The 264,479-nt window shown below is 38.6% G+C and overlaps 17 protein-coding genes and 3 non-coding genes across 36 annotated transcripts; 12 read left to right on the top strand and 8 right to left on the bottom strand.

Annotated features, from left to right (window-relative positions):
- Positions 1 to 2,149: 2,149 nt before the first annotated feature.
- Positions 2,150 to 12,128, bottom strand: gpr173 (G protein-coupled receptor 173). Its single transcript, XM_056261048.1, has 2 exons — positions 11,027 to 12,128; positions 2,150 to 4,943 (listed from the first exon to the last, which is right to left on the bottom strand). The coding sequence occupies exon 2, from the start codon at positions 4,710 to 4,712 to the stop codon at positions 3,549 to 3,551; it is 1,164 nt and encodes a 387-aa protein (XP_056117023.1). The 5' UTR covers positions 4,713 to 4,943; positions 11,027 to 12,128; the 3' UTR covers positions 2,150 to 3,548.
- A 5,591-nt stretch (positions 12,129 to 17,719) lies between these two features.
- Positions 17,720 to 26,732, top strand: foxp3b (forkhead box P3b). Of its 3 annotated transcripts, none has more exons than XM_056261045.1 (13): positions 17,720 to 17,986; positions 20,639 to 20,796; positions 20,964 to 21,053; positions 21,155 to 21,263; positions 21,927 to 22,041; positions 22,129 to 22,233; positions 22,344 to 22,431; positions 22,650 to 22,724; positions 22,951 to 23,089; positions 23,667 to 23,743; positions 23,837 to 23,938; positions 25,585 to 25,706; positions 25,867 to 26,732. In XM_056261045.1, the coding sequence occupies exons 2-13, from the start codon at positions 20,641 to 20,643 to the stop codon at positions 25,931 to 25,933; spliced, it is 1,245 nt and encodes a 414-aa protein (XP_056117020.1). In that variant the 5' UTR covers positions 17,720 to 17,986; positions 20,639 to 20,640; the 3' UTR covers positions 25,934 to 26,732. The 3 variants fall into 3 exon arrangements, with proteins under 3 accessions (XP_056117020.1, XP_056117021.1, XP_056117022.1); XM_056261046.1 differs by having other exon boundaries at positions 17,720 to 17,999; XM_056261047.1 differs by lacking the exon at positions 22,650 to 22,724.
- Positions 26,733 to 55,336: 28,604 nt separating this feature from the next.
- On the top strand, positions 55,337 to 97,794 carry sema3gb (sema domain, immunoglobulin domain (Ig), short basic domain, secreted, (semaphorin) 3Gb). 2 transcript variants are annotated; one of them, XM_056261035.1, is made up of 18 exons: positions 55,337 to 55,772; positions 76,108 to 76,236; positions 90,533 to 90,693; positions 90,870 to 90,932; positions 91,015 to 91,134; positions 91,902 to 91,995; positions 92,853 to 92,972; positions 93,064 to 93,209; positions 93,374 to 93,488; positions 93,591 to 93,660; positions 94,715 to 94,859; positions 94,959 to 95,181; positions 95,341 to 95,429; positions 95,540 to 95,581; positions 95,980 to 96,137; positions 96,377 to 96,444; positions 96,532 to 96,659; positions 97,272 to 97,794. In XM_056261035.1, exons 2-18 carry the CDS (start codon positions 76,137 to 76,139, stop codon positions 97,686 to 97,688), a joined length of 2,259 nt encoding a protein of 752 aa, XP_056117010.1. In that variant the 5' UTR covers positions 55,337 to 55,772; positions 76,108 to 76,136; the 3' UTR covers positions 97,689 to 97,794. The 2 variants fall into 2 exon arrangements, with proteins under 2 accessions (XP_056117010.1, XP_056117011.1); XM_056261036.1 differs by having other exon boundaries at positions 55,338 to 55,772; positions 96,535 to 96,659.
- Positions 97,795 to 102,141: 4,347 nt separating this feature from the next.
- On the bottom strand, positions 102,142 to 107,993 carry wasb (WASP actin nucleation promoting factor b). 2 transcript variants are annotated; one of them, XM_056261040.1, is made up of 12 exons: positions 107,712 to 107,993; positions 106,983 to 107,123; positions 106,555 to 106,641; positions 106,252 to 106,348; positions 106,140 to 106,166; positions 106,028 to 106,063; positions 105,483 to 105,678; positions 105,347 to 105,389; positions 105,060 to 105,213; positions 103,682 to 104,076; positions 103,462 to 103,570; positions 102,142 to 102,229 (listed from the first exon to the last, which is right to left on the bottom strand). In XM_056261040.1, the coding sequence occupies exons 1-12, from the start codon at positions 107,811 to 107,813 to the stop codon at positions 102,183 to 102,185; spliced, it is 1,434 nt and encodes a 477-aa protein (XP_056117015.1). In that variant the 5' UTR covers positions 107,814 to 107,993; the 3' UTR covers positions 102,142 to 102,182. The 2 variants fall into 2 exon arrangements, with proteins under 2 accessions (XP_056117015.1, XP_056117014.1); XM_056261039.1 differs by having other exon boundaries at positions 102,145 to 102,238.
- Positions 107,994 to 110,125: 2,132 nt separating this feature from the next.
- slc38a5b (solute carrier family 38 member 5b) lies at positions 110,126 to 128,099 on the bottom strand. 4 transcript variants are annotated; one of them, XR_008807991.1, is made up of 16 exons: positions 122,773 to 122,907; positions 118,058 to 118,196; positions 117,303 to 117,372; positions 117,053 to 117,168; positions 116,677 to 116,750; positions 115,626 to 115,718; positions 114,984 to 115,065; positions 114,670 to 114,752; positions 113,885 to 113,943; positions 113,637 to 113,753; positions 113,235 to 113,314; positions 112,738 to 112,838; positions 112,297 to 112,421; positions 111,574 to 111,624; positions 110,698 to 110,801; positions 110,126 to 110,558 (listed from the first exon to the last, which is right to left on the bottom strand). XR_008807991.1 is itself a non-coding variant. In XM_056261042.1 (16 exons), the coding sequence occupies exons 2-16, from the start codon at positions 118,114 to 118,116 to the stop codon at positions 110,454 to 110,456; spliced, it is 1,413 nt and encodes a 470-aa protein (XP_056117017.1). In that variant the 5' UTR covers positions 118,117 to 118,196; positions 127,934 to 128,099; the 3' UTR covers positions 110,126 to 110,453. The 4 variants fall into 4 exon arrangements, 3 of the variants coding, with proteins under 3 accessions (XP_056117017.1, XP_056117016.1, XP_056117018.1); XM_056261042.1 differs by lacking the exon at positions 122,773 to 122,907 and adding an exon at positions 127,934 to 128,099 and having other exon boundaries at positions 111,480 to 111,624; XM_056261041.1 differs by having other exon boundaries at positions 111,480 to 111,624; positions 122,773 to 122,906.
- Positions 128,100 to 129,231: 1,132 nt separating this feature from the next.
- ccdc22 (coiled-coil domain containing 22) lies at positions 129,232 to 147,003 on the top strand. The gene is made up of 16 exons (XM_056261044.1): positions 129,232 to 129,601; positions 129,745 to 129,922; positions 130,316 to 130,448; positions 135,300 to 135,406; positions 136,360 to 136,444; positions 136,633 to 136,802; positions 139,571 to 139,783; positions 141,249 to 141,440; positions 141,640 to 141,759; positions 141,938 to 142,054; positions 143,929 to 144,030; positions 144,447 to 144,554; positions 144,685 to 144,780; positions 145,335 to 145,394; positions 145,801 to 145,875; positions 145,991 to 147,003. Exons 1-16 carry the CDS (start codon positions 129,552 to 129,554, stop codon positions 146,102 to 146,104), a joined length of 1,920 nt encoding a protein of 639 aa, XP_056117019.1. The 5' UTR covers positions 129,232 to 129,551; the 3' UTR covers positions 146,105 to 147,003.
- A 1,416-nt stretch (positions 147,004 to 148,419) lies between these two features.
- On the top strand, positions 148,420 to 163,209 carry nt5dc2 (5'-nucleotidase domain containing 2). The gene is made up of 14 exons (XM_056261038.1): positions 148,420 to 148,859; positions 149,218 to 149,402; positions 150,529 to 150,603; positions 150,702 to 150,757; positions 150,850 to 150,943; positions 153,712 to 153,840; positions 154,684 to 154,744; positions 155,279 to 155,381; positions 156,316 to 156,417; positions 158,227 to 158,308; positions 160,012 to 160,098; positions 160,314 to 160,454; positions 162,062 to 162,126; positions 162,233 to 163,209. Exons 1-14 carry the CDS (start codon positions 148,490 to 148,492, stop codon positions 162,492 to 162,494), a joined length of 1,812 nt encoding a protein of 603 aa, XP_056117013.1. The 5' UTR covers positions 148,420 to 148,489; the 3' UTR covers positions 162,495 to 163,209.
- Positions 163,210 to 164,557: 1,348 nt separating this feature from the next.
- On the top strand, positions 164,558 to 164,629 carry trnah-gug (transfer RNA histidin (anticodon GUG)). Its single transcript has one exon. It is a non-coding gene; the product is annotated as a tRNA-His (tRNA).
- A 560-nt stretch (positions 164,630 to 165,189) lies between these two features.
- On the top strand, positions 165,190 to 174,947 carry tbc1d25 (TBC1 domain family, member 25). The gene is made up of 7 exons (XM_056261034.1): positions 165,190 to 165,385; positions 168,460 to 168,569; positions 168,699 to 168,853; positions 169,302 to 169,426; positions 170,262 to 170,450; positions 171,488 to 171,763; positions 171,850 to 174,947. Exons 1-7 carry the CDS (start codon positions 165,341 to 165,343, stop codon positions 173,560 to 173,562), a joined length of 2,613 nt encoding a protein of 870 aa, XP_056117009.1. The 5' UTR covers positions 165,190 to 165,340; the 3' UTR covers positions 173,563 to 174,947.
- A 10,849-nt stretch (positions 174,948 to 185,796) lies between these two features.
- Positions 185,797 to 185,869, bottom strand: trnaf-gaa (transfer RNA phenylalanine (anticodon GAA)). The gene has a single exon. It is a non-coding gene; the product is annotated as a tRNA-Phe (tRNA).
- Positions 185,870 to 186,457: 588 nt separating this feature from the next.
- Positions 186,458 to 186,530, top strand: trnar-acg (transfer RNA arginine (anticodon ACG)). Its single transcript has one exon. It is a non-coding gene; the product is annotated as a tRNA-Arg (tRNA).
- A 61-nt stretch (positions 186,531 to 186,591) lies between these two features.
- LOC130094644 (properdin-like) lies at positions 186,592 to 191,439 on the bottom strand. Its single transcript, XM_056261033.1, has 11 exons — positions 191,351 to 191,439; positions 191,071 to 191,133; positions 190,630 to 190,771; positions 189,532 to 189,698; positions 189,271 to 189,441; positions 189,003 to 189,197; positions 188,747 to 188,920; positions 188,021 to 188,212; positions 187,243 to 187,354; positions 186,990 to 187,098; positions 186,592 to 186,896 (listed from the first exon to the last, which is right to left on the bottom strand). The coding sequence occupies exons 2-11, from the start codon at positions 191,123 to 191,125 to the stop codon at positions 186,888 to 186,890; spliced, it is 1,326 nt and encodes a 441-aa protein (XP_056117008.1). The 5' UTR covers positions 191,126 to 191,133; positions 191,351 to 191,439; the 3' UTR covers positions 186,592 to 186,887.
- A 3,466-nt stretch (positions 191,440 to 194,905) lies between these two features.
- Positions 194,906 to 209,573, top strand: ppardb (peroxisome proliferator-activated receptor delta b). 3 transcript variants are annotated; one of them, XM_056261032.1, is made up of 9 exons: positions 194,906 to 195,308; positions 198,903 to 199,014; positions 199,117 to 199,522; positions 201,895 to 202,046; positions 204,060 to 204,198; positions 204,366 to 204,565; positions 204,744 to 204,947; positions 207,332 to 207,575; positions 207,778 to 209,573. In XM_056261032.1, the coding sequence occupies exons 3-9, from the start codon at positions 199,171 to 199,173 to the stop codon at positions 208,023 to 208,025; spliced, it is 1,539 nt and encodes a 512-aa protein (XP_056117007.1). In that variant the 5' UTR covers positions 194,906 to 195,308; positions 198,903 to 199,014; positions 199,117 to 199,170; the 3' UTR covers positions 208,026 to 209,573. The 3 variants fall into 3 exon arrangements, with proteins under 3 accessions (XP_056117007.1, XP_056117006.1, XP_056117005.1); XM_056261031.1 differs by having other exon boundaries at positions 198,899 to 199,014; XM_056261030.1 differs by lacking the exon at positions 198,903 to 199,014.
- Positions 209,574 to 210,279: 706 nt separating this feature from the next.
- mkrn4 (makorin, ring finger protein, 4) lies at positions 210,280 to 213,494 on the top strand. Of its 2 annotated transcripts, none has more exons than XM_056261028.1 (8): positions 210,280 to 210,381; positions 211,227 to 211,358; positions 211,436 to 211,716; positions 211,799 to 211,908; positions 212,026 to 212,255; positions 212,331 to 212,441; positions 212,531 to 212,648; positions 212,741 to 213,494. In XM_056261028.1, exons 1-8 carry the CDS (start codon positions 210,284 to 210,286, stop codon positions 212,858 to 212,860), a joined length of 1,200 nt encoding a protein of 399 aa, XP_056117003.1. In that variant the 5' UTR covers positions 210,280 to 210,283; the 3' UTR covers positions 212,861 to 213,494. The 2 variants fall into 2 exon arrangements, with proteins under 2 accessions (XP_056117003.1, XP_056117004.1); XM_056261029.1 differs by lacking the exon at positions 210,280 to 210,381 and adding an exon at positions 210,637 to 210,809.
- A 308-nt stretch (positions 213,495 to 213,802) lies between these two features.
- Positions 213,803 to 218,503, top strand: fance (FA complementation group E). The gene is made up of 10 exons (XM_056261132.1): positions 213,803 to 214,118; positions 214,338 to 214,890; positions 215,337 to 215,381; positions 215,460 to 215,516; positions 215,606 to 215,749; positions 217,297 to 217,420; positions 217,522 to 217,597; positions 217,717 to 217,783; positions 217,860 to 217,985; positions 218,259 to 218,503. Exons 1-10 carry the CDS (start codon positions 213,916 to 213,918, stop codon positions 218,358 to 218,360), a joined length of 1,497 nt encoding a protein of 498 aa, XP_056117107.1. The 5' UTR covers positions 213,803 to 213,915; the 3' UTR covers positions 218,361 to 218,503.
- Positions 218,504 to 224,482: 5,979 nt separating this feature from the next.
- Positions 224,483 to 227,505, bottom strand: LOC130094709 (uncharacterized). 4 transcript variants are annotated; one of them, XM_056261129.1, is made up of 9 exons: positions 227,397 to 227,496; positions 227,270 to 227,317; positions 227,072 to 227,140; positions 225,907 to 225,967; positions 225,755 to 225,805; positions 225,634 to 225,678; positions 225,482 to 225,546; positions 225,290 to 225,401; positions 224,483 to 224,805 (listed from the first exon to the last, which is right to left on the bottom strand). In XM_056261129.1, exons 5-9 carry the CDS (start codon positions 225,761 to 225,763, stop codon positions 224,488 to 224,490), a joined length of 549 nt encoding a protein of 182 aa, XP_056117104.1. In that variant the 5' UTR covers positions 225,764 to 225,805; positions 225,907 to 225,967; positions 227,072 to 227,140; positions 227,270 to 227,317; positions 227,397 to 227,496; the 3' UTR covers positions 224,483 to 224,487. The 4 variants fall into 4 exon arrangements, with proteins under 4 accessions (XP_056117104.1, XP_056117105.1, XP_056117106.1 ...); XM_056261130.1 differs by lacking the exon at positions 227,072 to 227,140; XM_056261131.1 differs by lacking the exon at positions 227,397 to 227,496 and having other exon boundaries at positions 227,270 to 227,388.
- A 4,107-nt stretch (positions 227,506 to 231,612) lies between these two features.
- On the top strand, positions 231,613 to 236,881 carry rpl10a (ribosomal protein L10a). The gene is made up of 6 exons (XM_056261027.1): positions 231,613 to 231,711; positions 232,150 to 232,217; positions 232,873 to 232,953; positions 233,371 to 233,519; positions 233,637 to 233,809; positions 236,662 to 236,881. Exons 1-6 carry the CDS (start codon positions 231,703 to 231,705, stop codon positions 236,830 to 236,832), a joined length of 651 nt encoding a protein of 216 aa, XP_056117002.1. The 5' UTR covers positions 231,613 to 231,702; the 3' UTR covers positions 236,833 to 236,881.
- Positions 236,882 to 237,129: 248 nt separating this feature from the next.
- si:ch211-163l21.11 (inositol 1,4,5-triphosphate receptor associated 2) lies at positions 237,130 to 243,659 on the top strand. Of its 2 annotated transcripts, XM_056261025.1 has the most exons (13): positions 237,131 to 237,318; positions 238,199 to 238,256; positions 238,341 to 238,404; positions 238,517 to 238,544; positions 240,687 to 240,827; positions 240,929 to 241,060; positions 241,188 to 241,335; positions 241,425 to 241,468; positions 241,640 to 241,690; positions 241,786 to 241,910; positions 242,902 to 243,030; positions 243,167 to 243,304; positions 243,395 to 243,659. In XM_056261025.1, exons 1-13 carry the CDS (start codon positions 237,316 to 237,318, stop codon positions 243,525 to 243,527), a joined length of 1,194 nt encoding a protein of 397 aa, XP_056117000.1. In that variant the 5' UTR covers positions 237,131 to 237,315; the 3' UTR covers positions 243,528 to 243,659. The 2 variants fall into 2 exon arrangements, with proteins under 2 accessions (XP_056117001.1, XP_056117000.1); XM_056261026.1 differs by lacking the exon at positions 242,902 to 243,030 and having other exon boundaries at positions 237,130 to 237,318.
- Positions 243,660 to 243,766: 107 nt separating this feature from the next.
- On the bottom strand, positions 243,767 to 260,165 carry inavaa (innate immunity activator a). 3 transcript variants are annotated; one of them, XM_056261022.1, is made up of 10 exons: positions 260,040 to 260,165; positions 251,931 to 252,056; positions 251,349 to 251,482; positions 249,413 to 249,535; positions 248,975 to 249,206; positions 247,719 to 247,772; positions 247,361 to 247,586; positions 246,663 to 246,821; positions 244,659 to 245,358; positions 243,767 to 244,560 (listed from the first exon to the last, which is right to left on the bottom strand). In XM_056261022.1, the coding sequence occupies exons 2-10, from the start codon at positions 251,983 to 251,985 to the stop codon at positions 244,468 to 244,470; spliced, it is 1,776 nt and encodes a 591-aa protein (XP_056116997.1). In that variant the 5' UTR covers positions 251,986 to 252,056; positions 260,040 to 260,165; the 3' UTR covers positions 243,767 to 244,467. The 3 variants fall into 3 exon arrangements, with proteins under 3 accessions (XP_056116997.1, XP_056116999.1, XP_056116998.1); XM_056261024.1 differs by having other exon boundaries at positions 246,663 to 246,818; positions 260,040 to 260,137; XM_056261023.1 differs by lacking the exon at positions 260,040 to 260,165 and having other exon boundaries at positions 251,931 to 252,737.
- Positions 260,166 to 261,302: 1,137 nt separating this feature from the next.
- Positions 261,303 to 263,798, bottom strand: zgc:195245 (uncharacterized protein LOC565483 homolog). Its single transcript, XM_056261020.1, is given in 6 exon segments — positions 261,303 to 261,549; positions 261,772 to 261,916; positions 262,137 to 262,281; positions 262,450 to 262,477; positions 263,642 to 263,747; positions 263,749 to 263,798. Coding segments are annotated over 6 exon segments (564 nt in total). The 5' UTR covers positions 263,784 to 263,798; the 3' UTR covers positions 261,303 to 261,444.
- Between the last annotated feature and the right edge of the window lie 681 nt (positions 263,799 to 264,479).

Below are 264,479 nucleotides of genomic sequence, written 5' to 3'. Positions count from 1 at the left end.
TTCTCTTTTTTTTTCCTCAGTTTTTCCATTACCCCCTTCATTCATCATGCATTCACAAATAAACAACTCCCGAGTTGCTCAACTAAAATTTCAATGAACATAAGTGCTGTCTATTGCTCTTATAATAGTTAGCTGTGTGAGTGGCTTGTCATATCTAAGCAGTTTTAAAGATTTGTTTCATCCGTTCAGTAGTTCAGTGAGCTGACATTATGAAATCACATACTCATTCATAATATAATTTGGCAATTATTAGCGATTAATCAGAAAAAGATTTTGTGATCAACTCAGGCACTATCAATAATTAATATGAAAGGCAAATAAAGTTAAGACATAGATATGTTAGATAAAACTTTCTCAACCTTATATAAATTATGTAACAGTTTTGCTTACAAATTCATTGCATTAGAATAATTAAACTCAAGAAAACTCATATTTGTCTGTTTTCAAAATGGATGTCAACTAAACTGATCACTTGATCACTGATCACTTGAATATCAAAATTCACTTGCCAAATACATTTATAATTTACAATTCATTTGAACAAAAAATATATTCAGTAATCATTGTAATGATGAAATGGCCAAACAATGACTGATAACTTTTCCATCTGTGGCTGTCTGTTTTCATGTCAGTGTCAAGATGTGGTAAACAAGACATGTTCCTTTTTGAGTGTTGGCTATGATCCATATTCCATGTTGATTCTAATAAACATTATGTCTTATTTAAGGCTCAGCTCTCTTTAGTCTTTGCAGTTGTGTTGAAGCATTGAAAATGTTATTATCAAAATTTTAGTGGATCAACTACAGGAGTGGTTCCTATCAAATGATGTATCTCTTGACCTTTCACCTTTGCTTTGCTCCTCATGAATACCCAGTTTTATCCACACACTCATACTCAGCGTAAACACTCACACACACATGCGTGGTAAAAAGATGACGATCAAGGGTCGTAACCCCACCCTTCACTCCGCCCCCCACTTGAAGTTAGTGCATTGTCCATATAATACACATGAAATTACACAGAGGTTCACAGTTATTTTACAAAAGATAAGATGCCTGAAGCAACTAAAAATGTTCTACCAGGCATTTTTGCTTGTTACAAAATCACATCCGGTTCACCCAACCCCCAACACTGACCCAATCGATTTCCTATTCACAGGTGAATACAACAATAGCCCAAACCATCATTCACATACTGTCCCCCACCCCAAACCCACCCAAAGACGAGAAGAAGAAAAAAGTCTCGAAGAAATCCTTACGAATCCAAGAAGTTCCTTTTAATTCCACGGAAAATCAATTTGTGTCTCTCTGTGTTGTTTTGTTTTCGTAAATTCAAGTCTCTCCAGAGGACTGAGCAAAATTGTACACTCCCACATGTCGCAGTTCGTAAATTCGTTATCAATAACGCAGCTGATGCAGGCGTCTTCTTACCCGCAACCCAGAGGCTTGTTAAGGGCAGCGGGACATGTCCACCGATAATCCACAAATACACAGTGTTGTGTTTTCCCCAGCATATGTTTTAGTATGATTTATTGGTGTCTTTAGAAGCATACAGCTTTCAGATCATTCTTGCATTGGTAACAATAAACCTTGGTAATGGAGTAAGGCATAAAATGCAGATAACAGAAAGAATTATTCCTCTTTTTCTGTTCATCATAGATGTTTTTTTCTGTGTTCTTGCAATGACAGGTTTCAGAAAAAGAAAGTCTGATCACTCCTACCAATCCCATGCCTACCCTACAGAGAGATCTCATTGAACATTCACGGAAAATTACAATCTGTCCTGTCTGCGTTGGTCAGCATTCTGATTCAAGTCAATATATGCCAGAGAAATCATGTGGCTGATCAATGATTTCTTGAGTTGTGTGCAAAATATTAAGGGAAATTCATTTGACACAACCCCTTTGGGAATTTAGTTCATCCACTTATTAGCTCCTAATGAAATGGAATACTTAAAAAAAGAAATCTAAACATTCCACTAACACCTTACATGGTTTTCTTCCCTAATCTCAAACACATTCATATTTTCATTACAAGATTAAAAATCAGATTTTTGTTTGATTTCTGGTCAACAGGAGGCCGAGATACACTGTCAGACTTTAGGTTCCTTAATACAACCTGACCAACAACTTCTTTCCAAGAATCCATTCATCCTGTGTTAGTCTGTAAAACACAGTAAATGCAAACTAAAATACATCTAATGCAACCTACCTGTCACTCACATGATTGAAAATGTAAAGTCTGAAATGATCACTTTCCAAGATACAAGTATGCAAATCACATATTAAAAACCTTTTGTATCCGACAGGCTAGCAAACTTTCTTTCAAGTAATTCAAAACACAAAAGACCAAGTAACTTCTCCTCTACAACATCTTCTGTGCAAGCGTTCGGAAGGATAAATGATCGGTTGGTTTAACCGAAATACATCATTAACAGATCAGTATTCAATACTGATCCGTCTCTTCACAAAACAAGTAACAGTAAAATACTTCCCCTTTTCTGGTTTCAACATCATAAGATGGTCATATATTCAGATTCATTATGGAAATTATAAAGGCATGAGTTGTTGTGTGCAATGATATGAAATATTCTATAAATTAAGTAAATAGAGCTGAGAGAAAAAAAGACAAATTAAAAAACAGAATAAATTACAGTAAAACCTCAGGGAAAGAACCTACAACCCTGAATAGGCCATAATTCACACAGATTCATATTTTCAGTCAGCTCCTTTTGTCTACAATCCCTTTGAATCAACATTATTTGTTCTGAAAGTTGCTTTTTATACACACTGTTTTTCATGAGCATCTTAATTCCTGCCCGATGAAGCCACAGGAAGGATTCAGCCCAACCAATTAGCATAAATTGTAGGAACTTTGTCTTTTTTTTTGTCAGCCTCATTCATTCCTAGAGGCTTATGCTTGGCACTCATTCTTAAAAATAGTTTAATCTCAAGTTTGTTTCCCCTTAAAGATAAGGTAATACACATGCACGTTGAGTATTTTTGAATCATTAGTTCAAATAATATAAATTACTCTGCCAGGAGTGCAGCTGTTCACAAGGCATGAATACGAATATTTTTGCAAATCTTTGATTCAAGGCCCTCAGGATCCTGGTAAAGGGATACAGATACTGAGCCAAATCAAATGGTAATGTTTGTTGAGATCGATCATAAGAAGCCATTTGATATAGCCTTCATACATTCACCATAAAATAGACCATCAGTTTGGTTGATTTGTGAATTTGTGAACCACCCTAAAGCGAAACATATGGTTCTTCAAACCTGTTCAAGAGTTGATTTACCAAACCACACATTAGTGTAGAGCCCATTTTGCCCTTAAAATCTTTAAGGTGACAGTAGATGCTTATTCTGTGACATCCACCCTTTTAAAGCATCTTAAACTGAATCAAAGGCCACAACAGCTCTTAAAGTTTGTCCATGTCTCCATAATTACAGACCTCTCATTCCCTCCCCCCCTGGCTGTCCACTTTCCAACCATCCAGAAGAGAAAGAACAGAAAAAAAAAACCATTATGAATGAACACTCATCTTCACATGACACAATAAGGCTCACGGGGCAGTTGAGGTGGAGTTCTACAACAGGGAGGCAGGTGGGCCAGCAGGCCCTTCTTCAGGTCCTTGTTGAGGAAAAAGCAGATGATGGGGTTCACACCCGCCTGGGCGAAACTCATCCACACGGTAGTAGACAGATACCGGTGCGGGATGGTGCACGCCTTAACAAAGACCCGCCAGTAACAGGCCACAATGTATGGGGACCAAAGCACTAGAAAAAACAAGGTGATGACATAGAACATCCTGCCAAGCTGTTTCTCAGCCTTAAACTCCTCCATGCCTAGCAGGCGTCTGTTCTGGTTGTGCAAGTTCTGCCTGATGCCCAATAAAGTGGGAGGCATTGGGCCACGGCCGAACCCTGCTATCCAGTTTGCGGCAGCCTGGCCTGTGGCTCCAGGTCCGTGAAAGGTCCAGTTTTGGCTGATGGCTGGAACCATTTGGACCGGCTTCATCTTTCTGTGTTTGTATTCGAACAGCAGAAGCTTCATGTACACCACGTGAGTGGCCAAGATTAGCACAGCCAGCATCAGCATAAAGCCTAATGTGTCGTTGGCCTTGAAGTAGCGATGTTCGAAGATGCACTGGTCCTCCTCACGGATAAACTTGTAGGTGCCGACGTCAAAGACGGGCGGGAATGCCATGGCGACCGACAGCGTCCAGACCATACATACCACCGCCACACATGTCCAGAAGGTCATTCGCTTGGAGTAGAACCGGTGGTGGGCGATAGCCATGTAGCGTGTGACACTGATGCAGAACAGCATGAAGGCAGCATGGAAGCAAAAAAGGACGGCCATGAAGGCCACCACCTTGCAGCTGAGCACGCTGTAAGTCCAGGCCGAGCCATTCTTGATGGACACCAGCACGAAGGGAAAGCAGACCGCCGAACGGATGGTGTCGGCAAGGCAGAGGTCCAGAAGAAAGTAGTAGGGTGCCTTGTGAAGGGCTCTGTCCCTTAGTACCAGCAGGGATACCACTAAGTTGCCCACCAGGCTGATGCAGATGATCAGCCCCAGAAGGACGAGTTTCACATAGGTAGACACGGCTGAAGAAGGTGCTCCACCCATCATGCCACCTGTTGTGGACACCACAGCCGCCAAGGGGTTCCCAGGCCCATCACTGCTTGCGTTTCCGTTGGCCATCCCTTTTGCTGCTCAAATTGCACAGCTCCTCCTTCAACTCCTCCTTTACCCCCACTTCCTCCACTCCCTCCTCCACCTCCGCCACCTCCAGCTGAGCTGTCGTCCGTCCTCGTGGTTGCCTTTCGTTGTTGTCTCAAATGGAAGGAGAGAAGCTTGATATGCATTGCCCCATTTTGTACAGTTTTCTTTGGAACGTCCCTTTAAACGTGCCACCTCTCTTGGCCTCCACACCTGTGAATAAAGAACAAAACATTTGTTACAAACAAATGCTGGTCTTTAATGGCCACAAATACAACTGACTTTTGGGGAAAGTATATCATTTCTGTAATGCCTGGGAAAAAAGATGTTTAGGTCAAGAAGAGTTGAATAACATGAAGTGATATTGATGCAGGAAAAAATAATAATATTCTTAATACCAATAAAAAAAAATTTTTCTTGCAAATAAATTGAGCACTGAGGAGACCACACTAATACAACAGCAAAAATAAAAAACATAACTCTAAAAATAATAATAAAAATAAATAACTACAAGTACTATGGCAATTCATAAATAACGTGAAAAATTATCCAAAAACATTCAGGTACAGTAGACTTAAAAAAATAAAAAATAAAATAAAGAATAGTTGCCATGTGTGGAAACATACTTGTGATGAAATGTATAGGGGGAATACTTGAATAAACTAATGATGGTCGACCATTATTAGTTTTCAAACTAAACTAATTTTGGTCGACCATTATTCCCAAACATTATTTACAGTCCTGTTTCGCATGTACATACCATGTACTTATTGTAGTAATGACACAAACTGGGTAAGGTTCTAACCCTAAAACCTACCCATAAACCTTACATTACTCAGTACTTTTGTGGGTAAGTAGACTACTGTAACATATATTCAGTCATTTTTGTCTTAGTTTCATTTTCATGGACTTTTAGCTTGTTTCTGTTTTCCTTTGTCCTAGTTCCCGCCAGTCTTTAGTTGTCATAACTAAATTAATTTGTCATTCTGTTCAGCTGTGTTCACCCTTATTATTGCTTGTATTTAAGTGTATGTGTGTTCCCCCTCAGTTTGTCCTGTCTCGTCAATGCTAGAGTTGGGTTTGTTCGCCTGCCTTGATTTGAGCCAACCATCCCCACCCAGTAGACCTCCCAGACACCTGATGACGGCCTCCCTCCAGCTAAGTCCTTTGGTGTCTGGGAGGTCTACTGGGTGGGGATGGTTGGCTCAAATCAAGGCAGTCTCTAGTGTCTACCCCCGATCCATACCACAGCCTGACCCAGAGCCCAGTCCATCACCACCCAATAGACGGATACTATGCCTAAGCCCCATGCAGACTGGAAGCTCTGAACCACAGAGAGTCTGACCAGGGGCGTGAGCCGGCATCGTGGGAGTCCTGTGGAATTCTAGGGTACTGAAGCGAGCCCCAGCCACCCTCCCGCCACTGAGAGTGAGTACCGGCTAGACCTAATGGACAGTTTATGTGATTATGGAGAGATAAATTCCTTGTGTCCCTTTTCTATCTTGCCAGAATATGTATCGTTTTCTTCAGTCCTGTTAAACCCGCCCAGCCTCCCTCTCCCACCACCTCTTCAGCCTGCCATCAGGGATGCTCTGTTTTTTGTGCTGTTTTCCATTCTCCTCCTCAGCCATTCCTGCCACCCAGTTGTCATCATTCCCCATCGGTCCCTCTGTGTCACCTCTACCTTCTTTCAGTGGCGTGGTTATACAGAGGACCTGCTGGGAGCCAATTCCGCCTGGGCGTGATGAGCCCGTGGCTCCAACTCCAGCCTCTGAGTGCTCTGTCCCTCTTGGACCCATTGTCCTTACTCCTATGCCTGCGCTACTTCCTCCCTCGACTCCAGTGTGGAAAATCGGGCATTCGGCCATGCTGGGCTCCCTTGGACCGTCGGCTCCACCTGGGTCCGACATCATCACGCCTTAGCTGTAGACTTGCGTGCGGTCCGCTGCTCTTCGCCCCTCCACCCCTTCGGCTTTAGCTAGCTCCGCCCTCGGTCGCTCCAGCTCAACCTCTGCCTTCCGGATACTTACCTCTACCATTTCGGCGTTCCAGGTCATCAGCCTCCCATCGCTCCCTCTGCTCTCCGTCTGCGCTCTGGGCTCCACTACCTACGGCTGTTTCTGCAAGACGCTCCCCCGAACAGTTTTTTTTTCTGTTGTTGTTTTTTATGTTTGATTACATGCACTTTAAAGATACGCATTCCACTCAGACCAAAATAATAAGGGGGTCTGGAGACATGTTTTTAAAAGTTGAACGTCTTTTAACTTGGCACGGAATCTGACAAATATGCACATGCGTGAGATGCTGAAAAAGATGCAAATAGCTGCACACCTGTCTAAAGACTCCACTGTAGCATGTTTACATAAAAAAAAAGGAAAATCTGGAAATGCAATTGCGTGGCTCGGCTTCTTTGGCCTCTGTGTTGTGCGCAATCTGTGCATACTCCCAAAGAGCGCAAATGCGTTCATTCAGTTTAACTTGGACAGAACGAAAAAGACTGTCGCACAGCTATTCAAAAATCTGCTGCATCTTTATTCTAACTGCGCATGTTAACGTCATATAGACAGTGCTAAATAGACATTTAATCTGGATTACGTAATCAGAATCCAAAAATGTTATACTTTCTAATTAGATTATATTACATTTTAAAATGCTCATAGTCAGATTAGTTTTATGGTTTACATGATTACATATTCACACAATGGCAGTAAATTGTTAATATTTTTTTAATTCTCCCTAATTGTTCTTTTTAGTCTTTTGAAATTTCCTTTTAAAAATACCATTTAGCTTTGACTACATTCACAATAAAGAATGGCCTTGTAATGGTCATGTAAGTAAATCTGCGATGCTTCTAAATTTGGGGACAAAAGCACCTCTCAATTACACCATGCATGAGATAAATAACTAAATTACGAAACACTACTGATATCAGTATGGTACACAATAATCCTATTGTGATCAAACACAACTTTTAAGTGATCAAAAAGTAGACAGAATACATTACATAAAATGAGTAATCTTACGTTACTACAATTCTCATCATGTAATCTGTAATCAGTAACGGACTACAATTTGCAAGTAATCTGCCCAGCAATGCGTATAGAGGCAGATGTGATTTCTCAAGACACCTATTGCAGTATTGGGGACATTTTATGTTTGGTAAGTAATGATTCTATAATTAAGTTGATTAATTTACAACTCTAAGTGCATTGTGCATGAAACATTTATTTTCAATAATGGTAAATATTAATAATATTAAATAAAGTAAATGAAAAAAATCTTAAAACCTATATATTTGAGTGCATACATCAAATATAAACTAAAGAATAGAAAAAAGAGCATCTGACACCACAAAAGGTATTTTATTTGTGTTCACCATCAGTAAACACAGATCAATCAATAATTTGCTGAATGAGATAAGCAGGGCTCCTCTAAGCATCTGCTGTAACATGCTGAGGAACATCTTCTCCTTCTCCCTTAGTGCCGAACAGATCAGCTGTTTCCACCACACGCTACATGGCATGCCAGCAACTAGTCTTTCATGGTAATTACCTCATTGTTGCTAGGCTACAACACATGACTTTTTATGTGTTGAGTATAGGCATGTGGACCGGGATGCGGGGGCAAGGGGTGTGGGGGAAGGGGGGGATGAAAGAGTTAGGGGATAGATGCAGAGCTTCAAAACAAAGCTTTAGAATATAAAGCGATATTGTTCTAAAAAAAAAAAAATGCTTGAACTTAGTATAATGGCATGATTAATTTTGGCCACTTTTCACCAAATGTTTCTGAAAGTTCCACCTAACTCAGGCTTTCTCATTTACACCCACATACCGAAAAGGCAGTTGGTGGTATTTAGACGAGAGCATATATACTTTCCGAACAGACATGTACCCTGCTGGTGTAGAACAGCCAGCTAGCATTATCTGACTCTCAATGTGAAAGAGCACTGGTCTATGAATCCAGGCCGTATACCTTCACCTGCTGAGGTGATATTTGCAGCACTTAAAGCGCCATTTGTGCCAGCCCTCACTGGCTAACATTCTCTGGTACCGAGAAAGCTACAAGTAGACGCCAGCTGATGACAAAGTCACTGAGTACCTTAGTCCAACAGGAGATAGAACTGTGCCGACCCATTGTTTTAGAGCAGAAACACTAATTCACTTGTGTCACAGCAATTACAGCTGCTTGTTGCTAGGCTACAGGGTCCTTCTGCCTTGTGCGGTGTATGTGTCTTTGTAAGCCTCAATGCAACTCAGAATTGTATGCTTTGAGGTGAGCTGGGAAGGAAAAAGTGTCACTCATGAGAAATAATCAGCCAGAATGGAGATTAAAGTGAATTTTTCTGTCATAGAGAAGATAAAATGTTACAGCCTGTGACAACCTGTTGTAACCAGTTTACAAAATGTACAGCTTTATATCATTTGAAAGGTATTATTTGAATCAGCACTTCCACTGATTCAATTTTAGAAATTAAGTCTTAAGTAGGCTATTGTTATTGTTAAGAAGATGTTTCCAATTGTAGAAGCCTCTAGATAGAAACATGAACATTTTATAAATATTAAGTTATATAACGTACTACATGTGTATCATTGAACTTTACCTTTATGCAAAAAATAAGATATACCTGAACAAATGTTTTCCCACTGCTTAATGTCAAAATTTTCTCTTGAAAAACAAAAACAAAAAAGTAGTTCAGTGACCTGGTATGAGGGGAGTATTAACATTTTTATGTTCCAAAGATGACAATTTTCAATATGCAGATTGTATCGATTTGCGTGCAAATAGTTCCCACAGTAAATTCAGCATTTAACATAGGCTATATGCCTTGAAGACAAACTGGTCTGTTGGCCTACATGTAATCTAATGAATTTAAATGTCCCTTATGAGGTAGTACTGTACTGTTTTCTCACTATACAGCAAGGCAGTACTTCCCTAAACACCTGTTTATCGCTATGCACTGCAAAATGATTCTAGACAAAAAGGTGCAATGCCAAAAGGTTGGATTTTTAAAATGTTGCTATCACATATAGTTTCAGACAAAGTACTTTTTTCGTAACTATCAAATAGTTTAATAATGTGGGGTAAAAAGTCCATAAAGATGGTAGAGCTAAAGGTTCCCAGTGAAAACCCCCCACTGTGGACAAAACTCTTCCAAAAATGAATGATATACAAAATGTATACAGAAATATACAATTGAGACAACATTTGTTAATTTACAGAATCAGAATACACACACACACACACACACACACACACACACGCATTTTGCGTAAGCGAGGACTTTAGCTCCATTGTAGCTACCCATTACAGTGGTCATCCCTTGGGTTATCATTATGTTATATTAATTATTCGGACTCTTTAATATTTCCCTACAGAGATTTAGTGTGCTCTTATTTCGGATTAATAGTGAGAAGGCCTTCGATGTCGTTGGGAGGAGTCAGGTGTAAAGGGAGTTGGTTGGAGGTAGAAGGCTGCTGGATAGCAACAGCAGTGAATATCGCTACCGTGGTCTCGGTGGGAGGAGGCGACGCGGAATTCACCAACCAAACGAGCCTGAATCATTTCGACTCTCCCACACCTATCGTTTTGATACGATAAAAAAGAACAACGTGATCCCGTCGTTCGTGGCTAGCTTTTAGAAAGTGTTTTCTCCGTATCTCCATCATCTTCATTTGCGACAGGCTATCGGTGCGCTTGCGATGCACCATACTGATATAGCCTACATAAATCGTTTACTGAACTAGAGCCTGTTTTACAGCGCGTGCGTTGTCAATGGGTTTCTGTGAAACACCTGAAAAACATGAAAAGAATGTATTGCTTTGAGCTAATGACGTGACTCGCACAGCCAATACGCAAAAGTGCAAATGACCCGTATGGACTCTGTCAGGGCGCATATAGGCTACGACAGTCCCAGACAGTGTCACACTGCTATATCGTTATCTAACTCTCTTGGGTGCGATTCACATCTTCTTAGAGCACTGTGACCTGCATGGTTATCACTAGATATCATGAAGAACTATACGGCGTCTCTCCCTCTCTGTGTGTGTCTTATTCCGCGCGCGCGTCTGCGCGTTTGCATGAGGGACAATGAACTAACAAATGCATAAAACAGGCCTGCATTTCCCTTCAGTATACATATTATGCGTCATGCCGAGAGTCATGGATGTTTATTTTTTATTATTGACTTAAAAAAAAAAAAAAAAATTTAAATGCTCGAGCAATTGTATCCCCCATTTTATAATGCTAGTTAATTATAAAACATGAAATGGAGAGTCATAAAGTGATGGATGTCTTACTTGTAATTCTTGGTCTTCCTCCAGACAATGGATCTTGTCTCGATAGTAGGCCTTAACGGGAGCTTGTTGCAAATATTAAAAAAATTGAAATAAATAAAAAATTGAAACGCACAAAAAGGTGCAAATTGCGTTTTTTCGACCCGACACAACGCGTTCAATAAATCGCTCATGAATCCAAATTGTAATCCAAGATGAACCTCGACGTCCTTTATGAACAGAGAATGAAAAATATATATAATTAATTAATTAATACACGGAATGGTCACGTCTGAAAAACAGAAACAAGACCTGTTTCACTGGAAAGTCTTTTGCTGAACGGGTTAAACAATATTATGCCAGAAGCTGGAATATTACATACATACAGGTTTTAAAAAACAAAAAATATCGTTTCCTCTTTTTTCGTGTGCATGTCATGTCTTCGGGTTTTCCATAAAGCTAGGCCAAGCCTTAGCAGTATATTCCCATAACACGGTGACTAAATCAAGTAGAGTTTAATAGCACAATTACTCTATTTCTGCAGTGTTTTTGTGGTTTCGATTAATCCTGAGACACAGCGTCAGTATCATTATATTGTACGCAGATTTAGGTGTGTAAATAACGACTGGCTCTCGGTACTGGGCAACAAGACAAGACGCTTCTTCCCATCTTCATTTTCTTGCTGGAGCCAAAGACATTTTCTCCCACGCCACACCGATTCACATCTTATCTTCGACGGGAATAAATCCGCTTTATCAAGCATCATCCTTCGGTACATCCATTGGCATCAGCGTTGTCCTCTTACATAGTGTAGTCATTCTATGTGGAGACATGTACACAGTACATGTAAGCGCCCTATATATTTAAAATGCATAAGCCTGGTACGGTCTGTGATGCAAGGCGCAAAAAAGATGGATCACACATAGCAGTCAGAACCGAGTCTTTGCTCGGGAATTCGCCATTAAAGTCAGTATCCCGGTGCCATCGCTGAATTAAGAATGTTAACGAAAAATTAAGGAAATTAAATGGGTTCTTCTGCGAAGGAAACAGTGGCTCTCGTCTCCGCGCTCTACCTCAGTTTTCTCTGGATCGGATCCCTTCGGAAACGCCTCGGGATTTTTCGGCAGCCTCACTTACCTTGTTCTTCTCACTGTGGTGCACTGAAATCATAGGCTAGACAACCACAACTTTTAAACGGCCAGTGTTAAAAAATTACAAAATTAGTTTTTTTTTTAATTTTTTTATAGGCCTATAATTTTGATTAGATATTTGTTTTCCTGTTTTGAATTAATGAAGAAGGATGGTTAACAATATAAAAAAAAAAAATAAAGAGTGTTTTAAAAAATATATAGAAGTAGCTATGTTATTTTACCAAAATAAAAACAATACAAAAACCTACAAATATAGGCTATAGGCTACTTATTGATATAGCTAACATTCTCAATCCTTCATCCTTAAACATTTTACCGTAAACAAATACGAAAAAAAACATTCAAAACAATAAAAAGATATTGATAGGCTATAGGCATATCATTATACACCGTAGTCGGTAAAAATAGGGCCCAGCTAGTGTTCTAATGTTACAATGTACAGTTCTCCTCTATGGATTTTGGGTCTTTGGCACATTTTTTATTGAAGAGAGGAATGTTGTAAGCCAGCTCGCTCAGTAGGCCCTGGGTGTGTGAGCGTTTAATCTACCTGTAACTTCCTGGTAAAAAGGTGTTTTGTCTCTGCGTGACACAGCGATCCGCTGCGTGCCCTCATGCCTGGCCAAACAGCTGCCTGAACCGCTGGAAGCCGCATGAACAGATGGCCTTACCCGACAAAAAGGAAAACCGACCAGAGGACACACATTCACTCACCTGAAACGAATGAAAGTAGGCCTACAAAACTGACATTTTTAAAGTTGTTTAATTTTTAGGCAGCACAAAATGGTGGATTTACCATATAAATAGATACATAGATCAATATCCCCTTTCTATTTGCTAAACGAATCTTGTGTGATGCTTAGCTGTAAGCTGTTACTACATCCGCTGCTGTTGTAGCCTACATTAATGCAATGCAGATGGTCAAAGTTTCAAATAGTTACTTCACAGAGCAAGTTTAAACGGCCCCTGAACTTTGTTGTAGCCTATACTCTGGTATATCACCACCATCATCTTTCATTATGATTATTAAGATAATTTTATATAATTTTCGTAATAAGCAAAGGTCTGTCGTAACACTAGAGCCTCAAATGGAAAAAGCTCTCTGGGGTTCAGGAGCGCCCTCTAGTGGAAAGAGTTATAGATCGCTACAGTACTTACCGGTAGTCCAGTTTATTTCAAGGTATAGAAAAACTTAATTTGGCCATATATAGGCCCGGTTTCACAGACAAGGCTTAAGCCTAGTTCCAGACTTAAATGCATGTTTGAGCTGTTTTAACTGAAATCAACTTGCACTGGCATATCTTAAAATATGTCAGTGCCATTGTCTCAAGACGCACACCAGTAATGTATTATTTTTTCTAAGGCATATATTAGCATATATATTATTTTTTCTTATAAAACCTACTTAACTAATTGAACTAAGGCCTAATCCTGTCTGTGAAACCATGCCATTGTGTTCTTAATTACAGTAAAGACACTGTGATATATATATATTTGTTGTGATGTGATGCATGGTGACATCACTAATGCCTCAATTTAAGTAATTAAAGAAATTATAATTTCTTATTATAATAAGTAATTATTACTTATTATAATAAGTAGTTATTATTTAAACGATTATTTAAGTTATTTTTTACATTATTAAGTAGTTAAGTGAACTTTAAGTTATTATTAAAAAAATGTTCTTTGTGTTATTTAAAAAAAATATTATTTTAGAATATTATTTTAAATATTACATATATTTATACATGCATATTTATATATTACTCATTTCATATATAATGATTTCAATACTCATTTCATTGCAGTGTTTATCATTTTCTAATAGAATTTTGACATAATTCTGAAGATAATGAGTTTTTCAGAGGAAAAACTGGCTTAAAACCGTTTTGTTTAGGTAGTCTATGACTCAAAATAAGGCTTATAATGAATTAACATCCGCTTCGGCTGCATCAGCATCCATCCCTCACCCATAATGCAGTTCAGCTGTTTAAAGCATGCAGGGCCTAGCCTAAATAACAGATTTTTTTAAGAATAGTCTTTATTTACAGATTTAGATCAATATTATACGTAAGTGGAGCATGGAATTTGTTCGTTCATTCTAAAGAGATTTATTTGCGATAAGTAAGAGCTCCTTTTGTAATTAGAAAGAGCTTTGTCACTCGTTCCAGTGAAAGTGTTTATCTGTGCAAATTTGATGGCAAGTAATCGTGTGACTGTCGACGATCACTGACGGGCTTTCAAAGGAAATCAGAAAGCAGCTTATCAGAAATCAGAACGTGACATGTGTGACATTTGCCAACCACAAAAATAAGAATTCTCATCAAAACAAACTTGTCGTTTGCTCCTGAGGACAGTCCCATATATGTAAATTGAAATTTTGTGTGATTGCAGCAGCAGTCTTAGTTGTTATTTGCTTAAAATTAAGCCCTACTTTAAGTTCAGTCATTTTGAAATGGACGCACTGATTCAGCTTTAATGCAGTGTGCACTTATTATAATTAAATAGGCAAAATATAGCCTACTAATATTTAAATGATCACATTTGAAAAAGCAAAAGATTTAAATATTTGCCACTAAACTTTTTTCCCCCGTAAAACCTACTGTATAATAATAAAAAACTTTAACCTTTGAAGAGGTAATCTGATATGTTGATAATTGGTGTTAATTATAGTGGAAGCTGAGCTGAGTTTTTCCAATTCAGTCATTTTGTTAATGAACACATGGCAGTTGTTAGAATTTTAAGGTCAAGTTCACACGGTCAAATTGTACAATGTGAAATACCCAGTTTTCAAAATCCCAGCCAGTTTCACTTTTCAATAACAGAACTTAACTTTGGTCAGACACTGGTGGCACATATATGATAATTCTCACATGAATATTGAGGTCATGTCACGTCAGTGACTAATATAAAATCAGTATTTTACGCCTACAACGGATCCGAATACGCTGAATCAGAAAACACCTACAATAAGAAATACTGAGTCATACTTAAAACAGATTTAAATCCCATTTGTGTAAAAAAAGATAAATATCTACAGAGGCAGATATCCAGAAACATACAGATTTATGCCAGGAAAATGTCATACTTCAGAAATAGCCAACATGCTGAAGTCAAAGTCATTTACATTTATTCAGACATTTTTATCCAAAGCGACTTACGTTGCATTTCAAGGTACACATTTACATTCTTATCAGTTCTTGTTTACCCTGGGAGTCGAACCCATGACCTTGGCGTTGCAAGCGCCAACGCTCTACTGTTTGAGCTGTCCCTTGCAGCCTAAAGATTTTAAAGGTTATGAAAGCTGCCAAGTGAATCAGTGCACTTTTTTTAGTTGATCATCCTTAAGGATTTTTTTTTTCAGCTTGATTCATTCAGTGAGAAAGTGCAACAGATCTCACTTAGGATATTTTATACTGTGATATATTACAATGTAAAATAATGATCATATATCGTGTCAATCTACAAATACAAAACAGCAAAGATATTAAAGGGAAATGTATCTCATTATTTACTCATGCTGTGCTTAACCCGTGTGACTTTCTTTCCTTTCCAGAACACAAAAGAAGATATTTTGAAAAATGTTGGTGTTCAAACAACTCTGGACCCAATTGAATTTGGACAAAAAATCTTCAAAATATGTTTAATGTTTTTCATCTTTCAATATATATATATATATGTCATTAGTTGAATGTCTACATTTATTGCCTGTGATTCTTCTTCCTCTTAAACCACATACTGTAGGAGAGAAATGACAATAAAGCAACTTTCATTTGATGTATGGCACAGCATAGGGAATCGTTAACTACTTTCCTTCATATGATATATAATGATTTATCCTTCACACTTTTCTTTTATTTATAGTTATGATAGTAGCACAAAAGGATGCAGCGAATATTACATGTGATATTCATACAATGACATGCATAATTTTTTAGGAATTATGCATTGACTGCATGTAGAGCTAAATATGTATGTATGCATTTATGTATTTTTTTTATGGAGCAATTGTTATTTATATTCTGGTTACATTGGTCAGTACTGAAAAGAAAACCTGAGGGGAAAAGATTCAAAATCAAAATGATAATGAGACTTTTTTTTTTTTTGTATTATTAAAATCATTATTGTTGATGTTATTGCTGTTTTTGTAATGACACAGATTAATTAATAATGCTATTCAGCCCCAAGAAACCATTTTATCTCCCTCAAACAACAAATCATATGAATTTATAATTCAAAATGATCCAGCGCTGCTTTTGACATATTCACCGTGTGACGCCAAATAAACACCTTTTCACTGGAGTGTGTGTGTATAACTCAAGAGCTGTTTTTGAATACCCTTACTGTGTTGTTTGTGGAACGTGCCCGTTTCCTTTGTGATGACACTAAGTATTTTCTGAGCATAAATAAGTGCTGGATACCGACTTCTGGCAATGACACATTCTATGTGGGAAGGTGGCAACTTCAGGTGAGTCTTAAAATGCTATTCAGCTCTGTGGAAACTATTCTGTGAAAACTAAACAATGTGCTAAAGAGTAAATGAGATAAATTTTCCTACAACTTAACAGATGTGTTGCTAGATACAATTTGTGTTTTGGAAACCTCTTTTTTTGCTTTACATTTACTTAGCTCTGTATTTGCTGGAATTTATGACCTTAGTGATTATTGACCATAGACCAGTGAATATATAATACATATTTTTTAAATATAAATAAATAAATATTATATATATATATATATATATATATATATTTATGTGTTTATACACACAGTGCAAATATAGTATATGTATGTCATAATACATTATAATATGACATAGCAGAAATGAGACATATTATTGCCAAAATATGCCATAGGCTATAGCAGCACAACATTTTTATTAAATCTTTTTTTAATTTGTTATAATTTATTATTCATATATATATATATATATATATATATATATATATATATATATATATATATATATATATATATATACTTTATATGTACTGCATATAGCCTATATACTTTATATGTACTGTATATAGCCTATATATATACTTTATACGTACTGTATAATAATATACTATATATAGTACATATAAAGTATATATAATATATATATATATATATATATATACACACTGTATATATTATAATATATTTTATAGTATAATCAATTTGTGAGTTTTTTCTTGTAATGTGTGAACAGGTACTGTATTTCCATTATAATATGACATTGCAGAAATTAGACATTTTTTATTACCAAAATATGCCATAGGCTATAAAGTAGCACAGCATTTTATTAAAACTTTTTAATTTGTTATAATTTGTTATTCATAAGTTTAAAAACAACAAAAAAACAACAACAATGCATAATCTTTAAATAATATTTTGTCTCTTAATATCGAGATAAAATAAAAATGTACAAGAACATCCCTTTTTCCTTTTAATATTGTGCTAACCTTTCTTTGCTAACCTTAACCTTGCTAACACTTTATCATAACATAAAGCATTTGTTTAAGAGTAATATGAATAGCACACGTTTTCTTGTGTAAGATTAAATTAATCTTACACAAGAAAACGTGTGCTCAACCCCTGCAGACTGAGGTGTAAGATGGTCTCCGCTGCATGTGTCCTTTGACATTCATAGAAGAATTACATTACCTCATGTCATGATCTACAACCGTTGATATAAATTGAATAATCTAACATTGCATTTACTCCTTTGATGTGAGATTTTATCTCTTTCTTTTTTTTTCCAGATTGTCAATTTTATGCTATAAAGATCCTTTCACTCTCGTTTTTAACCAGAACAGCACAGGAAGACAACGGCTGACTACAAAGGCGCAAGGTAAAGAAAGCTGGTGAATATTTACTTGCGTGTTTATGAAATATGCATGATTTAATAGTGCCTGTTGTTAAATGACAACTTTGGTGATATAGTATTCCATGCTGGCATTAGATGAGACTTTGGATTATGATATTTCCAAAGTATCCAAAATTTGTATGGATACTCAAATCTGCATTCACTTTATCTGCATGCACATTATATTGGGATTCTAATTCAAATATTTAAAATGCACGCTTATTTACATGAGGAAAAATTCTCAAATGATAAGACTAATATCAGGTTTTTATTTGAATGCCTGTTTTGCATATCTGAATAATATTTTAATCATGTTAACCAAGCAAATAATGATACAGTATGATACAATGCATGTCACACATGAAATTGAGATACTGTATTTGCTTAAATTATAACTGTTTATGCTTATTGCACATAATATACGCCTTCAAACATTCAAACAATGGAAATATGAGAGTGGGAGGATGAAAGAGATAAAGTTATGGTCACTGTGAGTCATTTTGTTTTTTTCTCAAAATTTTATTTGGATAACAACCAGATTTCACCAAGTCTAACAAAGTTTAGATTTTCAACTTGTTTCATGTGGTAGAGATGGTAAGGAAAGTAGCTGACAAATATTGATTCCTAAATGTAGTTTCACTTAGATTTTGTCTTGTGAGGCAGGGTAAAAACTACACGTAGGCCTATGTGAAAAGAGGAAAAAGAATCAAGCAAGATAGTGAGTAATATTCCATGAATTGTGTGAACCTGAAAGCAGTTTCATATGGGGTGGTAGACATTGTCTAGAAAAGCGACTGGAATAATAATGCAAGCATTATATTTTTGTTGTTCTTAAGATGAAATCCAAATGATTTAATTTTTTTATAATTACATTTGCTTGCATTTGATGTTTGTTTAAAGTGCAGAGATGCACATGAAAACAAATCATTTCATTGTAATATAAATGTATTGTTTTATAGTGAGACGCTCTGATCTCAACTCAGGCTCAATAACATCATCAACCACATTCTATTGCTGTCTTATCCCTTATCCTGTTCCTGGGTTGCTTTTGTGCATGTTTTTGCAAAATGCAAAGTGTGTTTGTGTGGTTTCCTGTGGTAGGAGAGGTTTGTGTCTTTTTTTGACAGACAGATGTCACGCACATTCACATTCAAGCAACTCTCATGTTTAGGTTTTTCTGGAGACCGGAAATGATTATGGTCTGGTGGCTACTGTAAATTATCTAGTCCGTCCACACATAGTCACTCACTGCAATTTCATGTAATCATATCAGCACTTTCCTTATTGTCCCTCTTGTTTTTTTCTGTGAAATTCCCATAATATTTCTTTCACCTTCTCTATAGTAGCCTAATTTTTTTAAGGCTTGCCATTTTTTGCATACATTTACAACATATTTTCATTTTTATTTAAAGGGTATTCACCAATTTTTTTTTTAATTCACTCACCCTCATGTCGTTCCAAACCCATAAGACTTTTGTTTATCTTCGAAATACAAATGAAGATATTTTTGATAAAATCTGAAGATTTCTGTCCCTCCACTGACAGTCCACGCAACTTTGAAGCTTCAAAAAGTTTATTAAGAGATCGTAAGACTAATCCATATAAATTGAGCAGTTTAGTCCAAATTACGGTATCTGAAGGGACACAGTCACTTTATATGATGAACAGATTTAATTCAGGCTTTTATTCACATATGAACATTCATCAACGCACACATCAGATATGGTAAACAGAAGCTCAAGCATTGCTTGACGTGCGAGAACCAATGAGGTTACGCAGCACGTTTGAGCTTCCACAAGAACCAATGAGGTTTGTTCTCGCGAGTCAAGCAGGTTCGGTTGAGCTTCTGTATATGTGAATAAAAGCCTAAATCTCCTCATCAAATAAAGTGATCATGTCTCTTCAGAAGATAAACCGTTCGATTCATATGGACTTATTTGACAATTTCTTTATCAATGTTTTGAAGCGTCAGAATTTTGGGTGAATAGACTTTCATTTTATAGATTTTCATAAAAAAATATCTTCATTTGTGTTTTGAAGATGAACCAATGTTTTATGGGTTTGGAAGGGTGAGTAATTGATGACAGAATTTTCATTTTTGGGTGAAATAACCCTTTAACTAATTCCTCTTCAGAATTTGGTAAATTGAGGAATCAATTTAGGTAAACTCAGGTATTATTGGGGGTTCATGAAGTAGCCTATACTGAGGGGGTCAGTGGACTGATATATGAAAAAGTGTATTTGTAAATGTGGTTCCAAATAACGAAACAACTTCTCATATCTAATCTTATATGCATATCTAATTCAGATGATTCCATAGTAAAGACTAAACAAACAAAATAATGTAAAGAGTCAAAGACAAATGTCCCTAATAATTAAAGTAAAGTAATAACAACGCTTACACCATGAAAGCATTATAAATAAATACATGGATACATACAATGCAATACAAAATGTATTGTAAATTAAAGCAATTATATTCTCAGATTGTCTAATACAGAAAAATACAACACTAAGTTAACGTTAAAAAGCTAAAGTTCAGTTAATTGTTTCATCCTCTCTTTCACATTATGTGAAATGTCTAAGTTTATGACGCTGTACGCCAATTTGCAATCTTTGTCAAACTCTTGAATTCAGGAATGCCTCGGTCTGAGAGAGAAAGTGAAAAGAGGGTGAGTGGGAGAGAAAATGAACGACAGCCACAACTGAAAGAAGAGCGTGACGCATCTCCCCCTCTGATGAACGAACGTTCTTCACACCAGTGCGTGGAAGATCTTTCATCTGCTGTACGTTCTGTGAGTGAGCATCATTTTCTGTAACAATGCTTTAAATGAAGACATCCCTTTGCTGGTTGTTTGCATTTAAACTGCATTTTCGGACGATTCCAAATCATTTCGTGTATAGATGTGTTCTTAGTTTTCTTGATACAGTAGCCTATATGAACTGCAATATATTTCTGTAGAATTCTGCCCCTCAGACAGTGGGATCAGTCCAGCTCAGCCATACTGCTCCTTCCAACAACTCTACATACTTAAAACATCCAGTATGCCAGGTAGCTTCTGATGATTAAAGCTACATGAAGCTCTCAGAGAATGGCCTTTATTGTGGAGAGTGTGTTAGCGTGATTCTCTGTGTGTTTGTGTACGTATGCAGAGAACTGGTGATGAGGAACGGATGCATTTTTTTCAGCTGTTGTTTCAGAATTCTCGAGCTGGCCAGATCAGGCCGTCTGTACTCCGCTCTACGGCTCTCCTGCTTCAGGGTTTGTGTTCCAATGAATTATTCAAACTTTAAAAAAATTTCTTGACAGTCAAAGTAGTGAAATCCACAGAGATATCATTATATTCCATATATGTACATGTTCTGTCAAGCACCAATGTTTTGAAACACATACACTGCTGCATGTAACCTCTTCAAAGCGTTTCGACTCAAACGGTTTCAAAAGAAATAAAACAGAAGTTTTCAAACTCTCTCTGAAGGAGGTGCTGTATGTTTTATATAATAGCGTTGACGTCGTACATTTACCCCTTGTAGAATCTGCAAAATGTTGATCATTTTTGTTTACAAAGAGGGATCATAAAAATTGCATGTTTTTTCTTTATTTTGTACTACCCTGAATAAGCTGTTTCATAAAACAGATGTTTAGATATTGTCCACAAAACAGAATAACAAAATTTTCTCACATTAAGTTGAAACTACTACTACTAATTATTATTATTATTATTAGTAGTAGTAGTATTGTTGTTATTTAAGTTTTAACATTTACTGCATGCTATGCAATTATTTGACCACAAATGTATATATATATATATATATATATGTGCGTGTTACATATGAAAACAATACAATATATAAAAAATAACTGAAAAAAACAACAATTTTTTAAAGTATTCACAGGTATGCACTATTTTGCCTCATTCTTTAGCAAATGACAGTCACCCAGCAGCCATGAACAGAAGAAAAGAGACCGATCACAGCGCGCAGATTTCCATACAAGCTGTTGCTGACAGGAAACAATCTCCCAGCTTACACCATCAGAGGTAAGTATCACTGAAAAAATAACCATAAAGGTAATTAATGTTCATCAATAAGTATATTTACATCCTTCCTTCACGTGTCCTCCTTAGCCCTGTCCAGACAGAGATACAGAGATCCAGCTCTCTGTATATAAATGGACAATGTCGCTGGCCAGGCTGTGATAAAGTCTTTGAAGGGTACACACATTTTTTGAGGTAAGTCTGTATTTTATTTCAAATCTGAAATGACGTAAGCGAGCTTCCCTTGTTGGAAACTTATCCTTTTCAAACTGAAAGATTCCTCTTTTGATTCTCAACCTGTCTAGACATCTGAACCGAGACCACAGCACAGATGAGAAAACTATTGCTCAGTGGCGGGTTCAACAAGACCTGGTACGCCACATGGAGAATCAGGTACATCAGTGATACAATCTCTTACTAGCAGCACACATAAGTCTTGCTCCGTGCATCATTGATTATCATCAGTTATTATGAATGAGGCGTTGAAAGTGAATCATGGTTTCATTGGTTTTGAGTCACTGAGTGTGAACCCAAAAGAATCACACAAAAAGATCTTGGTAAAAGTGGTTGAGAACCCACTCACTCTAATGTGCCATATGTGATGACTTCAGCTCATTCAGGAGAAGCAGAAACTTCACGCCATGCAGATCCACCTTCACCTCTTTGACTGCATCTCAACATGTACTGTAAGACTCTTCAGAATACTCTATGAGCCATGCAGCCACAAGTTTCATGAGAGCATACAGAAATAGTGATTCTCAGTGAACATGACATTTCCTATTTGTGATTTCATAAAACGTCAGTAAATCTATACAAAGTGCAGTTTGACTCATTTCAAGATGTTAACGACAATCTATAGCTGTGCTTAACACTGCTCTCATATTAAGCACTGACTTGTGTGTTCTCCATCAGGGAGTTGCTACAGGTCGGTGGAGGCCGCTGGCACCAAATTTGCCCCCGTTGGGGGAGCCAGATGGCAGGACAGAGAGAGCTAGGGAAGCACCGGTACAACAGGACCCCTGGCACATACCCCCACCACACATGCTGCCAGGTAAAAACCTGCTTAAATCCAAAATACACATCTTACTGTGCCCCTAAACACACATTCCAACTAAAGAGTTTCTTTAAACAAGAATAATCTAATCAAGTGGAACTGAAAAGGTGAAAAATATACAGATGGATAAAGGTTACCATCCAACACTGTTTACAATGAGAAGCCCACACCCACCTTCTGCTTCCTTCCCATTTATGTTATTGGCCAGAAAGTAGAAAGTTGGTGGTCTACCACTATGACTACAATTGAAGTTGTGATTTAGCTTGTTTCCTGTTGTCACAGTTGGCATGCCTGCAGACCACAAAGGCTACCTTAGATCTGGACCAAAAGCAGTTCACACGCCCTCAGCTGGATTTGTTGCTCATAAACAAGCTATTATAAAACCTTGATTTCGCATTTGCTAGGTGCATTGTGCAAGTATGTTATCGAAAATGACTAACTCATTTGCATTACCCGGCAGCAAAACATAGCGACACATACAGCACAATGACACATATGAGTGTTTGTTGTCAATTTCCAAGAATTATTGTGTGATGTTTTGTTTTTTAGTCAGTTGGTTTTCTGCCAATTACAGATTTCGTTAGCAGTGTTGAATACTACAAATATGCCAATATACGACCTCCATATACATATGCTTTTCTAATCAGATGGGTAAGTACAAATATATATATATATATAATACATTTTAATGCTCATTTTAAAATATAAACATGTATAAATAGGATTTATCATTGATTCCTACAGTCAATCATGGAAGCCACAGAGAAACAGCGGACGTTAAATGAAATCTACAATTGGTTCACAAGAATGTTTTACTATTTCCGTCATAGTTCTCCTACATGGAAGGTACTAAACATGCTGTCGCACCCAACTAACTATCAGTTTGAAACCTAGAAATGGTCCTATTTCTAAGTTTAAAGCTTAAAGGCACAATATGTAAGATTTTTTCGCCACGAGAGGGCGCAGTTTCCAACAATAACAAAGGCGTAGGTTGATGACGCAGTGATGAGCTGAATGATGGGACTTGCTGTCAAGCTGATGGATCTAATAATGTTTATGGATGAGTGCAAAAATTCATGTTTTTTAACATTACATTGGTAAGAAGCAGGTCGCGATTGCTAAAGAGACAGATATCACACGCGAGTCCCGCGGATATAAAGGAATAAGGACATTTAATTCTACCGAACTACCCGCAAGTGCTGGATTACTCACACAGGTCAGTTTATTAGACGAATTAAACTTGTGAGGTAACGCAGCGCTGCTTCACTTGGTCTAATGGTGTGTTCACACCGAACACGAATAGAGCGTCAAATACGCGTCTATCGCGTCTAGTTAGACGCTTGAACATTCGCTCGAGTTCAAATTTTTCAACTTGCGCGGAAGACATTCGCGGCAAACGCGTCGCCCAATTCGCGTCATTCGCAACGCCCGACGCGAATGATGCGTCTATTCGCGTCTTTGCATTGACTTTGTATGTAATCTACTCGCGCAAATAATTAAATTCGCGTTTGGTGTGAACTCACCACAACGTTACACTATCACACTAAACGGCATTTAAATGTGTGTTGAAAGTTATAATGTTATACTACGTGTTAGTTCGTTTGCTATACGAAACTAGCAGTAAGCTAGATCAACATTAGAATAACGTACTGACCATATTCTAACATTTTATCATGTTGAGCTAACGTTATATAACATTGATTTGTTTTATGTACATTTGCTCACCTGTCTAATAAAGCTGTCAAGTCGTGACTCGTGAAGCTCTGTCAAGTCCAAGTTAGTCACGGACGTGGAGCTCTCGGCATCTCAAAAACGCCACGCTGATATTGATCCTCATTTTAGTTATCCTTGTTTGTCCCAAAGTCTGCTTGCCATGGTCTATGTTTTTAAAGAAACAAGAACTGCGTGCCGCTAAACGTTATGCATTACGCAGTTGTCCGCGTCTGTCGCCGACTTGCCATGGTTACGTAATGGCTATGGCAGTATGAACGGAAACCGAGGATAGCGCGGATATTGCGTCATTGACAGGCAAAAAAATTTTCCGGGACGGCCACTTATTTAAAATTGGAATTTCTCTGAAATAAAAAATCTTTGGAGACTTTTGGGATATTGTAAGTACACAACTGCAGGAAATATATCACACTGTGCAAGGGATTTTTGGATGTTTGAATACAAAATTCTTACATATTGTACCTTTAATTTAAAGATTTGGATTTTTTTATATAATATTTTTCAATACTGTGAGAGACTGAAAGATTTACTTGTGTGTCTAATTTAGTGCCATATGAATTGGCTAAATTAAAACAAAATAAGTTCTAACCTTCAGCAGGTTGATCTCTGATATCCTGAGATTATTAGTCTCTCTAGCACTTTGGGACATTATATTTTTGTCCACATGGTGCCGCTGTTGACATGATAAAATCATGTTGAATAATCTCACTAAACACCACTAGACTTTCTGATTTATAACTGCTTTAACTTTTTTTTCTCAGAATGCTGTGCGACACAATCTTAGTCTTCACAAATGCTTTGTGCGGGTGGACGGAAGGATGGGGGCCGTGTGGACAGTGGATGAGGAAGAGTTTCAGAAGAGGAAAGGGCAAAAAATCAACAGGTCCTCTCAGGTTCTTCCCACATCCTTAGACAAATTACATACACAATGACATGTTCAGGATTAACAAAACAAGAATATAGATTAAATTCATAAAATATACTCTTTTTCTTTGGAAAGGCTGACAATGTGACAAAGCAACGTCTCATATGTTGTTTTACAGGGACTACACTTTGAATTGGCTGACACCCTTTTCCAATTGTCGATCCCATGAAGCCTCAGATGTATAATATCAATAAAAGCCACAGAGTTTCAGTGAAACGTTTTCCAAATGTTTAGTGTGGTATGAACAAAAATGAGGCTCAAGTTTTATGATTTTAAAGCAGAGTTTTAGTCATGATCCTGAAGGATGAGATGGTTTGATAATATTCATTGAGCCTATCTATCTGAAAAATGTCAACTAGTCTTCTTTAAAAATAACAATGTTACTGTCTTGCTAAGTCTAAGTAGAAAAATATGACAAATAGCATATTTATGTACTCTAAGTTTTCTTTTTAATTCATAGATAGATAGTGGTTATAAATGAATGCATGCATTATTTCTGATTAATCTTTTTATGTTCTGTTCTATATCTGATTAAAATGAATAAAATAACATAACATTAGAAAAGGCTATTCAAAATTTCCCTTTGAGAGACCAGACTCCAACCTGACCAGAAGAGGGCATCTGTGTGTACTGGCATGTTTTTGGGTGTGGTAATTCTGTAACAGTGCAGGCAAAGACAAAAAGCATCATAAAAGCTGCTGGAATGAAAGACAAAGAAATTTCCTATACACTTCTAAATTGTATTCTGATTATATTTATGCTGTATAATAGGCTAATTCAAAACTGAATCACTGAAGCAGGCTTAAGGGCAAATTGTATGTTGATTAAAACATGTCTTGATAAATTCCTCACCATGCTGATTTGAATTACTGTAGAATTCCATCCTTTTTCTTCCTCAGATGTGCGAATGGCTGCTTTTTCACCCTATTTTGCACACATGTGACATGCTGCAGTCTAGAGAGTAAATAAATCTGCTGCATCTGTTCCCCTGTGGTTCTCTGTTTTGTCTTCCAGCTTGATGGGAACGTATCCATCCCTTATGATGCTTCAGCCTGTGCTTTTGTGCTCCTCTGCCACCACAGGCTTTTGTTCACCCTCATATTCCAGTGCCACTATGTGAATTCCCACAATGCTGATGATGGAGGTTGGGACTGAGGGCATAAGGGAAATATTTGTTTACTAGATTAGGGATAATGTACAGTAAGTCAATCAATCTGCCATTACGCTACTTAAGATCGTATATTTGCAATTAACGCTGCCACAAAGTCGTAAATACCAGTGGGAAGCTTGGGATTTTCTTTAAGCCCCGATACAAGTTGGGGGCGTGTCAGTGTGAAACATGGCGGAAAACATACTCAGTTACTAACGTAACCAGGCTACGCAATACTCATTCCCTACTCTCAGGGAACCAAGGTTACTAACGTAACCGAGTACGTTCCCTTTCGAGAACTGTCACTTCGTATTACGTAGCTATACACAGTGGGGAAGCAATGTAACACGCCACACTATCAATAACTGGCTGCACATAGGGAGCCTAGGAAGTTTTACGAGGCTCACAGAAACAAGCCAATACCAAAAAAAAACATGAGTGATAGAACCAGACCTGAGTCGGGTTTTATAAGGGGATTAATGTGCTTATAAACAGTAATATGTTAGACTGATAAGACCGGACACCGTCTGTTCTAAATCATATAGAGAGGACTCTAACCTGGAGGCAAGGAACCTGCATATTATAAAATCTCACAAATGTGGACGGCGAAGACCAACCGGCAGCCGCACATATGTCTTGGGATTGGTATACCAGAAGACCACGCACATGAACAGGCCATGCCTCTAGTAGAGTGGGCTCTAGTGCCTTTGGGGCAAACCTGACCCACCGAGGCGTATGCTAGATAGGCGTATGCTAGTCCCCTATCCATCTAGATAGTCTCTGCTTCGTGACCGGAGACCCCTTGGTTCGGCCACTTAAATGGCACAGAACGCTCCAAGTAGACCTTTAAAGCTCTGACAGGGCAAATTAGCCTACCCATCGTTCTCCGAGGGGGGAAGAGCTGATAATGTGATCACCTGCACTCTGAACAGAGTCGAGAGCACTTTAGGTACATAGCCATGTCTCGGTTTGAGTGTGACTCTGGAGTCACCAACCCCAAACTCCAAGCAGGAAGGGCTCACAGAGAGAGCCTGCAGATCTCCCACTCGCTTAACTGATGCTAGGGCCAGCAGGAGAGCAGTTTTTAATCGAAAGTGGCTTAAGATCAGCCGACTGTAGCGGCTCGAATGGGGGACCCTTCAGGGCCTCAAGGACCGTGGAGAGGTCCCAGCCCGGTATAGAAGGTGGCCTGGAGGGATTCATCCTCCTGGCTCTTTTAAGAAAGCGAACAACAAGGTTGTTTCTCCCCAGTGATTGGCCAGCCACAGGAGCATGGTAGGCTGCTATGGCTGCCACATACACTTTGAGGTTGGATGGGGAGCAACCCGCATCCATCAGCTCTTGCAGGAAGGAAAGTACCACTGCTACCTCGCATGACTGAGGTTCGAAGTGTCTAGCTGTGCACCAGCTGGAGAACACTGGCCACTTTAAGGCATAGAGGCGCCTAGTAGATGGGGCTCTGGCCTCACTGATAGTATTCAGGACCCTATCAGGGAGGTCCCTGGATACCCGTTCAGGGGCCACACATGGAGGAACCATAAGTCGGGGCGAGTGTGCCAAATCGTCCCGTTTGCCTGCGTGAGTAGATCCTTCGTCACTGGGACAGGCCAGTGGACTTCGTCCATCATCTGAGCCAGCTCTGAAAACCACGCCCGGGATTTCTAGAGGGGGGCCAATAGGAGGACTGCGCATCCTTTCTCTGACCCGTTTGATGACCTGAGGGATCATGGAGACGGGGGAAATGCATAAAGAGGGCGGCTGGGCCAAGGATGGGCCAGCGCGTCCCTGTTCTTCGAAAAGAACACTGAGCAGTGAGTGTTGTTTCTCGAGGCAAAGAGGTCGACCTCGGCCTCGCCGAATACACTCCATATCAGACGAACCGTCTGTTGGTTGAGAGACCACTCGCCTGGGGGAGTGTTATCTCGAGATAGCATGTCCGCACCCAAATTCTGGATGCCGGGGATGTGAGCAGCTCTCAAAGAGCGCAGGTTGGCCTGAGCCCAGAGAAGGATGTTTTTTGCCAAGGCATACAGGTTACCCGACCTGAGACCACCTTGGTGATTTATATAGGACACCACTGACATGTTGTCCGTGTGGACTAAGACCTGGTGTCCCCTGAGGTCTGGCAGAAACGCTTTCAGGGCTAAACAGCCCTTAAACAGCCGTGATTCACCGTAATGTGCAGGCTCCTTGACTGCCATGCATGGGCTGGCACACGGCGCTTGAGCCAGTGCTGAAGAGGGCGCATATGCAGTAATCTGAGTACTGACGATGCAGCGGCCATGAGACCAAGAAGCCTCTGGAACTTCCTGAGGGGCGTGCGTGCACCTACCCTGAAGGAGGCTATCAGCCGTTGTATAGATAGAGCGCGCTCTGGTGTGAGCCGCGCTTTCATCATTGTAGAGTCGATAACTGTGCCCAGAAAGATTACGTTTTGGCTGGGTAACAGTTTGCTCTTGGGTAAATTGATCCTGAGCCCCAGGCATTCCAAATGGCTGAGGAGCAAAGATCTGTGTGCCAATAAATCGTTTTTCGACTGAGCCAAAACTAGCCAGTCGTCGAGATAATTCAGCATGCACACTCCCTGATGCCTCAGGGGAGAGACCGCTGCGTCCATGCACTTCGTAAATGTGCGGGGTGCCAGGGACAGAACGAACGGTAGGACCGTGTATTGATAAACCTGCCCAATCGAAGGCGAATCTTAAGAATGGCCTGTGACGGGGCGTTATCTGAATATGAAAGTAAGCGTCTTTCAGATCCACCGGAAAAAAAAATCCCCCGGGCGAACCTGCACGAGGATTTGTTTGGTAGTCAGCATTCTGAATGGCCGTCTCATGAGGGCTTTGTTCAGATGTCTTAAGTCTAAAATGGGCCTGACGCCGCCGTCCTTTTTTGGTACAAGGAAGTAGCGGCTGTAAAACCCTGATTGGCTCAGCGCTGGGGGGACTAATTCTAATTCTAAAGAAAGCGAGGCACGCGGGGACGTAGCCGGCATGGGCTCGGTTACCTCCATGTCCTTGGGCTGCCGTTGGGAAAAGGAAGAACAGGAGAAGCGGTGTCGCCGTCTTTACAGCGAGCTAGCCGCGTCCGCAGCACCGAAACAGGCAGGCTCTCGCAGTGAGAGCAGACTCCGGCAGAGAGTGGAGCTTTAGCATGGGTGGTTCCCAGGCATGTGACACACTCCTTGTGCCTTGTCGGCCTCGTGCAGATGGCATCCGCACGAGGCGCATGAAGAGCGAGGCATTTGAAACAACGGTCGTGAAAATTTCTCTTTCAGACTGGGTGTAGCGGCGGCGAACACACAGTAACAGTTAAGCAGAAAAGGATATGTGTAGATCGCCGGATGGGACAAGAGAGAAGCGGCTTCCGGGTGAGTGAAGGCGCTGTCCGCTGTACACAATGGCTTGTTCTAGCTGCAAAAAGGCTTGTTTCTACGGCGATGGCTTCAGAGGAGACAGAGACGTGATGTGTCTCTGAAGGAGAGAAAATCTGCCATAATGGCAAATTCAGGCTCTCTTATAGCCATAAGCTCCGCCCATGCGTGCGTTGGCACGCAGTCGCCTGATTGGTTCGTGCGTCAGAGGCGCCTCGCCATTGGGTGTGCAGTTGCTGCAGCACAGCCAATGAGTGAGCTAGACACTCTCTGTGCTCGCTGTGCAGCTGCACTGCGTTTTAAATATAGGCTTCAATATTCTCGAGCAAAGGAGTTCCCCATTGCGTATAGCTACGCAATACTAAGTAACCGTTCTCGAAAGGGAACCAGAATACTGAAAGATATTTAGAAGTGATATTGCTAGACTTTTCCATCACTATTTAAAATGCATTAATGGTAATTATAAAAATGTTTTAACGATATGAATCATAACGTGATTTTGCAGAAATTTGTAATACGGCGCTAAAAATATTACCCATTAAAAGTCCATTGAACCAATGGGATCACTCGGGGTCCTAAACGAGACCTGAATCCTGGGGGGACTCGATTTTCACTCTGAAATGTTCACTCTAAAATGTAGCCGAAGACAAAAATAATGTTTTTTCAGACGGTTGTCATCTACTGTATTGTATTATTAGAAGGCCAGTTAATATAATGATTTTAAATCATTTAATACAATTATTTTTCAAAATTAAGTTTTAATTTTGTTTTCGTGCCGTGGGGGCGGGAACGTGTGACGTAGCCATGCATGCTTACTAGACCGTCTCATTCTAGTATTTAATGCCGAGGAGAACTTTACCCTACATGCCTCCAAGGACTGGACTAAGAAGGACACATCCTCACTAGGGTGCAGTATGCGATTTCGGAAGCAGCCGAGGTGTGTGGGACGTGAAGCAGCGCTGCGCAGACCGACTGGTGTAGGCTATGTTGTAGAGCAAAATCTGCATGATCACCAAATGCATGACCATATTATGTATCAAAATAGAGTCAGACATATTTATCAAAACAATTACAAATGTTTTATGAAAGTGTAATAGATTAAATGTAATCTACAAATCATTAAATACCATATAATTTCTGTTCTTTTAATTTCTAGTGCTTGTTTTATGTTTGTTTGTAACTGTAGATTTTACATTAAAACATTTTTGCCTGGATGCTGTGATTGACCAGTCAGAATCAAGTATGTTTCAACTTCTATAAATAATTGAGAACCAAGTAATCAACTTCAAAAAATAACTTCTTGATTATAAAAATTATTTTAGATTCTAAAATGCTCTGTTGTTGTGTTTGCGCTGTAAGCTAAAATCTTGTTTTAGTGCTCACATTTTCCAGCTGTCTCAGTGGGACTCCTCATGCCCGCTGATAATTTTATTGGTTTAGCTCTGATCTGACAACATATTTCAAACACTTTCCCCCCCCCCTTGTTTCCATGGCCTTGAGTCCTGCAGATGTATCATGATGATAAATTGGCATTTGACAGCCACAGGCTACAGAGTTAGCTGGACCATAATTACACTTGGAGCATTTCCTTCAGAACACACCTCATTATAGTGGCCTCTGGACAGCTTCACTGTTTCTGACAGCTGCCTCTCTCTGTGTCAGGTGCTTATTACCTGCTCTTCCAGCACCAAACAGGTGTCTCAGCCCCTACATCTAGTGTGTTACACCACTGCTGTTTTCATTACCTGAACCTGCTGTAGATATGCAGCGGAAACAAAGGATGGTATGTCCTTTGGGGACTTTCTGTATAGAGTTTTAGAGCTAGAGAAAACATTCAGCATTAATAGACAGTGTCCTTTTCTAGCGTTTTTCCAGGCGAGATAGTAGAACGTAATAATTATAGTTCTTTCCTCTTCCTGTACAAATAGGTCTATTTTAGTTGAAAGTGTGTCATCTTTTTTCCAGATTCAAAAGTTATGACATGAATATGCTCTGTAATTTTGGTGTTGAAGTATTGCATTGGAGCGCAGACACCTAATATAATTCACATGCATACATGAATGAAGATAATATGAGCAGATGAAAAATGGTGTTTTGTGGTTAAACATATCATGAAATGGTATGAAAAAAGCACTGCACAAGAGAAACTATTTCATCTAGTCATAAACAACAAAGGTGAATATCTCACACTTCATTAGCCATCACTCTTTGACAACAAAGACAGATTCAACAAGGAATTGGGCTTGTAGATTTAGTTTCACCTCTGTCTCGTCACTCCCTGACAACTTCCCATCTCTGAGACATGCAAATGCTCGACACGGAGCCAGCAGGCTGGTATGTTTGACAGGCCGGGACAGAGATAAGGAATAGCATAAATGACAACCCTTCAACCAAACCACATCACAGAGAAGAGCCATAAATCACTCAGCACCTGTAAAACCTGATGCAAGCAGCTGCACTATAAAACTTCATTATTCTGGATTGTTGGGTGAAAATTGCATTGAAAAGCATCTCAAAGGTGTTAATTACCCCTGTGGTGAAAATCAAGTTTTGAATGTTGTTTGTATGTCTATGTGGTGTTTGCTTTAAGACAAACCATGTGCAAATTCATAATTCAACACCATTGCGGAGTATTTTCTCCTTGAAACTGCAGTGAACAGTCTCACAAGCGCGGTTTGAAATCGCTGGTGTTTCTGACGTCACAAACTACCTTGTAACCAATCGCGTCAACGTGTGATCGTCAACGAGTGGATCTCTGAGCTGGTGTGAGTGAGTGGAGGCGGGGCTAATTTGCATATTCATAGAATCACATATACTAAATGAGGTAAGGCTGTAGAGTTACATTCAAGCTATTTTAAAGGGGTCATATAATGGTACATGCACTTTTACAAGTTGATTGTACTGAAATGTGTGTTGGCAGTGTCTGTACACAACCATCATATAATCATAAAAATCCATCCAGTGGTTTTGTTTTAATCTCCTTATATGTTTTCCCCTGCCTCAAATCGAGCCGTTCGACCGTGTGACGTCACGTCATATGCTCGGAAGCCCCTCCCGCGATTGTTGATTGACAGGAGCGCTTCAACACAGACCCGCCCTCGCTCATGAGGGAGCTGTCAATCATAGTCTGCGCGGCGCGGACCGGCGCGGTCATTGTTGATATGCTGGAGCACTGTCTATGAGCAGAATGCCGTCTAAGCGATTGTGGTGTTCTGTTCTTGGGTGTAATAACGAACACAGCAGTCATTTTAATGTTCCTAAATCCAAACCGCTGAAGACCCGCTGTGTTTGTTTTCGAAGGGAATATTCCCCACGAGCAACATCAATAGAGGGGTTTCACGACGCGTCATCAATCCGGAAGTCGGCCATTTTGGAGGCACAGAATGTAAACAATGCCATTGAACTGAATGGACTCGCAAATTTGGCTGATTATTGCTGCTGAAAAATGGTCGAGTTTTGGTCTGTACCAATCGGTCACATCGGGAAAAAACATGTCGAGTGCTATAGACTGTCAAAAGTTAAAGAGAAGAGTGCAAAAAACTGATGAAAGAAGGCGTTTGTGGTTGAGAGAGGTACAGCATCAGACACATGTAGCTGCTAAATGATGAAGCGTTGACTATGGCTAAAATGTCGACCTAGTTAACTATGGCTACATTCACACTGTCAGTCCAAATCCGATTATCTTTGTATCAAATTGGAATCTGATCTAAAATGATGTCCACACTTTGTATTGCAACTGTTCAGATCCGACGTGTGTGTCCATGCATGTTATTTGGTAATATGGCAATGACTTTGCGTTGATAAGGGGGTTGCATTTGCAATATAATGTTAGATGTTGTCTTTTTTAAATGTTACAAATGGAAATGTGTAGCCGCCGCGCTGGACTACTGCGGCAGAACTGTAGGAGGCTGCATGTACGGCTTTTTTCCCACGCTCGTCTGCGCCGGTTTCAGAAATAATACTTTTCTGCTCGTCCGGCACTTTGCAACAACACAGCATTATTTCGACAGTGACTTTCAGCATGTATCCTATAAATGACGTTTGCATTTTAAGACATACCACGCGAAATCCGATCGTTCAGACTGAGGCTGATGTCCTGATATGTGATTTGAATAGGAATTGTGCTTTTTTGGACTGACAATCTGAACGTATCCTATGTCGGTTTTATAATAAATAGATGGAAGAATTGCAGTAATGTTACGTGCTAGAGAACCTAACTCGTTCGGATCTTTACCACATATTAACTTTAGTTTGTCAAAATGTTGCGCTCTCTCCTGCTTCCCAAGTCCTTCTCTATATGATTTCGCACGTACCACGTGTTTTTTCCGTGGTTTATTAGTGTAACAATGTGTTTAGTAGTACATAAACAGTGCAATCCATGCTGTTGTTTACATCCGAGTGCCTCCATAATGGCCGCGCATCCGGGTTACCGCCCAGAACGTGACGTTGGTGAAACCCCTCTATGCTCTCATGTTTGCGCGAATCATTTCACACACCAGACTGCTTTATAAACGAGGATCAGTATAAAGCTGGATTTGCTAAGAAGCTTTGCTAAAAAGGATCGGTACCAGATATTCGTGTTCCTGCTGAATCTCCAGAAGAACGGAAGTGAGTGAAACGTTTTATTAAACTTTATATTAATATATTAATCTTTGCAAATCGCTAGCTGCACGCTTCACAATGAATGCGTCTAAGGTTTACACTAAGGGTACATTACGGCATGTTTTCTATGTATGACGTTCTCAATATAATTCATAATTCCACGTTTATACTGAACAACGTGTTATGGTTATTGTGTTATTGAGTTACAAATGGTGAATGCACAGAACAGAGAGGCGGGGTGAGCAAAGCTCATTATCATTTAAAGTCATATGCACTGAAACGGCGTGCTGAAAACAGAGCTGTTTTTGACCAGGTAAAATAAGTGTTTTCTTACAATACTAATGAGAATTTTTAATTAAAGTATATTACAAACTTTTAATTTAGACCCTAAAGAATCATATTAGCTTGTACAAAAATGGCATTATATGACCCCTTTAAGGCATGAAGAAAAAAAAATTCAACAAAAAAATGTTTTTTCAATATGTAATTTTGGTGATCAAAGATGAGTTCCCTTTCAAGGGAACTTCGAGCTGCGTTTGAGACGCGGTGGGAACGCTCTGCGTGATTGCGTCATGAAGCACGTGTAAAATCAGTCCAATGGAAGCCCGATACGTCATAGGTGACGTCATAGACCAGGAAACTATAAAGCACCCTTGAAAACAGACCGCGACAGCTTCTGTAGTCTTCAGCAAGCGCTCTCTGTGATTCTGTCCTTGTCTATTTATTGTTGTTTGTCAAGCCCAATATATATATCACTATCTATCATTATGGCGAGCAAAGCAATATTATAGACGTTGTGTTGTTCCCTGCCCTCGTTACATCACGGGTGGGGACACACATCAGCTTTTTGTTGCTGTTTGGGAGTGGAGCATGCAACAGTCATTTCTCGAGGGATCTGACTGTGCATTGCGAGAAGCTGTCCGTGAGGACGCTCCGCTCTCGCCGGGCGTTCTTCGAGGAGGACAGTTCGGTTCGCGTTCCCCGAGCGGGTCTCTCTGTTGCCGAGGCTCGGAGACGGCTCGTATTTCGGGGTTCGAAAACGGATCTGACAGCGGGGGTTGGGACGGGCTCCGCCCTTTCTCAGCTTTCACATGCCAGATCTAGTGTGCTGCGATTTCCAGTTCCGAGGAATTGGTATCGTTAGTGTTTTGTTTAAAAAGAAAGAAAACAAATACAAATCTTTTTAAAAAGGCAGATGTTTGAGTTTTCAATGAATAAATTTTCCAGCTCATAACTCTGTTGAATAAAGAGGAGCTTTTTTAAAGAAAAAAAAGGAGGTTTTATCTAGTGCTGTTGCCAGTTAAATATTTACTGGCCAGCTGAACATTATGAGATTGAAAATAAAGAAGAGTTTGTTAGATGAACTGTATCTTAAAACAGGAAAACTCTGTATCTCAGCCTCCTCGTCGGGGACTGTGGTTTTTCCCTATCTCCACACTGAGGTGTCGAGATCGTGGAATAAACCGGTTTGTATTTTATGTGTTTAATCCCCAGATGTCTGACTATAGTAATGTTTGGGTATTAAGTATCATAGTATGACATTGCCTCGGGTTAAAGAGACGCTTGCGAGCTTTCTCTCTCCCGAGTCGGCGTTATCGTTATTAACCCCGACGTTACCCACCAGCCATCTTAATAATGAGTACATTTTTATTGGGCAGCGCTGGTGGGTAGAGTATATAAGGACATGGATGAATGTGAGGGGCGACTCTCTGAGGAGGGTCGCAGCGCTGCCAGTTCGGTTGTTTCCTGCTGGTGGCCGCAGAGTGATATATATGTATATATATATAAGTTTTTCTGATATAAAGATAAAGGAAAATAAAGATATAATTATGTCTGTTCTTCTGGACGCTCCGCTTTCAAGAAAACTAAGAAATAAACCATTCAGCGGCGTTCCAGAGGTTTCTTCCTCACCAATCTAATGTTCCTGAGAACTATTATGCTCCTCTCAGCACAAAGTGCAAAACAGAGCGTCGCCATTCGGGCTCCTCCGCAATTGAGGGGTACCTGGGTGGCGGTCGCAGTCTAGCCAGTTAGAGACATGCAAGATCTGAAGACTTTTTTATCTCTAAAATAGCTTTGACAAAGGAGAAGCCCTGACGCCGAGGCGATCTGGCTTCTAAGGGTGGTCCCCTCTGGGGTAGGGACGGTTTTGAGAAATCGTTTCTCCTCAGCACCCTTTGGGGTGCGACTCTCTGAGGAGGGTCGCAGTACTGCCAGTTCGGTTTCCCTGCCGGTTCGCCGTTTCAGGGCACCAAGGTGTCAGTGTCCCCAAACGAGCCTTCAAATAAAAGAAGAGCAGTCAGTTCGGTTTCCCTGCCGGTTCGCCGTTTCAGGGCGCCGAAGTGCCTGCTTTTTTTAACGATCCTCCGAGGAGGGTCGTAGGAACTAAGCTAGTTAGAGGTAGGCAAGATCTGAGGACTGTCATCATCTCTAATAAAGCTTAGACAAGAAGTCCTGTCGCAAGAAAACGAGGCTATCAGGCTTCTGAGGGCTCCTCCGGGGCAGGGACGGTTTTGAGAAATCGTTTCTCCTCGGCGACCTCTGGGGTGCGACTCTCTGAGGAGGGTCGCAGCGCTGCCAGTTCGGTTGTTCCCTGCCGTTTCGCCGTTCAGGGCACCGAGGTGTCAGCGTCCCCATACGATCCTCCGAGGAGGATCGTAGAGCGGTCAGTTCGGTTGTTCCCTGCCGGTTCGCCGCTTCAGGGCACCGTAGTGACTGTTCAACCAAGGGACGGTTTTGAGAAATCGTTTTTCCTCTGGGGTGCAACTCTTTGAGGAGGGTTGCAGCGCTGCCAGTTCGGTTGTTCCCTGCCGGTTCGCCGTTCAGGGCACCGAGGTGTCAGCATCCCCATACGATCCTCTGAGGAGGGTCGTAGAATGGTCAGTTCGGTTGTTCCCTGCCGGTTCGCCGCTTCAGGGCGCCGTAGTGACTGTTCAAACAAATCCAGAGGCCAGTCTTGAGAGACTGGTTCCCCTAGTAAATTTCTGGCAGCGTGGAAACTACTGCCACATATTTCTCAGTGGGTCCTGCACACTATAGAAAAGGGTTTCAGAATTCAGTTCGGTTCTCGTTCGCCCAGATTTCTAGGGGTCCTCCTCTCATTGGTGGACCCCGAGCAGGCTTTGGTTATGGAGCAGGAAGTACTGTCACTTCTGCAAAAGGAGCTGTAGAAGGGGTTCCTCCTCCCAGCAGACAGCCATTACTTCATTGTTTCCAAAAGAGGATAAGGGAGGTTCCCGAGGTTTGCTTTCGGGGGCGAAGCATACCATTATCGGGTTCTTCCATTCGGCCTAGGTTTATTACCCCACACCTTTACAGTATGCGTGGATGCAGCTCTGGCTCTTCTGAGACTCCAGGGCATTCGCGTATTATACTACATCAATGATTGGTTGTTCCTAGCTCAATCTGAGTTTATGGCAGTTCGGCATCGAGATGTCGTTCTGTCTCATTAAGGATGTTGGAGTTGCCTCTCAACGCCAAGAAGAGTGTGCTCTGAGGACCACTTTTCTAGGTGTAGCAATTCTTACAGCCGTAATGGGGTATATCTAGGCCAGTCACTCACTGTGAAACAGTTTCAGACGGGTGGGTCTCATGGCAGTTGCGTCCAACGTATTACTTTTGGCCTTCTGTTCATGAGACCCCTGCAGTGGTGGCTCAGGACCAAGGGGTTTTTCTCCGAGGGGAAATACGTTTTCGCATGATCAAAGTCACGCGGCTATGCCTTCGTGCTTCGGTCATGTGGAAGAACCTTGGTTCCTCGCCCAGGCCCAGTGTTGGGGGCTTCTTGTCGACGCATATTGCTATCGACGGATGCTTCCCTCACAAGTGGGGGCGATCATGAGTGGTTGCTCGGCGAATGGCGGACAACACACTGATGGTCTCGTATATCAGAGCAGATATCCTGTTGAGGCAGGGGCTGAGGCCCAGGGGATTGGAGACTTCACCCCGAGGTGGTGGAGCTTCTTAGGGAGAACTTTGGTCTAACTAAAGTCAAGTCGACCTTTCACATCGTTTGTACAACGCATTGCTCTATATGGTTCCCCCTCACGCAGCCAGCTCTTCTCAGACTGGATGCGATGGTGCAGGTGTGGCCGAGGCTGCACCTGTACGCATTTCCCCCGATATCTATGCTCCCGGAGGTTCTGGAGAGGGTTCGCCGGGAAGGGGCTCATCTGCTACTAGTAGCCCCGTACTGGCCGACTCGAGTTTGGTTCTCGGACTTTGTCTCTTCTGGACGGCTCTCCCATGGAGATTCCGTTCAGGAGGGACCTGCTGTCCCAGGCAGGGGGCACGATATTTCACCCTCGACCGGAGTTGTGGAAACTGTGGGCCTGGCCTCTGAGGGGGCCAGGCTCATAGAATCCAGTCTCTCGACTGAGGTCGTTGAGACATTCTCCATTCCAGAGCTCCTTCCACGAGAAGACTGTATGCACTGAAATGGAAATTATTCTCCACCTGGTGTGGTGAGCGTCAGTTAGATCCTGTTAACTGCCCTGTTGGTTCAGTTCTCGATTTTCTGCAAGACCGTTTCTCTGCTGGATTATCTCCTTCCACCTTAAAAGTTTATGTGGCGGCTATTTCGGCCTATCATACCCCTCTGGGGGGTACTTCTTTTGGGAGAGATCCTCTGATTACTCGTTTTCTCCGTGGTACATTGAGGTTGAGACCTGCACTGCACTCTAGAGCACCGGCTTGGGATTTAGCCATTGTACTTGAGGGTCTGGCTCTGGCTCCCTTCGAGCCTATTGAAGAGGTTTCAGAAAAATTCCTCACTTTGAAAGCTTTATTTCTCCTTGCTATTTCATCTATCAAGAGAATTGGAGATTTGCATGCCCTGTCGGTTGCTCCGTCATGTCTGGAATTTGCACCTGGTATGGTGAAAGCATTTCTATACCCTAGACCGGGTTATATTCCTAAGGTCCCAGTTAATGTTAGGGGCCCAATAGTGTTGCAGGCCTTTTATCCTCCACCTTTTAATACCCCAGATCAGGAACAACTGAACCTGTTATGTCCAGTTTGGGCATTGGATGCCTACGTTCACAGAGCTGCCCTGTGGCGTAAGTCAGAGCAGTTATTTGTATGTTTTGGGTCACTCAGAAGAGGGTGCCCTGCATCTAAACAGGTTATGAGCAAATGGATAGTTGAGGCTATATCATTGGCTTATGTAGCGGCCGGTCAGCCTTCACCTATGGCTGTACGGGCCCATTCTACAAGGAGTATGGCGGCCTCTACGGCCTTAATTTCGGGTGTTTCCCTTCTTGACATTTGTAATGCGGCAGGTTGGTCCTCTCCACATACATTTGTCAGGTTTTATGACCTTGACCTCTCCACTCCTGGGGCGAGGTTGCTTGCTTCTTAGTGTGCGCAAGGACTTCACACAGAACGGGCATTTGTCACTATGGCGTAGTGGGTATGGGGTTCCCACCGCGTCTCAAACGCAGCTCGAAGTTCCCTTGAAAGGGAACGTCTCAGGTTACGTATGTAACCCTGGTTCCCTGAGAGGGAACGAGACGCTGCGTTTGCCTGCCATACTTCCTGCATACCCTGATCGACTTACTTCAGACTTTTCAGAAGCTGTCGCGGTCTGTTTTCAAGGGTGCTTTATAGTTTCCTGGTCTATGACGTCACCTATGACGTATCGGGCTTCCATTGGACTGATTTTACACGTGCTTCATGACGCAATCACGCAGAGCGTTCCCACCGCGTCTCAAACGCAGCGTCTCGTTCCCTCTCAGGGAACCAGGGTTACATACGTAACCTGAGACGTTTTAAGGGATACAATTATTGACTGCAGGGGGGACTTTAAACAAATTTTCAGCTTTTTGGTAACAGAACTGATTTGTGATTAAAAAGTAATGGTAAATGTTCCCAATTATTGGGTTTTTGAGAATACTGTAGAAGAGATGTATCCTAAAGACATTTGTTCATTTCCCCTTTACTGAGTCTTTGTTCTCAAGTGTGAGGGAGTTTGTACTGGTGTGGGCCCCACGTGCTGATGTACCAACCATCAAGCATCCATATTCTCTGGGCTCAGCAGGCGGCAGGCACGCAGGCAGTGTTTTTCTGGTGAGTTCAGGGCTCTCTTTGCATTGTAAGCAGGATTATTAGGCTAAAGGCCACGCTTCACTCTCGGCATATCTGTCTATTCATCTTCCTAAAAATGCTTAAAGGGGTCATGTAATGCCATTCTTGTACAAGTTAATATGAATGTTTAGGGTCTAAATTAGAACTTTGTAATATACTTTTATATGCTGTCAATCAACAATCGTGGGAAGGGCTTCCGTTTTATTGACGTCACAAAAACGAATGGCTCAATTTGAGGCAACTTGTAAAAGTGCATGTACCATTAAATGAACCCTTTAATGCTAGCAACACATCCACACCTACACATATGCTACGGTGTTTCTTCAGTTAGCATTGAAATCTTGTGGAGTTTCAGAAAAAGAATGTTGTAAACACACTCATACTTGTCCACCATTTTGTAAATTTGACCACTTAGAATGTCTATATCAAAGTCTATAATTCATCACAAGAGAATTCTGTCATTATATGGTTTCAATAGCAAGGAAATGTAATGTAACTGCGGACACTTGCTAAGGCTACTTTAACAGTTAGCATGCATTTTATATAATACACAAATAAGTATTTTTGTATAATTGGACAAAATTACAGCTTGTTGGAATTTCCCCCCCCAGTTATTTTGATACTCAGGCCTACTTTTTTCTTTTTCTTAAAGCAGCACTAGGTAACTTTTCAACCTTCATAATATATTTCAAAGTCTCTTGTGATGGTACATCGACTTACAATAGGTTGAATGACACGTCTGCCATAGCCTGACGGGGTCTGTAGCGTCTTTAATCGTACTTTTAAACTTCGGGTTTCGGGTAGTAACCGGCGAACAAAGAGAACTACAAAATTCGACTGCTTTACGGCATATACGTCACTTCCACCACCACACCCACTTCCTTAAAATCGGACGTGCGAGCCAAATGTTATAGTCATGGCCGAAGCAGCACAGAAAAACAAGAAAGCAAAGGTTTTATCGGAGCAAAGCAAAAAGAGAAAAAGAGAAAGTGATTGCGTTAAAGGCAGAACGAGGATCAACATTGGGCCAGCGTTTTCTCGCTGGCGTGAGCTGAAGGAGGAGGAGGGGTGCCCGACCGATGCAGACTTGGCTGTCATGCTTTTGGACTAGTAAGTATATTGCTTGCATACAATCTCTGTTTTTTTTTCACAAAAAAAATTCAAATGAAAGCCTATGTCTAAACGGCGTGTACAAGTTTGGTAGGGGCTACATTCTTGCAAGTAAATATATAAGATGTACAAAATCATATTTTAGGATACCTAACATGTCTGTGATATTTGTTTATTTGTCTTGCCTCAAGCTATAATGCAAATCGATTTGTAAAATTTGCAGATTCATTTATGGTAGCTTGATATTATAATATTGACGATATATGGTTATTATCTACCACTCAAACGTTGCATTGAAGTATCATATAGATTCAGTAAAATGGTAACCAATAGACTAGGCTACTATAATGACGCTGGCTTGTAAACATGATCATCGCGATCATTTGTTGTTAGAAAAAAAATAAAACCCATGAAATTATATTCATATGACATGCTGAAATATATGCCACTGTACCTGGGATGAAGACATTTCACACGAGACGCAAGCAGAACACCTGCATGTGACCTCCTCCTACAGTGTTCAGGGCTATCATGGTTGTCAACAAATGCACGTGCATGTAGGATGACAGAGTTTACGACAGTAGTAGAGGACAATACTGTTTTGCAACTGTAGGGGGATCCCGAGAGCAAAAGTTACCTGGTGTTACTTTAACATATGTCTCATAATTAATTTCAAGAATCCTTTTCACTGATACTTTTGTTTCCTTCCCCAAAAAATTGTTAGCTGTGATGGAAATGACAGTCACAGTCATAATTTGCGGAATAATTGATATAAAATAATTTCACACAATAAATATTGAAAAAGGTTTTACTATTTTTAGATGATCAGTTTTTAAAATTTAATTCCTTTTTACTTTTATGAAGTAGGATTTGTCTTAGTCTCAGATAAGGGAAAATATAATGAAATCTATACATAAAAGGCATTTGAAAGGTAGAAACATGAAATGATGAAAGCATAAAAACAGCTTTCAAAACCGCTTTAACGTGACCTTCATATATATATATTTATATATAGCCTATATAGATAGATAGATATTTAGATAGATAGAACATTTTTTAAACTTATACAAATTTTAACTTAAAAGTGTAAGTAAATAAGCTTTAAAAAACTACTTCTGACACATAAAAGTGCCATTTGAGAAGTTTGCACTAAAAGCAGTTGCCTTTATTCCTTTACATATAGACTATGGTATGGCTACATCCGAAATTTCATACTCTTTTGAGTAGGTACTTAAAGTATTATGAAGAAGTACTTAATTTGCGACCACTAAAAAAGTATGTTCTATACACTACACTCACCTAAAGGATTATTAGGAACACCTGTTCAATTTCTCATTAATGCAATTATCTAATCAAGCAATGACATGGCAGTTGCTTCAATGCATTTAGGGGTGTGGTCCTGGTCAAAATAATTACCTGAACTCCAAACTGAATGTCAGAATGGGAAAGAAAGGTGATTTAAGCAATTTTGAGTGTGGTATGGTTGTTGGTTAGCCTGGTTAAAACCAGACCATTCTCAGTTGTAACTGAGTTATGGTCTGGCAAAGCATCATAGACAAATCATTTCCAGAGGGGCGTCACCAACGGACGTCGCGGATAGACCTAAAACCAATCAGAGCGATGAAGGAGATGACGTATGCAGAGCGGCGGAGAAACATCTCCGTGAGTTGTTCTTTGCTCGGCTTTGCTCGGAGTGATGTTCGACGGCGGCATCCATCTTTGTTATGGCTACAAAATCTGCTTCAAAATCCCAGCGCTGTCGTCATCGTGTAAAGCCCGCCCCAACGTTTCTGATTGGTGCCTCGATTTCGACGGATTGGAAATGGGCTTGAATGAGCTCTTTGCCAGACTAACTTTCAGAGCAAATCTAAATTTGCCGGAAGTTGTCTGGGTTTACCCAGGCTAGTTGTTGGTGCCAGACGGGCCGGTCTGAGTATTTCACAATCTGCTCAGTTACTGGGATTTTCACGCACAACCATTTCTAGGGTTTACAAAGAATGGTGTGAAAAGGGAAAAACATCCAGTATGCGGCAGTCCTGTGGGCGAAAATGCCTTGTTGATGCTAGAGGTCAGAGGAGAATGGGCCGACTGATTCAAGCTGATAGAAGAGCAATTTTGACTGAAATAACCACTTGTTACAACCGAGGTATGCAGCAAAGCATTTGTGAAGCCACAACACGCACAACCTTGAGGCGGATGGGCTACAACAGCAGAAGACCCCGCCGGGTACCACTCATCTCCACTACAAATAGGAAAAAGAGGCTACAATTTGCAAGAGCTCACCAAAATTGGACAGTTGAAGACTGGAAAAATGTTGCCTGGTCTGATGAGTCTCGATTTCTGTTGAGACATTCAGATGGTAGAGTCAGAATTTGGCGTAAACAGAATGAGAACATGGATCCATCACCACTGTGCAGGCTGGTGGTGGTGGTGTAAAGGTGTGGGGGATGTTTTCTTGGCACACTTTAGGCCCCTTAGTGCCAATTGGGCATCGTTTAAATGCCACAGCCTACCTGAGCATTGTTTCTGACCATGTCCATCCCTTTATGGCCACCATGTACCCATCCTCTGATGGCTACTTCCAGCAGGATAATGCACCATGTCACAAAGCTCGAATCATTTCAAATTGGTTTCTTGAACATAACAATGAGTTCACTGTACTAAAATGGCCCCCACAGTCACCAGATCTCAACCCAATAGAGCATCTTTGGGATGTGGTGGAATGGGAGCTTCGTGCCCTGGATGTGCATCCCACAAATCTCCATCAACTGCAAGATGCTATGCTATCAATATGGGCCAACATTTCTAAAGAATGCTTTCAGCACCTTGTAGAATCAATGCCACGTAGAATTAAGGCAGTTCTGAAGGCGAAAGGGGGTCAAACATAAGATTAGTAGGGTGTTCCTAATAATCCTTTAGGTGAGTGTATATGAATGTGTGTAGTATGAATGTAATCCGGACGTACTACACTCGCCATGTTGTCATTATCAGCGTCAATTAGTTGCCATCCACAAATCCTCTCCCATGGCCTAATAGTAAAGTGCCCATTTTATGCACACTTCAGAATCTCGCCGGAAGTAGGTCATCCAATTACTTTTTGCTTACTCTTTTATGAGTACTCTGAATTCAGACATACTTCTTCTGTCACATACTGTTTTTCACCTACTATATAGGGAAGCATGCGATTTCGAATGCAGCCCATGACTCTGAGCACTTTTGCACTGGGGATGCCAACAATAGATGACTACTTTCTCTGTCATTTAATTTTTCAGAGGTATTTTAATGCCTAAGGAGTCCTAAAAATAAATCTGATCAAAATGCAAGAACCCCCACCCCATTTTCAGACTAATTGACAAATTGAATGCGTTACTCAATGTTTTCTCAATATGCCCAGCTCCATTAAGTTCAGTTCAATTTACTGTAACCCAAATCCCTATGGTTTTCAATTTGGTGAAGAAAGAACATTTTCTGGCCCATGTTTAATACAGTTAGGCTACAGTTAGTCACTGATTTGCTGTCTGTGGGGTTTGATCTGTGTCTACACAGTACAAAGCTTAATTACATGAGTACACAGTTATCTAAATTGCTGCTATTGTATGACCTTGAAAGAGGAAAATCATATTTAGCAGAGAGACACATTTTAATAGGCTCTGCAAGACCTCATTAATTTCTCATCAGGAAAGGCCCTGGTCATTCATTCAGGTTTGTGAAACTTCAAACTGGGCTTTTCTCCCCAAACACAGACGTCGGTATCTAAATAGACCATCTAAATTCATTACACCAATCCCCCACGTGTTTGATATTTTCTCACTAACTCTTTGTTCCTTCCAGCACCCCAGTTGCACAGCAGAATTTCCTGCGCCGCATCTGCAATCTCTCTCACCTTGATGTTGTTAGACGTGTTACCTTTGAGAGAATGAAAGGGCGTCTTTCTGCAGGAGAGGATGAAAGGGCGCTGGCCTCCATCTTAGCAGCGCGGAGAGACGATCTCACCGCAGGGCACCGCAGCTCTCTGATGCCTCCTGACAGCTCAGGACTTTCCACAACTTTCAAGTCTTGATACAGTAGTCAAATAGCTCTGGGGGAGAAAGAAGAACCCATAATGGGAGAAGGGAGCGAGAGAGGGAATCTTATCTCCATTTTTTTTTTTTTTTTTTTAGCTTAAGTGCTGTGATCTAATTACCTGGGAAGAAATGTCTCGAGATGTGAGAAGATTCTAGAAAGACAACAAATATGCTCTTGGAAATCTGTACGGAGCAATCTCACCTGTTTGTTTTGACTTTATAATAGTAGACTACCTGGATTATACTGAACAAATCAATCTGCTGCTGTTAATCGAATGCGTACGCACGCACAAACACAGAGAAAGCACTAGCAGAATGAAGAGGGGATTTTAAGCCTGTTAGATTGGTGATGTGAACACAGCCGCAGACATGTCATGCTTAATTCTGGTCCAGGGATTTCCAATGGGCTTGACTCCGGCAGACGGGTGTTTCTGTTGATGGGACTTTAAACGAGACAGGCTTGTAAAGCAGAGATCATGATACGAACAGCTTCCGTATAAACAATCTTACATGCATGAAAACACACATTCATGCTCAGGCACACATGGCGAAATGTGGGAACACACACACATACATGTATGCATATACAGCGAAATGCAAGGAGAGTGGGAGGGATTGAGAGATTAGGATGAAGAGAGAGAAGATGAATAGCAGGATAATTAGCCTCATCTCCCTGGACCTGACAGAAGTATGCGGTTGAGATGGATGGAGTCCATGGAAAAATAGAGCCTATAGTCCTCCCCCTGCCCCCCATTCACCCATCCCCCCCAATCCTCTTCCCGTCCCACCATTCAAACGGGACTACGGAGAGATGCAGAGCGAGAGAGAAAGAGTTAGAGCATCCCTATTGGGTTGGTTGTCAAAAGCCCCTCGTTCCCCAGAAATCCTCTCTGAGAAGTCAGCGAGGAGAGCGTGAAAGAGAAAAACACAGGGTTTTAAACCTATATGACAAAGAAAGACTAAGAAAAATAGTAAAGTTCCAGTAAAATTCACCATAGAGCCCTAGCAGAGTATTCTGACTATAACACTGTCAATTCTATAGCTTCCTTTTTAAGTGTTTTTTTTTATATATTAAAAATATTGGAACATTAAAACATTTTTAATTAGTTCCAACATTGTTACATTGTTCATTAAATTGTTCATTAAAATAAATTGTTTAGATTTATTTACATCTCATTCCTCTTAAGAACAGAAATTGATCCTGTTGCTTTGAGCTTTTCAAATAAAGATGCCTTTCATACAGAAGAGATTAACATCATGGAAAGATAACAGAGGCAGAGAAAATCCTTTAAGATGTTTTTCTAAAACAAGACACAATCCATTTCTTTCCCATGACAAAAAATCTTTGCAGTTGTGTGTATCCTTTGGTAGTATCTGTCTGGTTCGGCGCCAGTCTGACTTTGTGTAAAGCAGCTTTAAAACATACATTTATAAATAACTTCAATCCTCCATCAGTGCTTAAAACAGGTGGGAAGATGTTCGTCCAGTTACTGAGAGCATCGCTATCATTTTATGTGGGGTTCCACACTGACGCTCTTATGACAGGTTTACCATTTTAGGCTAGATGTACACAGTCAGATGTAGGTTAAATGATTTCTTACTCATTCAGATGCTAAATGCTAATCCTTAAAACACTATTTCTCTCTTTATTGCTACTTGATGACCTTATTTATTGAAAGAAGCTAACGGCCTGTCTACAGCGGACGCGAGCGGAGTGTTGGGTCTGTCAAACTCAAATAGAATCCATTCCATTCCATTATAAAAAATGACATTCTAATGATGCTTTTTGGGCCTCAAGTACATTCGATTCCTGACGTACTTGAGCTACTTTCGACTGAGGAAAGATTTATTATTGATAATCTTTGCTTTGACGTGTCTGGTGTAAAAGAGAGCAGTCACTGCACGTAAATGGACACGCATGCAAATGCAATCATGCAAAATGGAATGTGTAAATTGGAAGATTAATTAATTAATTTAATCTGGGACTACTACTACAAGTACTACAAGCCTACTGCTATACTACTATAATATAATAATAAATCTTGAAAATTACTGTTTTATAATTTACTGCATTATTTCCCCTTGTGATGATGTGTTTGTCTGAGTAATGTATCAGGGGCATTTCTTTCCTTAAATATGTGGCTGTAATTGGTGTTTGTTTGTTGTATGTTATGGACTCTGCACACCTGGTTAAAAAATCTTGTTTTAACAAGCATTTTTCATGTCCTCTTTTTCTGAGACTACTAGCTCAGAGCTTGCTATCAATAGCAAATGTCTGACAAACAGCATGTCAAAAACAATTACATCAACACAACATTATTAAAATAATTACTTTAACACAATTTTATCTAGCAAACAAAATGAATGTTCCCATTCAAACCCATTTTGAATTTTTCTTCAAATTTTTCTTCAAAACGTCTTTCTTAGTAAAATAAACAGTATGATTTCCCATGTCTTAAGTATCTTTACATAGTGCTCTGGTGTATAGGAGATATTATGAAATCAGTATGACGCATGCGGATAACGTTCAACAGTATTGATAGTGTCTGCCACATAACTTCTCTAAAATTATGTTAGATTAGATATAAGGTATTAGTTTAGACTAAGGCCTCCGTTATGGATTATCAGAGGTTGGGGTTTTATTAGAAACAGAAACTCATATCTATTTGACCGTAGGTCAAATTCTTGAGAGTTTAACCACTTTTTTGTATTTGTCTTTTAATAAAATAAAAAGGTTCCATGATGTTGTTGGAAAAGAGATGGGGTTTTTTTTGTGTGCTTTTTCTCACCAAGGACACTAACTAACTTCAGGTGTTACATTTTTTCTTCTTCAGTTAAATAGTTGATTCCTTGGGTAACTGTGAATCTTTGAACTGATAATTGGATTTCACATGTTCTCCTCTCTGAGGGGTTGTGATCTTTATGCTTTGACTCTTGGTGATCCCAGCAGAACCAGAATTTCTCACTACGGATCTCACTGATATAATCAGAGGCTCTTATTGGCCAGAGAGAGAATGGAAAGAGACTTCTTCTGGGAAAAGCTGACAGTTACAGGTGGGTCTTGTTGACTCTCTCTGACCTTTTTCCTGTTCTCAGTTCTCTGTTCTCCTGTTGTCTGATATGGGAAATTGTTCATATCCGTTCGAGAAAACCGACCCTTGCAAAACTCTGTGGGTCATGCGTAATGCATATCCAAAAGCTTTGGGAACATTCAGAATGCTTTTGCAAAGCCAAGTGATGTCAAAATAACACATTCTGTTTGTAAATTATTATATTCATCTGTGACTATAGTGCACAATAGGGATGACAGGACAAAATATTATTGTAAACATTGGGTCCAGCCATGCTCTTCCTTGCAGGTTTTGGATCGGGATATATTTCCATGGTATAGCTGCCAAAGCAAAGCAAGCATGCTGGAAACACCACTGGAAAGGTTCAGAACGAATACGTAAGTCTCATGAGCAAACCTGGAACTAGATTAGAGTAAGTCTGCAACAATATAATCATCGCAAACTCTCTTTGGAGGAAAAAGGAAAGCAAAAGATGAATGGCACATGTACACTCACCGGCCACTTTATTAGGTACCCCATGCTAGTAACGGGTTGGACCCCCTTTTGCCTTCATAACTGCCTCAATTCTTCGTGGCATAGATTCAACAAGGTGCTGGAAGCATTCCTCAGGGAGTTTGATCCATATTGACATGATGGCATCACACAGTTGCCGCAGATTTGTCGGCTGCACATCCATGATGCGAATCTCCCGTTCCACCACATCCCAAAGATGCTCTATTGGGTTGAGATCTGGTGACTGTGGAGGCCATTTTAGTACAGTGAACTCATTGTCATGTTCAAGAAACCAATTTGAAATGATTAGAGCTTTGTGACATGGTGGAAGTAGCCATCAGAGGATGGGTACATGGTGGCCATAAAGGGATGGACATGGTCAGAAACAATGCTCAGGTAGGCCGTGGCATTTAAACGATGCCCAATTGGCACTAAGGGGCCTAAAGTGTGCCAGGAAAACATCCCCCACACCATTACACCACCACCACCAGCCTGCACAGTGGTAACAAGGCATGATGGTTCCATGTTCTCATTCTGTTTACGCCAAATTCTGACTCTAACATCTGAATGTCTCAACAGAAATCGAGACTCATCAGACCAGGCAACATTTTTCCAGTCTTCAACTGTTCAATTTTGGTGAGCTCTTGCAAATTGTAGCCTCTTTTTCCTATTTGTAGTGGAGATGAGTGGTACCCGGTGGAGTCTTCTGCTGTTGTAGCCCATCCGCCTCAAGGTTGTGCGTGTTGTGGCTTCACAAATGCTTTGCTGCATACCTCGGTTGTAACGAGTGGTTATTTCAGTCACTGTTGCCCTTCTATCAGCTCGAACCAGTCTGGCCATTCTCCTCTGACCTCTGGCATCAACAAGGCATTTCCGCCCACAGAACTGCCGCTCACTGGATGTTTTTTCTTTTTCGGACCATTCTCTGTAAACCCTAGAGATGGTTGTGCGTGAAAATCCCAGTAGATTAGCAGTTTCTGAAATACTCAGACCAGCCCTTCTGGCACCAACAATCATGCCACGTTCAAAGTCACTCAAATCACCTTTCTTCCCCATACTGATGCTCGGTTTGAACTGCAGGAGATTGTCTTGACCATGTCTACATGCCTAAATGCACTGAGTTGCCGCCATGTGATTGGCTGCTTAGAAATTAAGTGTTAACGAGCAGTTGGACAGGTGTACCTAATAAAGTGGCCGGTGAGTGTATAAAACCAATCCCTCGTTCTTTACATGTCTTTTGGGGACTTTTAGATATAAAGACAACCAAAATATGGCCTAAAAACATAAAAAATAAATAAAAACAAGTGACCAAAAGATCCTGTGTGCATGCTGTCCAATGTGCATGGTGTTCCAGCTATCAGATTGGGTGGTCAGAGGATATCCTATAGTGACAGTGCCCTGAGCGGGAAATTACCCTTCACTCTTTACTGATACTTTCTCATCCTGTTCAACACCAAAGCAAACATAGCACTAGTGTGCAGTTTCATCTGTTCTGAGACCTGCGTCATGACTCAAACAATTGTTCTCAGTCACAATCTGTGTGCAAATATTTTAAGGCAAAAATCATGATTCATCAATATGTTCTTGAAAATGCGTTCTAAATTAAAAAAAATTTGGACACAAAAAAACAAAATGGACACAAAAAAATCACATACAGGTACTCCTGATAACCTTTGAAATAAAGAATTTTTTTAGAAATGGGACAAAAAATATTCAAAGAACAACTAAGTGTCTCTACAAGAGTATGAATTATGTTTGAGTATCACAATTTTCATGAAACTAGCATTACCAAATGCAGCCTGCATGGGCAGCTGGCAAATAAGAGGACTGAAAGACGATCATGTGTAGTCTAGGCCTATTTAAAAGCTGTTTGTAGAGTTTTAACTGGTTTTCAGAATGACATTCTTTTCTTTACTAGAAGATCTTTCTTTCTTTCTTTGAATGCTCTAAGTGTGCTCAACAAGCGAGAGAGAGAGAGAGAGAGAGAGAGAGAGAGAGAGAGAGAGAGAGAGAGAGAGAGAGAGAGAGAGAGAGAGAGAGAGAGAGAGAGAGAGAGAGAGAGAGAGAGAGAGAGAGAGAGAGAGAGAGAGAGAGAGAGAGAGAGAGATGAGGTATGCAAATTACTATAACTACAGACACGCTTTCCCTAAATTAGAATAATCCAGATTTATCATTAGAACAATTTACATGCGTAAGCACTTGTCCGAAAGTGATGAATGAAAACTTTTATGCCCACACATGTTTAAATGGTACAAAAAAGGTGAATGAGGCCCAACATTTATTTCATTTACTCATCTGAGCTTGTAACTCAAATTACCTGGACCAATACATATATATATAACTTTAGGCATAAAAGTCAAGTTATGATGTATTCAATTTATTGCACATTTAGGCTATTTTTTTCAGTTTTTTTCAAAGCAGCTTTACAGAAAATTATTATTTCAAATATATCATTCAAGAAGCCAGAGGTGACTGTTTCAAGAAAAAAATAAAACAAGTGACGAGGTATAGGAGAAAAACCTTGAGAGGCTCCGAACTCATCAGTGGGAGCCCATCCTCAGTCAAAAGTTGCATATGCTAATAATATAAGGGTAGGTAGGGTAACACAAGTTATGGTTTGTTAATCTATGAGATTAATCAAAGGCATCTCACTCTCACAGGAAAGAACTTTCACAGTTCCAAAATTAGAGGAAATCCTTTTAAAAGTGCAACAAATATGCAAAAAAAACAAATTGGTCTGAAGACTTGAAACAAACCTAAAACAACTATTTTGAGATTTGCTGCACGTTTACAACCTTATTTTCCTGTCAAAAAGACTTCAAAACAACTAGCGGTTTATCATTGTCGATATGACCTCCCAGTTCATTTCCACACAACTGCCTGCATTCTCTGAACCCCTAAACCCAGATAGCTGCATAGCTAGGCCATCCAAAATCATTTTCTCCATGTGAAAACAAACCAGAGCAATCGATTCATCCTCCCAGCAGGTGGAGGAACCCTGCAGCAGGCCTGTCAGTAAAATCGTGAGCATCTACAGGCGTGAGGGATTGAATAGGCTGTGTGAGACGTCTAGGCTTATGACTGACTTGGAGAGGTGAAGGGTCTTGGGTTACATTGGAGAACAGGGTGACCCCCGCACAAAGGACCAAACAGAGACATTGGGTTTGTTTTGGGAGCATACAAGGCAGACACACACACATGGACACACACATATGCACGTAGGAGAGGAATTTGAGAATGCCATGATGTGAATGCTGTCTTTAATCCTTTTCCTGGTCACCCTGCTCCTTTCGTTGTGGGCCAGCAAAGCTGGATTCTCAGGAATCTCAGGAATTCCCAGAGCGCTTTTTACCCTATTCCTGCATGAAGACACCGGGCACAATGACAACACTGCCCCGTCTGTGTAAAGGGTCAGATCCCCCTCAGTGTCTTTCTCTCTCTCTCTGCCACCTCTTTCCGCTCTCTTACCTCTCAACTGTGATGTGCCAAAAACCTGTTAGCTATTGTGGTTGGATATTGTAACAACATACACGGAGTAGCACAATCACTGATCTGGAGGGACAGCGCTAATGGCGCTTTTCCATTACCAGTACCAGCTCGACTCGACTCGACTCGCCTTGGCTCGCCTTGGCTCGCCTTGGCTCGCCTCGACTCGGCTCGCTTTTCGCTCCGTTTTCCATTGCAGAAAGTACCGCCACAAATAGTACCCGGTCGTCATAGCAACGCCTTTCGTTCCTCGTTGCCCCATCAAGCTCTCGATGGATCCTCTCTTCGGCAACCAAACAAAGGAATGTCTGCACCTCCTCGTTTGACCACGGCGTATTCTTCCGAGTTGCCATAATAATAGTAGTAAGTTTAGTAACTATCTCTGGCCAAACTATTTAAAAATGGCGGGGTTATTCTGGATACTCCATCTGGCGCGTGCAATGATGACGCAGATTCTCTGTGACCAATCAGCAGTCGGCATTGTTTTCACGTCACATTTTAGTATCGCCTTAGCTCGCCTCAGCTCGCTTAGAACCTCGCCGGAGGTGGTACGAAAAAAAGTACCCGAAAGCAGGTACAGGTACAACTTTTACACAGTGGAAAACCAAACAAAGGCGAGTCGAGTCGAGTCGAGCCGAGCTGGTACTGTGTAGTGGAAAAGCGCCATTAGATGTGCAGGTAAGAATGTAACCAAATATTCAATAATGATGGGGACCAAAGAAAAAAAAAACTGAATCGACCACTAATTGGAATACTGAGGAGGACGAGTCCCTCTTAACATAGGCCTACAGGTATTTTTCTGGTGACACTAAGGCTATTTTTAGGGCCCTTAACATCTCTTAATACAAAATACAAGTGCTAGATTGACTAAATATTTCTAGTAAAGTAAAATACAAGCAGTGCTGTTATCATTAACTGAAACTAAGTGAGCTTTACACGACACCATTTTCACCTAAAAACTGAAAAATGTTAATGTGTTTTGGCTGTTTATTTACAGGACAACAGCGTTTTGGGTATCAAAGTGCAAGTTTTGAAAACTAGCCTATATCATTATCATCTCTGTGTAAAAAAAAAAAAAAAAAGAGAAAATGGTGACGTCATGTCGCATAAGTTTTTTTCTTGAGAAAGAGAAAGGAAAAAATGTCGGGCGGGACTTGATTTTGTCCATCGGGAGATTGGACTGTTGTGGTTTGCTATTGCTGTGATCATGTGAGTGACAATTTGTCTTGCCCTCGTGCCATTAAACACGTCATAAAGAGATGTTTGAAGAGGGAAGGTAAGAATTGTCAATTTTGATATTATGGGAACTAATAAAATTAGAAGTTAGGCATTTCAAGAGCAAAACCCCATCTCTTATATTTGTGTCCTTAACATCTGTGACCACAACACATTTTGTTGGTTTTGTATTCCTGCAGTTTCACTTGTTATTCCTGCCACTATACAATCTTATTGGTCAAAGCTGTAGGCTACAATAAAAATCTCTGGATCGGCTGAGATTGTAGCCTACATACATCACACAGCAATTTCACGTTCATTGTTGACAGACGAATTGCTCGAATCACACCAGAAATCAGCACAGCTACACGCACATCTGCTGTTCAGCCCATAAGCCTCATGTAAAGCTACATTAAACACCAACATATAGACTAATTACTTCCACAGTCAGAGGTAAAACCACAAATGCAGCTTATTCTGTCAGGTTATGTTTTCGAAATAGCCTACTTCCTCAGTGCGCTAGTCTAGAAACAACAGAATTTATCTTGACATAATTTTAGACCCAAATGACTGGGTAAATGTTAATCTTTTCCGAGTTATATTCATTTCAGCATATCTGCCGTTAGAAGATAAGACTATTATCACCAGTATGTCAGATCCGCTGACAGAAACCCGCTCTGTTTCACATCAGAGAGAATTAAATATGAGGCCTCACCAGACTATGAGGTTTATTATAACCCGTGCAGCCAACCTGACACCAAGGGTAATAATTCTAAGTTAATAAGACTCGGTGGGAACTCCATGTACTATCTTATAATTAATTACTCCCTCTTTGTAAGATTAACTAAGAGGCCTGGTTTATTAGCTGGATGACAATCCCTCATTCAGCGCCTCAATCAGGCAGCGGGGGCTCCGTGCAGTTGAGTGCTGGCAGGGAGCTGGTTAACACTGACACGGCTGGCTGGTTTTAATAGGGAGGTAGTGGAGAGAGGGCGAGGTACAGCGCACAGCCACAGCCGACACCTGCAAACACTTGACTGGACTCGTACAGAGAGGGAGCGCGTCTGACTCTGGAATACTAACGGATTTGCCCCCCTTATGATATTGTGAAAATGACAGTGCGACTGGAAATGGGAAAGTTTGTTTTTTTGAGCTCCGCGTAAATCTCAAAGGGTAGCCGGTTTCTGAACGCTAGCTAGTACTTTAACTGCGGCGACTGGAAACTTTGGCAACTGAGAAACAACGAAGAAAGAACTTAAAAGACTACAAACAAATGGACATTGACGCGTTTATGTGTGTTTTGTGACTGTTTCTCCCCGTATCGGACAGCTGTGTGCCACGGAATGTAACATCTTCCATCTTAAGTTACCTGGACAAGTAAGTGGCTCCTTAAATAATGAAACATTGAACAGTATATTTGTTTGACTGTTGCTACGGTTTGTTAATTTTCTCATATTAGATTTCTTTGTTTACCTTATGTCACCTGTGTCTCAAACATTGAGGTGCCTAACAAGACATCACCTTTAGGGCATCATCACGCGTAGATGATCCCCAAAAATGCATCTGACACAGAGAACGCCTGCTGTAAAAATGAAAAGATATTTGAGGTTTCACTGATCAATATACTGAGAGCACATAGGAACCCCTTAAAAAAGGGTCTGTTCCCTGAGGTACTTACAAAATCGGACCCATAAGTTTTCAAGTGCCTTAAGTATCTTTCATTTTTATATTTAATTTTCACCAAGTCTTACAGTATCTTGGTTAGCAGCTTACTGCTATTGTCTCAGGCTCAGGGGTCCACAGGGTCCTTCGTCTTCAAGATGCCATGAGATTCCCACATCAGCCTTCATTGTCCACTTTACACCCACACGCCAAAGTTGCTCAGGAATTGTCAGTTTTATGTTAAAAAGCAAACTCAGTCAGTAGGCAACTTTTGAGGACCACGAGGTGACATTTCTAAATTCACAATATATGTCCACCGGCTTAATGTATTATTCATTCGGGGCACTAACTGAAAAAGCAATGCATTATGGATCATAAGAAAGCATAACATCTAAAATAATATAAAATAAAATAAAGATAAAGTTATCTTAGTCCCTAATTTGCAGATTTCTAATACTAAGTTTAGCATAGAATAGCATATGGATATATTTTTTATTGACTACTTCAAATAGTTGCTTTTTTTTTTTTTTTTTTTTTTTTTAGCTTTTTTGTTGTTGTTGGTACACAGTTCAAGACAGCTCAGGCATTATAAAAAAGGCTAAAACTATTGAATGTGTGGTTTATTTGGACCTTTAATCAGTTCTTTGATTCATTTGTAAAGTGTCTGTGAACTTTATCTTAAATGGTGCCCTGGCTGTACAACATTTGGGGGTTTCTGGAACGTTGGTTTCAAACGTCAATGCTTGAGATCCTGCGCAAAACATGAAAACGCACTTAGTGGTTATGATTTTTAAGCTGTTTTGAAATTCATGTTTTTTTGCTTGCAGCAGTTGAAATATTAAAAAAAAGTATTTCTTTTGCGTCCTTGCTTTGGAAACTTAAGAATGATTTTTTTATGCTAAGACAGAGAGGATGAATAAGGCATTGATTAGTAACTCAGTTTATGTGCTCATGGGTGCAATTAAGTTAGAATCATTAAATGCACCACATGAAGACATTTATGCAATTCGCTGTTTGTTACCTTGGCCCTTGTACTTAATGCCTCTTCTATGTTGTTTCTCTGCCAGATTTGCATTAAGAAGTTTTTTTTATTATTTTTTTTATATCTTGCTCTGAAAGCAGATGACCCTGATATAAAGATGGTCTGTTTTAGTGGTGTAGAATTTTCACCAACCCATTGAAGTCATTCAAAACCAACCTGCCGCTTGAAAGACTTGACAGTGGAATTCTGGGATCCATGTGGATTGTGTCTCATCAATTATTGAACAGTTATTGAGGGAGATGAGGAAAGAAGGTCTGAAATCGATTGAGAAGCATCTTGCCCTAAGGGGTTCACTGGATCTGCCTTTATTTTGGTATTGTTGACAGGCCTGAATGAAATATTAATCTTGCCAATCGTAGTATACACTGTACACTTACCTAAGCTGTGCAGTCCATACTAAAATCCCTTGCTTGCACCATCTTTTTATACAGGCGTTGTAATTTTTTTGACAGTTAAACTATATTATATGTTCACTATAGAGAAATACAGTGACCCCAAAACTTATTTGTACACTTATAAGAGATAAAATATCAAACCACATGGCATTGCAAAAAGTAATGCTTGGCTATATTTGCGATTACTAAACCAAGTGGTCTCAAAGTGATTTTTGTTAATGTATGAAGTCAGTTCTCCTTAAGTTTACACAGGTGTCTTATGCCAGGCTCAGACTACAGGAATTTCATGCCAATTTATGCCTGATTTCATTTACCCGATTTCATTTACCCCTCCCGACATTCGGAGGAAAAATTGCATCCAGGGCATCGGTCGGTTCCGTTGTTCAGCCTAGATTATCTGTATGTGAGGCGTTTACAGATCAAATCTTAAACCTCCTGATCTGCTTGCAGACGCATCGAGGCCGCCCCGACAATATTAATGTTTGAATATGATTACCTCAGTACTTCCACAATAGCCAATGAGGGACAAGTCTACAAGGAGATGGAAGTGACGGGACTTTTGAAATGGCGACCGCGAAACAACAAGCAGCTGTATGAGTCTAGTGGCCAAACGGAGATAAAGGAACGGCTGGTCAAAATGTGACAACACAGCTGTTTTTTCTCGCTACAAAGAATAAGTATTGATACAGCAAGTTGCTGCGACACAGTATCCATTTTGTTTAGATCCGCTGCCCTGTGAGATGTTAAATCTGGCCTGATAATCTTAAGAATATCTTGTAGTGTGTGATGCTCCGCGATAGTGTGCGCAGGTTCGAGATTTGAAAGAAGAAAATCTGTGAAGATTCTCCTTATGTGCGTAATGCAACCAGATTTCACAATCGGTTAAGATTTAAAAACTCCTGTAGTCTGAGCCACACACTACAAGATAATCAGGCCGAATTTGGGCCCAATTCTCCCCTTCCGGCAATCCTTTGCAAGTAAAGTCCAGATTATCTTGATGGTTCTACAGATTATTTTAACAGATTTCCCTGTGGTGATGTGTGTTAAGAGTGATTTAATCTATTCAGAAGAATATCGGACCTCACCGATCTCAAATCGTAAATATCTAACATGTTGAATTTTATGTTCAAAAATCCTCTTGTGTGAGGAGAACCCTGAGGAAAAACGCGCATGCACTCTGTAGATTGTCACATGGAACGAAAGAGCTGACGAAAGATGGAAGCATTACACGACTTCATCCAAACCTTTTTCTTTTTTCCCCGCAAAATTTTCTGTAAAAAGCAGTCCAAACACTATTATCGCCATTTCTTCTTGCCCGTCGTTTGCCATGTTTGTTTACTCTAAAGTCACGTTTGACCGTGACATATTTTTTATTTTATTTCCTGTGTTCACAGGTTTTTGAAAGAAATCTGTTAGTGTGTGGTTTGCTGTCTTGGTCTCATCGGTCAAATCTAGAAAGTTTTATCGCTATGTGGTCTCTCACATTTTGAAAATCTGATAAGATTTAAAAAATCTTTTAGTGTGGGCCAGCCTTTAGCTTTTTACCCACAGATGCAGTTTTTGTCTTAATTTTAAACAGTAGGCTATATGTATTATTTTATAAATGAAAACCTTTCAAAATGTTCTCTCAAATAAATTCCACTTAGTTGTATGCTTTATTTATTGCAATGGCTGCTATATTTCTCTTACTGACAAGTTTTCAAGATGTTTCGCATCCAAGTTTATCCTTTCTTAATCGTTTTTTTCTTTTTCCCTGTCATGAGGATGAAGATGATAATAATGTTAAAAGACTGAAGTAAGCATTCTAAATTGGTCACTTTGTTCTATTTTGAGCATTCCTTTAAAACATTATGAGGTCATGTTTGGGAAGAGAGAGAACGCGTAGCTGATGTCTTTGTTATTAACACACTTTGAACATTAAGAAGAGACTCTTTTTTTATATAAACAGCCCCTTAAAGGCACATAAATATTCACACGGATACTTTTCCAGGCATATTTCAAAGAGCCCAGATATGGATAATTAATACCTGTACAAACCTGTTGACATAATGTTTTGAGTGTGATGGGGAACATTTGTTATGAGTACTACAGAAATAGTCCTTTCATCAGCTATAATTTGCAATAAAACAATTTATTGGACATCAGTGCTTGTCAATGTTTGGATGACTGCCTGCCTTTAATTTTTTAAATATCCTATATTTTTAAATCATTTCCCATTTAAAACTTTTCACTTTCAGACCATCCACTCCTTAAGTTTACAGAATTTTTTGCTAGTTTAAATTTCCCCCAAAATCTTTTTAGTGAAGTTATTATAATGAGTATTCTAATTGCTTCCCTTAACTTATAAATATTAAAGCTTTTATCCCTTTCCCTGTTTTGTCTTAATTCGGGGAACTGATCTTTACCTCATGTTGTTTTTTTGCGCATTTCGGCATTCATTTAGCTTTTTTTGTTCACTCCGTTAATGACACTTAAATTCCCATTTGTCACAAGTCTCTCTCTCTCTCGCTCTCTCACACTCTCTCACACACACACAAACATAGAGAGAGATGCACTCATGTATACACTTCTCATTCCCTACAAATACAACAAGCCTCTTGAGACGGTTGTCATGACAGCGTCAGCGGTGCTGGGGGGTCAGAGTGGGGTCAGTCTGGACTCTAAGGTTTGGTGGAAGGGGGAATACGGGGCACAAGTGATAATTTAGGGATGTCATGGTGGAAATGGGAGGCATCCACCTTATGAATGAGAGTATTCTTAATGCAGATTGTAAATTATATCTGTATTGCTTTGAGATAATCGTTCACTCATTTCCATGATTTGACACGCCTATTTACCGATTCCCCAATTTTTTGGTCTTCATGTATTTATCATATCCTATATTCTCAATGTTCTTTAATGCATCCGTTCAAGCTTCAAAGCAGAAGCACCTGACATGACTTCAGAATGCTGACCCCCCTATACAGCCCCCGTCAGCAACCCCATCCCAGTCCTGGTGCCACATTTATGGAGAAAGGCACAATGCAGGGGCGTCAATAACAGTGAGCAAGAGTGCCTAATCCCTGCAGCTGTCAGCCCTGAGAGAATTAAGCCTCCATTCTGAAGATTCTTGGGTCTTTGCCAATCAAGACCAACGGTAGTTGCTGCGAGAGTCCGCTGATAACCAAACTATCTTTTCTCTGGCTGGAGAGGACAGTGGATACAAAGAAAATGAAGTCATCCCATCAGAAAGGCATGAAAAGACTTGGGGGGGGGGCCAAAAATAGCAAACGGAAACGTGTTACTTACAGAATTGAACCCTTTCTTTTCTTTGACTATTGGTCACAGTAAGATGATAAGGTGTAGAAGTGAATGGGGTCGCAAAGTTATTGCATAATATATTGGTTTCATCAGCTATTGGTTGATATTAGATTTTTTTTTTTAATTATTGATTGATATTGGATATTTAATTGTGCATTCTCATTTCTTCCATTTTTGCATTTAGATTACCTTTGTTGTCATCTTACACACAATTAAAATAAATCTAAGACTAATAATTTTAATAATGCTGTTAAATGGAATCTTAAGCCAACATTAAAGTGAATATACATTTTTATACTGTACATTATAAAGTTGTGATGCATTAATTCACTTTTAAATGATTTTGTAATTTTTGTTTTGTTATATGTGCTGTTTTCAGCACTTTGTATTGCTTTAATTGGCTGTGTGTAGATAGATAGATAGATAGATAGATAGATAGATAGATAGATAGATAGATAGATAGATAGATAGATAGATAGATAGATAGATAGATAGATAGATAGATAGATAGATAGATAGATAGATAGATAGATAGATAGATAGATTTTTGATGCAGTGCATAACAACATTGCATCCTATCATGAGGTCCGCTGGAACACAGCTGTCAGCTAAGAATAGCAGGAGCCATGCTGGTGGGGTAATTGTAGAGGAATTCAGTGTTTATCATGTAAATAAAAGAAGAGAGGCCATCAAAACAGGTGCTGGTATGCACTGGGAGGTCCATGTGCTGTTCGCCCCGCTCTGCGTAAAGTCTCTCTAATGCTCCTGCTCTCAATTTGTAACATTACAACACACAAGCACCACTTTCAGGGATCTGGTTTTGCCAAAGGGGAGGGGAGCATTGTGGTGGGGATTAAACCGAGAGACGGGCAGAGTTCATAATGTGCGTATTTATGAGTGTGCACATGGTTTGGGAATGATGGAGTGCATTAATATTGCATGATGTAAAAGCGCCTTTTTTGTTATTTCTGAATTAGTGGCTCATTATTTCCCCATTGGAGATAACCTATAATATGTGCCCTGCTGCTCTTTCTCATTGTGTGAGGAAATGGTTGTTGCTTGGTGACTGCACAACACTGCTGATGTGTGAAGGTGAATATGTCGCCGTGGTTTGGGTGTAGCGGTCACTTCAAAGACGCGCAGATAAGATGTTCAGAGCTTAGCGGCCTTTGAAGACAGGAGACGAATCCGGTTCTTAAGGGTGGTGAAGCTTAGCCAATGACTCCAAAGCTGTCTGCTCCACCCGGTTTAAATGCACAGTGCCATACTTTCGTGTAGGGGGCAGCCAACATTAGAGCTGGAGAAGGGCCACAATTCCCTCAACAGTGGCATGCACTTAGCTCCTTGACACTAGAGAGCATATGTGTGTTCGTGAAAACCTTCCCCTGCTTGCTAAGCGCACAACATGAACTTACTTTAGACCTGGCCCTGAGAAAGCCAATCTGTTATGCCACTTGCCAATACTTTAAGGCTGGCTGTCAGCCATTTTTGCATGACAGGTCCAAAAAACATTCATCAAAGCCTACGATGAGTGTATGAAAAAGCAGAAATACAGGATTAAATGTTTATCTACATTAAATGAAAAATCCGTAAAAATAGGGCCCAATGTACTGTGTTGATATGAAGGAAATTTTCATATTTATTTTGGAGGTGTCTTGCCTGTATTTTAAATTACACATTGTGTTGTGTTTTAGGGTTAAAGTATGCCTGTAAACTTGACAGATAATGTCCTGGCAGAAAATTACCAGTACATTTTCAGTTTTTTTTCTTACAGTGAAAAGAGCTGTAGGTTTTTTTTTTTTGGTTTTTTTGGTTTTTATCCATACAAAGAGAGTTTGGTAATATAATAAAAAGCAAGATGACTTGCATTTTCTAGTTACTCTTTGCATCAGTTGATTAGATGGCAAAAAGTTAATATTTCCATTCAAATTTTAAATGTGTAAATGTGAAGTAAGGTATTGGGTTAGGCACTTCTCCGACTGGGAGACCTAAACCAGTGATCAGCTAAACCAGTAAAAACCAGCAAACCAGCTTGAATAGTTCAAGCTGTTTATTTTTCAGCAGGGAAGGTAGAATTTTCATTTCTAGTCGAAAGCTAAACTTAAGTCTGAGTTCCTGGTAAATGATTATTGTATTTCTTCTGTGGTGGATGTTGAAACATGACCCTCTTGACCCCTTTGTACACTTGTTAGCCCCTGGGGGCTGTTTTCCGAGTCAGTGGCAGCTCTATTGCTGAGCTAATGCGTCACGCTAATGAGCGCTAACATTGACAGCAAACCGCATTAGCCCCACCCAGCCTGCGTTCTGAGAGGTGATAGGGTTGACTGCTTCACCTTTGCTTCTCCACCTCAGTGCTTTAATTGCTCAGGCTAAAGCTCTTGTTACTTCTCTCTCCTTCTTTTCCATCTATCTGTTGTTTGCTCAGATGTACCAACTGAAAAGTGGTTGCAAAACCTTCAGAGGCCTTGAGGTAATACAAGGTTTGGGCTGTAGAATATGCTTTTGATTCTCACTTTCTTCACAGGAGAATGAAATGTAGCCTGAGGGTTTAGAGGGGATTTCAGAGATTTTAAGTTTCTACTTCAGCTTGTCATGCAGCCGTATATCTTGGGTGGGGTAATGTGTCACATACACCATATACATTTTACTGGGGGTGAACTCAAACACTTTATTTCCGGTTCCGCACTACAGGTCAAGTATGCATGACAACGGTATTGTTTAGATCAACACGTGACATCTCCCCTTTAAAACAAACAAACTCTAAACTTATAATATTTCAACATATCCCACAACAAGGCTTATTTGTAGATATTTCTAAATTGCATATGCTTAGTCGTAATTACACTCTTGCTATACTTACAGTAGTAAAGTATAGTGCATATTATTCATCTAGCCTTTTCAATAAACATAATGAACCACAATTTCTCTTAGCACAATCTTAACCTCAGATCTTGCGTGAAGACATAATGTCTTTTAAGTCAACAGTTGTGTATAAATGTAACTTAAATATTAATCTAGTGCTAAGACTTGAACATATAGCTACTAGCACATGTACACTATTTAAGCTTTACTTGTGCATAACATAGTCATCAAATCTCTTTGGCAAACATCTTGCCCTGGCTGGACGTTCACAGACTGTCATTGGCTGTGAGGGTGCCTTAGGGGACCCACTATTGGTAGGGGACACTCGTGTCTCCATCTGCTCTGTAGGTGTGCAGTCTGGGACAGCAATGTCCGGTGTCACATGAAGTGCAGATTTGTCAGGATCAGCAGACAGGTGAATTCTGTTGCGTCGGTAGGTGGTTCCATTTTCTGTCATGACAGTGTATGATCGAGGGGTGGCATGAGGTTGTATCACCACTGCACGGTTCCACACGCGGCCTTGTCTGATGCGGCAGCTTTCACCAGATTGGAGGGAAGGCAGTTCTCTCTTTCCCCGGTTATAGTAGTGTGCCATCTGTCGTTGTCGAGCCACCAAATCATCTCTACCTTGCACCGAGGTTTGAGGCATCAGTTTACGAGAAGTTACAGGCAAGATTGACTTGAGACGGCGACCCATAAGCAATTGTGCTGGCGTGACATTGAGTCCGCTAATAGGACTGTCTCGGAGATCAAGCAGGCACTTGTAAATGTCCTTGCCATCCTCTGCTGCTTTTCTCATTAGCTGTTTTATTGTTTGCACAAACCTCTCACTCTGTCCATTAGACTGAGGATATGTAGGACTAGACGTCACCAGGTCAAAGTTCCAATCTGCGGCAAACTGGCGAAAAGCATGACTGGCATATGGCATATTGTCACTCACCAACACGTCCGGCACTCCATGTCTGGCAAAAAGAGACTTCAGCTTGTTGATGATCTCTTGTGCTGTCTTGGTTCTCAGACTCACCACTTCAGGGTACTTAGAGAAATAATCAACGACGAGTAGGTGATCTGTTCCATTATAAGTAAATATGTCAGAACCCAGCTTAGCCCATGGACGGTCTGGCACTTCGTGTGGCAACATTGGCTCCTGGACGTTACTTCTGTGAAATTTTGCACACACACTGCAACGAGCAATTGCTTCTTGTATGTCTCTAGACATCCCAGGCCAATACATGATAGCTCTGGCTCTGGTTTTACACTTCTCAATGCCTATATGAGTGTCATGTAAGGCGGAAATAATCTCCTGTCGCATAGACTCTGGGATTACTACTCTGTCTCCTACAAAAACAAGTCCATGTTCAACGTATACTTCATCTCTCACCTGCCAAAACAGTTGCGCTAGGCGAGGTACACTTGACTTGTGAGACGGCCAACCTCTTTGACTCACTGCACTTACTGCCTGGAGAGTTGGGTCATTGGCTGATGCTTGCTGGATTTTTTCAATTCTCTGGCTGCTCATAGGCAGTACCTCAGTGATGCTGTGTACCCGTAGCTGTTGTGCATCCTCTATGTTGGAAGATGTAGCATCACTGGTCTGATACGCTCGGCTCAAAGTATCCGCAATGTACATGTGTTTTCCAGGGTGGTACTTCACATCAATGTTGTATTTCAACAGGCGTAACAACATTTGCTGGAGCCGTGGTGAAGCCTTATGCAGTGGCTTTCTGGTAATCATCTCGAGCGGACGGTGGTCGGACTGTACTGTCACTGGTCTGCCATACACATACTGGTTGAACTTTTCAGTTGCGAAACAAATCGCCAGCAGCTCCTTCTCAATTTGAGAGTAATTTTGTTCAGATGCAGTCAGAGAACGAGATGCATATGCAATGGGATGACTATCCTGCAGCAAACAGGCTCCAAGACCGGTTGATGACGCGTCACACTGTATCACAGTGTCTTTGGTTATGTCAAAAAACTTGAGCACTGGCTTGCTGCTGATAAGTGTTTTCAACATCTTGAGAGCTGCTGCATGCTGCTGTTCCCATGTCCATGCTGTGTCTTTTTTGAGTAGACTACGTAGTGGCGTTGTCGTTGTGGACAGATTAGGTATGAACTGTGACAAGTAATTGATCATGCCCATGATCCTTAGAAGATCCTCTTTTGAAGTTGGGTCAGGCATGTTAGTTATGGCTGTCACTTTTGATTCGTCGGGCTTCAGACCTTCCTTGCTGATCACATGGCCCATGTACACGAGTTCAGACCTCTTGAATTTGATCTTTTCTTTATTGAACTTACATCCCATGGATTTAGCACGCTGCATCACATCATGTAATGTCTTGTCATGTTGTTTCTCATCTAGTGAGGCGACAATCAAATCATCCGCTATAATATGCACATCTGGGATGTCCCCAAAAACCATCTGGTTTCTTCGCTGTAGGACTTCGCTGGCGCTTGATATTCCGAATGGCATTCGCTGGAATGAATATCGCCCGAAGGGAGTATTGAATGTGCACAGGTCTGCACTGGCTTCAGTGAGAGGAACTTGCCAGTAAGAACTTGTCTGATCAAGCACTGTGAACATTGTTTTCCCAGACATCTGGCTGATCACATCAGAGCTGGTTGGAATCATGAAGTGTTCTCTTCTAATGGCGCGATTCAGATCTTTTGGATCTAGGCATAAACGAAGTGATCCATCCTTTTTCTCCACTACCACAAGACTATTGACCCAGTCTGTGGGTTTTGATGTTTTACGGATGACGCCGGCTGCTTCCATATCATCAAGCTTTTCTTTGAGACGGTTATGAAGACTCAGAGGCACTCTGCGCGGTGGGTGAATTACAGGTGACACATTGGCCTTCAACTTAATGTCATATGGCTCTGTGAATTTTCCTAGACCACTAAACACATCAGGGTACCGTTCAATCAGATCTTCTTGAGTTAGTGATTTTTCAATGTTGTCTACTCTTTGAATGAGTCGAAGACCAGAACATGCTTGACGACCTAAGATCGATGGTCCATTTTCAGTTGTGATGAAAAAGTCATAGCTCGCTTGAACACCCTTGCGTGTCGAGCATTTTAAATGTACTTTTCCTATGTGCTCTATACTGTGCTTTCCATATCCTGACAGTCTAGCTGAAGACTTATAAACAGGGATGCTGGTGTATTCTGTTAGCTGTCTGAACTGTGACAGTGGCATACAGTTTGTGTCTGCTCCTGTATCTAGTTTCATTTTAATCTTGTCCTCATTAACAATTACCTCTTCATACCAGCAGGGGTCACTGAGATCATGTGTCATTGAGTCAATAAAGAAATGTTCAAAATCAGATTCCACTGAGTGTACAGTTGATACTCCACGACCATGCCCTCTACTATGATAGCTAGGCATTCTGGCTTGACAATGATCAGCAAAGTGGTTTAATTTCTTACAGCGACGACACTCCTTACCATACGCAGGGCAGTTGCGAGGTTGATGCGTTGTACCACATCTGCTGCATGCATTGGACGTGTGCTGTGTCACTTTAGCGGTAGCTCCACTCTGCGGGTGTCTACTAGCTTGTGCTGACTGCACGCGCTGTCTACCTCGTCCTCGATAACGTCCACGGTCTCTGCCTCGCGAGTAGGTGTTTAGAGTGTGAACTGACTTGTCCGGGGTTTGCGGCGACTTGCCTTGTATCATATCAAGTTCCCGCTTGGCGCTCTCAAACGTACGCATTCGCTGTGTCACTATTTCAAGAGATGCATTGCCGTCATCACCCATTACTTTCATTTTCATTGCCGGATCTTTTATGGAAAAAAATAATTTGTCTCGTAGCGTGGTCTCTAAATCAGTAAACTGACAGTTACTTGCCATCGTTCTGAGATCATTCACAAATGCTTCTAAACCCTGGCCTTCAGGTCTCTGGTATGCCCAAAACTGTGCACGCAAAGCCATTACTGGATTCCTCGTGTTGGAATACTGCTCGAATTTTCTGAGCACAGTATCAAAGTCATTACAATTTTCCGCTTCTCTCTCACCTTCAGCCGGTGCCCATCTGAAGTTACTATATATATCATATCCTCTCTCTCCGAGTATCGTGAGCAAAATAGCAACCTTTTTCTCTGATGATGCGTCACTGTTTCCCGATGCTGTGAGGAACAGGGCAAAACGTTGCTGCCACTTCTTCCACGCGGCGCTCACATTAGGACAGTCGAAATCAAACGGCTCGGGTGGCTTGTAGTGTAGAACCTCCATCGGAAAATATTCGGCCGTCGTGCAATGTTCTCCTTGTGTATTAAGTAATGATAGACCTACTTCTGTTCTGACACCATGTCACATACACCATATACATTTTACTGGGGGTGAACTCAAACACTTTATTTCCGGTTCCGCACTACAGGTCAAGTATGCATGACAACGGTATTGTTTAGATCAACACGTGACATAATGTATAAAGTGTTTTTTCTTTAAATCTGTTATGTTGTTTTACTCTATAGTAGTCTGTTTCCTTTAACCATTTTTATTGGTATTGGTAACTCCAAAAACGCACTTATACATACAATTCACTGCAGTTTCCAGCTGAAATAAACACTAGTGGCAGTAAAACACCTTTTTTCTTTTTCACATAAATTATTATTAGGGCAGATTATTGATTTAATAAAGACTTGTTTTTGTGCTGTTCCTTGCACAATACAATATTCTTATTTTTTACAATGTAAACCTATCACTTCTCATCTAAGAAGTTTCAATTGTTTGTTGTACATATTTGTTTTCTCTACTGCCCTTTCAACACTAGACAGCCCGTTTCTTGTTCAATCTATTGACAATGCAGAAAAGAGCTACATTACAGCAATAATGAAAGAGAACCCTAAATTAAGACCTATGTAAGAACATAAATGCACACCACTACTTAATTTTAAATGCTACATACTTTGGATGATTTTATTTCAGCTCTCTGCTTTTTGTATTGAATTATAGGGGGAAAAGCAGCGTTAAACCTGATTTCTGTAATCTAAACTGCTTAATAAGTTATTAAAGCAGAATGCTGTGAGTAATTCATTTTATTTATAAAATGAAAATGGTCAGCACTTCTATTAGTATTTATAACATTGTAAAAATGAACCAAAGCATGCAGGTTGCATCGCTGCCTTATCCGGACTGTTAATGCATGTAAATCTGAATTAAACATCAACAATCACCATCTTTATTCTAATTTGAAAGGCTTTGATAGCATATCTGTGACAATGAAACATGAAAATATTCATCAATACAACACAATTTGGATACCACATGCCCTGGCAACTTACGCTGCTTGACATAAATTGTTAAAAAGGGCTAAAGGTTTTTTTGCCGCTTTGAACTCATCTTGACCTCTCTCTGAATGTTGGATAAAGCGCGGATGTGAGCAAGGGCGTGACATGCGAGTTACCGATTGCCATGGGAACATCAGGTCACGAATGGACCATCTTGTCTCTGAACTTTAAATCTGAATTTATACATGCACATTGTCCCATGAAAACCTATTTGAACACACTTGCCCAATAAAATATAAAAATGTTATTAAAAGTGTGAATTGAACGTGCGATTTCCAAACTTCTGTGATACATACAACAACCAGATTCACGTTCATCTAATCCAGAGAAAATTTTAACTGGATTTTCTTTTTTCTTTTTTTTCAAATGAGCCTGGATTGAGTTAATCGCATAAACAGGTTACTTATACAGTAGTTGTATTTAGTTTTCATATGGATTGGTTTATACACTCTTGTCTTGTTATTTATTTAATGACTATAGAGCGAATAGTTACAAAATTATTATTCTTTGCAGACACTAACTAGCCTCGTGAGACCATCCTGATCTCGCGAGCTTTCAAGGTTTCACTCGCAGATCAGTCTGGATACTTTCCGTTAAAGAAAATTTGGGAGCAGTTCACCAAACGAACGTCCAATCAGCGTTGGCTTTGAGGCGGGTTGAGGTGTGACGCAACGAGAAGCGCGTCAGTTCAGTCTAAAGAACATGTCGGCTTCAGCGGATGAAACTAGCATCAGCGTGGCTATCGAGCAAGTTTTATCGGAATTACAGAGTATTTCTTCACTGAAAGAAGAGCAAAACACTGCTCTGGAGGCTTTTCTCAGAGGAAAAGATACGCTCTGTTAGTACGTCATATGCTTCGTTGATCTGATTGGTTGATTTGGCCCGTCTATCACCAACATAGGCCAATCAGCTAACCAGTATTTTCGCCCCTTACCAAAACTACTTCAACGGAAGGTTTCCAGATGGATATGCGGAGCAAATCCATCTGGCGGAGTCAGGTTAGACACTAACAGCTCCAGGCTAAAATGCGACGACAGTCTCTGATTGTACCCCTCTGAATTCTCCCCATGGGTCATTCTCAATGTGCCTCCGGAGATCAGGTGGCCCAGATAAACATATGCAATCTGTCACTGCCCACAACTGATAGACCAAACAGCCATGTTTTCCATCAATTTTCTTGCATCATTTACCAGAAATAAAGCATCTAATATCAAGTAGAAAACAAGTTTTATGGATGAAAAAGAGTGACTAATGGAAAATGAGCCACATCCTTGAAAAAATAGAGCAAAAGTAGTGAAATCAAATGAAAGCTCATCCCTTGATATTTTTAGCAGCTCATGTTTCTGGTTTTCTAGGCATGCATGGTTTAGCCTGATCATCCATCTTTAGCGATGCTGTCATTGTGTTTTGTGTGTCTTTGGCTAAAGGTTGCTGGCCGCTGTGGTTTAAAAGCACAGTGTGAGTCTCAGTTGAAGTTCTTAGTTGTGTGTTTTTGTAGTGAGTTATTGGCTTTTTAGGCCTCTTCAGCACATGAGAAGCCCACAGTAATCCAACCCACAGAAGTAGAGATGGTTTTCCTGGTTTCATCAATCTAGAAATTTAATCAATCAATTTCAGGTATCATCAAGGTATACAAATCAAGTAAATAAACACGAGAGAAACAAATGAAGATTATCAGGTTTCCTTATTGTGTATTTGAGACTTTGAAAACCAAGAAAAAGAGAAAGCAATGAACGTACGTAATTAACCTAATCCGAATTTTCTTTGGTACGCAAGTCTTGAGAGCACTAAAAAGATGACATCAAAGGACAAATATGTCAAAGAGGAAACTGGACAAAACTGGACAGACATGTAAGGACGAGTGTTCTGTCACTGTGAAGACTGATGAGGACCAACAGGTCTTAGAATTGAGTAATGGCCCGTCTTCTTTGGAGGAATGTGTGGCAGAGGGTTATCGGCTCTAGACAATCCCTCAGAGCTCGAGGAAATGGCCTACTTGGTTTTGAATTTTCTCAGATCCTTTTTACTGACTAGATGAGCTGTTAGAAATGCACCCTTGAAATTCCTAGCTGTATAGTTTGATTAAAAAAACAACCATTACACAGAGATTTAACATTCTTTTTAATAATGGGGGACACGCAGGGTGTTGGTCATGTGATCAATCTTGCCTTGTCTTTATTCATTGGGGCTCCCCCTGCTAAAAGTCTTCCTTTGTTGGAGGCCCATTGAAGAAGTCTGCGTATTTTTCAAATTAATTTATTGACTCAAACTCTCCTTCATCTTAAGTTATACATTCAAAAATGACCTCTAAATATTGTCTCCCCACTAAAGCATGAGATTCTGTGAATCATGCTTTCTTATTTTTCAATTAGAGCTGCTCTAAAGGGTCCTGTGAGTGAAAATGCAGACATCGGTTCAGCAGGAGGGAGCCACTGCAGTTGAATCATTGAGGGAAAGTCTCCCAGAATCCTTTGTGTCAGGTCGCCCCATGACCTACTGTTTCCACATACCCAGGCTCCTTAATGGTAAATGCGCTGCGCTATTGGTTTTCTGTATTCATGCCTGCTGCATGGAAACTAATTTCCACTTGAAGAGGAGCTCAGCTGGAGAGAGAAAAATATAGTGTGTGAGAGAGAGAGAGATTATAGTTTTGTTCTCTTTTTGCTGTTCTATGCTATTTTCATTAAAGGAATAGTTCACCAAAAACATAATTATTTACACTCAAAGATATTTAGGTTTAAACTTAAGAATTAATTGCATATAAAATTTCCATCCATTTGGATTACACATTTAACAAACAAACTCATACATTTAATGTGATGCATATTTGTCAGCCTCAGCCATGCATAAATGAAACAAGTAAGAATTACATTTTGTAAAGTACTAATACTCTGAATATGTTTTAAACACACAGTAACCAGGTTTATACTGTATTTATTATCAATAAATCAAATGTGTTTCAATCTCATACATCTGAACAAATTGAATCTTGCTTGTTTCACAATTGCCCATGTTTAAACCGTATTCATACTGGTTAAATGTAATTGTAATTGTTGAACAGATTTATGCTGATCTGAATAAACTCCTTTTGAAAATATAATTATTTAGATAAAATGAAATGGGTGCAAATAATAATAAACTATGCCATTTATTTATTATAATTTACTGCTGATCCAGACCTGTGCTGTTATTTTTTATTTAGAAAAAAATATTTATTTAGTGTGAGAATAATCCTCACACACCATACCATTCCAAAATAAAAGCATGACACACTACAGAAAAACCAAAACAAATGACTATTTTCTAAGTCTTCTAAAACCATACAACTATTACTTATTTTAATTTAATTGCAATTGAATTTATTTATGGGTTTTTCTTCTTTGTAGTGCTTTTTGTTTTAATTTTAGTTTCACTAAAAACTGACATCAGGTTGTGTAAACAATGACATTTATTTTAAGTTGTTTAGCTAATTATCACTTGTAAGATTCCTTGTTTGTTCAGTAATATTTTGAACAAGCATGCTTAATACCTTTAAATCTACTTTGAATCAATGTCAATCTATTCCCCATAATGTGATTACATTTTCTTTCCCCTTCTTCAGACATCATCCTTTGCTTTTTATCTGTAATTCATCCTCTCTGCTGTCTGTCTCACCCTCTGCTGCTCATTTTATTGCCTCGCCCTTGTCCTTGACCTCTGCTTATTCTCAGATTTACTCTGCTTCGGGTCCTTTTTATAAGAACCTCATCATTCTATTGCTCCGTGTGCAGGTGTGGCACACTTATGCAGACACACACACACACACACACAGTGATAATGACATCCCTGTAGCCACTTGAGGCATATAATTAGAGAGCAGACATGTGCTGACTCTTAACGATAGGTATTCTCTAGGCTACAGGGCTCACCCATGACTGCACCCTCACATTTACATGTGCATCTCAAAATAAAAGATGCACTCCCTCAGGTTCAGAAATAAAAGCATGATGCAGATTGTTTGGAATTGTACTGCAATATGTACTATAACAAACGGAGCGGTAAAGCATTTTTCAGTAGCTGTTTTCAAAATAGTGTCGCTGTTCAAGTAACCAAATATTTTCTCAAAGAGGCAAGCTGTATTTTTGTAATATTGTATGGTATTGTACTACTGTATGTAAATTTAATAATTCTTGCGTGAACTAAATGTTGATTCTCTTGAAGCATTTGGGAAGTCTGATTCAATTAGTGAGTCGATTCACTTGGTTCATTTAAAATAACCAATTAAAGTCTGCATGAAACGAAATTTATGATATTCTTTTCTTTCCAAATGTAACTGAGTGAAAAAAATTCTTGAAAAGTAAAAATGTAGGGCGGGACTTGATTTAATTTATATGGTTGTGGTTTGATATTGCTGTGATGTCATGTGAGTGACGGCCTCTCGCCAGTAAATAAATCAGCGAAGAGAAGTGATTGCAAGAGGAGAGTGGAAGTTCTTTTGATTAAAGATTACGAGGACATATACATTTTAAAAAAGAATGATGTGCACAGGTAAATAATTTATAATAAATACTGTGATATTCCATTTAAAAAAAAAAGAATTTTGGTTTCATGGTGACTTTAAAAAAAATTATTTCAATCATTTTACAAAATGATGCTTTTCATATGTTTTTGACTTATTTATTTTATTGGTGGTATAGTGTAAATTGCATTGTTCAAATGCTATTCAGCCTTCATCCGTATAGAGATTTATGTATATATTATCTGATTCTTTTCATTAGCTTGACAAGATGGTTTCAGTGTTGCTTCCCTAACACAGCAGCTAATGATGTTATTATATTTCAGTATTCATCAATTCTCTTTCTTGGTAATGTTTTAGATAGGCCTATATTTATATGTATACAAAACAAGTCAGCCAAAAGGAAGCAAAGCAGACATACTGTGGGAGTGCTCTGCTTTTTCTGTCTGTCTGGATTGTTGAGATAAATTTGACATGATGACAAAAATGTGTTTGTGCCAGGTTTTAATCTTCACAGACTGGTCATTCCCTCTGGTGCCTTTCAAGGGTAGCAGACAGTGGAGAATTCAGCAGTGCTATTGTTTTATGAATCTCACACATCATTTGTGACGAACCTGAACGCTTACAGAAATATCTTTCTTTTTTCTTTCTTTCTTTTTTTTATGGGCCAATTGGTCTGCTTCAGATATTAAAATCTATTTCTGTTGATGCATTTCTCTTCTCCAGATCAAATTCATGATACTTCAGTACATTCGTCATAGACAAAGAGCGCTGTCTGTTGGCTATTGTTCCTCTGTCATTTTTCATCACTGGAAAAGTGTCATTTACCCTGGAAGAGGGCCAAAGTACAGCATTTCATAGCGTGTTACAAAACTACTTCAGCAAAGAGGCAGTTAGTGGTAGAACCACCACAAACCTGTTAAATAACAGCATAGTATGCATTGTGTACTTTTGTGATGACACTAATTATTTTAAAGGATTATTATAAGGTTCAGTCCAAGGATACAGTGTAAGTGAACTGGGCCAATTCGAAAGTGCTAGAATACAGTTTCAATCTGTAACCAATATAGGGGTTAACATGATTTTAGTGTGAAATAATCCCTTACTAACCTTTTCTGTGTAAAGTAAAGTATCAACTTTACTTCAATATATCAACTTCAACTTCATTCCCATGATAATGTAATGCCGAAACCCTTAAAATCACAAGAACAACTTTATAGCTCAAATAATACACAAGTTTAAACAAGAAAATCAATGCACATTACCATTAATTTTTTTAATGTTTTTTTGAAATATGCTCATTAGTGCTGTATTTTGTCAAAAATACAATAAAAACAGTGTTGAAATAGTATTATCTATGTTAATATATTTTTAAATTGTAATTTCATCTGTAAATGCAAAGCTAAGGTTTCAGCAGTCATTACTCCAGTCTTTATGATCCTTCATAAATCATAATATGCTGATTTAGTGCTCTGGAAACACCTCTTATTATCAGCGTTGAACAGAAGCAGTTGTGCTGCTTAATATTTATGTGGGTTTTTTTTTTCTTTTTCTTTTTTTACAGTAAATGGTTTTTTTTTGTAACGATATGAAAGTCTTCACAATCTATGAATGCATCCTTGCATTTTAACGTCTTAAAAAAACCCAAACATTTTAAGTGGTTATTAAACCAAATATGTTTTGCCTCACTACTCCAGACATTGACATTGTGTATAAATCAGCATTGTTCTGAGCTCAGCGTCTTTGAGCATTTTCATTATAAAACATGCTTGCAAGTGTTTGCATTCCTGTTACGGTTATCCCTCATTAAGCATGTAAATCTGTGTACACAGCTTGCATAGATACGTGCCCGCCATGTTTAGCACCTCAGAACGGGGAGATTTTCTGCAGATACGGAGGCTCACAGTAGGTTTGCCGTTCCCTGCCGCCCAGGAGTGAGAGTTTAAGATTTAAAGCAAGGCAGTGTGACATGGATTTGCTGGAGCTGGAAGGATTTGGCAGACATACTTAAGAAACCATTGCTCTCTGACTGCATAGTTTTCTAATCTCTTTTGGGCGCATGTCCCCACTGCAGAAAGACTTGCTGCCCTCTCCCACAGCACACAACACTAGCAACACTATTTTCATGGAAAAGGCCAATTGAGTTCAGATTTTTGTCTTTTTTTCCCCCCAGGTATAAAGGTAAAAACAACACAAGACTGTGTACCTTTGGATAATTTGAGCTGCTGTGTTTACATGCCTCAGCAATGTGATTTAACTGGCCTGTTTTTAGTCCTCACTGTGGATGGTTGTAAATGCTCAGAGAAAAGACGGAGAAACTTACAACCCTGTGCTACTGTGTGGAAATATTCAGTCAAATATGAAAAGCCAACCAGACACCTTTAGTGCTTTGTTTTCTTTTCTCTTTTGAGCTTCTTTACTGACGGGTGGGAATTTTCTTGTTTTTCAGTGATCTGTAAACAGGGCTAAATTTGAGGCAGGGCTTTTCAGGGTGGGAGCCAGACAAGAGTATTGTTGAAATCACTTTTGTTTTATGGGCCACATTTATGAAAACAAATTGAAACTTATCCTTAAATGTATATAATTGCTGTCAGTAAACAATGAATAAACTTTCTAGTGTTTCACAATGTGTAACGCATGAACTGTTTCTGTCTCTCACACTTGCAGACCTCGGTGGGAAAACTTCTGCCATTATCATGAACATGATGCAAACCCTGCTTCTCATCCTGAGCTTGTGTTTCTGGGGTTGTAATGGCAACGCCCGCACAACACCACGAGTGCACCTGTCATATAAAGGTGAGAAATGTGCCTCCCCCCGTTTTTAAATATGCATGCACACATTTCTATTTATTTATTCCTTTCTGAGTAAACTATAAATTACTGGTGTGATATAACAACATTTGCAGTATTTAACATACATTTCAACATTGTTGATAATAAAATGCAGCACAGAGGTGATCAGAATCTCATCATTATCTCACTTAAAAGATACAACCATTCAGGCAGAAACGTTAAACATTTAGCGAATGTCTTCAGTGATCAGAGGTTTTTATCCTGGATATGTCAGGGTGAATTTTAAGTGTCATTTTTAAACTTGTATGACTTTCGTTCTTTTGTGGAACACAAAAGAAGATATTATAAGTAATCTGATATTATAAGTAATCTAAAACAACCTTGGACCCCATTGACTTTTCATTGTATGGACAAAAATAAAAAAACAGACATTTTTCATAATATTTTGTGAAGAAAGTAGGTCATACAAGTTTGGAATGACATAAGGGTTAGTAAATAATGAGAGAATTATTATTATTTTTTTTTATTTTTTTTTTGGTGAACTACTGTATCTCTTTAAGAAAATACAATATCTTCTCAAAGGACCCCCTTGAGTTCCTTCTCTGGACCCCGGGTTCAAAACCCTGATCTTAGATGATAACTTTTATGATCAAATTGTCTAAAACAATAAAACATTCACATTTGAAACTTAAATGCATTGCCAAACAATGTGGAATCTTATAATCTCATATTTTCTGGTGTTTATTTTTCGTTTAACTTGAAAGGCTTGTTTTGAGTTTTCTAGAAAGTCTGTGTAGTTTTCATGCTATGTGCTTCATGCTTCTGAGTGGCTTTTTAATTCCTTTTTTCTTACTGTTCTTCATGTCACACTCTCTCACACTTTCTCACTTCCTCTCTTCCTGTGTATGTTTTGAATCTGGCACCAGCATGCCTCATCTCCCAATTAATGCCCCAGAGAGGGGACTACCCATCATCCCCTCTGCAGGGGGATGTGTCACGGCGGGGCACAAAGAGATGCAAGCAGAGCGAGGCAGATGTTTGAAGTTTAAAAGTCAAATCTCACAAACACAAAAGCATTAGCATTTTTCCCCCATTCAGCTTGCAAATGGCGGTCAAATACCGGGCTTGACAAGATACAGTGGCATTGTTGAAGGGATATTGTTTTATATAATGAAAGTCACTAGGCACCGCTGCATGCAGACACATTTATAATACTATTTTGCCCACCCGTCTGACAGAAGCACAGTGGCACAACAGGTCAAAGTCTGACATGAATTCGCTCTCAGTTCTCAGAAACTGTCTCACACAAAACCTAGCAGGTGTCTCTGCAGTGGAGCCCCATTACTTTGTATAATCCATCAGAAAGTATTCACACACAAATAGAAACACATAAACTCACACACTCACTTACAGTCTCCTCCGCAAGGTATATTTAGTACACAACCTGGTTGCATGTGCCAACCTGTGCCAGTTCAGCTAGCTGAGCCATGGTTCCTCATGACACCCTACTGTCAGGATGCTGGGCTTTCCTAACAGTGTCCCGACCAGGTGCGATGCAACAATTTTTCAGGCCACACTGAAATTAAAGGCATACTTTTCATGGCTTTCCTTGGGGAAATTGAGGGATTTCCAATGTTTCTGAACTTCCACAGTCAGTCTCTCAGTTTTTGATGTTTAATATACAAACGGTATGACCAAAAACTATTTGGACTCTTAAAAATGTATGAATATCATTGCATTATGTAAGAAAATATCAAATCTTTTTTTATATAAACTTTTATGTAAAATTGATGGTTACTTTTGTCAGTTATGGCTTGTAAGATCTAGTATTTTGTCCGCTTTGAATTAGACACAGAGATAAAGTAGTGCGTAAGATTACATTTATTTGAATTTATTAATGAATTATAGCATTTATTCGAGAGAGAGATATGAGAGAGAGAGAGAGATAAGCGATTTGTAGCTGCTTCTTTTCAGCGTCTCTCTCTATGAACAATGAAGTGGTTTAATTACTTCAAAATACTTCCGATATTAGCGATAACCCCTTCGTTTATATATATATATATATATACACACAATTATTATTATTTTTTTAGTAAATGTTTTATTTTTATTGTTTTTATTTTAAAAAATTTTTTTTTATTTTTTTTTTATTATTATTTAATTACTTTATAGCTTTTCATTAAACTCACGAACCCCTACAATTCTATCATGAGACCCAGTCTGGGAAAGGTCCTGGTTGCGTTGCGTAGTCTACGTCGACTGAATGGGGATCACGCCAGGGAGCCAATCGTCTTCGAGTACTATTGATCGAGCCAATGGGAATTGGCGTGCGTGATGATATTACACACTCCTCCCCTGCGGCGCGGGTATAAATACGGAAGTGGATGCATGCACTAGTTGCTTTTCGCTGAGAAGCCCAGCGTAACTCGGAGTCAGCGGTGCTCCAGCAGTAGTGGCAAGGGGACTACGTCCTCCCTCGTTCAGGGAACGGTGGATTGCATACGCAACCAGGACGTCCCCTTTCAGTCGAGAACGTCAGACGTAGTCGACATCGACTAAATGGGGATAACCATTGAAAAAGCCACTAAAGCTGCCACCTTCCAGTGCCTAGACAAAAGCCTCCAGATCCCCCCGCAATTTAAGGTGGGGAAGGGACAGGGCTTAGGCCAGGGAAGTCACTGCTGTTCCTACAGGACCACTGGGAAAGCGTTCCCTGTACATGGAAGGAAGGGACGCTGCGGAAGCCACATCCTGCCCGAAGGGAGGTAACATGTGGAGAATATATGAACTGGGCAGATGACCGGGCAGTACAACATATGGAATGTCACTGGGGTGGCCCCAGCCTATGACAGGGGGAGACTCAACCGGACAGTGAGGGAAGACATGGGCTCGCCGCAGGGAGCCGTACCGTGGAATAATACACATGGGATCGCAGTAGGGATCACAGCATATGGACCCAGCCTAACACAGGTTCCACCAGTGCATACGAGTGATGGGCCTGGCTTCGGATGTTCCGCCACGTCCGTTGCCGAAGGGTATGGAGGAACTCGACAGGGTTCGGCTAAAAAAGGGGAACTCAACTGGAGCAAGAATTGCGCATATCCAGTCCATAGGAGGGGAATGGCGCAGCAAGCTGACACAACGAACCAGGCTTACAGTGAAACTGGCTTCATGTGAAGGGAGCCCACAGGACGCAACGGTTCGACACATAGGCTAGTTTTCTAACGAACATGATGGGTGTTGCCCAGCCCCCAACTCTATTTAACATCTATTAGCGAGGCACTCTGTGTCAACGCCTAGCAGGGAGCAATACCCTCAGTTAGGAGGAGGTCACCACCCAGTTGGGCACGTGCACCTTGGGGAAACTTTCTCACCTAGATGAAGGCAACCCCATGTAATGTGCCAACCTCTGCTTGGAAACAGCCTTCCCTTCTGCTGGTTTCCGTAACAGACAAGAGCCGGTCTGAGGTCCAGGCTTTGCATTCTGTGCACGTATAACCGCAATGAGCGGACGGACAGAGAAAAGCCAGGGCTGGGTCTGCCACCTCTGGGAAGCGCTTGAAGGTTCACTACCTGGTCCCAGTTTAAGGGAGAGGGAGGAACCTTGGGCACATATCCAGGCCTGGGTCTCAACTCGTGAGAGTTAGCTGGCCCGAATTCCAGGCACAAGTTGTTGACCGAAAGCGAGCAAGTCCCTACCCTCTAGTAGAGACCATGCGAGCAGGAGAACTGTTTAAAAACAGATTTTTTTAACTCACTGCCTGCAGTGGCTCAGGGGTGATCTCTGCAGTGCAGTAGCACCAGAGATAGGCCCAAGAGGATAAAGAGGGGTGCAGGGATTTCCCTTGCTCCCTCAGGAACCTGACGATCAGGACGTGCTACCCATGCTTCTGCATCATGATGTGAATCAAGAAAACAGAGGCGACAGCATTTTGAGGGTGGAGGAAAAGAGCCTACTCCAACCCATCTTGCTGGAAAGAGAGCACTGAAATGACCGAACGCTCTCAGGATCTCCTCACGGAGAGAAGACTCACTCAACGAATAGGTTCCACTTCTCATAGCAAAGCACAACTTCCTCTTTTTATGGGGTGCTTCCAGAAGTGTTGGGAACTACCACATATTCCTGTGGTAGCCACCTGAACCTCCGCATCCAGTTTTTTTAACGCGGGTGCCATCATGCCCCGTCCCTGAAATGTATTCAGGGGAAGTCAGGAAGGCTGTCAAGTGAACTAGGTCTGGTTGAGCCAAAAAAGGAGCAACTATCAAGACCTACTCCATTCCTGACGTAGCACAGTAGGTGCAAGCGATATGCACGCACAAGACAGGAGCACTGCTCAACACTAGATGTGAAGATCACTGAGCTTCAGGAGCATGTCTGCTCAACACCTGAGTGTGATGAATTTCACTGAGCTTCAAGAGCATTTTTGCTCAACACCTGAGTGTGATAAAAATTACTGAACTTGAGCAGGCGCCAAGCGACATGAATCGCATAGCCGCTTTCTTAGAAGGCTCACTGGGAAACGCATTTCTGCGGAGCCCCAGGGTCAGCTGAGGGCCAGTGTCTGTCCAAGGGTTGTCCGCTCAGACAGGAACACAACTGGCAGAGGGACGAGTCCGGAGAGGCAACAGATGTAACTGTGCGGCCCCGAAGTGGCAACGTTACACTCCCAGAGGGAGATGACACAGCAGAGTCGTCATCTCTGGGGGAACCCCAATTGAAACGGCTGATCGGTCCATTACAGAGGGACCAGCACGTTTAACAGGAATTCCATCAGCTGCGGTGTGATGGAGGAGTGAGGAGCCAACAGGGAATGGTTACCGGGCGAGACATCCATGACTATCCTCCAATCACCCATCCCACACGGCACCCGGGGGTGGGGCATGGTAATTGGGACTTGCGGTTTGTGGACGAAGGCGAGTCTCGATCTCAACACCGCGACAGTCATATTCCCGCAATGGGAACATGAACCGTCCACAAAAGCTGCTTCAGTGTGCTGTAAGCCCAAACACGTGATGCAACAATTGTGACCGTCAGAGAGGAAAAGGGAACGACCGCATCCAGAAATGCACAGGTGGAATGACGCAAACGCACCCGTGTTGCTCTTTCAGGAAATAGGACCCATCACCAGTGCCGGAGCACACGGGAATGACCGCGGCAACACTGAACGGTGAACTGAAACAGTGAAGCACTCACTTTTCCGCCCTCTAACCAGCCGTCAACACACACAAACATTTCGAAATTTGTTACTTGTTAAAACAACAGTTGAGAGATCACCGCTGCACTCGTGCTGTAGAAACCACCAGCACTGGGAGAGTCTTCCAGAAGAACACCGACACACTCGCTCGTTGTAAACAACAGCACTCTTCAGAGACATCAAACGATTGGCTCCGAAGCGAAAGGCAACTATGGCTCGTTTCCACTGAGCGGTACAGTACGGTACAGTTCGGTACGGTATGCAATTATTTGCAGTTGTTAATGGTACCAAAAAGCCGAACCGTACCGTACCACTTTTTGGGTACCCTTCCGTTGGGGTACCTAGCACAGTGGTACGGTACTAAAAGGTGGAGCTAGACTCACTGCAGAACGTTGATTGGTTGACAGAGTATCGTCACTTGCGCGTGCTACAAGGACATTAGAAGCACCATTTTTTAATATACAGTTGAAATATACTACTGTTATTGTGTCACAAAATGTAGTTTTAAAAGTTTTTCAGGCGAGAATGTAGTTTTTTAAAGCTCAAATCTGTGGTTTATTTATAGATTTATGATAATTTGACTGAGATCCATTCCAAGCAATCACCGGGCGCTCGGCGCTCAAGTAGCCTACCCCGCCTGGAACAGCCTTTCCTCGGCTAGTCGTTCTGACTCTGACGTCTCTGTAGTGGTTAAACATGAGATATAATTCGTCTTGTATAGACCCAACAGGCGATCTTTGGTCTCGTGAATCTATAATTCGTTCCCTGGCCAATAGTTTTGGCAGAAGGCTAAGTGAAGTTTCATATATTTGAGCGCTGAATTTGTATATTTGACTGAATTGTTTGCTTTATTACAAGACCATCTGTAATGTTGTTTATTGCAACATTTGTACCAATGCACATATTGCCTGGAATATGTTTAATATTTTTAAATAAACGAAAAGAGGCAGGGTTGTGTTTTATATTTAGTTTTGTTATAAATATAGGCTACATACATGCAGTGAATAAAATCAATAGGCTATGCGTTGCCTGAACCACATTTGTGTGCTTATAATGTTTAAAATGTATTTAATGAAATCGAAAAGATGCAGAGTGGTGTTTTATAACATATTTCGTTTTATTGTTGCCTAAAATGTACATAGGCCTACAGAGATAACCGGAGTAGCAGAGCGAGCTGAGTGGCGCTTTCAAGAACGCGCTGTTCCATTAGCAGAATTACTGGACTCGCGTCCTCAGGAGTCATTCTCCGGAGTCGGACTTTGCGTAGGCTACTTGGTATTGAGAAACGCCTAATGCCGGCGCTTGTTTCTTGTGACAAACATGCCCAGAAGCCAGAACAAGATCTGCAGTATGTCATCCACTGTTGTTTACTATGTCGCTTTACTATGTCGCTTTCTTCTTCACGCGAAAATGACGTCGATCGCTTCTTTCCGGCAAACACCACGCCTATCAAGTAAGGGTACTGTTGGCGGTGGAAACGCTAGCCGGATCATGGTTTACCGACCCGAACCGTACTGTACTGTACCGTACTGTACCGTACCGCTCAGTGGAAACGAGCCACTAGTGCGTGCATCCACTTCCGTATTTATACCCACGCCACGGGGGCAGAGTGTGTGATATCATCACACACGCCAATTCCCATTGGCTCGTACAATAGTACTCGAAGACGATTGGCTCCCTGGCGTGATCCCCATTCAGTCAACGTCGACTACGCCTGACGTTCTCGACTGAAAGGGAACCCTAACGTAATGTAATATTTAATGCACTTAATATTATTGATATAAAAAAATTAAATACATTTTCTTTCTCTTTGTATTTTTATATCAATATGGTACAAAATTATCCAATTTAAATCAATGTGATCAGTAAGTTAGGTCAAAAGTAATCTAAAAAGTAGTCAGAATACATTACCTAAAATGAGTAATCTAGATTACATTATTAAATATATATCTATTATAAATGCACAGTTCTGAGTAGATTACTTACAAATTGTAGTCAGTTACTGATTCCAAATTACATGAACATTTTTTAATTAATAATTTTGTAATCTAGATTACTCATTTTAGGTATTGTTTACTCATTATGATTGTTGTTTATTACATTAAATGTACTAAATGTACTATAGTTCTCTTTTCAAAAATATTTCACAAAAGAGGTTTGTTAGGTTGTTAATAATAAACAATCAAAATATTATTCACAATTAAGGGAAAAAAATATTATAGGCTATTTGATTATTGTGCATATGTGGTTGGAAAACTTCTACAAATTTTTCAGTGTTTTAAAGATTTTGTATAAAAACCCAGCTATGAGTTAGGGTTTATGTTAGTCTTTGAAATATAGTATGTGTGTGTGTGTGTGTCTGAGTGTGTAAGTGTGAATGTCTGTGCACCCGAGTGTTTGCGAAGGTGATTATGACCCCGGGTTGACTGGGGTTATTATGTGCGTAGGTGACAGTGGGATAGATCCCTGTTCTGAGAAACAGGATTGGCTTGTGGCGTTTGAGGTTTATTATTAGCTTGTGTGGTTGCTGTGTTTACCTCGGCCAAAGCACAGGGAAGCCCCCCAAAGCATGGCAGGGCTCACTGCCAGCAACCTGCTCCAAAATGCCACAGAGACAACAGGAATGTTTGGGGCTTTAGCCGGTGTCATCCAGCCTGAATCCATCTTCACCCCACAGCAGGGCCACTGGCTTTATCAGAGTCAGGTATGAAGTTTGAGTTATGGTCAGGGTTGGGTTTAAAGATTTGGGACTCCCATTCAGGGCATCCGAATCTCAATAATTCTGCTACACTCTTGAACTCATTGTTTGTTTGTCCATTTATCCACTGCTACTCCCATTTCTTCTCAAGACCGAGATGAGTTACTTTGAGTGCATTAAGAGTAACACTCAAAAATTCTCTGAGTTCTCTCTGGAACCAGGCCACTTTCCCAGAGTGCCACTTAAAAACTGACAGCGATGCCTGCTTATTAATGTGGGAAATGTTTTTGGAAAGGGTATGTGGATAAATTAATTATATAAACCTGAATTACGAGTTAGAAGGTCAGAAACAGAGCTATGGGAGATGATTTCTCTTATTCCCATAGACATTCAGGAGAAAAGCCACATAAGACTAAGAGACTTATGATCCACCTTCAGAATTTCACAGAAATTTCCAGAGCCCTAAATCACCCATCATTCATGAAATGCTACACATCCAATGACCCTTGAGTGTTTGTTTATTCAATATGTTGGCTAATTGATTTTACTTGACAATAACAATAGATATCACAATATAGTTATTTATTTTGCTCTAAATAAGGTTTTTATGATTCCATCGAAATTTCATAAATCTCGTCACCAATTCCAATATCACAAAAAAACACTAATACTATGTAAAAAAAACTTGTGCTTACTGAAGCTTACTAAAATAACAACAAAGTAATTGCAAGTATATAGGAAAACAAGCTACAATAGAACAAAGACACAAATGAAATCTCTCAACTGTTTACGTTCACTTAAGACATAAATGACTGTTTACAATGATACTTGCAAAGATGGGCATTTTGTACAAGTGTATTTAATCGTTCAAGCCCATTTAGGCAGCAAAAAGAACTCCGTTCATTACTCACGGGCACTCTGAGCAACAGCTTCATGTGCGCGCATCTCTCAGACAGCACTCAGAAACCATGTCTCTTCGCGCGTATACCGAAATGAGTTCTCATTAGCTGCTTACTGCTCTTCAATGGCTTAAAATCACTTGTTTTTAAACCACAATGCATAAAAATGATAAACTTTTGTGACCGTGCAGCACAGCAATGTCATGCGAGTGTAACCGCGATAGAGAAGATGGTAAAAAAACTCTACTAGTTAATCGTGTTTACCGGTTTATCGCCCACCCCTACAAGTTAAACATGTAGTAACGAGCTAGTTTTAACTATGTACAAGTTCTTTTAGTCAGACTTTGTGGTGTTGATTGAAGGCATTATTGTTCATATCAAAAAAGTATGTCCTGTTATACTGGTGGATTTACAACATGGGCGCCTTGTGCAATAAAGAGGGTATTTCTTGAACACATCTGTCTAATTTGTAGTGATACAACTGTATTGTTCAAGCATATCTTTGTTGTTGGATCAAAGCCTTGCAAATGAATACAAATGGATTTTTCTATCATATATGACCATCCAAGTTTCTTGTGCAAAGTGTTTGTTGGCAGATACATTTATAATGAGGTCATGTAGTTTTGCATTTCATCTACAATCAACATTTCCTTCTCTGGAGAAACAGAAGAATTCCTCACCAATGAGACACTTTAGCTTGACATCCTTTCCTGTGAAAAATGCTCTGGGTTTTTCCTTCCATGCTGGCCTTAAGCTTGCCTCCCATGTCCAAGTAATGATCTTGGCCTTTAAAAAATCCCAGGGCAGAGTGGCAAAGAGAAACCGATTTAACAACATTATTAAAAGCTGGATCTGTGAGGATTCTCATGATACTCTTTACCCTTTTTCCCAAAGGTTGTTTGGCTTTCGGCCTGTAGAGTTTTTGGCTTGCAGCCACAAATTAAACACAAAATAATGTTTAAATTCTTGTGTTAGTAAGAAGATGGGCTAGCATTAAGGAGACACTGTCCACTCATATAAATACTGTTTTAGAAATCATTAGCTTAGTGTGGCTGTTGAGTACAGTGATCAGATGCTTCTGTTTTTAAACTCTATTTGATAGAATCATGTGAAAGTAACACATAGTGGGCCAAACATATTCATAGTCCTTCACAGTGGACAAAAATTATAGGGACTAGTTTGTAAAAATAGCATATGGTTGTGGTCACCCATATATGGATGCCTGTGAACAATAATGTGATCTGATCCCTCTCCCTTGTTATATGTCAGATATGCAGAGAAATATGTTCGGTGCAGCATAAGATTTCGGATTGTTTAAATAAAGGACAACGGTTCAGCTTGATCTAAAACTAGAGTGAGGTTCGGAATCCATGATCATTGCACCATTGAGCATACAACTTAAAAGAAAAGTTTATTCAAAAAATGTATATTCTGTCTGTCCTCATTTACTCACCCTCATGTCGAGAGGAGATATTTTGAACAATGTGTCACAACAATGGAATTCAATGATTTTTACTGTATGGACAAAAAAGGAATTGGTATTTTTCAAAATATCTTCTTTTTTGTATTCCACAGAAGACAGAAAGTCATACAAGTCTGACATGACATGAGGGTGAGCAAATGATGACAGAATGTTCATTTTTGAGTGAACTATCCCTTTAACTTGTATTGAACTTAGAACATATTCCTTTAACCAGGTTGCTAAAACACATTTCCTTATGAAAACCTTGTGCATTTAGGTCATGACCTAAATATTTAGATTTCCCAAAAAAGTCTTTGGCCATATGGTGATAAAATCAGTGAGTTTGAGCAGCGGCAGCTTTTGGAAAGAAGCTGTCAGGGCCGACTCGCAGCAGGGAGTTTAGACGAGGCTCAAACTAGAGGCGTCCAAAAGAAATATACAGACGTGGATAGTTCGCTATACTTTTTATACAGTCTGTGTCTATTTTCTGAGCAGACTGAACTGAACTGCTGACGCAGCTCCTAACATTTCAGTCTCTTCCAGACTTACTTTTTTAATGAGATGTCCTTTTTCACTGAGGCAGAGGTCCACCTGCCTCCAGCAATTGAGCTGCGATTACCGTTTTTGATACGTCTCAGTGAAATCATTTTAGACATTGTAATCTTAGTTTTGCTACAACATACACAAGAAGTTTTGAAATGTGTGTCTCTTAAGGGATAAATCCAGTTTTCCACTGCACATTAATTGAGGGTTCTGGCGTCTTTTTCTTCCCCACAGTATTGCTTTTTTTTTCTTTCTTTTTTTACAGGCAACAGAGGGGCTGTTAATAATCGGGCAGTTTTCCCCAACTCATTGTTCAGCATGTTCCACAGTTATCGGCTTGTCTGTGGTTGTAACAATCTCAGGCCTTATACACAAAGAGTCTCCCATCGAATCTGTCTTGAGAACTCTCAAGTGCTCTTCTTTACATCTCTAAGACCCTAATGAGTCATAATGACCCACTAAATTAAACACAACCTCTCAAACATCTATTGAGATAATCAGATTTGTGAAGATACTGCTATTCAGTATTTTCAGCCATAGCTGAGCATAAAGACTAGAATAGCACGCAACCATCTGTGTATTTTGTTGTACCTTTTTGGAGATATTTTACATTTGAACCTCTTTGAAATAAACATCTTCATGACTGATTTTATGACTCTAACCCACAAAACAGATGAGACACTGTTGTTTCTCTCCAGTAGCAATGTTATAATTGTTCTGACGTATGTCCATGTGTGAAAGATTTAAAAAAGTAATGTGATTAATTGAAGAAATATGCTATATTTTCTCATTAAACACATTGTAAAAACTAAGCTGAAAAACTCCCCCTTCTTGTTTCCGACCTGTTCTGTCTGTCGTTGGCACCATCACTGTAGTTAGGTTTGGCAAACATAAAATGTTTGCAATTGGGACATTGTGAGTGGAAAATCTGACTGTTTTTCTCCTCCTTAAATGATGCCATTGTAAATGTTATTAAACTTGATTTTGACTCGTTGCACAAGCTGGCAAACACACATAGGCCTACACACTCTCACAATAAGAGTCACAACTGTACCAGCCAGTTGGACAACATAGAGGCAGAACTCTCCAAACATACACATGCAAAGATACATGATGACGTGCTGTAATATTTGATACAGAGATAATGCATAATGTATTATAGAGAGGTTTTACCATAGTCGTACAGTCCTGTTCAGTTAAGGTTGCAATGTGTTTAGTCATTTACTGCTTTTTCTAAGGAACTCAAATGCTGTCTGAAATGTTCCATTCACTGCATTATGTCACTTGGTTCAGATCTCTGCCACAGCTCCTGAACTTTTGTCCTTTAATTGTTAATTTATTATTATTCATATTATTAATATTATTATTATTATTATGTGTTTGTTTATTGTTGTTATATTTTTATTTATTGTTATTATTTTTTGTAATTATACAAAAATATTTTATTATAAAACAATAAAATATCAAATACATTTCATTATTATTTTTTTAATATGTATTGTTTTCAAATAATAATAATAGTAAATTAATTTGAAATTTATTTTTGTTTTTATAACAAATTAATAATTATAATAATTGTTATAATAATAATTATTATTATCATGTATTATTATTATTGTTATATGTATTATAAGTAATATAATAAAATATAAGTAATTAGAATTACTAAAAATAATAAACATCATATGCATTAATTATTTTGTATTAATGCATATGATGTTTATTATTTTTAATATAATAATAATAAGAAGAAGAAGAAGAAAAAGATAATGTTTTAGTTATTTTTTATTATAAAGATATAAATTGACTTTTATTATAAAACTTTATTTCGAAGCTGTTGGTTTTTTTTAAAGAAAAGTCAAACATTGATCATTTTAAATGACATCACTTCCTCGCTTCCTCACTCAAGGGATATCACTTCCCATCTTTCAGGTGTGAGTGCTTTAGAACGTTTGTACAGTGGTAAAGGTCAAGGTCTGACCTGACGTTCGCAGTCTGTCAGGTGCCTCCTTACTGAATAAAGCGAGCTGCCCTCCCTTGCCAAAAGATAGTGGATTTTGTGGATGAAGCCTGTTGGACGGGGATGAGAGAACGTGCTGAGAATAGATCTGTGGCCCCAGTGCGCAGCGAGCGGTCTGGAATCCCAGCCTGCCCCTGTGGATCGGGCCAGGGAGATTCTGTACATGACTGGAGGATCACCCACACAGCTGCCAGAACCACACACACACACACACACACACACCAGCACACTTCGCCACCTAGTTAGAGCCCTGAGGAGAACACCTAACACACACATGTGCAGACACACATATTGTGAGCATATGTGGCATCTCACCCGTTCTCATGTGATCTCATTTGTGTTCACATTTACTGTCTGAATGACTAAATGTTGTTTAGGTCGGACCTTCAGTCAGACCATTGTTTCCTTTCAAACATGTATACAAGAGGTTAATAAGTGTCTTTATTTAATACATTATCTAAAACTTGTTCCACGTACTTTGCTGTGACCTTCCTTTCACCGGGCCCGTTCTATTTCTGTTTATCCAATGTGTAACGCTGGACAGGCGTTTGGACGAGAGCACAGTAATACCTCTGAGATCAAAGTGGTGTGTGGTATGACGCTAACATGGAGTAATTTATAGATTCGGTCTGTGTCAGTTGCATCGTTCCACTCTGCTAAACTCACGCACTTACTCTCATGCTCTCAGAGGGCAACGATGTCAACGCGTCCTCATAACCTCAGATTTATGTTTAAAGTCAACTAGCTTCTTCTCATATCCTGGCCCAACCTTCACACTGTTATTGTATGATTATGTTTTTGTCATTTAAAGCTTTCTGAACGTGGATGAAAACACTAAATATTTGGTGTAAACGCATGGCTTTAATTGGTGGTGTGTCTTTGGGGAAATTAGTGGCTGAATGTGATAGAGACGGGGAACAGACACTTGGTACACTGGAGCACGGCGTGCTCAGACAGCTGAAGCCGTCTCTCATCTCTGCACCTGCTTTGTTCTCCCTTGTGTCCTCCCTCGGAGAGAAAGGGAAAGAGAGCGAGAGAGATGGAAACTACCAGCACCTGCTGTGTGAAGAATATGACAAGAAGCCTGAGTTGATAAATAAAATAAAACATTATTCAAATATTATTAAATATTTTATTAAATGAAATATGATTTAAACTATATATATATATATATATATATATAATTATTTTTAAATTTAATTTATATAAAGTAATTATTCAAATATTTTTAAATTATTTTATAAAGTAATTTTTTATTACATTTAAAAGGAAAAAGAAAGAAAGATTTTGTCCTAGTCTCTGACCACAAGAAGGGTTAGAATTAAAGATCTGCAGGATAAGGAATTGAAACCCTAAAGAATCAAACAATCTGAAGCATGGATGATTTCAGAAGAATTAAAGCATCCATACATGAACTACCACTGGTACTTGTAGAGAAGAAATTGTTGATGTTAACCGTTTTGACTTTTCTCTGTCCTTTAGAGTTACTGGAGACAAAAACCATACGGCCGTTCAGTTTCTCCTTCAACACCAGTGACTACCGAATTCTGCACATGGACCAAGACCAAGGACGGCTCTACCTGGGCAGCCGTGAATATCTGGTCTCTCTAGACATGCAAAATGTCAATAAAGAACCCCTTATTGTAAGACACTATAGAATTATTGTATTGTGGAATTATTTTCTCTTATTGTAAGAAATGAATACTGAGTTGAATTCTTTACTGTAATTAAATCTTATCCCTTCCAATTGTATGGTAGTTTCATGGTATTTTTGCTACATTTTTTTGTGAAGTATTTAAAAAGGTTTGTGTGTTTTCAGATTCACTGGCCAGCAACAGCACAGAGAAAAGGGGAATGTAAATTAACTGGCAAAGGTGGACAGGTACAGGCTGTTTTAATGTGTTATTGAATCATTTAGACAGAAATGCATTCTTTGCGTAAACGCCTTGTTTGTGTGTTCTCAGGGAGAGTGCGCTAACTTTGTGCGTCTGATTGAGCCGTGGAACAGGACTCACCTGTACACCTGCGGCACAGGAGCTTATAAACCCATCTGCACCTTCATCAACAGAGGCTGGAGAGCTGAGGTACACACACTCACACACCACAATGTTTGCAGTGCAGCAATGAGCATTTTGGGAATTAAATAATGAATCAAATGTTGGCAAACGTTTTTTGTATTTCATCAGCAATGGCACTGTTGATCATAAATATAATCAAAAACCATTTTTTAAATGTTTTTTAATGTCTTTAAATCATTTTTCAACATGTTTGAATCAATGGTTTGTGTGTGGTCTTTAACAGCTGACATTTTGCACATTATCGTCAACTATGTAATGTGTAGACTAGGATTATTAGACGTAGAAGTTCAAAGGAGAGCTGAGAACTTTGACATCTTTTGTGACTAAAACAAACAAAAAAATGATGAAAATGAGCTCTGCAGTACAGTCACTCGCATCACTCATTGTGTGTGTGTGTGTGTGTGTGTGTGTGTGTGTGTGTGTGTGTGTGTGTGTGTGTGTGTGTGTGTGTGTGTGTGTGTGTGTGTGTGTGTGTGTGTGTGTGTGTGTGTGTGTGTGTGTGTGTGTGTGTGTGTGTGTGTGTGTGTGTGTGTGTGTGTGTGTGTGTGTGTGTGTGTGTGTGTGTGTGTGTGTGTGTGTGTGTGTGTGTGTGTGTGTGTGTGTGTGTGTGTGTGTGTGTGTGTGTGTGTGTGTGTGTGTGTGTGTGTGTGTGTGTGTGTGTGTGTGTGTGTGTGTGTGTGTGTGTGTGTGTGTGTGTGTGTGTGTGTGTGTGTGTGTGTGTGTGTGTGTGTGTGTGTGTGTGTTTGATTGTGTGTGTGTTTGATTGTGTGTAGGAATACCTCTTCCGGCTAGTTCCTGGTTATGTGGACTCTGGAAAAGGAAAGTCTCCTTATGATCCCCGGCAGGAGAACGCAGCAGCTCTGATCAGTGAGACTCTCTCTCTCTCTCTCTCTCTCTCTCTCTTACATGACATGCATATCGAAATTTACTCCAGAAATATTTATGAAGTTATTACTTTTAACTCTTTCCCCGCCAGCTCTCTAAGTTACCAGCCAGCGCCAGCATTTTTGATAATTTTAACCAAAGTTTAATGGCTCCCAGAATATTTTGTTGTACAAATATCTGAATGTATCAAAAGAAAGAACAGAGCCTCTGCATTTAAACATTTTTTTTTATTATTTTTTATTATAGCTTCATGCATTCTTTTTTTATCAACACTTGAATGTGGGTTTCATAAAAAAGCAACATTTTGAGCAAAACAAAAAAATCCTGTTTTTGTCAAAGGTCTGGATCGGATTCAATGATTTAAATCATAGATGGGGTAGATCAAGTCCATCAACACCCCCAAAGCTTGCACAGTCCTGTAGCTCATCCTGAGTCGACATTTCATTCAGTAACATTAGGCAGTTTTGATTTATGTTTGTTTAATGTTGATGATTGCGTTACTTTACATATGCATCTGCTCACAAATGCTATCTCTTGTCTCTGCTTCTTTTTCACCTGTGCTTTGATCCGGAGAATAAGTTCTTTTTCAGAAGATGTGTAAATGCGCTCCCTACCGTATAACAGTGAAAACAGTGAAAATCCGAAAATTCCGTCATTGGCGGGGAAAGAGTTAAAAGTACTGCAGTCATGGAAATTAATTTGTCAAAAAGTTTGGGAACTATTCTGTTACTTCCGCACTTGAACTTGTATGAGAATCCTCTAGCAGTAGAAATGTAGCCAGTCTTCATCCATCATAAGCTCTCTCTCTTGCCACATTACTCTCATTCTCCTGTCTTCAGATGGGAACCTGTATGCTGGGGTACATGTGGACTTTATGGGTACAGATCCAGCAATCTTCAGAACCTTGGGAGACCGTCCCGCTGTCAGAACCGAGCAGTACGACTCCCGATGGCTGAACGGTACGATACGAGCTAAGGAGTGAAGTGATTCAATTGAAAAGACAAATATTATCCCTTTATCTCTTTACAAATCTTTTTATCTCTCCATCAGAGCCAGTGTTTATAAAAATCCAGAAGATTCCAGATAGTGCGGAGAAGAATGATGATAAGCTTTACTTCTTCTTTCGGGAGAAGAGTTTAGATGCTTCGGGGGGCAGCGCTCCGAGCGTCATCGCGAGAGTTGGTCGAGTCTGTCTGGTGAGAAAATCCAGATGCTAGACACAAGACTTGTCTACTTAAGCCACATTCTGACTTAATAATCAACTTTTAATCATGATGATTTTTTTTGTCATGCAAATCGGTATGTAAATCAGGTTTGTTTAAAGTCTAATCTTTTATCTGTTTGTGTGCTTTCCCTTCAGAATGATGATGGAGGTCAAAGGTCACTGGTGAATAAGTGGACGACATTCCTCAAAGCACGACTGGTCTGTTCTGTGATTGGTGCAGACGGTGTTGAGACTTACTTTGATGAACTGAGTATGGCATATGTTTTTCTCTCCTCCATAATCACAACATGTCCATGATCAGCTCTCTGTCTGTCTGTCTGTCTGTGATGCCTGATATCTGTTTGTTTTAAAGGGGACGTTTTCATCCAGAGGACCCATGATGAACGGAACCCCATCGTGTATGCTGTGTTCTCCACAGCTGGGTGAGATAATCTCTCATGCAAACATATGAAATACTTACAGTACTGTTCAAAGGTTTGGGGTCATTATGTTATGCATTTCTATTTGTTGTTGAAAGAAATCAGTACTTTTTTTCAGCAAGGATGCATTAAATTGATCAAAAAGTGAAATTAAATTTTTTTACAGTGTTACAAAAAATTCTGTTTCAGGTAAATGCTGTTCTTTTGAGTCTGAGACTCATTAAAAAATGTATCACGACTGTTCATATTATTTTTGATAATAACAAGAAATGTTTCTTGAGAAGCAAATCAGCATATTAGAATGATTTTTGAAGGATCATGTGACACTGAAGACTGGAGAAATGGCTGCAGAAAATATATCAAAATAGATATTTTAACTTGTAATAATATTTCACAATATTACTGTTTTTACTGTTTTTGATCAAATAGATGTAGCCATGGTGAGCATAAGAGACTTTTTCTTCCCTAAAACCAAATAAAAAATCAAAACCAAAACCCTCAAAAGTTTGAACGGTGGTGTAAGTACACAGGAGCATTTTTGTAGTCTAAACATCTCTTAATTATAGATTTAAATTGATAGTTGACCCCCCAAAAATCTGTAATTTACTCACACTCTATTATTCCAAACTCTTACTTCATTTCTTGCAAGAAATACACCACTTTCATTTTTTTTTTTACAATACATATTTTCTCCCTTGGACAAAAGCTATCATATTGAAAACTTATAGTGCACAAAGCAAATAAAATCACTTTTCTAGTAATTTTCTATGTTTTTAGAGCTTGACAGTCACCAGTTTCTTATGTTGTGTGGAAAAGTTGTCTACCTTTGACAATGTTATTTGAATGTGAAGCAATATAAATATTATAAAAATCACAAAAGCAAGTAAGATAAATAGAAGTAACCAAGTAAATAGGCAAGGCATATGCAGGCTCTTATATATGAATTAAAAGATAAAATATTATTTGAAGAAGAAAAAAGTTATATTCCTTCAACTTAGTGTTTATATTGATTATCTTTTGTTAAGTTATGATGCCAATTCTCTCTCTTTCACTCCAGCTCTGTGTTTAAAGGCTCTGCTGTGTGTGTGTACTCAATGGCTGACATCAGAAATGTCTTCAATGGACCCTTCTCTCACAAACATGGTCACAACTATCAGTGGACGCCCTACACTGGCAAAATCCCTTACCCTCGCCCAGGGACTGTGAGTATTGCTTATGAAAACCAGTTTGATATCTTATTGTTGATTCTTTGTTGTTATCTAATTAATTTTTGCTCTTTCTGCTTTTGCTTTATTGTTTAGTGTCCTGGAGGAACGTTCACCCCTGATCTCCACACCACTAAGGCCTTCTCTGACGAGGCTGTAAACTTTGTACGCGCCCATCCGCTGATGTATCAACCTATATATCCGATACACAAGCGTCCCCTGGTGGTCAGGACTGGAGTTGATTACCGTTTTACCACCATTGCTGTGGACCTGGTGGATGCTGTGGATGGAAGATACGAGGTGCTCTTCCTGGGCACAGGTTAGACATTTTTGACCATGTCTGATTCTTCCTATTTAGTTAAATGCTGGACGATCATGTGAAGGTGCACTGTTGCTATACATGAACGGCTTAATTTGCTAAATTTATAAAAAGATGGGCAATCTCATACCTTTACTTATAATGCTCTTTGAACTTTAGATCGTGGAACAGTCCAGAAGGTGATTGTCTTACCAAAAGACATCAGCACAACAGAAGAGCTCGTTTTGGAAGAAGTTGAGGTTTTTAAGGTACACAAATACAGATTTTTCATGACTTTTTTTCTGTTACATAATCTCATGGGTGGAAAATACCTTAAAAATACCATAATGCGACAATTTTTTCCTTCTAATTGTTTCAGACTCCAGCAGCTGTCAAAACCCTGAAGATTTCTACTAAAAGGGTAAAAATTACCTAGTTGTAATAATCCTATGCATAAAACCAGTGTTGTTTTAGTATTATTGATATACTATTATAGTTTTTGTTCATATGTTGCATTGGACTTTATTTTATATTTTCTGTTTTCATTTTCATTTGTAAAAGTTTTTGTAATTTAGTTGTATATTTGTCCATTTTATTAGATTAGATTTTTTTGTCTTTTTATTAATTTTTTTTTTTCATTTTGGTTGAGTTATGTTAGTACTTTAACTTAAACTAAATGAAAAAGAGAAATGTTGCAATTACCTGAAGTAAGTTTTTTCATATTTTGAGCTGTGACACCTAAAATCAGTGCCTGATCTGTAAAAAAAAAAGAAGTGTGCTGTTTCTAAACCTTTTCTCTTTCTCTCTTGCGGTTTACAGCAACAGTTGTACGTGTCCTCAGAAAGGGGTCTTACCCAGGTGTCCCTGCACAGGTGTGCGGTTTATGGCAAGGCCTGTTCGGACTGCTGTCTGGCCCGAGACCCTTACTGTGCCTGGGATGGAGAACACTGCTCTGCTTTCACCCCGGCTACCAAGAGGTCAGAGTGCATTCATTTACCCTGACTGTGGTCCATGATCCTAAATGTGTGTGTGATATCTAGACTACATTGCCGGCCCATTTTTATACTGATCACACTGTCAATTAATGTATGGCAACATTTGGATATCGTTCTTCAACAGAACTATTGAACCATTACAAAATAAAGAGAAAAGTTTGTCACAGTGAAAATAGTCCATAAGCTTTTAACCATAACCATCTGTGAATTAAACTCCTCAGGAGAAGCAGAAGGCAAGATATCAAACACGGAGATCCCTTAAGGCAGTGCAGAGGATTCAACGCTAAAGGTTTGTAAACAGCCTTTTATATGATCCTGAGTTACAACGCTAGAGATCTTTAGAAACTTGAATGTGGCCCTTCTCTGACGCTCTCAGTAGAAAAGCGTCTGAGAGAGACGGTGCAGTTTGGAGTTGAGGGGAGCAGCACGTTCCTGGAGTGCCAGCCGCGGTCCCCACAGGCCTCCGTCAAATGGCTCTACCAGAAGGACGGCAAGCGAAAAGCAGTAAGACACTCATGTTACCATTATCTCTTTTTAAAGAGATGGTTCAGCCGAAAACGCTAATTCTGACATCATTTACCTACACTGTACAAAAATTCTTTATAATTTATGGTAAAAAATGTAATAAAAACTGGCACCTGTAGTGGCCAGAACGTAACCTAAAATGTTGCTGCCACATTTCTATGGTAATAAACATTTTATTAACTGATGTAATGTTATTATCCCAACCTAATGAAGTACTACAATCAGTTTTGTACCTTTATAATACACTGACAACCACCAAAAAGCACAGGTTGCCATGTGTAGAAGTAAAGCTCATCATAAGTAGCTTTTCCAGAAGGTGCTCTCATGTCACTCTCATGTCGATACAAACCTGCATGACTTTATTTCTTTTGTGGAACACAAAAGATGTTTTGAAAAGTTTTTTTTTTTTTTTTTTTTTTTTATTACAATGAAAGTCAATGGGCTCCAATGTTGTTTTGGACCCCATTGACTTTCATTGACAAATTGTTGTTTTGGACCCCATTGACTTTCATTGACAAATTCTTTAAAATATCTCCTTTGTGTTTCGCCTCATTAATTTAGAGGACATAAAAGACTCCTTTTCTCTTTCAGCTCAATCGAGACAAAGAGGTCTTGAAGACCGGGCATGGCATCCTGCTGAAATCTCTCGCCCAATCGGATGCCGGCCTTTACCACTGCCTGGCAACTGAGAACAACTTCAAACACACCGTGGCGCGCATCTCCCTGAGGATCCTGGACCGGGAGATTGTGGAGGCGCTGACCGAGTCAGACGTCTCTGTAGAACCAGAGCACCGCCGCCACCATTCCCATCACCACCCTCCACCCCCGCCCCCTCCCCCTCAGTCCCACCCATCTCAACTCCAGCTCCACCCGCAGCCTGAAGTGCGTCTCATCAACCAGTACTGCCAGTCCTACAGGCAGCAGATACAAAGCCAACCACACAAAGCCAAACGCAACAACCGCAGGCACACAGGAGAACAGGAAGAGGAGGAGCTGCAGGAGCAGTGAATGGAACAGCATCTGGGACCTTGTTGACCTTGTCCAGTCCATGTTGCCCCATCATTATGTACTCCCTCCAGGCAAACTCCTATTCAGTCCCTTTAATAAAATGATTCATTAGATGTATCAGACTGTGTCTGAACTAAATAGATTTTCATTTTGAGGTACAGTTTGATGCACTTAGCTCCCCTAACTAATATAAATCTGGCTTTGGTGTGCTCACTTCCATAGTTAGTGTTAAACTACTCTGTTTTCTAAATAAATTCCTTAAAACGTTCAGCCGCACCAGCAAAACTACTGCCGTATTATGTAAAATATAAGCTATTCCCTTTTAAGATTCAGTACACAGATAAGTGCAGTGTAAATACTATCAGAAACATTCGAAAATATGTTTTTGCTTTGCATTATAGAGGCATCAAAAGGTTGAATTTAAAGATCGCAGATTCAGTCAGGCATCTCTGAACACCCGGAATATTAAATGCAGCATTGGAATAAATCTTCTTGTACATTTTAAGATCCTTGGAAGTACGTATCTGCAAGACTATTATTATAGCACAATATATCTTCCCATCATTTTGACCACTGAAGTTTTTACTTTTCTTAGCATTTAAAGGTTTTTATGGAGTTTTCCATTGGAAAGTCCTTTGAAGAACAGATCCATTTGAATGGAGGGCTAGGGGGGGCAATTAAAAATAAAATGAATATATATATATAATATTTCAAACATAAAAATGGAAAGTGATTTATTCCATTTTTGTTTGAATTAATAAATTGATAACTTATTATAAATGTATCTTTAAGTGTCATTTATAGTCCTACATGCATTTGAGCTTTGATTTTAGTCTTGATCCATGACAGAAATTGAAAGCCTAGAATTGATAAGCAACTTCCACCGAAAGTGATATTTCTGTATCACTTGCATGGTTAAACATGTTGTTTCAGATAAAACTTTAGATTGATTGTGAATTAAAAATGATTGAAAATAACTATGTTGGTCTTTAGATTAAAAATACATTTAAAAATATTTTTTTTACATTTCAAATGGATTATCAAAATGATTATCTAATACTAAAAAAATATTATAATATTGTTAAAAAATAATATAAAATGTTGTCTTCTTTTTGAAGTGGAACAAGCCGCTCTGGTTTCAGAATTTGTAACATGATTGGATCATTGCCCTGGAATTTTTTAGGACAATACTTTGGACCAAAATGAAAGTCATGGGATTTGCAAAAATCGAAATGTTTATAGAAATTGTGCATCAGAATCTCTCCCTTGTAACGAATGAAATCAGATATGGCTGTAGTGTGAAAAGCCTCGATACGTACTTCACATTGCAGGTGAAATTTTTCATCTTTGATTGTGAAAGCAACCAAAATACAAGTCCGTTATATCCTCTTGTTTTGTCTTGTATTGTTCGTCCCCCAACAAACGGAGCTTCCCTGATTTGAACTGCTGTATAGATGCAGTTTTTCAGTCTGGTCTCTTCTATCTTTGCCTTTAGACTCTGATGAAATGTAGTCGGACCACTAAAAACATTCTCATTCTCAATCCATAATCAAATCATGTTGTATTCCACAGTTTGTCAATGGTGATATGTGGTCATGTTTTTTGCTCGTGTATAAACACAGTATCTGTGCTTTGTGTTGTGTGACAATGACACATGTACATAGAAAATGTATGTATTTGACTATAGTCACTGGTGGTCAGGATTAAAAACTAACCTCCTCTCTTTCCTCATCTCTCCCGTGACCCTCTTTCTCTCTCTTTCTCTCACCCACACCATACAACATATTTATTGTGAGAGTGTACATATTCATGTGAGTTGTGCTCTTTGGTGGTGGGACAGGGCTGGTTTTAATGGAAATTGACATTTTATGTATTGTTTATTAACAGGACCAGGACACATGGAGAGATGCTGATGAGAAAGAGGTAGATGTTTTTAGAGCAATTGTAATTAGTATTTTAAACTCATTGAAACTCATTTAAATTAACCTCGAGGTTCTCAAGAAAAAAAATGGGTAAAAAAAAATCAGTTCATTTTATCAGTTGGTGTTTCAAGCCAGAAATGTCTACCTCTTTTAGCACTTTCTGTGGAAAATCACTTAGCACCAAACTAAAGGACAAAGGCAAAGGAAATGTGTTGTATAATTTTCTTCTGTTAACATCTACTTTGTCTGGCCCATTAATGTCATTATGTTTTAAAGGATAAGAGACTCTTTCTCTTCATTTGGGTGTTGGTGGCATATTTATAATGAAAGCGTTCAGTGGTTTTAACCCCATTCATGTTATCTGGTCTTGAAGGGCAGAGAACAAACTCTAAAGTCCAAACCACAATTCTTTCCTCTCCACAGAGATGTTATTGTGCAGAATGACAACCGAGTCTGTCTCTGCAGGAACTTAAATGCCACATAGGCTTTCTTTGTCCTGTTGTGTCTTTCTTTTGGTGTTGGCTGTTGAACTAAAAAGAAACTTCCTAAATATGGTTGCTTCCTGAATATTTCCTCTTTGTATTTACAGATGTTTGTGTAGGTTCATGTTAATGTGATTTTTTGTGATAAATATTATTTTATTATCATGGTATTCTGGGGCTTGGGAGTCCTACTAGGTGTTTTTTAAAGCAATAACAATAAACTGCTGTTTTTTGTTTTTATCCAGTTTTTTTCTGTCTGAACACCATGTTTATATTAATATAATGCATTAACCCCCGGTTTCACAGACAAGGCTTAAGACTAGTCCTGGACTAAAATGCATGTTTTAACTGAAAGCAATTTGTACTGACTTATTTTAAAATATGTCAGTTCCATTGTTTTGTCTCAAGATTCAGATGTTTTTTTTTTTTTTTTTTTTATGCACGTTTAGAAAAGGCTACATAAATGTCTTAATTATATTATATGTACAGTATATCATATACAATACTGTACATTATACTTATTTAAATTATATTTCAATTTTTTTTTTTAAACATTACAAAGATTACAAGAATACTTTTTAAACTGTTGTTACTTGTACTTCCACATAAGTCCTGTAGGGCAGGGGTCTCAAACTCGCGGCCCGCGGGCCATTTGCGGCCCGCGGGGTGATATTTTGTGGCCCCCTACTTGACATTAAAGTTTAATGTTAGTGCGGCCCGTCGTTGCGTGTGCCGCGTAAAAAAAAAAGAAAAAAAAAAGTATCCCTTATGAGCTACCATAGATAGTCTCGTGACAGCTTACGGAGGGTTTGTTGTCAATAGTTGTCATAGACAACCGCGAAGTACAAACATACTGCGCCTGGAAAAAATGAGCGCGTCGCTTCAATTATGAGCGCGCTTGCCGCGCGCCTACATTTGAAATTACGAACTTGAGCGCGCAAAATATGTGAGCGCGATATGTGAACGGCCCCTTGGCGAGCTACCACCAATCAGGCCACGAGCTACTGGCAGCTCGCGAGCGACGTGTTGGAGAGAGACACTGCTCTAAAACAATGTGAGAATAATCACTTTGAGCTTGTAATATGTGTCCAACAGGTTGATAAGAAGGTTTGCTTTGATTTGTGCAGTCAGTAATTTGAGACACTATACAAAGAATTCAATAAGACGGGCAGACATGACTGCAAATATTTGTATTTCAAAAGCAATAATTGTTTTTCTAAGTATAATAAAAGGAAATGTGCCTTCCAAAAAAAACATTCAATATCATTAATGTGTTGTATAAAGAAAATAAAAAGGACATAAGCAAATATAAATATCACAAATATGTGTTATAGACAAAGAAAGTTTGTAAAATGAACTTCAACTGTCAGAAGGACAGCTCATGAAGAACCAATCATGTACAGAAAGGAATGTTCAAATTCAGAGGAACAGTTCAGAAGAAACGTTAATAATAAAGATTGAGAAGATTGGATCAGTTGTGCTCCTTTTTTGGAATACTTGAATACAATTTTTTTGTGGAATACTTGATGCGGCCCAGCCTGACCCAGACTCTACCTCTAGCGGCCCCCAGTTAATTTGAGTTTGAGACCCCTGCTGTAGGGGGAGGTGATATATATATGCAGCCTTACAAAACTTAATATATCTTACCTTGACAAGAATAACATTACTGGGTTTGTGGTTAAGGGAGAGAGATTTGGAAAAAGACAGTTGTTGAGTTAAAAGTATGCACAAACAGAAGGAAATATCCAACATAAAGCTGTGGTTAAGCTTGGCGGGTCCGACTGTTTGGATGAAATCTAACACCACTCCTGGTTTGGCTCAACTGAAGTTCCTTCTTCTTGAATGAACTCACATTGAACTACTGCTGCACAAAGAAGACAGAACAGTCTTTGAAACGAGTGAGACAAACGGCAAAATGGGCTTGAAATCTAGTCATTATCAGAGTTTAGTTTATATTGCTTTATTTGATTTCCAGTAGATCCTCAGATCATTTAGTGCGACTTTAATCTGGAATAACAGATTTCATGTCTATTGATAAAATAGAATGTCAGAAATGGCATAAGTGTGTGAACCAAGAGCAGAGAGAAGCATTAGTTGTCCCATTCATCCTCTTCCTCTTCATCACCACCATCATCTTCTTCATCATCTGAAAAAATCAAAGAAATATACATCAAAATTACTACAAGAATCAGTGAATCACTAGCACATGAAAGTAGTGTTAGGGGTAGTAACACATTACAATTAAGTTACGTAATCAGATACTTTTTTCGAGTAACTAGAAAAGTAACACACTACTTATATATTAACAATTAAATATCTGAGCTACTTATTCAAATGAGTAATGCAAGTTTTATCATTTATTGACTGACACTTATGTTGAGAGTAAGTGCAGAGGCGTTGTGTGTGCTGTGTAAACATGATGGTTATTGTAGTTCTAGTCTAAATGTTATAATAATCATAATTTGTTACATTTATATAACACTTTTCTCTGCACTCAAAGCACATTGCATTTAGACCACTCGACCACCCCCAATGTGCAGCATCCTCCTGGACGATGCGACGGCAGCCATATTGCGCCAGAACGCCCACCACACACCAGCTTATTGGTGGAGAGGAGACAGTGATGAAGCCATTCAGTATATATGGGGATGATTAGGAGGCCATTATGATGAACAGAGGCCAATTTTCAAATTTTGTCAGGATGCCAGCTCAACCCCTACTGTTTTTGTTTTTTCAAAGGACATCCTGGGATATTTAATGACCACAGAGAGTCAGGACCTCAGTTTATCTCTTCCGAAGGACTGTGCTTTTTGCAATAATAATCATAATGGGACGTTATCACCCCCTGCTGCCCTCACTAACACCTCTTCCAGCAGCAACCTAGTTTTCCCAGGAGGATTCCCATCCAGAGACTGACCAGACTCAACCCTGCTTAGCTTCAGTGGGCAACAGTCTTGGGCTTAAGTGGGATATATGGCTGCTGGCTATGATGTGAGCTCATACAGATTCAGTATTTCTCAAAATGAATAAAAACAGTGAAATGCAAACTTAGAATATTACGCAAAATGCAATAATTAAAATAGCTTCAAATAATACAAATATACTTTATGTATTTAATCTCAATTTATAAGCCAATGTCTTTGCTGCTGACTTTCGATGATCCAATTCAACCATACTAAGCAAAATAATGTTTATGGGTATGACAATGTTGTATGCTTGGTTTTGGTGGAATAGATCTGCTACGCTGCGGCTGTTATTGCAGAGCAAGTATGGGACTTGCTACTGCCACGAGTCATTCAATAGGTTATATTTTATAGGTTGAATTTGTAAAAGTGTGAAAAAACCCTTTAGATTTATTGATCGAGTTACCTGAGGAATGGATAACTTTACTCCTTTTCTGCATCACCATCATCAGAGCTCCCACAATTCCCTCTGAGGACTCATCTTGAGCTGGATTAGAGTCCGGGGAGTCAGGCACCTGAGATAAACACCATATAACCGTTCAAAACGTGGTTATTCACAACAAAGCAGAGTATAATGCTCATATTGAACAAAATGCATTGCGTTTGTATGAAAATGTCTCACGTACATTCTTTAGCACACGCCCACGACGAATTTCCTCCAGTAAAGTTCCTCGTCCTCCACCACCAGAGGGAGGAGGAGGAGGTGGAGCTGAGCTGGCAGGGCTACTGGGGAAGTTAGCGGCTGAAGAAGGTGGTGGTGGAGGAGGTGGTGGGGGCGGAGGTGGCGCACCTCCACCCATAGGTGGAGGAGATGGCTTGTGACTGTGGCTGGGTGGTGGTGGCGGAAGAGAGGATGGCAGTGGGGGTGGAGGCCCACAACGGCCTCCAGGTGGCGGTGGACCGCGATGCGGAGGTCCAGGACTGCGTGCAGGTGGTGGAGGGCGTCCGGGTGGGCCTGGCACTGGGGGAAGCCCACCACGGGGTGGAGGAGGTGCAGGGGCAGAACGAGGACCTCCTGGGTCTGGAGGGAGAGAGCCAGAATGGTACCGAGAAGCATCAGTGAGAGCAACAAAGATCATTAAAGTTGTGATGTAACGAAAGTAGTCAAGTCAAGTCAAATATATTTATATAGCGCTTTTCACAATACAGATTGTATCAAAGCTGCTTCACAGTATCAATCAAAACAACTTAACAGTGTTTGTTTATTACTGGAAAAAGACATCCAAGTTTGGTAGAGCTGATCAGTGGTATGATGGGTCATTTAATTTGAATATTCCCAACTGAGCAAGCCAAAGGCAACAGTGGCAAGGAACCGAAAAACTCCATCAAGTGACCAGATGGTGTCCTAAAACTCCATCAGATGACCCAATGGAGAAAAAAAAACCTTGGGAGAACCCAGGCTCAGTCGGGGCCAGTTCTCCTCTGGCGTTTATGAAGTAGAGGCCGAATTTACAGTAACTGTAAGATAAAAAAATTATGTGAATGCCTGGCTAAATAGATGCGTCTTTAGTCTAGTTTTAAACTGGGAGAACGAGTCTGAGCAACGAACAATATCAGGAAGGCTATTCCAGAGCAAAGTAGTGACTTCCATTTTTTTTCTTCCATATTGCGGTGTACATTCGAGTGAAACGCATTATCAAAAATGGGGAAAAAGTAGGCTGGGGTCTTGGTTCTGTGATCTGAATGCGATTGTAAGAAAGGGGCAGGGTTTAAGCAGATCACATGATTGGAGAAGTCCAGCAAACATCACCAGAGAGAAGTCATTTGACTGGAAGATCAAGTTTTAACATTTTGATAATAAAAAATGACAAGCTCAAAATAAAATAAATGAAACATTCCTGCACGGATGAATCGCTCACAATAATATCAATAAGGTGCATTTATAAAATGTATCTTTTTCATGCTGACCGAAGTGAAATTTCCAAATCAAACTTCCAAATATTCCACACAGAGAGTTAAAATGGTAAACAAAATAAATGTTATTTTATTTTAAAATGAGCTTACCCTGTTTCCTCATTTCCTCTTTTACTGCATCCAACCCTCCAGATTGCTCGATGAAGTCATAGATTAGCTTAGATGTTTCTTTATCTGCCAGCTGGGCGTCACTGATACCAGCACTGTTGAACAGTTTCTTCAGGTCAGGGTCGAGATTGTTGGTCTGGAGGGGCCAAAGTCAGTGTTCATAAAATGCTGTTTTTATAACTTTAGAAATGCTATTTGCTATATCAGAATAAGCCGAGTTTATGTGACTAAATTTGCTTTATGCATTAAGGAAAAGGGACAATTCTTACATCAAAACCAGAGTTTGGATCCCACCCAATATGAGTGACGTGTCTAAAAAGGCAGGAGAGGCACAGACAGCATCACTTCAAACAGATGGAACAAAAACACAAAGTGAGTGTCCAACTTATGGTAAAACCTTCTTACTTGAATCCACTAGGTGCTCCAATATCTGCCTTAGTGAGCCTTGGGCCTTTCTTCTTTCCCTTTTTGTCTTTTTTGCTTAATATGGAGACTGAAGCTGGTGCGGGGATCGGCACTGGGGGAGAGCGGTACCTTGATGCAACAATATCTGGGTTCTGGATGTCCACCGTGGTCATTAAACTGGGCTGTGAAACTGGACCTGATTAACAGACATATTTGGTTAAACACTTGTATTTATCAATGCATTCAGACTATGTGAACACTCCAGGATGAATTAAAGGGATAGTTCATCCAAAAATGAAAATTCTGTCATCGTTTATTGACCCTCTTGTTGTTCCAAATCCGTTTGACTTACTTTCTTCTGCTGAAAAAATATTTTGGGTAAAAAAAAAAACCTCAGGGGTATAAAACCCCACTGAATTTCATTATATACATTTATTTAAAAAAAAATTGTGTTCCACAGAAGAAAGTCATACAGGTACGTAATGACAAAATGGTGAGTAAATGAAACAATAATGAAGTCTTCAAATCTTTTAAAAGTGACTCACCATTTGTTGGAGGGATTTGTTGTAGTGCCTGTTTCTCTGTTAGTAAAAAAAGTGTCTTAAAATGCTAATTTATAAATTAATAGCCATGTAATTTTAAACTGAAGACACATACCTTCAGATGGAGCATGCTGTCGTTTTTCTAAATATGCATGTATAAAAAAGGAAGTTTTTATGGGTAATGAGCAAAATTCATATAGATATGAATGAGAATGACAGTAACTGACCCTGGCGGTTGAATCTGTGATTAATCTTCTCCTCAGTGACGTTTCTGAACACTTCAGCTTCTGTCTCACTGGCAAAGTTCAAACCTACTTGACAGTCCTGAGACACAATTAAAGTGCATTTAAATTTGTATTAGATCTCCCAGATTGTGAGATTTTGCAGAGAAAACAAATCTGACAGTTTTAAAATCAATTCAAAACTTAAAGACATTTCTGATGATGCCAGTGTGGCTTAATTCGAGCAGTTATTTAGACAGTGACTATAATTTAACACGAGTTTTCAAGATTTTAAAGGAGTCTACCCACATCAGCTGAAAAACTGTGGAAGAACCTCAATGGACAGGAATATGTCATCTGATTATATAGCTCCTGCTCCCAGACCATTTTACCTTCCTGACAAAAATAAATAAATGAAATGAAAACACGCATAAATTCTTATCAAAGTCTAAATGGTGCTTCCACAATGTGTTGTCATGAATGAGTTGAGTTGAGCTGCTGTGACTCAGAACTCAAAGCAGAAGTGTATCTTTATTTAATTTCAGCCTGTTTGGTCGCAGGTCATCCATGGTCATGCTAACAGAAGTCAGTATATATTAATTTATCAGCATACAATCTCAGAAAAGCATCGACAGCATCTCTATCTGCATAGATGCAAGATGCTTAAACGTTATATAAATACTGAGCATGTTTGTTAAGGTTTTTTTACACTACAGATTCAAAACTGAATTTCTAACCTTTATGTCATAGAGCCGGATGTAATATGAACGTTTAGGATTGTCCTTAATGAAACACACGACTCCTGTATGTTGGAGACTCCATTGGGTCGGACTGTGAGGAAGAGCCATGTACAACTGAACAACCGCTGTGGCCGTGCTCTGCGTTCACACACACACACACACACACAAACACAATAAACTTACATAAATGTACAAAAGATTAATCAGTGAAGTATTCAAATAAAAGCTCGAGCAAAGACATCAGCATCCTCTTCAACAACAGGAAGTGGCCTCATACAGCATTTCCTGTCACTCTCCAGTTAAACTTTGTAGTCGCAAACATAAATCATCAATACCAACAGGTTAACAATGTTGTGAAGTGTACATTTGGAAGAAAACTAATTATGCTTTTATGATATTAGGAGTTTTGCTGGGTGAATATAATTGCAAAATCAAAACACAGTGGATTAAATAGTTGAGCTGTTACAGCAAATTCTGTCACAGGTTGTCCTAGACATGTTTTGTGTGCAATCTCTTCATCTACAAAAGGACTTGAAAGGCTGAGTGTCACTTTGACCTTTAACTGACATCAACAGTAACAGCTCTAATCTCATCTGTGACCTCTGCTCCATGTCTCTCCTTTGAGGACTTTCTCTTTTATAACTGATTGATTTCCATCCCCAAAATCCTTTGTGGGACAGAATGCCCATCTATGATTGGCCCTCAAATCAAAGTTACTTCACTCACCACACATCTCCTTCCCAGCAGCTCCAGCAGGCGTTCATTCTCCTGGCTGCTGAGGAGAGAACTGGGCATGTTCTCCTGCCCTTTGGTTTTTCCTTTACTCATCTCTCCTTGATCAAATGGACACTCAGATCCTGGGACTCCACGCCTGGGGCCCCTACTCGGCCCACAGTACCTGTCTGAATCCTTTTTGGGACAGGCAAATGATTCGGAGGAACCGTTGCTTCCGTGTTGTAATCTGATGTAAATGCAGCACAGCAAAAGAGAACAGGAAGAACAAAACCACTGCGCAGATCTGCTCTCAGAATGCCGTGGACAGGCACGTGTTCCTTCGCTCATATAAAGGAGGAGGAGCAACAATAACAATATACACTCACATAAAGTACCTGTGAAATGTTTGGAAACATTACACTATTTTTTATGTTTTTGAAAGAAGTCTGTTATGTTCATCACCAATGCATTTATTTGATAAAAATACACAGTAATATGGCAAAATATTATTACAAATTAAAATAACTGTTTTCTATTTGAATATATCTTATAACTCTGAATATAAATGTAAACCATGTATTGTTACAGAAGATTTACAGAATTATAACTTCATTTCTAGGATGTATATGTACAGATTTTGTATAATTATTACCATTTATTATATTATAGCCTATCTAACTTAATGATTATTAAAACATTTTAATATGTTAAAGTTAAAGAGAAAATGATCATAAGAAGTGAATACTGTTAAGAATGATTTCATATTATGTAATAAGGGATTCATTAAATAGACATTACACTGTAAAATATTATTTTCATGATTTGTTACCACAACTTTTTTCTTTTGTCAAATCAAACTAGATAATTAATGTGGTTCAGATATCATACTATTTAGATTTTCTGTTGATTAAACCAATCCCCATTGTATTAACTACAATTATTAATTTCAATCAACTCAAAATTTTAAGGTAACCTCTTTAAGGTTTTTTTTACAATGTATAAATGATGTACTCAAACCAGGAAAACAGGGGTACACAAATAAATAAATACATACTGCAATTTTTAATACTGACCACACGTTTTTTATTGAAAATGTTATGGCAAAGTCAAAGGTGAGTTCAGTAAACCAACAAACAAATGTAAAAGCAGTAGAAAAAGGCACTTGTTCAACTGCTAACTCTCTTTGGTGTGTTTGTGTTTCACATTGGAACTGTCAATCTTTAACCTCATACAATTTTTGCACCAGTTTTCTAATTAACTAACAAACACGGTCATGGAAACGATGTATTTATTTCTCCTAAAACAGAATAAATAGGCATTGCGGGATAGTGGGAACTTGAAGAGGAGTGGGACTGCTATCCTTTTAATGGCAATGGTCTGGAGTGCACACTGTGAGTAGGTCTGCCATGAAATCACTAAGCGATGCATTGTCTACAGAGGACCAGGAGGAAAAGATGTCATTTCATGACATGCGAAGGTGTTGCTCTTTTCGTTGATTAAAGTTTTAAAGGCTTTTGGCAATTGTTGGTGTTTTTGTGTAAAAACTTTTAAAAATAGTAATTCTAAAACTTTATTAGAATACAGAATGTTAAATCCTAGATTTACCATATGGTCTTTTTCAGTGTGGACATTTGGGTCCCACTGCACAACTTATATAATTTATATAAATTATAAATCTTTTCTCCAATTTGTGTAATTAGGGGGGACATTTTACTTTTCCATCAACCGTTTTGAATCAAAACAGAAAGAAAGGTAATTATAGATGGGTTGGCCATGTATGATACATGTTGTTAGATTGTGAATGATCGATGGGAATATGGCATAAATCAATGAATTCACAGGTTAGGTTTTGTTTGCATTAGATGCATCACAGTGATGTAAGCAATGTAAGCACCTTAATTGTAGTTATCCACTGGTTCCTCAACTGAAACAACAGATGGCATTACACCCCACTGCACCACGAAATATTGCAACTGTACGTACCTTACATTTGTTTGACAAAGTAAATGATATCCAGCAGGAAAAAAAACCTGAAATAGGATAAAGCTGATTGTCTTTTTAATTGTAGTGCAGTTTTTATCACACAATATTTCATGACTATTTTTATCTCAAATTTTTTTTTCTGAACTTGAATTTCATAAATTCTTGGATAAGAAAAAAAAGAAGAAGACGACGCTGACAGATTCAGTTCAGGTCTGCAGCCATTCTGAGATGATGTTGAATTTTCTTATCGCAACATTTTTGGATGAACAAACTAAAGAAGGAATATGTGTTTCAGTTTCCTAAGAATTGCACTCTGGGTCTGTGGCTTGCATTTGATGGGACAAAAGACCAGATGATAGGTCTGATGGTAGGTCAGATGATATTGTCTCCATCAGACAATAAAACAAACCCCTCCAGTCATTTATTTTGGCATGTGCTGTATCTTTTAGCGTTATTCTATTTAGCGGGCTTCCATCTACAACACAAACATAATTTATCGTTATGAAGCCTGATTGTAGAAGCAGCCTCAAAATGGCATGACATTTCTGTGTCCCCCAGAAATCCTCCACTATGAAACATCATAGGATTTATCCATTTTAATTTTAAAGATGGCAGGACATCAGTCCTTTTCCTTACTCAGCGGGGCAACAGATCTGAGGTGAGTTGGGTCCAGCCTAAGTGATGTTTTGGATTCTCTCACATTCAGGAAAGAGAAGGGGTGGTGATGTTCCTCAAAGGCTTTTTGGACCCTTACAGTTTTGTGGTTGAAGATCAGTGACCTCCTCCACTTCGATTCTCTCCGTAGACCCAATCCAGTGCGATGAACGTCAAGCTCATGCTCATAAAGATGAAGCCTAGAGCAGTGAAGCAGGCAGCCTGAAACACAAGAGAAGATACTTTTGATGACTACGAACATCTGACTCTCAGTCATCCGAAATGTGTACATTAAATCAAATTCTCTTGTGATTTATGTGTACACCACATTGATTCAAAATAGGGAAAGTTTGAGACTTGCCTGAATTTTTGGTCTTGAGTTCATCGGCTCTTGCTCGGTGGAAACGATTCGGATGTAAAAAAGACCCGGGAGGATGAAGATCAAGCTTGGAGCAGAGGTTGCACCTATGAAATGAATAAAAAATAAATGAAACTTCTACAGGAAGTTTAAGCTTAAAGTGCGGTCACATTAGCGAAACTTCGGCCCCAAAAGTTCTATTGTCTATTGTCACTTTTAAACCATGCACCTTCATAAACCTTCTGTTGGTCAAGGCGGCGAATCCGCGTGACCAGCCTAAATCCGTTGCGAAATCTTCACAGAAAAATCTTAAATTAACAATCGTGTGGATTCTTATTGAAATTACTGGATTTCGCCCATGAAAATTCATCGAACAACCGTAAATGTGACCGCACCTCTAAGACAATTTGACCATTGACATACAATGATAGAATCCCCAGCATTCAAAATGCAGCAGTGATAACATCATTGTAACCCTGATGACATCATTGTAATATCTGAATGCTGAATTGTGATGTCTTGTCTAACCATTTATAGCTGCTAACGAGCAGAGCTCAACTTTATGCAAATAAACAGTGGGAGAAATATTATAAATGTACATTCATTTATTCAATAGATTTGTTTTTATTACAAATGGATTATTCTACCCAATATTTGTGAGTGATATGTATTTTTATGCTTATTAGATTATCATGCAACTAAACTAAAGCCACAATAATGTTCTTTTGCTGCATTGTGCTAGTATTTTCTTTAGGTGGACATTTACATTTTCTTCATTTACTCACCGATGATGCCGAAAATGTCACGAATGTTGGGCACAAAAATGACGAGCAGATTGACAACAAAAAGGAGACACAATGCAATAGAGATGTGACGCACCCAATGGAAGGGCTTATCAGGGAACAGAAGCTGAAGAAGAGCTCTGCGAATCTAAAAAAAAAAAGAATACGACAAAGATATCAAAATAATTAACACATCTGCCATGCATAAAAAAAAAAAAAAAAAGGGATACTCCACCCAAAAGTGAAAATTCTCTCATCTTTTACTCACCCTCATGCCGTCCCAGATGGATATGGCTTTCTTTCTTCTGATGAACAGAAACAAACATTTTTAGAAAAATAATCAATCTCTGAGAGTCCATATAATGCAAGTGTATAGGAACCCCAAAGTTGACGCTTCAAAAACCACACAAAGTGAACACGACGGTAATCCATAAGACCCCAGGTGATGAATCAGTGTCTTCTGAAGTGAAAAGTAAGGAACATCAACTGGGGTTGTCATGGTTCACTTTGTGTGGTTTTTAAAGATCCCGTACATTTCCATTATATGGACTCAGAGAGATGGATTATTTTTCAAAAAATCTGTTTCTGTTCATAGCCTCTACATCCGAGACAGCATGATGGTGAATAAATGATGAGAGAATTTTCATTTTTGGATGGAGTATTAACTTTTTACAATATGCTACAACATAGTTTTATCTTAGGAATATAAATATCTTAAAAAATATAAATATAATATAATATAAATATAATATAATATAAATATCTTAAAAAGCTAGTCAGATATCACCATATAACCACATTCAATAAAGGGTCTCATTACCGGGAAGAGCACAACAGGAACAGTCAGAGTCACGGCCACCAGGACGGCCACACGCACACACAGGATGAGCGTGTCCAGAGGATCCACCTTGCTGTAGGTGTGTAGAAGTTCTGCCTCTGTGTTTACTGAGAGAGAGATATTTTGAGAGCTTAAATTACACACACTTGCACAGATGTAGGTTCTATAATACAAGCTAAACCACTAATTTATTATTAAGTATGGCCTGTAATCAGATAGCATCAGTGATGCCTCACCTCTAAAGTCATGTTGTTAAAACACAATAATTTCCAATGATTACATTTCCTTTTCTTTTAATAGAAGAAATGATTGTCTTTGTGGTAATATAGTATGGATAGCAACTTAAAGGGTACATTAGGGTCAATTTTATGGCTGGCATGCAGCATTGAACATAATTTTTATTTTAAAATCCAAAGCGCTTACAATAAAAGGTGAGGTAGCCAAAGATGGCAGTGAGCAGATACATGACAAACATCCCCAGGATGGACACGTTGGCAATGGCCTGCATGCGTCTCTTTGTTGGACTAAAAGTGTCAAAACAACAATAATAAAGGAGATTTACTTTTGACTCATGTTTTCCTTCTTGGAACAAAGAAATACAGACATTTTATAATTCATATACATGCATGTAAGTATGTATATAACACACACACTACCTTTTAAAAGTTTGGGTTCAGTAAGATCTTTAAAGATTTTATAGGAAGTCTCTTACGCTCACCAAGTCATTTATTTAATCAAAAACACAGCAATATTGTGCTATATATAACTACAATTTAAAATTTGTACAATTTAACTGTTTTCTGTTGTAATATATTTTAAAATGTAATGTATTCCTGTGATGGCAAAGCTGAATTTTCAGCATCATTACCAGTATTCAGTGTCACATGATCTTTCAGAGAGCATGTGCATTCTTAACGTACTTGCGGAGCTCAGTATAGATCGGCAGCACCTCAGGGTGGCATACAAAAGCGAAGGCCAAGATGGGAACCGTGTAGGCTGTCTGCAAGACAAACAGAGTAAATAAAAAATTACATAAAGCCATGTCTGATCTCATCCAGTGAGGCAGCCTCACACATATGTCATCGTACTGAAAGAACTAGTTGCTTGGTAACAGTATTTCCATCTAGGTACTGAGCATTTCCTGTCTGTTCAGAGCTATAATGACAAATAGCTCGGCGACCTGGGGTGTCGAGCTATAATTCAGAGCTATAATGTTCAGAGCTATAATGACAAAAAGCTTGTCGACCTGGGGTGCAAGTCATAAAGGGTTATAAATGATACTTCCTGAATAGATTCTTGCAATGATGAAGATCCTTCCTAACCTGCTGGTTGATGGTGAAGTATTTAGCTTCACATTCCCCATCAATAGAAATGTTTTCAGCAGTGTGGTTGGTAAAACCATCGAAAGGACACGGGATATTGAACTTCTTATAGATGACCTAGGACACAAACATAAAAAAGTTATAAATAGTTGAAAAGATAGAGTTAAACCAGAGAGGTTTTGAGTAATCTTTTGATCTTTTCTCCAAAGACCACACACAGACCACAGCATTAAGTAATCAACACTTACTGAGATCAGGAAGAAAACCATACATGTCAGAGAGAAGCCACTGGTATAGCCCAGGTACCCTGCAACAAACAACAGACATTATTACACAAAATGTAAACTATATTATCGCCCAGCTCTAACCTGCTAAATACGACTATAAGGCTTGAGGATACGAAGATATATTTAAACATTAACATCATGATTTTTAAGCAATGTGTATTTTGAAAAGCGCTATACAAATTAAAGGTGCAGTAACCGATTTCTGAGAAATGCTGTTGATATTTGAAATCACCAAAACAAACACGCCCCTACCCAAAAGGATCACACCCCTATCTTGATAGCTCCACCCCCAAACTCACAAACACGCTATGCAACACGAGTACCTCCCCCCTAATGAGTGTATACGCCCCTTAATGCTGATAGGCTACAAGTGTGTTTTGGTGCCCGATCTCATCCAACAGCTTTTCTCAAATCGCTTACTGCACCTTTAATTTGACTTGACTTGATTCTAGCAACAGTTGTTTGTTTCGATTTGTTTTGGGTTATAAATCAACGCTCTCAACAAAAATTAGATCTGTAGATTTCAAAACTTGAAAAAAAAAATCTAAACCAGACATAAAAATAACTCTGGATATACTGCAGGACTCTACAGAAAAGGCCATGGACCCTTTCAAATGTGTGTGTGAGTAAAGATTGGTTTTACAAGTGAGAGGAGGACAATATTATGAAAACTGGCAAGGTGACAAGCAAATAGAAAGGATTAGAAGATTATGAATTCTCAACCAGCACAAAGGAAAATTGCTTACCAAGCTGTTTCATCAGGGCAAGTGGCAAGATGACGCAAATGGACACAATGACGATCAGATAGTTGCCATTCAGGAACCACTGACTATAAGCAAAAAAAATATATATAGAGAGAGAGAATAAGGCAGCCTACTCACCTACTGCAAGGAACGCTGCAAGTGTTTATGTTTTCAACAACAGTTGGAGTATTTGGATTGCTCTGAGGTTGGAATGCAAAGTTACCTTGGATGACCCAAACATTTGATCTAATTCTTGGCTAGATTAAATTAGACTCATTAGGAGAACACGGGGAGAAACAGATTATTGTGTTTCTCACCCACTGCTGTGCTGAAGGCCAAGGAAAGCCTGAATAACCAGAGGTAATTCATACTTCACAATGAAGAGGTAGCTAGACATTGCTGAAAGAAAGACAGACAGATACATCAGACACAGTTTGGTTGTACTGACACCCATCTAAATGGCAGATGTACATATTTTATAATTGTTAACACATAGCAATATTTAATATGAGTTACGGAAAATTATGGAGTTTTGCACTGCAGCATTTTATACTTTAGATTTAGAAGATGTGACTCTTTCCAAGTTTAGAGAGCCAAAAGCATCACAAATGTATTACAATACTGCTGGACAGGACAAAACATTTGTTAGTCGGAGAGGGAAGGTTATGTAACACAGTCCTGCTAACATTCTTTCAATACGCAACATATTATTCCTCATGAGACTCAGGGACTGCTCCTAAATCACATCACTGTATTTTTAAAGGCTTTATAATACTTTAAAACCCTTTATGAATATACATTTTACGAATAATAGAGAGATACTATTTAAATCTAATGGATAATAATAACTTATAATCAGTATAACTGGACCGCTTCGGGAAAAAGTCCGAGAAAAGATACAGAGATAAAAAAAAGGAGTTTGGAAATGAGATCAGAACCAAGCCAAAACTCCAACTTACCACCAATGTTGTGTAATGTTATGACAAGGGCTGCCAGTATTTTTCCCGGATGTCCAAACGCTCGTTTACCCAGTTGTTCATAAGCACGAATACCTGTAGAGACAATATTACAGGTTAGTGATTAATGATTTAGCCTGATGAACTAACGCAAATCTCAAATGTAGTGGGGTCCAAAAGTCTGACACCACATTGAAAATACTGCATTTAAAATCTAATTACAACCTGGAAATAATCAAAAAGCTTAAGAAAGCTTGTTGAAAGCTTTCATTCAATCAATAATTCATAATTGTCATTAAATTAAAAGCATGACGTGATAAAGACTGAGAGATTCTGAAATCAATATGCTGTGCAGAGTACAGTTAATATGACTTATAATGAAAAATACTGTTTTCAATTAGAAAATAATGCAAAATAGAAGTATTGGTGTCATGAGCAATTGTAAAAGTTTCCATGTCATCCAAGATGTTTATGTCTTTCTTTCTTCAGTCGAAAAGAAATGAAGGTTTGTGAGTAAGATATTCCAGGATTTTTCTCCTTTAGTGGACTCCAACGGGAACCAACGGGTTGAAGGTCCAAATAGCAGTTTCGATGCCGGACAATTTTAAAGTTGGAGGAGAAAATGAGATGGAGTTTTTCGCCCTACCCAACCTTTTTGAACCGGAAACAAGCGTGACCTTTCCAACGTGATTACGTAATGTGTGGCGCATCGCAGTGTATATAGTAAAAAGTATATAGATATTTCTTTTTTTGGCCGAAAATGGCCGATCGTTTCACTGGATAAGACCCTTATTCCTCAGCTGGGATCTAGCCCTTTGAAGCTGCATTAAAACTGCAGTTTGGACCTTCAACATGTTGGTTCCCTGTTGAAGTCCACTATATGGAGAAAAATCCTGGAATGTTTTCCTCAAAAACCTTAATTTCTTTCCGACTTTAGAAAGAAAGACATAAACATATTGTATGACATGGGGGTGAGAAAAATTATCAGGAAATTTTAATTCTGAAGTGAACTAATCCTTTAACATGAACACAAAAACTTCTGAATTGGTCGTACCCACAACCCCTGCACTCCTCAGCAGAAGATGGACCGAGTATGTTGATAAGACAGCAATGCAGGTCAACAAGACTCTGTTAAAAACATAAACAAGTAAATGAACAAGATAATGTCTGTCACATTAATACATGACACAAGAACATGAAAAAAAGTGTAAAGAACATTTATCTTGTGTAAATTCTCTACATAGTTGAAGATGTGCATTTAAAATGAAGAAAGTAAGCAATCAAAGTATTATATGTTCATTAGATATAGTTACTGATCATTCAAATGGTTAGAAATGTCATACAACTACCTACTCTGCAGACCTCCAGGGCATTTACATTGTGGGTATATAGTTCAGTTGTGAACCTGAGGTGCAATTTGGGATACTTACAGAAAGAGGATGATACCAGTGTTGGACATGGCATAGGACAGTCCCAGAATCCCACTACCCATGATGGCATTGCTAAGGTTGAAGACAGACATTCCAAATGATGTCTTTCCTTCAAACTTGCAGAAAAAAAGACACAGAGACAATAAGAGGGAAAGCAAGTGGGAAAAGAGACCATGGCCAAATAACTGATGAGAATGGTTGGATGCTTTATATGAGCTGGATGGAATGGGATTTTTATTTCTGCACTCACATCTGTAAACTGAGGGGGTTTTCCTCCATCACTCTTGTGTGGTAAAAACTCCTCTCGTTCAGGTGACTCTCTAAAACAAATAGACAAATGTAACACTTTAGAAATGCAACAATTACCAGTACTCAATTGTGACGCTTCAAAATTAACAAGTCAAATGAACTGTGTAAGTAAATGTATAGCAAAGCCGCATGGGGTTCAGGTTAATACAATTATTTTTTTTGCCTTTTGCCTTACAAGACAGCCATTGAAATGATACAAAGAGACAAAGAGATGCACCTGATATCTAAACAACCCAGGCCCAGTTTATCATAGTGTTGACATGTGATAATTAAAAATTTCAAGGATGATATCATTGATTATATTGTTGTTTAACAGTTAACACAGCTGATTTCTTCAACCTGTATGGAATGCATTAATGTGACCATAAATCCAAGGTTATTTCTGTGTGCTAATGAGGTGAAGGCTATGCTGTGGTGTGCTGCTAAATTTCTCACTCCCTGGAAAAAAAATATTTCAGTGATGTTGCAATGCTCACATTTTCCATTTAAGTTCATTTTAAGTTCACCCAAATATTCACTTAAAAATAAATGTAACTGCTTATGACTGTGGTGTTTTTCTAGAGATGGTGAAGCAACTGACTAGTGTGTTTGCTTTGCTTTTAGCATGCATCTGCAAGGCAACAGAAAACACAGTGACAGATTTAGAGACAAGCGTATAATTCTGTTTTAAAAGCAAAATCACTAAATGACACGTACCCTTCCTCAAGATGTTGAAAGTCACGGTGGTGACCGTTTGTTAGTTTCTGAAGTTCCATGATGTATAGTTTCTTGCTTTTTCTCTTTTGAGCAGTGAAACTTGTGAAGTGTGGAGTGAAGGGTTTTCTCTAAAGTAGATCTGCAAGAAAAAATAAAAAAATAAAAGCAGTTTGACTAAACCAGTACAAAATAATATCTCGTGTGAGGCATCTGAAGCAGCATAGTCTTTCTTTAAAAAAAAAAGTTTTTATCTTACTGACCCCAAACTATTGAACAGTAATAGTACTCTGTTATGATAACAACAAAGAATGCTGCATCATTTACACAGAACCAAAGCACACAATCAAAACAGTCTCTTAGCTGGTTGTGCAGTCTATTCTAGGCGACATTGCACAATATTTACAATGACTTTGAAGCGACCACAGAGCTATTTTAGAGCAGCCACCTGAAGACTGTTAAATGCCCTCTTTGACTCCATCTTCATATCCTGTCTTCTGTTTAGACTCTTAATCCATAATCTTCCTGAAAGTTATCCTATGAGAAACTGTGAGAACTGTCAAGATGTAGCTGAGTGTCCAGGAAACATAAGGTCCATGTGTCGATTTCTCACCACCTCTATTGTGACTGGTTCAAGAGGGACTCATGTTTCAAGAAGAAAAAAAGAGCCCAAGAGAGCATAAGAGTGCCAGGAATTCTGTAATTCTAGGTTTATTTTGGATTCTTGCCTTTTCAACTGCATGTGTAAATGATCATGTATAAAGAAACAAGCTTCTGAGAGAGTTTTTTTAAGAACTGATGTGACGGGCGTGTCAAAAATCACACTTCTAGGCAAACTGTTGTTCTGGTACAACATGCCGTTCTCTGTGTGCGTAAATTCATTGATGAACGAAGAGCTCTGGAATTAATGTTTGACTTAAAAAACTTGTGTGCTCTTTTTTAGTCATTACGTAACTCTACAGCCGATTGTGTACATCGAAACTCTGGAAGATACTTTTTGTTTATGACACTCATCCCAAATTCCAACCTTTACTGACTGTCAAGAGTGTCCGGAACTGCCTCTGGAGAGACGCTACCTTTGGCATTCTGTCTTTTAGCAACTGTTAGAAGGGGTGGGATGGGAATGAGTGTTATTTTAGTATCATTGATTTTTTTTTTTGGTATTTACCTTTTACATTTTTTTTTTAATACATTTTTATTTCAGTTAGTTATTTTAGTACATCAAGTTAAACTAAATGAAAATAATAAATGTTGCTTTGGCAACAAGCTGTAATACGTTTTATTTTTCCTATGGTTTTAGTTTTAGTTAACTATAATAACCCAAATGGAGGTATGGGGGTGTGTAGTAGTACTAGTGTGCACAGTATTGATTGAAAAGTACATTATGACTGACATCAGTCGGGCCATCACTATGTTATACATTAACTCAGTAGAGGCTTGCAAACTACTGATGGTTCAGATGTTGAAATCAGTGGGATCTATTCCATATGGCAGGAATAATGGTCACATACTCACAAACATAACAGCATGTGACTCAAACAGCTCTACTGAGAATGTTTCTTGCCGTGTGTATGCGAATTATCGCACAGTGTCTCAAACACGTAAGAAAGTGTAAATGGAAAAATCTCTCTCCAATGCCAGGGTGAATCTATCAGAAATATGTAAACAAATATGAGATCAGTGTGTTTATGAGACCCTGTGAAATGCTGTGGGAAGAAGCAACAAGGTGAATTGCTGTTGGATATGAAATTCACAGTCACATTCAGCCCACAAGTTTGAATACGTGGCTCAAGCTTCGGAGGTTTGGAAGTTTTCCAGCAGCTCCTGCCAGCTGTGGTTCCTGAACTGCTTTCCGAACACAACCTTGTACACTCAAAAACTTGATAAGATTTGTTGTAATAATTACATACTGCCAGGCAGCACATGGTGATTCACGCCTTGGTCTTTCCTCACACACAGCAAAGAAATTATAAAATGGAAAGGCCTGATGTTTAAAAAATAAAATATGCTATATGTAAAACTCTGGAGTAACTGAGAGTTTAGGAAATGTTATGAAATTAGGATATTATAAATATACAAAAACTAAATATGACTTTACATCATTAAAAGTGACTCTTATTAGCCTCATCTGACTAATGAATTGACAATTTATATATATTGTTTCCAAGATTTACCATTCAGTTGCCAGCCTGAGATGTTGACCTTTTGTACTGTGGCCTGGCAGAATTCCCCACTGTACGGTAAAAGTCATTAAAGTGTCTGACCCATCAGGCTGAATGGTAATTCTGTTAAGTATCTGAAGGCTGGAGTGCAGAATTGCACACACTTTAAAGTTGATGTATGCCTGTAGGCACAAAATTAAACAATAATAAAGCCTTGTGGAAGCGTCTTGTGGAAAGCATTTCCTCATAAGCTCATAATCATTATTTCTTGCTTAAACTCACTACTAAAAGACTTACACATTTTTTTCATACAAGTCGTTAATCAAATAAAGAGTCAATTGTACAGTACTGAATAACTTATAAAGCCTGAGCACAGAAAGGCATCAACAATTTATCTGTAATCCAGAAAAAAAAAATTATATAGTGATACATAATGTTCAATGTAAATGTACAATTAAAGTACATAATAAACAATCAGTGTTGTTATTGTTAGTAAAACAATTCAAAACTGTTTTCATTAATTAAAGTAAAGCTATAAATAAAATATTAGATGAATAATCTAAATGGAAATTACTTATTGTTGCATTAAGTTTTAATATATAAAATAAATTAAAGCTAAAATAAAAATCTTTTAACTAAAAATAAAATGAAAACTGAAAATATAAAAATAAGAGCTAATTCAAAAAAGCCATATATATAGTCTATAAATAATACTTAAATAACAAAATATGCAGTTTTCAAATATAGCATTGGTGACTTAGCTTGATTTTCTGATTCTATATAAAACTAAAATTTAAGGTTCAATTAGTTCACATTATTAATACATTATGAACTAAAAATGAACAACACTTTTCACAGCATTTATTAATGTTATGTAGGGGTGTATCCATATTCAAACCGAAAAACCGCAATACACCACACACGTCAATTATCGCGATACTCTCATGGCGTACCTAACGCCCCCCTCCCCCTGCTGCCCTGCCCAGCCCAGCCCAGCCCTAGCCCATTGTTGAGGTTGACCTCACTTTACCTTGTCATAAATTAAAATGTTCTTCCTTGACATTTGATTAAATAGTAATTAGGGATGCGTCCCGCGGATTTTCGTGTCTTATGTGTACACGATGAATACAGCGTTGTAGCCTAACCACCATTAACCACCACCAATAATCGCAATAAGCTCCGCGTTTTGCTTTCGATAAAAAACAAAGTGTAATCTTTCAAATTCTATTTTTACACGAAAATCAAACAATAAATGCCATTTTGGCGCTCTTTAATGTGGCGTGACAGATCACTGCCCAGATATCAAACATATCCAGGCCTCATCTGGGAATCTCAGTTCTGTCAGCGGCAAAGGTCATATGGGCCGTATCTGGCCCACACACATCAAGCCGGTTTTAGTGTGAGTTGTGACTTGCTGTGTGTGGCCCAAATGTGGCACACGTGACCTTTGCCGCTGCCAGAACAGAGCCATTTGTGACATAGTTGGCCTAATTGACGCGGCCCGGATATGTATGCTATTGCCAGCCACACTCATGTTGAGTCATTGCCATCATTACATGCGTTATGTGGGCCAGAAGAATGTGGGAAATGTGTGTGCATAGGTGCCTCGGTTCAAGCGGCAGCGCGAGTGAACGCGGTCATCTCTTCCTCTTTAATACCAGTTACAGAATAAACATGAATGAACATCTGAAGGTATGTTAAAAGACACAGTGCTTACTGAAACGTATTATATCTCGTGTAATTGCTCAATCAGTGTTTCAACAGCCAAAAGACGTCAATAAGACAGCTTGTAAACAATGTCACGTAACATTACATTTACCTCAGGCAAGTCATTCAGTGTCCACAGCTTGTTAGTTCGCTAAAGAAATGAAACTCTTTCGCTAAATATATGCACTAAATTAGCCTAAATATTATATTTTACTTAACCTCTTAATGTCTTAATTATTTTGTTTAAAATATCTGCCATTAAATTGACAGAAACTGTGTAAATGATTATATTTCAACAAGGAATTGGAGTAAAAATATATAGCCTAGTCAAATGTTACCAATAGCACAAACCAATTTAACCAAAGAGTATTGCATGAGCTTTAAAAGCAATATGTCATGTCACATTGCTGGTGGCACGAGTCATTGGAGTCATGTGTAAACTATAGGTTGAAACCAACTGGAAAACATTCCAGAAGGGAAGCGTTTGTTAACGTGACCAGCTTTACTCTTAAAACAGTACACAACTCATCACTTCTCAATGGTTTCATCAACCAGCAACTTGAAAGACATGGAACTGATTCTAACTTGAATATTTCTACATAACAAAGTCTTTATAAATGAACACCAAAAAACCTTTTCGTGGAAAAATCCCCTATAAATTACATTTGTCAGCTGCAAAATGTCACACACGTGTATTCACCAAGAATTTCACCCTGAAGGCAGCTAGCCTACAGACAAGAGGAGAAAGAGAACTTCTCTGCAACAAGACCACCTCGTATGTGCCCAGCACCACTCCCAATAACTGCCTGATCAAGTGTGAAATACTAGTGTGACCAGATTGACTGTTACCTGGGGCAGCTTTCCTCAATGCAGCACTAGATGACTGTTTGTAATCCTTCTCTGGATCTGATTTTAAATGCTAAATTTTACTTGGCACAGACAACCTTTCCACTTAACTCTCAGGGAGTCACTGAGTTATTTGTTTAAACTTCTTAGCACTCAGTTAAAACATGCAGGGTGGGTAGTAGGGACATTGAGGGGCTGGGAGAAAGAGAAAAAATAGAAAGAGGTGGGGGAAGGTAGCAAAGAGCGCTGTGACATCGAATAACTTTTAACCCTTTACTCCTACGAATAGTCAAATAAAACACTGTTGTCAGCTTTCAGACTGGAGGAGATTATAATCTAATTATATAATTATTTAACCATATAATCATGCACAAATAGGTTAGTTAGTCAAATGGCTTATCAACTTTATCCATCCAATTATAGCAGTGTTTTGGTGAAAATTCAACTGTCACTTAGCAGAAGCTAACCAAATTAGGCAGATTCCTACATGGTTGGAAAACATGACATGACCCTTATCCGAAACCATGCAAAAGAACAAGGCAAATGAACATACTATGCACACTGCACAATATGTAAGATTTTGGGATTAAAATATCCAAAAACCACTAGAACAATGTTATATTTTGTTGACTTGTGTATATGTTTCCAACAATGTTGAAATCCAGAGAAATTAGCTATTAATGACGTCATGCGCTTCCCTCAATTTTTTGGTTTTACTTCTGTAGAAACCGTGGAAACACCAAAGATGCTTTAATATAATTATGTTTTAGTAGACAGGTGAGCAACTGATACCTTCATCAACAGAAAATGAATCGTTGTTATATAGCTCAGCACGGTTATGGACTTATTGTTTGAATCTCGTTTTCTTGATTTACCACAAGTAACGTTTGTACCCAAAAAGTAAATCAGACAACACTATTTTGTCAAGTGGGTAACATAGCATAATCAGAAAGAGCTTTATTTGTAGTAACAGTAATACAGTGTAGCCTACTCCACCATAAAATGTTTTAAAATTAATTGCATGCCATTTAGCAACACAAGTCATTCAGCTTTAATTATTTATATGATATTCTAATATCGATCTACCTTACTGCAATGTGCAACAAGTGTCTCACAGCCCGAGCGAAAGCACAGAGTCACTTTAACATAACTTTCAACACACTCAAATGTATTTTTGTCCGATTGATTTGACCAAGTAAAACAGCGCTGCGTTACCCCACAACTTTAATTCGTCAAATAAAGTGACCTCTAGTAATTCAGCACTTGTGGCTATTTCATAAGAATAAAATAAAATAATGTGAATTTAAGTGATCAAACGTAACAGGTGAACGTTAAATGTAACTTTAATCGTAAAATAAACAAAAAACAAAACAAAAGGAGCGGCAGGAACCTGCCTCATACCCCAGCAACGTTAATAAAACTTTAATACATCAGCTCATCCATGAAAACGATCCTGTCCATCGGCTGTGAAGGTGAAGATTCCACGTGATTCCATGCTCATTCACGGCGTCATCAATCTGCTTTTGCTGTTGTTTTGAATAAATGACATCTAGCTGCGAAAACTTACATACTGTGCCTTTAATTAAATGTGCTTTGTGAAGTGAAATGTTAATCATCGAAACATCAACATTTTAATTTACTTTAGAAATGCAGTTCATGATACAATGGAATATTTATATTTCAAATAAATGCTGTTCTTTTGTACTCTCTATTTATCAAAGAAACCTAAAAACTTTTCCACAAAAATATTCAGCAGCACAACCGTTTTCAACATTGATAATAAGAAGAAATGTAACTTGAGCACCAAATCAGCATGTTAGAATGATTTCTGAAAGATTATGTGACACAAGGATCAGCAGCTTTACCATCACATAGATTGCATTTTAAAATATATTCAAACGGTTATTTTAAATTGTATTTGTAATAATATTTTTATTGTATTTTTGATCAAATAAATGCAGCCTTGGTGAGTGTAACAGAGACTTAAACTTTTAAACGGTAGTGGTGAATTCAGGTTGATTGGGACACTTTTTCCAAGTCATCTCAATCGCAAAGTGTCCCAATCACCCTGAATTCACCCCTAGTGTATTTTATTTGAAAATAATGTAAATATTATATTGTAAATAAAAATATTTTATTTTATATTTAATATAAAATTGTTTTTATTTTATTTTAATTCATTTTATTATAATTTACTTTATACATTTACAACTTTTTCTTTTTTACTTTAGTATGATACTACTTTGGTACTACATTGTAACTAACTACTCACACTAATATGGATCTTAACCAAAACCAACTGAGAAGTACTTCATTAAAAACTGTGATCAAATACCTTTAAATCACATTTATTATGTTGCAAAAATAGTTTGTGGACAAGATTTGGCAGGTTAGCATATCCCAACGTCTATACTATCTTCAGCCACTTACCATCAGAGCTTAACAACCATCTCTCCACCCATTCCACTCGCATTCCTTCATCCATTTCCTGTCGTTCCACTCTCATTCTCTATAGACCCTCTGCCTGTATGTCAACATCTCACACTATTGCTATCCATTTTAAGGCCTTGGCTAGAGGTGTATTACAGTGCTCAAATGCTCTTTTTATGGCAGACACATCAGTGTAGTCTACTGTCCATACTTGAATTTCCAGAGTATTTCCCATGAGCTAATATGATCCCTTCAGCTCAGAGGCCAATGTGTGCCAAAATTCAGGCTCGAATGAACTCGTAGTAAATTTTACTAATATCACTAACAGAACGTGTTTTCCACATCAGTATGAATTTACTTTTAAACCCTAAAGACTCAAACAGTGGAAGTTAAAGTAAAAGACCAGGTCTGGTCATTGTTGCAAACCACACAATGCACTCGCTGATCTCTCCGCATGCTCATTTCCACGCCTGTGGCCATGTATATTCAATATGTCCAGGACATCCGTTTAAAAGAGCTACGGAAACCACTTGAGGTTTATCAATTGTGTGGGTCACAACATCAGTGTGTACATTGTGCCTTTAAAACTCCTCTCAAAAAAATTAGACACATTCCTTTTCCACCTGATAATGATTTCCTCTACTTTTCCTTTCAGATAACAGTGGTATGTCGACATATATTGTGGGATTATTTATCTGTGATGTTTTTTTTCACACTCTAGCCAAAGAACTTTATGTGCTTCAAAGATTAAAATACAACAGGAAGTGCTTCACCTGAAGTCAACAGCTAAAATTGCTTTTTTTTTTTTTATGTTGTAGGTCACGCTCTTACCAACACAAACTTCACAAAATTAAACTGTTGTTCTTTCTGGTAAATTTCTTTCACAAAAAAAAAATCTATTCAATTCAATTTTAGCATTAAAAAACATTTAAGCTAAGTTAACATATTATACATTTATTTTATATGCAGATGCTATAAAAAAAGCCATTTGAAGACTGAAAAGTGTAACCACTAACGTCACATGCTATCAATACATTGCTCTGTTTGTGCATCCTGACCAACCCGACATATCAACATTGGCACAACCAATGGCATAAGTTTAAGGCGGGATTATCTGCTTGGCTGGCCAATGGCGGATAAGGAAAGTACATTGAAACTTGTTTTTAAAAAGTTGCTGCGTTTAAAATCACCTACTTTTGAAGTATGTGCTGAATTTGCTGAGGAATACACTTCTCAATCATTGGTAAAGTACTTCTTTAGGTAGGCACTGGCAGTTGTGTAGTATAAAAACATTACCATGCATCTAAAATGGCTCCATTGTCCTCTGACTGCTACATACTAACAATATTAACCACAACAATAATGCACTTGGGACTTAACAAGTATAAATTAACCCCGAAGAACAACATTCTTGGTATCTGTAACAATTGTACTTGAAAAGAGAGGCTTACAGTTATAGTTCCCATGGCCTCATTTGGGATTGCAAGTTTGGGACGCAAAATTCAGAGTCCCAGCAGGTGAACATCCAGGTATTGTGTAACTATACTGTTTCATGAATACTACTTGGAAAACCTAATTTGACATACTGTTTTTCGCATACTATACAGTAGGAAAGGAAAGCGTATTCTAATGAATGATGCTAATGACAAAAAAAATACAAATTTCAACAAACCTTGTAGCAGAGTTTTCAAAAATCTTTCTTTGAAAAGTTTGCAAATATCCCAGAGGCTAGTGAATAACTAAACTGACATTACAAAGTTCATTTGATGTCTCGTTTCCCAAATACATGACCTAGATGCTCTTTAAAGGCCTTTACTAAATCAATCCATTAGGGTGCATTAGGGTGTACCCTTACAGGTTGCGCAACAATTTTTGGATGTTTGGATATTTTGAGGTCTTCATAGTCCCAATTTAGTCTGAGATGACTTAAATGTATCACTGAATAGCATTATATATAATCACTTTTACCTAGCAATATCTAGAAGAATTTGTGGAACATTGAAGAACTAAGAGAATGTGAACAATGCATGATATACTGACATTTAACCTATATGTTCATCAAGATTATTTTCTTACATTGTCATGGTTCAGCTTAAAAGAAACACCCCATGCATGTAATCTATTCTAAACAAAAACCTTTCAAAGAAAGAGTGACTTGTTTGTTTTTTGCAGATATGTTGGGTGGGTGCACACTACTCTCAGTCAACATAAAACATTTTAAAGACTTATGAATATGTTCATATGCCCTATATTTCAAATCATTTATGTCTAGTCCGTGCAAGTCCAAATGAACTAGCAGCCTTTTATATCTGGCTTGAGTTAAACTTATTAGTCCTGCGATCGGATATATGATACCTGCATAACGTCATGTACAGTGTGGACAGAAAAGATTTTCCTTTGCAACTCACACAAGCTATTATCTTCAGTCATGTTTAGCCATATTCTTTACCACACTGTAGTAGGGTGATTGAGGGTAACAACAAATCTTAAAACTGTCTAACCAGACTATTTTTCTTAATTGTTATAGAAAAGCCCTTTAAAAGTCAAATTAATTGCAATCAAAGAGAAAATTGTATGACGGTAAAACAGCTAATTATAGAATACAATGAAAGCTAATTTTGTTAACAAAACTCTCCTAAAACATTAAGCCTTTCCTGTCAACTGCAGTCTGCTTTTATAGCCCATGTGCTCAGGCAATACAACAGATACTCAGAAGAAAAAAAGACTCTCTCACCCTTTTAAATGGCAGTTGATGTTTTCTCAAAGGCAGTGCTGGTGAAGCATTCTCTGAGAGCTTTTCTTGATTGAGGTGTTGCTTTTTATCCCAGTTGTTAAAAGGTTTAAGCCCAATAGAGAAAGAGAGAGAGAGAGAGGACAGTGTGGTTCCACTGAAGGGAGTAAGGCAGGAGGCAAGGGTGGGAAGCACATGGAGGAAAAAACCCTGAAAGGGAGGGAGCTTCTCAATGCCGTCTCAAGTTACTTGTGATGTCATGAACAACTAAAGTCACTGTTGAACTGTTAATGCAGGCAACAGCATTCCATTCAATGGCTCTTTCACGCTTTGACATCTGTTTGTCTCTTATTCAGCACATTGATGGAATGTCCTCTCCACAAGAAGCTCCATATTTTGAGCTGGAAAAGACAAAACTTAATGCTGCCTTCACATGCTATTGGAATTATCGTAAATACTAGTTTCCTAGTTAAAAAAAATGGGACATGAACACCTCAAGTCAAAATTTTAATGCGATGAGCTTGTAATCACAACTTCAGAAGCTGAAATTTCCGATAGCACGTGAATTGGCATGCAGCATAAAATAATACAGGTAAATAAAGTTAGGTTTAATAAAATTGTAAGTGAACGATAGTCTTCTCTTTACTTCCTCTGTCTATATCCTATCCTCTTTTTCATACTCTTATATCATTTCTTCTCTCCCTTGTCTTATTAAATGTAGCCTACAGTTCACCCTAAGGTGAAAATTATGTCATTATTTACTCAACCTCACGTAGTTCCAAATCTGTATGACTTTCTTTCTTCCTGGGAACACAAAAGGAAAAGTTTAGAATCTCTGGAGAAGACAAAAAAGCACCAAAAAAAAAACATCCTAAAAGTAAATCTGACTTTTAATGGCAATGCAGCGAAATTTAAGATTTTATTTGCTGAAACAGTAACTCTCAAATTGCATTTACGTATGCACATTTTCAAAAATGAAAAAAAACAACAACAAATGCTTAGATCTCTGAGGATGAACTGTAGGCTATCAATCATTATACTAATTTATCCGTGTCGAGTTTAAGGAATAGTCTACTATTGTAATCAGTCGTAATAATATTGACGACAGATGCATTCAGATCAATATCATCAGCTAATAATAATAATAATAAAGCAATAATACTACAAAAACATCTCAAACATTTCAGCGCACGTGCTTACGCGTCGGTCTCGTCACGAGACTTGAACGCGCTGTGAATGTCGGGAACTTGAGTTTTATATGAGTAGTTCAGTATGGATGTGTCAAATGTCTAAAACTTCATGTCCCATGATGCACTGCGTCGGACACTCCTAGGTAATGACTTCCTCTCCAGAAAAAGCTGATTTTGAAGAGACTGGGTGAACAAAGCTGTTATTTTGGTACGCCGTTTTGTTGGAGGATGTGGTAAATAACTCATTACGGTTCATTTGAAGCTGCGTTTTGAAATGTAACCATGGCAACCGAACTGTCGTCCTGGTTAGCAGCCCTGCACAGGCTGTAGTGAAGGCGATGCTGAGGGTTAGCTGAAGCCTTCTGATATTTATTTGCCTTTAATATTGTTACGGAAGACAGTCGAACAGCTATATCTAATCTCGTTCCGTGATGGAAGAAGTCGATAGGATTTTAATTCACTCTCTGAGACAAGCGGGCACGTAAGTATCCGAAATCTAACAGGTCTCTTCAGTTGTGACAAGTCATTTCCTCCCTCTTTGGAGTGATTTGCATCTTGGTTCAAGCCAAACTTATCTTATGTCCATGTCTGTGTGGTTGCTGTTTTCACCTTATCATCTTCCAGCGACATTGATGAGGATGTACAGAGTGTGAAGCAGTTCACCAGTGAGCTGATCGTGGAGGCGGTGGTGAGATGCCTGCGTGTGATCGACCCTGCGCTGGGCAATGGATTGTCCCACTCGCTCCCCCCTGGCATGTCTGCCCGCTTCAGACTGGGGATGAGCCTGGCACAGGCCTGTCAGGTGAGAGACACGGTGCCTGGACGTGCTTCTGCCTGCTAAACTTAACTTGACCTCTCTCAACTGACTGAGTCAGCTGATGATGATCAGTGAAAATGCATTACTGGTGATGAATAAGCACTTTTGTTTGTTTTTTAAAAGTTTGAATAAATGTGTTACAGTGTGGACAATTATACCTTGTGTATAAATTATGAATAAAGTTTTTTCATATAGAATAAATGGGTCCTTTTACTGCAGACAATAGATACCGCAGTTGATCTTCCACTATTGCATTAATCTGTTTATGATGTAATTTAGAAACCTTTAAATGTTACACAAGAAAATATGTTTTATTATTGTAATATCAGTAATTAACCTTTTTTCTCAGTTATTATATATGTTGTTATATATGTTTAGGATGTGGGCTTTAAAGGGGAAATTGGCTACCAGACATTTCTCTACAGCAATGAACCAGAGATTCGCTCTCTGTTCATGTTTCTGGTTGAAAAGCTGCCCAGAGAGAGTGCAGAGGCCTCTGACCAGCCTGCAGGTACTTTGGACTACTGATTTTTTTTCATTTATGTACTTGGCATATGCTTGTTATTGATATTAAACTCTGCATGAAATGAAGGTACACCCTATTTATTTTTAACTTTATCTTCCGGTGAAACGCCAAACTTCTATCTGGTGACATATGCTGGACTTCTCCAAGTATTTAGTCCACTTAAACCTGGACCCTTTCTTAAATTCAGCCTTAAAGGGTTAGTTCACCCCAAAATGAAAATTCTGTCAGTAATTACTCACCCTCATGTTGTTCCAACCCCGTAAGACTTTCGTTCATCTTCGGAACACAAATTAAGATATTTTTGATTAAATCTGAGAGCTGGCTCACTCCTCCATAGGCTTCTTAAGGGATCGAAACTGGCCAGCCCAGAAAAGTTAAAGACATCGTTAAAATAGTCCAAATGACTACAGTGGCTCAATCTTAAGTTTATCAAGCGACGAGAATACTTTTTGTGGCGCAAAAAAACAAACAAAAATAACGACTTTATTCAACTAATCATTTCCTTCTCTGTGGGCCGTGAGATTTCACGTAGTGAAACTGCGCAAAGCTTCTAGGTTGCACGTCACACGTAGGCTCACTATTGGCCGACGCTGGTCATGTGCGTGATGCGTGTGACGTACAACCTAGAAGGTTTGCACAGTTTCACTACGTGAAATCTCGAGGCCCACAGAGAAGGAAATTAATAGTTGAATAAAGTTGTTATTTTTGTTTTGTTTTTGCGCACAAAAAGTATTCTCGTCGCTGGAACAACGTGAGGGTGAGTAATTACTGACAGAATTTTCATTTTGGGGTGAACTAACCCTTTAAAGGTAGGGTTGGCAATTTTCGGAGTGGCTAGCAATAGCAAGCTACCTTTGAAAACATGAGATCAGGCCACACCGCCTTTAAAACGCATGAACGCATTAGGGGTGTAATACATCGATATGGATCGATGCTAGCCTGGCAAGCCAGACCTACATCAAGATGTTAGGTCTGGGAACTCACAATTGGAATACCTTAATCCGAGGGGCGGGATAAACGGTTGTCTTTCAATATCCCTCGGCACGCAATAGGATAGCACTACAACCAACCAGAGCAACGAACGGCTGTGGCTGAGTGAGTCCCATGCGTTTTTCCACCAGTGAACCAGCTAGTTGGTATATTAAACTTTTGCCGTATCCGGTCGTCAAAACTCTGAACACATCTTCCTTTTTTAGGAATGACTTAAGTGACATTCTCTTAACTCCAAATCATCCAGAGTCGCGGGCAAAGCCGATTCGAAAGACCGCTGTTCGCCAGCAGCATCTTCTTTGTTTTCAAGCAGAGGGAAATCACCTATGGAAATCACGCGGAACCATCATAACTCTGCCGTCATTATGTTAAGCCCGCCCACCAACTCTACACGATCTGATTGGCCGGACCAGTTTTTGGTTTTTCCAGCTCAAATGTCTATGGAGAGTTGCTAGACCACACTTTTCTGCAAAATAATTTTTGCTGCCGCTAGGGTGCGTCTAGATTTCTAGGCTAGATCGATGCATCAATCAAACATCTAACGATACGATGCATCGATGCCACGTAAAATATCGATAAGCGGTACCTTTATTTTGACACTCTCCACATCCTCACGTAACGTCCATCTACGCATTTCTGCCAAAGCACGCATTTTCGTTTACTCATCATACTGTCTGCTGATGTGTCACCCTTTATAACGTTAATTTTCTCAGCTGAAATAGACGCCTGACAAGATTGACTGAACCCTAAACAAGATTTGTCACAAAAGCCAGTATAGTCCACTGTCAAGGCATCGCAAGTTCATGTTTTACAGTGGAAATCGACAAGCACCCTTGTTGTTTGTGAACACAACCCTATAAGTCCATTTTAACGAATCAGGTTCCAGTATTCAGGTCAGGTGACAAGGCTGTTAGTCACTTCGAAAAGATGTGCTAACTGAGAGATGTTTCGTCAAAGCTGACTAAAAGTGATCGAGGATGGATCATTTCAACAAACTTGATGAACCCATGATATCTTCTTCGGGGCGTAAAATAAAAAAAATAAAAGCTGAAACTTTTTCACAGAACCTTGCTAAAGCAGCACGTTAGTGGTGAGGGAAAAGCTCCCTGTATTGTGTGTAATCACAACAACAAAGTATAAAAATATAAAATGTAAAAAACATACTTTCAATGAACTTTAATTTTGTAAGTTACCTGTATTTTTTTTAGTTATTATTACTTAATCAAAACAACCTAGCTGCAGTTTGATTGATATTACTTGGAATGCACAATAATAAAAAATGAAATTTATGAAATTAATAAGTACTGAGTTAGGGTTATCTGTTTCTGCAAATGAACTCTTCTGTTGTAAATGTCCCAAGAGGGTGAGCAGTTTTCAAAGAGTTTAATTAAATGTTCATGTTATATATTTTGGTTGCATTTGTGAGTTAATAAAAATGTAACTGGTTGTGTAAACTTGGTTGGCACTTAATATCTAAATATCGATAAATCAATCGATATAGCCCTGAATCGAATCGAATCGTAATTGTATCGCAGAATTTTTTGAGGTATTGCCAAATATTGTATCGCTGGCTGAGAGAATCGATATCATATTGTATCGTGATGAACTGTCCGATTTACACCCCTAGAATGCACACAGCAGAGTTGGCAAAGCGTCACAAGACGAAAGACGGCTTTAACCTACCTCATGCCTCAAAGCACATAACATTACAATAATAATGAACATAAACAACTTAGAGCACTGACCTGGATCACCTGTCTGCTGCAGATTAATTTCGGCGTTGATAGTGTTGCCATTGTAACGCATAAATTCGAGTCATGTGCCCCTCCGAGTATAATGTCACAGGTTTCCATCTCTTCCAAATTACAGTAGTTATGGCGTAAACACAGCATAAGCTTGTTGGTTTGGTTTAGGAGGAACTGTAAAAGATGATGTGTGATGTCTGCGTGAGCACGGTGTGCGAAGGTATGGAAATACATACCGTATATACCCGAATATAAGACAACCCTGAATATAAGACGACCCCCCCATTTTCCAGACTTATTTTTGGGGAAAAATAGATTTTTGTGGGAAAAAATCTGGTTTTCAACAGAAAATAATTTTAAGAGTAAATTTCCGAGGCGTTGTTCCAAATGCCTTGCATCACCTGTGCCTCGTGTAGAGGCCCGCTCGTCGGCGGAGACCGGCACATATGCGCTTCCTGATTGGCCATGACTGCGGCTGCCCTGAGTGCGACGGGATGGATTTAACCACCCTGCAGGGTGGTCTGGCCGTTTTCGACGACGATCCAGCTCCCGCTCTCTCTCTCTCCCTCTGCTCGAGCCGCGCAAGAAAAAAGCTCCGTTCTCAGAGGATGCCAGAGCGGACGGAGACCAGAGACCCCCCCCCACCCTGTTCACATATCGCGTCTTTTGTGCGCTCAAGTTCGTTATTTCAAATGTAGCCAAAACGAGCGGTATACACGCTCGTTTTTTCCAAGCTCGTCCGCGCAGCATCGAGATCCTCGGCATTCTTGTCAGTCGACGGTGCGGGAGAAAAAGGCTATCAATCGATTCCTCCACTCCAATATAAGATGACCCTGAATATAAGACGACCCCCCATTTTTCATCCTATTTTAAGGAAACAAAAAGCTCTCTTATATTCGGGTATATACGGTACGTTGACAGGCAGGTAGGACATTGTGTTTATCGACTGGATGAACATTTTATGGTCCTACACCTTCCACAGACAATATATAAATGCATTTAGACCACTTATCTTAGTGATTGCTATCAGGATGTGAAGAGACTTTCAACCAGCATAACAAAAAATGTTTCTGGAGCAAATCGCCTACCCTGCCTTTAAGCTTGCATTCAGATCTCCCTCCATCCAACCAACAACCGACGAATAGAACCAAGTCCCCATCCTAAATGTTTTTCGATAATTGCATTTTATCCAAGTTTCACTTAAAAGTACATCACAATGCTGAATAAATGATCAGTCACTACTTGCGTAGCATTGCGACTTTAACGACGATTTACCAGTTGAAATACAGATGGTAAAACTGAAATCTAGCGACTAGTTCTTTCTCTGAAAGAATGGCAGCCCGTTTCCTCCACAGAATTAAAAAAAGCTAATTGCGACTTTTTTCTCTCACAAGTCTGACTTTATTTCTCAATTTCTTGCGCAATTTTGAGTTCTGAGAAATCTGTAACACAGACCTTCATAAATACCAACCAGAAGGAGCAAGACTTGCCTGAGTATCTTTCAATCCGCATTCATTATCATTCCCTACACAATAATGACTGACGTAATAGTGATTTGCAATGATTCACCTAATATTAAATCTGGTTTGACTCAGGAAAGTGTTCTTTGTAGACTTTTCCACACTCAAGATGAGTTTCTGGCTGTGTAATAATAATGAAGTGGTGTGGTTGGGCTGTGTTCTTCATGCTGGGATCAAAGGGTAATGTGATTAACTAGGCTAGGGTGTTAATCTAACAGCTTAAAGTGCTGATTATACCCAGCTTTCTTCAATAAACTAGAAATAATTTATTTTCTCCCTCAGTTCTCCTACATTCATTCATTTAACAATCTTGATTGCATAAGAATTGCATTCAAATGTTTTATTATCTTTGAAAGTATCCAGTCAACTTCAGGTAATAGCTAATTAACTCAATCATAAACTCAGTGGGAATGCTTGCAGACTGGTTCAGACTCACTATCGCAAACATGTTTTTTTTTTTGTTTCTTTGCCATTGTGGTATCACATGTTGTTCCTGATTACTGGATTAAATGAAAATTATTGATGAGGCTAGTTTCTCCGAATAGTCTGATTGTCGTCTACATTTATATCTCCTCTCTTAGGGAAGTCTGCGCTGTTGCAAAGAGCAATCGCTGCCCAAATTAGAGCGCAGTTGTCAGTGCCTTGGCTCCCTCCGTCCTGTAGACTCCCCATTCATCGTAAAACACAGGTACCACAACATGCCTACACCTTGAAATACCAGGTTTATGCAGCACTCTAGATTTGAAATACATTAAAGGCCTGTTCACACTAAGGACGATAACTATAGCGATTAAAATGTAGTTCTAAATGTAAAAGAATAGCAGAGTCCACACCACAATTATAACGATACAGAGAAACATTATCGTTGGAATCAAGTTTCACATTAAATTTTTCTAGATGATAAACAATAAAAACATTGACAGCCATTCATAATCCATCCTTCTTTAAAGAGCACCCGGATTTAAAGGGGCAGACAACATAACTGCAGCGCACGCTTATAATTAACAGAACTATATCGTTCCTTGGTGTGGACGATAATATAGTTATCATCATAGTTATTGTTCTTGGTATGAATGGGCCTTTACTCTAGTAACTCTACAAATATTCATATCATGGTGAAATGGTTGAAGAATTTATACACTACCATTCTAAATTTTGGGGTCAGCTGAATTTTCAGCATCATTACTCCAGTTTACAGTTTCACATGATCCTTCAGAAATCATTCTAATTTGCTGATTTCTGAGTTCTGCTCAAGAATAATTTCTTATTATATCAATGTTAAAAACAGTTGTGCTGCTTAATAATTTTGAGGAAAGTGATATTTTTTTTCAGGATTCTTTAATGAATAGAAAATTCAAAAGAACGGCATTTGTTTGAAGTAGAAATCTTTTCTAACATTATAAATGTCTTTACTGTAACTTTTGGTCAATTTAATGCATCCTTGCCGAATAAAAGCATTATATAATTATATATTATACAAGAATAATAATGTATGTAAAGTAAATGAATTGGCACAAGACTGATACTTATAGTAATGGTTAAATTTGAAATATTGCCATGATACATTGTGTACAGTTACAGAGGTGAAACTGCTTCCATGCTGCCTAACTACCTGACAAATGTGTGTGAATGTAATTTCAGAGTTCCGGCCCATGTCATAGTTTCCACGCCCAGCCGCTGAGCCTCCCATATTCAGTGAAGCTCTCTTCCAGGAAACCGACTAAAGGCATGCTCAGTTTCTCTTACTTAACCCAGGGGTTTGCTGTGATATGTCTTAAACATTGTGGTATTGCCCTTGTTGCCACTTGCCCCAGAAGTGTGACTACACCTTTAAGGAATTTGACAAAATGATTTTACCTCTTATGACTCATTCAGCTAACATTGTCTTTGATGTTTCTTTGTGAATTCTCTCAGAGGTGCAAGAATACTGGAGGAATTATTTGCTGCCTGTGACCTCCCAGCCTTCCCAGCATGCCTCAGTGCCAGCGTCCCTCCTGGAGAACCACATCTCTGAACTTAGTGCCGCTCAGGAGTGGGAGAGTGAATGGAACAGCCAAGGCCTCCTGTCGAGACTTACACCTGAGGTTATTCTATTTCCCTTCATGTTTAAAGGGAGAGTTCGGCCAAAAATGTTGATTCTGTCATTATTATATAAGTTGTTGTTCAGTGATAATTTTGACATCTGTCCTAGGTATCCATGTCGTCCGCGTTCATCAGTGTTTTTTGTTTTATTTATTTACTATTATTGTATTTTATGAATAGGTTTAATTTGTTTATTTTTTGGTGTTCATTTAAATTTTTGTTTATTAATATACATTTTATTATGAGCTGTTGTCTTCATCATTTTTATATTTTTAAATGTCTTTAATTTTTATTTCAGTTACTTGCTAAGACAACATTTGTAAATGTCAATGTTTTTTCGGTTTAAAATTTACACTTTATTTCAATTACCAAACTTTTATTTATTAGTTTTAGTTTTCTTTAACAATGTTGATTTGTGAATGAACGATTTGTTTAAAGCTGCAGTCTGTAGCTTTTTTTGGGTTAAAAATTATCCAAAATACATATTTGAGAAAATACATAACCAGCCAGTGTTCAACGCTATCTGCTTGCTGTAGCTCGATTCAAAGCGGTAAGCTTGTAATAATGTTTTAAATTCCAGTGGTACTGCTGGATTTCCGCGGGAGATTCGAGCATGTCTTTGCGTCATTACGTCACATCTGTATACATAAAGAAGGAGTCTTGGCTAGTAGGCTATATTGCGTGTGAGGATGTTGGAGGTGGAGATTTATAGCCTTTTCTCACAGCACTTGATATAATTAAACTTATCAATTTGATGGCGGATCCAGAAAGGTTCAAACGACAATCACCAGTGACAGAGATTCACCCGGTGTAAAATGCAAAAGACTTCGTTCTGACTTCGGAGTGGCTACAGAAAAAAAAGAGACTACATCCGGACCCATGCGAAAACAAGGATAAATATCGTAAGGGCATTAAATGTAGTCACGCAATGCTGACTTTGTTAACATTAACAATTTGAGAACAAAGTATAATTTGCACGGTTTTGCGAGATGATAAGCGATTTTTAGATTTAATCAGCGCGATTTACTGCAATGTCAGAACCAGAACAAAATTGGATGTTACTTGTTCAGATGACATTTTCCGGTGAAAATTATTATGTTGGTCATACTTCCAAAAAGAATAATCTGTGATTCTGAATGCCAGTATCGACACCGGCACGGTGATTGACAGCCTCACAGTTTCCTCAAACATTGTGTTCATCCGCGCTGTGCCGTGTCGAACTACAACTCGCGTAAAGTTGATAATTCCGCGAATGACTGCAATTGCAGATTTCGAACAGAGATGGCGACAAAGAGGAAAAACTGGGGACTGCAGCTTTAAAGACCCACTCCGATGAAAATAATGTTTTTCTAGGTGTTAACATGTTCTTGTGGCATTTTTCTGATGTTAGAGGACATATCTTGAGAAAAATAAGCTCAAAGTTGTATTTCTGAGTATTTCTACATTCAAATGGCTGTGAATCAGTAGCAGACGCTAAAATGCAGGCTAAAATAGACTGGAGTTGTGACGTAGTAACTCCACTGGGCGTCTCCACACGCGACGTCTTGGAGTGAAATAATGATCGGTGATCGGTGATAACTTTGATTAACTTCGGATAATAATAATTAACGTGTATATAATACTGTTGCCCCACCGGTATTGGGGTGTAAGCTAGCAGGAGAGACAGAGCTCTCAGCAACGGGCAGGGGGAGGGTCGTCTCCGTGCCAACGGCTCCGCCCACAACGCAGAGGCGAATTGCTAATGAGCAACTGCCGCTCTGCTGAAGCGAAGTCCCAGAAAACGGCACAGGTTTTGTGATTTTGGCTAAAAATGGCATAATCATAATTTAAAGACCACTGGGAATGTTTAAAAATAGCTCAAAATATGATCGGAGTGGGACTTTAAGTTTAATGATAAAATAATGGTTTGAATCGGTTTGAATGATTCATTCACGGCTGTTAGTTCCTCACAGAAAGCTTTTTTATGATGCATTTTTTTGTCATTTTAAAGTTTGAGAGCTCCACTCTTCATTCACTTTCCTTATATTGAAAAATGACCAGATATTCTTAAAAAAAGAAGCTTTGGAACAACATATGGGTAAAATGTTCAGGCATTTCAGTTAAATTCAGCTCAGTGTACTCATACAGACAGCCTTTTTTATAGCCTCAGCATGACATCTCTCTGGCACCATGTCTAGGTACCCTGTCTTGATAACAACAATAACATTAGCATGTAAATATTTTTGCTGCCGCCCTGCTTTCCTTGATCGAGTCTCTGTGCTAAAGGCATGTATCAACATGAGGATGGAACACAGAGATGTCTTTCACACAAGTGTGACATTTAGCGTGTATGTGTCCTGTGACTGTACTGCTGCCCTCTCACATCTTAGTTCCACATTCTCACCTCACCTGCCCTCCAACATACACACTGGCCTATTGTCTGAACCCAGGAAGTTCTCCAAGGGTCCGGCACATATTTTATTTCTAAATCGCAAGGCTTTATCGGCGTTTGTAACCTTTTTCTGTCTCTTTCTGTTTTATCGCCTAGGATGGAAGTGCTTTGAGAATAGTTTTGGGTCTGAAAATAACCACAGCATATTTAAAATTTAGAGTTTATTTAAACGGTCATGATTTTCTAAATAAACTGTAATATTCAACCAAAGAGATATGATTATGTTAATGATTTCATTTGGTGATTTAAAGTGTTGTACTGGAGATTTTGATTTATTTAATCATTTTGATTCCTTGTTCTCAGTTTGTTTAACTCACTCTTGTTATCTTGTCTCTTCAGGAGTACAGATCCAGGAAAAAAGCTCGACTGCAGAAGCGGATCGAGGAGCAGCTAAGAGCGGCAGCTCAGCCTCGACCTGACACACACGGAGCCACACGCTCGACTTCTGACCTTGCTGAGCTGCTGCTGTCATTCGGTGGTGTCTCCACTGGGGGAGATGTGCTGACCAAAGGCACACGCTTCACCCATACAGAGAAATTCACCTTTACACAGGTACCTGTCAGAGATTGTTTACTCAAACTGTGATGTGCCAGGGTTCCCACACACTGGAAAATCTTGACATTTCTAATGCTGTTTTTCAGTCATGGAAAATTTAGTACATGTCATGGAAAATAGTGACATGACTGTGTTACTAACAAGATTATCTTAAAATGTAGACATTTTGGGACTGCAGCTTGCCAGACACGGAAATGTACCAGCAATATGTGCCAAAAGAAATATTTGCCTAAAATATTTTGTGTTAAGTGAGAAGTAGAGTGCTGATGCATGATGTCATTTTGTGTATTGACTGACTTTAGATGGGTTGCAGTAAAAACGCGCTAAAAATAGAGGCCTGCCAGGCTACGTCTACATTAATCCGGGTACATTTTAACAACGCTCTCCGTCCACACTAGCGTTTTCCAAAAGTTTCTCATCCACACAGAAACATCGGAAAACGCCAAATTCACCTTACTGCACATGCGTTAAACCTCATAAAAGCTCACTGAGATGATACAGACGGAAAAGACAAAATTAAGTTCTCATGCTATTCTTAAGATAGGATCATTTTATTTAGCAAAATATCTCACATTCACAGGTCGCTCTGTCACCATTTTACTATATGTTTGGTCTAAAACGCAGCTGCTTTCATGTTTTGCCACAGGACAACAATTGCGAGTAATGTTTCTGTCATCTTTGCAGGACTGCAATATGATTAATGTACAAAGTATCATATATTTAGTAACACTGAAAGTGAATAGCACGTAACAGACACAATAGCGGTATAAATCTATTGGTTCAATATGCGTCACATGACAAAAAATCCATTATAGTTTTCAAATACTCTGTTCACACTACAATACGAAAATGTATTAGTGTAGACTAGGCCTCAGAAGGCTGTCATGTAATTTAGGCTGAGACAAACATGGAGAGTATTAATAGTTCTGATAATATGCTTTCTCAGTAGGACTCTGTGATGGGTTGTATGATTATTCTAATGAACTAATGGACTAAAATACAGCTTTATAAATGATAAATAAACCTTTAAAAACACAAAATTATTATTATAAACATAGTTATATAGTCATAATACTGTATATTCATAATGTTTATTATGCTGACTAATGGGCTATAATACAGGTTTTTTAAAACAATTCATAAACCCAAAATTATTATAATATTTATCAATTATATACTAATTCATAATGTTTATTATGATTTAATTGCTGCAGTCTAATGATTGTTTATTAAATATGCATACTGGTCATTGGACCCTTTTGTACAAAAAGTACAAAAGATCAGTATTCGTCAATCTCTACTTGAATAACTTCAAGTTATTTTTGTCATTATTAAAACTATTACCAAAAGTTAAGTTTAGATATTTTATCCAGTTAATTGTGTTTACTTGGAGATAACTAAAAAGCCAAAAAGGCTCTTAACTAAAAAGGCAAATTAAAGTAAAAGACCAATTCTTTTTTAGGAACCTGAGAAAGCAGCCCAGCAGATGGCAGCAGCAGCAAGTGCACTTCCCAGCTCTCACCAATCAGAGGAGGACCTAAAGGCCCAGCAGGAAGCAGACCTTTCAGCTCTGCAGCAACAGTTGCAGCAATTGTCAGTTCAAATGGAAGAAGTGGGCGGAGACATTAAGCAGCTCACTGTGTCCATCCAGCAGGTAATGACCAATCAGATAATATGAAATGTGATGCTGACATTATATCACATTACATATATTGTATCACATAGTGATGTAACGGTAATAATACAGGGAAATATTTCAATTCTCAGATTTCGAAAGTGAATTGGGGAAAAAGTGAAGCAGTTTTTTTTAAATAATTGATATGTCTCTTTTTCCTTTGCATTAATGTCTGCAGGTGTCAGATGAGCTGCAACAGAAAGAAGTGAGTAATGCCGAGAAGGAGAATTCGGTCAAAATGAAGAGACAGACCATTGACCTACTGCCTGACGCTGAAAACAACCTGCTCAAGTTACAGGTAGACAAGTTACACCACTTACAAACCTGTACCACCCCCTCTGACTTCATGACCAAAAGCAAAATAAAAATAGGAACATCAGTACATTGCAAACAGAATGAAATCGTATGTAACTAGCCTGGGATGACATGTAATGACATGTTTCTTTTCGTCTGTCCTGTGTGTTTGTGTTTGGTAGACTGTGGTAGAGGCCAGCTCTAAACGAGTGGTTCATTTGGCCTCTCAGTGGGAGAAACACAGAGTCCCGTTGATTGACGAGCACCGCAGACTAAAAGAGCTGTGCAGCAACAGAGAGGTACCTTGTGTTACCCTGATGTGTTCTACAGCCCTATAGCATCTACACTCGTCAAAGTCTTACATGCACTCTAAACAGCCAAAAATGTAGATATTAATCATTTCAGTTAATTATCCCTGATTAATAACAGGCTAATTATTGATCCTGCATAAGTGTAATAATGAGAAATTATGAGTAGGGCTGCACATTATGGGGAAAAAGTTATTTTTTCTAATGATAACTGCAATTAGGATATAAAATGTGATTTTCCCTTTATCTTGTTTGTAGGGCTGCACAGTTTGGCCCAAAATGTTGTAATTATATATAAATATGACTGTAGTAATTATAATTATTTTATTATGATTATTATTATTTAGAAATGGAAAGATTAAACATAAGAAATATTGCTATTGTAATATTTAAGTGTAAAATGTTAAAATATTAAGAATTAATAATAAAAGTTTTTGCAGTACATCTTTAACATTACAATTATAATATTTATGGCTGTCTTAATTTCTTCATTTTCAAATATTAAACCATCAAAGTGTTAGTTCACCTAAAAATTAAAATTATCCCATTATTTACTTACCCTCAAGCCATCCTAGGTGTATATGACTATCTTCTTTCAGCCAAACACAATATTAGTAATATTAAAAAAATATCCTGGCTCTTCCAAGCTTTATAATGGGAGTGAATAGTAACTGAGATTTTGAAGCCCAAAAAAGCACATCCATCCATCATAAAAGTAATCCATCATACGGTTCCAGGGGGTTAATAAAGGCCTTCGGAAGGGAAGCAATGCATTTTTCTAAGAAAAATATCCATATTTATAACTTTATAACTATAAATACTGGCTTCCGGTAACGGCCGTGCGTGAGTCGATTTCTGGTGGAAGAGTGACCTCTGACCCGATCCATGAAGTAGGAGTAGCGTAAGCTTGAATGCCTCCTGTGGTTTAATCAAATAGGGCTGGGCAACAAACTCAAGCTCCTTTTCTCTTTGATCGAAATCCTCCGACATTTGTCTTTAAAAAGTCTAGTTTTAGACTTCTAATTTGTGACCGATGTTTTGTTTTGTTCTATCCTCTGTGCTTCAGCGTTCGTCATGCATCAGGTCAGAGGTCACTCTTCCACCGGAATTAGACTCGCGTACGGCTGTTACAGGAAGCCAGTGATTATAGTTTATAAAGTCATAAATATGGATTTTTTTTTTACAAAGCGCTTCGCTTCAGAAGGCCTCTATTAACCCCCAGGAGCCGTATTAATTACTTTTATGATGGATGGATGCACTTTTTTGGGCTTCAAAATCTCAGTTACCATTCACTCCCATTATAAAGCTTGGAAGAGCCAGGATATTTTTTAACATAACTCTGATTGTGTTTGGCTAAAATAAGAAATTCATATACACCTAGGATTGCTTGATGGTGAGTAAATTATGGGATCATTTTCATTTTTGGGTAAACTGACCCTTTAAGATTTTATTTTGAAAAAAAATGTTTTTCTTTTGTTAACAACAGCCGGTTTATAAACTCTTACAAGTTTGTGATGTTGGGTGGTGCATGTTTGTTTCATTTCCAAAATACGTTATAAGTGAGCCAAAATCAGAACACATGAAGATATTTATGATGTGGAGCATAAATTTCCCACAAACTCTGAACATGAGCTGTTTTGAGACACTGAATACTGGGTCGTCAGCTGCTCAGATGTAAAAGAACACAGTGGCACGTTTCACTCTGAAACGCACAGCACATATATTTATGTAATTATATCACAGCCTTTTTTGATAATCACACTAACCCATATTGCGATGTTACCATTAATCATGCAACCCTATATTAGATTTTGACTGCATTGTTTGCTTTCACGAAGTGATCGGTTGTGTAAACTTTCGCTTAGTCTGAGTCCTCCAGGAAGCTGTCAGAGATCAAAGACCTGCATGACAAAATCAGACAGTCTGCTGAGGAGGCCAAAAAGAAGGAAAGTCTGTACAAGCAGCTGGTACGTTTTCATTTTATCACCCCTCCCCTTGCTTTTCAGTCATCCTGGAAATACATTTAGCACTACACCATGTCCTAACCAGTCAAAGAACAAAAACAAGGGTTGTATGCCATCTGTCCCATATACATGAGGTTTTGTCCGCATCAACCACTACTTGGTTTATATCTGCTGCATATCAGCATCTTTATATCAGCTGTGTAACCTCACCCCATTGGAAGCTTTGTATATTGAACTGTATTTAAACTGTGTATATAATAAGCTGCATTACATTACTCTTTATTAAACATCAAATATGTTCCGGGGATAGGATATGGTCAAAGAAAGCGTTTAAGTGTTATTTTGTCTTATGATATTCTGTTTGTTGGTTTTATAATGCAGCATGTTTGCGTACTCCCCATCCTAATGTTTTTCCACAGCTAACTGAGTATGAAACGCTGTCTAAAGATGTGTCTCGCTCCGCCTATACCATGAGGATCTTGGAGATTGTAGGCAACATAAAGAAACAGAAGGAGGAAATCACTAAGGTCTTTGTTAGAGTTTATCCTTTATCTAGCCCTCAATAAAATACTTCATCTGAGTTCATGACATGTGTTTGAAGTTGGCATGCCTTTAGAAGCCGATTGACCTCTGACCTTATTATTCGACCCCCTGCAGATTTTGTCGGACACAAAGGACTTGCAGAAAGAGATTAACGGCCTGACGGGAAAACTGGACCGAACATTTGCTGTCACAGATGAACTGGTGTTTAAGGTCAGTACTATATATTGTGGGGTCCAAAAGTCATAACATACAACATTTATACACTACTGTTCAAAAGTTTGGGGTCTGTAAAAATGTTTCATGTTTTTGAAAGAAGTATTTTATGCTCACCATGGCTGCATTTATTTAATCAAAAATACAGTAGATATTATTTATAATAATTTATTAATTTTTCTATTATTTCTATTTGAATATATTTTAAAATATGTTTATTTCTGAGATGTTTCTAAAGAAAATGTATTATTATTATCAGTATTGAAAACAGTTGTGCTGCTTAATATTTTTTGGGGAAACTGGTATTTCTTTCAGGATTCTTTGAATAGAAAGTTTAAAAGAACAGAATTTTAAAAAAAAAGTAATATTTTGTAACATCAGGTTCATAAATGTCTTTACTGTCACTTTATGATCAGAAGAAAAGTTTTTATTTATTTCAAAATAAATTCTTATTCATTTAATGTTGTAGTGTTTTTTTTTTTTGAGTGATCGTTGTTGTTTTTAAAACACTGAATTCAGTATTAAAACACTGAAATCTTTTCAAACTGCAGGATGCCAAGAAAGATGAATCTGTCCGCAAATCTTACAAGTACTTGGCTGCCTTACATGAGGTATGTGTCTGCATATCAAAGATGATCCACAAATCAATGTAATATACATTCAAATATATTTTGTGTTGTCACTGGTCTTGATATTTGTCCATGAACAAAATATATATTAGTCCTGAAATGCAGGTACTGTGTTTGAACCACATTCTTGTCTCATGTGACAAGGCCTGCAAAAGACAAGCAGCTTGTGTACCTTCAAAAAACATTTTAGATAACAATGGCACATAATGCGGTGGTGTGTGCTCCTTAAGCTCAGACCATTAGCAGTGCTTTAGTGCTTCTGTTCAATCTCGGAACTACACAACTTAACTGAAGTTAATGTCATTGTTTTTTTTTACAGGATTCTGGCTACTTGTCCTTCAAACGAATTATTATTTTAATCATTCTATGATTTTTTTTGTGCCCTCAGAACTGCACTCAGCTAATTCAGACCATTGAGGACACAGGAACCATCATGAGAGAAATCCGAGATCTTGAGGAGCAGGTGTGAAACCATCTAATATTCAGATGCATTTTCATTTGTGAAAACTAAGCAAATATCATTTTATTGTCACTTTTCAAATGTGTCATCAGTTTAATGTGTTTCTTGATTTTTGTAGATTGAGACTGAGAATGGAAAAAGGACAGTTAGCAATCTAGAGAAGATTCTTGAAGACTACAAGGCCATTCGTCAGGAAAACTCTGCCCTTGCTGCGAAGATCCGGGAAGGTTGAGCTGTTTCTCCGTCCATGTTTGATGGTACTGCAGAGCGAAAACCCAGCCTGCTGAAATGAACGCTGCTGTGAGAGACGTCAGTTTGGCTTTCATCTGCGTCAGCCCTCCATCAGAATTAATCCTCATCACTTCAGCAACTTTCAGCTTTTACTGAGGGTTTGAACACAAGAGTTTTTTGCATCAAAATGACACAAATTTGAAGAAATGTTAGTTAAAACTAATTCTGATCATTGTGATGAGATTCTGTTTTTTAACAAAAGCTTGGACTGCAATAATTGGATAAGGACCAGTACCGCCGCTTTGGCTGGATGAGACATCTTTGTTATACGGTGATAACCATATTATGTACATGAAAGTGTCCGTTAACAGTGACCTCTGATTGTCGTTCATCATATGGGTCGAGCTGCTCATGAACATTACAAGATTCAGGTGATTTGATCGAACTTTGAGAATAGTCGGCTGATAACAACTTAAAACACTCATGAACAGCTTGCCTGTTTTGTATTAAAGCATAAATTTGATATCGCATCTGTTTGTTTGGCTCTGATGGATCCATAGAACTGTTAAAATGCTTGTCATTGGAAATTATGTCTTTGAACCTTTGTGATAGAAAAGTACTCTGTCGGGCTGACTGTAGGAAAGCTGTGTAAACACATTTAAGTGTCTGATTGACTAACACTGATGATTGTCCCAATCAAACTGGTTTCAAAGTTTATGCCATCTTTGGAATGCTTTATTTTAGAGATTATATGGAAAAGAATGTTTTGTAATTTACTTGTATACATCTGCTCAATCGATGTTCTGATATTTCACCATTTTGCCACTGGTTGTTATTGTCTTTAATTTCCCTTCTTCTGGCAAAATAGTTTTGAGAATGAAGTTTTGACTCTTGAAATGAGACATTTGACCTTTTGACTTTTTATTAGGGCAAAGATTGACATTTGCTGTAATAATTAGAAATTATGAGTTGGGCTGCACGATTTGGGAATTGCGAATTTATATAGAAAGGAATGTGTGTAATGCCCATGACTTGTATACATCTGTTCAATCTCTGAACATGATGTTCTGATATTTCACCATTTTGCCACCAGTTGTTATTGTCCTGAGGAAATTGTTGGCTGATTGAATCTGACAAAACGTCCCAGTCACATTTCACTCCAATTTGAAGAAAATGTATCTACTGTATATGTTGCTTTAATGAAACCTACAATAGTTTTAAAAAGTACCACAAAAAAAAATTAGTTTTTTTTATTTAGAGATGTTTTATATAATTTTCCCGATTATAATGTCAAATTAACAGGATGGAAAAAAATGTAACAGTGGAAACTAAACTGTCCTAAAAAAAAAAAAATCTGTAATAAGATACTGATGTAACTTACTTGAAGGTTTCGAGATTCAGTTTACAGTTTGATTAGTATTTTTTTCTGGGACAGTGACAAAACACGCTCTCGCGAAACTGTTGCCTCTGCCACACCCTATTCCAAACATAACGTACTCAAATTAATTCTGTGTGAATCTGAATACATGCAACAGTTATTTCCGACAAAAACTGCAATACAGTGGCAATATTTTGGCCATTCTACACTCCTTATTTTATATTTCTTTGCTGATTAGCCGAGTAAATAAGTTATGACAACTTGTCGATCAAACGAATGTGTAAAACGTGCCTTTCCTCCTAACGCCTAAAATCGACTAATTGAAGACAAATGTGTGCATTCCGGGTGGGCTCCTAAATAAAAATCAATTTCGCCTATCTGCTAGGATAAGAGAGTAGGAAAGTCGGACATATGGTCAAAAGAGATAATTACATCAGCATTTTTGTTACTGCACAAAACCCTAGTTAAATGCGTTTAATATAATTGCACCAATATAATAGATGCAGCGCACTCCTGAAGTCTGCAACGAAACACGCTCAAGAGTATAACAAGACCACAAATGCTTAAAAAATATCTTGTATTTTTGAGGCAGAACCAGTCTTCTTTGGTCACATCATGTGCATGCATGCCAGAGTGTAGGAACAAATACTGTTAAACATATTCAGTCACGTAGCGCATGTAGGCAGTTGCCAGGTCGTTTGACCAATCATAAGGCATGAAATATTGCAAAATTTTCATGAAGAAAACTTATTGGTAGGACTGGCATGTAAACACGTTCTCCTCCTGAACCAAACATAGAAGAGTGACGTAGAAGAGTCCACGTCTTATTGGTTCGATGAACTGTCAATCAGTACAAGTCTAGCATTTGATTGGTTAATAAAACAGCTTGCGCCCGACCAGCGATGCCCTAAGCAAGCCTGTATCAGTTTCCCACAGAAGCGATCTTTCTTAACACGCGGTGCAAGTACGAACGAAAGAAGTAAACAACTTCGTTAGTATTGTTTAGACATGGCTTGCAAAAAAATAGGCAATTTAAGCCATACAATGTGGCAAAAAAGCTCTAGTTCCAGAGTTGCGCTCTGCACAGGATTGAATATTCCTGCTTTTGCATGTGGAAGCTTTGCCTCGACTGGTTCAACAATGAACGGACAGAAGTGCTGCAAAGACGGGCACAACTGTGGACCGACGAAACATTTGGCAGCTAATCATAACCCCGTTGCAGCTGCAGTCACAACGCACAGACACCAAATCGTGGGCAAAAATAGAGGCGAAGAATCTCTAACCAAATCTGGCAGGGCTTTCTCGTCCACGGCCCCGCAGATCAACAATAAAACGTACTTGTGGGCGAGATACAATGAGATGAAACGGCTTGTACACGGTATGTTGGTTTAATTTGAGTTGTCATATGTGATGTTCTGTAATCTCTGCTCAAGTCAAAAACGTATTTGTCCACTTTCCCCCGTCGCAAAGAGGCGCTGGCCTCTGTAACGTTACATTTGGTAAACAACTGCCATTCTCATGTCAAATGCGTGATCGAAGTTTTCTATTCACTATTCACTATTTCAGGTGTTAGATCGAGACCTACTAGAGTTTTTCCCTTATGCGCCTTGTTTATGGACAGACGAAACCATAAATATATTTTTTAAGTATATTTTTTAAATATTATTTAAAAAATATACTTAAAAAATATATTTATTTAAAAGCATGATAATAAACTTTTCTTTTCCTCTTCACAGATTTGATTCCTCCCGGAGTTTGCAATCTTCTGAACCCTTCCACTATATATGCCAACAATGAGGTGAATCTGGAAGAGGTGGACGTCTACGGCTTTGACTATGATTACACGCTAGCTCTCTATTCCAGCGCGCTGGACGAGATGATCTACAACAAGGCGCGAGAGTTTCTCGTTCAGCACTTCAAGGTCCGAGAAAGACTCAACTTCATAGACATAAACCTGTTGTTTTGCATGTTTCATGTTATTGAACAAAATAAGTATAAATACCAAGAGTTATTATGAGGTAAAACGCATATAAAACAAACACGCGAGACGCATGGACATTAAAAAACGCGTTCAACTTCTTTTAAACTTGAGCGCTGCAAAACGAGGCGAGCACTAATGTCAAACACGTCTGTCTAGCATGCATAGTGCATGTTTACATAGAAAAACAATGGTAAAGCAGACCATGAATGCAAAAACTCGAGATGCAGGGTACTGTAATGAAAAAAAAAAAATGCGAGACTCGTTATTCAAAAAGTTGAATTTTTAACTTCAGTGCAGTAAATTGTTGCAAAAGACTTGAGCACCAAAATAATGCTATCGCAATTATCATGATACTAGTTTCCTATTTAAAAATTGGACATGAACGATCTTTTAAGTCGTATTTACCTCTGGTTTAATGATTGCTGCTGTGACAGCTATTCTTTATTATTTTTTTCAACAGCAGCTATTGTCTTGTCGTTGAAGTAGTGCATATTTACAATATAAAGAAATATTTGAAGCGTTTTGTATGTTTTATACACAGCGAAAATAGATTGTATTTGACCGAAATTTCAGACTCGTTAGCAAGCTGACTATAGTGTGGTGAATGTTTATATAATTGTCAGTTAATGGGACGCTAAATATCATTTTGGCTTAAGACTTTCCCAATAAATAGGCAATAATAAACCTGGCACTTGAATGAATGCGGCAAGTTTGTAATCGCGACTTGAGACAACAGTCTGACTAGTGCCGCAAAAACTAAGCTGACAGATGCTCAATGTTGGCTGACAGATGATCAAAAGATGTGAGTGCAACAGTCAAAACCTGTCTGTCTAGTGCACATTTGCATAGACAACAATGGGAAAGCAGTGCAGTTGAATGCAAAAATGCGTTCTGTGTGAACAGTCTATACGCATGTATCCTGGGATTTTGGCTCAGCTCCTCAGATTCCTGTGCGCTTCTGTTTTGTTTAATTGTTCTAATGACGGTGATCTGTCTGAGGGATCATGTGCAGTCACGGGGTGGGACTGGGAGGTTAAAGGTTGTTTTTGTGCCTTTCTTTCACTAGTACCCTGAGGGAATCAGTAAGTACGACTACATTCCCAACTTTGCAACTCGGGGGCTTCACTACGACATCCAAAAGGTGCGTTAAACATTCATGGTTTGCTTTTTTGCAGCATTTTTTTCATTATATCTTACTATTATATGAATTAATCTTTTATTTTTATTTCAATGCCACAGGGACTTCTCATGAAAATTGATGCCTTCCATTACATCCAGTTAGGCACCGTTTATAGGTAAACTGACCCTCATTTGATCAATTCAGTCTGCGAGTTTGTGTGGAGAAGTGTGTTATGTAATTCACGGTTTGTATTTATTCTATACGCAGGGGTCTGAAGCCTGTCCCTGATGAGGAGGTCATGAAACTTTATGGAGGTTCAAATCATGTTCCCCTCCACCAAGTCAGTGGATTCTATGGCAAGGTGATAGTCCCACTACATTTATTATGCATTCTCATTTCATCAGTCATAGGGGTGTAACGATATTCAAACTGAACCGAAAAACTGCGAAACACTACCCACGGTACGTATCGCGATACTCTCATGTCGTACCGATCGCCCCCTGCTGCCCCGGCCTAGCCCTAGCCCATTGTTGAGGTTGACCTCACTTTACCTCGTCACAAAACAATTTTTTCTTCCTTGACATTTGATTAAATAGTAATTAGGAGTGTAACAATACACACATTCGTCCTGTGAATTTTCGTGTGTCTTGTGTGTACAAGATGAATACAGCGTTGTAGCCTAACCACCAATAATCGCAATAAGCTCCGCGTTTTGTTACTTTCGATAAGAAACAGTGATTTAAAAAAAAAATTATGTCCATTTTATCATGAAATTCAAACAATAAATGCCGTTTTGACGCTCTTTAATGTGGTGCGAGTGACAGATCACTGTATAGGCGCCTCAGTTTAAGCAGCAGTGCGAGTGAACGTGATCATCTCTTCCTTATAAACATGAATGAACATCTGAAGGTATGTTAAAAGATACAGTCCAACTTACTGAAACGTATTATCTCATGTAATCGCTCAATCACTGTTTCCATGGCGGAAAGACATCAGTAAACAGCAAGCCAGTGTTTTTCAAAGCCACCACCAGAAATAAATGGTCCTGGAAAATTACTCCCATAGTTTTCTATGTTATATATTGACCGTTGTGAATCTACCCTATCTGAAACCTCTTTGATGTACTTAAATGTTGATGAGCATCCGACATAGTTTAACTCTGTTCAGAAATTTTGGACATTGCGTCATTAACCTCAGGCAAGTCATTAAGTGCCCACAGCTTGTTTGTTCGCTAGAGAAATTAACTATTTCGATAAATATATGCATCATATTACCCTATATATTCATTATATTTTACTTAACCTGTTAATGATGTCTTGATTATTTAAAGCGACACCAAGGAACTTTTCCTCTGCGGTCGCCCTACAGGTTGGAAGCGGAATTGTCCATTACCGCTGTCGTAAATAATTTAGCCTACCGCAGCCTACTGTCGCACGCTCGCTGTTTATCCAGCACCGGCTTTGGAATCAACAATGGCCACAGTTAATTTGAGGAAGTGGTGGGGGAAGTGACGTATGCCGTAAAGCAGTCGAATTTTGTTGTTCTTTTTGTGCTCCGGTTACTACCCGAAACCCGAAGTTACATAGTGCAAGTAAAAGCGATACAGACCACGTCAGGCTATGGCAGACGTGTCATTTAACCTATTGTAAGTCGATGTACCATCACAAGGGTCTTGGAAATATATTATGAAGGTTGAAAAACTACATAGTGTTATTTTAATGTACGTTTAAACTATCTGTCATGAAAATGACAGCCAGTGTGTAAATTATTATATTTATTAGTTTAGTAAAAACATATAAATTTAGAAGTTAATGCAAAAACTGCCTTATGTGCAGTTTACATGTTTTCATACAATTTGTTATTTGAGTGTTGATATTATATCTAAAAATAAATAGCAACTGAATTTAGGCTAATAGTTTGGGCTCTGTTGTTAACCTTTAATATTATAGTAATGTGCAAGTACACGTTCCCTATATAGTTAACAGCATTTTTATGCAGATTTTTTTTATCCTTAAGAAACTTTTAATTATAACTGAATTCATTTAAAGACAGAAACACAATTTGTTCTGTAAACCACTGTTTAAAAAAAAGAAGCAATTTTATGTTGTACCACACCGAACCATGACTTCAAAACCGAGGTATACAGCCGTCAGTTTTGTGTACGTTACAACCCTAATCAGTCAGTTTTACACTCTCGAGGGCAGATGTTGACATAGCAATATTTGCATGCTTACATTTTTGTGCCTCATTACTAAGAGGTTAGTGGGGGTTAAGTTATGCCACCGTGTCACAGGAGCCCAGATCTGATTGTGTGTGTCCAGCCACCATGACGTGGCAGTACACTGTATATCTCCAACAAAAACGGCACAGTCCTTTTCTGAATCAGATAGTTATCAGGCACGTTTTCTGCAGGGTTTCCATGGTCATGGGAAACAAAAATATATCAGGGATTTATAAAATGGTGTTGTCCAGACCGGGATAAGTCAATGATGAATTAACATTTTCTTGTTATTCTCTGTTGTAAAATGCTTAATTGACTAAATATTGCTCTTGGATTCTGTAAAACTTGTTCACAAGTCAGACATATTATATATGATAATTATAGACAAATTATTATATATATATAGTCTGTTGTAAGTGGTTCACAAATAACTCGTTAGTAACTCGTTAGAGCAGTGGTTCTGATGAGGTCGTAGACGGTAGGGAAGTCAAAAATAATAAAGTGATGTTTATGTTAAAGCCATGTAGTTCATGGTAATAATGTTTTTTTTTTTATGTTTGATTTTAAGAACATGATTGTTTACTTTTTTGCAATATATATTTTAGCACTATGCTAGATTCCCATTTGATTTCCAATATAAAATCAGTTGGGAAGCCTGCATTAAAAAAAAAAAGAAGAAAAAAAATAACCGACTGATGTGGTCATGCAAATTCTTGGCTCAGGAAATTTTTGTAATATTTTAAATATATGACCTACAATTTCCTCGAAGTAGAATATCACTATTTACAGCTCCTCTCAGAGCAGGCATATCATTTAAGTATAAATATGAAAAAAACGTTGCTTATTCATCACTGTTTTAAAATGCATCTGACTCATGCATTTTATTATTTGTTTGTTATTTGTTCCAGGGTCCCAAAATGAAACAGTTTATGGATGTTTTCTCCATCCCTGAGATGACTCTTTTGGCTGCTGCGAACGATTTCTTCATCTCAAACGACATAGAGTATGACCCTGTGCATCTCTACAAAGATGTCTCCGTAAGTGTGAAGTCAATATGCCCTCCGTGAAGTCTTATCCAACTACTGTCTTCCTGACGACTGTAAGCGTGTTAGTGAATTTGCACAAAAAGCCATCCTGTTTTTACAGACTGTGGGAATAGTTTACAAACTGCTTTTGTAATTTAAAACCGTGAGAGCTGTTTCTTGTCTGTTGTTTTGTAAACTCTGTTCTCAAGCTGAGCGGATTCTTTCTTCTGCCTGTGGTTAAGTGCCGCTAACTGATTTGTTTTCATTCAGACTTGATCACGGTGGTCCTGAATTGGGTTACAGAGCGGCTTTGTTTTTTATTGCTGTTATGGGTCAGTTTACTTGCAGAATGTAGTCTTGTGTTTCACTTCTGCTTTTCAGCCACACTCTCCACCCCTTCTTACTTGAGCTCTCACTGACTAGCAGAAAGTAAAAAATCTTGGCCAAGCAGTAAATGGCTAAAACCTTGTTTTTTTTCATACCCCCCATGGTGTCAACATGAATCAGTTATTGATTATTGATAAGTTATTTTGCAATTAGTGTTTTTGCCTCATCAACGCATTGCTTGTCAGGAAGTAAAGCGTCAGCACGCCACACTATCTTTATCTTTCAAGCGCAGCTTTTTTAATTGACTTCTGTCCACGCTGTTAGGACAGATTGTACTGTTCTCGCAAAGGCGTGTGGGTGCGTATGATGTCAGGGGGAACTGGAAACCTGGCAGCGGATCGAAGTAAAGCTTTTGAAAGAGCCATTTTAAAATTATTATTTTTTCCAACAAAGGGGAGAAAAGAGAATATTTTGCTTCAAGCACTTGTTCATGAAAATGTTTGTTAAATACAAAATCTGTCTTTGCAGGATGCAATTGGAAGAGTGCATATCAAGGGTTACATGTACAAATGGATCATGCAAGATCTTGGTGAGTATTACCCGGATATTTGAAAATAACATGTGGCTCAAAAATGGCTTAAAATCTCAGTTAAAGCTTTACATTTCTTTAGCCAAGAAAAGATCATGTTATTGTTAGCTGGAGCTACTGAAAACCAGACTTGAAGTTTACCCTCTCAGACCCAGTCTGTGTAGTGTGTGTGTGTGTGTGTGTGTGTGTGTATAGGTGAAGAGCAGTCTTTTGTTTTCAGAGCAAACCGTTCCATAATCGGGCCTCTCTGGAGAATGGGATTTGAAGCGAGCAGTTCTACTGGGCTAGCCCAATCTAATCTTTATTTTTTAATGCTTGTTTTATCCTTATCACAGATGTTCCATTGCAGTATAAACACTTTTTAGGCAAACAGGAAAAACAGATTTGATAAAGATTCTGGATGACATTCATCATAGTCTGCAGACATTGCTGATTTTGTTTTTGTTAGTATAGAATAGGCGGGCTTTTAAAAGACCCTTTTTTCTTCCTCACTTTCTGCCTGTTGTGACTCTTTTTTCTTTATTCGGTCCCCAGAGAAATACATTCTCAGAGGAGACGAGACGTACGCTGTGTTGCACCGGCTGGCCAGTCAGGGGAAGAAACTTTTCCTTATTACCAACAGCCCCTTCAGCTTTGTGTGAGTTTCATATTTATTTGATGCATCATATTCAACAGATACATTAACAAGAGACCTCAAAGTGAAGCTTCTTACCATTTGTAAAAAATCACCACTTGTTTTTGACCCCTAATTCTTTTGTGTCCCAAATCATTTCACACAGTCATGAATGGGAACATCAGCTTACCGTATATATTTATCATTTTTTGCAATATGTTAAAGGTACGGTATGGGATTTGCAAAACGTCCAGCAGATTTTAAAAATACACAACTCAAAATGTCCTACCTTCTTTCCTCCAACGCTGGCCCTGACTCCACCCATTCGAAGAACATGGACGAGCAATCATGCATCTGCAAAACTCAGATCCCCGAGATTGCACTTACTCTCTCTCTCTCTCTGTACCGGGGCGACTTGCACTTACTGTGACTGGGTCACGAGTAGGGCTGGGATAAACGATTATTTTTTAAACGATTAATCTAGCGATTATTTTTTCGATGCATCGATTAATCTAACTATTCATTTTTCCAGCCCGATTTCGATTTGATTATCTCCCCATTTATTGACTAATAGCACTTTATACATGTTGATTTACATATCTGAATGAAAAAAAAACATGAATTCCTTAACATTGCAATATATGACACGTCAATGACGTCGATGCGTTGTCCCAGCCCTAGTCACGATCTTTGAGTATGCGCACGAAGGGGACACGCGCTCGAGGGGGATGGGGGAGGGGGTATGGTACGACCGTTTGATTGACGCACTGACTGTCCAATGATTCTAGGTGGTCTTGGAAATGATTGGCTGGAGTTTTTCGAGTCCTGCCCATTCCACAGATGATTAAATTGCTTCGTTTTCATTTCAGTGCTTCTAACTCAGTGCTAAAAATGGTCAAAAAAGAAAATCACATACCCCACCTTTAAGTAATTGTTTTTTTTGTTGTTGTTTTTTCAGTGATAAAGGCATGAGGTACATGGTTGGAAAGGACTGGAGGGAATTCTTTGACGTTGTCATTGTTCAAGCTGACAAGCCTCATTTTTTTAATGACTGCAATAAGTAAGTCTGCTTTGTGAATGGAAAATATCTCATTTACAGTCGGAGATTTCTGCCCTAAAATGTTTCATTGTGCGCTTTGGAAGAGGTGATTCTTTTTTCCGGATTCTTTGATGAATAGAAAGTTCAAAAGAATTTATTTGAAATAGAAATATTTTGTAACATTATACATGTCTTTACTGTGACTTTTGATCATTTTAATGTGTCCTTGTTGAATAAAAGTAATAATTTATTTAAAAAGAAAATATATATATATATATACAGTAGGGGTGGAACGGTACACAGAAGTCACGGTTCGGTTCATACCTCGGTTCAGACATCACGGTTCGGTACGATTTCGGTACAATGGAGGGAAAAGCAAAACAAAAATGCAGAAGGCATTGTATTTTTTAAATAAGTTTTTTTAATAAAGGCATAGAACCAGTTTATTTGTAGTGCACTGACAATAGTTTTATATAATTAGTTTATTAATTAAATTAATAAAAAGACAAAAAGACCTTGCGATATGTTTGGTAATTGTACCTGAATTAATTTAAAATTATTTTGCTATATTTCAGATCAATATATTTGTTTTCCTTAAGTTTAATTAACATTATTAATTGACAATGTAACATTATTCTCTTCTGAATTATAAATAATTGATTTTTGTATAAAATAATACTACCATTAAAAACACATTCGATTTTCTTTTTTTAATCAATGTAGAATGTGTAAGATTAGTGCTCCGAGGACAAGAAATGAAAACCAATGCAATATGATGAATGTCCAAAAGATGGAACACACAGACTGTTTTGAAATGGAGTTGGATAAATATGTTTTGCTTTTAAAACAGTGATTTTGGTTGGGTGACAGTTGTAGGTTACAGTTTGACAAGAGTTTACAGTGTGACAAAAGCACAATGTTGTGTTTTATTGCGAGTGTACACAAATATAAGTAAACACTTTGCAGGTTTAATGATCTGAACAAAATGACGGAGTATGTTTTTTATGTTTCCACTGTTCATCGCGCGCCTCTCTCTCTTTCTCACTCTCTCACTTACTCACTTACTCACTCACTCACTCACTCTCTCTCTCTCTCTCTCTCTCTCTCTCTCTCTCTCTCTCTCTCTCTCTCTCTCTCTCTCTCTCTCTCTCTCTCTCTCTCTCTCTCTCTCTCTCTCTCTCTCTCTCTCTCTCCCCCTCTCTCTCCCCCTCTCTCTAACACACACACAGTTCGATCGCGCCCGCGCGCCTCTCTCTCTCACTCTCTCACTCACTCACTCACTCACTCACTCACTCACTCACTCACTCACTCACTCACACACACACACACACACACACACACTCCAGCATTGCAATCTTGATATCGCTGCCTGTTCATTATGCGGTCACGAATAGAGCGTCAAATTCGCGTCTAGTTCGACGCTAGTCCAAAGCGAATAGGACGCGCGTATAAAGCCAACGTTTGAAGTGAACGCGCGTTCAGAGCTAAGCCGATGGTACAGATTATATGTCTCTAAAGAACCCGCGTATCTAACAGTAGTTCCGCATTACATTAATTAATTTGCACGCGAGTTTTATTTATTTTTATACTGTGTATTCTCCGTGTAAATTCGTGCACCGAACCGTGACGCCCGTACTGTTTCGGTTCGATACGAATACATGTACCGTTCCACCCCTAATATACAGTATATATTTCTGACCTCAAACTTTTTTAATGGCAGTATATTGATTCCCAATTACTTTTGTTTTCTGCAGCATGATTGTTTTAGTTCTGTCCTGAATTACTCACCACATTGATTTGAAAATATCTCTATCTCTCTTAATTGTCCAGACCATTCAGACGTTTGGACTGCAATGGAGACTTGCAGTGGGATAGGATCAAGAGTTTGAATAAGGGACAGATCTATAAGCAGGTAACGCAGATTTGTTTTGTACCGCATTCTGTCTGTTTATTCTGGTAAGATGATTATGAGCAATAGAGGAAGAACTCTTTTCTGAGAAGCTTTTAGTTGCTACATTTATGCTGACTCATCTGTAAGTCTGGATTAAATCAGGGATTACGAATTAATCTGGGGAAATTGTTCAGAATTACTGTGACATTTGGCCTACTTGTATGTCCTCAACTTGCAAGAGCATGTTATTTTAAATTGTACGTGGTTAACTTTTCTCCAAACTTTTCACGTTTTTCCTGTCCATGTGAGAATAACCCAAATCCTTCCAGCTCCGCATTGACTCTGTTAATTGCAGAATGATTTATCCAGTTCATTTGGCTCTTTCATTTGGAAAAAGTGGAAAAGAAGGTGACGAGGTCAAATTCAGTCTCAATGGAAAATCAATTTAACACAGTTTCGTGGTGAGAGGCATGTACAAACAGACTTTGCTGACCAGAACACAGAGGCTTAGTCTGACTATATATATATATATATATATATATATATAATATATATTAGGGCTGTTTTCGACTAAGGATTTTCATAGTCGAATCTGATTCGTTAGATTTTGCCGTAGTCGACTAATAGTCGAACCTTTTTTTTCTTTTCTTTTTTTTAGATAGCAGCTAGACGTTCGGTTGAATAACTGTTCATCGTCTGTTAGCCTATAGGACAACTCGCTCTACGTTTATTTAAAATGAACAGCAAGACAACTAGAAGTGAATGTGCTTTCCATTAAATGAATCCTTAACAAAAAAACAAAAAAACGTTGCAATGAACGTGCTTTGTTTTAAATAAATCACACAGAGTAAACAAAACCTTAACAAAAAAACTTTGCAATGAACTTTGCAATTTAGACGCGCAAACTGCGTGCCGGTGCTGTGAGACGTACATGCTCGGGCAGATTCGGCTTGAAGTCGTTCATCCTCGGATGCGGCGTCGCGCGCGCTGTTACAAAAAAAGCTGTGCACACAGCCAAGCAAAATGGGGTCTTGCCGGTCTTGCGCACCCAACGCGTCATTTTTTGCCGTGCGCACCTTGCGCTCGTGCGGACGCGTCGAGTATAAACAAGGCTTTACCATGTCAGCGCGCGCTCTGATCGGTAAAGGGGGACAGACCTCTCCCGAATCATCTCCAGCAGTAGCAGCCTCCGAGTCCGAACCACCACTAACTCCGCCTCCGTTTCCCTCGTAAGATGATATTAGTATTTAAACATTCTCTATGATAAATTTTTTTTGTAAAAAATATTTTAATAGCACGGTTTTGTTGGTTATAGAGTTCTAATGACGGTGTTCAACTATAACCGTCGGTCTCATGGTTATATAATAACCGTCACACGCACACCCCTATACACTTCCCTACTATTCGACTATGAGGTTCATAGTCGAATCAGAGCTCTCCGAATCGAATCATTGAATCCTCAACTATTAGAAGTCAGCCCTAATATATATACACCCTCAGGCAAGATAAAGTAGAAGAAGCATATAAAAACCATCCTAAATTGGGAAAGACTTCTGGGAAAGTTCCTTGGCAGGAAGCTAAGAGCAAACCGTTCCTGCAATACAAAACCAATTGTTGACACGTAGCTTCCAGAAACTCGAATGAGTATTGGAAAGAAAAGCTGTACATCAATCACAATGTTAGCAGCTGGCTAACAAAACTGCCTTTGTTTTGCTTTGTTTAAGGGAAACCTTGTAGACTTTCTGAAGCTAACAGGATGGCGGGGATCCAAGGTTTTTTATTTTGGAGATCATCTCTACAGTGACTTGGCGGTGAGTTTGTTTGAATACATTGTGCACATTTGTTGCGCAAATGTCTTCCTTTTGTTTTTACTGCTTCAGAGTGCTTGGCGTTTCCAACAAAAGTGGCAGTAAATCTTGCTCTGCAGATTTTATAGTCATTAGTTTCCAGGATCAAACAGTGACTGATTGTAATAAGGTTCTTGAAGTGGACTCTGAGAAATAAGCATCCTGTCCTGGCATTTTAGGACCTGATGCTGCGTCATGGGTGGAGGACAGGAGCAATCGTGCCTGAACTTGAGGTGGAGACGAAGGTGGTGAACACAGAGCAGTACGCTCAAAGTCTCACGTGGTTGCAGGCACTCACCGGACTGCTGGAGCGCATGCAGGTTAGCAGTATGGCTCTGAACTTAAGCATAGAAAAATATTCATTGTTGATAAATGTATACAAACTTTTGTAAACTTAAAAAAAAAAAAATCTGTATGCAAGTTTCTACAGAACGATTTAATGAGAGCAAAATAAACAGGTCTGCATTACATGTGTTTGTATTCCTCATATGGTTGCATAGGACTGACCTGGTAGGTTTGGCAGAGGTCCATTAGCTTAATATTGATCTGGATTGATTGTTCCGATTATTCGTAGCCAAAGTCAGATCCTCTATGTAAGAAAAGCTTGGTGTTTAAACAGTTAAACATTTAAACAGACAATGCTACTTTTACATCCATGTCTATATGTCCTGAAGCAACATTCGTGTTATTAGCACATTAATGAAGAGCTTTTCCTGTGTTTGTGCAGCAGAGGTCATAAGAGTTATTGATGCAATATCTAAAATAATACATGAGAAGAGTCTCGCATGTGAAAAAGGCAGATAATTCTGTTACTAAAGAACTAAAGATTCTGTTACTAAAGAATCTTCCACCTTTGTTTGTGTATAATAAAATTCAGTTTGAGATTAATGTTAGTATTCTGTTTTTGGAACTTAATAATAGTGTAAAAAAAAAACGGCTTCTCCGTTTGGAATGTTTTTTTTTTTTATCTGTACAGTTAACAATATATATTTTGAAACCAATATTTCAAAAATAGTTTGAGCCTAGATATTACTTTTTCATTCTCCGTACAGTGACTTTAAAATATTAATAACACATAACATGCTAGTGTAATCACACTTTTCTGTTTTTGATTTAATGTAATGAACAGGATTCCATACATGTGTATATGAATATGATTTGTTTTAGTCTGGAGCCTCCAGACTATTGTGTGTGTGTGTATATATATATATATATATAGTGTGTGTGTGTATTTGTTTGTGTTTTATTTACACTACCGTTCAGAAGTTTGGGTTGGTAATATTTTATAAGTATTACTGAAAGTAGTCTTTTATCCTCACTGCATTTATTTGATCAAAAAAATACAGGAAAAAAATATGTTGTGAAATATTTAATGAAATATATTTTCTATTTGAATATATTTTAAATGTAATTTCTTCCTGTAATGGAAAAGCTGAATGTTTCAGGAATCATTCTAATTTGCTTGATTTGGTGCTCAAGAAAAATGTATTAATATTAATGTTGAAATCATTTTAAATTTTTTATTATATATATATATATATATTGTGGAAACTGAGATGCATTGTTTCAGGATTCTTTGATGATGAATAGAAAGTTCAAAAGAACAGCTTTTTTTTCTTCTTCTTTTTTTTGTAACATTAGAAATGTCTTCTCTGTCATTTTTGATCAATTTAATACATCCTTGCTAAATTAAAATATTAATTTCTTATGAAGAAAATCTTACTGACCACCAAACTTTTGAACGGTAGTGTATATTATTTATTTGTTTGTTTGTTTGTTTACATAACTATACAATGAAAGTCTATGCTCTCTTTTGTATCACCTTAAAGTCTCAATTGTAAAAGTTTTCCCTGTTCATTTGGAGAGAAATAATTTTTTTGGACAACTGACTTAACATCTTTTTTTTTTTTTTATTATTCTTTTTTAGATGTATCGGGATCCTGAGTCAAAAAAGGTTCTGCAGGAGTGGCTGAAAGAGAGAGAGGAGCTACGGTGAGTAAAGCAAAACAAAAATACTGTTATGCATTTAGCAGAAAATAAATTCATTAATTTATTAACTATAGCCTTTGTAACTTGTCTTAATTTTTTTCTATTATAGGGCAGTCACCAAGAACCTCTTCAACCCTCACTTTGGCAGCATATTCCGTACCTGCCACAACCCCACTTACTTTTCCCGCCGCCTGTGCCGTTTCTCAGACCTCTACATGGCCTCGATCAGCTGCCTACTGAACTACGACCTCTCTTACACCTTTTACCCACGCCGAACGCCCCTGCAGCACGAAGCCCCCCTCTGGATGGACCAGCTCTGCACTGGCTGCATGAAGACGCCCTTCCTGGAGGAGATGGCCCATATTCGTTAAAACCACCAAAGGTTTACTGTGCAAATATGAACTGAGTGGATGAGGGGTGTGTTTGTCTCTATGGCATTAGAGACGTGGCACTTTTTACGCAAACGTCACATGCAACAGGGCCATCTGCTGGATGTTAGGTTACAATACATCTCAATGTTCTCAAGCCTTGGACAGTAAAAGACAAAGGCTTGTTGATTAATTTCTCACTTATGTTCTTACCTCTAACTTTTTTGCATTTGATGCAATTGTATTACGTATTACTAAACATAGTTAAATGTTAAGTGGTTTACAGTTCTCAGTTATTTTTGTTTTGTAGATTTAATCCTGTGTGTCATGAGTTTTGTAGTTGCAACAGAGTGATGTTTGTATTAACATGAATCATGATAACAGGAAGGATGAAATATGCCATACTTGTGGTACCCAGACTTTTTTTTCTGGTAGGCCAAAGTATTGAGCCGCTGGCCGAAAATGCACAATATGAGTTACAAATACAGTAGGTCTGATTACATGTATGATTAGGTCAAATAGCCTCATATTTGGTATTGTAATGTTACTTACCTTCCCCACACTACAGTAATAATATAGCCTAGACTCAAAGTTTAAACATGCACAAATAATAACAGCCTCCACAGCTTTTTATTGCTAGATAAATCATTTTTGTTTTTTTAATTGACAGCTGTATTTACATATATGGAAGCTCCTGGAGGGCTAAACCAAATAAACTGTTTTTCAGGTTCTGTTTTTTATGTTAAAATGTAATTTTTTCTTGAAGCGGGTGGATTTACAATCTTTATTCTTGTTATATAATGAATTGGATCAGTTTTAAAACCAATTGAAAACCAGTGTGTCTGTTTTTGTTATCTGAGAGGTGACAAAGTGTCTGACCCATGTCAGGAATGTAGTAATAGTGTTTACTCATTTAGCCCGGCTTCCAGAGAATAAATATGTATTTGTTTTGTACTTAATTAATTTGCTCATATAACCAAATGAACCATGAATCATATTTTGTAGAAAGAGAATTGTCTGTATGAACTTCATTCTTGTGATAGCTCAGTTGAATGAAACATGTAACCTATAGGAATTACGTCAACTGATTATCCATATCATATGACTATAAGACTTAGGTTCTAGTGTTTATGAACTCTAAGTTAGTTAGAGGCTGGATCCTCTTACGCATTTTTCTCCGGCCTATATGGGGAAGTGTGGAGAACTGTCTTCAGTAAACTCTTATCTTTTTATAGCACATTGGTCTCTTTATGTGGCTTATTGCAGAGGTGGACAGTAACAAAGTACATTTACTGTAGTACACTTTTTGAGTATCTCTACTTTACTTTCTTTTCTGGAAACTTTTTACTTTAACTTCACTACATTTGAAAGACAAATATCGTACTTTTTACTCCACTACATTTCTGTCAAGTTCCTTAATTAGAAAATAGTAAAGTCAGTCAGGGGATGAATTTGGTTGCAGGGGTTGCATTTTGGTTGGAAATGAAAGTCGGGTTGACGTCAGAACCCGACGTCGGATTGACGTCAGAACCGTAGGTCAGAACCCGATTGTCGGATTGACGTCATCATCCAACGTCGGACAGACGTTGGATTTTGGTTGGAAATTAGATTTTCATTTTCAACCACAATACAACGTCTGTCCAACGTACTCAATTTTTATCATGATTATTTGGTGATTAAAAAGCATTTCTTGTTATTATCAAAGTTGAAAACAGGAAATTAAAAAAGACCAAAAGGGACAGTAAAGACATTTGTAATGTTACAAAAGATTTCTATATCAAATGTTGTTCTTTTGAATTTTATATTCGGAATGCTGGAAAAAATTATCAATGTATAAATGCAGCCTTGGTCGGTGAGCATTTCAAAAACAGTAAAACATCTTAATGATTTCAAACTTTTGACCGGTAAAATTATATGATCTGAATTCGAGATCATCGACGAGCTGCCAAGTAGCTTCTCCGTGATAGAATAGTATAAAATATAAATATAAACAACGTTATAAACATACAGAGGTATGTCATTGTATTGTCTAAATTTGCCAATGCAGCACAGCTGCCAAGTAGCTCGCCGTGATCGTATAGTGGTTAGTACTCTGCGTTGTGGCCGCAGCAACCCCGGTTCGAATCCGGGTCACGGCATAAAAACGAGGCAAAGCAGATCTTTTGCGTGTGTGCTATGGATGATAAACTTCTAAGATGATACAATGTATACTCAAACATGTCTGTGTATTTACATTTTCTTTTATTACATATATTTGAATGCTATGTTAATCAGCATATAGCTTTAACATATTTGTCATCGTTGAATTTAGGAATTATTTGAAAACGATAGCTTTAAATATTGTCTTTTTTTATATCGGCAAAATGACTACATCTGTCCAAACATAAATCTTTAGGGTTTTTTTTGTTGTTGCACATGGATCATTCCTTCCCTCATGAATCCAATGATGTAATGCAATGTGGCGTCATATCCTGTTGTTTAAAACTAGTCCGATGTCGCGGAGACAGTCTTCGCTATTAAAGTAGCAAAAATAATGTCCTCTTATGTCATGATTATTGATCTAAGTGGACGAAGCACTGATTCCCCTTTGTAATCATATATTAAAATACATTTACACTTTATTTTTTAATACACGAAAGCTTTGTTTCGTCTTGTAGCGGGCTTTTATTTTGAAACTTGTCAGCAAGATACTGGTTGTTTTACGTCTCTTGTTAACGGAATTTTCAATGTACTTGTCGAAGCTGTAAGAGAAACGGCTACCTCCATCCATTGTTATTTTACTTTCAGTTTTTAATCTGGATGACGATAACGCATCTCTGAACGGGACACCCCAAAGCGGACTACCCACCATGTCGGCTGAGGAGGAGAGGGGGGTAGTTCGTGTCAAAGTCAAGGTGAGAAATTGTGGGGACCGAGCGGCAGGTAGAAACCCCAATCACACACACACACACACACACACACACACACACACAGTCAGCAACACAGCGGGATGGAAACACAACAACACACAGCATTCCACGTAGTCCAGCCAGGCCAGCAGTCAGACAGTGTCTGGTTGCATGTCTGCGTCTGTCATAGAGCTTTTTATCAGCCCTATCTTCATGTCCATCGCTTTTACTTCGCTGTCATCTTAGTTGTTTACACATCGTGACCGCATCATAATCATTCGTTTGCAGTAAATAAGAAGTGCATTGTTTTAATCCATATATCAATTTTTTTTAGAAATATATTTATCATACAATTTTTGCAATAGTCATCTTTTGTTGTTCGTGTCACATAATTGTTCAACAAATACATATAAATCATATACAATTTAGTCGTTGTCATACTATGTTACAGTCATAATGAGTGTCACATGATCAACCTGCCATGTAATTCTCTCGCTTGTTTTTCAGTAATTTCTCAGGTACAGTCTGTTTTAATGAATACGAAAAGAAATCTATGCAGATGCAGGCCTTAGAGAACCTCCATAAATGATTTAATGGAACTTAACAGAGGGGTTTTGCAGGCCTGTTTCTTTAAGAAGTCTCTTTGGACATAAGAATTTAGGTCAGTGAATTTAATTTTAATCACAGTGAACTTGTAGTTAATCAAAGAGCTACACTGCCATGTCACTGATTCTTCAGACACAAGATTAAAACATGATCTACCATTTTTTTATCTTCCACTTTTTAAAAAAAAGTCTATTGTATAATTTTCTGTCAACCCTGTCACACAATTTGTAAGCACACACACACATATATATATATATATATAATATATTTTTATTTAATATATTATATATATATATATATATATATATATATATATATATATATATATTTTTTTTTTTAGATGGTTCTCTCAGTTTTCAACACCAATAAAGAGGAAAAAAATGCTATTGTATATAAAGCTGCAGTCCGTACCTTTTTTGGGTTAAAAATGATCTAAAATAAATTTTTGAGCAAGTAAATAACTAGCCAGTATTCAAAACGATCTGCTTGCCGTAGCTCGATTCAAAACGGTAAGGTTGTAATAATGTTTTTAATTCCAGTGGTACTGGTGGATTTCCGCGGGAAATTCGAGCATGTCTTTGCGTCATTACGTCACATCTGTACACATAAAGAAGGAGTCTCGGCTAGTAGGCTATATTGCGTGTGAGGATGCTGGAGGTGGAGATTTATAGCCTTTTCGCACAGCACTTGATATAATTAAACTTATCAATTTGATGGTGGATCCAGAAAGGTTCAAACGACAATCACCAGTGACAACTGGAGATTCACCCGTTGTAAAATGCAAAAGACTTCGGAGTGGCGACAGAAAAAAAGAGCGAAAACACGGATAAATATCGGAAGGGCTTTTGAAAGGTGGCGTGAACTCCGTGTTTTGAAGGGGTTCAAAACGAACGCAGAGACGGCTTTTGTTCTGCTGGACAGGTAAGACATTTCAATGGTTCAATTATGTAACAGTAGCGCACTCGTTCGCTTGATTCATACAGTTACGGAGTACTGAACTACAGGTAGCCCTAATACACATTAAATGTAGTCACGCAATGCTGATGTTGTTAACATTAACAATTTGAGAACAAAGTATAATTTGCACAGCACTGTTTGACGTGATAGGATAAGCGATTGTTAGATTTAATCAGCGCGATTTACTGCAATGCTTTTTTTCTCTTAGTTGATCAGAACAAAAGTAGATGTTACTAACTTGTTCAGATGACATTTTCCGGTGAAATTTCTTATGTTGGTCATACTTCCAAAAAGTAGAATCTGTGATTCCGAATGACAGTATCGACACCGGCACGGTGACTGACAGCCGCATATTCTCCTCAAAACATTGGATTCATCCGCGCTGTGCCGTGCCGAGGCACAACCCACATAAAGTTGATAATTCCGCGAATAACTGCAATTGCAGATTTCGAACAGAGATGGCGACAAAGAGGTAAAACTACGGACTGCAGCTTTAATATGTATGAGTATGAAATGCTAAATATGGTAATTATGTCTGTACTTTCAAGATTTTCTGTGTCTGTAATATATGGAGTGTCAAATCAGTCTGAAACAACCATTTAGCCTCAATTCATTTGTTCATGCCATGGAAGTGAATGCTAGATTTTTTATTTATGACACATTACTTTTGTTTTTGACAGTGTTGATCCTTGAATGAGTCAGTGTTGCTATTGTTTATTAAAATTATTAAAACTATTTGTTTAAGGTAATTGAAATTGCAATGTTGCTGAAAAAACTTAATGAAATAAATGTTTACGTTGTACTAAAATGACTAAAAACTGAAATTAAAGTAAATTAAAGCTAAATAGAAATATAAAAAACTAATAAAAATGACAAAAGCACAGTGAATAACTAAAACTTAAGGGAAACAGACAATTGAAAATATAAAAATAAAATAAAATAATTTAAAATATTAATATATATTGTCAAAGTATATAAATAACACTATAACAATGTTAAACACATTTTGGGAGAAAATAGAAGAAGCTGAAAATTTCAATACAATTGAATTTATTCTATGAGATAAGTTTTGTATACTGTTTTGTCCCAGTACTCAAGAGTCAGTGGTATCAGATGACAACCTAAGTTACAAAGTTTTGAATAGTGAATTAATTTTGTGTGAACCTTGACAGATGTGCTGCAGTGTGTTTTGCTTGGGACAGATGACCTTGTAGTGCTGCGCTCGAGGGGTTTTAGCACATGTGTGTAAATTTCAAAGTAATCTGTACAGCCAGAGTCAGTTTCCCACAGTTGGTTGCAACATTAACAGAGACTCCACCTGATTAAATAATGTCACCTGATTAGATGATTTGCATTTCAGAGGATAGAGTGATTAGCCTTTCAGGACCTCAAAATTAAAATAAATAACAAAATGTTTTTTCGTAAAAAAAATAGGGAATGTATTATGTAACGCATTTTCTTTGTCTTTCTAAAATCATACTTCTACTCCACGCTTTCTGTTTTCTGTCTGTTTGCAGAAGTATGATGGGGTGTTACCGGTGGAGTTCCGCTCCTTTGCTGTAGATCCTCAAATAACCTCATTAGAGGTGTTGCAACATATCCTGATACGAGCCTTTGAGCTGAATGGGTCCGTGTGAAATGACAAAATATATTTCTTTTTGTGATAATTCTGATTTAGATCTATTTAAAAAAAATTGATAAGCCAAATAATTGCTGCAAACATAGATGGAGTCTTATTTTCTTTGGTTTCCTGCAGGAAACGTAACTTTGGGATTAGCTACCTGTCCCGTGACCGCGGGGGTGTGGAGGTCTACGTGTCTCTGCTGTCTGACTGGGATTTAGATGCCGCGTTTGTCAGTGCGGCAAAGCCTTTCCTCCAGCTAAAAATGGACATCAAACCACCAGAGGACAGTGAGTGAACCCTCCTGTTTGGAGGGTATTAAATGTCTGTCAATCTCAGTAGATCCTGAAAATCTGTGACTGCTCTATCTTCCTTTATGAGATCTCTGAATTAACTAATCATTATCCACAAATCAATCAATAAAAAAAACTATTGGTAAATTATTTTACTTCCATTCAAATGATTATACTGAAGCAATATGTATTCTTGAGTGCATTTCCTGAAACAAAAATATATCAAAATAATTTTTAAGGGGGGATTTAAGTGATTGTTCTGTAATTGAGTGCATTTTCTTGAGAAAATGTTTATATTTTCAGTACATTATTTTATAGAGTCTACATTGTGTCTTTAATTGACACTGGAATTATTTGACAAACATTCTGCATTGACCTTTAAATAAGACTAATCCAGTTTTAAAAGCTTTTTTTAAATGTTTTGTTTTCTTATATTCTTCCCAAGGTCCTGTTTTGGAGGATTGGGACATAATAAGCCCTAAGGATGTGATTGGCTCAGATCAGTTGCAGGGAGAGAAGAAGTCATTGACGTCTGCTGCACTTCCCTTCACACAGTCTCTGCTGTCCCAGGTTACTCATGATGTTCTTGACCCTGTTTTTCAGTGTCCACTGCGTTCAGTCAGGTTCACAGTCTGCTGCATTTATACTGTAATTCATGGCAATTCGCCCCAAACAATGGAAGGCATTAGATATTTCAGGAGTTCTTGAAGGCGAAAGCTCTTTTGCTCTTGTAAGAAACAGCTTTGTGCTGCTTTTGTGCTGATTTATTTAATAAATTAAAGACAGAGGGAACATTTTCTGCATTTCACTGGCCATGTACACTCTGTAAAGTTTCAGGAGTGACAACCGCATTTAAATACGGTAGTGAATCTCCTAAAAATTATAGTTTTGTGTGTGTGTATGGAACATTACTAATTTACAAAATAGCGATGATTGACACCGTCGATAGGCTGCTTGTTTGGGCTTGGCTCATGAAGCCATCCAGTTTATGGAGTTAATATAGGGGACAGGAGCATGTCTCAATATAGTATAAAACATTTGGATTTATTCAGGTTCATTATGTGCTTGTTTTTGTTTAGCGGATTTTTCTGTGAAGATCTGGCAACATTAATGAGTCAAGGCTCCGTCCTTTTTCCCTGTGATTTTCTTGCACATACAGAAGAGACTCATCTCTGATACTGATCTCTGTAAATGCGGTTTTCACTACCTGAATTTTTCAGTAGATAATTCATTTGTACAATTCGGTTGTTTTTCCAATAAATTACTGATCTCTTTGTATACAGAATAGGACTAAACAATAAAAGTTGAATTGACAATTTAGCTGCTGTGTGTACATGGTCACTAATAACTAACTCTGAACATTTCTTTTACCTATTCCTCACTTCGTACCCACCTCTACATTCAGGTGGGTCGCACTCTATCGCGTGTGCAGCAGGCCTTGAGTTGGTCCTATGGGGAGGAGGTGAAACCATTCAAGCCTCCCTTAAATGATGCTGAATTCCACTGTTACCTGAACAGCCAAGGTCAACTGACCCGGCCAGAAGAACTTAGACTTCGTATATATCATGGTGGGGTTGAGCCATCCTTACGCAAGGTAACCAAACTCCTTAACATTATTTAACTAATCGACCATGAGAGAGTGAGAATGGGATCATTGTGAGATACAGTGATCTAAACCTTTACCTTGACAAACATTGACAAAAACTTTTTCCAGCTTTGAATACAAATTAAGTTAATGAAGCCATTTTTATTAATTTTTGTAATTTATTTATTTAAAAGCTCCATAATATGTATTCAGAGCTAGAAAAAATATATTATATATAATACATGCATATATGTGTGTGAGTATTGTTACGACCCTGGTCTAGGGTCAGTGAGGTAAACTTAAATAAAATGTTCTGAAAACCAGTTTCAACCGTTTCTTTCAGTTTCATCAAAAACAAAAATGAAGCAAAGTCTTCAGGGTTGGGCAAGTCCAAAACAATAAACAAAATAGGCACTGACTAAACCTAATTACAACTAAATAAACCCTGTAAAATAAATTAAATTAAATACAGTGGTCTTACCCAACTCCCTGGCTATCCCAAACACAGGAGAAAAGATAAATACGAAAATAAAAATGGCACCCTACCGCTTCAGTATTAAAGGAAAAATTATGTATGTACAATATTTACAGAAAAGGGGCAACACAACTGCCACGATAATTAAACGAAATGAACACTACAACGTATGGAAACACTAGGGACAAAAGTCAAAATAAGGACACTTTACAAAAGTTGCAAGCGAAAGAATAAACACAATTTACAGATCATGAATCACAAGCAAACTACACCACGGCAACACTCTCTCAGAACAACACGCCAACAACATCATCTCTTTCATGTCAGCATATGGCATATTTCAAAGGACGCTCCACTCCAGTCCGCCAATCCAGCGGATACTCGGGACACTCACGCAAACATCCCCACACACAGGGAAAGAAAAAAAAAACAGCAATACGTCATCGGACTTAACAGTATAAACATCTTGAGGGCAACTTCCGTCCTGACAGACAACTCATGTCAATTAAGTTCCATAGCAGTCTTCTTTGCATTTTAGCTGACTTGTCCATCTCTGTATTTTTTGTGACAGGTTGTATGGCGATACCTCCTTAATGTGTACCCAGATGGTCTGACAGGGCAGGAGAGAATGGATTACATGAAGAGAAAGACGAGAGAGTACGACCAGCTGAAGAGTGAATGGACGGCACGGGTCAGCTCAGAGGATCTGGAATTCATTCGGGGAAGCGTTCTGAAAGATGTTCTTCGAACGGACCGGGCACATCCTTACTATGCGGGCTCAGAGGACAGCCCACATCTCACCGCCTTGACCGACCTCCTTACCACCTTTGCTATTACACACCCACAGGTAAACATATGTGTCAACCCTTTTTTTGACACTAGGATGTGCCTTTACTTCTCTGGAATATGAACTTTCCTCGTTTGTTTTCACAGGTGTCTTATTGCCAAGGCATGAGCGACATTGCGTCGCCAATCCTCGCCGTCATGGACAACGAAGCTCACGCCTTTATCTGCTTCTGTGGCATTATGAAACGTCTTGAAGGCAACTTCCGCCCTGATGGACAACTCATGTCCATTAAGTTCCAGCATCTCAAATTGCTTCTGCAGTATTCAGACCCTGAGTTTTATGCCTACCTAGTCTCGAAAGGTGCTGACGATCTGTTTTTTTGTTACCGCTGGCTGCTTTTGGAGCTGAAACGTGAATTTGCTTTTGATGATGCCCTGCGAATGCTGGAGGTCACCTGGAGCTCCTTGCCACCTGATCCACCTGAGACAGAGGTGGAGCTTCTGGGGCCAGCGCTTGAGGCAGATCAGCCCAACGGCTCACAGAATGTCCATCAGAATGTGGACATGGAGGAGATGAAAGAAAAGCTGACAGAAAGGCAGAGGAGACGTCACATGCTAAGACCGTCTCGAGAGGAGGCAGATGGAGGACGTTCCCTTGGCATAGAAGAGGAGAAGGGGCCTCGGAAGGAAGGCGAAGGAGAGTACGGTGTAAATGAGATGGTCAATAATGATGTCACAGCTCCGACTCGTTCATTTGAAAAACAGGCCAGTTTTGGGGAATTCAAGTATTATAGTGGCCGCAACGAGGACAGCTTTGAAATGAATGAGAACGAATGCTCCGATCCCACATTATCTCCCGTACAGTTTCAGTCTGCACACTCTACGTTGCAATTCTCAGTCCGCCAGTCCACAGAGGATAGTGAGGACGACCCTGGAGAAAAGGAACCTCTTATCGGTAATCATACGCTATCATCTCCAGGACAGAGAGACTCTCCCAATGGTCAGGCAGCTTCCCCAGCATCATCTCTACCTTCCTGTCCACCAAACTGTAAAAGTAGCTCCAATCAGTCACTGGAAGCATCTAATTCTGCTACCAGTTGGAGAACGGCATCTCCTGATGCCCTGTCAAAATGCACATCCTCTTCCTCTAGTGGGGACAAAGCCGAGTCTCCTGATAAACCTTCTGGGGGGTTCACATCCTCACAAGCTGTAATAAACGGAACTGGGTCTCACTCCCCATCAGTGGTCGCAGTGAAATCTTTACTGGCGTCTCCATCGCAGGGTTACAATCGTTCACTTCTCTCTTCGCCAATTTTATCTTTCAGCAAGTCCCCGTCTTTGCCCAAAGCATTCTCCAGCAATCTCCCCTCGCCATGCAGACCCACTGGGTCTGGCTTATCCTCTCCAAACACAAACAAACCAGAAGGAGGCGGAATTAAACCCTGCTCGCTTCCCCCTCCACAAGAGTTTGGGAAAGGGAATCCCTTCATGCTTTTCCTTTGCCTTTCTATCCTGCTAGAACACCGTGACCACATTGTCAAAAACAGCCTAGATTACAATGAGCTGGCCATGCACTTTGACCGCCTGGTCCGTCGCCACAACCTCGGGCGTATTCTGCAGCGCGCTAAAGCCCTCTTCGCAGACTACCTGCAGAGTGAAGTATGGGACTCGGAGGAAGGGGATGAAGTCAGCTTGGACTCTCCAGCCACAGCAGATACATCCCCCCAAACACCCACCTCTAGGCCCCCTTTCCTCAATGTACAGCCCTCTCAGGGTACCTTCCCAAATTCAACCTATAATCTGGCCAATACCATTCCCTCTCCAACAACTCCCATTGCCCTCTCTCCATCTGCTTCTTGATTCTGTGCATTAGTAGATCGTCTCCAGAAACCAGCTCCGGACCACAAACGGACCCAGAAGCAAGTTTTTCTGTACCATGCCGAGTCACATTTTACCTTTGTGTTTTACATGCGCTTTATGAAAATGGATTTGTTTTGTTAACAATCAAAGCTTAGTGACTTTCTCTTTTTCTTTTTTTGCCTTATCCAACCTCCCAAGTGAAGCCCCTTTCATTGTACTGGATCTTTTTTATTGCACTTTATCGATTGTCCTTTCAAAGGGCAGGCCAGTTTGTGTCTCATTTCACTTTGTAAATAACACTTTTAAAAGGCACATTATGGGCACGTAAAACCCCTGTTATAGTAGCCTCATTTAAGTGAGACAAAGCAACAAGATTTTACTATTATTTATTTCTCTGTGCAATCATTATTTTGGATGAAAAGGGTTGAAGCAGCTTCTTCTAAGGTTATTCTGGCCTTGTTGTTGGAAGGAGGAGAATGTTTACTCAAGTTAAGCTTTTGAGATGCCCTCGGAAATTCATTAATGAATTTGTTTGACATTGCCTGCAGCAAAGGTGTGTTTGATATGCTGATATTTGTCAGTTGTGCTTTATGAGAACCTTAAGCCTTGGACTTTTATTTGTACAAAACATTTGAGCAGAGATGAAGGTGCTGATGCACTATCCAGTATCCCACCAATGTGAAACCTTCATTTGTAGAGTAGTTACATTCAGCCCCAATCTTGAATTAATCTCTGAACTACTAATACAGATTTCCTCTTCTCTAATGTTCAACAGTTATTTGACCTGTAAGCTGTAGTTCTACATGCAGTGGATGTTTCAGTAAAGCACCACACCTACTAAGATCAACATAGAGAATGGCTGGTAATTTGGTGTCACTTATCCTCGCCTTTGTTGGAGAAGTGCCTCATTTCACTGAATTTGCCATTTTTGTCTCTCGTTTCTGTGTAAATATAATTTCATTGCTTTCATCCATCTTCCACCAAAGGTTTGTAAGGTAATTCGTTGCCATAACGACTTTATCGTCAAGTGGCAACAATCAAGCATCCCTGCTGTTAAAAAAAATCACAGAGTATTACAAAAGTGTTTAATGCCTTTTACAGAATGCTTTTCATCTGATACCTTGTAGACTCATTCTTTATGTCTTAATACCAAGTGTTCTTTTAAGTGCTAAAATAAACCTGCACATGGACTAAAAAAGGATTTTCCTGGAAAGTAGAACAGTTATGAGTCCTGTTCATCAGCGTTATGTATACAACATGTATGTATGTTTCTCTGATTTTGATTTGGTTCTATATGATAGTATTTTACTCATACCTGTGGAGAGACTTGCCGGACTGAATGCTTGCAATACTCCTATTTGTACAATAAATTCACTGAATATTGATTGATCAATCATTCTTTCATAAAGCAAACAACATTTAAACCATAACACATAGAAAGAGTAAACACTATCCCTGGCTGGAAATGTAATCTTAATTTTGGAACATGGTAGGTGGTTTCTAGCAGGTCCAAGCTGGTAGATCGTCTTGGGCCATCAACCTGGTAAACCAGCTAATGACTAGCTACCATGTTCCACAACACAGCAGTGTAAAGGGATAGTTTATAATTGTCATCATTTACCCACCCTCATGTTGTTCCAAACCTGTACGAGTTTGGCTTCCATAGTATTTTATTTCTTAATATGGAAGTCAATGGGGTACATCAACTGTCTGATTACCAACATTTTTTCATCTTTTGTGTTCAGCAGAAGAAAGAAACTCATACAGGTTTGAAACAACTTGAGGGTGAGTAAATGATGACAAAATTAAACTTTTGGGTGAACTATCCCTTTAGGTGATTTTTCCATCAGGGATTACCAAAAGCTTACCTATATGCCATAGATAGTGCCTTGATTTGGTAGACACAATGTACCTATTTAGGCATGAACATTAGTTTTATTTAATTATTAATGAGTTAATTATTGTATTTTTTGTTTCTTTAGTTCCATAAGTCATTTGAGCATCTTGTTGCTGAAAGGGATGTGTAGTTTTTTATTATGCTTGTTAGTGACATGTTGTCTATTTCAGTGCTTCTTTATCCTGTCTTGGAGACCCCCACACTGCACATTTTGGACATCTTCCTTATTGGACACAGCCATTTCGGGTCTTGCAGTCTCTTCAGATGAGCTGATGAGTTTAATCAGGTATGTTATTCAAGGGAGACATCCAAATGTGCAGTGGTGGAGGGTCTCTAGGACAGGGATTGAGAAGCACTTATCTCTAATTCATTTGAAATGGCCAGGAAAATGGTAAATCTTGGAAGCATTATTGGTTTGATGTAATTGGTTTGAGTTAATATATAACTTCAAAAGCAAGATTCTTGGCACACGGCTAGTATTATGTCATTTTGTTTTTATGCTTAGTATGTTAAACAGTGTTTCAGTTTTTCTAATGCAATTGTGTGACCTAAGCATCTTTCATTAGAAACACCATTTCTAACTTCCAACATTGTGCAAAAGTTTTGATCAGCATAATACGGTGTACTGGCTTGCAGGATTCTAACATTCCATGGATTATAGCCATTTGCCCTATATGGTAAAGTTTGTTAAAGTTTATTTTTAGGTTAGAGGAAAATAAATTTGTTTCCGCCAGGTTTCGAACCGGAGACGTTTGTGCGAAACGTTTCGAACGTGATAACCGAATATAGTCCAAAATTAGGGCGGGGCTTATAATACGCACATACTCTGTTCTCTCCATCCATTTGATCAATTTTAAATGAGAGAACAGCTGATTTCAGTTCTTAAGGCAGGGTAGGTAAGTTTGAGAAACTAGCAGAAAACTGCTGGATTTTGAAAGTATCCAACAGAGAAACACCCACCCACTCCCTTCTGGGCGCTTCAAGGACAGCGCGCATACCTCTATCAAAGCTATCATAACCTGCGTGAAATAGATCCGGAGATCTCCAGATCGAATCCCGCTATAGCCCAACTTTTTATGACTAATATTAATTATTAGTCTTTATGTTAATTATTTGGATTAATGTTATTTATCTCCACATTTAAGTCCAGATAATTCTGTCATGTGTAGAAATTAAAATGTGTATATAATTTTGGTGTAGTTGTTGTAGCAAGTTAGGTAAACAATAATAATAATGATGGAGGAAGAAGACGAAGAAGAAAAAACACAGAAACGTCCAAACCACTATTATATATATTTATTAATATAATCACAACAAATATTAATAGGTAGTATTAATCATAATAGTAGTAATAATAATCAGGTACATAACTTAATACATAACTAAACATAAATAAACTAAAATGAATGCTTCTCATTTATTATTATTATTATTAAATATATATATTATTATTAATAATAATAGTAATAATGATAATCAGGTACATAAATAACTTAAGGCATAAGTTAACGTAACAAAATAACTAAAACTCTTCTCATCCAGGCAACCACCTTTTGCCCTGTGACAGCTACTAACAGGACCATTAAAACAATGGACCACCAATCTCTGGATACTTTCTTTCCCTGGGCCAAGTACATTTCACTTAACAACTCCAATAAGAATTAAATTACCTGATACAATATACCCGTCTTTCTCTCCTATTCTAAAAACTGTAAACAAATGTAATCAAATAAAGTGTAAGATAAATAAAATGAATAAAACAAAAATAAAGGTACAAACACAACACCCAATATCCCCATCCTACTCACACATACGTGCGTGCAAAACACACACACACACACACCTCCGCACAGTGATATGCTATCTGTTGTGAGAACTAGAGACCCCATCAATCCCTGACATGTTAATCACCCAACCCAGTGAACATCAGTAATATTGAACTTTCATCTCAGAAAACTCACACATAAATAACAAGGTAAACTAAAAACCAAGTTTAAAAAAGAACCAAAAGGCATCACACACATAGTTGTTATACATTTAAGAGACAGCTGTCATTGTTGGAGAATTGCTCTATAATCAAACATTAATCAAATAAAAAAATTAAAATAACGTTCTGAAAGAGCAATTTTAAGAAGCTGGAGGGTTGTCATTTCCTGGCTTTTTTCCCCCCTATATCCTCGTTCCTTCAGCACAGCCCTCCATTCACCATAGGATTGAGTCTCAGACTCTTAGCAGTACCAGTTGCCAAAGTACTGAAGATGTGTTGGTGGCTTTCTCTCTTTGTTGCACTTTCTGCAAAGAATGACGTCTGTCTTCCTCACATATTTTCTTGTCACAGTTCCAGTGTGCTCCCTCTCCTTTTTTCTCTTTCTGTATTGCTGAGTGGAGTAAGGAATCGCTTGAATGGATGTCTGTGTCTGAGCTGATGGTGGCATAGCTGAAGGTAATGGGAGGTTGAAGAACATCACCTGTGAGGTACCAGGCACTGTAGGAAGCTGCACAGGTGGTACAATAAAAGGGAGAGAGACAGGTGGTGCTGGTGCAATGACAGGAAGTCTTTGATGTGATGGTGGAGCCTGGAAAATGACCTGAGGTGGCGACCTCCCCTTGAGTTTTGCCTCCCCAGCAGTGTTTGTTGGCAGGATAAGAGGGTGAGGCTCAGCCAAATTGCCGGAATAGAGGGTCGGTCCTTTCTGCATAGCAGCAGGAAGGTTCTCAGGTCCTGCCATGGGTGGGTCAGGGGCTTGGATACCCTGCTTTAAAATCTCCTGTTCCTGTGACTTGCAACACCTGCTGAACCTGGGAAAACATAAAGCAACCAATATTAATAAACATTTAAGCAGTAATACAAAAGATGGTATGATCAACTACTATTTGATCATGACTATGATGCAACAGCATGACACAGCTGAGATCACAGAGCAATTGATCAAACCCTTGTCTCGTGTATCATTGCTTTTGTAAAACGCCGCTGGTACGGTAGCTGTTCGTTTGTGTGTTGGAAAGCTGTTTATGGAGATACGTTGTACTGATTATGTATTCTTGCAGTCTGTTGAAGACCATGTCGTGAGCAATAAATCTTATCTTTCATAATGGAGAAGAAAGCAGAAGTTGGACTCTTGTTGATTTGTTTCTAGACCCGTCAAAGCAGCCATAGCTACATTAAGTCAACCGCGTCAATTACTTGAACACTCTGTGTGGCACTCAGCTGCTTTAAATTTATGCTTAGCTGTAACAATGCTAATTTACTCACCATTGTGTGACTGTTGCAGCGTTAACTTCTGGGAGCTGGATGGTGGTCTCGCTCATCACCTTAGCATTGGTGAGGATGCACTCTCAGATGTGCTTGTAAGCACGAACCACCATTGTGAAGCGGGACACCCTCACTCCATCACACCGCACCACGTTTGGGTAGAGGGCACAGAGCCTTGTGAAGATGGCCTCCACCACTCGGTTGCAGTCAGACCACTGTGCAGGACTATGAGCCCCAACAAAAAACCTGCAAATTACAGCAAATTCATATTATTAATTTCAATGTGTGATCCTTACTCTTTTATTTTTCTTGCTTTTTTCCCCCTTTTCTATTCTGTCTGTTTTGCTTTGTGTTGTCTAGATGTTAATTTTTATTATAAAACGGTTAGTTTCAATCCTTGATTCTGATTGGTCAATAGCTGTGCTTTATTCACGATAAAACACGGCTATGACCGCTTCACCCAACGGTTCTATTTATCACTGCGCCCTTAGCGACTGGAGGCCAAACTTAAAACAAAGAAAGCACTGGAGCGACATTCTTGCTGCAACAGAAAACACTGCTGACAGTGCTGAGCCCCAACTAAAGAGAACCGCATTAAATATCACCACAGTGGAGCCGATTAAAATGAGACAAATATTTAATGCGTGCACAATTAACGGAGATGTTCAAATAAATGTAAATAAACAACAATAAAAAAGTTAGGCAGCATTTAAATAACTAAATTAATAACATTAATAAAATAGATTAAAGACCTAACTGTTATCTATCAAAATATGTGCCCTTGTGTTTTTATTTATAGGCTATGTAAATATTTAGTTTAGTGCAGAGAGAAAATAACGGAATAAACAAAAAAATAAAAGTTTTCTCATGCTGAGAGATAAGCTATGCCTATTTGTGTGAGGAAATTTCACAAATATTGTGTTGTAAAAAATAAAAAGAATGAGACAAGTTTGAGAACGGTTTGTTGTTTTTATTTGAGCTTTCATGCATATTACACATTGGAACGTTGTTGTTCACGGTCAGGGACTATTTTTTTTCTAGCGGAAGGAATGCTTTTAATGCTTTTATTGATTTAACTTCATGAAATTTCCACTAATAATTTTTTTTTTCTTTAATATTGTGTGGTAACCGTTTTATAACGGTTAAGTAACGGCTGAAGGGCGTTGTTAGGCACGACGCGAAGCGGACTTATTCACGATACAGCACAGCCTCTCGTACCTTCTGTTCTGCACGGCTCCATACCCCCTCAATATTATCAGGTCCAACAGAATCCTAAAATGAAAGATAATTTAGGAACTTTTGATAGCAGCAATGAATACAAATATTTACATGAAAGCACACCCAACATAACCCAGATTTTGTTTACACACGTAAATGTAGCTACATTAAAAAAGAAACTGGGCCCTTACATCATGTGAAGTGCTCCCTTCAGATGTCGGAAGACCAGTTTCTGCTGATAATTGGTCCACTGAAACTATATGAAAAACATTTAGTTTAAATTTGTATTTTTGCCTTTCAATATGACATATATACATAGAAGTTACGGTAATTGTTGTCACACTAACTCTATATGAATACTTTGGGTAAACTCACAGCTATGTGCTACAGGAAAGAGTCCTGGCTTTGAATAATAATAAAAATAATAATACATTTTATTTCAGGGCGCCTTTCAAGACACCCAAGGACGCCTTACAGAGGAAAATTAAAACAGAACATTAATACTAGCCCAACAATAATATCATTAATTTGATTTTATATATAAGTACAATCAAAAAATAAAGTAAAATTAAGTCCAGATGAAAATCTATGTAGAATAAGCTAATCTAAACAGATGGGTTTTAAGTTGAGATTTGAATTGAGGAAGAGAGTCCAATTGAAGAATGTGAGATGGGAGAGAATTCCAAAGACGTGGACAGAGAGAGGAGCTGAATGACAGGAGATGTCAATGGTGATGGAGGAACCACAGAGAGTGATGACATGGAGCTGGTGACAGGAGATGTCAATGGTGATGGAGGAACCACAGAGAGTGAAGACATGGAGCTGGTGACAGGAGATGTCAATGGTGATGGAGGAACCACAGAGAGTGAAGACATGGAGCTGGTGACAGGAGATGTCAATGGTGATGGAGGAACCACAGAGAGTGATGACATGGAGCTGGTGACAGGAGATGTCAATGGTGATGGAGGAACCACAGAGAGTGAAGACATGGAGCTGGTGACAGGAGATGTCAATGGTGATGGAGGAACCACAGAGAGTGATGACATGGAGCTGGTGACAGGAGATGTCAATGGTGATGGAGGAACCACAGAGAGTGATGACATGGAGCTGGTGACAGGAGATGTCAATGGTGATGGAGGAACCACAGAGAGTGAAGACATGGAGCTGGTGACAGGAGATGTCAATGGTGATGGAGGAACCACAGAGAGTGATGACATGGAGCTGGTGACAGGAGATGTCAATGGTGATGGAGGAACCACAGAGAGTGAAGACATGGAGCTGGTGACAGGAGATGTCAATGGTGATGGAGGAACCACAGAGAGTGATGACATGGAGCTGGTGACAGGAGATGTCAATGGTGATGGAGGAACCACAGAGAGTGATGACATGGAGCTGGTGACAGGAGATGTCAATGGTGATGGAGGAACCACAGAGAGTGAAGACATGGAGCTGGTGACAGGAGATGTCAATGGTGATGGAGGAACCACAGAGAGTGATGACATGGAGCTGGTGACAGGAGATGTCAATGGTGATGGAGGGACCACAGAGAGTGATGACATGGAGCTGGTGACAGGAGATGTCAATGGTGATGGAGGAACCACAGAGAGTGAAGACATGGAGCTGGTGACAGGAGATGTCAATGGTGATGGAGGAACCACAGAGAGTGATGACATGGAGCTGGTGACAGGAGATGTCAATGGTGATGGAGGAACCACAGAGAGTGATGACATGGAGCTGGTGACAGGAGATGTCAATGGTGATGGAGGAACCACAGAGAGTGAAGACATGGAGCTGGTGACAGGAGATGTCAATGGTGATGGAGGAACCACAGAGAGTGATGACATGGAGCTGGTGACAGGAGATGTCAATGGTGATGGAGGAACCACAGAGAGTGAAGACATGGAGCTGGTGACAGGAGATGTCAATGGTGATGGAGGAACCACAGAGAGTGATGACATCGAGCTGGTGACAGGAGATGTCAATGGTGATGGAGGGACCACAGAGAGTGATAACATGGAGCTGGTGACAGGAGATGTCAATGGTGATGGAGGAACCACAGAGAGTGATGACATCGAGCTGGTGACAGGAGATGTCAATGGTGATGGAGGGACCACAGAGAGTGATGACATGGAGCTGGTGACAGGAGATGTCAATGGTGATGGAGGAACCACAGAGAGTGATGACATGGAGCTGGTGACAGGAGATGTCAATGGTGATGGAGGAACCACAGAGAGTGATGACATGGAGCTGGTGACAGGAGATGTCAATGGTGATGGAGGAACCACAGAGAGTGAAGACATGGAGCTGGTGACAGGAGATGTCAATGGTGATGGAGGAACCACAGAGAGTGATGACATGGAGCTGGTGACAGGAGATGTCAATGGTGATGGAGGAACCACAGAGAGTGATGACATCGAGCTGGTGACAGGAGATGTCAATGGTGATGGAGGAACCACAGAGAGTGATGACATCGAGCTGGTGACAGGAGATGTCAATGGTGATGGAGGAACCACAGAGAGTGATGACATGGAGCTGATGACATGGAGCTGGTGACAGGAGATGTCAATGGTGATGGAGGAACCACAGAGAGTGATGACATGGAGCTGGTGACAGGAGATGTCAATGGTGATGGAGGAACCACAGAGAGTGATGACATGGAGCTGGTGACAGGAGATGTCAATGGTGATGGAGGAACCACAGAGAGTGATGACATGGAGCTGGTGACAGGAGATGTCAATGGTGATGGAGGAACCACAGAGAGTGAAGACATGGAGCTGGTGACAGGAGATGTCAATGGTGATGGAGGAACCACAGAGAGTGAAGACATGGAGCTGGTGACAGGAGATGTCAATGGTGATGGAGGAACCACAGAGAGTGAAGACATGGAGCTGGTGACAGGAGATGTCAATGGTGATGGAGGAACCACAGAGAGTGAAGACATGGAGCTGGTGACAGGAGATGTCAATGGTGATGGAGGAACCACAGAGAGTGATAACATGGAGCTGGTGACAGGAGGGGTTGGAGATGATGCTGCAGACACTGATGCTTGTGAAGAGATGTGTCCACAAGCATAAAGACTATATAGAGAAACAGAAAAACACATTTGGTAACACATTAGTTAATACAGCTGTGCATATTACAGTACTATATTTACTCATGATCACCTTGTAATGTTATATATTATGCTTTGTGTGTGTATATTTTTCCAAAAGGCTAAAAATGTTGGTTTACATATCAGAATTTCAGATTGATCCCAGAGTAAGAGGTCATTTTTTCAATAATTATTATACCATTATTATACTACTACTTTCCCCTCTTTGAAACCCTCTGCTCTATTACAAGTAAATGTCATGCATTCAAAATGTTAGCCTACTTAGCTAAAACAAGTAAGTTTAGCATCAAAATATACTAAAAGTACTAAAAGTAGAAGCATAATGTACACTATATTATTGGATTATAATTAGTGATGCCTTAGTGTGTAACAATCATTTTAATGTTGCAGCTGGTAAAGCTCAGAGCTGTAGTAAACTGTAACGTTATATACTTTATTCTGCTAGGTCGTCTAATCTATAAAATCAATTTTTTTAAATAATATTTTTGTATTAATTACTTGAATTATTAGCTAGTCTGAGCCACAGGTTATTCATTTAAAACAACTATATATATTTGGCACTTTACTTTTATTGACAAAAGACTGACTTACTTTGCAAATGTTGATCAGAAGTTAATCAATGAACGTTCTCCTCTTCTACAGTTGCAATGGGCTATATGCACGCATAAGTTCCGCGTTTGACGCAAGGATGCTCTTGCGTTTCCGGTTGGGGAGATTTAAAGCGGAGGAAAACCGAGGAAAACGGGATTATGGCAGAGTCTTCAAAATGTACTGTCCTCTCGTCTTTGAAACGAAACTTTAATACGTTTAGATGTAATTTTATATATAGTTATGTTTATTTAATATAATAAACAAAGAAGCATAAACAAAATGAGGGGTGTCTATTTTGTCTGTTTTTGTGACTAACGTTTCTTTAGTATAGCAATAGAGTATAAAAACCAATATAAATTCTCGGAATAGCATTGGACTCTACGATCGGCGGAAGCAGAGCCGTTGACGGCTCTGGGCGGAAGTAATCCAGCATCAGACATTAGACCAGTGTTTCTCAACCTCTTCTGCAGGGACCCCCTGACAGGCCATGTTTTTGTTTTAACTCTGAAATGGCACACCTGATTCAAGTAATTAAAGGCTTAATGAGTAATTAGAGTAGGAATAGTTCAATTAATCAATTAGTCAACTACTCATTAAGCCTTTAATGACTTGAATCAGGTGTGCCATTTCAGGGTTAAAACAGAAACATGGCCTGTCAGGGGGTCCCTGCAGGAGAGGTTGAGAAACACTGCATTAGACCTTCACCGGAAATACCGCCGTGCATAGAGCCGCAAGTCTCGGGGGGAAGGGGGCTCTTGACGTTGATTGGTCAATTCTTGGTTAGTTACTAGGCTGAATCATGGTAGCGATACGAGCCGTGATTGGCCATAGCATACGAATCTTGGTTGCAGCCGGGAAAGTGATTGGCTGTCATTACCACGATTTACAGGTGACATGAAGCACCCCTTCCAAAGCCACGCCCCAAAAACACATGAACGCGTGATGCCGACCGCTCAGCTGGAGGACGCGTTTACCAGCGCCGAGTGGAGAGGAGCGCAGTGCATTGAGTGACATCACCTTTTTTGCCTTGTTTGCCTGCATTGACTGTATATGCAGGTACAGGTGGTACTGGGAATTTTGACTGCTCTTTCTCTGCCATAATTGTGTGAGACTTCCAAGCTTCAGGCTGGTACATGCCTCTCCTCTTTCGAAATAGAGAGCATAAGTCCCTCCCCTTCCGGTCGACCGCCATGGGACCGTATTTCGGAAAAATATTGTATGGTAGTCAATGGTTGAGAGACAACAAATATTTTGATCTCGTTTGAATTGTGCCCTGAATTACACATATGATGTTTGTCAATTTAAAAGATACATTTTAAAGTCAAGAAAGTCGCAGTTTGATGTAAAACTGTTGAGGTATAAGACTTTGAAAATACGTAATTACAAAGACTACAAACCCAAAAGGCGCACATTTTCTCTCAATGAATGAAGCTTACTTTACTGAAGCTAACGTCTGTCATTTTCCTATAGTCTTACGTTATAATCGTAACGTTATGCCGTCACGCCTGAGTGTTTTGTACAAGACTGCACACACACGAGCAACGGATCTCGCTCGTTGTTTCGCTTCCCGGGAGATGTAGTTCATTGAGCGATTTTCACATAAAACTAAATGTTACTCTTCTGTTTTATGACAAACTGCGACTTTCTTGACTTTCATAATTATCTTTTAAATTGACAAACATCATATGTGTAATTCAGGGCACACTTCAGACGGAATAAAAAGATAAGATGTCTCTCGTCATTGACTACCATACATATTTTTTCCGAAACAAGGTCCCATGAGCCGGAAGCGGAGGGGCGGGACTTAGGCTCTCTATAAGCGAGTCAAAAAGCTCCTGTAGCAGGAGGGGTGGTAGCCATGGTAGCGAGGGAGAGTGACAGTCGCCCAGCCAATCATTGCATTCGTTCCGAATGGAAAGAGTAGCTGTTTATTGCAGCCCTGAGAGGTCTACAGACACTCGTTTTTTATACTCTACTTTTCAGAGTACTTACATTTTAGATATGTATTGGTATATAAAGACAGTTTCAACAAATTTGGGGGAAAGTGTTTTAGAAACAAACCGCCTACCCTACCTTTAAGACACACATTTTCCTTGTGAGTCCTTTGAAACTACAAATGACTCGTGGGCGTGGCTACTAAAAGTATTCAGTTTTGGATCAAAATGCCGAAACCCGGGATCGAACCAGGGACCTTTAGATCTTCAGTCTAACGCTCTCCCAACTGAGCTATTTCGGCGAATATTCCTACTATATTGGTGAAGTGTGGATCTATAAACTACCAACAGGGAACTACTATACCTTTTATTTTTAATATATACCGGTACATGTGGTTGTATACAAAACGATGTACCACAAGAGAGTATAACTCTCTGTGACTGACAGACCTGCCAAACATTTAAATTAAACGACAATCTACCCAATTATTTTAAAGGGATAGTCCGCCCAAAACAACGGCTGGCTTGTCATTTAACGTACACAATCTGGAAACCTTTATAATGACTTGTTTTAAAATAACCATACCACCAATCTAAAGTCGCTGTTGCTCATTTCAAAGGCTGCTGCGCCCTCCAGTGTTCGCATTTGTCGGCCGTATACGTCATCGAGGATGTTTTATTTAAGAAAAGTAACCTTTATAAAACTAACTGTTATTCCCCGTGAGCATAAATTATTGTAATTTCTTTCTTTAAGATGTAATGGTTGCTTTTCTGAGGCAGCCTCGAAAATGTTTACGGTGGACAAATACGACCACAGGAGGGCGCTGCATTCGAAATGAGACACAGCTTAGTCATACTACATAGAGTCACGTGGGTTATCTACAGTCGTCGGGCCAGTGGCGCAATGGATAACGCGTCTGACTACGGATCAGAAGATTCTAGGTTCGACTCCTGGCTGGCTCGTATCTTTTCTTCATTCGATTAATACTTTGTAAGCATAACGTCAAGCATTTTATCACATATCGCATTACTTTAATATTTTATTGTGGCAGCAAAGAAGGGTTTACAGAAGTGTGCATTAATCAGCAATCAATAATTTTATCACATACACTATGTTGCAGTATACTTTAATACTTTATTGTGGCAGCAAAGCAGAGTTTACAGAAGTGTGCATTAATCACCATTCAATCCAATCCATATAACAAAAGCTAACAAAGCAAGTATTTTTTTTCTGTTGGTACTGGTAGCATATTTCACAATATTTAACTGCTGTGAACAGCGACTGGTCCTCTTGTCTTCAACAGCTACTGGACTCTGTGCTCAGTCACCCTGATAAAAGTGAGAATATGTAATTAAATTAAAATGCATTAAATTGAATTAGCTCAAATTAATATACATATGCTCTGAGCATAATATTACAACCTCATCCTTGCACTCAGGGACATTTTTACATGGTTTTCTCTGTGTTTGATTTTCCAAACCCGTACAATCCACCTCTGGCTTTCCTGAGAATATATTGAGGTCTTTGATACTATGAGAGATAAAGAAAACCAAAGAATATGTACACTGATTGTGAAACAATGCACAACCTATATCATTTATGTAATGGAATTGCACCCTTATATGATTTATTATAGACAACATTTTCTTTCAAGCATGAGATGTTTTCCCCTACCGGTATGCAGTGATGTTAGGAAGACACTGTATTTCTCTTGTTTGTGCAGAGTCTGGTCCACAGTTAGGTTTGCAATAACTCCACTGGCTCCACTCTGACAAGACACCTGTCACTGAACATAGTAAGAGAGTGTTATTTGTTTGAAAAGCTGACCTTCCACCTGTGATGTTTTGGAAAATCCTATTTTTGTCTGAAACTAGAAGAAACCATAATCTAATATTATCATTCACAATGTAATGAATGTCCATTTTGTTTGAGATGTAATAACATTAAGTTTGTAAATTTGTAAAATGTTATAGACATATTGATGCTAAACAATAAAAATGAGCATGAGTTCTATTTATGTAGGCTAGCTTTCAATTGAAAAAAACATGCGCTGTGTCCGAATATGCCTACTTGCGTACATTGTAGGGCTATTCTAAAAACAGTACGCCAAAAGTGTAGTATGTCCTAATTCATAGTATTCGTAAAACAGTAGGCGAAAAGTACACGGATGACCAACTACTTCTGCCAAGATTCTTGAGTGCGCATCCAATGGACAGTTTACAATACCATGAAGCAACAGCTGCATAGGAATTGTGAACGCCAGTGAAGTGTCGCAACTGACACCAGTAGGTCACGTGACAGTGACAACATGGCAGAATGCAGAATACTAATCGTATTCAGACTTTACAGAACATACTTTTTTAACGGTTGTGAAGTAAGGTTCAAACCAAATGCAGTACCTACTAGAGAGAATGCAATTTCAGACACAGCTACGAATTTTCTTTGCACTCACTTGGACAGCCATCAATGTCATAGCAGTTGCCGTGTTGAATAATCTCTCCTTCACAGAAATTTCCCTCGTATTTTCTACCATCACAGTCCCTGTCTCTCCTTCGTTTTCCTTCCCTGTTTTTACAATTGATGTTTCTAGTGGAAGGTTGCTTACATTTTCCCCACTCACTCCATTCGGTCCACATTCCATCAACTGACAGAAAGAGAGAGAAAAATGTATTAAGTTAAAGGGTTAGTTCACCCAAAAATGAAAATTCTATCCACCCAAAACGTTCATAAAGGGAATATAAAATAATTCCATATGAATCTAAAGGTTTATCTTCTGAAGAGACATGATCGCTTTATTTGATGAGTAGATTTCATTTAGGCTTTTATTCACATATAAACATTGATCAGCGAATATAAACTATATATATATGTATATATATATATATATATATATGGATTTATTTTACGATTTTACAATCTTTTTACGAATGATGAGTTTTGGGTGAATAAACTTTGAATAGAGGGACAAAAATCTCAGATTTCATTAAAAATATCTTCATTTGAGTTTCAAAGATAGACAATAGTCTCATGGGTTTGGAACGACATGAAGGTGAGTAATAGATGACAGAATTTAGATTTTTGGGTGAACTATCCCTTTAAGAAATGAATTTGAATACCTGTATTATCACACATGCTTTTTTGTTCGTTTAGATCAATATTTCATTGTCACACCACTTACTTGGACAAGGGACATGAATGGTGCAGAGACCATCTTTTTGCTCTTCACCTCGACACTGTCTGCCACCATGTGTGGGTTTAGGAGAATCACACAACCGTCTTTGTATCTGCTGGCCCACTCCGCATGTCACAGAGCAGGGTGTGGTACCTGACCAAGGGCTCCAGTTTCCATCAACTGTGGAGTAGAGATATAAAGCTCTGGTTTCTACAATTCTCATCTTTTTGGCAGTTTTGTAGAAGAAAACAAAGTATATTACTTGGGCAGAAAGGTAGTCCGCTGCAAGGGCGGGTGTCTGTGTCAGAGCCCTCGCAGTCTCTGCCAAGTGGAAGCATGGATGGAGAGGGGTTGGTGCAAGTCCTAGTACGACGTTCTTTCTGAATGTTATGTCCTTCAACAATACAAGTAACTGGACAGGGACCCCAGCCTCCCCAACTGGACCACCCGCCATGAGCTAGACATTAAATGGCAGCATGTTTTTAATTTTTAGTATCTTCAGTAAGTAGAAAAAAGAAAACTATACTTACTCGGACAGATTATTTCAGTGTCGCAAGAGACGATTTCTTTCTCTTCACCGCTACAGGAGCCCCCACATTGTGGTAATGGGTTAGAGCAGGTTCTTTGCCTTGTTTTTAGTCCGTTTTTACAAGTGACTGAACATGGCTGCCATTTCCCCCACTCTGACCAGCCACCTTCCACTGGACAACACAAATTTAATTCCTTAATTATGAGAAAGCTCATAGAAGCCTTTATGTCTAAATGCAACAATTACTTAATGTTCTTTTTACCTGGGCAGCAGTTTTTTTTCACACATGGTTCAGTTTGAACAGTTCCTAGATTCTTAGGGTCTGAGCAATCACCATTTCCGTAACAAGAGCGTCGCCTTTGCCTTACTCCCTCTGTACAACTCACCGAGCACTCGCCCCAGGAAGACCACTGAGTCCATGTTGCTGGCCTGGAGGTCAACATACAAGACTCTTCTAAAGGATATGGGCATCATTTGATCTCATTCGTTTTAGTTCAGCTGATTCAGTAGCTTGAAGTGTTAGGTTAAAGTCCCCATTACATTTTATGGAATATTGCAGTAGCCTACCCGCCAGCGGTTTAAAAAAATATATAAACATGCAATTCTGAGAAATAAACTCACAATTGCGAATTATAAAGTCAGAATTGTGAGAAATAAACTCGCAATTCTGACTTTTTTTCTCAGAATTGCATGTTTATATCGCGCAATTCTGACTTTATAACACGCAAAAGTCTCCAAAATTGTTCCGTAAAAAGTGCATTAGCCTACGATTTAAAAAGGTTTCCTCAAAAAATAATATTAACATTGCATTATTTTAAGTCGCAATGAAACAGAAGTAGTGACAGATCTCTGCCGTATTGTGACGTACATTTTGTGACAGATTATCAAAAAATACTTGGTTGTCGGTCGGATTTTAAAATGCAAGCTTGCAGTTCATTGCGAATGGGCTGGGATTAAGTCAATTTAATGATACATAAGAAGTCTGTCATATTCACTGGAAGATCGAGTGACATTATGATTAACATCCAAAAAATAAAAATAAAAACAAATGAAACAGACATGGATGAACCGTTAACAATAAAATCTACATGCATTTACAAAATTGATAGGGTGAATTTTCATTTAATGTCAACTTTAATATTTATTTAGGCTAATATGAAAATGTATGCAACGTCACTTTCTTTGTGGAAACAAATGAACTAGTATAGGCTATATGAACAATGAACAAATGTGTTGGGAAATAGTTCTCCCATCTTAAAATCGTCATCTGGAGTTTTTCACTCGTTGAAGCTCAATGTGGCATTTATCATAATAGGATTTTGAACATGAACATCATAAGCATCAGATCAATGCAACTTACCCACAGGACCTACACACTCCATCTGCCTCTGTGTAGCCATAGTTAGGGTTCAGGCAACAGGAGTCTTTTTCAACCTGACCCAACAGACCATCACATTTCCCAGTGGACACCAAAAATGCTGAATAACACACTACCTGTGAAACTTCAGAAAGACACCAAATTAATGAATGACAATTAGGGTATAATACAACTTATTACACATATTGTCTGATATCTGTTATGGGACATATTTGTATTATATTCAAAGAATTAGCATGATTCAGCTGTTTCAGAGATTACATTTTGATTAAGATTCACAAACACAGTGAAGTTATACCAACTGAATTCAGTATTCGGTACAAAAAGTTTTTGAGGGAAAAATTAGTCAGCAAGCCATATCATTTCTTAATATTAATTTACATATTATTACATATTTATATATTGTCACAAAATTCTCCAAACCTGATTGCTGGACATAAATCCCAAGGAGCACAATCCCCCACAATATCAGATTCATGGCTGAATCTGTGTGACAGAAATTCTTGATTCTGAATGTGGAAAGTCTTGTAAATTGGATTTAATAAAGCCTGTGAGTAAAATACACTGGCTAATATGACTAGTCAAAGAAACTGCAAACAACAAATGTGGTAGTGGGTTTTGATTATTAGCGTTGATCAAGCCAATCATTAAAGGTTCTAATGTTAAGTTCATTCATGATAAATTCACGATTTTAACCACTTACCTCACACACTTCCCTTTCTTGTGGTAGTTAAGAGGCAGTAAAAGCGAGTGGTTTGTTTCGCCTTGCCTCAGTGACTTTCAAAAACCTTAGAGACCTGTTTACGAAAACAGGAATTATTAATTGTGAAACTGCTTAACCAGTTTCCCTTATTCGAGTATGATTTTGCAGATTCATCAGCATTTAACTGCTGTAAAAGAATTAAAGTAGTTTCAGTTCCACTTCCACCACCCTTTCAGCATTTCAGCGCAACTGTTGTGTAAAGTCACGTACGGTCAAAACGTTTCTCTGTTTCTTCAAATGTATCATAACCCCCACAAGGCCCACATGCATGCAGAGGCTATTTTGGCTAAAAGATAAATACTGAAATCAAGTTTGAATGCAAAATATAGGCTAGGCTACGAGGTGATCGGTCAAGAACTTAAGACCTCTGCAGACCTAAAAAAAAAAAAGCCCATTTACATTTATGATTATGTAGGCTAAATAGCAAATGTAAAAGATAATTAAAAAACATATTTAGTCGTTTGCCAAAACGTTATTTTTTTTAGCTTAGGCTATACTTCGGCCTCAAATACATATTTTCCACTCTAATAAAAGATATATAGCCTACACTTTAATGATAGCAAGGAACTAATTAGCCTATTTTGGGGAAGGCAGAAGTGCTACTTTTTCCTCAGTTTTCCTCTCGAAGTGCAGAGGAAGAAAGCACTTTTTTTTTTTTTTTATGTTTGAATGAATCAAGCACAACAAACCATCACAGCCACGCTCAAAATGAGAAGGAAAAAGGCTGCTATACCAAATGAAAGCTGAAAGTTTTTTTCTGAGCAGCATATTGTGCAAGCCATTTTCTGTATTTTTTTTATGCATTGTGAAATCATTTGTTTTCTTAGCGGTTATGCACTAAAATATCTACATAGGGTAGGCCTATGTGCCAAGTGAGATCTGGTAGCGCCACAAATTTCTGCCCCACTGCATGATATGGCGTTAAATATTTAAGCTAATTTGATTATGGTTTATGTAACCAGTACTAAGAAGCCTATAGCATATACAGGTCCTTCTAAAAAAATTAGCATATTGTGATAAAGTTCATTATTTTCCATAATGTAATGATAAAAATTAAACTTTCATATATTTTAGATTCATTGCACACCAACTGAAATATTTCAGGTCTTTTATTGTTTTAATACTGATGATTTTGGCATACAGCTCATGAAAACCCAAAATTCCTGTCTCAAAAAATTAGCATATCATGAAAAGGGTCTCTAAACGAGCTATTAACCTAATCATCTGAATCAACTAATTAACTCTAAACACCTGCAAAAGATTCCTGAGGCTTTTAACTTTAAACAATATGCTAATTTTTTAAGAAGGACCTGTATATATACTGGATATATATACTGGATATACACTCACCTAAAGGATTATTAGGAACACCTGTTCAATTTCTCATTAATGCAATTATCTAATCAACCACATGGCAGTTGCTTCAATGCATTTAGGGGTGTGGTCCTGGTCAAGACAATCTCCTGAACTCCAAACTGAATGTCAGAATGGGAAAGAAAGGTGATTTAAGCAATTTTGAGCGTGGCATGGTTGTTGGTGCCAGACGGGCCGGTCTGAGTATTTCACAATCTGCTCAGTTACTGGGATTTTCACGCACAATCATTTCTAGGGTTTACAAAGAATGGTGTGAAAAGGGAAAAACATCCAGTATGCGGCAGTCCTGTGGGCGAAAATGCCTTGTTGATGCTAGAGGTCAGAGGAGAATGGGCCGACTGATTCAAGCTGATAGAAGAGCAACTTTGACTGAAATAACCACTCGTTACAACCGAGGTATGCAGCAAAGCATTTGTGAAGCCACAAAACGCACAACCTTGAGGCGGATGGGCTACAACAGCAGAAGACCCCACTGGGTACCACTCATCTCCACTACAAATAGGAAAAACAGGCTACAATTTGCAAGAGCTCACCAAAATTGGACAGTTGAAGACTGGAAAAATGTTGCCTGGTCTGATGAGTCTCGATTTCTGTTGAGACATTCAGATGGTAGAGTCAGAATTTGGCGTAAACAGAATGAGAACATGGATCCATCATGCCTTGTTACCACTGTGCAGGCTGGTGGTGGTGTAATGGTGTGGGGGATGTTTTCTTGGCACACTTTAGGCCCCTTAGTGCCAATTGGGCATCGTTTAAATGCCATGGGCTACCTGAGCATTGTTTCTGACCATGTCCATCCCTTTATGGCCACCATGTACCCATCCTCTGATGGCTACTTCCAGCAGGATAATGCACCATGTCACAAAGCTCGAATCATTTCAAATTGATTTCTAGAACATGACAATGAGTTCACTGTACTAAAATGGCCCCCACAGTCACCAGACCTCAACCCAATAGAGCATCTTTGGGATGTGGTGGAACGGGAGCTTCGTGCCCTGGATGTGCATCCCACAAATCTCCATCAACTGCAAGATGCTATCCTATCAATATGGGCCAACATTTCTAAAGAATGCTTTCAGCACCTTGTTGAATCAATGCCACGTAGAATTAAGGCAGTTCAGAAGGCGAAAGGGGGTCAAACATTAGTATGGTTTTCCTAATAATCCTTTAGGTGAGTGTATAGGCTACTTCTGGATATATATATATATATATATGTGTGTGTGGGTGTGTGTATGTAGCCTATGTATGTATGACATACATGTATGCTTAGAACGAACATGGACATTCAGCTAACTCTTCTTGATGCACGATAATACCAAACCATCTCAAACCATCTGTTTGATCAACTCCTGTCTAATGGCCCCATCTACAGGAGCACTTTGGAACTCACAAAAGTCATTCAATTACGATAGTATTAATATTGAATTGAACTTACTTGTTGACTCATTACTCATAAAATACTGGCTAAATTTAATTAATCTTCATTAACATTTAACAACTTTTATTACAAATGGATTTTCCAGTAGTTGAGAGCACCATTTCAACCCTCGCAGTCGCAGGAAATAACATTTATGATTCATAGAGCGTTATTAATATTCATCTATCTCCTACTGGCTGAATCTAGCCACCTTGTATTACGTAACATTCACGCCATGCTTTTTCGTAGCTGTCAACCACACAAACCCCTGTAATACCCATAGACTGTAATACCTAGAAAGGAAAACATATTCTGAAACCAAAGTCCCCTGACTAAACCTCTTAGAATCGAGCTGTCATTGGACAAACACATATCACGTGATTAGGTCATATGTCAAAGGAAAATGTGTTGCACTCCCTCTGTGGTTGCACTCAAGCTGAAAAATCGTTTATAGAGGTGGATTTTTCTACGCGTATTTAGTTTATATAAATTACATTTTGAATAAGGTTGTACTAAATGTCAGTGGTCAAAAGAGGTCGATTATTTGATTTGCTCCTTATAGTGAGTGACCTCATGGACTACTTAGTACTTTGGGCCGAGGAGCGACCCCTGCAGGCATATTATATACACGCATCTTTTCTAGGTCATTTATTTCTGTCATCCCTGACAACCGAGTAATCAAAGTGAATGGAGTTACTAGACCAGATTGAGCAAAAGTGTAGGGATAACAGCGCGATGGTCATAGCTGTATCTGTATTCTGATTTGATTTTAGAAGAATGGATATAACAGAAATATGAAACGAAACGCCTGTTATTTTAATCTTAACCCTATTAATCGTAATTGTTTGACCAGGAGAAATTTGAAAGCGTGTACAACAAAATAAAAAAAACTAAACAAAAACATGTTAGCGTTAAGCTAGCTAGTGCTAACCTCAGACTAGCATGTGTGGAATAAGAGACACGGGGACACAGTGATGACAAAACTGATGTAAACCGACGGACTATGGGCTCATTTGAGTCTCAAAACAACTTAACTTCACGTAAGAAGAGGATATTTATATTTGATCGACTGTTGGGAAACTTCGAACCTGGCCCGTAAACACCAAGGTAAACCAAACCAGCTAACTTAGTTAGCCAAAACTCGCAGTTTTTCTTAAATAAAGTCTCGTGTGTTCTTTATCTGATTAACGTTACTAGCAAAGTATATGTGTCCATATCAGAATAAATGTATGTTGTAGTCTGTTAGCTAGTGGATGTCACCGTTTTGAAGTCATGATTCTGACTAAGGCAGATTTGGTGTGTCTGTCAGGCTGTATCTGGCTAACGTTAGATGCTTGGCTATTTTGTATGTGTCAACACACATTTGTTAAGGTTAATCAGGAGTGGGTTTCATGTAATTAACTGTATCTTGATTATTTTGAATTTTTACACGTGTATTATAACGTTACATGTAAGCTTTGCTGCCTCGGCCAAGCGTTGTTCATATTAACTTAACTTAGATTTAAACCGCTAACTATTAACATACAGTAAGCCCAGGAATGCATTAGTCAGCACATGCTACATAGAAAAAGGTTGTTTTTTGGGGTTTTTTTTACTAAAACGTTTTTGTTTGCAAATATTTTTAAAAAATGGTGACTGGCAAATTAAAGCTAACTAAGTTACATACTATCATAGGAAAATTAGCAATTGCTTGCAGTACGGATTTCTGGATCAAACTGACACCATCACTTTTAAGAGATTAAAAGAAGTTTTGAGGAAGCTTGTTGCATTGCTAAATGTTTATTATACTGCTTAGAATAAGTGAAAATTTCGTGTTTTTTCTATTTGAAAGGCTTTTTGTAGAAGTATGAAGTGTGACCTTACACAGAACACGGACTGCATACTTTCACTCTGATTACAAAGTTAAAGTTTTTACAAAATAGGTAAATATCTACTGTCTGGTCATGGTCAGCAGTTGTTTTGTACAAGTATATCTTGTCATAATGCATTTTGTGGTGCCTTGAGTTTTTTTTTTACCGTCCTTTTATTCTTAAGGCAAGACTTCATAGGTAAATAGAGTACAATTTTAACTAATAGATATCACCATACATCTTCAGTTGATTAATCACAGTACAAGACAATTGTTTTGTATTGTACGTTTTCTTAATTTTGTCTATGCAATCATTTCCATACATTTTCACAACAGAAGTCTGAACATTGGATTAAGCTTCAAAATGCGTTTAATTTTGTTAGAATAATAATGTTTTTTACATAGGGGAATTTAACTCTTTTTACCAGACATACAATCAGAAATACTGTCAGTAGTAAGAAAAAAAAAAAAAAACATTTTCACCATGTTTTTAGGAATAAAGTGATGTATAAATCAGGCGAATGATAAAAAACCTTCAGAATATAGATGGGAATAAAACTGAAGGTTTGTATGTAAGACAGTGCCACTGAAGTGGAGACTACTGGCTCAGTGAATTGAAATCTACAGATGCAAATTGATAAAGTGTGATAAAATAAACTCTTAAATTTGTATTTGAAATATTTTCTTTCCACTTGTCTAAAAGAAGGGATGTTATGGAAGCAAAATAGTCCAACATCTCAAAATCGAGCAGTGCATGGAAAAAATAACAATTTGGTTTTGCTTGTAGTGTCTTCCCTTAAAAGCAAAGCAGTTGAGAGATCCAGAGGCTGGTATGTGTGTCTGTCATAACCTCTGCACACTGACTCATTTAGTTCCTCTGTGTGGGTCGCCACTTGTTTGCAACCTTGGTAAAATGCAGATAAGCTGAAAACCAGAACGACAGGTTGCTGACAAGTCTGAACACTGGCTCAAAGCATTTCTGATTGCTTCATTTACTGTGCATCTTTAGAAGTTAACATAAAGCCTGCTCGTATATGGTGGTGCCTTTTTTTCCCAAGTCACCCAGTGTCGTTCAATAACAACTGAGATCTTATTAAATTGCTTTGTCTTTGTTTCGGACTAGTCACATCGATGTGGCTACTGCGTAATCCTCTTGTCAGAATCCACGGATTACAGTCTGTTTGGTAGTGGTTTCCATCCTCCGTATGACCCTCACTTCTGTTATCATTGTCTGCCTTGCTGAGTGCTAGACATGGACGTGACCTCATTCACCCGAAGTCGAATAGTTTTGTCCCTCATGTCATTCCAAACCTGTATGACTGACTTTCTTCTGTGGGGAGTTTCTTTTGTCCATACAATGAAAGTCAATGGGGTTCAATGTTGTTTGAACTCCATTTTGTGTGTGTGTGTGTGTGTGCGTTCCCCAGAAGGTTTGGAAGGAGATGAGGGTGAGTAAATGATGACAGGGCTTTCATTTTTAGGTGTACTATGCCTTTTAAGACATTTTATTACTTGCTAAGTAGAGTACACTGTCAATCAGAAGCAACACAGTTTATCTTGACCTTTGTATATTGACTGATTTTTTTTATTCTGTTTGCTCATGCAAATAGGTCTTTCTCCATTGATACGCCATTCTCATTCGGTCACTTGATTATACAAGTTTTGAACAACCACAATTTTTTTGCGAGCTCTTTTTATATTTGTCATAACATCTTCCCACAGGAGCTTTCTTTGCAAGGTTATCTTATCTTTTTAAGTAAACAACCTAGCAGAGTCTCATATGGATTTATCACCTCTCACTCTATGTAGACTAAATATACCACAGACCTGTAATTGCTGACTGCACAGTTTGCGACTGCGTCCGACTGCTTCAAAAAGATAAAGGTCATGTAATCGGAATGGGTGAATGAATGAAAGGCCAGGTAGTTAAGACAAAAGCTGCTTTCTTTTTTTCTATGTTTATGGATGAACTTTTCCTGAAAAGGTTTGAGCCAGCCCTAAAACAGTAACAGCAACAGTAACCGCCCACTTTTTCAGTGGCCTTGGTTATGCATTTTCCCATGAATTTGTTTCCATATGCATTTAAAAAAGCTCAATGCCATGAACCAAACCAACCAACAATGAGATAACAAATTAAAACTTAGATTTGAAGCAAAAATAATTAAATTAAATTAAAGGTAATTACAAGTCTTTTATGAGGGTGTGAACTACTCATTAAAGCACTGCAAATACTGTAGTTATAGTCATATAAGCTACAATTCAAAAGTTCTGGGCTCAGTAAGGTTTTTAAAATAATTTATTTTTATTGAATGTGTCTCTCACCATGGTTGCGTATTTGATCCAAAACACATTATAAACAGCAATGTTGTGAAATTGTATTGCAATTTAAAAATTTCAAATGTGATTTATTCCTGTAATGGCAAATCTGAATTTTCAGTCTTCAGTGTCACATGATCCTTTGGAAATCATTCTAATATTCTGATTTGGTGCTTAGAACATTTCTTCTTATTATAAATGTTAATATTTTATATTTCTGCTTAAAATTTGTGTGTAGACTGACCCCAAACTTTGGAACGGTAGTGTGTCACCATATGACATCAGCTTCTGATTGGTGGATCTCATGTATGTTTGTTTGTTTAGTTTATTGTTAAAAATCAATGTCTCTGCGGTGAAAATTAATGAGATTTGTACTTCCAGAACCCTACTTTTGCAGTTTATGTTTTGAAATATCAGACCCTGCAATCAGATTTTAAGAAATAAATTGGGTTTCTCTTCCAGTGTGAACAAAGCCTTGCTGTGCTTGATATTGATGCTGTCATTCATTTTTGTCTTTAATTTTATTTTTGAGTCAGCAGAGAGGTGATGGGTGTTGGGTGGAGTCAGGAAATGACACTAGCAGTATTGGATCTCAGGTCAAACTCAGGTCACCTGCACAGTCTCTGGAGCATGTGCACTACACTCTAGGTCACTTCTCCAACTGTGATGGTCTTATTCTGATACGGTGTTGTTGTATTGAGGCACTGTGGCAATAATTGACCTCCCTTTTCCTGTCTTCTGTCTTTGCAGAGGCAATGTCACTTGATGGATGGTTATGAGATTTAGCAGCCAGACGGGAGAACCATGGAACAGGTTGAGCAACCTACCTCAGAAATGAAATGTGATGGCCCAGTAGATGGAGTCACGAAGGGCCAGTCGTCTCCACGGACAGATTTGAAGTCTGTCCCGATTCTTGAAGAAACGATATGGAAGGCAGTCCAGGAGGGTCAGTCTGCATCCTCGGACTGTGGAGAGATGTCAGACCTACAGGAGCCGGGCTCAGCTTCGGGTGAGGAGGTTGAAGGCAGCGAGACGTCAGATGCCACAGGATTAGCGGTCTCGCCCAGCAGCAAGGGATCATGGGGCGCGAATCTACAGAATGGAAACGGAACGCCGCAGGAGAGTCCTCAACAGAATAGTGACACTTCTGTAACAGGTAAAAACCCATCTTGTGGGTTTGCTGCAAATAGCTCTTTTTTATAGTTTCATCTGACCATAGAACACAGTCCTGTTTGAAATTCCAGTAGTGTCTGACAACTGAATATGCTGGAGTTTGTTTTTGGATGAGAGCAGAGGATTTTTCTGGAAACCCTCCAAAACAACTTGTGGGTATGTAGGTGCTGTTAGATATTTTTTTGAGGCTTTCTGACCCCAAGACTTAAGTATTCTCTGCAATTCTCCAGCTGTGATCCTTGGAGAATCTTTGGCCACTCGAACTATCGTGCATTAAGACAATAATATAGACACGCGTCCTCTTCCTGGCAGATTTGTAATATCTTAAGTTGATTGGAACTTCTTAATTATTGCCCTGATGGTGGAAATGGGAATTTTCAATGCTTTAACATTTTTTTTTTTTACTGCTACTGTCTTTGTTTTGTGAAGCTGTGCATCAGACCTTCGTTCTTTGGTTTTATTTTCTTCAATTTCAATCGTTTTACTACAACGAAAGGTTCGTTTTTTTGTGAATTGTTTTAAATGTAAAATCAAAGGATAAACAATGCAGATTTATTTCCATAGCCATCTTTGCTCATATTTACCAAGGATGCCGATAATTCTGACCATGACTGTAAATTCATGTTGTAGTGACAATGACCTTCTTGTCACTTAGAGGTGTTGTAGGATTCACGCAGAAGTATGAATGAAAACCAACGCTTTGCCTACAGCGTAGAGGCTCCGGCGTAGGTCAGACACAGAAGTATAAATCAGCCTTTAATCTCTGGCTACTATTATACCTATTAAACTCCACCCAGTGTCCAACAGTGGAACTATAATGGCTCTTACACATGTATTAATTGTATATTTAAAGGTATTGTAGGTAGGAATTTTATAAAAAAAACGTTTTTCCACATTTGTTTAAACTTTCTATATATATCAATGCATAATTAAAATGTAAGTACTCTGATAAAAAGAGTATAAAAATCGAGTGACTCTAGACCGTTTAATCTGCACTAAACACAGCTCATTATTTCCATCCGGGACGAAACAAAGGATTTGCTTAGGCGACTGTCACTCTCTCGCAACCATGGCAACCACCCTTTTGCCACACAGGACCTGCCCACTTGCGCGTACCCGTTTGATTTGAGGAATTCAAGAGGCACGGAACCTAGGAATAGCAAAACAATGGCAGAGAAAGACCAATCAAAATTCACATATGCAGTTCGCGAAGGCAAACCAGCCAAAAAAAGGAAGACCGTAAGGTTACTAGAAAAGGTAATGAACAAAAAGTCTTTGGATAAACAACGATTTATCTGTCCTCGAGCTGACGATGCGGTACTTGTCTCTGGAGAGTGATAATCAGATAGTCCTCATCAGAGTCAACAATGCTTTCATGATGGAAACTCTTAAATGCAGAACACCATATATGTTATGAATCTTACACGAAATTCATCTTCATCACAGTGTAAATGATGGCAATGGAAAAATGTGTATCATGCAAACTGTTTTTAGCTTTGCCTTATAGATAACTAGCTCGTTAGCGAATCAATAAATATATATTTTAAACTTTACCAATATCAATATGCTAGCTTGATAGTGAGTACAAAAATACATCTTATTTGTTTTTCATAATGTTAAAGTTAGATTTTTTTATTACATGTGATTCTGACATGATGTCACTACATGCACTGCGCTCCTTCCTCTCCGCTCGTCTCAGGTAAATAATGCGTCTTCAGCTCAGCGGTCGGAGTTGTGTTTTGGGGGCGTGGCTTTGGAAGGAGCCCAGAAGGGAGGGGGTGGAGTGAATGGAAATAATGAGCTGTCTTTAAAACAGTCGTGAGAGGTCTACAGACACTCGATTTTTATACTTTCTTTTTCAGAGTACTTACATTTTAATTATGCATTGATATATACAGAAAGTTTAAACAAATTTGGAAAAGAGTTTTTTTTTATAAAAATCCTACCTACAATACCTTTAAATATATATATTTTTAATGCTTTTACATTATACACAATATATTTTTATGACTTAGATTTTTAACTTGCTTTCATCCTTGATCGAAACTCAACAAAGAGAAATTAGTAGGAGATTAAAATCAATAGAAGTACTTCAAAAATTGCAAATGTATTGTTTTATCTATAAAATGCCAAATTATCGGGATTTGTGATGTATAAAATATGGTATAGAATTTTCTTTCTTTCTTGCATTTCAATAGACAATTTGACTGATTTATGGCAGATTATACAATAATGAATAGTTCATGTTTTATAGTTTACATTTTTTTTTTTTTTTTTATAAAACATATACTTTTGTAATGCTCTCATAAGAGATGCTTTAAGTAGTTTCTCTCTGTTTCTCTCTCACTTTTATAGATCCATTACAGGCACCCTCTCTCTCGTTGTCAGACCAGTTACGGCTGGGTCGAGATGACCCCAGTAGTTTGGGGCTGAACGTTGAGTGCCGCATATGTGGAGATAAAGCCTCAGGATTTCATTATGGAGTTCATGCTTGTGAAGGCTGCAAGGTAATTTTCCTGAAATTTTGCAACTACTGCAGTCAAGCTTTTTCCCAAACCGTGGGAGCATTTATGGCCTAAAATAGACCATCATCTAGTATAAACCAACACTAAAGGTACCGTAAGCAATAGGCCTACTACCTGACATATATCACTGAAATAGATATCCTGAGAAATAACACCTGTCTCTGTGACAGCCCAAGGCTCTGTAAACAGCCAATACAATTTTTTTAATCATTCAGAAATCCAGTCTGCATGATGTGATTTCACTGACATAACTTGGAGGGAGGCAGGGTGTGTGTTTGAAGGGACGAGCCATCTAATTGAAGTCTAAAATCTTTTTCAGCATCTTTAAAGGGGTCATGTATAGTGCCATTTTCATACAAGTTAATTTGATTCTTTAGGGTCTAAATTAAAAGTTTGTAAAAATTCTCATTAGTATTGTAAGAAAACACTCATTTTACCTCGTCAAAAACAGCTCTGTTTTCAGCACGTCGTTTAAGTGCATGTGTCTTTAAATGATAATGATAAATGGACTGCATTTATATAGCACTTTCACAGACCCAATGCCCACCAACGCGCTTTACATTTTGCCTCACATTCACCCATTCACTCACTCATTCATTCATACACCGACGGCGGTGTCAGCCATGCAAGGCTCCATCCAGGTGTCATTAGGTGTCTTGCTCATGGACACCTCGACACTTGGTCAGGTGGAACTAGGGATTGAACCACCAACCTTCCGGTTTGTTGTCAACCTACATGAACCACTGAGCCACTGCCGCCCCTAATGAGCTACGTTCTGTTCTGTGGGCCGTTTTGACACAACGCACGTGGAGTGTTGCCTTGACAACGGTTGAGGGTATATTTTGGAGAAAGAATGGCAGCGGGAGTCTCTGAGGACACATCTGTGCAATCGTATCAGTTTGAACCGGAGTCGGACCCGGAACAAGATGACGGCCGCAAAGAAGTTCCACAATTAAGGCTCGAACAGGACGTTTCTGAATGGGTGGTTAACGTAATGTCACTTTGATCTATCTTTGTATGTACTGGCAGGGTAGAGTAGTGAGATACGAACACTTTGTGTTTACTGATGTATACGTACACAGTTTGTAATAACACAATAACCAATGAACCGCGTTGTTCATTATAAATGTGGGATTATGAATTATATTGAGAACGCCGTACATAGAAAACATGCCGTAATGTACCCTGAGTGTAAACCTTAGCCGCATTCATCGTGAAGCGTGGAAGCGATTTGCAAAGATTAATATAAAGGTTAATAAAACTTTACACTCACTTGTTCTGGAGGTGCAGCAGGGACACGAATAGTTGGTACCGATTATATTTTCAGGAGCAGCTTCTTAGCAAAACCAGCTTATACTGACCCTCGTTTATAAAGCAGTCTGGTGAGAAAAGATTCGCGAATCGCGCAAACATGAAAGCATTGACGTTGCTCGTGGGGAATATTCCCTTCGAAAACAAAACTCAGCCACTGCGTCTTCAGCGTTTCGGATTTAGGAACATCAAAATGACTCTGTTCGTTATTACACCCAAGAACAGAACACCACAATCGCTTAGACACCATTCTGCTCTAGCGTATCATCAATGATGACAGCTCGCTCAGGGCGGGTCTGTGTTGAAACGCTGCTGTCAATCAACAATCGTTGGAGGGGCGTCCGACTGTGTGACGTCACACGGTCGAATGGCTCGATTTGAGACGGGAAAACATATAAGGAGATAAAAAACACTGGATGGATTTTTATCATTATATGATGTGTGTGTGTTCATCAATGTGTTTATCAATGTGTGTATGGCACTGCCAACACACATTTCAGTACAGTCAACTTGAAAAAGTGCATGTGCCATTATATGACCCCTTTAATAAAACCACTCTGTTTCCTTACCTTAAGTCACTGGGCTTCCTAATGCTCAGTTGCATTTCCATAGTGAAATAATTCAGCAATACAAGCACATGTGTGCCTTGCTGTTTTTCAGTGAGTCATCTTTTTTTTTTTTTAGGGGTTTTTCAGACGCACCATTCGTATGAAGCTGGAGTATGAGCGCTGTGAGCGTGCCTGTAAAGTCCTGAAAAAGAGCCGGAACAAATGCCAGTACTGTCGCTTCCAGAAATGCCTGGCATTGGGCATGTCCCACGATGGTGAGAAGCCTACATGCTTTAAAGCATTAGGAATTTTACTGCTCATTTTACATTCACTTAAAAAGTACAAACTGCTTATTAATAGTCATGCTCAGCAGTTACATTTTTGGTGTACATAAATTGCTTATTGAATATATGCTGAGCTTGTTTTTGTTTCTTTGTCTCAGCAATCAGGTACGGACGTATGCCAGAGGCAGAGAAGAAGAAGCTAGTGGCAGGGCTCCTCGCCGGGGAGAACCTGAAAAGCTCTAGTGGGGCTGACCTCAAAACACTGGCTAAGCACGTCAACACAGCCTACCTGAAAAACCTCAACATGACCAAGAAGAAAGCACGAAGCATCCTCACGGGCAAGACGAGCTGCACAGCGGTATGCACTCAGCTTTTAGTAAGATGCCACCAACATTCTCAGTTTATTTTAGCAATGATGCCCTGATATTAAAATTCTGGCCAATATTTATTTACCGTAGATGTTATTGTTGTTTGTTTTGTATTTTACACAAAAGGCATTTTAGTTCTTTTTAATTGTGTTCTCATTTCATCTCCAGCCTTTTGTGATCCATGATATGGACTCACTGTGGCAGGCAGAAAACGGGCTGGTCTGGAATCAGCTTAACGGAGCACCACCCAACAAAGAGATTGGGGTCCATGTCTTCTACCGCTGCCAGTGCACCACAGTGGAAACTGTGCGAGAGCTAACAGAGTTTGCCAAAAACATCCCTGGCTTTGTGGATCTCTTCCTAAATGATCAGGTGAGAACCATCCATGTTACCTATTTAACTTATAATTGGTTAAATCTTTTGTTTAAAGAGGACCTATTATGCAATACTCACTTTTATTTGAAGATAATTATGTCTGCATTGTGTACACATCCACCCTATTGTAAAAATCCTTCCACTCCGTTCTTATTTAAATATTCTTATTAAAGCTTCTGAAGTTTTTTAATCAAGAGGAGTGAGGGATTTTCAGTTTTTCTTTTGTTGTTTGATTCATATTAACAGCATATATAGCGGTAGGTACTGTATATTACGCTGCTGTCACTTTAATACACAAATCTATGAGACACATGCGATTTTCTTTCCCTGCAGTTTACGTTCACAGACATAGCTAACTGTGTTTGTTTTTGACATAACCTTGTGTGTTTAAGTGCTATAAGAGTGAAAGAAAACTTTGTTTAATACCAGAGACTATTTATATAGAGACATGCCACTTCATCAATCCTTAATACAACTATATAGGGAAAACCCGTAACGCCAAAGATGGCGGTTGTATGCACATGTCCCGCCCCTCCCGCTGGAAAGCCAATCGTCTGCTTTTAACAGTCAAGCCGGGAAACATTTAAGCCTATCGTCTGGTTCCACTGACGCATGCGCACAGTTGAGGTTTGCGACAGCGCAAAATACGTTACTGTTTGAAAAGGCGGCAGATTTGATATGCAGTGTATGTGTGAGTTGTGTAAATATCAGACATCAGAAGTCTCCCGCAGATTGATAGCGGCTCCCTGATGCCCGCAAATTATTTCAAATCTCCCGGAATCTAGAGCGAGCGAGCAAGAGCTCGCACATACTGTGCTTCAAACTGTGTAGCGCGCGCACGACCGAGGGAGAGAACCCTTGCGCATGCGTAGTAAAAGTATAACCTGTGGGGAAAAAGGCCTTTTAAACCTTATTTTGGGGCAAAGTCATCAAACTTTTTCAGTGATTTTTATCATATTTTACTGCTGTTTCTATACATGCAGTTTTTATGTCCCAGTGACCAGTGAAAGTGCAGTTCTGACTCTCTGCCCATTCATTTAGATAGGAGCCTGGTCTTGTTAGTCCGAAATAGCTGCCCGAGCTGCCCGCGCTGACAGCCAGCTTTCTGGGTGTGTGCGCTCAGAAAACCATATATCAGAAGTTTAAACTGATAGAGCTTTAAAACGCATACAAATAATACATTTCATGATGACGAAGAACTGCAGTCTCACATGAGCGTGATCCGATAGAGATGATAATCAAAACCAAACAGATCTTTTATTTAATATCTGAGGCACGCGCTGTAAAGGCTCAGCACTGTTCTGGATAGGGGCCGGGGAGCAGCAAGCTTAGTTGCATTTAAAGATACATGCATGAAAACAGTGTGTTTTGCTTCAAAAATGGGCATTTACAACATGGTATAATAAATGATCTGTGGGGTATTTTGAGCTCACATTCTGGGGACACCTGAGACTTAATAGGTCCCCTTTAATGTTTATTAGTTTTGAGTAGTGACTAGTGATGTTTGTGGCTCCTTAGAAGCAATTACTTGTTTCCCCTCGTTTGTAGTTAAATGTAATTATTAAAAAAATCCAGCTAAATGAATAAATATAAACATTATATATTGGATATTTATTAGTTGCTGATAATATGTCATACATGAATTAAAGGGATAGTTTACTCAAAAATGAAAATTATACACCCTCAAGCCATCCAAGGATCTTTTTTCAGACGAACACAATTGGAGATATATTTAAGAAATATCCTGGCTCTTCTAAGCTTTATAATGGGAGCAAATGGGGGGTGAGATTTTGAAGCCCAAAAAACTGCACCCATCCATCATAAAAGTAATCCATACGGCTCCAGGGGGTAAATAAAGGCCTTCTGAAGTGAAGTGATGCGTTTGTGTATGAAAAAAAAAAATCCATATTCAACTTTTAACAGCTATAATAACAATTTTTTTTTATCTTTTGCAATTTGATGAGGACACTAAGCCTTAATGCGGTTTCAATTTTAGTTTGTTTGACAGCAATGACGCAAAACACAACGTTAAAGACATTTTATGTTATTATTAGAAGTTTAAATATGTTTTGGGCCGCCACAGTCTAGTTAATGAATGGGAAGCACTGAAATCTATTTGTGGAGGTCAATGTTGATATTGTGACGAGCCGCCACTAAAAAAAAACACTGACTTATAATAGGCTTACCATAGTGAATCAGGGTAAGACAAATACACAGAAGAAGGATTTTGAAGTATTGACTCATTTAAATTTTGGTTATTTTAAACAAAAAAAGTTACATATTGTACCTTTTAAGTATTAATGCATACTCTTCCACTAAATTCATCTCACACCTTTTCAGGTAACATTGATACTGGTTGGTTAACTCTGGTACTCTTTCAGGTAACACTGTTAAAATATGGAGTCCATGAGTCCATATTTGCGATGCTCCCATCTCTCATGAACAAAGACGGGCTGCTGGTGGCCAATGGGAAGGGCTTCGTGACGAGAGAGTTCCTGCGTAGTCTACGCAAACCTTTCAGTGAGATCATGGAGCCCAAGTTTGAGTTTGCGGTGAAATTCAATGCCCTGGAGCTGGATGACAGTGACCTGGCTCTGTTTGTGGCAGCCATCATACTGTGCGGAGGTAAGGCCATGCTGTTTGATTGATCAGCATGTTTTCTTATGTCCTTTGTTGTTATTTATACAATTTACATCCACATCTGAATTTGTTATGGGCTAATGTCAGTGAAATGAAAACACAACAAAGAGATTAAAAGCTTGTTTATCATAACAGGGAAAAATAGCTAAAGGAGAAAATAGCTAAAAAGGGTCTTTCTTTGCTCTAGATCGTCCTGGGCTGATGAACGTGAAGCAGGTAGAACAGATTCAGGATCGTGTCCTGCAAGCTCTGGACCAACATCTTCAGGTGCACCACCCTGACTCTTCTCATCTCTTCCCCAAACTGCTCCAGAAGATGGCCGACCTCAGACAGCTGGTCACAGAGAACGCCCAGCTGGTTCAGATGATCAAAAAGACTGAATCTGAGACGTCCCTTCACCCGCTTTTACAGGAGATCTATAAAGACATGTACTGAGCTCACAGACTCAAGGACCTGACTACAGATTGCTCTTCAACTTCCCTCCTGAACGGAGAGAGTGCACACACCTTTATGGCGCTGAGGTGCCATTGGGTTTTTTTAAATGAATTTTTTGTAAAGGACTTTTACAAATATTGACTTTGAATACTGACATTTTCTCTGATTTTGTGGAGTGTTTTTTATTTAAACTCAAATCTGTTCTTATAGGCCTATACAGGACGCAGAACATCTAGTCATTGTTTACTACTACTACTGGCTTCATGTCATTCTTCATGTGCTTAATGAGGCTAACACCTTTAGAAGTTGTCTTTTCCATTATGGGTTTGGTTTGCAAGTACATTTAAGTAATATTATCTAGTATGTTTCTTTAAGGGAGATCAGAGCGCAATCAAGCCCTTGAAATGCCACTTACTGTATGCGTTTAACTTTGTATGGCTTTTATTTTTGTGATTGTCCTTGCCCACCTGATTCTGTTTGATTTGGCGCTTTTACTAAAGTAAAAGGTACTCCACACAACTGTACAGCAGTCAGGTATATTATTTTGGAATTATGTTACTTTGTTGAGGATGTTGTTTTCAGCGTCAGCTGCTACAAATATATATTGGTATTGAAACTGAAGACAAATCTATGTTTAATAATTTACTTTAATTCTTTGGTATAAACCTACAACAGTGTGATCATTTCGGTTGTATGGAAGGAAATGTTTTTTCACTTTGTTCATCATATACATGTGTATATATATAAAATTATTAAGTGCTGATCCCTTTAAGCACTGGTACCTTGATGGTACTTATATTTTTGCATACTGTCCAGTAACGGTCGTATTTCATTAGGTCTTATTTACCGAATTGAGACACGACTTCAATTATCTTTAATTTCTCCTTGATACACAGTTGTATTAAATTAGGTCTTCCATATTGATTGAAAATGTTTTATGATTATATATTGTGTGATTGAAAACAAACAAGCAGGCTGTGGTTACATTAAGGTCTAGAACATTATGGTCAAATTGGTTTATACTACTCATAAACTTAAATTTATTCTCTAAATCAGCATTAATTAGTTAATGATCATGTCATGATAGTTATATGTACATTGCAAATGAATGGTTTTATTGAGTCAGTTTGAGGAAAACTTGTGTTGTATACTTTATTGAAGTAAGTTGGACGCTTGTGAGTTTAGAACAGGTCCTTTCACAAACAATGCTGAATAATTTGGAAGTTCAGTGTACACGTTAAAAAAGCAGTTTTAATGTTAAATTAACATTAATTGGCAGTAATATGATGTGCAACACATCTGCCGTTTCACATCCGTATCTCAGAAATATCTGAAATTGTATCTTATGGCTGAAATTTGCTTTTCTGATCTGTTTATTCGAGATGGAACTTGATGTCAGAGATATATGGTCGTGTAGAAACATGTTACTGTGAAACTAGAGCACAAAAATATGAAACATTTTTTTCCCCCCTTCTTATTCTTAAAATACATTTTGTCACCCAGTTTCACATCAGACATCGGCCAATATCTTTCTATCTTTCTGGTCTGATCTGATCTGTCTCAGAAATGTTTTGCTTTATTAACAAGATCAGACATAATGCACAAGTGTTATTGTTTGTGTAATATTATTTTGGATCAAAGTAAAACAATTCCTGACATCACTAAGTTACTTGTGATTTATGAAAAGCTTTAGATATACCAATATTTCACTAATTAATGTTAGTTTAACCTTTAATTTATGGATTATTAAACATTTAATGAGAAACAATTGGTGTCAATGAATAATCCTTTAATTAGAGACCAAATGTCCCATTTTATTCGGTACAATCTTATATTTTACAATTTACTTTCTTTACGTACATAGGCCTACTGCAAGGCATCGTAACGAATCGTTTTTTTTTATTAATCGATTCAACCACTTCATAAACGGGTTTGAACTACTGAATAGTGGTATCACTCTGAATGATTCGGACTGAATCGGTCCTTGCGGTACTCGAGTGATATTGAACTGAGAACCGACTTACCAGAGCTGAGATATATAGAATTATGTATAAGCTATATAAAATTTGAATTATATCCATAATAAAAGTTAATAGGAAAAAGTATCTCGTGCGTGATGTCGCTCAATTGACTTTCTGAACCCTTGCTGTTTAAATGGAATTGATTCGGACCATCACTAAAGCATCACGTTTGAGATGCGTCCCTGTCCATCACACGTCCAAATGGGAAGGCCCCGCCCAACAATTATAAAAGTGTGTATGTCATTAGCTATTCATCAGACAAAGAGGGACAGGCGCAAGATGGAAAGCGACGCACAATCATCCAAGGGCTCAGGAAACAACAGTGCAGTTTGTAGGTGGGTATATTCATCAGCCCCAAGTATTTGCACTAGTGTGCAGATCTGTGGTATGGTTTGCTACAGTACCTCCATGCAAACAATTATAATAAAAATATATCAAGAAAAAAAAATGCAATACTAATTGTTAATTTAAATTTGAATGAATTCTGAGATCAAGCCTCATTTGTTTAAATGTCAGCTGGCGAAGTCGGGGTTTTTTCTTTTTCTTTTTTTCTATAGAAAAGACACGGACGTCCCTGGTTGGCCAGCGCGCGTTCTGCGTGACGTGGGTCTCCTGCGCTTCACTCTCGCCAACTCTTCTATCCGTTTACTCGCTCCGACAACTGAATAAATCAGTTTTTGTAGGCTTTAAAAATGGATCGGTATCGCATACCTTATAGACATTTGAGAAAAAACAGCTCAAATGTCGAAAGAGAAGTTTGCAGGTAGTTTTGTGGTTTAGACTGGATGAAAAGTTCGTTTTTAGCTCCGATCATCTGTTTGAAAGAGTGACTTTTCCTGCTTTAACGTTTCTCGGCGCTGATGTTTACATCCGGTTAAGGCAGCGAGCGATTTAACTTCTAGTAGAAAGAGTAGTTCTGTTACAAACTATTACAAATATACTTTTGTACTGACACGTAGAAGGAAAGAGACCGTTGTAAGATTTAAGTTAACGTTACTGAACGTGTAAAGACCAACAGTTGAGTTTACGTTTAGTGCCGTAGTCAATAACAACACGAACGATCGAGGGCTCAAAACGACTCCATTGTTTCCCCTTTTGCTTTTTTAATTAAATGCTGCTGCTTTTCGAGAATTTGTGAAACATGTGTGCTGCAGTTGTCAACAAATGTTGTGTTTTGCAGGCAGTTCATCAATGGATCTTGTCGCTATGGTCCGAGCTGTTACTATCTCCACGAGTTTCCTACAGTACCGTCATTCCAGGTTCATTGTAGGTACTTCCAGAAAGGTGGCTGCTGGTTTGGTGATCGATGCAGGTAAGCAGCCAGCTGGCCTTTTTTCATATACTGTATATAAGAACAGCAGGATACAAGTTTCATCCTTCAAATTGCAGGTATCTCCATGTTCCGCAAGGGGGTGAGGGCTCTTCAGGGAGCAACAGACGTGGTTCAGCTCCTGCCGTTTTCCCCTCTGCGCTCGCAGGCCGTTCTCTGCCTTATCGCCGGGGATCTGAGCCCTTTCTTCCTCCTCAAGGAGCCTACAGCCTGAATCGGAGGGGTTCTGAGCCCCTGGTCACAAGTATGAGTGTGCTGCAGCAGAATTTTGAACGCTTGACCACAGGAATTGCTGAGGAGGAAGAGTTCGGGGCTGTGGAGGATGTACCTCACTGGCAGGGTATTACTGTTTATCCAGGTGTTTCTTTGAAATTGCACATCACATTTTCCTTGTATGGTTTTAATTATGTTGTCCTCTTCAGGTGCATCGAGACCGCTGCAACAAAACGGTGCTAGTGCTACACACTCCATTTCTTCACATAACAGCTCAGCTGCCTTTGTTCCTGGTGCAGCACCTGCTGAAGTCCAAAAAGTAATCATATCTAAAGCTAAAACACAGGTCACCAAGCCGATGCATTTCCTGGAGCTCGTAGACAATGCTTTTTGGGTTTCATTAGGCTGGGTTTAATGAAGTGTTATTGGATTATAGGTGACCAGTTCAACTTTGCCAGAGAGACCAGATCAGGGTGGTGCTGCAGTTTCAATGGAGCAGCGACATTCAGGGGATGTGGCTTGTGGCATCTGCATGGACAAGATTTCTGAGAAGACCACCGCTCAGGAACGGCGTTATGGCATCCTACCCAACTGCAATCATGCTTTCTGCATCAGCTGCATCGTTACCTGGAGAAAAACGAAGGACTTCCAGGAGGATGTCATCAAGTTAGTTTAGTCTCACTCCCATTCTCCCTTTTTCTTGTATATGTAGATTAACTAAATGTTTTATATAAATAACAGGGGCTGCCCACAATGCAGAGTGAAATCCTCCTTTTACGTTCCCAGCAAGCACTGGGTCTGTGATGAGGAGGAAAAGGCATCGTTGATAGCCTCTTTCAAAGAAAGAAGCAGGTTCGAATGGTTCACATTCATGCTGTCAAGTCTTCTGTAATGGTTTATTTGGCCCTTTACATTGATTCTGGAATTCTGTTCATCTCTAGCAAATTAAAGTGCACTTTCTTCATGCGTCACGGATGCTGCCCCTTTAAAACGGAGTGCATCTACAGTCATGACATGCCGCCTAATCACATCCACCGTCGCAGGCGCTCGACACCCAGGGTAACTGTCTTTTTAATTTATGGAAAAATGTCTGCTATGCTGTCTTGCCGTGCTATATTGAACATCAGTTAGTCATTTTATTCTGTTTTTAGGACACAGCTGATATGTTGGAGGATTTGGGGATTGATGGCCTCCAAATTTGGAGCTACATTTTTGCCCTAACTCTGTTGGATGAAGATGATGATGACTTTCTGGATTTTCTTGATGACTAAGGACCTTCTAGAGTCATGTATATGTTGGCTCAGCCTTGAGTGAGCTCTACTTATCTTCTGCACTGAAACGTAATTGTCCCTTTTTAGGGTTGGTTTCACTTTAGCTACCCCTACATGTTTGGCTAATTGTTTAGCCGTGTAGACTTAGTATGTGTGTTTCTGTATGAGTGTGAAAGTCTTTTGCCTTTAGTTTAAGGAGGTTGGTGAAAAGGTTTGAATGCTCAGATCTCACATTGAGTCTGTATCTTCAGGTTTAGTTGGGGAAGGGACTATGGCAAAAAAGTTGAGGAAAAAAGTTAAAATTGAACGCATGGTCACTTATTTCAGCTAGCTTTTTCACTTGTTGATCTAATACTTCATCTGTGCTGCTTCCGGATTTCCGCACCCTCTTTGTTTGATACCTTTTGTATGAAATCAGATTTTAATATTTTGTGTACTTCCTAGTTTATATTATTGCCAGTATTCTTCCAAACACTAAGTGTGCAACCTGTCAGCAGGCTTCTGATGTACTGTTCTCTTCAGCAGTGTTAACAGGTTATACCAAGTCTTGATGTCATATTTTATGACTTTTAGTACATGTTTGTATTCATTCAAAGAAAAGTGAAAATAAAAAATTGTTCCACTGTTTGCCTCACTTGATCCTCTCCTTTTTTTTTGTGTGCTGCCAGTCATGTAGCAACGAAGGTGGGAGGACACATTAGACTGGTTTTAACCTGTATTCTAACAACTCCATTTTTAAACGGTTAAGATTGTGCACCTTGACAAATGGTATCAGTTTTGCTTTCATTGAGAATTGAAGTCCTTGCTTTATTGTAATTCACCTCCAAACCTACAGGTGTCGCCAGTGTACAATAAGTGCTTGTTTAGAGCCACAAAGAACTCATTCGAAACATTTTACACATTAGTGGCTGCATGAGCTTTCAGCAGTGTTATGATCCACCATTGTTTAAAACTAGTTTGTACCATATGTTTCTGCTGTATCTGGGACCGCTACGACTTTAGTTTTAAAAATGATAGTAGCAAGCTTCGTCGGTGACGTGTGATTAAGTCCAGTGATGGATCTGAAAGCTCTAATGCGGCGTTTTGACGGACGGTCCCGGTTGTTGGTTCACGCTCTGCATTTAGGAGTTACCGGGGCGAATAATGCGCAGACAGTTTTCAATAAACAGCGCAGATGTGATCCAGATTTCACCCTTACTCCGTTTTTAGAGACTTTGTGCCAGCAGGAAGCGTCTGTGCGCGCGGACGCACTCGTTCTGTAAGTAACGTAGAGTAAACTGTCGGCTCGACTGTTTTGCTGTTATAAATGTTAAGATCAGAAAATAACGTGGTTTTCCACTTTCTGTAAATAAATGCCTATCAAAATGTTCACTTATAAAAAAAAATGTGCACACATAAATATTCATACATTTGCACTTGTCAACAAAAGAGTTGATTATACAATCGTTTTTTGTTTTGTTTTTCGTTTGTTTTACAGGAGACCTTTGGTGTGCTTGTTTTCTGAAGGCTTTCAGCGAAATCTGCTTTGCTTTCTGCATCTGATTCACCCCGGACTTCCTAAAGACAGTGTTCTCCATCTGCTTCACTGTCTGACTCGGGATGACAGGGAAAATCAGTGGGCTTGTGCTTTAATCAAGCAGCTGCAAAGAGATATTGAGGGCACTAGGGAAGGGACCCTCCTCACCTCAAACTGTACAGAGACACTAGAGAGTCTCTGTGCGAGATTCAGGAATGCTAATGCGAAGGGAAGATGGGCCTCTTGTTTTGAGGGGCTTAAAACAGAGGGTAAAGAGACCGACGTGTCTGTGAAAAAAAGGAAAAGTGACAACATGGATCATGATGGAAATGCCCAGGAAAATCATCAGAGTAAAAGGGTAAAGGTGGATTTCTCTCCAAGTAAAGAAGAGAGGTTGACTGAAGAGGAGAAACATAAAATGAGAACAACACAGCAGAACCAGAGTGCTGCCTCTGTATCACAGGCTCATTCTGATCTGTTGGGGTCTTCAAAAAACCTGCCAGACAACATGAAGGTAAATTGAAGTGCAGTTAAACTGATATTTAATTTAAAGTACATTATTAAAATCTCGGTAACGCTTTACAATAAGGTCTCCATCTGAGTTAATCCATCAACTAACATGAACTAACAATGAGCAATATGTTGTTACAGCATTTATTAACTTTTGTTAGTGTTATTTATTAAAAATGTTCATGTTAGTTCAAAGTGCATTAACTAAAGTTAACAGATACTACATATAACCTTAAAACGTTTTAGTAAATGTTGAAAAATAAATATGAACTAATTTTAATAAATGCTGTAGATAAATGCTGTTCATTTTTAGTAAGTAATGTTAACACATGAATCCTTATTGTGAAGTGTTACCATAATCTGCTCATGCATGAAAAAAAAAAAGATGGTTTCATGTTTTTGTGTCAGAATTAATGGACGAATTTCTAACATTTTGCATTCCATTTTTAGGCTGCCATTCCTGTGATTAAAGAATTACTGGATCCAGAGTCAGTGGTAAGAAATGTTTGTTTTTTGCAAATGTAACTGCTATAATTCATCCCATTTATATAATTTCAATTTTTTTCTTCACAGTGGGATGAGAGCTCTCTGTCCGCTCTGAAAGTATTTCATGAATGTGACTCCAATGAGGTTTGTGGTGTTTCAGTTGAAAATGAAATGCTTTTTGGATTAGTTACTCCATAAATGCATCAGTATAAATGAGTTGTATCTGATCACAGGTGGAGTTATTGTGTTCACTGCTGTGTTTGTCTGAAGCATCTGAACAGAGTTTACCTCAGTTCTGTAGCTGCCTGTTGGAGCTTTCTCCAGACCTCAGTCACAGCACTGCTTCTGCTGTGATCACACACCTGCTGCTCGACAAGGTCAGTACCTTCATTTGCCATAGGTAAACGATCTTACAATGATTTTAATCATAATTTTGAGACTCAGAACATCAACAGGTGAGTAATATATACACGTAAATATTTTTGTGATATCACAAAATAGATATACTATAGCCTAGGGGTGGAACGGTACACAGAAGTCACGGTTCGGTTCATACCTCGGTTCAGACATCACGGTTCGGTACGATTTCGGTACAATGGAGTGAAAAGCAAAGCAAAAATGCAGAAGGCATTTTTATAAATGTCTTACGCCTTGTATTTTTTAAAATAAGTTTTATTAATAAAGGCATAGAACCAGTTTATTTGTAGTGCACTGACAGTAGTTTTATATAATTAGTTTATTAATTAAATTATTAAAAAGACGAAAAGATCTTGAGATATGTTTGGTAATTGTACCTGAATGAATTTAAAATTAATTTGCTATTTCAGATCAAGATATTTGTTTTCCTTCATTTTAATTAACTAACTTTATTCTCATCTGAATTATAAATAATTGATTTCCGTATAAAATAATACTACCATAAAAACTTTTGTTAACAGTTGTAGGTTACAGTTTGACAAGAGTTTAGAGTGTGACAAAAGCACAATGTTGTGTTTTATTGCGAGTGTACACAAATATAAGTAAACAATTTGCAGTTTTAATGATGTCCTGTATGAAAAAAATGACGGAGTATGTTTTTACGTTTCCACTGTTCGATCGCCCGTGCCTCTCTCACACACACACACACACACACACACTGTTCATCGCGCGATTCGCGCCCGCGCCTCTCTCTCTCGCACGCGCGCGCACACACACACACACACACACACACACACTGTTCATCGCGCGATTCGCGCCCGCGCCTCTCTCTCTCGCGCGCGCGCGCGCGTGCACACACACACACACACACACACACTGTTCATCGCGCGATTCGCGCCCGCGCCTCTCTCTCTCTCGCACGCGCGCGCACACACACACACACACACACTGTTCGATCGCGCCTCTCTCTCTCTCGCACACACACACACACACACACACTGTTCGATCGCGCCTCTCTCTCTCGCGCACACAGACACACACACACACACACACTCCTGCATTGCAATCTTGATCGCAGCCTGTTCATTGCTGCGTTCACAGTCACACCAAAAGCGAATAGAGCGAAATTTATCGCTATTTAAGAGCTTTTTTTTATTTGTACCGTGTATTCTGCGTGCAAATTCGTGCACCGAACCGTGACGCCCGTACCGTTTCGGTTCAATACGAATACATGTACCGTTCCACGTGTGTGCGTGCATGCGTACAGCATTGGTAAAAAACAAAAACAATTATGAATAAAATTATTACTTTGCAATACATTAAAAAATCTTACCCCCAAAACTTTGGTTGTTTGTTTCCTTTTATGGTTTGCACAGAAATATAATAATAATATAATTTGTAGGTGTTATGATTTAAATACTTTTTTTTCATATTGATACTTTAATATTTGATAATTGCCAGAATAAAAGCTCAGTCGCACTTATATTTATGTATTTCTCTGTCTCAGATTGTGTCCCTTGCAGAAGCTGCCTCTCGTTGTTTGGTAACAGTCGTAACGTCTCTTTGCACTCGTTACCCCAGACCGACCTGCCAGGCGCTGATAGACCCAATTTTACGGAAGGGACAAACTGGTATGATTTTGTATTTTTTTTTAATCTGCATATCAAAGTTAGCATGCATTTTGTTTGTTTCAGACCTTTTTCATTTAACACTAATTGTATGTTTTCTTTAGGAAGCGCCCAGGCAGAGTTACTCTGTAGACTGGTAGAGGACTGCCTTGAGCCACATCACAGACTTCTTGTATTTCGGTCAGTCTGAATCTTACGATTTAACTGTCAGAAAGAAATTGCTGGAATATACCATGTTTGAGTAACTTAACAGGTTGACAGAGTTTTACTAACCATAGAAATTTGCATTCAAATCTTAGGACAATACTTGGAGTGTCCTGGGATGAGGGTGTGTTATTAGTCATCCATGCATTGCTGGATTCAAAGGTACTTCAGAAATCTCTTTTGAATCTTAAAGGATGGTTTAGTCCTATCTTAATGGTTTCTGTTGTAATGCTCACAGCTTGATCTGAGTGAAGAGGATTTCTCTCTCTTCACCGACCAGCTTTGCAGACAGTCTCCACATTTTAGCAAATCTATGAAGTTTGCCAAGATGTTGCTGAGTGTCTTGACCAAATATCAGTCACATGTGAGTATAACTGTAATATATGGAATAAATAAATAAATTTTTGAAAAACACCTGACCATAGCCTTCAACCACAATATTTTTAAGTATAATTTTATGGTCCTCCTCGGCATCATTAATACTAAGAAACCTAATTATTCTCCATACACAAATTACTGAGGCATATGATATTAACTAATAAACATCACAACACTAAATATCTACATGTTAAAATGATTTTTTTTTAAAGCTAGTGTAAAACTGCTAATTAATAAGGTTTTTCTTTTTTCGTTTCAGGTGAATCCTTCATGCCACCATACACTTTCCAGTTGCCTGTCTTTCAATGAAACCTTCCTCAAGAAATCATTGCAGGCTGCATTAAAACGGATTTCTCTTTGAAACATATTATTCTCATTTTAAATGACACTTGACTTTCTTGTGATCTGATTGTATTATTTTGTAAATATATTTTGTAAATGTAATAAAAACGTATACATACTGTATAGTTGTATTAAAACTATAAAGTTGTATTATTTTTTTGGATAAAAATATAAATTTGCAATGGGTTAATATCAATATTTAATTTTCAAATGATTTATTAAACTTCATAATTATTTTCAATTAAATCTGAATTTGTATTATTTAAATGCTTTGTACTGGAGATATTTGAATGATTAAAGATACATTATTGTGATATACGTTTAATATATATATATATATATATATATATATATATATATAATATCTATGAAAATATATTCGTTTCCATCATACTCATTTTAGTACATTTATTGTTATTGTCAAATGGCGAACAGACTCATTCGACACTTTACAAAATAATAGTTTGTGAAATGTAAAGTTTTCTCTTATGGATATACCCAGAGCCATATAGAGTGAGAGTTGCGACAACTCCATTGACTCCAATGGAACGTTTTTTTACAGCAATGGCGGCTCGCGGAGCCTCTCAATAGTTCCCGGAAGTAGCAGCAGCGCGGTAGAGTTACAGCAGAACAGACGGTTTGTGATGCACTTTTAAAAGGTAAGACGTTTAAAGAATAAGATTGTATATTATCAGTACATCTGAATCAAATTAACTTGTAACTTTAACTGTATTAAAGCATGCTAGTTGATTATTGCTCTCTAAATTAGTAGTTTTAGGGGACGTTATCAGGTAAAATAAAGGTAATTGGATAAAGTTAATACCGCATAACAAACCACGAACAGCATATTAATGTTTAAACCCGTTCTATTAATGCATGTTTATCCTTTGTTGTGTAATAAGAGGGAAATACTTCTAAACAGAGGTTAAATATAATAAAACAATGGGGACATTGGGGAGTGTGATAGTTGTAATTGATAAAATGAGAATATCGGTTTCATTCCATAAATGTGCAATAACGGGAAAAATCCTTACTTTAGATTTCATATTTGAGTAAGGAAAAACGTATGGTTGGCGTTTTTTATTCATTGTGTTTCTGTTGACTATTACCTGTCTATATTATGATTTAGCTCAGCTGATTTGTATTGATGGGAAAGGGAGATGGAAGTTTATAAGTAAGATTAAAAAACTTGCTTAAAACGGCAGCAAGCCGTGTTCTAGATCAAATCACACTAGGCTAAATGGGGTATTATAAATACCATAACTGTATTATATACTAACTCCTATATATAATTTATCCCGTTTTTGTTTCCTTTATCTCTTTCAACACAAGAAGCACAAAGAGGATTCGGTGGATCCTGAAGACACCTGCACTGACGCTGTACCCTCATCAGTCTCAGCTCCTTGGATTTTGCAAGACTTTACTTGCTCCTTATTTTTAATAAACATTAAACTTCCCAGTGTTGGTCTTTGTGGAAAAAGTGCAGATACACCTAAGTATCAGCACAAAATGTTTAGTTCTATTTAGATTGCTCCTGACTTGAGCATATTTTCTGTGTCTGACAGTACAAGAACAACATAGAGGAAATGCCAGACAACATGCTTGACGTGCAGTTTATTAGACATTTATAAATCCCATTGTGCTAATTCAGTGCAAAAGTGTGTATATATATATATATATATATATAGGTCATTGACAAATAAACAAATAAATGTTTTTTTAAATCTTTTCAAAACTGATGTAATGTAAATTTTTGTGTCATGAACAATGTATTTGAACAAGTTTCAGCTGTGAACATTTCTAAGTGTTTAAATTCACCTGAAAGTGTACCAACCTACCCATACTTGAAAGCAGTTTTTATCAGTATTTGATAGAGATCTACAAGGATCATTATGGCTCCTCTGGACAATGCATTATCATGCACACTGCAATTACCATAATAAGAGAGCCATGTTTGCAGTTGTGCCCCCCTGACATACAAATTGCTAGACAAAAGGTTTTCAATTATCAGCTATAAATCTACTGAAACGTATAAAATTTGTTTATATGAAAGGTTAAAATGATGCCATAGAATTTCATTTAAAACACCATTTAAATTAGTATTTTAGTCTGTTCATTTGTGCGGACAGTTGCACAACCTGACATTTTGGGGGGGTTAAAACATAAAATATGTATTATCTAAATGTACTAAAAATGAATTTAAACTAAATAGGTTTTATAGATTAAAGTGATGTATGTCATGAATTTATCAAATTATGTTAAGGAAATAATGTACTTGGACACTTAGGAAATAATGTATGTGTGTGTGTGTATAATCATGTTTTGTTTTAAAATGAAATATATTATGTATTCATTTATATAGTAATAAGTGCATAAGCATTGTAAACATTACGATGAATGCAATTTTACATTTTACTTGTTTGCAATGGCTTCACCTGTTTCCTGCAAGTCACCTGTCCTTGTGAAACCATAGTGAACATTACATGATAACCCTTAAATAACATTCAAGTTTAAGAACACAAAAATACTTCAAAACAACTGCAAAACGGTCTTTAACCAAGGTAAAGTTAGCCAGAAAACATGTTAACAAAGGCAGGCAACACTGGTTGACCACAATAAACATTAAATATCAGCAGATATTTATCTTTTAAAAACAATATTGCTGTAACTACATACACATACTACATCCAAATGTCAATGTATTATATACATATTGTAAACCAACGCATTTATTGACTACAAACTAACAAAAATCACAGTTCAGCTCTCTACCTCCATCGATTTGAATTGGCGCCGAAGCTCTTCCTGGAACTATCTGAGGTCTACGCGAATCACGTGACAACCAAGCTTTTAGAACTTCCGTTGTCGCAACTCTCTCTCTATATGGCTCTGGATATACCCAGAGCCGAGAGGGGGGGGGGGGGGGGGGGGGGGGGGGGGGGGGGGGGGGCACAACTGCAAACATGGCTCTCTTATTATGGTAATTGCAGTGTGCATGATAATGCATTGTCCAGAGGAGCCATAATGATCCTTTTAGATCTCTATCAAATACTGGTAATTGCTTTAAAGTTATGGGTAGGTTGGTACACTTTCAGGTGAATTTAAACACTTAGAAATGTTCACAACTGAAACTTGTTCAAATACATTGTTCATGACACAAAAATATACATTACATCAGTTTTGAAAAGATTTTAGACTTTGTTTATTTGTCAATGACGTATACACTTTTGCACTGAATTAGCACAATGGGATTTATAAATGTCAAATAAACTGCACGTCAAGCATGTTGTCTGGCCTTTCCTCTATGTTGTCAGACACAGAAAATATGCTCAAGTCAGGAGCAATCTAAATAGAACTTGTGTGCTAATCATACTTAGGTGTATCTGCACTTTTCCACAAAGACCAACACTGGGAAGTTTAATGTTTATTAAAAATAGGGAGCAAGTAAAGTCTTGCAAAATCCAAGGAGCTGAGATTGATGAGGGTACAGCGTCAGTGCAGGTGTCTTCAAGATCCACCGAATCCTCTTTGTGCTTCTTGTGTTGAAAGAGATAAAGGAAACAAAAACGGGATAAATTATATATAGGAGTTAGTATATAATACAGTTATGGTATTTATAATACCCCATTTAGCCTAGTGTGATTTGATCTAGAACACGGCTTGCTGCCGTTTTAAGCATGTTTTTTAATCTTACTTATAAACTTCCATCTCCCTTTCCCATCAATACAAATCAGCTGAGCTAAATCATAATATAGACAGGTAACGTTAGTAGTCAAAAGAAACACAATGAATAAAAAACGCCAACCATACGTTTTTCCTTACTCAAATATGAAATCTAAAATAAGGATTTTCCCCCGTTATTGCACATTAAATATGGATTGAAACCGATATTCTCATTTTATCAATTACAACTATCACACTCCCCAATGTTATATTTAACCTCTGTTTAGAAGTATTTCCCTCTTATTACACAACAAAGGATAAACATGCATTAATAGAACGGGTTTAAAACATTAATATGCTGTTCGTGGATTGTTATGCGGTACTAACTTTATCCAATGACCTTTATTTTACCTGATAACGTCCCCTAAAACTACTAATTTAGAGAGCAATAATCAACTAGCATGCTTTAATACAGTTAAAGTTACAAGTTAATTTGATTCAGATGTACTGATAATATACAATCTTATTCTTTAAACGTCTTACCTTTTAAAAGTGCATCACAAACGGTCTGTTCTGCTGTAGCTCTACCGCGCTGCTGCTACTTCCGGGAACTATTGAGAGGCTCCGCGAGCCGCCATTGCTGTAAAAAACCGTTCCATTGGAGTCAATGGAGTTGTCGCAACTCTCACTCTATATGGCTCTGGATATACCAAAGCCCGTGTCGGTACACGATCCGTTCCATCTGCACGATCCGTTCTACGCATGCGCGTAATTACGTAGTAGAAGACGTCACGGTTTTCCTACACTATCGGTACCACGCATGCGTGGATGAAACACTTTACGGCCAGGCGGCACAACTTGCGGCATACCGGTATTTGTGTAACATAGACATTCAATGTTTGTGTAACTTTAGTTGTATTTTGTTTAACATTTCACAGCGGGTCTATTTTGATGTTTTTAAATGTAGCTTACGCTGCATTACGATGTGTTTACGTGGTTGCCAATCCAAAATAATAAAGGAGTTGTGACTGTGAGTTATGAACATACATGATCAGTTTCCCCCACTCTCCTTTGCGATTCATTGCTGTATGGTATTAGGCTTAACTGACTTAACTTGCCGTGTTTTGGTCTGAGGTCAGTATTGTCAGATGGTTTGGTGTCATTTTTTTTGATTAAAATTTAATTATTAAATTAAATAAATTATTAATTTATAATCGGCTATTAGTTACCTTTTAAGTTGAGTAATTTTGTATTAGTATGGGTCTATATAGGCTAATATATATCTATATAATCTAAATGCGGAAAATAATCTCTTTAATGTTGTTTACAAAGACAATAAAGGAACATAATATGCATTTCTGCCTAGACTATCTGCACTTACGTGAAAAAAGAACTACAAACAAGTCTGGGGAAACGTTATAGAGTATTTCAAACTGACAATGGAAATGACTTGAAAGAAGCATGTGTACACACAGAAGTGACATGGGACCAGTGGTGGACAGTAGTAAAGTACACTTTTTGAGTATCTTTATTTATCTTTATAAACACACACACACACACACACACACACACACACACACACACACACACACACACACACACACACACACACACACACACACACACACACACACACACACACACACACACACACACACACACACACACACACACACACACACACACACACACACACACACACACACACACACACACACACACACACACACACACACACACACACACACACACACACTTTAACAGCTCTCAGTCCACTTCAGACGAACACTCTTTCCGCTGTAACAGCTCAGTCACTTCAGACGAACACTCTTTCCGCTGTAACAGCTCTCAGTCCACTTCAGACGAACACTCTTTCCGCTGTAACAGCTCAGTCACTTCAGACGAACACTCTTTCCGCTGTAACAGCTCAGTCACTTCAGACGAACACTCTTTCCGCTGTAACAGCTCTCAGTCCACTTCAGACGAACACTCTTTCCGCTGTAACAGCTCTCAGTCCACTTCAGACGAACACTCTTTCCGCTGTAACAGCTCTCAGTCACTACAGACGAACACTCTTTCCGCTGTAACAGCTCAGTCCACTTCAGACGAACACTCTTTCCGCTGTAACAGCTCTCAGTCCACTTCAGACGAACACTCTTTCCGCTGTAACAGCTCTCAGTCCACTACAGACGAACACTCTTTCCGCTGTAACAGCTCAGTCACTTCAGACGAACACTCTTTCCGCTGTAACAGCTCAGTCACTTCAGACGAACACTCTTTCCGCTGTAACAGCTCAGTCACTTCAGACGAACACTCTTTCCGCTGTAACAGCTCTCAGTCCACTTCAGACGAACACTCTTTCCGCTGTAACAGCTCTCAGTCCACTTCAGACGAACACTCTTTCCGCTGTAACAGCTCTGTTCATTTAAACGAACACTCTTTCCGCTGTAACACACACACACACACACACACACACACACACACTAACAAAATGTATAGGGGTGACTGTGCACCCCAACTCCAGCATTTACTCTCAGGTTGAGGGTGTCTTTGCAAATAATCATGAAGGTTTCCATGTCCTGAATGTTTTCAAAAATGAACGTGAAAGGCTCCATGGCATAGCACTTCCTCGACTCCATCAGCACCCTCCACGCTTTCATTTGGTCATCATGATCCATCAACATGTATGATGGTTCTTGCACCTGGCCAGTGAAAAGCCCAATACTGTTCCTCACGATGTATTCTGCCTGGTACATATGTTTCAATGTGAGGGGCAGCTCCTCCACTTCTACCTGTTCCTCCTATGATAAAGTAAAATACCATAAATTAAGACTACAACATAAAATGTTTTGGTCTTTCAAACGGGGCCTAAAGACATCTTTTCAGCAAAAAAATGAACAAATGTCTCTTGGAGATGGCTGCAATGTAACTAAGGGTGAAAGATTGACAACGTTTACATGCACCCTCATAATGCGATTATAATGGGATTTTAGCAATATTGCAATTATATTTTACCTCATGTAAACACAATACTTAAAGCAACACTATGTAACATTTTTACCTTAAAATAATGTTTCCAAAATCTTATCAGTGGTTCATCAAGTCATAACAGGGTGAAAGGCACTTCTGCCATTGCCTGACGGGGTCTGTATCGCTTTTACTGGCACTACGGAACTTCGGGGTTCGGGTAGTAACTTGGCTTGCTACGGTAGTCGGTGTTACCGGTGTTAATTTAACATTTAGAATGCGTACGTGAAAATGGTTGTCTGGTTAGTTTGGCCATACCTTGACTATTTGGGGTCGAGAAATCCTATAAATAGGTGGTAGGGTGCCTGCCATCAGCTGTTCTGCCTCCTCTGTCCAGAAGGCAAAGCGCTGCCCGAAGTTCTGCCCATGCCTATTCAAAAGTATGGTACTTTTAATGTAGCATAATTGTAAAGCAGACCAATGTTTTACTGCTTGAAATATATGCCCTACCTTGCGATCGAGAATTTCTCCAGAATCTGGAGACACCACCACTTCCGAATAGATGGTATGTCAGTCTGTAATACACATGTAATATTGGAGTCTTGCATTGTTTGTTTTTTAACATTCTTTGATACATATACATTCCATGAATTACAACTTACATCCAAAAAGTGAAACATGGCACCAGTACAGATGCAGAGGGCATACTGTTAAAGAGAAAAATAATTACTATGGAGATTTAGGACAAACAGGAAAAATTGAGTAGAAATTGTATAAGTTTACCATAAGCATGAATATCCCACAGCTCTGTCCATCTGACTGAACTGGAAATGGCTGAAAAGTAATATACAGTTACTCAGATGTAATGTTGACAACCATATATAGTGTCCGCTGAGCAAAATGAAATGGCAAATTTACATAGTAAGTAAAGTTACATCAAAATCTTTGCCCGTCTTCTCCACCCACGGTCCATTAGCCACTGCTCCTGCAAGTTGTCTGGAAAAACATTATGCAAAACTGAATCCATAGAACAAGGTTTTTTCCTTAATCCTAAAGCCAGAGAACAAGGCTTTTACTCAATCCTAAAGCCAGAGAACAAGGTTTTTACTCAATCCTAAAGCCAGAGAACAAGGCTTTTACTCAATCCTAAAGCCAGAGAACAAGGCTTTTACTCAATCCTAAAGCCAGAGAACAAGGTTTTTACTCAATCCTAAAGCCAGAGAACAAGGCTTTTACTCAATCCTAAAGCCAGAGAACAAGGCTTTTACTCAATCCTAAAGCCAAAGAACAAGGCTTTTAATCAAACCTAAAGCCAGAGAACAAGGCTTTTACTCAATCCTAAAGCCAAAGAACAAGGCTTTTAATCAAACCTAAAGCCAGAGAACAAGGTTTTTACTCAATCCTAAAGCCAGAGAACAAGGCTTTTACTCAATCCTAAAGCCAGAGAACAAGGCTTTTAATCAAACCTAAAGCCAGAGAACAAGGCTTTGCCTGAACAGGATATCAGTCCATTTCACTCAGTTTGATCTGTATTTGTTAAGGCTGTTACACAATGTCATCAGATTGAAGATTTTCAGAGTGCTGTTCAGGCTTAACTGGATGAAAAAAAAAGTAGAAAACACCCCCTATCATGTATTAACTTTAATTCCCATAGTAGCACGTAACTACATGCACTTTATGTTCTTTGTTAGCCTTAATCGGTCACAGGTCAAACCTTGCTAATGTCCTCTGCTTATGCATTTCAAACCTAAATATGGTTCGGTATTTCTCATCTCCAAACCCATTTGGACATAATGAGTCCAGAAAAATAGCCTCCTTCTTAGCAACTAATAACACCTGTGAAGAACATACCCTATTAATGTCAGCTATAGGGGCACCAACTGGTTTAAAAATAGAGGAAAAACTAAAAAACAATGTAACTGTACACAAAGCATGTAGTGGCTTGCTGTTTGTGACCCCCTAGACCATGCTGGCAAAATGATGATATCTTTAGATTCCACATTGTCCTATGAAAAAAAAACTATGTTCAGATCTCCTTGGACATAATCTTCACTTAAAGAGGTGTATCTGCGGGACTTATCAACACATTATACAACTTACCGGCAAACTAGGTTCGCTTAGTTTCCATTTAGGGACTTCAAATAGGTCAGCAATGTGGACATCCATTCCCTGAATAAAATTGTATGTCTGCATTTCATATACATACATCTCACAAAAGTGAGTAGTAAAAATGTGAGAGGTGCACTCACTTTTGCACAAACTTATGTGTAAGTCATCAAGGTAAATACAAATACATACATGTCTCCTGCCTGCCTCCTCTACCAGCCTGAAGCACGCATTCCCAATCTGAAAGCACAGAATGTTTTGCATAATTACAATAAAGGCATTAGAACCATCCAAACTCTTTACAGCAATATCCACTTACACTGCTCTCCACCTGTTCATCTAGCCCCAGGCTCCAAAAGTCTTCCCTTTGAAGACAAACTGGGCCATCCAGAACAACAATTTCTTTTGCTGGACGTGTTCTATCCAGCACATAGGTCAGCTAGAAATAAAAAATATCCCTGTTAGGAATAAGCAATCATGCATTTATTATTTAAAGCACACCAACAAGCTGTGCATGTGAACTATCCAGTTTAGTTTGGCACTCACCACTTGTTCTTGTTGAGGACACAACCTCTTGTGCCACAGTGGACCTTTATTGGCATACTGGTGGTCCACCAGTCCAATGTCTTCTGCATTGTTTTGGCTGCCCTCCGATTCATGGCTATGATCTACACAACAGGAAAGTAAATAGTAATCAGCATTGCCAAGTGTCATGTTTATATTTGCTATGTCACCAAGTAGGATTATTACAATACCTTGTGGCCGAAAGTAGGGCCTTAGCTGTGCAACATTCATTTTCTGTATTTTTCCTAACATAGCCACACTTGCCACACCCTTCTCTGTCAGGGATGTGAGGGTGAATGGCCCTTGGTGGAGATCCTGTAAACAATTTCCCTTCTTCACCTTCTTTTTGGGCTCCCCAATTAGGACCTCGTCCCCTGCCTTAACTGAGCACTGGCGAACCCCTTTCCTTTTCTTTGCCTCAAAAGCCTTTTTTTGTTTCCCCTGTGCCTTTTCAATGTTTTTCCGTACCTTAAAGATAAGAATATATTACTATGCGAACATTCTTATTCAAATTGAACATGCCATTCACACAACTCTGAACAAACCGTTTCATTGAGGGCCTTGACTCCAGCTAGTTTTAGCTCCAGCTCCTCCTCTGGGTCCGCCAATTCAAAGGCAGCGTCTGTCTCACAGACATTTAATGCCTGTGGTAGACGGGGGTGCCTATTGTACATTAAAAAGTACGGGCTGTACTTGGTGGATCTCTAATTTGAAACAAAATGTTTTGCATCAAATCACAAAATAAAACTCTTAAAACATGTATGCAACATATGTTATCTAGTCATTTTGAATAATAACCTGTTTTGCAGTGTTTATTCCATAAACTATGGCCTGTAAGTGGATGTCCCAATCATCATGGTGCTGATTAACATATTTTCTGAGAGTCCTCTTTATATTTTGATTAGTTCTCTCATCCTTCAACATAGAAAGGAATTGTTACATGCACTTTAGTGTACATTGGCTAAAATGGACTTTACTGTTTTGCGGGATGTCATGAGGGCACACTTACTTGGCCGTTTGACTGGGGATGGTATGCACTTGTGATGGCATGCTTGATGTTCAACGCCGCAAATATGTGTGCATTAAGCTGTACATCAGACACACATGGTTATTTTCAATATTTATTGGTCTCAGAAATGACCAATGAATTGTGATGATGCCATATGCCCTGTGTGAAGGGAGAGGGTAATAAGGACACATACCTCGTTAACAAATGCACGGCCCCTGTCAGTGATGATTTTCCGGACCATACCAAATGTGTAGAGCTTTGACACAAGTGCCTCAGCCACCTCAGTGCTAGAGCCACACTTCAAAGGCTCAGCGATAACCCACTTGGTGAACAGGTCTGTCACCGTGAGGACGTATTGATGGTCTTTCATGGTTTTTTTCAGTGGACCAATGAGGTCCATACCGACCACCTCCCACGGCTCTTTCACCTGTGGAGATATGTAATATTACCACATCACCTAACTTGTTGCTTTAAGTGGTACACCAAGGTAAGCTCTACCTTAATAGGGTGAAGGGCAGGAGACACAGTCTTTATGGGGTCGTTCTTTTGGCATCTGTGACAGCTTTTGACCTGATGGATACATTTATTATTTAGACAAAATAATTATATTATTTAGACAAAATAATTATCTGAAGTCAAACAAAGCCACTAAATCAATTCATTGCCTGAGAGCCATAGTGTCAAATTCCATTAAAGTTCCAAAAAAGTACCCAATCTGCCACATCTGCCTTTATGTTATCCCAGTAGTACCCCACAGCAACCCTGTCCATGGTCGCCCTCACGCCCCCATGGTTCCCTGTTCCAGGGTTGTTGTGGCACTCCTCCAGGACAGCCCGCCTCTGCTCATCAGACAGCACAACCAGCCTCATGAATTGTGCACTGGGGCCAATGTAGAATAATTTACTTTCTGTGATAGACAAACAATGTTTGTAACGTAATGATTTTGCTGCTTTGTTTGGTATTACAATACAGCACGTATGTGCACATGTGTCTGTTCAGGGATGCAAACACGTGTGGTGAAAAATGTTGGCGGTTACTATGTCTGACTAGATGGAACGTTACTGACATGCTCACACGTGTTAACTAAAACAATGCGAAATATTATTTTCAAATACCAGAGTATAGAAGAACAAGAGGCGAAACTCTGATGCTTTTTTTGGTAACAGCCACTAGGTGGCGTTTCGGTAGCCCGCCATTTTGGGGTGAAGTTTCCAACTGGAGTTACTGGACAACAGCACAGATAACAGTTTTTTGAGGTAGTTTTTTCTTGCATTAGTGAGTATTACCATTTTATGCAACTTTACACAATTACTACTATTATTAGTTAGTTACCAACTTCACTAGGCCTGAAATATATTTTGTACGTTTTAATCCCCTGGATTATGCTAAAAACATGATGATCTTATAGAACATGATGCATTGCTGTGTCCGTTATTCTATAATTGCCACTTTTGTACAGTGGCTGTGTTTTTGTTTACATAGTCTTGCTTTTTGAGAGAGAGAGAGAGAGAGAGAGAGAGAGAGAGAGAGAGAGAGAGAGAGAGAGAGAGAGAGAGAGAGAGAGAGAGAGAGAGAGAGAGAGAGAGAGAGAGAGAGAGAGAGAGAGTGTGTGTGTGTGTGTCTGTTCGTGTTTGTGTGAGAGAGAGAGAGAGAGAGAGAGAGAGAGAGAGAGAGAGAGAGAGAGAGAGAGAGAGTGTGTGTGTCTGTTTGTTTGTGAGAGGGTGTCGGTTCCTGTTTGTTTGTGTGTGAGTGAGAGAGTGTGTGTTTGTGTGTGAGAGAGTGTCTGTTTGTGTGAGAGAGTGTGCGAGTGAGTTTGTGTGTGAGAGAGAGTGTGTTTGTGTGTGAGAGGGTGTCTGTTTGTATCTGTTCCTGTTTGTTTGTGTGTGAGTGAGTGAGTTTGTGTGTGAGAGAGTGTCTGTTCGTGTTTGTTTGTGTGTGAGTGTGTGTGTCACAAATCATAATTCAACTTGAATGGTCTGTTTGTGTCTGTTCGTGTTTGTTTGTATGAGTGAGAGAGTGTCTGTGTTTGTGTGAGAGAGTGAGTTTGTGTGTGTGAGAGAGTGTGTTTGTGTGTGAGAGGGAGTATGTTTGTGTCTGTTCCGGTTTGTTTGTTTGTGTGTGAGTTTGTGTGTGAGAGAGTGTCTGTTCGTGTTTGTTTGTGTCAACTTATTAAAATATCTTACTTTACTGCAACTATCTGTTTCTGCTTCTTTATCATATTTATAGTGTGTGATTTATAAAATACCTTATATCCTACATCACATACATCATATATTGTGTCTGGTCACTGTATATCTTATATCAGAATATTATATTACTGTAAGCCTACTGTGAATATTAAAATACGCCGAACCATGTGTCCTGTATCATAGCTACATGAATGACATTTGCAGCAAAAAAAACCGCGCGAAAATCAGTTTGATATTCAGTGAGGTATAATTAATTTAATGCGCTGACAGCTCATTGCACCTGCCAAACAGATTACAGCGGGTGACCGGTCTAAGATGGGACACTGGCAGTAACTTAGCGGTTGATAGGGCGTCTATCAATAATGATGTCTATGCACTCACGTACCTCTTATAACAAAATTTGCAGCCATTCGTGAGACCTTCTTCTTCAACGCTGCATCCACCAACCCGTCAACCAAATATTGTCTAACGGCAGCGTAAAGGGCAAACTTCTCATTTCGCTCATTTCTTCCACTGAACTCCATTTTCTTTTGCTGTGAGTGAATGAAAGTTTCGCGGTACAAATATGCGCATGCGTGGAACAGATCGTGCAGTGTCGTAAATCAAAATCAGCATCGCAAAACAGAATTATAATTTGCGCATGTGCGTTTTCTACTGCGTCTACTACGCATGCGTAGAACGGATCGTGCAGGTGGAACGGATCGTGTACCGACAGCCCGTCTCTGGGTATACGTTTTGTGGCCACAACAATCATGGCGGCTCCGGAAGTCCGTTCTTCACATCCGGGCGCATATATTCAGCGCAACTTCCCTTCATCCTTCCTTTTTCCGAGCTCCGTGTGAAAGGAGAGACATCACGGCAAAATGAGGCACGTGAGAAATATTCATATATATTTATATATAACGTGTTTAATTCCATATTCATTGATATTTCACTGTTTAATGGGTACATGAGCAAATATATCGTCAAGCAATGCCAGTCGGACATAGTAACATTTCTTGACAACCTCGAACAGCCTTTGAGAGATGCCACGCTGTTTAGCGGGCCATCTGCAATGCAATCCGGTTTAATCTGAGGATTATTTAACTTCATCTGAAATTATAATTATTTTGACAGCTGCTATTCATAGGTAACATGATTTATATTGAAATATTGAAGTGTTAAAACACTGTTTGGAGGCATGTTAATGATATATTCACCGGTCAATCATCTTACGTAGTCATCACGACATTTTATGTGCTCGAGACACTCGGGAGTAAACTGTAGTCATGCAATTAATCTCATATATATTTTTTTTTCTTAACAGCAAGGTCTCAAGAGACACTTTGTACGAGGCTGTTCGGGAGGTCCAGTCTGGTTCCCGTCTTAAGAGGAGAAAGTAAGACTCGGACAATATTGTTTTTCCCAGCAACTGACTGACTTCTAAAAAATGTTGTATTGCAAGCCATATTAGCATTATACCTCTAAGTATTATAAATTATTTATTTGTCACATGAACTTTTTTTTAAGAAGCAAGTATTTTAATGCCGAACAGCGTGTTTCAATACTTCCATTGTGGAGAAATTGAGATTGGTGCTAGTGTCCTATTCATCGGCACTACGGTTTAATATACAAGTACTAGTGAAGCTTGAACATGAGTTTATAGCTATGGTATAGTTGCAGGTAACCAAGTATGTAGTACTACCTAATGAGTTAAGTTAACTACTACTAACTAAATGGGTAGCAGCAACAATTGGTATTCCTTAATGTTGGAATTGTGAAGTTTATCTGAACTTTTTATCCAGTAGTTATGTCACATGTCACTATTGGGATAGTGATTTGTTTCAAAGCAACTAGTGCTTTTGAAAGTTAACTTCTGGTGAACAGATGTTGTTGCTAGTTTAGATTATTAGTTAAATGGGATAATTGTTTAACCAATTGCCATAATGTGTAGAAATAAGCCTCTGCTTAAATAACAGCTGTGTTTTAGTTAACACCACTGTATGTGACCATTACTTGTATATGGGATATTTATAGTGACTTTTATATTTAAGGTTTCTTGAGACTGTGGAACTGCAGATCAGCTTGAAGAACTACGATCCCCAGAAGGACAAGCGTTTCTCAGGCACCGTCAGGTTCGGACCTTTACTGTATCACCCAGCCTTCTCACTGCTTGCCCTTTGATTTGCCTTAATAAATCTCTGGATGTCTTGACATGGATTAGTTATCCACTTGATTAAATTGCATGAGCGGGCAAGTTAAAGGCAGGCATTGGAGAACAGCCTCGGGTAGTCTGTCTGAACCACCCATTCTTAGGGTTGGTGAAGCAGGCGGACCCCTACCCTGGGTCTTAAAACATGAGGGGAGGCTATAGGTGACTGCTTTCATGCAGTCATACCTAAGCCGACCATTTTGTTAAATGCCTGTGCAATCAACACCTGATGCCAGCTCAGGTGGTATGGGTAAGCCTCTTCTGATCTGCATCACATGGGTCGAAAGGGGTCCGATATGCTTATGCTTTGTCTGTCAGTCTAATCCGTCACTCCTCATAGGCTGAAGACCACCCCACGCCCCAAGTTCTCTGTGTGTGTCCTTGGTGATCAGCAGCATTGTGATGAAGCCAAAGCCGCCGAGTTCCCACACATGGACATCGAGGCTCTTAAAAAGCTCAACAAGAACAAGAAAATGGTCAAGAAGCTGGGTGAGTTTCCTCTGAAGATTCGTGGTCAACAGAACATTAGCTATAAATTAGAAGACATGCATGTGCTATAGCTCGTTCTGTATTGAGTCTACATATTGATTTTGTGGTTCTTTTTAGCAAAAAAGTACGATGCTTTCCTGGCCTCTGAGTCTCTGATCAAGCAGATTCCTCGTATCCTGGGACCTGGTCTCAACAAGGCAGGAAAGTTTCCTTCTCTCCTCACCCATAACGAGAACCTGATCACCAAGGTGGATGAAGTAAAATCCACCATCAAATTCCAGATGAAGAAGGTATGTTTATATTCATGAAATCGCATCACTTTTTCACTCCAGCATGCACTAGCGTTCAAAAGTTTGGGCTGCCTTTTATTTTTTTTATCAAATTGATCAACTGATAGTTAAGACCTTTGTTAAAAAAATATGTAGCTGTTCTTTTGAACTTTCTTTTCACCAAAGAATCCTGGGGTGAAAAGTGCTGTTTCCACTAGGGCTGTAGCGATACACTAATCTCACGATACGATACGATACACGATATTCGGCTGACGATACGATATATATCACGATATTCAGCCAACGATACGATTCGATATAATTCGATACACTTACATCATTTTCTGAAAGATTTAAAGGGGACAGAGTGATTTTGGTGACATCTTGTGAGTCTTCCATTTACTTGGATTGAATTAATTGAACTGAAAACTGAAAACATCATTTACACAATATATGTCTCTGACTGGGCAGAGAGTACAGCTTGCAAATGCTGGACAAAATGAATCAAATATGTGTAGAGAAAATTAGTTCTATTTATTGAAAGACAACAGTGCAAACTGTAGCTTATAAGCCTTTGTTAATTGCAATACTGCACTTTATTTACTTTTCAATGGAGAGTTAAAAGGTGCAGCAAGTGGCCTGTTGTGAACAGTTTCTTTGCACTGCCTTTTCTTTGACAGCTTTTTTAGCTTGACACTGAACATGTGACGTGCTTCAGTTGTGCGCGAGGTCAAGCCGTCGCACGTCAGGGAAACTCTCTCCGCGCTGGCCAGGGAGGCTTTGACGTGTGCTCTTGCCTGAGTGTACAGCCTGGGAATGCAAACCTTGATGAGGTGTTCGCGGGTTGGAATAGGATAGCGGGGCTCCATCGCGTTCACCATGCGCCTAAAGCCGGCGTTTTCCACCACCGAATACGATTTTTTTAAAATTTTTTTTTTTTTTACTAAGCCTATTTAAAATCGTATTTGATTGCAGAGCGCCGCAGCGCATTCACGCAGCACTACCTCGCTCTCGCTCTCTCTCTCTCTCTCTCTCTCTCTCTCTCTCTCTCTCTCTCTCTCTCTCTCTCTCTCTCTCTCTCTCTCTCTCACACACACACACACACACACACTCATCCGTACCTCGCGCACTTTCTCACTCACGGAACACCGCTGCACAAATCTGTCCAACACAGCGCTGTCAATTTCGGAGACCCAGCTTTAAAAAAAGCTACTAGCCAGCATGCAAGGAGCCTAGCCAACAAGGAGAGCTAAGTTGTTGTTTGAATACAGCTGGATTTTCGTCAATATCGATGCACGCGCGCAGCTGGCCACTAGCGGCTGGCTGACCAAATCACTCTTCATGCAACGCGAACGGGTTTAACACGGGGGATTTGAATGGGACTTATGTATCGATACTCGCGGCCTAAAAATCGATACTTTCTTGGGAGAAAAAATATCGATTTATATCGCAGAATCGATAAAATCGCTCAGCCCTAGTTTCCACGAAGCAGCACAACCATTTTTAACATTGATATGAAAAGTTTCTTAAGCACCAAATCAGCATATTAGAATGATTTCTGATGGATCATGTGACACTGAAGACTGGATTAATGATGCTGAAAATTCAGCTTTGCCATCACAGGAATACATTACCTTTTAAAATGTTCAAATATAATCGGGGTTCACCGATATGAAAATTTTGGCCAATAACCGATATATTGGCTGATAAATCTAAATTCAAATTTGTATATATTTTGATAGCCTGTATACATAAACAAAAGGCTCACCATTAAAATCCATGTCCCAAACTCTTCAACATAAATCAAACATATACAATACAGTAGCCTAGTTTGAACCAGTGTAAGATTAAAGGAGAACTCCGGCGCAAAATGAACCTTTGGTCTAATAAAACATTGGTACCTAGTCAACCGTTCTCTGAGATTTGTTTTCATGATAATCGAATGTAAAGAGTTTTATCTCTTAAATCTGTTTAGCTTATAACGCTAGTAATGGGGGCATTTAATAAGTAAAAAGAAATCGCTAGTTAATACCACTAACAAGGCTCAAAATAGCCCCACACTAACACAGTAACATAATGAGGGTCCCTACATGCAAAACGAAGCATTGAGAACTTTGTAAGTGTACAGACCGTTTAATAAGGAGATATTTTATAAAGACAGTCCACTTCGTGTATACAGACAGGAGCCATCTTTGGAAAACAGTCTCGACTAGTCAAACCACGAACGCCATTCATACAGTTCAGCTCACTTAGCACGTCGTTCGTGGTTTGGCTCGTCGCGCTGAAACACTGGCAAACAAGAATTCACAAAATTATTTTACAGGTGTGTTCTTATGTTATGAAGCCTTTGTGACATTTGTGCTGCACATGTTGCACTTAACCAAATCTTCCTTTTCAAAGTGATTCCAATCATGGCAAACTGTGCGCATCTCTCAACTGAAGTAAATCTACCTATTGGCTTTGCTATATTGACCTAATTTTCTTATCGGATCGATAACTATAACAAAAAATGACCATTTATCGGCAGATATCAATATGTGGTCGATGTATCGTGCATCGCTAAAATATAAATTAGTTATTTTAAATTGTGGACGGACATAGTATTGGTTTGTATCTTCGATCAAATGAATGCAGCCTTCATAAGCAAAATACTCTTCTTTTTTTTTCTTCTTTTTTTATGTTAATAATCATGCTGCCCCCAAATTTCTGAACAATAGTGTACATTACAAGTGTTGTAATGTTCCTTTTAACTGCAAGATACGTTGTACATGCTGATTAAAAGATTTCATTAAGAACTGAATGTATTTATCCAACTGGGAAAATTGTGCTTGAGACCATTTGAGAAGTTTATAACGGTCATCTGTCATGTTCAGGTTCTGTGTCTGGCTGTGGGAGTTGGTCATGTCAGGATGACTGAGGAAGAGCTGGTCTACAACATTCACCTGGCTGTGAACTTCCTGGTGTCTCTGCTGAAGAAGAACTGGCAGAACGTCAGAGCTCTCTACATCAAGAGCACCATGGGAAAGCCACAGCGCCTCTATTAGAGACTTTGTTCCATAATTTTTCCATAAATAAATGTGGAGTTGGTCCAAATCTGGTCTGTTTCTGTCTTTCTTAACGTGTCATTCATGATCTTTCAAATAAATGCTAAATTTGCTCATTTAATCTGTTTTGCAAAACGAAATCTGTAAATCTCTTTTGCAAAACATGCCATCAAAGTATCTTGTCCAAATTAAAAGAATAGTTTATCAAAGGCTTTTAGTTTTTTGTTTTTTTATAGACTGGTTTAGTGAAAAGCTGCATGTAGTTCACAGAAAAAGCTTGGATTATAAAAGGCTCCATGCATGCAGTGTGTTTGTGTTTTGTAGTGTTGAATTTGTTGTTAATGGCTTTGTCATACTAGTATATGTGGCAGCCATGACATGTCTGAAACAGCCTTATTAGCCTCATCTATCTCTTAATGAGATTATGTAGTGCCTGTTAGGAGTAAGAAGAGAAGTGGAGAGCAAGAAATCACAGTAAATGTCATGGTAAGCAAGCGTTTGTCTTTATTTAACGTTTCCATACTTGTGGTTACCTTGAAACCGAGCAGTAAATCTCAAGCATGAAAACTCCTCACCTTTCGGCGGGGAGGAGGTCGTGGTCAACATTTACCCGCTATATCTCTATAAACTTCGCAGCTTTAAAAAAAAAAAACAATCATCATTCCTAATGCCGATACCTGACAGCCAGTCAGAGTGGGGCAGAATTGTTTTCAAAGTATTTTACACCGCGAGTCTGACAACTGGATTCAATGCCGACGACCAAAGAACGGCACGTCGGAAAGTTAGCTTACAATGTTAACTGTCCTGTCAGATACAGACAGTGATTTTGACGAATTTTAGATCAAAAGTGATGGTTAAAAAAATGTTTGGGTATTTTCTATATGTAGCTGCTGTTGTGTTTCTAAATCATTTCTGGGGGGGGGGGGGGGGGGGGGGGTATATGTGTATCCTTCTCACCTTTTTTTACCCCTGACCCGTTTTCATGCTTGAAATCTGTTGTCCAAATCCAATTATTGTGGTCCGAAGGAATTTGTAATGTTGGAGGGCTTTTGTTTATAGATGACAAGAATATGAAGGCAGAATTTCATAGATCTTTATTTGTAGAAACCTTGGTGTTTACAGTACAGATTCGCCATGGTACTGGAGAAATAAGAATACACGTTAGTTGAGCTTCTACATTCCGAATATAGTTTGACAATTTCAGTTCTTAATTATTTTGCGACTTGGGATTAATATGCAGATGATAATTTGATTAAATTTTCATTAACTCAGTTTGAGAGTTAAAATGGGCATCTAATCCATTTATTAGTATATTTTTTTGCTTACTATATATTACAATTTATTTTGGTTTAACATTAATGGTCAGGCCTGTGAAGACCAGCAAGTGCTGAACAACATCCAAACAGAGGATGACTCTGAGGAAGGTAACACTTCAACAAAACCATTTAGGCTACTCAGTCACAATACATCCTGCTTATTCTTAAATGGTATATTATTTTCTTCTGAAGGGCCTAAACATGAGGACCAAATTTCTCTAGAAGAGTCATTTATTGAGAGGCTGGGTCCTAACAGGTGATTAAAACTAGCTTTAAAGTCCCCCTAGGCATTTCTATGGATATACAAATATTTGATTCTTGCTTTGTGGACATAAATTCCTATAATGTCTCATTTTTCTCCATCATAGTGTTGATATGACAGAGGAGGAACTGGAGGTCAGTCCATTTTTGATTGAAATTCAAAAATTATGCCCCGGTTTCACAGACAGGGCTTAGATTAAGCCAGGATTAGGCCTTAGTTCAATTAGAGCATTTAAGTAGCTTTTAATAAACATGCCTTAGAAAAAATTTGCATCTTGAGACAAAACAATGGCAGTGACATATCTTAAGAAATGTCAGAGCAAGTTGCTTTCAGTTAAGGCAGCTCGGTAACACTTTAGAATACGGTTCCTTCGTTAATGAATAACTACACAAGAACCAATGAGTGACACAATATTAACAATCTAGTAACTATTATTAACTAACAAGAAACTCTGATTAACGAACTAGTAAGTAATAGCGCACAGATGAAAGTGGTAGTTCACTATTAACTAATCAATAACTACTATTTTTTTAATGCTTCCCAGAGAACTACTGAAAATTGTATTAACAATCTACTGTTAACTAAAAAGAAACACTGATTAACGAATTAGTAGCCTAAGTAATAGCGCACAGATGAAAGTGGTACTTCATACTTCTATGGGAATTACTAATTATTTGGATCCGTATTCTAAAGTGTTACATGATCTAGTCATGATTTGTGCAACCAAACACAAAAGTATTTTCAAGCGTTTGAGATTTTTGGTGAACTTTTAAATAGTATACTTTTAGTAAATTTCTTTAGAAGTATGTAGTAGGAACACTTGAGTCATTACTAGTTAGTTCCCATGATCTTCACTTTAAAATACGGATCCAAATAATTAGTAATTCCCATATAAGTATGTAGTAACACTTGAGTCATTACTAGTTTGTTACCATGATTCTTACAGTAGCTACTAAATGAAAAGCCAATAAAGTGTAGAATCTTCTAATCACTCACAAGGTATGCACAAACACACACATATATATATATAAGCTAGGAGACATACATAAAAACATATTTTTTGGGGAGGTAGGTTAAATAATAAAATAACTGTATATGGTATTTGGGTGGCTGATGACTCAATATGTTCCAGTACTCACCATGACTCTAGTGATTCAATGCCAGTCCAGAGGAATGCCGGAAAATTGGCCACAGGACAAGTAAGGTCCCGACAACTGCATTTAAAAATCCATTTCTTTAAAATGATTCAGTTGATAAATAGACAGCATAGGCCAATTATTAACAGCTTTCCCAAATCATAAGTCGGCTATGCTATTACATATTGATAATGTAAACAACCTTGTGTATTCATTTACAGTAGCAGTTAAAATGTTAATGTAGTGCTAGTCATTTGTCCTGCATTGGTTATTGATTAGTTTTGCATGAATAATTAAACTTTTTCAGTAGTTCTCTGGGAAGCATTAAAAAAATAGTAGTTATTGATTAGTTAATAGTGAAGTACCACTTTCATCTGTGCGCTATTACTTACTAGTTCGTTAATCAGAGTTTCTTGTTAGTTAATAATAGTTACTAGATTGTTAATATTGTGTTACTCATTGGTTCTTGTGTAGTTATTCATTAACGAAGGAACCGTATTCTAAAGTGTTACCGGCAGCTCAAATATGCATTTTAGTCCAGGACTAGGTTTAAGCCTTGTCTGTGAAACCGGGGGTATATGCATACACACACACATATATATGTATATATATATATATATATATATACTGTATACAATATTGTTACCTCAACATGATGTGATTGGATGAGTATGAGTTTTCTTTAAAGTGTGGCATAACTTTTTTTTCCATGTAGATTCTCCCTTATCTAAATATCTAGTAGCGGGTTTTATGGCTGACCATATTCAAACGAATGCAGTCAAAATCAATTTTGAAATAAATTTTTTTTCTCACCTTTACATAGGGGATTCTTTTTTTGTCAGCCGGGCCCCTTTGACCTAAAATACTGAAAATTTAAGTACCCCCTGCGATTTTTAGTTAATATTTTAATAATTGAACAACCTATTCACATGCTCACGATTCTCTGATGTCACGAGACATGCAGGTACACAGATAAAAGGTCATCTTTTTTTTTATTATTATTAATAAAAAAACATTTTTTTAATTAATTATTCACCTGTTTGGGAAACCCCATTTAAATATAATTCAAAGTATATTGAATATACTGATTATTTCTGAATACATTTTTCCCCTAAATTTTTCTTTTTGCTGCGATCACAGGCTGCTTTCTCTCGGCTGTCTCTGGCCTTTCACTGTGACCAGTTCACGCTGTGTCAAAGGCTGGAGACAGAGGAACACGCTCGGGACAATGCTGAGGAAAACCTCAAACTGGAAGTGGAAAGAAGCATGGAAGTGATTGAGGTATGACTACAGTCTGATTATAGATTTTTTTTATTATTGATTTTTTTTTTTGTTATGGGATTCAGCCATATGCCGATTCTTGGAGTGTATTTTTGTCACAGACACTCAAGGGAATGTGTTTAGATATCAAACGGGCCAGGCTCCTTCAGCGTCTTGAGCTGTGTCTTAACATTATCGGGGGCACCATCGGACGAATCTCCAACACAGCAGAGGTTCTTGGGGCAGTGCATCAGGTATCGGTCCATACTTGATTTTACTCTGGTAGCAAAGCCAGAGAACATTACAGTGGGTCCTACTGGAGTTGGTAGCTCAATAAATGTCCTTTTAATATGTTAAATCCAATTCTGTCTCTGTGAGTAGGAGGCTAAAGTGAGCCATGCAGTGGAACTGATGGTGGCTCATGTGGAGAACCTGAAGAGCCGCCACAAGAGGAACAGTGCTGTATTGGAGGAAATGAAGAAACAGATGGAGAAAAGCAGCAGAGAGCGACATTTCTGTGAGCAAAGGGGTAGGAGAACACCCATTCGGTTCTCTCATGATGTTAAAGTTGTGATCCACCCACTAGCATTTAAAAAAAATGTATGTGTTTTACTGCAGAGGAAATTGACTCTATTGAAAAGCTGGAAAAAGACCCACAGAAGGTATTGATTGCAAACTTGTTCAGTTTTATCCTGATTAAAATTTATCCTTGTTTGTTTTCTGAATGTATGTAGATATTTAAATAATTTGTAGTTGAGGTGTGAATTAAATGATTTGTTAGAGTATCATCTGATTGATAATACCTGTCTCTTTCTCTTCCGTCTCCCTCTCAGCCACAGTTACGGCGTAGAATCAGTACAAATGTCATCGCAAAGCAAACCCAGGTCGGTGCACAATGAGTTTCATTCACTCAATTACATTTTAACCACAATAAACATCTGATGTTATCTGATTTACTTCGTTTCTCTTTTATTTGAAGAGACAAAAAGTAAAGGAGTCAGAAGCTATATTATCTTCAGTGACCAATGAGATCAGTGACAGAGAGAGAGAATCAAACACAAAGAAACCAGACCACACAGAAGACTGCCTTCTAATGGACAGAGGGTAATTTGAATACATTTTACATTTTAAGTCTGTAGCAACAGAATTTCTCTTCATTATAGGATGCTGCAGGGATGACGTATTTTTGAAGGCCAAAGCCCAGAAATAAGTTAGCATTTTAGCAGTTTAGATTCCATCGCCTCAAACTCAATGGGTTTTTGGTTAAATGCTTGTAATAAGATCTGTGGATAACATAAGCTTTATTCTACGGCATAAAATACATAAGTAAAACCCCCACTCACTCACTCACTCAAAAAAAAAAAAAGCTTTTACTTGGCATTTGCTAACAAGTGGCTAAATGGGACTGCAGCTTTTGTCAGGGACATTAAACTATTAAACTCATCTACTCTCTACTCTGCTTTCACAGCCTTGTTGTGTTTATAATCTCGCTCTAACTCAAACCTCCAGGGAAAATGACCGCCGAAAGAGTTGTCGGAAGCTTAATGGTGGTGATATTGAAGTCATGCGACCGTGGTGCAGTTTTTAGGCAGTTGTATTTAGGCTTCACAATTTTTAAAAGTTTAACAAAACGTGCAAAAATCAACAGAGCTTATTTTGTGAAATAATCCAAAAGCCAATGGAAAAATCCTATTGGGTTTTTGTCAAGGGAAGCAGGGTCATGCTAACTTCCGGGTTGGCCTTCCAAAATCATCACTACAGCACTCTACTGTGATGTACATCTGATTGAAACAGATTATTGAAAAAGAAAAAAAAAAACGTAGGGTGGAGGCTTGGTTTGTCTTTAAAAAAAATGAAACAGTTCTCATTAAGATCACTCACATGCATTTATAAAGTAGATGGGGTGAATTTCTGCCATTTCGTCAACATGAAATTAAATTTGAACCTTGACTTTCTTTAAGTTTCTGACCTGAAGTCCTGTCCTAAAGTTTTCCTTCTTACATCGTTTACTCAAAAATACATAACATTTTTTGGAGGTTAATTTAAATTGACTTTTATGGTCTGATACCATATCTAAAGTCTCACATTTCTTAAGGCAAGTAGTACCTCGAGAGGACAGTCCCTCACAAACTGCCATGGTGAATAGTCCTGAGGAGACATCCTCTGCCCAAATTCTTCCCAGCCAGACTCTGAGACTTGAGCCGGACCCTGTCTATGTAAAAAAGTAAGTTACTTAAACCATTGGCATTAATCCTGTGGAAGAACTTTCATGAATAAATTCAATTTAATGTAGCATTAGAGACATAAGTAAACCACATGCATTTGGTGCTAAGAGACTGTTGATTTTATATCTGCTACAGTCAAAAGAGAAACACAAGTTCACTGCCAGTGTTACCTCATCAAAGACTGAAGAGCAAGGCAGCGCTGGACCACAGTCATGCCTGGCTCAAGAGATCCGAGCGCTACTTCAGAGACTGTGATAGATGTGTCATCAGCTTGTGAGTTAACTCCTTTTTCACTTATTCTTTTATTTATTGAATTATTAATGCATTCATTTTTTTTTTTGGAACTCACTTGTATGGTTTCAGACAGCGCCCCCTGATGCAATGGATGTATCACTGCCGCTGGATAATCCTGGTCATCTACCTCACTGTTCTTTGCTCAATCATAATATTAGCCATTTTAGTGTGGCTGCTACAAACACCTGTCTTATGGATGTGAAAAATTCTAATAAATATCCATAGAAATTAAAATGGAATGAATCTGTTAAAAGTACTATTGATAGCTTTTGGTTACCGTTTGGTAGTTTTAACTTTGTTTTAGGGGAAACTGTTTCATGTATAGCTTGCAAATTGTCTCAGAAAACAAGTGCTAGTGCAAGATTTTTATTCTATTTTATTAAATGTAAATGTGAAATATTTGAAAATGTGACAAACACAAAAAAGCACAAGACATACTAGTGAGGATCTGTGAGATTGTTTATTAAAGTGTATTATAAATAATATAAAATATATTTCATAATTAGTGTACAAACATGAAGGAAAATATCTGCATTTGGTATTATTAAGACTCACAGATGGATTATTACAATGCATATTACAGTAGCAGAGCAACACTTCTTGAAACATTTCACTAATTTAAAAAAATGTGTTAGCAAAGGGGCAATATTAATTCACAAATAAAAAACAATATGGAAAAATAATATATTATTCATAATGTGTTAAATTAAATAAAATAATGGGGAAACTAAGACATTACGTAATACTTTAGTTATGAAGAAATGTGTACCAGACACAAATATATACTAAATGACGTCATTTCCATGAGGCCATTCATCAGTCATTTGCAAAAGTGAGCAACACTCTCTTGACATCAATAGAATTACCATTATATTATACATTCATCATAAATATCCGGCATGATGCCTTACGAGGAAGTCTTAGACTTGAAATTTAATCACAAATGTAGGCATATATGGAATTGAGGCGTATATTTCACTGGCTCAGCTCCAACTTGGTCAAAAAGTCTTGGTGAGAATTAACATAATTTTCACTATCAGGCTACATCAATGAGTCCATTGGCTCAATAAATAAAACTAAAGAAGGTGTACAATGAGTTCACTTATTCTCAGTGTAATTTCCTCCAGGTTTCTTCTACCTGGTTACACCTGACTCACAATCTCGGAGTCTTCCTCTTCAAACCACTGCAGTGGCGTTCCATCGGAAGCCCTTTGCAGAATCACTTTCTGAGAAGCCTGGAAAGAAACACAAGAATGTTCATTATTTAACTGCCAAGAACAGATTTTATTCATGATGCTCAGTTTATGAAATTGGTATTGATAAACGTCTTTACCTGTTTTTGAGAGGGAATCTGGTGGTAAGGTGGCGGCTCTGGGCGCTTAATTCGAATCGATCCTTGTCGTTCAAGTGAGCGATGTTTGGACACGGCTAAATTGTTTTTCTGATGCCAGGTTTTAAGCTCTCCTGATACCATTTCTCGAGGAAGCACCCGGCTGGGATGATTGGGGAATTCTCTTAGCGACGTCGTGCGGACTACCTTTGTGTACGGCGGGGGAGGCTTGAGCATCCGTTTGGGTGAAGTAACCTCCACTTGTTGGGGTTTATTAGTATGCATGGTCCCAGATTGTGAATTCGTTCCGAGTTGCAGCCTCCCCATGTCCACCTGAAGAGGTGTCCTGTTGTTAATTTTGACTTGACTGGGGCCGGGCATGAGGTGAGGTGGGTTGTTGTTGTTGTTGTTTTTGAGTGTGCTGTTGGTGTTGAGCTGGCCTGGTGCTTTATTTGGAGCAGTGCGATGGTAGCCGTATGGAGGCGGACAGGGTTTAGGTGCCTCGGTGGTTGTCTCTCGGCTGGAGGAACTGCTATACGAGGAAATGGAAAGCTCGGAGCTGCTGTCTTCAGAGCTGCACTGATATAAACGTTGAACCGAGTAGGCTAACGCAAATTCAGTCACTCGTCGACGCGGCAACTTGGTCCGACCCCGTCCCAGGTCTGAGCTGGCCTTGGTCAATTCTGGTTTGCTTCTAGGAAGTCTATTTGATAGGAGATAATATCAGATCAGTAAGGCAGAACAAATTTGCTATGATGAACTCAGTGAAAATGTCCAAGACGGCAGGTAGAATAGAAATGTTGATGTCTACATATATATATATATATATATATATATATTAGTGCTGTCAATCGATTAAAAAAATTCACTTGATTAATCAAAAAAAAAATCTGCGATTAATTGCAGTTAAAAACACTTACGTTTTTATAGGTTTATATATTTTATAATGTAATAATTTCCCAATTAATCTCCAAATTAATGTAGAGACAACATGAAGACAGTATATTGTAAATACTCGTTTAATGGCATCTTTTTATGAACGAATGTCAGAATCACTGATAATAATTAGCTATTGATGTCTGGATTTCCCCCAATTTTAAAAATTAACTATTGCCATCCAACATTACAGTGTACTTGAAAGCTATCAATTGTTTTTTTTTACATTTAATAGGCTTCAAAAAATATAACAACTTTTAATTTAAGTGAACTTCAAACAATCCTCACATAAACCCATAATAAATGTAATATTTACCTGTGCCCGCCCCTTTCTACCCGTCAAACAGACAAATCCTTATTAAAGCTACAAAAGTTCTTAAGCCAAGAGCAGAGAGTAATTTTCTTTGTTTCCTTTGTTCTTTGATTAACTTTACTGGCAGAAAGCTTTACTGGCTGCTGTCCCTTTAAAACCAGCCGCTGCTGCACATGACGTGGATCTCACACGCGTCTCTTTACGTTCATTTAAGACTTTATTTAACCCATTTAAGACTGCTCTTATGTTATGAGGATACTCGACAAAACATTTTGGCATAAATGTATGTGTGTCATTGTTCGTTCAAGAGCGAAAGAGAACTGTATTCTTCTGGCGCGCTGTCTGTGCCCACGATACTGGTGCGCGTCTTTCTGTGCGTCTTGTGTGCATCAGGCAGTGCGTTCTCTTCTGTCTTGTCGCTCTTGAATGGTTTAAAAGCATTTGCATGAATAAGAGCGGGATCATATAATGTAATGCTAGCCAAAGGATGACAAAAATGAACGAATGCTACGTTAATTGCGTTAAATATTTTAATGGGTTAAACTGGACAAAAATGAATCGTATGCGTTAACGTGCTAATGTTGACAGCCCTAATATATATATATATATATATATTTACTTGTCAGTGCCTTCTTGTCTAAGTGGTTGTACAACTGATAATTATGAGGATTTAATGGTATTCATTATGTCATTAAAGATGAACCGTATTCAGACAATCCTCAAATGCCAGTGCTGACTGTTATTTGTATAATACTTACCTAAAGGACTGAGAGAACTGTCGGCGCAGTGGCAGCTCTGGGGTGGAGGGGGCGCTGTTTGGCTGATTGTTCCTCACTGGCAGACTTTTAAAAACAAACTGGGGTGCTGGAGGAAGTTCTGCCATTCTCGTGTCTGTTGGTGAGCCTGTTGGACTGCTGCTGACACAGAGGAAGCAATTCATGAGATCATTATGAAGATTACATACTGATAATAAATGTATCTAAAATAGACACATAGTTCTTTGTTAGAATGTTTTATCCTCAAACCAGCTCACTGGATGAACAGTGTAACAACAAAGGTTCTTTGATTAGTAAAATCAAAGCCGATTTGTTCAGTAATGGTTGTGTAAAAGATATTTGTCAAAACACAGACCTGTGACCTATTACACTACCGTTAAAAGGATTGGGGTCAATACTTTTTTTTTTATAAAGAAGTTAATACTTACATTCAGCAAGGATGTATTCAATTGATCAAAAGTGACAGTAAAAACTATTTTCTATTTCAAATAAATGCTAAAATTAAACTAAAAAGCTTTTTCTGTATTTTTGATCAATAATAAATGCAGCCTTGCTGAGCATACGTGACTCTATCAAGTCCCTATAAAACAGCTCTGACAACACAAAGTAAACGCTTACATTATATATACTCCAACTAAAACATCTATCATTTGGCTCAAAACTAGAATATCCCATAATACCTTGAGCGGCTGCTGCAGGCAGAGTGAGATGGTTTTTGTTTTTGGTAGGGCTGGTCCAAGCTGGATTCCTTCCACGGAGAGTTCTGGATGGGTGAGGCATCATAGTCCAGACTTGAGCTGGAGCTCGATTGCTTTGGGACATTATTGTTTAAGAGTGTCAATCGCTTGAAGCCGCTGTCTGTGGAAGACCCCAGAACAGTCGGAGAAAAGGGAGTAGAGTCGGAATCTGTTGATGAAGAACAGTTTTTCGACATTAGCAAACTCTTACAGTCTAGTAATCAAATGATCATATAAAGTGGGGTGTGAAAGTTTGAGTTTAAGTTTATCTTAACCAGAATATAAAGGGTTGCTCACTTACCATCATCCAAGGCAACAGCGTCAGACAGCGAGCTGTCATCAGACATACAAGGATCTGAAATGGACCAACAAATAAGACTGTATTATTTACAGGGGCGGACTTAACCATTAGGCAAAGGTCGGCAATTCCCTTGGGCCCCGAGCTACCTAGGGGCCCCCAAAATGCCCCATTAAACTATGCTTATTTATTATTATTATTTTTTTACTTTTCGCAAATTATATATTTCTAAAAAACATTTGCGAAAGGCATCAAATCATTAGTCGCAGACAGGAGGGCCCCCCCTCTAACTCTGTCATTTTTTTACATTAAAAAATAAAATGTCAAGCTCTCTGAATTATTAATTACCCGTTTAAACCACCTCATATGAGTGTTTGCAACGCATGTTGCTGCGAGAAGCTAGTGCAGTGAACGGGGCTTGAGAGCGCGCTGTGAGTGAGGGCGCGCGTGCAGCCTCCGTGTTGCCAGATCCACCTAATGGAAAGGTGGCAGTAGACTTCTGGACTTGTTTTTCTGATTTAATGTGACACTTTAGTTTAGGAAGTTATTAAAGTGGAAAGTTGCATGTTAGGGTTAGTGATATATTAATCTTATTTCAAAAACACAAGCTTTGAACTTATTTCGGATTATTATTTTGTTTTGTTTTTCTTGTTTTTCGTAGCAATATCTGGCAACATTTTACTGTCGGCATTAATGAAAAAAAAGCTTAAAGACAAACTGTAATTGCATAAAGCTACCACATTCGGTAAGACAAACGCAATGATCATCGTGATTATCTGTAAGAAATGTATAACACTATCAAAAACTATAGCATAATACAGATCTGTATGAATGAAATTTGCCAAATAACTGGCCAGCAGGAAGACGGCTCATGCTGTTTAGTTAACCTTTCACAAAGTCATCATAAAAACATTAATTAAAGCAGTGTTTCTCAACTAGCAATCTATTCAGTCAGCATATTTGTGTTTGATCTGTGTGAATTACAGAAATATAAGACTTGCTAGACCTACTTTTTTCTATATTTCTTTGCACAAAACTCTCCAGAAAGTGCCATTTAATGGTTTATTTAAAAATAAAAAATAAAAAAATTTCGTTCTCTTTTAAAGATCAGATGGGGGGCCCCATACTACCTTTGCCTTGGGCCCCCAATTTGCTAAATCCGCCACTGATTATTTAAATTATTTGATTTGAATGAACAATCACTTTTGTAGTGCTGAAGTTTAGTTTATATGAGAAACATTGGCTTCTGATTGGCTGACCTCTCTGTCTGGATGAATAGCAGGTCTGCGGAGAGACACAGCCGTGGTTGATGCGGTGTTTCAGTATCGCATCCTGCAGCTCTTTCAGCTTCTTCTCTTCACGTTTACACTGCTGCAGTCGGCTTTTCCTCACCGGTTTGCTAATGTGCTCCTCGAGGGAGAGCTTTCGGGCCGCCTCATAAATCTGCCGCTGCAGGGCGAGATCAGCCTCGAGCCCGTGCAGCTCAGACTCCTGGAGACAAACATTTGAGGGGGTAACCGCATGATTACAAGCTGAAAATGCTGAAATAAACGCACCTCGTAAAAATTTTTTCCATATAAGTGGAACGGATTCAGTTTAATAATAATACCAATTAAAACTAGCCAGGTAGGTTCAAATAACAGCCAGTTGCAGCATATCTATTAAAATAATCTCCGTGTAGGAACTTCGGCCTGTACCTCGCCATCTTGTGAAATAAAACCCTCGTCCAGTTTAAAAGCGGTTCCGATGCGTCGCCGAACTTTCGGAGGCTTCTCGTCAGGCAGGAGAGGGTAATCGGAGGGCAGCTTTCCAGTCAGCTCCTGTTAAAGCAAAGCATTTTAACCATAAGAGGACTCAGAGAAAAGCAATGACAAAGAAAACTAACTTTATGTTTGTTAATCAATACAAAACAAAACAAAATCTTTGAGCGAGCAGATGCTCGTCTTTATATTGTCGAGGTGTCCACAAAGGGTGATGATTAGGCCCTTAAATCTTCTCCCTACTTGCCCAGTAGTGAATGACAGACATGTGGGCTAACATGCAAAGAAGCATCTGTTTCTTGGCCATTGGCTTTAGTGCTTCTATTGAAGGGCTGTATTGAGAACAAGAGAAGCCCGGCTTAATCAGAGCAATCTGATTTACCCTTACGGACCAGCTGACTTTCCTACTGAAACTTTCCTATAATATAATCATATTTTTTGTCTTAAAGTGGTGAAGACTGTGGTGCTTCATCTGCTTTAAATATCAAAACCTAAAATTATTGGAACTACATATATAATATTCAAGTGATTTTATGAGCAGCAGTTCAGCTCTTCGATCACACAAGTCAGTGTGCGGTGCTGCTCACATACTTATACCGTATATTGTTTATAAATCCTGCGTTTTAAATGTATTAATAAAATGATGACGAATGATGGATTGGATGGTTTTTGTGTTGTAAACTTTCCTATGTACTTTGGCAAAAAGTGTTTTTTACGCTTAATTAAATTTGCATGTAATACACAGTAGTGTTCAAAAGATTAGGCTTAGTAAGATTTTAATTGTTTTAAAGAAATTAATACTTTTATTTAGCAAGGATGTTTACAAAAAAAAACAGCATTTATTGGAAATAGAAATATTTTGTAACATTATGAACATTGAATTTAATGCTGAAAACAGCTGTGCTACTTAATAAATGTTTCTTGATCATCAAATCAGCATATTAGAATGATTTTAGGATCATGTGACTGAAGACTGGAGTAATGATTGTATTTTTGTATATTAGTATTTTAAAATATATTAAAATAGAAAACAATTATTTTATATTGTAATAATATTTCACAATATTATAGATTTTACTGTATTTTTTATCAAATAAATTCAGCCTTGGTGAGTCATTTAAAAAAATATTAAAATATCTTATCGAGACCAAACTTTTGAACGGTTGTGTAACCGTTTTTCCTGATTAGAAGTTATTATGCCTCATTAGTTAATTAGGCCAATGTTAAACTTCTCTGAACCAAGGAGCCCTTTTATGATTATTATTTTTTTATTGGCACACCCTGGTTAACTTTTCTTTTCACGGCTTAAAACTTTTTATCGAAGAAATTTCGGGAACACTTTAGTTTAGAGTCCAATTCTCACTATTAACTAGTTGCTTATTAGCATGTATATAACTAGGATATTGACGGTTTATTAGTACTTATAAAGCACATATTAATGCCTTTTCTGCAAGACCTTATTCTACATCCTTAATCCTACCCAATACCTAAACTCAACAACAACTACCTTACTAACTATTAATAAGCAGTAATTATGAGTTTATTGGGGCAAAAGACATAGTTAATGGTTAGTTAATAGTGAGAATAGAGGGGAACCTAATCTAAACTGTGACCGGACTTTCTATAGAGAAAACGTCATGTTGCCTGCTAGGTTTTCAAGCAGATTTTTGGTCAATATTCAAGAATTTTCCACAGACCCTCTGAATGTGATGGTTTGAGTAACCTTGAATTAGACTACTAAAATGAATTCCCAAATAAAGCCCCCATGTGGAGTATATTTACATTTAAAATATATGCCCTGTGCTTAAACTAAAAAATATGGTTCATGATGGTGAGATGGCAGCCCTGATGGCTTGTTTTCAGTGTCACTCACAGCCTCTCTAATGCAGAGTTTCTTGAGCTCGAGGACACACAACTCCAGTCTGTCCTCAAGGGCCTGCTGCTTCAGCCTCATGGTACGCGTGTGAGTACTCAGGTCCTTCACCGGAGACGTGGGGCTGTCTGGGCCTGGACAACACAAGAGATTTCATTACACAAGAGCACACACACATATAGGGCACATTTCACATCCTCAAAATGAAAATGATCATTTCTTTGAGACATGGCCTAGCAGTTGGCCTGCTTTGATACACTGAACTGTAGTGCTCATGTGGGAAACAAGTCACATCATTTGACTTTTCCTCCACCATTTCTTGTGTTCTTTAGATTATCTATTGTTAAAAAGTGCTGTAGGGTTCATGTGGGAAACAAGAGTTTGAATCGCATTATCTGACTTTACTCCATTTCCTCTATTCTTTAAATTACAAATCAAATAAACAGGAAAGCTTCACCAATATTCCTTAATTGTTTTACCAATAAAAAATTATTTTTGTGACTACACCACCTAATTTAGCTATATGCTTTCTGCTTCCTTCTAAATATTATTTATAATTAACATAGAAATGAAAGCACTCACCAGAGTTTAAAATGATCCCGCTATCAGAGTCACTGATCTCCTCCTTACAATCCATGTTTGTTTTTGTAATTCTGCAGTTTTTGTTGAAAAACCCCCCAATATCCCAGTTCAGTCTGCAGATGTGACCTGTTGATGGGAAAGGGAAAAGATTCAAATCCGTTGTTTGATTTCAAGCGTTCTCCATTTACTCTACTGCTCTGCAGTCCAGCAACCACTAAGTAAATTTGCCTTCCAAATAGTGGCTTGTGGCCGTGCGATTATGTAAAAACAAATCTACTGAGGAGAACCCTGCACAGGCACCTCAGCGTCTCCTTAACATCTGACAAAGCAACTGGTCATTCGCCTTATCCAGCCCTATTTCAGTCTGCACACACACGCACAACCCCCTCCCCAAATCTTTGAATGTCTCAAAACACAATAGCCGCCTGCCCGGAGTTGAACACACACATGTGGCGGTCTTATTCTTCCCATACAGCACCATAGCAACCTGGATCACTATGACCAAGCAGGCGTGTGTGAATTGTGATGGAGTGTGTTTGGGGGGAAACTAGAAGTCAACAGATGGCAGAAGGGGCTCTTCCCCTTCCAAAGGCTGCACCTGTTCTTTCCAAGAACCCCCTCTTTTTTCTTTCAGCGCACACTCGCCACAGCTTTGAAGTGGAACAATGTGTCAATGCTGATTCAGCTTCAGGCGGGAGATGCTGATAACTCAGATAACCGTGTCAGGGTTTCTCTTATTACCATGAAGAAAACTTACAGGCAAAGTGTTTCTTAAGGGTTGTTAGGAATAACATTTAGGGTTCTCAGACTGTGACGTCTCAGATTTCGCATCCTCAGTGGGGAGAGAGTGAGAGGAGGAGATGCTGCTGTGACATTTACATAAAGTCAAGTCTTGTTACTGTTATTGTAGAGGAACATGTTAATGCACTGGGAAGAGTTTGAATGACAGATCGGATCCTCTTACAAATGTAAAAGGAATCAAAGATTCAGGAAACTTGTGTCTATTTTAATTGTTTTGTTTAAAGGGGAGGTTCACCCCAAAATGAGAGTGTTTTTTGGGGGGGACAACAGACTTTTTTCAAATTTTTGTGTTCCACAGTAGGAAGAAAATCATACATGAGCGTGAGTAAATTATGACCGAATTTATCTTCTAGAGAATCAGGAGGATTACAAAGGATCCTTTTATATCCAGTGACAAGATTTGAGGAAGATATTAGTGTATCTTATGACATTATTTCCAACACTGCTTTTTAGGAGTCCTATTATAAGTTAAAGTAACCATAATCAGACCTCATTTAGAAAGATGTGTGTAGAATGATCCTAAATGTAGAAGTTGTTTTTGAAATGTTCCTACGGATTAATGACTTAATCTCAGTGACATAATTATCACAAAGCAGTTTAAATGTTGCCCATAACAACAAATTCATACTGTGATTTCCTATTTATCTTTACAATTTCATAATCAATGTTGGATTATTTTTAATTAATGGTATATGAGCGCAAAACGTTTGTACGGATGCTTTTTAGTTGCTGTACTCGAGAACATTTTCACATCAGTTTTTGTCTTTTAAATCTGTATTTGTTCCTCACTTTTGACGTAGGATGAAATCCGATTGTATCAGGGTATATGGAGGAATCTTGAAGTTAATTTTAATACCTTTTCAAGACTTTTTCAAGACCTTCTCAATATTTTTTAATACCTCACCGCCGCTTCAAGCTGTAACCATTTACATCAGTGATACTTTTAACTTAACCGTTTTAGTTTGTGATAAAGACTATAGACCACTCTGATAAAAAAAAAAATCAAATAGGCTGGGATAGTAAATCAAAGCAAAGTTTATTAAAAAACAAAACAAAACAAAACTTTGCTCCACCCTCAACAACAATCATGCCTCAGTTCTTCGGGGTTTTTTTTAAATCAAAATTACTAAATTCACACACTTTTACGATGTTTTTGGGACTCAAACTGTTGGACAGCTAATTCAGAAAAAATTAATGCACCGAAATGAAAATTCTTGGCCGAAACCGAAAACCGAAAAAGAGGAACCCAAGGCCGAAAAACCGAAAACCGAAACACCGAAAGAAATTATGCCAATTATAAGTACCATTGCATTTATGGTTATGACTGTGTACAAACTTTACTAAAATCAAGGCATTGCAATTGCATAAATTAACATTTTCAAAGAATAAATCAATTACAAATTATGCAAATATTTATTTAGCACAATATAAAATAAAATTCAAACTAAAATGTTTAACTTGACCCCATGTGTACATTAAATAATAATCTGCTGGCCTGCAGAAAGGTTTTAAAATTAAATGTTCTCTCATAAAAACAAAGCCGAGCACGAACTTCTCATCACACCAGCACCCAGTTTGCACGTCTAAATTAGTTGATTACATTTTAAAAATGAGCATACACTAGCATAAAAAGCCATTTTAATGAACAAAGGTCCATGTTTAATACAAATGTACACGAAACTTAATGAAATATGTTTGTGAAATTAGAAAATATTTAAGAGAGCGTTAATTTAGTACATATTACTATACATATTTTGTTGTAATGTCACAAGTAATAATCTCAGGGTTTACTGGGTTTTACATGATTATTTTTGTATTGGTGGTGGTAGGCTACTAAAAAATAAACATTGTCACGTGTTTATCTTTCTTCTTTACACCGATTCCTGATGGTTAGAGGACAGTTACTTGAGTCGTCCCCTGTCGTTTCAAAGAATAGTACAACGGCGAGCGCGTCAAGTATAAACGCTTCGACCGTTTGGAGAGGTAACGTTATGCGCCCTGTCTGTGGAGACTCGCGCTGCAGAGGCAGGCGAAAGTATAAACAAGGCTTCCGTCTCCTCGCGGGTTCAGATATACTGAAATACGTCCACACCGCAGACATGTTGCTTCAGACAAGCACGTGCAGGTCGCGGTTTCTGTTTGCGTCATCACAACATTTCGGTTTTAATATAAAGGACCGAACATTTTTGGCCGAAAATAGCCCAAAAGTGCATTTTTGGTTTTCGGCCGAAAAATTTAGGTGGCCGAATATTCGGTGCATTCCTAGAAAAAATACTTTCAAAATTTAAGACTTTATAAAGCCGTGATAAGACTTTTTAATACTTTTTAAGGGTCTTAATTTTCCCAAAATTGATTTATCACCTTTTACTTTTCAAGACCCCGCGGATACCCTGTGTATGCGTGTATGTTTTATAAATGAGGCCCACAGTTCCTTGTATCTAATGAGTGCTGGTGTCATCCACAAAAAAATCTAGGACAGACATTGTATTTATATAAATGCTATTTTGGGGGAAATCTAGTTGCCCACCCATATCAAGGGACAACATCCTTGCTAATGAGTCAGTGTGGATCTTTATCATTCCTCTTCCTGAGCTCTGAGGAAGAAAATTTGACAGGATGTGATTGTGGCACTACCGAACGCTCTATCCTCATTCAGTTCTGTAACTCATGTGGATGGATGTAGCTCAGCACAATAGAAACTAGCCTGCTCCATCAGACACCCCGAACACTGAAAAAATACCAGCAAAGCTCTCTGTCAACAAGCCCGAGCAGCCAGTTGGCTGAGAGGACAGTCTCTGCTGATACAACAAGACTTAGTCGGTAAGAGAGGGCAAAGGAAACGCTGATGAAACTGCAGTGGGGATTAGGTCACTGTGACAAACTGTGCTTTATGAAAAGCAACTCCTTATTTTGCCATCATTTACTCACCCTCATGTCATGAGAAAATACTTTCTTCCATGGATCACAAATAAAGAGATATTGAAAACTGCGCTGGTTACTCTTTTCCATACATTTACAATGAAATTATGCAGGTATAACGTCTTAAATTTTGGTCTTTTACTCACACAAAGCTATTGTATGAGTTCAGAAGACTTTCAATATAGCACATGGGTTGAAGTTTGACACATTTATGGTGCTTTTGAGTTATTGTTTACAATGAGTGGAGAGGGAAGCTTTCAAGCTACAACAAAGATTTAGGGTTAGGGTAGATGGTTCACTTGAATTACTATATGAATGGGAGAAACTGCAATGCGCAATATGGCGGAATAAGTCCCATCTTCAAAATAAAAAGAGCCGTAGAAGTTCCCATAGAAACGGTCATTGGGTCTCAAGGTGGAATTACTGTAGTTATGAGATTCCGACTTGTAAAAAGCGTTGACATCCTCATAAAACTCAATTACAACTTGTAAACGAAAAAAATTCTGAGAGCTTCAACTCAAAATGGCAGTGGCTTCAGCAGTAAAATGTAGTTATCTCGTAATAATTCTGTTTAATAACTGCATTAACTATTGTTAAGGTTGTGAAGGCGTTGCAAATATGGCCTCTGAGTGAACTGACTTTCCTTGAAAAGGACTTTGTATCTGCGTAAAAAAAAAAAGAAAAAGAAAAAGCAATCAGCACAATCTTCAGAACTTCTCCTTTTGTGTTCCACAGTAGAAAGGAACTCTTACAGGTTTGGGATGAGTAAATGATGACAGATTAGAATTTTTGGATGACCTATTCCTTCAAACCCACAGACTGCACTCATAAAGAGCTCCACCCTGAAAGCACATTAGGCTTCTTGATTACGAAGCACATTAAGCTCAGAAGAGCAGACAGGACATAGACTTCTCGACAGCGATCTCGGCAGCAGCAGGATAACACAACGGATCCACCCATCCTCTCACGCAGTCAAGCGTAAAGATGAGACATCAGCGAATAAAGCCATTTTCAGTAGTCTGCAATTCTCATGTGCTGCTGTCTATTCCATCTCCACCAGATTCCCAACACCCTTTCCCATGAGCCTGTGGGGCTGTGATCTATTGGAATGCCTACCCAGCCAATTTCATTACCACTGCGGCCAGGTCTGGAATTCCCAGAGAGGGCCAGAGCTTGGAAAGTCTGACAGGAGACTTGAACACGACCCAGAATGTATGTGGAGCCTGTTATTATAGAGATGCTGAATCGTGTGGACGCAGATGTTATAGGAGCGACAGAATTTAGTGATTGTTTTCCACAGTTGGTGCAAAGCAAAAAAACCAGTTGAATGTTAATTTGACATGCAAAACATGGCGCAGAGTGAGAGAGAGAGAGTGAGTGAATGAGAGAGAATGAGTGAAGAGACCTGAAAACAGTCTTTGTGATTCCACTTCTCTCCTTTCATCATGCCACTCAATGAATATTAAATGATTAATCAAAAGGCATGACAAAAAGCCTCTCACAGACGAGAACACCTTTAGCTAATAAATTAAAGAAAGAAAAGTTTAAACAGTGTAAAAACAGACTCATCCTCCTTTGTGAATAAAAATAGTCAAAAAAAGAATCCACTTTGCAATCTGTATTCCAGTACAGTCAATTAAGATTTACCATGGACCTCTAAAAAAAACCTTATAAGCCCATATAGCAATGGCTGTGCCTGTGACTGTAGGTAAAATGTTCCTTCTTAACTTTAACAGACCAGAGAATGGATGAACCAATATCAGTTTATCTAGATCTATGGCAAGCCGTTTTAGCTTAAATTGTACCCAGCCTTACTTGTTGTAATTTCATTTTTACTAGTAAAAATTTAATTAGAGAACTTTACAATTCAATTCGTACTAGTAGCAATTACAATTAGAGAGCTCTCTAATTCAATTCTTACTAGTAACAATTGGGATTAGAGAGCTCTCTAATTCGATTCTTACTAGTAAGAATGTAATTGCAGAGCTCTTTAATTCAATTAAAGAGCTCTGCAATTGCATTCTTACTAGTAAGAATTAAATTAGAGAGCTCTCTAAATCAGTTTTTACTAGTAAGAATTACATTAGGAGAGCTCTTTAATGCAATTATTACTAGTAAAAACTGATTTAGAGAGCTCTCTAATTCAGTTCTTACTAGTAAGAATGCAATTGCAGAGCTCTTTAATTCAATTAGAGAGCTCTACAATTCAATTCTTACTAGTAGCAATTACAATTAGAGAGCTCTCTAATTCAATTCTTACTAGTGAAAATACAATTAGAGAGCTCTCTAATTGAGTTATTACTAGTAACAATTACAATTGCAGAGCTCTCTAATTCAATTCTTACTAGTAACAATTCCAATTAGAGAGCTCTACAAATGAATTCTTACTAGTCATATGTCTCCATTGACTTCCATTCATTTTTAATTACAGAGCTCTTTAATTGAATTGTTACTAGTAAGAATTACAATTAGAGAGCTCTACAATTGAATTGTTACTAGTAAGAATTACCATTAGAGAGCTCTCTAATTCAATTGTTACTAGTAACAATTCCATTAGAGAGCTCTCTAATCCAATTATGACTAGTAACAATTACAATTAGAGAGCTCTCTAATTCAATTCTTACTAGTAACAATTTGATTGTAGAGCTCTCTAATTGAATTGTTACTAGTAACAATTACAATTAAAGAGCTCTGTAATTTAATTATAGAGCTCTCTAATTGCATTCTTACTAGTAACAATTCAATTATAGAGCTCTCTAATTCAATTCTTACTAGTAACAACTCAATTGCAGAGCTCTTTAATTCAATTAGAGAGCTCTCTATTTCAATTGTTACTAGTAAGAATGCAATTAAAGAGCTCTCTAATCCAATTATTACTAGTAAGAATTCCAATTAGAGAGCTCTCTAATCCAATTATTACTAGTAAGAATTCCAATTAGAGAGCTCTCTAATTCAGTTGTTACTAGTAAGAATGCAATTGCAGAGCTCTTTAATTCAATTACAGAGCTCTGCAATTATACATATCTTTAATTTGTTTTTTTACTAGTAAAAATTCAATTAGAGAGCTCTGTAATTGCATTCTTACTAGTAAGAATTGAATTAGAGAGCTCTCTAATTGTAATTGTTACTAGTAATAATTGGATTAGAGAGCTCGCTAATTGTAATTCTTACTAGTAATAATTGAATTAGAGAGCTCTGCAATTGCATTCTTACTAGTAAGAATTGAATTAGAGAGCTCTCTAATTGTAATTGTTACTAGTAAGAATTGAATTAGAGAGCTCTCTAATTGTAATTGTTACTAGTAAGAATTGGATTAGAGAGCTCTCTAATTGTAATTCTTACTAGTAATAATTGAATTAGAGAGCTCTCTAATTGTAATTCTTACTAGTAACAATTCAATTATAGAGCTCTCTAATTAAAAATGAATAGAAGTCAATGGAGACATATGACTAGTAAAAATTCATTTGTAGAGCTCTCTAATTGCAATTGTTACTAGTAAGAATTGAATTAGAGAGCTCTGTAATTGTAATTCTTACTAGTAATAATTGAATTAGAGAGCTCTCTAATAATAATTGTTACTAGTAAGAATTGAATTAGAGAGCTCTCTAATTGTAATTCTTACTAGTAACAATTCAATTATAGAGCTCTCTAATTGTAATTGTTACTAGTAATAATTGAATTAGAGAGCTCTCTAATTGTAATTGTTACTAGTAATAATTGAATTAGAGAGCTCTCTAATTGTAATTGTTACTAGTAATAATTGAATTGTAGAGCTCTCTAATTGAATTATTACTAGTAAAAATGTAATTACGACGAGTAAGGCTGGGTACAATTAAAGCTAAAACGGCTTGCCATATAGATCAGTGTTAAACAACACTTGCATGCACTAAGAAGAAACAAAATAGGTTTTACAAATACAGCATTCAAAAGAAAACATGTCTTTAGTCAGAATGCGTGGAGATTGAAGACAAATGATACATCACTAGTTTACATTGTAATAAGCATTCCATCTAATCACTCATAACGCAATCATGCCATCAACAATCACAATCAACTCGAGGCCCAAATATCATGCAGAATAGATTGAACCGACATTCTGTTATAATTGGCATGCTTTGAAGGATTGGATGGCCTTACTAAGCAGAAACAAATCTGCACTAGTCCATGCAATTAAATCATCAGCCTTTATGACAAAAAAACACACAAATGAAAACGAGTGCAATAAAAGCTTATCAAAATAATTTGCCCATGCCCAAAATGAACGATTTCTCGGAGTGCAAAGCTTTAACAAATTACAATTTAAATATGGTAGCCTACGAATTATGTGCACAGCACAAATAACATTATACAAGTACAATGTCATATAAATATTTAGCATCTTAATCATACCTTCCTTTGCTGTATCCAGCCCAAAACACACCCTCCCATTCACTCCATTCCCGCAGATGCGCGTGTGCCGGTGGACTCCACAGTGCGGCTGGATGTAGACTCGAACTCAAGCTAGCCAAAAGCCACTGGACTGTACCAAACCGTATCTTCGCAGGGGTGTATGCCATGTAGCTGAAACATTCTCCAGTTCGTATTTACAAAGTAACATACGTTTTCAAATTAATAGATCCCTGCCTAAAATTCTACCTTGGAACATTTTCAAATTGTGCTTGTAAACAAGTTTAGAGGGAAAAACAGGGCGATACCATTGCAAATAGGCTACTCCGCCAATGTTTGTCTAGAATGCTTCGTAAGCGTGTGTGTGTGTGTGTGAGTGTGATCTTTTTGAAGGCAGCACACGCTTCTTCTGCTATAGGCGTGTCGCCAGCGGGAGAAAAACGAGACAATAGACTTAAACAAGAGGACAGCTGGTGAATAGTTCCCTGGACTATATGAATAGTATCTGAAATGGCACGCTGCCACAACTTTATTGTTTTCCTGCGTGGCAGCATGCCTGATACTCAAAGTAATTTGCTGAGAGTATTTATCGTAAATGTCCGCAACCTTTAAAGATATATACATATTGAGAACACAACATGGATTGAGTTTCTTCATTTCTTTGTCGCGCTTTGCTTCCCATTTGCCTCCTGTCGTTGCTTTCCTGATAAATGCAGGTTACGGCAGATGGTCAGGCTTTCTTTCCTCGTGCCTCTCGGTGAATTTAAAGATCAGCTAATTAAACGGGGACATTTCCCTTTGAAAGGAAGAGTCCGTGGAGATTTCTCTCCCGGCTGGCAATGTGCAGAAGTGCTACCTGTAAATGCAAAGGCAGCAAGACACAAAATCGATTTGGGAATTGTAGGGGAAACAAAAAAAGTTCAGTCAATAATAATAATCATTTAAAAAAAAAAATCAGATAAAAGTCCATGCTATGATATTCTGGTGGTGAGATACGGTTGGAGATGTAAGGATGTAGGCTAACGGTTCCCTTTTCATTATGAAAGTCGCTTTAAAAATAAAAAATAAAAAAAGTCAGTGGTACTTTTTTCCCAGTTTGGTCACTTGTCAAACCTTGTATGCCCAATATGATATTAAAGTCCTAGTATCATAACACACAAGTGGGCCTATTGAGTTATATGCTCCTTTTTTTGTAAAAGAAAAAAGGGAGGGGGACACCATATTATACAAGACATCAATAGCTTTAATTCGACTCAAATTTACAGTAAATTTAACTCAACTCTTAAATACAGTGCTTCATTACTAAACTAAATTATAGCTGTACACCATTTAATTTCATAACATCAAAATATTCTCTTGTATGAAAACATTAGTAAAAATTACAAAGCTCATTTTCTCCACATATCCTTCAGTTTTGTTCAGTCAACTGTATGTGGCGCAGATTCTCCTTCACTCGTACAAATTCTGGAACATTTTTCTCATCCTCTATGCGTCTTTGTTCCTCCATCTCATACTGTAGAGACATTTAAAAGAGCAGTGAACTTTACAAAATGCTCAAATATTATATGAAACTTCTGCAATGGGAGTAAAACATACAGGAGTACAACTGTCCATTCAAAACACATTGCCACATGATTCAGTTTATCAAAGACAATCAAATAATGCCATGCATCTGGCAAAACTCTTGACCTCCATTCCAGTGATAAGGAACATGTGGACAGAAAATGGTCAGTACCTCCTGCAGTTTCTGCTGTCTCTTACGGAGCTCCTGTTCCAGGTCAGAAGGGGGTCGGAGGGCAAGTTCCTCCTCTCTGTGCAGATCAAGTCTCCTCTGCTCTAACACACGCTGCAATTCTGGTTTCTCCTCCAACAACAGCCCTCTGAGAACAAAAAAAAGTTAAAAAGCCTTTAGGTCACTTTAGTTTAGCAAACCTTGTTCAGAGGAGAATATTTTAGGAAAAACAGTTTACTGTAAGCTTAATGGGATTTAGATCTTGATTATATCTTTCAACTTTGTTTACTATTCTTGGCAAATAAAGTACTCCAACGTAATCAAAAACTTTACAAAGTAAACCTCATGTTGACGTTTCTCTTCTTCACCTCTTATGGCCGAGCAGAAGCTCTTTATGGAGATTCTGGCGACTGGGACACTCGCCGGGAGAGCCATTCAGTTTCCTGAGGTGAATGAACTCATCTCCGCTGTCTGTGCTCTGCTGGGACACAGGAGGATGACACACATAGACCTCTAAAAGACAGAGAGGGGAAACATTCAGAGTTAACGAATCCTATGATTTTTAATGCTTTAGTTTATATGAGAAGCAAACTGTAAGATGTATAACCCTATGCCTACACGTTTGTCACGGTTTATATGATGCAAAGTAAATTCGAATCACAGCAAAGTCCGTGCCTGTACCTTTTTTGTGATGTCTGAATCCTGGCCGCTGGAGAGAAAAAATTAAAAATGTGAACGCATTAATAAAAAGTACACATGCCAATAAATACAGGCAAATTAATGAGTCGTTTCTTAATACATTTAGAATGCAATTTAAATGGAGTAACTGAGTGCCAAAATGTCCATCCACCTGCTGAGGAAAGCACAGAATCAAATCCTCTCAATGGACTGAGATGACACATGCTCTGCCTCCTAATGTACGTTGGCTTGATTTACTAACAGAAGAATTAAGCAAAGAGGACCATTTATAGCTCAACACTGAAGTGTCCTCAAGTTATTTTTGATCTCATGACTTCTGAAACACAGACTGAAATTATACGACTAAGCCAATAGGATCGAGAAAAGATGTTCAACTTGGGTTTCCTTAGTAAGCATTAAAAGGTAACACAAACCTATATATAAATAAAAAAAAACTAGAGATGGAAGTGTTATCAATCATTGTTTAATCAATATATTTAGCAAATAAATAATGAACTTAAGTTACGGAATAGGAACCTATTGAACACCACTGAATGAGAAGCTGGGCATCCAATTTATTGGCATCATTCTGGCAGGGTGTTTAGAATAAATTACCAGGATAAACCAGCTTACTCTGGTCCTACAGTGCCACACTCAGTTGCCATCTGTGTGTGTCAGCCACACACAAACACATTCCCGAACAAACACGACAGACTTGTCTGAAATAAACAACTCATGCAAATCATGATCACCATATTATGTAATAGTTTGTAATAAGCTCATATAAAATAGAATTGCCTGGGATTGATGCCATTAAATTGGAGCAAGATTTAAGTTTCATGTAAAAACTAACTGCATTACGAATACAGCACAATTAACTTCAGAAGCCTTTTGACTCATGATTGGTAAGAGGCAAAGAGCAAAGTCAAATCGACTTCATAAAACCAAAAGTGTATATTAGTTTCCCTTTAAGAACAATTACCTGAATTAAAAAGTACTTAAAGTGTTGTTCCACTTGAAATTAACGATGGAAAAGTACCTGGACAGCAAATAGCCTATATTTAATCCCCACTCCTGCAACATATAGCCACAGATACAAAAATACAGATACACTAAATTGCTATCTTTGTAGGAAACACTGAGGGTTCACCAACTAAACTTAAATTATGTTACTACATTTCTAGACAACGCTCACCTCAACACACACAGCTGATTGTTTTTTTGTTGTGTTCAAAAAGTCCAGCATCGTGCGGTTGGTGTCGAGACTGTGGCTTTCGCTCACTGTGTTGCTCTGTTTATGTAGTGATGCTTGATGCAGACATTGCGTTCAAGCTCATTATTTCAGATTAACCTTTACCTAGGCCTATACGAGGCACGCAGGATGCCAGATTAACTAATTACCGTAGACAGACATCAATGCTGTTTTTAACTCCCTTCCTTCCTTGGAAACATCGACTCTTGATCGCTTTATTTCTTCATTAAGACTAAATGAAATTAACAGGTGTTTGTTTTTAAACCAACAATAACCAACAGGTTAATCTCGTCTAAATTGTGTGGTTTTAGTCTCAGTTTATTCCTGCACGTTTAATTACAAAATGCACTTAATTAATTAATTTAAAATATAATATAAAAATAATAATAATATATATAACATAGTTAATATATATATATATCTGAATATATATTCATATATATATATATATATATATAACGCATGCTCCTCATATTTATAAAACGTTACCGACCACAAGAGGGCACTGTGAGTTTTGGTGTTGTTGGAAAGTTTCCCATGATTCCAAAGTGCTACTTATATTGACGTCAACCAGGACGTGAGGTCATTGAGTGAATGTGTCGCACGTGTGTGAGGTGAGCGTGATAGAGTGGTTGTTTGTGTGCATGAATGTTTGTGTTTTGTGAAAGTGTGTGAGAATGAGACCTTTTAAAAAAAATCTACACCATGATCTTATTTGATCTTATCCGAGTTGTTGCCCTGCTCGGATACAGAGATGATAGTAACCGACTCGGGAGCTTCT

The sequence above is a fragment of the Rhinichthys klamathensis genome, unplaced genomic scaffold, assembly GCF_029890125.1.
Source record: "Rhinichthys klamathensis goyatoka isolate OS25496 unplaced genomic scaffold, OSU_Roscu_1.1 h1tg000180l_1, whole genome shotgun sequence".
NCBI lineage: Eukaryota > Metazoa > Chordata > Actinopteri > Cypriniformes > Leuciscidae > Rhinichthys > Rhinichthys klamathensis.
This window is presented reverse-complemented; position numbering and strand designations above follow the sequence as displayed.

Bases quoted from the DNA above. Each gene is read 5' to 3' on its own strand.
- gpr173 (XM_056261048.1), bottom strand. From the start codon at position 4,712: ATGGCCAACGGAAACGCAAGCAGTGATGGGCCTGGGAACCCCTTGGCG.
- foxp3b (XM_056261045.1), top strand. From the start codon at position 20,641: ATGCCTCGGTCTGAGAGAGAAAGTGAAAAGAGGGTGAGTGGGAGAGAA. The intron at 22,725-22,950 runs GTAAGACTCTTC...GTTCTCCATCAG, and splicing joins ACTGCATCTCAACATGTACT to GGAGTTGCTACAGGTCGGTG. The intron at 25,707-25,866 runs GTCCTCTCAGGT...GTTGTTTTACAG, and splicing joins AAAGGGCAAAAAATCAACAG to GGACTACACTTTGAATTGGC.
- sema3gb (XM_056261035.1), top strand. From the start codon at position 76,137: ATGAACATGATGCAAACCCTGCTTCTCATCCTGAGCTTGTGTTTCTGG. The intron at 94,860-94,958 runs GTGAGTATTGCT...TTTATTGTTTAG, and splicing joins CTTACCCTCGCCCAGGGACT to TGTCCTGGAGGAACGTTCAC. The intron at 95,582-95,979 runs GTAAAAATTACC...TGCGGTTTACAG, and splicing joins TGAAGATTTCTACTAAAAGG to CAACAGTTGTACGTGTCCTC.
- wasb (XM_056261039.1), bottom strand. From the start codon at position 107,813: ATGAGTAAAGGAAAAACCAAAGGGCAGGAGAACATGCCCAGTTCTCTC. The intron at 105,679-106,027 runs GTGAGTCACTTT...TCTGTTAATCAG, and splicing joins ACAAATCCCTCCAACAAATG to GTCCAGTTTCACAGCCCAGT. The intron at 105,390-105,482 runs GTAAGAAGGTTT...CTGCCTTTTTAG, and splicing joins GGAGCACCTAGTGGATTCAA to ACACGTCACTCATATTGGGT.
- slc38a5b (XM_056261042.1), bottom strand. From the start codon at position 118,116: ATGGAACTTCAGAAACTAACAAACGGTCACCACCGTGACTTTCAACAT. The intron at 116,751-117,052 runs GTAAGTATCCCA...TGTTTTTAACAG, and splicing joins ACTGGTATCATCCTCTTTCT to AGTCTTGTTGACCTGCATTG. The intron at 111,625-112,296 runs GTAATGAGACCC...TTTTTTTTTTAG, and splicing joins TTCCTGTTGTGCTCTTCCCG to ATTCGCAGAGCTCTTCTTCA.
- ccdc22 (XM_056261044.1), top strand. From the start codon at position 129,552: ATGGAAGAAGTCGATAGGATTTTAATTCACTCTCTGAGACAAGCGGGC. The intron at 129,923-130,315 runs GTGAGAGACACG...ATATATGTTTAG, and splicing joins GCCTGGCACAGGCCTGTCAG to GATGTGGGCTTTAAAGGGGA. The intron at 144,555-144,684 runs GTCTTTGTTAGA...GACCCCCTGCAG, and splicing joins AGAAGGAGGAAATCACTAAG to ATTTTGTCGGACACAAAGGA.
- nt5dc2 (XM_056261038.1), top strand. From the start codon at position 148,490: ATGGCTTGCAAAAAAATAGGCAATTTAAGCCATACAATGTGGCAAAAA. The intron at 149,403-150,528 runs GTCCGAGAAAGA...TTCTTTCACTAG, and splicing joins TTCTCGTTCAGCACTTCAAG to TACCCTGAGGGAATCAGTAA. The intron at 150,758-150,849 runs GTAAACTGACCC...TTCTATACGCAG, and splicing joins CAGTTAGGCACCGTTTATAG to GGGTCTGAAGCCTGTCCCTG.
- tbc1d25 (XM_056261034.1), top strand. From the start codon at position 165,341: ATGTCGGCTGAGGAGGAGAGGGGGGTAGTTCGTGTCAAAGTCAAG. The intron at 168,570-168,698 runs GTCCGTGTGAAA...GGTTTCCTGCAG, and splicing joins CGAGCCTTTGAGCTGAATGG to GAAACGTAACTTTGGGATTA. The intron at 168,854-169,301 runs GTGAGTGAACCC...ATTCTTCCCAAG, and splicing joins CATCAAACCACCAGAGGACA to GTCCTGTTTTGGAGGATTGG.
- LOC130094644 (XM_056261033.1), bottom strand. From the start codon at position 191,125: ATGAATCTGATATTGTGGGGGATTGTGCTCCTTGGGATTTATGTCCAG. The intron at 188,921-189,002 runs GTAATATACTTT...TCTACTCCACAG, and splicing joins CGGACTACCTTTCTGCCCAA to TTGATGGAAACTGGAGCCCT. The intron at 188,213-188,746 runs GTAAGTGGTGTG...TCTTTCTGTCAG, and splicing joins CATTCATGTCCCTTGTCCAA to TTGATGGAATGTGGACCGAA.
- ppardb (XM_056261030.1), top strand. From the start codon at position 199,171: ATGGAACAGGTTGAGCAACCTACCTCAGAAATGAAATGTGATGGCCCA. The intron at 199,523-201,894 runs GTAAAAACCCAT...TCACTTTTATAG, and splicing joins TAGTGACACTTCTGTAACAG to ATCCATTACAGGCACCCTCT. The intron at 202,047-204,059 runs GTAATTTTCCTG...TTTTTTTTTTAG, and splicing joins ATGCTTGTGAAGGCTGCAAG to GGGTTTTTCAGACGCACCAT.
- mkrn4 (XM_056261028.1), top strand. From the start codon at position 210,284: ATGTCATTAGCTATTCATCAGACAAAGAGGGACAGGCGCAAGATGGAA. The intron at 210,382-211,226 runs GTGGGTATATTC...TGTGTTTTGCAG, and splicing joins AACAACAGTGCAGTTTGTAG to GCAGTTCATCAATGGATCTT. The intron at 211,717-211,798 runs GTATTACTGTTT...TGTCCTCTTCAG, and splicing joins GGATGTACCTCACTGGCAGG to GTGCATCGAGACCGCTGCAA.
- fance (XM_056261132.1), top strand. From the start codon at position 213,916: ATGGATCTGAAAGCTCTAATGCGGCGTTTTGACGGACGGTCCCGGTTG. The intron at 215,517-215,605 runs GTTTGTGGTGTT...ATCTGATCACAG, and splicing joins ATGAATGTGACTCCAATGAG to GTGGAGTTATTGTGTTCACT. The intron at 217,784-217,859 runs GTACTTCAGAAA...TAATGCTCACAG, and splicing joins ATGCATTGCTGGATTCAAAG to CTTGATCTGAGTGAAGAGGA.
- LOC130094709 (XM_056261128.1), bottom strand. From the start codon at position 227,416: ATGAACAGGTGGAGAGCAGT. The intron at 225,806-225,906 runs GTAACTTTACTT...ATTACTTTTCAG, and splicing joins AGACGGGCAAAGATTTTGAT to CCATTTCCAGTTCAGTCAGA. The intron at 224,806-225,289 runs GTATGGCCAAAC...ACTTTATCATAG, and splicing joins CTCGACCCCAAATAGTCAAG to GAGGAACAGGTAGAAGTGGA.
- rpl10a (XM_056261027.1), top strand. The intron at 233,520-233,636 runs GTGAGTTTCCTC...GGTTCTTTTTAG, and splicing joins GAAAATGGTCAAGAAGCTGG to CAAAAAAGTACGATGCTTTC. The intron at 233,810-236,661 runs GTATGTTTATAT...TGTCATGTTCAG, and splicing joins TCAAATTCCAGATGAAGAAG to GTTCTGTGTCTGGCTGTGGG.
- si:ch211-163l21.11 (XM_056261025.1), top strand. The intron at 238,545-240,686 runs GTCAGTCCATTT...CTGCGATCACAG, and splicing joins TGACAGAGGAGGAACTGGAG to GCTGCTTTCTCTCGGCTGTC. The intron at 241,469-241,639 runs GTATTGATTGCA...TCTCCCTCTCAG, and splicing joins TGGAAAAAGACCCACAGAAG to CCACAGTTACGGCGTAGAAT.
- inavaa (XM_056261022.1), bottom strand. From the start codon at position 251,985: ATGGATTGTAAGGAGGAGATCAGTGACTCTGATAGCGGGATCATTTTA. The intron at 246,822-247,360 runs GTATTATGGGAT...CCTCTGTGTCAG, and splicing joins GCCTGCAGCAGCCGCTCAAG to CAGCAGTCCAACAGGCTCAC. The intron at 244,561-244,658 runs GTAAAGACGTTT...GTTTCTTTCCAG, and splicing joins AGATTCCCTCTCAAAAACAG to GCTTCTCAGAAAGTGATTCT.